Here is a 288,358-nt window from a genome sequence, read left to right on the forward strand (position 1 = left end):
CTCATTTCACTGGTTAACAATGTACCCACACTCCAGTGGACCCAGGCAGGCCATCTCAGGACCATTCCCTGTGCTTCACTTTGGGTCTGTGTGGATTATCTCATTCACTTTCAAACATTATAATTATAATATATATTATATGAAATCACAGCTTCTAGTGAGAAGCTATGATTTCATATAGTATGTTCAGAAAGTCAACTACCATTAGGGTATAAAGTTATCATGGAAATCCACAGGCATGTAGAGATTTAAGTGTGCTTAGTCTGGCACCCCACTCCAGTACTCTTGCCTGGAAAATCCCATGGACGGAGGAGCCTGATGGGCTGCACTCCATGGGGTTGAGAAGAGTCGGACACGACTGAGCGACTTCACTTTGACTTTTCACTTTCATGAATTGGAGAAGGAAATGGCAACCCACTCCAGTATTCTTGTCTGGAGAATCCCAGGGATTGGGGCGCCTGGTGGGCTGCTCTCTATGGGGCCGCACAGTCGGACACGACTGAAGCGACTTAGCAGCAGCAGCAGCCACTGTCATCCGACTCTTTGTGACCCCATGGACTGTACAGCCTGCCAGGTTTCTCTGTGAACTGGATTCTCCAGGTAAGAACACTGGAGTGTGTTGCCATGCCCTCCTCCAGGGGATCTTCCCAACCCAGGGATGGAACCCAGGTCTCCCAAATTACAGACAGATTCTTTACCGTCTGAGCACCCTACAAAGGCCATAACATCCCATGATAAGACAGCGTCCACCTCAGCAGCTACTCAGGCTGGGCCCAGGTGCCATCAAATCAGAAAGTCATTTGGGCAGCTGGGAAAGTCTGCCATTCCTACAACCTGGGGAGGCCTTCTGCTAATTGAGCGGCTCTTCTGCCAAGGAGACTAGGGAGCTTCTTCCCTTACAATGGCAGTGGAAACCCCTGAGGCGACTTGCCTCTGTTGACAAACCTGCTGCTTAGCCCATGGGCGCCTGGGCGTTTCCGGACAGCAGCCAGTTACGTGACGTCGCTGGGAAACCACGCCCTTCAGAACCCAGCACCGCCCGCTGCCGGCCGTGCATGACGTCACGGCGCCCGGACGCGCCTCGCCCCCGGCCGCTGTCGCCAGGGGCCGCTCCCAGCGGGTCTCCTAGGCAACCAGCGCTCCGCCCCTTCGCCCCTTTAACCTTTAGGGTGCGCGAGCGCCGCGTCCTGCGCGGGTTCCTCCCTCCCCTTTCCTGTCCCCGCTTCACCGGGGCTGTCCCGGCCGGAAGCGAAGATGGCGGCGGCGGCAGCGGCTGCGGGGGCGGCGTCCGCCGAGCTGGTGATCGGCTGGTGCATCTTCGGCCTCCTTCTCCTGGTAGGGGAGGCGCTTGGCGTGACCCGGGGCCTGGCCGGGGTACGGGGGCGGCCCCACCGCTGGCCGCCGGGGCCCCGACTTCCTCGTCCCGCCTCTCCGGCTCCGGCGGCCGCCGCGAAGGCGCCGGGTGGGGGCGGGCCGCGGGAGGGGCGCGCCGGCGGCCGGCTGCGGGTTCGGGGTGGTCCCCGGGGCGCAGCCAGTGCCCCGGACCCGGGCCTGAAGAGAGGCCCCTGCGCACGGGGGAGCGGGGCGCCGAGAGGACGGGCCCCGGAGGCCTGCAGCTCCCGCCTGCGCGCGTCCCGCGGGCGCGGCGTTGTCGGCTCGCGAGCCGGCTGTGCGCTCCGAGCGGTTCCACCGTGTCCCAGCTTTTAGGGCCGTGGGGTCCGCAGCCTTCTCTCCCCCATTGTATGGTACTGCCTTGGTGACGTGCGTTCTGACGCCGGCTTTCGCCTTCCTTCCTGGTCTTTGATGGCTGAGACACCTGTGCCGCGGAGCTGGGGCCCTGGTTACTTCCAAGGTCAGGGTCTGTGTGCCCACCTCTCTGACTTCACGGTGCCTCCATCCCAGCCGCCTGACTCCTGCTTATCCAGGCAGCAAAACGTGGGTCAGGTGGCCTAGCTTTTATTTCCGTGACCCGTGTTAAAACCCTTTTAATTGGGAGTTCAGTTTATTTCTCTTCGTTCCCCTCCCCAGTCTCACTTCCCGGTAGTCTTCAGCCCAACCTGTTGTTTCTTCAGTGTCCTGAAGTATTAATGCCACTTGTCAGTAGGGAAACAACAAAATCAAACCAAAAAGAAAAAAAAAATCCAGTTTACTTGTTGAAATCAAAATTTGCCTCATTTTACTTTACTTTCTAGATTCTGTTACCGTGTCTGCAATCTGTATAGTATGTTTTTCCTTGCAACCGAAACTGCGTCCTTAATGCCCTGTGTGAAAACTTGAAAAGGCTTCTTTTGTAGCCTTTACCACCTGCCCAGAAAGTAATGCCTTTACCTTGGAACATGTTTTTTTCTGCTTGGAGAAAGGGAAAGACCTGAAGTTGGCTTTGGTTTCCACAGCCTGTACTTGGGCTTTTCCAGACTATTGTATTCACTTGACTTTGTAGGGGAACAAAATTTGACACCCCAAAATGTCTCTCTGGCATAGGGGTTAGTTTAGATTGGTTATTTGTAAGAAATGGAAGACTCAGGAAATATTTTTACATCTGCCTTAGCCTCTGGAAGAATTTGGATCAGGGCCCTGTCTCCAAAATAAGTTTTATAACCAGAGATACCTGCAAAGAATGTGGGCTAGGTTTGGTGAGCCTAGAGCTCAGAGAGTCCCTCTGTGTCCTTTTGTCCCTGCCTGGCCCAGCAAAAGTTTGTTTACCAAACTTTAGCTTTCTACTTGCATGTGAAGTGCCTTCCTCCCAGTTCAGGTCCCAAGGCATCACTTCCAGCATCCTCTGTCTATAGCTGAAGGTGGTATTTAAAGTGAGGGCTTTGGCCATTTTGTTAAGTTTTCTTGGGTACTTCCCCTTTACAGTATCAGTTCAGTTTAGTCGCTCAGTTGTGTCCGACTCTTTGGAACCCATGAATTGCAGCATGCCAGGCCTGCCTGTCCATCACCAACTCCTGGAGTTCAGCCAAACTCATGTGCTTTGAGTAGGTGATGCCATCTAGCCATCTCAAACTCTGTCGTCCCCTTCTCCTCCTGCCCCCAATCCCTCCCAGCATCAGGGTCTTTTCCAATGAGTCAACTCTTCACATGACGTGGATAAAGTATTGGCGTGGCAGCCTCAGAATCAGTCCTTCCAATGAACACCCAGGACTGGTCTCCTTTAGGAGGGACTGATTGGATCTCCTTGCAGTCCAAGGGACTCTCAAGAGTCTTCTCCAACACCACACTTCAAAAGCATCAATTCTTCGGCCCTCAGCTTTCTTCACAGGCTAACTCTCACATCCATTCACCACCACTGGAAAAACCATAGCCTTGACTAGACGGACCTTTGTTGGCAAACTAATGTCTCTGCTTTTAAATATGCTATCCAGGTTGGTCATAACTTTCCTTCCAAGGAGTGTCTTTTAATTTCCGGCTGCAGTCACCATCTGCAGTGATTTTGGAACCCAAAAAAATAAAGTCTGACACTGTTTTCACTGTTTCCCCATCTATTTCCCATGAAGTGATGGAACCAGATGCCACGATCTTAGTTTTAAGAATGTTGAACCTTAAGCCAAGTTTTTCACTCTCCTCTTTCACTTTCATCAAGAGACTCTTTAGTTCTTCATTTTTTGCCATAAGGGTGGTGTCATCTGCATATCTGGTTATTCATATTTCTCCCAGCAATCTTGATTTCCAGCTTGTGCTTCATGCAGTCCAGCATTTCTCATGATGTACTCTGCATATAAGTTAAATAAGCAGGGTGACAATATACAGCCTTGACGTACTCCTTTTCCTATTTGGAACCAGTCTGCTCCATGTCTAGTTCTAACTGTTGCTTCCTGACCTGCGTACAGATTTCTCAGGAGACAGGTTAGGTGGTCTGGTATTCCCATCTCTTGAAGAATTTTCCACAGTTTATTGTGATCCACACAAAGGCTTTGGCATAGTCAATAAAGCAGAAATAGATGTTTTTCTGGAACTCTCTTGCTTTTTCCATGATCCAGTGGATGTTGGCAATTTGATCTCTGGTTCCTCTGCCTTTTCTAAAACCAGCTTGAACATCAGGAAGTTCACGGTTCACACATTGCTGAAGCCTGGTCTGTACAGTATACATGTTATTAAATATTTGATTTTCTCCTGTTGATGTAGCTCGTGTCAATTTAATTGTTAGACCAGGCAAAATAACTTAAGAAGGAAAAGTAAATTTCTCCCTTCCTGACAGTTTAAAAGAAAACAAAGGAGCACATAACCTGTATCAAAGTTCAGGGAGAATAATTTGGCAGTTATCAATGAATAAACATTTCAGATACAGCAGTTATGCTATAAATTGTACGAGGATGCAAATAAAATGTGACCTCTAAGAGGGCCTGAAGATAGGTGGGAAAATAAGAATTCTTGAAACAGGTCTGTTAAGTACTGAAAACCAAAGTATGATTTTATAAATTAAATAGGACCTGAGAGAATAAAGAACAATTTTGGGAGAGTGTGGAATAGAGGCAAACTTTGGATAGAAAAGGAAGGGAAAGCATTTAAGTTGGTGATATTACAGCAGGAACAAAATAAAATGAAAATAGAATTAAAGGTTTGAAATTAGATGTTTAGAATAGGACTAAATTAGTAATGAGGGCCATTGTTTAATTTTCTGGAAATCTCTTTAATTTGTGGATTATTAGATGAGAACTGGATTCTCATGTCTGCTTCTGCATCCAACATTTTGAGAGGTTACCATGAGATTTTAGTGATACATAGTTGGAAGCAGAGTATCTTTTAGGTCATTGTGACATTGTTCAGTATAATATTACATCAAAACTTAGTAAGTAGAAGCTGCTTAGTATGAAATATGGGATTTGAAACCCTACCAATGAACTTTTGTTCTTTCCCCATATGTGGTTTTATAATATGATGCATTTGGTCATTTAGGAAATAACTGGTTCACTGAGCTAAGCAGATCTTCGAAATAACAGATATATTTCATTACATAAATCAAATATCACATCCATCAGTATCACCACTGATCTTGTCAGAAGAAATGTCTCAGAAATAAGTAGTGAGAAATTGCCAAGCTCACAGTCTTGGATACATAGTCATTTGCGCTTTCAAGTGAAAATGTTGTTTCTTGGAAATAGTGCCTCCTTTGGCTTTCAGCTCTTAACATAGGATGCTTTTCCTGGAGACAGCCATCTCTACTTGAGCACATTCACATTTTCCTCCATGGATTATTAAAAAAGTCAGGGACTAAAGTGTAATAAAATTGACATTTACTGCTTTGTTGATAGTAGTTTTAAGTTAAATAGTCTTTTTTTTTTCCTTCTGTGAGTGTGTGGTGGTTAAAAAAAATAGTCACTACCGGCACGTTTGGTTCCATTGTTTTGATTTGTGCTTAATTGGCCAGCAGTTTTCCCCACCATTGGGTTTCCCTGGTGGCTCAGCTGGTAAAGAATCCGTCTGCAATGTGGGAGACCTGGGTTCCATCCCTGTTGGGTAATCCCCTGGAGAAGGGAACGGCTGCCCACTCCAGTATTCTGGCCTGGAGAATTCCATGGACAATGTATAGTCCATGGGGTGGCAAAGAGTCTGACAGGACTGAGTGACTTTTCCCACCATAACTTACGCACCACGAGTCAAATATCAATGTGGAAAGGGCAAATGACATTTTAGTAGTATTGTGAGAACAGTTTTCAAGTTGCAGATCCCCAGAAAGAGTTGTGGGGCTGCCAGGGGTCTGGGGACTTAACACTTTGAGAACTGCTGCCGCTCTCCTGTTCAAGATTCAGAACACTGAAACTGACAGCTCTTGTAATCTTGGGCAAACAGGATGGGCTTCATTTTCTTCTGTCACATAAGGAAAGGTTAGACTTGGCTCCTCCAAGCCTATAATTTAACTGTCCACATTTACTATATTAAATCTGAGCCCTTCACCCTATTCCTCACCCCCATAGGATTGTCAATAATTTGGTTTACACCATCTCTCAAATTGCATTTCCCATTACTGTTTAAGGTTGAGTCTCCGTTTCTGTAAAGCAAGTTCTTTTTGTTACTCCAAGTGAGGGGATCATCTGGGAACTTGTTAGAAATACAAATATGGGGCCCTAGCCCTGCAGAATCAGAATCTGCAGTTTGACAAGATCTCAAGCGGCATGTGTTCCTTGATTCTCACTCCTGCCTCTGCCCAGGTACTTCTCCACCTTGACTGCTCATTACAGACACCTGGGGAGTATTAAAAGCCCTAATGCGCAAACCAGTTAAGTCAGAATCACTTGGGAGGGGTTGGGGACTGCTCTAAATCTTTCCTTATGACTGTTAGCAGAATTATATATTAGTTTCTTTCATGAAATTCTCTAAAATGTTATTTCATATGACATTTAATAATAATTGCTGCTCTTTGTTGAGCAGTTACTAGCCCAGGCACTGTGCTAAAGTCTTTACATTCAGTTCCTATAACCTGCTATGAAAGAAATATTCTTATCTTACAGATGAGGACAGTTGGTTTATTTTATAATGTAATGTAACTATTGATAGATTTAACCTGAAAACAAAAAGCTCTTTGGGGTCTGTTTTAATAAAGTTTCCCCAAACCCCTAAAAGTTTGGGAACCTCCGGCTTAACTGTTTGCTCAGGTTGCTCTTTTCCTGCTCGACTGCCTGTTATTGGCAAGCTCCTTCCTCTTCAGTAATGCCTGCCGCTTCAGACTTTGTACAAGTGCAGATATTCTTCAAGTCCAGCAAAAAGTTTATTCCGTTTTTTGTCTGAGCTGCTGCTAAGGATAGAAAGGCTCATCTTCCAGTGACTTCCAAAATAATTTGGGGAAAGCTTTATTTGTCAATTTAGAAACAAACCCGTGAAATATTAATATAAGTAACATTTTATAAAAGAATATTTTCCAAAACAAAATGAAATTAGTAAATTGTTAAGAATTTGAATAAAGGTCTTTTTCCGTCCTTTGTTCCTTCTTCCCTCCTTACATTTCCTTTTATTTCTTTCTCTCCAACATCCATGTTCTGAAGTGCACATTTTCTTTTCACTTTATTTTTTCCTGCTGTTCTGACACCAGCTGAAATGTTAGTAATGTAAAGAAATTACATGCAACAACTTGGATGGATTTCAAATTCATCAAGTTAAGTAAAAGAAGCTGTACTCAAAAGACATACTGTGTAAGTACACTGACATTCTAGAAGAAGGAGAAGCTGTGGGCGCAGATAATAGATAGTGGTTCTCAAGGGCTAGGGAGTGGTGCGCTTAGTCACTCCATCATGTCTGACTCTTTGTGAACCTGTGGACTATGGCCCACCAGGCTCCTCTGTCCAAGGGGGTTCTCCAAGCAAGAATACTGGAGTGGGTTGCCATGACCTCCTTCAGGGGATCTTCCCAACCCGGGGATCGAACCCAGATCTTCTGTATTGCAGGCAGATTCTTTACCAACTGAGCCACCAGGGAAGTGGAGAGAGGGGTTAATTATGGAGGGGCAAAGGAGGTTTTTCTGCAGTGATGGAACTGTTCTTTTCTGTTGATTGTGTTAGGAGAATTTAGAAACTATAACTAGTTAGGTGGTGTTCCTAGTTCATTTCTGGCTCCTGAAGTATGATACCCAAAAGGGAAGTAATGTTACATGAAAAACTAGGTTTGCCTATTGATGAGTGCTGAGCCAGCAGACACAACCCAGCCAAAGATTAGGAGAAGGGAGAACACTGGGGGTCTTTCCTAAGGCAGTCCTCATCAGCAAGATTGGGGAAGTTTAAAGCTAAGGGTCATACATATTCATGAAAGGGCTTGGGTCTTAGACAGAAACCAAGGAGGGTCAGAAAAGATTAGCATCATCCCTCAGATTCCAGTTGATCTCATAGTTGAACACTTCAGCACAATCTTTGAAACAGACCTGGGAGTGTTTACAACTGATGTACTGTTTTTGCTGTAGTTACTTCTCTTGCTTGATAGAGTCGTTTGCTTATGCATCATTTTGTTCCCTCTAGATCTTTAATTACTGAGATCTGTCCAAGGGCAAGCATTGTGGCCAGGCTTAGATCAGAAAGTAGCTTATGCCAAAAATGGCTTCTCATATGTCAAGAAAGCCATGCCTGGATCTCTTTCTCTAGGGAACCCATGCCTTGTCTGCACCAAAAGTTAAATCTGTTGAAAAGCGTGAAAGGACAGAACAAAGCTTGTGTCCCAGTGCTTTTATAGAGCTTACTTAAAACCTTGATTCTCAAGTTTGCCTCAGATTGGGATCCTCCGTGCTGATGCCTGGAGAAGCCTCAGTCTCTGATGAAAGTGATTTGGGGGAGGCCATAAAGAAATTTTAAGTTTTTACCAAGGGGATTCTAACACAGCCAAGGTTGAGAATCACCCATTTAGGATCTGGCTGCCATCCCCTATGAATTGAGTAAAGCAGAGATTCTCAAAGTGTAGTCTCTGGACCAGCATCAGCCTTCCTGGGAACTTGTTATGAATACAGGTTTTCTGGACCCTCTCCAGACCTGTTCAATTAGAAACTGCTATAGTGGCCCTCCAGAGAATTCTGATGCCAGAGTAAAGTCCTTTACTACCGGGGTCCAGCCCCAGTGGATCCAGGGTAATTCGAAGCGGGGACAGCATGGCGAGGAAAAACTTATTTATTTAATTAGAAATATAAAAGAAATTAAGGGGAAATAGTATAGTAGGAAATTTAGTGGAGAAAAGAGGCTGAATAACTTGGTTTATGGGGAAAGCCAATAAAACTTCAGGACAAGAAGTTTGCACCATCTACGTTAGGCCACCGGCGCTCATTTGAATAGCGGAGGGTGCCCCTCCTTGGGCTCCCTCTCTCACAGGACTTAGAAGCCGGGGCAAGTAAGTAGACATGGCGAGCCTCCACGCCCCAGGTGGAAATTCAGCCAGAAAAAGAGAGAAGGAGAATAGACCACACGGGGGAAACCAGTCTTTCCAGTGACTGGCCCCTCCTCTATTGTCCAGAACGGCCTTTTATACCTTTTTTTGTATATAGAGATCAATGGATAATATAAAATTAAGCAGTGTCAGCAGCCCTGACTCTTATCAAGACCAGGCTTTCTCTCTGCATACCTAGTTGTATACATAAGTCTTAGGTGATTTACATCATCTTCTGGACAGAAGGCCAATTAACATTTTATAGCCCTTTTCTGATAAGGGTTTGTCAACCAGAAGACTTATTTGTGGTGTTCTTCCCATAGTCTGGTGCCACTCTCAAAAAGCACTAAATAAAGTTACATTCTTACATAGCAAGGATACAACAATTTATAACAAGTAAAAGGAGTACAGTGATTTATAACAAAGAGAAAAGTAATTAACTCAAAAGTCTGGTGTTGCTAACATCAAAACTACTATATTCCTTTTTCTGTATCCCAGTTAACGTTGATTAATATCCTCCAGGTGTCTAAAAGATAAAGAATATGGAGGCCTGGCAGCAGTCGTTGACTCAACAGTGAAAACCCATCACCAATATAATTTTTAGCTCTTTAGAAAAGGCTCTGTATCTTTAAGATGCTTTAAGCTTTGTGCTTCTCGCAGTTGGGGGGCTGTAAGCAATTCACAAATTCTAAAAAGTCTGGAGGAATCTGTCAGGCAAGTTAGAGAGCCATCAGAGGGGTTTGAGCTGAAACATTCCTTTCATATGCAGGAGACTGAAGCCCTAAGTTAACTTTTTCCAGAGAATGTCAGAAGAGTGGAAAAGCACAGTACAATAAGGCAGGCAGACTCACTCTGGTTTTTGGGGGTAGATGTTCAGGAAAACTCAGGGGGAACCCCTGAAGTCAGATCACACCTTTGTGTTTTGTCGGGCTTCCTTCCTCATGGGCGTGATTCCTCACGCTGGCTCCCGGCACTTTACTCTGTGTTAATTTCTGGAAAGATGTTGGTGTAATCTGATGGATTACAGACGTCAACCTCAGTACCTATGAGTGTACTTTTTCCCCTGGAAAGTTCCTTGTAATGCACATGCACCCATTTTCAGTGTTCATTCTTCTTTGTGTGTGTGTTAGTTGCTTAGTCATGTCTGACTCTTTGCAACCCCACAGACTGCAGCCCACCAGGCCCCTCTGTCCATGGGATTCTCCAGGCAAGAACACTGGAGTGCCTTGCCATTTCCTTCTCCAGCAAAAACTATAGAAAGAGAGGAAATGAAGTCACTCCGTTGTGTCCAACTCTTTGTGACCCCATGGACTGCAGCCCACCAGGCTCCTCCGTCCATGGCATTTTCCAGGCAAGAGTACTGGAGTGAGGTGCCACTGCCTTCTTGTCTTCTTTATTTAATACCCTTTAAAATGTGAATTACAGTATAATCCGTTGATTGCATGGTGATTGTTGACAGTTAACCTTTAGCTGAATGATACTCTTGAACTGTCAAAAAGGGACAGAAGTTAATTTCAGTTTGGGTGGTGTTTTGTGATGCTTCTATAGTAAGAACAGGATAGAACAACTTTTTTTTTAATTAATTAATTTTTTTTTAATTGAAGGATACTTGCTTTACAGATTTTGTTGTTTTCTGTCAAACCTCAACATGAATCAGCCATAGGTATACATATATCCCCTCCCTTTTGAACCTCCCTCCCATCTCCCTCTCCATCCCACCCCTGTTTGAGTTTCTTAGCCATATAGCAAATTCCCATTGGCAATCTATATGGTAATGTAAGTTTCCATGTTCTCTTTCCGTACATCTCACCCTCTCCTCCCTCTCCTTACGTCCACAAATCTATCCTTTATGTCTGTTTCTCCACTGCTGCCCTATAAGTAAGTTCTTCAGTACCATTTTTCTAGATTCCATGTATATGTGTTAGAATATGATATTTATCTTTCTGTTTCTGACTTTCTTCACTCTGTATAATAGGTTCTAAGTTCATCCACTTCATTAGAACTGACTCAAAGGCGTTCCTTTTTATGGCTGAGTAATATTCCATCGTGTATATGGATAACAACTTCTTTATCCATTCATCAGTTGATGGACATCTAGGTTGCTTCCATGTTCCGGCTGTTGTAAATAGTGCTGCAATGAACAATGGGAAACAACTTTCAGTTACATCTCCTTTAGCTTGGGAAAATGTATAGGGAAAAGTATTCAGAGGTGGTTACAACTGTAATGTGTCAACCATTAATGGTCATACTGTTTGTGAGGAAATATGTAACTGAGCACTGTTATCAACAACCTTTGCTTGTGTTTTTGGTGTCTTGGCACCCCAGTGATGATGTACTGCTTTAATGAACTTGGCTTTGAAAATGATAAATCCTGACTAAGTTTATAAGGGGTGGGGGACTTCTCCGTGCACATCTGAAAGCATCTTTACTTGACATAAAGTGTCCCACCAGGAATTAAAACACATTCTAAAATCAGTATTAGAGCATAGATAAGGCAGTAACAAAACATTTCCTTCTGTCTGTTTCAGGCTATTTTGGCGTTCTGCTGGATATATGTTCGCAAATATCAGAGTCAGCGGGAAAGTGAAGTTGTCTCCACCATTACCGCCATTTTTTCTCTGGCCATTGCACTGATCACATCAGCACTTCTTCCAGTGGATATTTTTTTGGTCTCTTACATGAAAAATCAGAATGGTACATTTAAGGTAATTATTTTGTCCTTTCATATTCTTGGCAGTTAACTGTGTAATTAAATGTGTAGCAGTGCAGGGTGTGTTGTGTTTTATTGTTGTCTCTGGGAGGCTGAAGATGTGACAACTAACGTGGGACAGACTGTTCACTAATTCCCAACCATCCAAGAAGTCCTTCTGTCAATCAAGACCTTTGCCAAGTGATCACAATAGGTTTTATTTTTGTGCCTTGAAGTCTGACTGGAATTCCATTCTCCAGTTAAGATAATTTAGAAGGACCTTTGTTAGTGGCAGGTTATGGTCTTCATCTCTGTGTCATGTCGAAGACCCTGAGTCACTGCGATGCAGGCTGCAGAGGATCAGACCCGAGTTCCAGTCCTTTCTCCTCACTACCTAGTTTGTGTCTTTGGCCAAACTGAACTTTTCTGGACTTCATGTTCCTTATATTTAAAATGCATGGTGTTAGACTAGAAGGCTTCCGAGTTCCTTTTCAACTATTCAGTTATTTATTCAACTTATCTAGTGTAAACTCTGAGATAGAAAGTGTATCTTGTTTGTTTCTAGGTGCCCAGTGTCTGACACGTAGTAGGTACTTAAATATTTGAATGAAATGTTATTTTAATTATCTCAGTAATGCATGGTTCCAAAATAACTTCGTGAATTGGGCCAACAGGACTTAAATAATTTCATAATTTTTTTGAGTTAGGTTTGGCTAGATTCCAATTGCTGTAAAAACTGCATTTCTTTTCTATAGGTTAGTCATTCATTTAGCATGTATTAATTGGGCTCTTAGTACGTGCCAAATGCTGTAGAGAGATAGTAACTAGTGTCCATAGAGTACTTGGTGTGTCAGACCCTCTCCTGAATGGTTTACATATCTTAATGTCCCAACAACCCAATGAGGTAGATAGTGTTATCTCTGTTTTCATAGAGATAGGCAGGAAGCCAAGGTTCAGAGAGATGACATAACCCATCTCAGGTCTGGGGTTTGAATATGCTGTTACTGGGTTTTCCTATATGCAGTGTATAATTATTGTTTAAGCAGGAGAGTTTTTTTAAGTTTTAAATTTAGAATATTTGGTTTGTTTAGATTTTGTGGAATTACATTTTCATCTGGAAATTTCTAAAGTATTTTAATGAAATTATGAGCTTTCCCTTAGATCATGTAGTTGTTCTAGGACCACACTTAGTTTAGTAATCACTTTTTGGATACTAGTTTTTTGTTATATTTATTTATTTTTAATTTGTGAGATTACATTATACTTGTTTAAATAAGACTTTAGGAATTCACCTGCCTAAAGAAACAAAAGTATTTCCCATTAAGACTTACGACATTTATTCTATTAAATGCTTCGTTAGAGAAGAAAATGTTTAGCTGTAGTTAGTGTGCTTATTTTATGTTTGTTAAATCTACTTGAATCCTGAGAAACCTTCATGCAGGTCAAGAAACTACAGTTAAGAACAGACATGGAACAATGGACTTGTTCAGAATTGGGAAAGGAGTATGACAAGGCTGTATGTATATTGTCACCCTTGCTTATTTAACTTCTATGCAGAATACATTATGTGAAATGCTGGGCTGGATGAACCACAGGTGGAATAAAGATTGCCAGGAGAAATATCAACAACCTCAGATAATGCAGATGATACCACTCTAATGGCAGAAAGTGAAGAGGAACTAAAGATCCTCTTATGAAAGAAGAAAGTGAACAAAATGGCTTAAAACTCAACATTCAAAAAACTAAGATCATGGCATCCAGTCTCGTCACTTCTTGGCAAATAGATGGGGGAAAAAAGTGAAAATAGTGACAGATTTTATTTTCTTGGGCTCCAAAATCAATTTGGATGGTGATGCAGCCATAAAATTAAAAGATGCTTGCTTCTTGGAAGGACAAAGCTAGACAGCCAATTAAAAAGCAGTGATATCACTGTTGACAAAGGTCTATCGTCAAAGCTATGGTTTTTCTAGTAGTTACATACAGATATGAGAGTTGGACCATGAAGAAATCTGAGTACTAAATAAGTGACAGTTTCAAATTGTGGTGCTGGAGAAGACTCTTGAGAGTCCTTTGGACAGCAAGGAGATCGAAGTAGTCAATCCTAAAGAAAATCAACCCTGAATATTCATTGGGAGGACTGATGATGCTGATACTGAAGCTCCAGTACTTTGGCCACTTGATGTGAAGAGTCAACTCATTGGAAAAGACCCTGATACTGGAAAAGATTGAAGGCAAAAGGAGGGGGTGACAGAGGATGAGATGGTTAGACAGTATCACTGACCTCAGTGGACATGAGTTTGAGCAAACTCTGGGAGAGAGTGAAGGACAGGGAAGCCAGTGCTTCAGTTCATGGAGTCGCAAAGAGTCAGACATGACTTAGTGACTGAACAACAACAAAAATTTAAATGTGGCACCAATAATTACACGGGAAACATTCCATGTTAGGGTTTTTCCTCTCTTTTTTAAAAACTTTTTCATTATCGAGGGATTGATTCAGCAATTGTATGGCCTTTGTGATAGCTTACGGTGAATGGTGTTGGATTCGTGATCTCCAAAGAAGACTTAGCTTCGGGACCAGGAACCAGGCTTGATCACTCAAGAGCTTCTGTGCAGCAGAGTTTTATTAAAGTATAAAAAGGGACAGAGAAAGCTTCTGACACAGACCTCAGAAGGGGGATGAGAGTGCCCCCCTCGCTAGTGTTAGCAAGGGAGTTATATACTTCTTTAATTCGTTATTACAATAAAAAGAATGTTTCAAGGTGGTAAAGATCTTACTAGACCCACTCCTATAACTTATATTTTAAGATAACAGGATTAGCCAGAAGGTTTTCAGGAAGGAGAAACCGTCCTCAAGCAGGATACATTGTTGTTTTATAATCCTTGGTACAGAGTTTAAAGTGAGTTGTTTGTTATGTAATCATCAGTTCTAGGCTTAAAGAAAAAAATGTTTTATGTCACTGAGGAATGTAGACAAAAAAAGATGTTTGTCCTTTCCTCCTCCTTGAGAATTCCAGCCCCCCTATTTCCACTTTGAGATCCCTAGACTCCTTTCTCCTCCTCGGGGACCCCAGACTTGTTATCAGCCTGCCTAGGAATTCCCTCCTTTCATTCCCTCCTTTTCTTTTAGGAGAATTATGTTGCCAAGGGAAAGGGGCGTTGTTTTCATTGCATAACTACTTCCTGCTGTTGAGGGGCATAATCGCTAAATTGTTGAAGCAACATATTCTGCTAAACCCTCATATGGAGGGTCTCTGATCCAAGGGCCTCAAGTAATAGTTGGAGGAGGCTGTGCCACTCATAGAAGCCTGGACAACCATTTGTAACTTAAAAGCTTTCAGACAGTTAGAAACAAACCACATTTTACAGTTACAGATGTAAGGCAAAATAGTCATTAAACCAAGTTAAAACGTAATCAAAATTAAAAGTTACATTATGTCCATAGTTAAGGTTCAGTTCAGTCGCTCAGTCGTGTCCGACTCTGTGACCCCATGAATCGCAGCACGCCAGGCCTCCCTGTCCATCATCAACTCACGGAGTTCACTCAGACTCGCGCCCATTGAGTCAGTGATACCATCCAGCCATCTCATCCTCGGTCGTCCCCTTCTCCTGCCCCCAATCCCTCCCAGCATCAAAGTCTTTTCCAATGAGTCAACTCTTCGCATGAGGTGGCCAAAGTACTGGAGTTTCAGCTTTAGCATCATTCCTTCCAAAGAAATCCCAGGGCTGATCTCCTTCAGAATGGACTGGTTGGATCTCCTTGCAGTCCAAGGAACTTTCAAGAGTCTTCTCCAACACCACAGTCCAAAAGCACCAATTCTTTGGCACTCAGCCTTCTTCACAGTCCAACTCTCACATCCATACATGACTACTGGAAAAACCATAGCCTTGACTAGACGGACCTTAGTCGGCAGAGTAATGTCTCTACTTTTGAATATGCTATCTAGCTTGCTCATAACTTTTCTTCCAAGAAGTAAGTATCTTTTAATTTCATGGCTGCAGTCACCATCTGCAGTGATTTTGGAGCCCCCCAAAATAAAGTGTAATATGTTATACCAGTCCATCTTAGGATTGCCGGTTGTCATCACAGAGTTGAAGAAAGTCTTTTCCTTGAAGTGGAGAAATCCACCATGAGAAGTCTTTAATTGATGAGAAGGGGGAGTGCTCCACAGAGCCAGCAATTTTGATTTCAGTATTACGGAATACAGTGTAGGAATGAGCCCAGGACAGGAACGCGTTGTCTTGAGGGTCAAATAGCAGACTCAGGACTTTTGGAGTCAGGAGAAGCAAGCCCACATAGATTCTCAGACCCATGTCCGTTCCTGGCTCAAACACTGGCTTGTTTGACTCAAAGGCTGGATCAGGGGTTAACCTCCCAGTAATGTCTGTTGAAAAGGCTGAAAGCTGAGTCACATGGTTAGTTCTAAGGCTTTAGGATCTATGACAATATCTGTGTGCAAAACCAGTCTGTCATTGAGGTAATCCCATTTTTCGGGGGCAGGTCATACCCTCATTATTAAAGGCATGGGTAAAACTAAACCAACTGTCTTGTGTTTCCTGAGTTAGCTTACCAAGATGCCTCTTAATAATGTCATTAGTCTTTTCAACCTTTCCTGAAGATTAGGGTCTCCAGGAACAGTGTAAGTGATGCTCTGTTCCTAGAGCTTTTGACACTCCTTGAGTTACAGCAGCTTTAAAGATGGAGTCATTGTTGCTCTGAACTTTAGAGTCTAAGATCCTACTTACATCATGAGAAGTCAGTACATTAAGATTTCGCCCATTAGTAAACTTAGGAGCTTTAGGCATTAGCAAAACAGTAGTAGCAATTACCCTTAAGCAATGTGGCCGTAGCCTTTTTGCAGTGACAAATAAACTAAACTCAGATTCTGTGGGCAAACTCAAAGCGGGAGCCTGCAAGAGAGCAGTTTGAAGAGCCTTGAAAGCCTTTTGAGTCTCTGAGGACCAAACCAGCTTGTCGGTTTGGGCCTGCTGAGTCTCAGTTAGAAGTGTATGTAAAGGCTGGGTAAGTTCCCCATAACCCAGAATCCAAATGAGGCAATAGCCTATAATGCCCAAAAATCCTCTCAATCATCTTAAAGTCATAGGCAGAGGATGATTTAGTATAGATTCAATTCTAGAAAGCAAACTTCAGATCAATGACTGAAAAATATTTGGTTCAGTCAGAAATTTCAGACAATGAAGTATCGGGATTAGGCACTTACTATTTGTATATCTTGAACAAGTCTCCATTTATCATTTGACTTTTTCTTACACCCAAGATAGGAGTGCTGCATGGACTGTTCCAGGGGATTAATAGTCCTTGTTCCTCTAAATTTTCAGTGATGAGTTTTAATCCTTCCTTAACCTCAGGTTTTAATGGATACTGCTTTTGATTTGGAAATAGGTGAGGGTCTTTGAGTTTGATAGCGACAGGAACAGCATTTTGTGCTTGACCCACAGTTTTTCCATCAGCCCACACTTCAGGATTTATGTTTTCTTCAGTTATAAGAGCAGGTTCCATATTCATGAAATCAGAAGCCTGGACCTTGTTCAGTATTTCCCTCCCCAGAAGGGGTGGGGGAAGCTCTGGCACAATCAGAAACATGTGAGAAAATAGCGCAGAGGCCCAGTTTCAGCTTAAAGGATGACTGAAATAATAGCGTTTGGCTTGTCCAGACAGCCCCATTACGGTAGTGGATCAGGAGGAAAGTGGACCAGGGGCTTTAGTGAGCAGAAAGTTGCCCCAGTGTCCAAAAGAGATCGATGGGTTGGCCTCCACAGTTATTAATACCTGGGGTTCCTCAGGTGTAATTAGGACGGGAGCTTATGTGGGACCCCTGGGCACCTTCAGTCCCGATTGTCTTGTGAGTCGGACCCCTGAAACCTATGCCTCTGGGGCAGTCTCTCCTCCAGTGTGGTCCCTTGCAGACCAGATGTGGAGCTGGGGTGGCTTAGAGGCCTGGCGGCAATCCTGCTTGAGGTGCCCCTCCTTTCCACAGTAATAGCGAGTCCATCCCTTTTCACCTGGGTCCCTCTGGGCATTCTTTTCAGGCAGGTCTAACAGTCATGCTGGGGCTTCAGTCTTTCCCTGGTGTTTTTTTTTGCCTCATATTTTCCTCATATTCTCTGCCATAATATATCATCTGAGCCAGCTGCAACAGTTTAAAATTTTTAAAGACTGATGTGGTCCAAACGCCTGTTTTTGTAACTTATGGCGGATCTCTGGAGCTGAATGAGTGATAAATCTTTTAAGATGATTCCTCCCTCTGCACTTTCAGGATCAGTGTCAGTAAACTTGTGGAGAGCCTCCCACTCTATCTGGGAATTACTAGCAGTTTCCTTCTTTCCCGGTTCTATGTCAGCCAACTTAGCATAGTTTAGTCTTAGTGTGCACTCGCTTGAGTCCTTGAAGGTTACTTCTTGCAAAGACTCTGCTCCTACCTTCCTTTAGCCATGTTATAGCCTCAGTCTGGCACGGTTATGGGAACTGCTTGACTGCCAGTAGGGAGGACAGCTATTTCATGTTTGCTTTTCTCCCTTGTCTCATGTTCAAGCCATTTATCTCCAAAAGCAGTAGCTTCCCCCAGAACTTGAGCTCTTAAGTCAGGAGTCAGCGTCTCTCCTAAGACATACCCTCTAAATAGTCTCGACCACACTGGGACTGTTTGAAATTCTGCCTAGACTGAGCAGACCCTCCTGGAAGGGTGCCCTGATCCTCAGCCTTGAGACTTGAGCATAGTTCAGTTGGGAGCCCCAGATACAGGGGCAAAGTAGGACAGGAGGGAGCTGAAGTTTTCACACCCAAGTCTGCACCCTTAGGACATAAGTCTGGCATGTCTTGAGAGAGACAGAGAGCAACACTTACGGCACTTCTGCCCGTTTATCTTGTTTTCTACGGAACTGGCCTAGTTGTAAAACAGTATCGTAATTGAGAGACCTTTTAACAGGCCAGCGTTTCCCCATTTTCTAAAGCATACTGTGGCCATTCAGTATCGCAGAAGAAGATCAGGCGTCTCTTTAAACTCTGGGTATCAAACTTGTCCCAGTTTTTTAAAATACATTGTAAAAGAGTGGTTCTGGAACGGTTAGCTCCCATCTGTGAGAGAGAAAAAAGTGGCATCCACAGCTATGGCTTCTTTCCACCAGAAGTGTCTCTTCCTGCTCTAGATGGGGTTGTAGACAGACTCTCCACCAAAGTTTTCCTTTCCTGGTCGGACTTAGTCTGTACCTTACCAACGCAGACATCTTACTCGTCCCTCCTGGTTGTACCACCGAGGTGGGGTGGAGGTGCCCCAGGGGTAGGCCTGATAGCATCCCAGACTGATTTCCAGTTTCTTACCACCAAGCCATTTGTTTGACTTGCCAGAGTAGTTTCCGGAATGTTCCCAAGCTAGTAGTACCAGGGGAAGCCTCCGTCTTACGTGTGCCCGGGCACATTCCTGAGTACAGTGCTGACCGCAGTAAAAGCAGTGAGTCATAAAGGGATGAACAACATCCAAGATGTCCCTCCTGAGTATCACCATGCCAGCATATGTGATAGCAAAATGGTCAGCCAGCGAGGAAAAAGTGGTTTTTGTCCTCAAGCCATTAGGGCTGATTCTTCCAGTTCATGTCCACAGATTCCGCAGAAGGAGTATCTAGGGAGTTGAGACAAAAGTCATCAGAGAGCCTTCTCTGGTCTGCTAAGAGCTGATGCTACCAAAAGAAGCCCGTTGTAATTCCAGTCTAACCACATCTTGCAATTCCCAATCTGTGTCCTCGAAAGCCTCATGGTCACCAGCAGGGCTTCCCTCCACGTAGATAGGAGACACAGCCATGACAGAGACTCACTTTAAGGTCGCTGGCTCCTGAGGCCGGCAGCCGAGAGAGTGCCCTCTAGACTGAGAGACGTTCCTGGATCTGGAGCTCCACCTCGCTCCCAAACGTGCTCTTGAAACTCTCGGCTCCTAGCAGGGCTAGGCGCTTCCATACTTGGGGTCTAGTAAAAGTACATACTAACAGCACGGATCACAAGTCCCTTGAAAGTCTATGATCAGACAGATTATGTTAGTAGCTCTAATTCCCCACACACTTAGGAAATGGTCAAAGAGACCATGAAAAGGTGACTGAGAAGGGAAAGTTGTGTCCACATGCTTCGCCCATTTCTGCCTGCTCCACTCGCAGGGACGTTGGGTGTTTCTTGGTATTGGCAGGTCAATATAAATATAAACCCCTGATAAGATTCCCCTTTTTGGGGCTGCCTTCAGTCATTACGAGACCGTGAAACTGCACACCAGGGCTCAGTGCTTGCTTCATGCAGGGCGTATCATCCATTCACACAAGCACACCATAGAGTTAGTAAAGCAGAAAACTTATTTACTGAGAAAGCAGAGAGACAGCTCTCAGTGTTCTTACCTTGGCCTGAAGATCCCAGACCAGCCCCCAAGGTGATGGCTTACGGTGAACAGTGTTGGATTCATGATCTCCGAAGAAGATTTAGCTTCGGGACCAGGGACCAGGCTTAATCACTCAAGAGCTTTTGTGTAGCAGAGTTTTATTAAGGTATGAAAAGGGACAGAGAAAGGTTCTGACACAGACCTCAGAAGGGGGATGAGAGTGCCCCCCTCACTAGTGTTAGCAAGGGAGCTATATGTTTTTAATTAGTTATTACGATAAATCAAAAGAATGTCCAAGGTTGTAAAGATCTTACTAGACCCACTCCCACAATTTACATTTTAAGATAACAGATTAGCCAGAAGGTTTTTAGGAAGGAGAAACTGTCCTCAAGCAGGATACATTGTTGTTCTATAATTCTTAGTACAGAGTTTAAACTGAGTTGTTTGTTGTGTAATCATTAGTTCTGGGCTTAAAGAAAAAAAAGTGCTTTATGTGACTAAGACTAAGAAATGTAGAGGAAAAAAAAGATGTTTGTCCTTTCTTCCTCTTTGAGAATTCCAGACCCCTATTTCCACTTTGAGAGCCCTAGACCCCTTTCTCCTCCTCAGGGACTCTAGACTTCTTATCAACCTGCCTAGGAATTGACTCATTTGTTTCTACTTTTCATTTACTTCTTAATAGTTGTCTCTGTCTAGTTATGTTTATTTTTAGCCAGCCAAAAGCTTAGATAATACACCAGTTTTTCCCAAAAACTTTGATCTATATATATATTGATGTTTTAAAATATTCTTTGTTTCCCTTTTTGTCTTGTCTTTTTTTTGAAGCACTGGCTGGGGCACTAGTGAATTTCCTGAGTTGTCATTTGAAGCTGGCCTGTGCTAATAGTTAAACAAGAACTCAAGAGACTTTCAAAGAACTATGTCTGGTAAACTGTAAAGAGTATTTTCTCTAAAGAATTATTAATGAATTCTCTTGAGATGCTTAGTAAAAGACAAGAATATTTAAACATTAGTATTTAAGAACTAGTTTCAGACTTCGTGCCGTAGCTGTGAATTGAGGTGTCTCAGGGTAGAAGTGTGCCACGGCATCTTTAATCTCTTTCATCCTTATTAAAATGTGCAGGTTGTTGTTTTCCATGATGAATTATGTTGTGGCCTAAGTTTTATAGTGTGTATTTCTTATTCCTAAATGAGTAAGTCTGTCATCTGAGTTTCTCAGTTTCCAGCTTGGATGTTGAAGCCTCTAAACTGATTAGGAACCTGCTCATCAGGTACAGTAGTTTGGAAACTCTAGATGTCAAGGACTGCTGGCATTGGGCTTAGGAGCTGAGGATCCTAGGCAGGCGATCAACTATACTCTCTCTGTTTTGTCTTCTTTACCTTCCTAGTTATTTCGGCCTTCCTTTGGTCAAGGGTATATTGTGATAATGTCTGAAGTGTTTCCATTGACCTGTTTTTCAGCTCCTGGCACTATGAATGTATTTTGCTAGATAATTTCATTGTTTCTAGTTTTTCTGTGTAATAATTAACTTCACAGATTAAAAAAAAAACACAAAACTGTAAAGAATAGCTGAAAGTGTTCTATTACAGTGCCTTGTGTAGTTGGCCAGTAACTTTGGCTCATGAAACATACAAAGTGTGCATGCTCAGTCACGTCTGACTCTTTGTGACCTCATGGACTTGGCCCTCCAGATTCCTCTGTGCATGGACTTCTCCAGGCAAGAATGGTGGAGTGGGTTGCCATTTCCTCCTCTTCCTTCCCAACCCAGGGATCAAACCCAGATCTCCTGTGTTTCCTGCATTGCAGGCAGATTCTTTACCACTGAGCTAAAGTGTACTAAAAAAAAAAAAAGAAAAATCAGAAATAGCCATTAACGTGAACAAATATTCTTTATTTTATACAGTGTGTAAAATTAGTTAAGATACGGCATAAAAATATTTGTTTTGGTAGCTAAAATATTCATTTCTTCCTTCCATCCATCAGTGATTAATCTCTTTATGGCCTGACATTATCAGGTGTTTGGGTTGAACACTCTGCTATTGCCTCATTCCTCCTCTCAGATGCAGATAATTGTACCTTAGAACTTTGTGTTCTTCAGTTCAGTTCAGTCGCTCAGTCGTGTCTGACTCTTTGCGACCCCATGAATCGCAGCACGCCAGGCCTCCCTGTCCATCACCAACTCACAGAGTTCACTCAGACTCACGTCCATCGCGTCTGTGATGCCATCCAGCCATCTCATCCTCTGTCGTCCCTTTCTCCTCCTGCCCCCAATCCCTCCCATCATCAAAGTCTTTTCCAGTGAGTCAGCTCTTTGCATGAGGTGGCCAAAGTACTAGAGTTTCAGCTTTAGCATCATTCCTTCCAAAGAAATCCCAGGGCTGATCTCCTTCAGAATGGACTGGTTGGATCTCCTTGCAGTCCAAGGGACTCTCAAGAGTCTTCTCCAACACCACAGTTCAAAAGCATCAATTCTTCTGCACTCAGCTTTCTTTACAGTCCAACTCTCACATCCATACATGACTACTGGAAAAACCATAGCCTTGACTATACGGACCTTTGCTGGCAAAGTAATGTCTCTGCTGAGGGGATGTAAGAAAAAGAGCTGCATTCTGGACAGGTTACCTTCCAAGTGCCTATCATATATATTTAGGTGGTGCAGTCAAGTGACGAGTTAAGCTCCAGGGAAAGCTTTGTGGTGTCTGGAAGTCATCAGCCTGTGGATGGTATTTAGAACTGTGGACAGACCCGTAGCTGGGGAGAGTGAGTGGTCAGAAAAGGCTTGACACTAGGGCCGAGCCAGGGATGGCAGAGCTGTATTATTATGTGGAGGCCACCCACGGGGTGGGGCAGCAGCCTGGGAGGGGGGAAGGAAAATGGAAGAGGGGTGCTTCTCAGTGGATGTGATTCAAGAGCAATCCTGAGAAGTGGAGGGAGAGCGGCAGGGGAGTGACCCCTCGCCTTTGGTGAAGAGTAATCTCCGTGGAGCAGTGGGTGGTCAGGTGGGAGTGAGCTAAGTGGGCAGGAAGGTGAGGCAGCAGTGACAGGGGATGCTGGCAGCTTTTCAGGAAGCTCCGTCCTCCAGGGGAGTAGGAAGTGGGTAGAGGGAGGGGTGTTTTTATTTGTGGTAACTGTGGTGTTTGATGGAAACTACTGGAGTGCGTGCACTGTAGGATCAGTAGAGTGGGAGAGGTGTTTGTCAGGGGAGGGTATGGTTGCAGGCCCAGTGTTGTGTCCTTACAGAAGCAGAGGGTTGAGGGCCTCAGCGTGATAGGCTTGGCTGTAAATAGCATGGGCACTCGGCAGAAGGAAGTGTTAGCGTTTGAGTACAGGTGGAATGGGGTCTCAATTTGGGACTGAACTGAGTAACTCTTGGTTTTGGTCCTCAGGTCTGGGTTTCTTAAGTGTTGGCTTCTGTGCTGAGTGCTTCATTCCTGTAAGGGGCAGTCCTGTGTGTTGCAGACGTTTAGCAGACTCTAACCTCCACCTTCAGATGCCAGTAGCATGCTGTCCCTCCCCTAGCCCCCTCCCCAGCGCCGCTGTCTCCAAGACATTGCCAGATGTCCTCTCGGGGACAGAGTCATCCATGAGTGAGAGCCATAGGTCTAAAGGGAGGTTATCTGCTAAAGTTAAGGGTACTTAAGTGTAGCTTTGGGTTGGACTGGGCATTTCAAAAGGTCTCCTGGAAGGGTGGAAAAGGGAGCTTTATGTATACAAATCACTACCTTTTCGTTTCATGGACTGTATCTCCTTTTCCTTTTTTCTAAAATGTTCTTCTTGTGTTTTCTCTACTTAGTATTAGTTCTTGTTTCTCTCACATTCCTTTGGGTCTTCTGAAGGTTTTTTTTTGGTCTCTACTTTGGAAGGCAGAAGTTTGTAAAATGTATCAAGGGTATAACTAAGCAATTTTCAAAATGTAGAAGTAAGTTTCATAAACTGAGCTCTTTTGACAGTAAATCAGATACCTTGGAGGCAAGATTGTATAGAAAAGCCAAATATACAAATAGTACCTGAGTGATGTTGTATATTTTACACATATTTTTGCTTTAAAATAGTAACAGTAATATTCTGTAACTGCTGCAAGATTTGGTTAAACAAAAGAACCCTTGAGGGTAAAAGACACTAAATGTCAGTGAACCTTTGAGTTTAAATTGTTGTTGTTTAGTGCTAAGTCTGACTCTTGCAACCACATGGACTGTAGCCCACCAGGCCCCTCCATCCATGGGATTTCCCAGGTAAGAATACTGGAGTGGTTGCCATTTCCTCCTCCAGGGGATCTTCCCAACCCAAGGATCCAATGTGGGTCTCCTGTATTAGCAGGCGGATTCTTTATCAGGGACGCCCATTGATTTTAAATTTCCTCAGTCTTTCTACTTGTGTCTTCTGAGGTTATTGTCTTCAGTTCTTAAGTTTAACTTTTATGTGACTGTCAGTGGGTACATGAGTACCTCATTGGTTGGAATCTTGGAGAGGAATAGCTGTAATTATCCTCTGTTTCAAAAAATGTTCAAGTTTCAAAAATCTTTAAAAATTTGTTTTGATATATAAACAATCACTTAAGAAACACAGCTTTTGGGAGCTGAAGTTTTGGTTATGTTCGTTCATTTGGATACCTGAAGAAAAAATTTCTCGTCATTGGTTAGAATTTACCACAGTGCTTTTACCAGTCTTGTGCAGTAAGCACTGCTTAACTTTATTTTTATTTTTCTGTAGTATATATTTGGTGTTTCTTTGATTAGATTTTTTAGTCAAAGATTGTGTGTTATTGATTGTAACTTGTTCTGTTTACCCCATTCAGAAGTAGTTCATGGATATCCATATATACCAGTTTATATACATTTTAGAGGTTTTAATGTCCATATGGTATTCCACATTATAAATGTACAATAATACATTTTACTGTTTCTCCCCAGGTGATTAGATTGCCTCATTTTTTGTGGTTTCTTATTTTTTTTAGCATTTTAAACATTATCCTATTGTTTATTGATCTTTTTGTTGGGGTGCACAGACTTTCTAGTTGTGGCACATGGCCTTACTTGCCTGGAGGCATGTCGGATCTTAGTTCACTGATCAGGGATTGAACCCATGTCCCCTGCATGGCAAAGCAGATTCTTAACCATCGGACCACCCTGAATATTGTTGGGTGGAGAAAGATCAATCAGCATTGATTGGTGGAGGCTGTAACTTATGGGAATAAGAGTCAGCAGGTCCACACGTTCTTACACGCTTCCCATTCTGTGAAGTGGTGAGCTTTCCCGTAGTGCGGGTGCTTCAGCAGAGGCGTCTCTGCAGGGCAGGCGGAAGAGTACCCTCGGGTAGATTGGCACCGTGGACGTGGGTGCCCCCTACACGAGCTGGAATACCCACTGTCTGTGGCCCTGGGCGCCGCAGGGGCTGGGCACCCCGTGTCTCTGGGCCCATGGTCCTGTGAGTGACTGAGGGGAGGACAGCCTCCTGCTTTGGGAGGGATGGGGGGGGGACAGGGGGCACGGTCTGGGCTTGCGAGCTGCCAGGCATCCCTCGAGAGGTCTTAAGGTTGTTCACTGGGAAGGACTACTTGTTTCAAAACATCCCTGTGCAGGATATCTGTCCTGATTTGTGTGAATCATTTTAGGACAGATTCCAGCAAAAATGATTTATATCATGGACTGTCTTACTAATTACTGTGTGTAGATGGCTTTTCCTCCACGTTTACCATTGCTGGATATTTTTAATGTTTCAATCTTGCCATTTAGGTAAATGGAAGGTCACTATGATATTAATAATAGATTTTCATGCTTTATTAATAAAGTTTAGTAATTGGCTAAATTTCTCCTTGTTGGTCGTTTACAAAAATTTTCTTAGCTCTTTGACTGTATGTTTTCCAGATGACTTTTAGAACCACCAAGCCAGAGCATTGTCCCTGCTGTTGGGATTTTGATTGGCAGTTTATGGTTTCATGGATTTGGTATTTACAGCCTTTTCATGTGGAAATGCTGACTTTTCAGTTGGATCTTCTTCATATTCTGTAGTTACTTGTTTCTTTATTCAGGTAACATAATTTTAAAGTTTAGCGTATTCTTAAGTTTTTCACAGTCTTCATTGCTATTGAAGAAATAGTATTTATATTGTGCACTGTGTGCCAGGGTTTGTGTCTGTAGTGCTAAATTTGAGTTTTCCACACTTTTGTTCTTTTAGACATTTCTCAATTAGAAATTTATAGATCCTTGTTGTAGGTGTTATAAGTGAAAAAGGAAAAAAGAAAAACCTAAATTATTTTAGGATAATTGAATGTTCCTACTCTGCCTTAAAAGACTTTTAAGTGGGATTCTTAAAGTGTTGATGGAACAGAATTGACTTGAATACTAAAATGAACCTTGTTCCTTAATAGCAAGTTACATAGACTCTCCAGGTTTAATTTTTTATATGCGTAAAATTAGGGTACTCAAAAAGACTTGGTATTATACCTCAGTTCTAATTAATGTAGTTTTTTAAAAATTTGAGATTAATTTGAATTAATTTTCTAAAATTGCTAATTAAAAATAATTGGGTTGAATGCAAAGGAGTTTAATTTACTTTTCTTTAGGTATTTAGAAAATGCATATCATGCTGAATGTCTTCTTTCCAAGTTGCGCATCGTGCCTGTCACTCTGTATAGCAGTGTGCCACTGCTTCCCCTCGCTCTCCGCACAGAGGCCCGCGCACTTACGGTGACTCAGAAGGCCTCATGCCTGCCCCCTCCTCTCCCTTGCTCACCTGGTTTCTCTTCCCTTTCCAGAAGCTCTAGTGAGTCTATACTTTGCTTCTTTACAGGTTTTTCAGACTCTCCGTGTATGTGCCTTCACCGTCTTCCCTCCTTCCCACTGTGTTTTTCAGATCCTGTTTGGTTGCCCTGGGAAGCCGCCTCTGACAGTCAGTCGACTTCCATCTCATGAACTTCCTCAGAACCACCTGCTCACGCTTGCTCACATTTACCTGCTAATGCAGTTGTCTTTTTACTCATCTGTCCCTCACTTCTTGAAGGCACAGACCATACCTGTCGGTGTCAATGATACATTTTAAAGTGATACTCGATCATATTAAGACTTAAGTATAACTGTTAAGCAATTAGATGTTTCATTAATATTTCTGTTGTTTCCTGTTTCTCCTAGGACTGGGCCAATGCAAACGTCAGCAAACAGATCGAGGACACTGTACTGTATGGTTACTATAGTGAGTAAATTTCCATTTCATTTCCTGTCTGGGCTGCTCACCAAAGTGTAGAATAAAGCTACGTATAAACTTTAAATTTTGAGGTTGCGTTTGAGATGACTGTTTCAGCACCAGAAATAAGTAGTATAGAATTCACCTAGTCACCTGGAAGCTTCTGTAAGACACTTTGCTTCATTGAGGTTCACCTGCCACCCTTCTCTGTAGCGGTTTAGTCACGTTAAGTCTCAGCTCTCTGCCTCTGATACCATTGTTTGCTCACCTTCCTTACCACTTTCCCACTTGAAGTGTTGATTTTGAGTATCTGTGTTCCAGAAATTTCTTCTAGGTATTGGCAGTAGTAGAGTGTACTGTCTGGGAGTTTTCAGCATCACCTTTTTTATACTCTACAGAGCCTATTAATCTGGGAGTCATGGGGGATTAGGGGCTTCCCTGGTAGCTCAGCTGGTTAAGAATCCACCTGCGGTGAAGGAGACCCCAGTCCAATTTCTTGGTCGGGAAGATCCCCTGGAGAAGGGATTTCGGCTACCCAGTCCAGTATTCTTGCCTGGAGGATCCCCATGGACAGAGGAGCCTGGTGGGCTGCAGTCCATGGGGTTGCAAAGAGTCCCATGCGACTGAGTGACTAAGCACAGCACAGCACGGTGATCTGGGCCCTTACTCCTTTGTTTCCTCTCTTCCTTCCATAGTGTTGGATTAGGGAAGCTATTTATAATAACCACTTAAATGTTTCCCAAGTTTTTTCTTTGAAAACATATAAATGTGCTTTTTAACAATGTTTAAGTGCTGAATTAGAAAAGGGATATCCTTTTTTTTTGGTCAACAGTGAATCAAGAGGTTGAAAAAAACTTTTGTAGGACACTGGAAAAACATCTGTAGAAGTTTCTGTTGATAGGATGAGTTTTGCAAAGATGTCATTGGATCTTAGTTTAGCTGCTTTGGCTCTTAACTTCGTCTCTTACCTATCTAAAATCTGCAGGACCTATGAAATTCTATTTCTTTGGTGTAGATTTTAGAAATATTTTTATGGTGTTTTAATAAAGAATTCATTATTTCTTATGAATACACTAAATATGTATCATAAAATTTATATTTGACCTAGTAAGTGAAAACTTTTGAAATGCTGTATATTAAGCAGACTATTGCTTTTCGTTACAGATTTACTGCATGCATGTTCAGTCATTCAGTTGTGTCCAACTCTTTGCGACCCCATGGACTGTAGCACACCAGGCTTCCCTGTCCTTCACTATCTCCCAGAGTTTTGCTCAAACTCATGTCCATTGAGTTGGTGATGCCATGCAGCCATCTCATCCTCTGTTGTCCCCTTCTCCTCCTGCCTTCAATCTTTCTCAGCATCAGGGTCTTTTTCAGTGAGTCAGTTCTTTGCATCAGGTGGCCAAAGAATTGGATTTTCAGCTTCAGCATCAGTCCTTCTAGTGAATATTCGGGATTGATTTCCTTTAGGATGGACTGGTTTGATCTCCTTGAAGTCCAAGGTACTCTCAAGAGTCTTCTCTAGCACCACAATTCTAAAGCATCAATTTTTCGGTGCTCAGCCTTCTTTATGGTCCAACTCTCACATCCATACATGACTACTGGAAAAACTGTGACTATATGGACCCTTGTCAGCAAAGTGATATCTCTGTTTTTTAATACATAGTCTAGGTTTGTCATGGCTTTTCTTTCAAGGAGCAAGCAAGCATCTTTTAATCTCATGGCTTGCAGGCACCATCTGCAGTGATTTTGGAGCCCAAGAAAATAAAGTCAGACACTGTTTCCACTGTTTCCCCATCTATTTGCCATGGAAAGTCTAGAGATCTCTTCAAGAAAATTAGAGATACCAAGGGAAGATTTCATGCAAAGATGGGGTCACTAAAGGACAAAAGTGGTATGGACCTAACAGAAGCAGAAGATATTAAGAAGAGGTGGCAAGAATACATGGAAGAACTGTACAAAAAAGATCTTCACGACCCAGACAATCACAATGGTGTGATCACTCATCTAGAGCCAGACATCCTGGAATGTGAAGTCAAGTGGGCCTTAGAAAGCATCACTACGAACAAAGAGAGTAGAGGTGATGAAATTCCAGTTGAGCTATTTCAAATCCTGAAAGATGATGCTGTCAAAGTGCTGCACTCAATATGCCAGCAAATTTGGAAAACTCAGCAGTGGCCACAGGACTTGAAAAGGTCAGTTTTCATTCCAATCCCAAAGAAAGGCAATGCCAAAGAATGCTCAAACTACCACACAATTGCACTCATCTCACATACTAGTAAAGTAATGCTCAAAATTCTCCAAGCCAGACTTCAGCAATATGTGAACCGTGAACTTCGGATGTTCAAGCTGGTTTTAGAAAAGGCAGAGGAACCAGAGATCAAATTGCCAACATCCACTGGATCATGGAAAAAGCAAGAGAGTTCCAGAAAAACTTCTATTTCTGCTTTATTGACTATACCAAAGCCTTTGACTGTGTGGATCATAATAAACTATGGAAAATTCTGAAAGAGAAGGGAATACCAGACCACCTGACCTGCCTCTTGAGAAATCTGTATGCAGGTCAGGAAGCAGCAGTTAGAACTGGACATGGAACAAGAGACTGGTTCCAAATAGGAAAAGGAGTACAACAAGGCTATATATTGTCACCCTGCTTATTTAACCTCTGTGTGGAGTACATCATGAGAAACGCTGGGCTGGAAGAAAGGCAAGCTGGAATCAAGATTGCCAGGAGAAATATCAATAACCTCAGATATGCAGATGACACCACCCTTATTGCAGAAAGTGAAGAGGAACTAAAAAGCCTCGATGAAAGTGAAAGTGGAGATTGAAAAAGTTGGCTTAAAGCTCAACATTCAGAAAACGAAGATCATGGCATCTGGTCCCATCACTTTATGGGAAATAGATGGGGAAACAGAGGAAACAGAGTCAGACTTTATTTTTTTGGGCTCGAAAATCACTGCAGATGATGATTGCATCCATGAAATTAAAAGACACTTATTCCTTGAAAGAAAAGTTATGACCAACTTTGATAGTATATTCAAAAGCAGAGACATTACTTTGCCAACGAAAGTCCGTCTAGTCAAGGCTATGGTTTTTCCTGTGGTCATGTATGGATGTGAGAGTTGGACTGTGAAGAAGGCTGAGCGCCGAAGAATTGATGCTTTTGAACTGTGGTGTTGGAGAAGACTCTTGAGAGTTCCTTGGACTGCAAGGAGATCCAACCAGTCCATTCGGAAGGAGATCAGCCCTGGGATTTCTTTGGAAGGACTGATGCTAAAGCTGAAACTCCAATACTTTGGCCACCTCATGTGAAGTGTTGACTCATTGGAAAAGACTTTGATGCTGGAGCATCAAAGGAGGGATTGGGGGCAGGAGGAGAAAGGGACGACAGAGGATGAGATGGCTGGATGGCATCACTGACTTGGTGGACGTGAATCTGAGTGAATTCCGGGAGTTGGTGATGGACAGGGAGGCCTGGTGTGCTGTGATTCATGGGGTTGCAAAGAGTCGGACACGACTGAGCGACTGGATTGAACTGAACTGAATGGGACTGGGTGACATGATCTTAGTTTTCTGAATGTTGAGTGTTAAGCCAGCTTTTTTCACTCTTCTCTTTCACCGTCAAGAGGCTTTTTAGTTCCTCTTTGCTTTCTGTCATAAGGGTGCTGCTGCTCTTAAGTCGCTTCAGTCGTGTCCAACTCTTTGCGACCTCATAGATGTCAGCCCACCAAACTCCTCTATCCCTGGGATTCTCTAGGCAGGAATGCTGAAGTGGGTTGCCATTTTGGTGTCATCTGAATATCATAGGTTGTTGAGATTTCTCCTGGCAATCTTGATTCTAGTTTGACAGGATATAAATCCCCTCATCAAAACAGTTCTGTGAGTGGGGCCTGTTTCTTTGTGACACTAAACTGCATTTGTGCTGTAAAATGTAACAAGATAAGCCCGATTTCATCTAGGTGCAGTCCAGGTTTATGAACCCTATCTTTTCATTGAACCTCGAGGCTACTGGTTGGTCCGTCATAGTCAAGGGTACAAAGACTTCTACACTGGAGTGTTAATTCAGCAATCTTTCCAGTTTGTTTTATAGAGAGAATTAAGTCTACAGAAAATGATATGTGATAATTTTTCTTAATCCTCTTAAGGATAGTATGTCTCTAATGTCGTTTTAAATGCATGGGGAAAAATTAATCTTTATAAATAAGATGACTTAGGGATTTAGGGTTTGATTCTCTGTACAAATTTGGATTGTAGTGAGAGACTACTTTGGGATAGGAGAGTCACTGATCTAGGAAAGAATTTTGCATGAGAAGCCAAATTATGAAAAAAATAGATTTCCTGATGACTGTGAAATTGAAGCAAGAGAATTTAATTGGTTGTTTTCATAAAGTTACTTAATTCCATTTTAGATGATTGGTAGCTCTTTGACTAGGATGATGACCTACAGCTAAGAATCATAGCTTCTGAGATGGTAACTGTCCTCAAGCCCAGCTGTTTTCCTAGAAATGCTTGATAGTACCTAACTGCCCATTACTTCTCTTCTCCTGCACCCTGAGTGCCACACAGACTCCAGAGAATCCAAAGCGCTATTTTATCTGTTCCCTTCTGTGAGATTCTGTAGTTCATCTAATCTCTGCTAACATACCAACACATTTTCGTTGCCTGACCTTGCCAGGTATTGTGCAAGGCTTTCCCATTCAATGTTTTTGTAGATCTTCAGGAATGTCATTTTGTGGAGGTATTTTCTACACTTTACTGGTGAAGAAATTGATACCTCAAGATGTTACAGATCACCTTGTTAGTGAATGATTAGTCCAGAATGGGCATTATTATAATATTATTATAATGTAAGCTGAAGCTGCTTACCTTTAAGTGAGCTGTCTTATAATAAACTCTTCTGAGGATGTTTGTTACCTATGGGAATGCTTAGCATGGGATCTCTGGGGCAGCTTCAAACATCACCTGGAGGCCTGTGAAATAATAATGGAATACTAGATTACATTCAAAGAGACTCTGATTTATGTTGGCATTCTGTTAACATCACCACTCTTACTATCAGAAAAGCACTTATGTATGGGAGGGATGGAAGGCTTGAGGTGCTGGTTTCAAGTTTCCCCAAAATTGCTGATTCTCTCTTGAGACCTCAAGTTTTATTACTAGTAACAAATACTGTCACTTGCTTTTTTTGAAGTGACAGGTTCACTTTGTTCATTTCTGAGAGAGTCACCTAATACTCTAATCTGGATTACTATTGCTTTTCTGTCCTTTGTTCTTTCAAGCAAAAATGATACTATTTGAGAAAAAGTGCCTAGTGTAGCTCACAGCTGAAATAGCACGAGTGGTTCTCACAAGAATGCTGGATATGTACTTCCTTAAACAGAACTTGAAACAGATGAGCACTCATGGGTGGACATCTCAGAAGTATTTCTGCTTAAGGGTACTTTCCTGATTACAGGTGCCCCACGCTGGTGAGTGCTAGGGGATGAAGAATGTAGGAACTGCTAGTGGAAAGAGAAATAGTGTCTTAACATTGTCATGAAGATGATTTTATGTGTGGATACCCTTCTGATCTGTGCTGATCCTGAGGTCTTGAAACCACATTTTTAAAGAAACTTCTGTTGTATTAATAGAACTTTGGGTGTTTTTTTCTGGAAACTTTGTGGAAGTGAATCCTGCTGCAGATACCTCAGCTGCTGATTGGTTGTTACCAGGCTGTGTTAACTGAAGCTGCCTACAAAGACAGCTTCCTGGAGCTCACAGAAGGCTGGGAGGGTAGAATAGCTTGTGTGTGTGTGTGTGCACACGCATCCATGCTTAGTCACTTCAGTCATGTGTGATTCTTTGCAACCCTGTGGACTGAAGCCCACCAGGCTCCTCTGTCCATGGAATTCTCCAGGGAAGGATACTGGAGTGGGTTGCCATGCCCTCCTCCAGGGGATCTTCCTGACCCAGGGATTGAACCTCCGTCTCTTATGTCTCCTGATTGTCAGGCAGGTTATTTACCACTGGTGCCACCTGGGAAGCTGGTGAATTGCCTACTTCTGCCCCTTTAACCTGTACTCGTGTTGACCCTGTACTCAGAAGAAGACTGTCTCATCAGAGGATGTAGTGCCCACCCCAGAAACATTGACTCATTTTTCTTTTCCTTTTGAATATTTTTGTTTATTCATCTTTGCCTTCAGATTTCTTTGATGTTTTCTTTTAAAGCTTCTCTTGCCTGAGTCTTTGGCTCTCAGTTCTGTTTTGGTGTCACATTTGAGCCTCTTATCTTTTAACTCCTCTGTATATGCTTAGCCTTTTATCTGAGTTCTGTTTGGCCTCTAATTAATTTTTATCTTTAAATTCTTTCTTTTTATTTATTATAATTAATTGTAAATGTTTTTCTCTCTTCTGTGACTGTTCTTGAAATTTTTAGTTTTAATTCTTTCACCATCTACTTTCCTTTAGCTTCTTTTAAGTGAATTTCCCTTTTACTTAATCATTTTTCTTTATGCATGTTTTGATTTTGCTGTGAATGCCGGGCGGTTTAGACGCAGGGAAAGCCCAAACCAAGAGACGGGGTGTTCAAGGCTGCTGTGCTGGCATGTCTGTAGTTGTCCTGTCACTTGCTTCTAGCGACCCTGTCTCCTCTTGATGCTGATTTTTGGGCTGGTTTTTTGTGTGTGTGTACATAAAAATTGAATCATATCCTGTGTGTGGTTTCCTATTTGGCCTCTTCAGTGCTCAGTGTTACATTTGAAAGTCATCCATGTTGTTGCAGATGTCAGAGCCTTGTTGATTGCCATTGCTGTGTAATGCTTCCTTGTAGCCATGTACCGTGGTTTATGCACACTCCTGTTGGTGACTAGCTGGCTTGTCTAGCATTTGGCCATTCCCAGTGCTGATGCTGGGAGACTCTTGCATATATGTGTGTGGGGCGTGGGTGCATGTATACTGCATTGTTTCCATTTTATGGGTGCTCTTTTTCTAACAACACCACACAGATTATTTAATAAATTCTCACTTTTTGCTATTAGGGAATTCTGTAGTGGAAATGGCACCCCACTCCAGTACTCTTGCCTGGAAAATCCCATGGACGGAGGAGCCTGGTGGGCTGCAGTCCATGAGGTCGCTAAGAGTCAGACACGACTGAGTGACTTCACTTTCACTTCTCACTTTTATGCATTGGAGAAGGAAATGGCAACCCACTCCAGTGTTCTTGCATGGAGAGTCCCAGAGATGGGGGAGCCTGGTGGGCTGCCGTCTACGGGGTCGCACAGAGTTGGACAAGACTGAAGCGACTTAGCAGCAGCAGCAGCAGTGGAAACAGAGTTTGCCAAGAGTGTGCGAATTTAGGTGAATTAAATTATAGAACTGGGACGAATAAGATTGACCAGGGTTTCAAACTGAAACCTTGCACCTCAGATTTGAACTTGAACCCACACATCCAGGCTCAAACCGAACCAAGACCAAGACTGGGGCTTGTACTCATGATCTTCTAGTTGAGATCATGATATTCCTGGTCTCAGGACTTAACAAAACTCAGGGTCTTGGTGTCTCGTCATGGAAAGAACTCAGTGGGAGCCAGAGTGACAGGTAAGAAGTGGATTTATTTCAAGAGAAACACACTCCACAGACCGTGTGTGCCATCTCAGCAGGTGAGGGCAGCCCCAGGGTGTGGGATGGTGTTTTATAGGGGTAGGTAACTTCCTAGGATAATGAGTACTGGGAGGGGTAGTCTAGCTGTTTGGGGAAGGGCCAGAGATTTCCAGGATTGAGCCACCGCCCAGTTGTGTTAACGCTCTGGTCAGCCTTAGAAGGTTGCAGTGCCTGTGGGTGTGCCAGTTGGTCTGCGGTGGGTTGCAGTGAGCATACACTAAGACTCAAGGTGTAGTGGAAGCGGACTCATCTGTCATCTTGGACCTGTTTAGTTCTAATCGTTTTATGTTGTATTCTCAGGCCATGTCATTCTTTTAAAGGCTGTGCCCTGCTTCCTTCCATCCTGTTTCAAAACTCTTCCTGTGGCAGGCTTTTTTGGAGCATCTAAGAGAGTTTCCCACATGGCACTAGTGGTAAAGACCCTGCCTGCCAATGCAGCAGACGTAAGAGACACGGGTTCGATCGTTGGCTCAGGAAGATCCCCTGCAGGAGGGCGTGGCAACCCACTGCAGTATTCTTGCCTGGAGAATGCTGTGGTCAAAGGAGCCTGGCGGGCTACAGTCCACAGGGTTGCAAAGAGTCGGATATGACCCAAGTGACTTAGCACACACACAAGAGAGTTTTTAGGACACTTTTCCTCTCTCCTGGTTGGTTAGTTGCTGAACACTTGGAGCAGGAGTTTATGCAGTTACTCTGAACTTGCTGTGTAATCTGTGAATCGTGCCGGGGTACCCTGAGGTCCCTTCACTTCTCTCTGGCTTCTCCACGTGTGTGATGAGGCTGGAGCAGTGCCTCTGCACCATGCTAGGAGTGTGAGACGTGTGAGTGCTGAGCAGGTGTCACTGCTCTGCACACCTCTCTTGAACTTCGTATCTGTGTCCAGTGGTCCACTTGACAGTTTCTACCAAAAAGTTCACATCTCAAACTTAACATTTCTAGAACAGCTGGTCCTCAAGTTGTTAATATTCGATAAATTTCCTGGTGGTCAGTGAATTCAGTTGCTTAGTCATGTCCGACTCTTTGAGATCCCATGAACCGCAGCACGCCAGACCTCCCTGTCCATCACCAACTCCCAGAGTTTACTCAAATTCATGTCCATTGAGTTGATGATGCCATCCAACCATCTCATCCTCTGTTGTCCCCCTCTCCTTCTACCCCCAATCTTTCCCAGCCTCAGGGTCTTTTCAAATGAGTCAGCTCTTTGAATCAGGTGGCCAGAGTATTGGAGTTTCAGCTTCAACATTAGTCCTTCCAATGAACACTCAGGACTGATCTCCTTTAGGATAGACTGGTTGGATCTCCTTACAGTCCAAGAGATTCTCAAGAGTCTTCTCCAACACCACAGTTCAAAAGCATCAATTCATTGGTGCTCAGCTCTTTATAGTCCAACTCTCACATCCATACATGAGTACTGGAAAAACCATAGCCTTGACTACTGAGTTACTTCAGTCCATAAACCATCTTTGACTTTATTTTTTCACAAGTTGTATCAGATATGTATAATGTTCTCTTGTGCTTGGCTTTAAAAATTTATCCAGAATCTGGGACTTCCCTGGTGGCCTAGTGGTTAAGATTCCAGGCTTTCACTACCATGGCCCTGGGTTTGATCCTATCAGGGATCTGAGATCCTACTAGTTGCAAGTGTGGCCAAACAAAACAAAACATTTATCCATAACGTGACCACTTTTTAGTACTGTCTTAATCAGTTCGGGTTGCTATAACAAAAACGTTGCAGACTAGGTGACTTAGCAACAGACATTTATTTCCGTCTGTTCTGGAAGCTGGGAAACTTAAGATCAGGGTGCTGACAGTGTGGAGTCTGGTGAGGACTTGCTTCCTGTTTGCAGATGCTGGTCTTCCTGTTGTGTCCTGACACAGCAGAGAGAGCAGGCTCTCTCATGTGCCTTCTGTCTTGCCCTGATTCTGTTCACGAGGGCGCCACTCTCATGACCTGAAAACCTCCCGCCTTCAAACACCAACACACTGGGGTTAGATTCAGTGTGTGAATTTTGGGGAGACAGAAATGGTCCATAGCACTGTGTATATGAGAGGGATAATTTGTACTTCCACATTAAGAGTGTATGATCTGGCTGGGATTGTGACTTCACACATGGCCAAGTAAGAAGGTTGACAGAGCCTCTCCCCAAAAAGCAATACAGAATTGACAAAAGAACAACTTCAGTGCTTTGGAAATCAACCAGAGGACTGTTTATACTTGCAGACTGGTAAGGACAGTGGTTAGTGTGTAATAGTTTGGACTAGGTCTGTTGCCTTCCTTCTAACCACTTCTTCCCTCCTCAGCTTGAACTGAATGAGAATAAAAATACTGCATGTCAAAACTTACGAGGTGCAAGTAAGAGAAAACTTGATAAATTCTACTTTATCAAAATTAAAAATGTGGCCTTTCAAAAGACAGTTTAAAAAAATGAAGTCACAGACACAATATTTGCAAATCGTATGTCATATAAGGCTTGTATACAGAATGTAATACCAATTCTTACCAATCACTAATTAGACAGTTAAAAATTAGCAAAGTATTTGAGCATACTTTCATCAATAATGATTTCTAAATTGCTTGTAAGCACATAAAAAGATGTTCAGCATTGTTAATCATTATGGAAATACAGATTAAATCCCCAGTGAGATACTGCTGCACACCCACTAGAATGACTATCTCAGTTCAGGCTCTGTAACAAAATACCACAGACTGGATGACTTAAACATGTATTTCTCACTGTTGTAGAGGCTGGGAAGTGTAAGATCATGGTGCCAACAGATTCAGTTCCTTTCTTGCCTTGCAGAGGGCTACCTTCTTGCTGTGTCCTCACATGGGGACTGGGGGAAGGAGAGGGAGACAGAGACCAGCCCTCTCTTCCTTTTTACCCTAAACACTCAGATCATGCCGTGGAGTCCTACTCAGGACTTGATCTAATCCTGATTGCTTGCCAAAGGTCCCACCTCCAGATACCATCACATTGGAGGTTAGGGCTTCAACCTGTGCATTTTGGGGCAGACCTACAGTTCATAATGGCTGTAATAAAAACCAGATACTATCCAAGTATTGACAGATCTAGAGAAATTAGAAAGTTCAAACACTGCTGTTGGAAATGTCAGATGGTGTGTTGGGTTGAAAAGCAGTTTTCAACTTTCCTAAAAAGTTGAGCTGGAATCAAGATTGAACGGAGAAATATCAGTAACCTCAGATATGCAGATGGCACCACCCTTATGGTAGAAGATGAAGAGGAACTAAAGAGCCTCTTGATGAACGTGAAAGAGGAGATTGAAAAAGCTGTCTTAAAACTCAACATTCAAAGAAAGAAGATCATGGCATCAGGTCCCATCACTTCAATGCAAATAGATGAGGAAACAGTCATAGACTTTATTTTTTGGGGGGCTCTAAAATCACTGTAGATGGTGATTGCAGCCATGAAATTAAAAGACGCTCCTTGGAAGGAAAGCTATTACCAACCTAGACAGCATATTAAAAAACAGACATTACTTTGCTGACAAAGGTCCATATAGTGAAAACTGTGATTTTTCTAGTGGTCACATTTGGATGTGAGAGCTGGATCATAAGAAAGCTGAGTGCTGAAGAATTGATGCTTTTGAACTGTAGTGTTGGAGAAGACTCATGAGAGTTCCTTGGACTACAGGGAGACCAAACTAGTCTATCCTAAAGGAAATCAGTCCTGAATATTCATTGGAAGGACTGATGTTGAAGCTGAAACTCCAATACTTTGGTCACCAGATGAGAAGAACTGACTCATTTGAAAAGACCCTGATGCTGGAAAAGATTGAAAGCAGGAAGAGAAGGGGATGACAGAGGATGAGATGGTTGGATGGCATCACCAACTCAATGGACATGAGTTTGAGCAAGCTCTGGGTGTTGGTGATGGAGACAGAGGCCTGGCATCCTACAGGCTTTGTGACCATGGGGTCACAAATAGTCGGACAGGACTGAATTGAACTGAACTGAAAATGTTAAATTTTTTAGTTTAGACTATGTGATCCAGCAGTTACACTTCAAGGAATACGCTCAAGAGAAATGGATATAATGTCCACACGAAGATATATATGCAAATTCCACAGCACCATTTTTCATAATAGCACAGAACTGGAAAGAATCCACATGTCCAGCAACTAGTGAGTGTTTAAGTGAAATGTGTTCTGTGTGTGCAGTGTAAGTTAGGGGTCGGCAAACTGGCATTCCTGTTTTCTGGCCACTTTCATGCTGTAACATCAGAGCTCAGTGGGTGTGACAGAGATGTATAGGCTGCAGAGCTGAGATAAGATCTGACTCTTCACAGAAAAAAAGAAGAAAACTCTCTTAGCCCCATGCTTAGGAAAAGAAGCCAGATGCAAAAGACTACCTTTTGTTTAATTACCTCAATATGAAATGTCCAGAAAAGGCAAGTCTCTGGAGACAGAAAGCAGATGAGTCCTCGCCTCAAACTAGGAGTTGGAGTGTGGTTAATTGCAAATGGCACAAAGCAGCTTGTTTGAGGTACTGGAAATGCTCTAAACATGGATCATAGTGCTAGTTACTCAAGTGTATACATTTACTAAAAACCATTGAATTGTGAACTTAAAATTTGTGCATTTTCTGATATGTCAGTTTTATTACAAAGTTGTTGGGGAAATATTTAATGAGCAGATACAGGTGAAGAGTATAGCACAGTGCTGGATATATGATAGGCTGTTAGTGCAGGACAGCTGCTATTATTATGACCTAAAACTTGAGGGGACTTGCGTTTTTATGATTTCTGTTTTCTAAAGTTAGAATCATATGTGAAAAATGAGGCTGAAAAGTTATGAATTACCAAGGTTTATAAACTGGAATGTGGTTCTTTGTGTATCACACAACATGGCTTCCAAGAATTGTCAGTTAGTAACGCTAATCTGCATTATGTCTATGTATGTACTGTTTATGTGTATTTTATGTGTTGGTATTTCAGCTAATGTTTCTAAGTAGCTTTGGCGTCAACAGTGTAGTCATCATTAGTTCCTACACAATTGTGCGTTACATTGTAAATTGCTTAGCCTTTTCCCTGAGTGTATAATTTAACATTTTAACAGTTTCTTGTTATAAAAATAGCATTGCAGCATAAACCTTGGAATTAATTTGAGAGAGGAAACAACCAACCAAAATAGTCCTTAAGAGAAACGATTGTTCTTCAGACCATGTCAGATGATGTATTTTAAGTCAGAACCTATAAATGATGTTATTCTGAGAGTTCTGTACTGTCAGATCGTGCATCGGAATGTTTTAATCACTTTGCTGTGTTACCAGCAATGGTGCAGATGATCTCTTGTGTAACAAATTGCCTCCAAGCTTCTTAGTTTAACACTGCAGATGGATGTTATCTCACGTCCCTGTGGGTCAGGGGTCCAGATGCAGCTGTCAGCAGGGACAGTGGTGTCCCAGGGCATGGGCAGAGGTGGCCTCAGCCCTGGGCTGTCTGTGTTCAGCAAAGGCAGCTTTTGCCGCATGCACTTTCCATAGGGCAGCTCATAACATGGGAGCAAGCAAGATGGAAGCCAGAGTTTTTTAGTCACTCATCCCCCTCTTTGTTCATACTCTGTTACCAGCAGTGAGTCTAGTCCAGCCCACACCCAGAGGCAGGGCATGAGTATCAGAGATGTTGGCCATTTTAGAGGCCGCCTGCCACAGCTGTTTTGCAAATGTTGACAGCTTTGTTATTTATTCAACACGTAATACTTTTATACTTGCAGAATATTTATTAAGCAGACAAGGTATGAGATTTGAAGCCAGCGTTTTGCAGTCCCCTATGTGCCTTTCCCCGATGCCATCTCCTCCCCAACCCCTTAGAAATAAACACTGTTTAAATTCAGTCTGTGTTAATTCCTTGCTTGCCTTATAGTATCACCATGCTATATCCTTATACTTTTGAACTGTATGTGGAATTATTTGCTTGTTTTCATTCAAGTCACGTGTCCCTAGGATTCACACATGTTACTGCATAAGATGCACTTTATTATCATTGTGTGTAACTATATGCTGCATGGTGATCATTCTGGACATTTGGACAGTGGAATCAATGGGTCATAAGTCATGTGCAGCTTCAACATCCTAAGTAGTGCACCATCATTTTTCTAAATGTACCAGTTTAAGTCCTGTTAGGAGGCTGTACTCTTTCTAGTTGTTCTGGACCCAGAACTTTGATATCACCATGTATTTGTAGTTTTTGCCAGTTTGGCAAATGTGAGGTGATCATTCACTAATCTGCATTTCTCTTATTTGGAAATGAAGTTGCATATCTTTTAACATTTATTGGCTTTTTTAGCTTTCTGGTTCAAGTACACTTCGGCAGTTGAGATGTGTTTTTGTTACTTATTTAAGATTCTTTTTAATGTACTCTGAGTAGTTTAATTTAGTGATTCTAAATATTTTCTTTTCCCCACTAGAAGTAACCTGTGTGAGAGGAGGGAAGATGTGAGCTCTGATCCATGACCCCAGAATGATGCCTGGAACATATTCAGTAGATGTTTGGTGAATTGAATGCATTTGTCAGGGAAGATAATCATGTGAAGTTTGTTTCATATTTTCATTCTTCTAAGTGATGTGTTCCATGAATAGATTGTTCTTAACCCATCTTTGCATTCCTTGGATAATGCTAGGTTGGTCATGGTGGTGGCTTTTTGGGTTTGTTTTTTTAATTTTTTTGCTAGATTTCATTTGCTGCCATCTTGTTTAGGATTCTTTTAAAGCTTGATTCAGAGGTGAAACTGGCCTGTGATTTTCCTTTATCGTTTTCTCATCAGGTTTGAATATGAAGATTCTGCTGGTTTGCTAAACTGAATCGAGAGGTGCCCTTTCCATGTTTAGAGAGTGCCGTGAACCACCTAGCACTACCATGTGGTTCTTTCCTCCCATGATCTGTTTACGTGTTACTGGTCACCAGGGAATGGATGTGAGCATAGTGGTTTGTACTAGTATTCCTTGTGACCCTTTCACAAAACTGTCACTCTTCAAACCCTGCAGCTGAACTTGGCTGGTTTTAGAATTCTTTATAGCCATATGGGAATACTTCCAGCAAGGATGAAAACAGTGGTTTCATCGAATTGTTGTTAGTTGATGTTGTTAATCACTAAGCCAGTAAGTTGTGTCCAACTCTTTCTAGACCTCATGGGCCTTAGCCTGCCAAACTCTTTCTGTCCATGGGATTTCCCAGGCGAGAATACTCCAGCAGCTTGCCAACTTCTCCAGAGGATCTTCCTGACCTTTGGATCGAAGCTGCTGCTTCTGCATTGGCACACAGGTTGTTTACCACTGAGCTATCATAGAAGCCCTTTCATCAAATTAGGAGGCATGGTTTATATCTGACAATAACAGGCAAGTTTGGCCTTGGAGTACAAAATGAAGCAGGGCTAAGGCAGACAGTTTGCTGTGAGAATGCAGTGGCACACACCTTCGTAGCAAACACCCTCTTCCAACAACACAAGACATGACTCTACACGTGGATATCACCAGATGGTCAACACCAAAATCAGATTGATTATATTCTCTGCAGCTGAAGACGGAGAAGCTCTATACAGGCAGCAAAAACAAGACTGGGAGTTGACTGTGGCTCAGATCATGAACTCCTTATTGTCAAATTCAGACTTAAATTGGGGAAAACACTAGACCATTCAGGTATGGCCTAAATCAAATTCCTAATGGGCACACATTGGAAATGACAAATAGATGCAAGGGGTTAGAACTGATAGACAGCGTGCCTGAAGGACCGTGGACAGAGGTTCGTGACATTGTACAGGAGGCAGGGATCACGACCATCCCCAAGAAAAAGAGATGCAAAAAAGGCAAAATGATTGTCTGAGGAGGCCTTTCAAATAGCTGAGAAAAGAGAAGTGAAAAGCAAAGGAGAAAAGGAAAGATGTACCCATCTGAATGCAGAGTTCCAAAGAATAATAAGGAGAGATCAGAAAGCCTTCCTCAGTGAACAATGCAAAGAAATACAGGAAAACAATAGAATGGGCAAGGCTAGAAATCTCCTCGAGAAAATTAGAGATACCAAGGGAACATTTCATGCAAAGACGGGCACAATAAAGGACAGAAATAGTATGGACCTAACAGAAGCAGAGGATGTTAAGAAGAGGTGGCAAGAATACACAGAAGAACTTTACAAAAGAGATCTCAATGACCCAGATAACCACGGTGGTGTGATCACTCACCTAGGGCCAAACATCCTACAATGCGAAGTCAAGAGGGCCTTAGGAAGCACCACTACAAAGCTAGTGGAAGTGATGGAATTCCAGGTGAGCTATTTCAGATCCTAAAAGATGATGCTGTTAAAATGCTGCACTCAATGTGCCAGCAAATTTAGAAACTCAGCAGTGACCTTAGGACTGGAAAAGGTTAGTTTTCATTCTAATCCCAAAGAAAGGCAGTGCCAAAGAATGTTGAAACTGCCGCACAATTACACTCATGTTATATGCTAACAAAGTTATGCTCAAACTTCTCCAAGCGAGGCTTCAACAGTATGTGAACTGAGAACTTCCAGATATTCAAGCTGGATTTAGAAAAGGCAGAGAAACCAGAGTTAAATTGCCAACATCCGTTGGATCATAGAAAAAACAGCAGAATTCCAGAAAAACTAATTCTGCTACATTCACTATACCAAAGCCTTTGACTGTATGGATCACAGTAAACTGGAAAATTCTGAGAGAGATGGGAATACCAGACCACCTGACATGCAGATCAAGAAGAAACAAATGATTGGTTCAAACTTTGGAAAGGAGTACGTCAAGGCTGTGTATTGTCACCCTGCTTATTTAACTGCTATGCAAAGTACATCAGGCGAAATGCCAGGCTTAATGAAGCTCAAGCTGGAGTTAAGATTGCTGGGAGAAATATCAATAGCCTTAGATAAGCAGATGATACCACCCTTCTGGCAGAAAGCAAAGAGGAATTAAAGAGCCTCTTGATGAAAGTGAAAGAGAAGAGTGAAAAAGCTGGCTTAAAACTCAGCATTCTGAAAACTAAGATCATGGCATCTGGTCCCATCGTTTCATGGCAAATAGATGGGGAAACAATGGAAACAGCGAAAGACTTTATTTTGTTGGGCTCCTAAATCACTGTAGATGGTGACTGCAGCCATGAAATTAAAAAACGCTTGCTCCTTGGGAGAAAAGCTATGACCAACCTAGACAGCATATTAAAAAGCAGAGACATTACTTTGCCAGCAAAGGTCTATCTAGTGAAAGCTATGGTTTTTCCAGTAGTCATGTATGAATATGAGAACTGGACCATAAAGAAGGCTGAGCGCTGAAGAATTGACACTTTTGAACTGTAGTATTGGAGAAAACTCCCAACAATTGTGGTGTTCAGAGTCCCTTGGACTGCAAGGGGATCAAACCATTCAATCGTAAAGGAGATTAGTCCTGAACATTCATTGGAAGGACTGATGCTGAAGCTGGAGCTCCAATACTTTGGCCATCTGATGTGAAGAACTGACTCATTGGAAAAGACCCTGATGCTGGGAAAGACAGAAGGCAGGAGGAAAAGGGGATGATAGAGGATGAGATTGGATGGCATCACCGACTCAATGGACATGAGTTTGAGCAACCTCCAAGAGATGGTGAAGGACAGGGCGGCCTGGCATGCTGGAGTCGATGGGGTTGCAAAGATTTTCACACCACTGTGTTACTGAACAACAGCAGATGTTGGTCTCTTTATTCAGTGATCAGGCAACAATACCTCTCATTTTAGCTGGAGGGCCTGGTGTTTATTAAAGGGCTGCTGATTATCAGGGGAAGTATGTTTCAAACCTGTACTAGGTCGCTCATCACGACGTTGCCGTGTTCAGGGGCACAGACTAACTGAGCTTCATCTACTGACCGCTCCCAGACAGGACCACGAAGGACGTGACAGCTCAGGGCTGAATGTCTGGGTTACCCCATTTCTCCTGCAACATTCTATGCTGGTGTGAACAGATTGGAAATAAATGGCTGGAATGGTTTTTCAGTCTCTCTTAAAGTAAGACTGGAGAGAGGTACCCAGGCTGGTGTAGCAGCATTATGCAGGGCCTCCGCTCGCTTCCCTCTGCTCTCCATCCTTAGTACCTGATTCCTACCTTGAGGCCACCACAGAGACCAGAGACGTGGCTGGAATCTAAGCTGTCATGTGTACAATTCAGGCAGAAAGTCGAAGGAAGAAAGACAAAACGGAGAGTGAGCTGAAAGGAAAATGGGTGTTGTGTGTGCAGCTGGCAGTGTTGACCCCAGATTGCTTCAACTGGGCCAGTGGGATAATTTTAGAAGGCTTTTAGAGTTCCCAGAATATCTTAATACTTTGACCATCTAAAACAAAAAGCTTTGTAATGATTAATTATGCTATTACAGTATTGACTGAGCTATTCTATGTCTCAGATTTCTCATTGATAGTCGGGAGGGATAAAGAATGTCTAGAAATTCCAAAGCCTGATTTGTCCAAGTTAATTCTTATGTGAGTTACAGTTTAAAAATGCAGTTTTCAAAAGATACATTGTTTGCTTTGTGTGTATTTAAAACATCCTAAGAATTATCATGTATTCTTTGCCTCAGTTTTTGTCTGGCTTTATGAGAGTTGATGGCTTTCTGTTCACTTGTTTTTGCTAGTTTTATTTTTAAAAAATAACTTGTTTTATGAGTTTAATTTCTGCCGATTTCTGTAGATGTGAGGTTTAAAATTTCTTTTTTAGTATTTTTTTTTATTTTAGTGGGACTATTAAACCAAAAAGTCTGTTTATCTTTTACTTGTTAGTAGCAATCTTTTAACAAAAACTGCTACAAGTAAAATGTATTTTATAAAGATGTCAGGATTTGAGAGTGTCATTCCTGTTGGAGTTAAGAATAATTTTCCTTTGAAAATAGCTATCAGTTTGAAGTATAACTTTAAAAGAATCAGTTTCTCTGTTTCGTGATAGCATTTTTTTCGTTTACAGATATACAGTACTAACTTGGCATTAGAACTGATCTGAAACACATGAAAATATTAATGTATTTTTAGTTTCCTTCTTTACAGTTTAACATTTACATGCTAAAGGAAAAAATCTTTTTAAAGGACACTGAAAAAGAGCAGTCCGATTATAAGCAAATGGCTTAGGATGTGACGTCAGGGCAGCCCTGCACAGACCAGTATCCTAGAGTCTCCAGAACTGTGTTTTTTCCCCACTTCCTTCCTCAGGTGTCAGTTCCTAGAAACTTGTTCTGGATATTCTTACCAGCAACGTATGAGATTTTTGGTTGCTGTTCATCTTCATGTCTCTTTATAGTCAGTAACTGCCCTCAAATACTTTTTTGACTTGCTTCATAATAAGCCAGTTTTGCTAGTTCTGGAACTTCTTTAAGATGTACTAGAAGGTACTAGAAGGTGTTGGCTTCTCTGTGGCTCAGCTGGTAAAGAATCCGCCTGCAATGTGAGAGACCTGGGTTTGATCCCTGGGTTGGAAAGATCCCCTGGAGAAGGGAAAGGCTACCCACTCCAGTATTCTGGCCTGGAGAATCCCATGGACTGTATCCGTGGGGTCACAACGAGTCGGATGTGACTGAGCGGCTTTCAGAAGGTGAACATCTTCCAGTGTCTGTGCTGTTTTATTCAGCCTAAGGTCTGTGAGGTCCATCCTTATCACAGGTATTCATAGTTTTTCCTTTTTTATTGCCGTTTGTATGACTGTACCACTCACCTTATCTGTTCACCTGTGGATGGACATTTGGGTCATTTCCAGGTTTTGATCACTATTAATAATATTGCTGTCAACTTTCTTGTTGTGAATCAGACTCGATAGTTTCCCTCTTGCATATCTTCAGGGGGACCTGCTTATGTGGCTGACCCTTGACCTGGAAACCTGGCCCTTGGCTGTCACCTGATAGTCCTAATTGATCAGTGGATATATACTGCTGAATACAGAATCATGCAGTCCAGCTTGTTTATAGATTGTTTGTGCTGTGACTTACGGTACAGCTGCTGTCCTTCTTGGTACTGTACTTGTGGTAATCTTAACTTGTCACTCAGGCAGTTGTGCCTGCATCATAGATCACCAGTAAGAACCCTGGACTCTGCCCCTCAGGCAGGCTTCTCTGGGCAGAAAGACTTTGCACGTGCCGCCGCACTTCATTGCTGCAGGAGTGGAACTGTCTGGGTATATGGTGGGTATGTGTTAACTTGGTGAGAAACTGCTAGACAGTTCTCCACAGGGTTGTGCTTATATAGTCCCTCTTGGAAAGCATGGGAAAGTATATTGTTCTGCATTCTTGTCAGTACTTGGTATTGTCGGTTTAATTGTAGCCATTCTGGTGTCTGTAGCCTCTCATTATGTGCTTAGTTTGCATCTCCCTAATGACTAGTAATTATGAAAGTAAAGAAAGTGACGTTGCTCAGTCTTGTCCTACTCTTTTTGACCCCGTGGACTGTAGCCTACCAGGCTCCTCCATCGATGGGATTTTCCAGGCAAGAATATTGGAGTGGGTTGCCATTGCCTTCTGCAGGAGATCTTTCTGACCCAGGGATTGAACCCAGGTGTCCTTCATTGTAGGCAGACACTTTACTGTCTGAGCCACCAGGAAATAATGATGGCGCCTTGTTAATCATGCTTATTGGCCACTGAATACTGGGAATGCTTATGAAATAGTCATTGGGCTCTGTGCCTGTCAAGGCCAAGGCCACCAAGCAGTAGACACACGGACATGCTGAGGCTGAAGCCAGACCTTACTGCATCTGTCAGTTTATCAAGCTTGGCATATGGCTATCAGCCCAGTAAACTCTGTTATAATTCAGGGTTTTTCCTATTCTTAACAAATTATTTGATTATTTCAGTCCTAATACTGATATAGTGTTTAGGGTGATGTATAGTACTTTCCCTTTTATGTTTAAGTGTTTGAAGCTTTTTGTTGGTCAGTTGCTCAGTTCTCTCTGACTCTTTGCAGCACGCCAGGCTTCCCTGTCCTTCACATCTCCTGGAGTTTGCTCAAACTCACGTCCATTGAGTCAGTGATGCCATCCCACCATCTTATCCTCTGTCGTCCCCTTTTCCTCCTGCCCTCAATCTTTTCCAGCATCAGGGTCTTTTCCAGTGAGTTGGCTGCTTTCATCAGGTGATCAAATATTGGAGCTTCAGCATCAGTCCTTCCAGTGAATATTCAGGATTGATTTCCTTTAGGATTGACTGGTTTGATCTCCTTGCAACCCACAGGACTCTTCAAGAGTCTTCTCCAACACCATAGTTCAAAAGCATCAGTTCTTCAGAGCTCATCCTTCTTCATGGTCCAGCCAGTATTTTGGTACTTTTTTGAATACTTGTTTATTTCCACTGGCTCTTAGATTTGTAATAAAAATGTTAATTCTGGCTATTCTCTGGTTTATAGTAGAAACATCAGTATTCATTACCCTTAAATATTTACTGTCATTTTTAGTTTCTTACAATATTAAGAGGCTGCATAGATGTCACAAAGTATTTGTAGTGCCAAAATTCAGTATGCTGACAGTCATGTTGTGATTGGGCAGTATAAATTAACTCTGACCTTTCTATCAATTATTTAGAGTCTGGTTTGTTCTGAGGGTTTTTTTTTTTTTTTTTTTAACTATGTTGCATTTAGTGGGGGCTGTTTCATAAGTGACTTCCAGAAAAATGAAACAGTGCTAGCTACTATTTAGATCATGTTTAAAAATTCTGTAATTTATACAGTCATTCTTCCCAAGAGAATGAGTAATTTAGCTTTATTATACATTACTAACAATAGTTTTAATTTGTTAGTAATTTAAGTATTATATATTACTAACAAACCTTTAATAATACTCTTTTTGGATAAAGGAGTATAATGATCCTCATCCTGTGGTTCCTTTATATAATTTGATATTCACTATTTCCCATGAAGTAGTGTATGAAAATAAATGTAAATACACAGATTTCTTAGGTTTCTTGAGACTGAAAAATTGTTCATGTTGTTTTTATATTAAATACTGTATGTATAGCTGTTGAAATTTCAACTTCTATGTTGAATTAAAAACAATACTTTGATTGACTACTGGTTGAAAGTATCTCAAATCTAATGTTATTTTAAAGCAGATAAATAGAACTTCATATCACTTAACTTTGAATCTGATTTTACTGTTTCTTGCATTTTCTCTGTCCTGAGTTTTATTTTCATAAGGTCAGTTTCATAACATTGCATATTTTAAGCTCTTGCTCAGTCTCTGGGTCGTGTCTGACTTGTCGTGATGCCAGGCTTCCCTATCCTTCGTCATGTGGAGTTTGCTCAGATTCGTGCTCATTGAGTGGATGATACCATCTAACCATCTCCTCTTCTGCCCCTCTGTTCTCCTTCTAGACATAGATTGGGGAAATTATTTGCAACAAAAGGATCATATCAGTTACAGCTGTTTCTTTAACTTGAGCGACTGGCAAATGTGTCAGCTGTACTCAGTATTAAGTTGGAAAGAATATAAAAGTTAAAGTTTATTTACATAAGATCGTTCACAGAAAGTTCTTAGTACTGTGGTGTGTACATCTTAAGACCTGAGATGTTAGAGGCTACAATTTATTGACACATTTAGTATCATGATTGTTAAAAATTGCCCCAAAGTTAACTTGAATTATGATTTGCTATGTGATAATAATGGTGTTGACTTCATGAAACAGGGTTCAGAAAAGGTTGATTACACATACATATCAAGTTGCAGGCCTAGGAGTCAGATAGGGGAGTGAATTTGGAGTGTGTGTACCTATATGTTTGAAACGTTTGTTAAGTTGGTGTGTTTTTATTATTTCTCATCTCATTCTTTCTGCAGCCTTATATTCTGTTATATTATTCTGTGTGTTCTTCTGGATCCCTTTTGTCTACTTCTACTATGAAGAAAAGGATGAGGATGATACTGGTAAATGCACTGTAAGTAGCTTTATTTTAGAGGTCTCAATTTAGGGGGAAAGGGATTATTTCTTCCTGTTTTCAAATAATGTGACTTTGAATTTATTCAAAAGCAGCGTTGTCTCATAGAAATACAATGTAATCCACATGTGAATTTAAAATTTTCTAGTAGCCACAATAAAATAAGTAGAAAGAACAATTAAAATTACTTTTCATGACACATTGTATTTAATATTATATGTTCAAAGTATTATTTCAGATAGTCAAAAACGTTTTTTAATGAGACGTTACTTTTTTTCACATTCTGTGAAATTTAGAGTGCATTTTATACCTGCGGCACACCCCGGGTCAAACTAACTATATTCCAGGGCCCAGGAGTCACAGAGTACTTGTGACAGTTGTTCTCGAGCAGTTCTGCAGCTGGGTCAGCAAACTTATTTCTGCGTAAGGCTAGTGTACAGTGAGTGTGATGTGAGGTAGGAGGGGCTGCGTGTGGCCCACAGGATGTGGTTTGCTGACCTGTGTTCTAAGACGGAAAGGAGGACTCGCAGGCTGTCCTTACTGATCCCACAGTAATACCGATACAGAAACCTGGTCAGTAGAGCATACGTGCATGTCCAAACCTGCAGACCAAGGGCACTGAAGGCTTGGTATAAAACTCTTCACTGAAACATTAGCAGGGAGAATTCAGGAGTATCTTAGAAGCACGTTAATATAGTATATGACTGAGTTGGGCCTGTCTCTGGAATGCATTGGTGGTTTAGAACCAGCACTTCTGTTAATATATAGTAATTTAATAGGTCCTAGAAGAAATTGTATGTTGAAAGGTATTTGCCAAAATTGAACACTTTATTTCTAATTTAAGGGAAAAACAGCATAAAAGAATAAATTTATTTTGTCTTTTTATTGAGTTACAGGAATTTGTTTCATAACTTGTTTTTGCTCTGTAACATTTAAATACAGAAGCAAATATATTCACTCAAAAGCCAGCATTAGGCATAGCCGTGCTTATTAAAACTTTATAACATTTGCGTTAAGATCGTTAGCAAAGTACATCAGCAATATTTTAAATGATTCCCAGAGTGGTAGTCAGTGCAATTTGTTAGAGGAAAAAGTGTTTAAATATTTATAAAGAAAGTTGAATTATTATCTGCAGATACTGTGTAATTCTGTATTTGAAAACCCAGGGTGTGTAAGGTAGAGTGGCTAGTCACAGATTTGCTGTTGAAAACAGGATGAGCAGGTGCTTCCTCTCTTCACTGCTTCTCAAGTGCATCTTCCCCATCCCCTGTGGTTGACCCTCCTTAACTTTACCTTAGGTATTTTCCTAAAGACTGTCTCAACTCCTTTGGGAATAAGAATTTATCATATGAAGCATAAAGTTACATTTTAAAAGGTGATTATTTTAGAGATTTCATTAGGCCGAGAGACAAGTCCTGTTTTCTTTTCTCACTGATGTAGCTTTTCCTTTGAGATTAACTTTTCTTTCCATGTATTTAGAGTGTCTAGTTTGTGTTTTTGTTAAACTTTGGCTTATATTATGCGTACTAAGGAAAGCACAGACTTTAAAGAACTGAGTTCTTGGTTTCAAGTCCTTGTTTAATCCCTTGGCACCTCAGTGACATATGGTAAATTATTTTACCTCTGGGCCACAGTTTTCTTATCTCTGAAGCAGGGATGGGAGTGCCTATCTCAGGGGTGTTGTAAGTATGAAATGAGTTTAACATATGTAAAGTTCTTAGAAACAGTCCTGGCATGGCATGTACTTTATATATGTGTATGCATATTTATAAAATAAATTTTTATAAGTATATGTTTTATATATTATGTATATATCCAAACATATATATTAAATATTTGTTGCTTAATTATTACTTAACCCATTTTGATGAATTGGGGTATGGGCATTGTAGATTCTGATTGCTCCCTATTTTGAGAAATATTTTATTAAATATTCTGGTATTTATTAAAGTAAATTAATTACTGTTAAGTCTCCCAGAAAGAATTCATTATATTTTAGGTATACTACCTTTTCATGAGATCTAATCATTGAAAAGATTTAAAAAATCTAGTATAGTGTGAAAGATACTTAAGATGTATTATATACATTGTTTTTCAATAAAGAGGAACTTTGTACAGTTGAATATAAATGTATATTGAACATGAAAATACTATTACACTCTAGCAAGAATACTTTATATTTTAAAAGTTTTACTAAATGGAATGTTTTTTTTTCCTTTGACATCTAGCAAGTTAAAATGGCACTAAAGTATACTTTGGGATTTGTTGTGATTTGTGCACTTCTTCTTTTAGTTGGGTAAGTTTTGATTTTTCTTTTCCTGAAAATAGTAATAAGGGCTCATTAATAAAAGTCCAAGAAAGAAAATCAAGAAAATCTTAAGAGAGCAGACTACCAACAATCAATAGCCACTACATTGTTCTATCTAGATATTTTTTAATGTGTTCAAATATATGCAGAAAGCTCCTCCTCCCATATACCCTCTGTGTTGTAATTTTACACAAATGTGACTACTTTTTATGTGATTGTTGGTAATCACTGGTTAATATATTGCAGGCGTCTCTTCAGGATAGATGCATCATTTTTGTGTGTACTGCATTCCCTTCTTAGGATATAACAATTTATTTGGCTGGTCTTCTAGTGATGGCTATTTGGACATTTATGATGTTTGCAGTTTTTCCATTTTTGTAAACAACACTAATGAAAAATCCTTGTCTGTGCTTCTTTTCGGATTTGATGCATCAGTCTTTAAAACTTTGAATTAATCTTTGTCAACAAGTTCTTTCTTTTTTTCTTTTTCTGTCTCTCTTTTATTCTTCCTGCTTCCCTCCTTCAGTCTCTCTTTCCCTCCCTTTCTTGGCCGTGCTGGGCAGCTTGTGGCATTTTAGTACCTTGATCAGGGATCGAACCCAGGCCCTCAGCAGTGAGAGCATGGAATCCTAATCATTGGACCACCAGGGAATTTCTAATGAGTTCTTTCTTAATTCTTTTTCCATACATTTTTATAAACTTATATCAGTAAGTTTTTTATATTTTTTAATACAGATGTTATGGGGAGGGAGAGGAGGGGGGTTCATGTTTGGGAACACATGTAAGAATTAAAGATTTAAAAAAAAAAATCTCATTTTGGAAAACATTTGTCCCTGTTAATGGAAGACATTTATCATTGTTAAAATAGATCTTGATTTTTTTTTTTTCCAGCAGCATTCTTATTCATTTATTCAACTTTAAACACTTAATAGTCTTTCCTGGTGGCTCAGACGGTGAAGAATCTCCCTGCAGTGTGGGAGACCCTGGTTCGATCCGTGGGTTGGGAAGATCCTGTGGAGAAGGGGAATGGCAACCCACTCCAGTATCCTTGCCTGGAGAATCCCATGGACAGGGGACCCTGGTGGGCTACAGTATATGGGGTTGCAAAGAGTCGGACATGACTGAGCAACTAACACATACACACAAACACCTAGGTGTGCCAAAGAGCATGTGCGTGTACATGGAACACTCTAAGGCTAAAAAAAGAAGGCCTGCCTCTCTAGGTCAAGTTGTGGCCGTGATCACAGCAATCAGTATGACTCCAAGTACAGCCAGAACCAAGCAAACAGAAAGGTTTCAGAGATGATAAATGGGCTTTAAAAATTGAAGTGAGACAGCATAGAACCTCAGTTCCTGAAGACCAATGAATTATAAAAAGCATGCATTTGCTGTAGAAGCAGTAATGAAATAATTTCTGTGAGGGAAATTATTTTAAGATCCCCAGGATAAACAGTGAGTTGGGAATCATTAAAAAAAACTTAGAACTGAAGATTTCAAACTTCTGTTTTTTGTGCCTGTATGCTGCCCAACTCATTCCCGAAAAGGAACCAGAGTCAGATTCCTACCAACGTAAGACTCCTAAGACATGTCATTTGTCATGTTGGTTTCTCCAGAAGCTGCATCTTGTGAAGTAGTCTTTAAAAATAAAAATGAAAAAAAAAAGAGTACCATGAGAAGCCACTTTCTCCTTCCCACTGTAATTTTGCTTTATTTGCTCTCTAAAGATTTAAGAAAAAGCAAAATCATTGGTCTCAGATTCCTAAATTAATGTGACCTCACTCCGTGGCTGATGTGGCCAAGATAGATGCTTTTGTATAATTAGAACAGAAGGACTTTATATCAGCAGGACTTTAGGACTCTGGCTCCACTGTGTTTACTATAAGGTACACTGATGACAGGGTGGAGGTCAGAGAAAGGTGAAAACGTCCAACACGGGGTAACATGACAGGTAGCAGGACCCTAGGAAGACTTGAAGGAACCAGTTCCATTCTGGCAGGGGAAACCCACATAATCAAATTTCACACTTTCAAAATTATCACTCTGAATTCAGGAATAAGAGGCACTAGGTTGTAGGTACAATTCCATCTGTAGATACTAACATTAAATTTAGAGAGGAAAAACACTTAGTGAATTAATATTATGGGTTGGGGTTTCTTAAGTGATTCTTAAATCCACCTGTGATACAATTAACAGCTATGATAAGAAGTCTCCCATAGCCCTGGCTCAGAGGTGGTCTTTAGTTTCATAAAGTCCGTCTACAGAAAGTCATGTAGCTGTCTGTCACTGCTAAATCTGTTGTTTGCAGAAGCCCCAGAGCTCTGTTTGCTGAGTCGAGTCCTCGCTATTTAAGCTCTTCCTACATACAGGTCATGCATCATGCAGTTCTAACCACAACACAATATTAACTACTGTCAAAGTCGTGGGTTCAGGGTAACTGTTGGACTTCTTTCTCACCTGTGTAATCCTCTTTGCATACTGGACGCTGTGAGCCCTTATCAACTTGTTCCTGAGTTATTGTCACTGTTGGAAGAGATGTGACCTTTTCCATGTCAGCTGGAGGAGGCCCTGTATTTTCCACTTGTTGAAAGGATGTGTTCTAGTGGTTTTGTTATTTATTTTAGCTCTTAAATACATTTTTAAAGTCATTTTTGGCTTTCTAAGTCAAGCCAGATCTAGTTATGTGAATTTGCTTTGTCAGAGTTGGGGGTCCCTTATCTGTAAATCTAAATTACCTAGAATAGAGATCAGCAAACTTTTCTTAAAGAGTAGATAGTATTTCAGGTTAGTGGACCAGGTAGTCCATGTAGCAGTGCTCAGCTCTCCTCCTATAGCTCTACAGTAAGTCACAGACAGTGCATAAACCAAAGGGCATGACTGAGTGCCAGTGCAACTTTTTTTACACACATGAGCCCTCAGTAGTTTGCTAGCTCCTTATTTCGAACATGACTGAGAACCATCAGTGAAATCACAAATCTTCATAGTAGCCAGGATATCTTTCCCAGACAAAACAGATTCTGAAGTTTCTTCTGCAGTTTATTGGTTCTTTGCAGGGGGTTAGGAGAGCAGAGAGAGAAAGGAAAGACTAGGCCGTGTTGGGGGTGTGACCCGAGAAGGCAGGATGAGGAGACCCTTGGAGGAGGTAGGGAGCCCAGCTGTGCATGTGTGTGTGAGGGGAGGGCAGTGCAAAGTTCTCTACCCAGAGGAAAGGTCGGTGAGCCCGGGGCAGGAGTGCCTCTGGTGCCTTCTGAACCAAGCAGAGTGGATGGGCTGGGCCCAGCCACGGTACAGAGGAGGGGTCAGAGCTGCCTGAGCAGGGCCTGGGGGCATTGGCAGCATTGTGACATTCATCCTCAGGGAGCAGGGAGTTGCTGAGGGCATTTGCTCATGGGGTGACATGATCTGACATTCCGCAGATTCCTGGATGGTGTATTGAGAGTTGACTTTGTGGTGGTCAGGCTAGAAACTTGATGTCTGTTAGGAGCTCTTGCAGTCACCCAGACAGGATGGTTGCAGCAGTGAGGAGATCCTGCCTGTGGTTTGAAGAGAGAGCTGGCAGGGGTTTCTCACAGGGCAGGCATGGAGGGTATGAGATGAGGAGGAAAGGAAGATAGATGCGCCTGGACTTAGCCCAACTGCAGACTTCAAGGAGCACTCCTCTCACCTCTGAAATCAACCGCAAGCTGTTTCAGGGTTCCTAAAACCACCCTCAGCTATGGTAATTCTCTAGAAGGATTCACAGAACTCACTGAAAGCAATTATATCCATGGTTACCAAGGACTTCCCTGGTGGCTCAGAACATGAAGTGTCTGCCCGCAATGCAGGAGACCCAGATTCGATCCGTGGGTTGGGAAGATAACTGGAGAAGGAAATGGTACCCCACTCCAGTACTCTTACCTGGGAAATCCCATGTACGGAGGAGCCTGATAGGCTACAGTCCATGGGGTCACAAAGAGTCAGACACGACTGAGTGACTTCACTTCACTTACCATTTATTACAGGTAAAGAAGACAGATTAAAATCAGCCTCTTGAGAGATGCATAGGACAGAGTCTGGGAAGATTCCAGATGTGAGGTGTCTGTTGTCCTCTGGCTTCCGTGTGTGACAACACGTGTGAAGTACAGATTCCCCACCGTCCCAAACTAGAGGGTTGCTCAGAAACCTTTCCTAAACTGAAATGGCATGAAGGGAAGGAACAATTCCCTGAGGACCCACCTTGCTCACGGAGGCACAAAATAAACCAGATAGAGCACAGATGCCCACAGACCCAGGTCAGGGTTGTGGTGGCTGGATGCTGAGACGCTGAGTGTGGTTCCCGGGGAAGAACTGGGTGGTGTCACTCTCTGCTCAGGGTGCGTACTGCCTCTGTAAACAGACTCCAAAACCAACTCTGATATTGTCTTTGCCTTTTGCCTTGCTTCATACAATTGACAGTTTTCTTTTCAGATTTCTTTGACCTAGTGAAAATAGGTACTAATGTAGTTCTTTCAGAAAAGTGAAATGGCATAAAGTGAACTTTCAAAATGCTGGGGGGCTGCTTGTATTTCCCACAAGGGAAGCTCGCGTGGCGTTTTTATTGCAGCACGTCTGAGTGACTGATAGCCTGTAATTGCCTGCATGGTCATCTCACCTCCATGCTGAATTGAATGATGGTCTTTCTGGCCTATCACGTGAAGCTGGGTATGGCCAGCCCCTGTCCTGAAAACAGATGCCCTGTTGGGTATGACCTGGATGACATGCCAGAATTGTGGGCAAAATTCAGACCTCGCTTTGGGCAAGGCCAGGTTCTTTACTCCACGGGAAGGGTGACCCTGTCATCCACAGGCAGATCTGGAGGAGGAGCAGGTTTGCTGAGGGCTCCTCACCAGCTCGCATGGTTCATGGGCAGTCTTAGCCTTCAGGAAGGATGTGGAGTAGGCCACCAGGTCAGGCCATAGGAAACTCAGTAGTCTCTTCTTCAGTAGCAACATGCAGTGAGAAGTAGAGCTTTATCCTTTGTAACATGTGGGAAGTGAGGCAGATGATTGCCACACACTACTCGCTGTGCTGCCTCCCTCCTTTCTCAGTCCTGGAACCCTTTTGTGCTTACACTGAAAGCCTTGATTGGCAGGTGAGTAGCAAGTGAGAAGGAAGGGTGTGCAGAGCTCTCAGATAGTAGGCAGCTGTGATGGCGGTGCAGGCAAGGGCGTTTCCTCCTTTTGTCTAAGAGGGATGTGAGTGGAAGGAGTTCCAGGTCGGTGCACTGGTTTTGGGGCAAATGAAAGTGTCCCCCTCTGACGGGCTCTTGTTTTCTCCTGCACGTTTGCGGTGGGACATCTGCTGAGGCCCCTGATGTGCAGGGAGGGCGTGGGCTCCTCTAGTTCACCAGCCAGAAGCTTGTGACTAGAGGACACACAGTGCTGTCCAGTTATCTCCTTACCCTGTGTGTGTCTGCAGGAGGGGCATTAGGGTAAGTGATGGGTTGCATTTCCTGAAACTCTTGAAGGTGACACGCTCTAGTTTTTGTTAAGTGATGAACTTGTTTTTGATAAAACAGTAGATAATTTTTTGGCCAAAATGTGGTCTAGGTTTAAGCAGGTCATGCAGCTAACACCATTGGAGCCCTTGTGGGTTGTGCAGTCTTAGGAATAAGGATGAAGGGTTGTGAACTCTCCTCACAGTTCACGTGCAAAGAGCTGCAGATAGATACTTGAGTTTACTGTGTTTAAGGACTCTGATAAGAGACCGATGCCAGAGGCTGATGGTGGGGTAGCAAATTCTGCTTTACAGAATCAGGTAAGACATAAAAGGAATTAATCTTTTAATTAGAATTTGGTGAAGTGGAAATTGCTCAGCAGACTACATAAAGGAAAATGGTGGATAGCAGCTGTAATGTACGGTTTGCCCTTGAATGGATTTGAGCTGTGTGGTTCACTTACACATGGGTTTCTGCAGTCGCCAGCCCTGCAGTCCTGTGAGGTTGGTTAATAAGTGGATGTGGAACTGGGGTGCTGAGGATCGTGAGTGTGGAGGGAACACCTATCTGAGGACGAGTGTAAGTCAGACTCAAGTTGTGATCGCCTAGAGGGTTGGCACCACCAATCACACGCACTGTTTCAGGGCTGCCTGTACTAGTCTGCTCACACGGCTGGGAACAGCAGGCGTTTTATTTTCTCGCAGTTCTAGACCCTGAGGTCATGATCAGGGTGCAGGCAAGTTTGGTTTCTGATGAAGCCGCTCGGAGACGATAGTAGTCTCCTTCCCATGGTGCCCTCACGTGGTCTTTCCTGTGCTTCACGGGGCAGCGTGTCTCCAGGGACTCTTCCTCTTCTCAAGGGACATCATGCCCATTGGCTAGGGTCCCAGTGTATGACCTCATTTAACTTTAGTTACCTCCCTACGCACTGGTCATAGCAAACACCCTCTTCCAACGACACAAGAGGTGACTCTACACATGGACATCACCAGACAGTCAACACTGAAATCAGATTGATTATATTCTTCACAGCCAAAGATGGAGAAAGTCTGTACAGTCAGCCAAAACAAGACTGGGAGCTGACTGTGGCTCAGATCATGAATCGTTACTGCCAAATTCAGACTTAAATTGAAGAAAGTAGGGAAAACTACTAGACCATTTAGGCATGACCTAAATCAAATCCCTTATGATTATATGGTGGAAGTGAGAAATAGATTGAAGGGATTAGACCTGATAGACAGAGTTCCTGAGGAACTATGGATGGAGGTTCGTGACATTGTACAGGAGACGATGATCAAGACCATCCTCAAGAAAAAGAAATGCAAAAAGGCAAAATGGTTGTCTGAGAAGGCCTTACAAATAGCTGTGAAAAGAAGAGAAGCGAAAAGCAAAGGAGAAAGGGAAAGATATACACATCTCAATGCAGAGTTCCAAAGAGTAGCAAGGAGAGAGAAGAAAGCCTTCCTGAGCGATTAATGCAAAGAAATAGAGGAAAACAATAGAGTGGGAAAGACCAGAGATTTCTTCAAGAAAGTTAGAGATACCAAGGGAACATTTCATGCAAAGATGGGCTCAATAAAGGACAGAAACAATATGGACTTAACAGAAGCAGAAGATATTAAGAAGAGGTGGCAGGAATACACAGAAGAACTGTACAAAAAAGATCTTCACGACCAAGATAATCACGATGGTGTGATCACTCACCTAGAGCCAGACATCCTGGAGTCCGATGTCAAGGGGGCCTTAGGAAGCATCACTATGAACAAAGCAAGTGGAGGTGATGGAATTCCAGTTGAGCTGTTTCAAATCCTGAAAGATGACACTGTTAAAGTTCTGTACTCAACATACCAGCAAATTTGGAAAACTCATCAGTGGCCACAGGGCTGGAAAAGGTCAGTTTTCATTCCTATCCCAAAGAAAGGCAATGCCAAAGAATGTTCAAAAAAAAAAAATGAAGTCGCTCAGTCATGTCCAACTCTTTGTGACCCTGTGGACTGTAGCCTACCAGGATCCTTCGTCCATGGAAATCTCCAGGCAAGAATACTGGAGTGGGTTGCCATTTCCTTCTCCAGGGGATCTTCCCAACCCAGGGATCGAACCCAGGTCTCCCGCATTGCAGGCAGACACTTTAACCTCTGAGCCACCAGGGAAGCCCTAGACATTGGTTTGCTGACAAAGGTCCATCTAGTCAAAGCTGTGGTTTTTCCATTAGTCACGTATGATTGTGAGAGTTGGACCCTAAAGAAAACTGATAGTCAAAGAACTGATGCTTTTGAACTGTGGTGTTGGAAAAGACTCTTTAGAGTCCCTTGGACTGCAAGGACATCCAACCAGTCAATCCTAAGGGAAATCAACCCTGAATATTCATTGGAAGGACTGCTGCTGAAGCTGAAACTCCAATACTTTGGCCACCTGATGCAAAGAACTGTCTTCATTGAAAAAGACCCTGATGCTGGGAAAGATTGAGGGCAGGAGGAGGAGGGAACGACAGTGGATGAGATGGTTGGATGGCATCACTGACTCGATGGACTTGAGTTTGAGCAAGCCCTGGGTGTTGGTGCTGGACAGGGAAGCCTGGCGTGCTGCAGTCCTTGGGGTCGCAAAGAGTCAGACAGGACTGAACCTCTGAATTGAACTGACTGAACCTCCCTACAGGCCCTGTATCCACATACCATCCTGTTGGTGATTGAGGCTTCAGCATCGATTTTGTGGGGACAAAGTCAGTCTACAGCACTCTGTTCTTTGCCTTCCTCAAAATCCATGTTTTTCTCACATGCAAAATGCACTTACCTCATCCCAGCAAGGCCCCAAAGTCTTAACCCAGCATGGAATCTGAGTCTTGGGTCTCATCTGAATGTCATCTAGATCAGGTGTAGGTGAGACCTGAAGACTCATCCTGGTTGGAACCCTTGCCCAGCAGTGAACCTGTGCAACAGGACAGGTTATGCGCTTCCAGACACAGTGGTGGGACAGGCACAGGACAGGCATTTCCATCCTAAAGGGAGACACCAGAAAGGAAATGTGAATGTGCCAAACCAGTTCAGACCTAGCAAGGCAGAGTCCCTTAGATCTTAAGGCTCAGGAATAATCATCTTCTTTGATGGGTGCTTTGCCCTCCAGGCCCACCGAGGGATGGGTCACTGCCCCGGCCCTCCGCAGCCCTGCCCTGCCCCACCCCCTGATTCTGGGTGTTGGTCCTGCCCCCTTGACTCTGCATCAGCTCCCTAGCAGCTAAACTGAGCAGAGGACCCTGTCTTCGGAAATTAAGGAGGAAGCAGCTTTGCCCTCTACTCTAGTAGGAGCGGCAGCCCTCATGGTAACTGAAGTGCCTTTGGGGTCTTTCTTGAAGGATGAAAACATATTCTCTGCTGAATAACTCTGTGACCCCATCCTGACGAATCTCGAGTCTCAGAGCCTTCCCTTACTGTGTTTCATCTGTGCTCCCTTACCTTAGTTCAGGTTGACTGTGTCTCTCCTGGTGTCACCCTGTCTATTCCTGTCTTCTGTGAGACAGCTGATTAAATCGATGGTTTCCACCCGTACTAATCTCCTTGACAAATGATTGTTCAGCCAAGCTCTTAGAAGGTGCCTTCTCAGTGTTTTCAAAAGGATGGTTTCTTTTTGCTTATCTCTCTCTCTTGCATTTTACTATAAATGGTATGGAGAAACCAACCTGCTCCTTCCAGCACTTTGCTTAGAATTTTCCACAGCTAAATATCCAGTCTTATCTCTTACGAGTAGTTCTGCCTTCCATAAAGCACTATAAAACTATTCAGCCAAGCTCTTCGTCACTTTCTAATAATGATCTCCTTTCTTTCAGTTTCCATTAACATATTCTTCATTTCTAGCTGAGATTTCCTCAGAATGACCCTTTGTGTCCCTACTTCTAACAGCATTCTCACAGCTTGTATGTCTTCTCTAAGATGATAGAGGCTTTCTCTAAAACGCTCTTTTCTTCCTGAGTTCTCACCAGAATTGCCTTTAACATCCACATTTTTATCAGTAGTCCGTTCAGGGCAGTTTAGACTTTCTCTGGCATGCAACCTCCAGTGTCTTTAGGTCTTTCCCTATCACTGAGCTCCAAAATCACATGCACATGTTTAGGTATTTGTTACAAAGTAGACACCTGCTTCATAGTGCCAAAATCTGTATTAGTCTACTTGGGCTGGGAATAATGTACATGCCTGCAGAGTTGTGTCCAGCTCTTTTCAGTCCCATGGACTATAGCACACCAGGCTCCTCTGTCCATGGAAGTTTCCAGCCAAGAATACTGAAGTGGGCTGCCATGTCCTTCTCCAGAGGATTTTCCTGACCCAGAGTCTGAACCCATGTCTTCTACATCTCCTGCTTTAGCAGGTGGATTGTTTACCACTTAGCCACCTACTTGAGCTGTCTTAACAGAATACAACAGGCTTGCTAGCTTCAACAGTGGACACTTACTTCTTATAGTTCCGGAGGCTGAGAGTCTAAAATTAGTGTCAGCAGGTTTGGTGTCTGGTGGGAGTTCTCTCCTTGGCTTCCAGATGGCCGCCTTCTCACTGTGTCTTCCTACGGATTTTCCTCTCTGCTGGCCACCAGCGAGCTCTGGTGTCTGTTCTTCTCCCTACAAGGACATCAGTCCCATCAGGTCAGAGAGTCACCCTTGGGACCTTGTATCCAGGTACCATTCACATGGGGACTTAGCACTTCAACATAGTAATTTGAGGGGGACGGGACACAATTGAGTCTATTCCATATGGTAACTGAGAAACTGAAGTTAGCATGGAATAGTTAAAGAATGATATAAAAAGTGGAATGTGAATTTAAATCCTCCCTCCCCCAGTTGTTGTTGTCCAGTCTCCAGTTGTGTCTGACTCTTTGCGACCCTGTAGCATGCCAGGGCTCCCTGTCCCTCACCATTTCCTGAAGTTTGCCCAAGTTCATGTCCATTGCATGATGCCATCCAGCCATCTCATCCTCTGATGCCCTCTTCTCCTTCTGCCCTCAAATTTTTCCCAGCATCAGGGACTTTTCCAACGAGTTGGCTGTTCCATCAGGTGACCAAAATACTGGAGCTTCAGCTTCAGCATCAGTCCTTCCAACGAGTATTCAGGGTTAGTTTCCTTTAAGGTTGACTGGTTTGATCTCCTTGCAGTCCAAGGTACTCTCAGGAGTCTTCTCCAGCTCCACAGTTCAAAGGCATCAATTCTTCAGTGTTCTGCCTTCTTTATGGCCCAATTTTCACATCTGTACATGACCACTGGGAAGACCACAGCCTTGACTATATAGACCTTTGTTGGCAAAATAATGTCTGCTTTTCAACACACTGTCTAGGTTTATCATAGCTTTCCTGCCAAGAAGCAATCATTTTCTGATTTCATGGCTGCAGTCACCATCCACTGACTTTGAAGCACAAGAAGAGGAAATCTGTCACTGCTTCAACCTTTTCCCCTTCTGTTTGTTATGAAGTAATGGGGCCAGATGCCATGATCTTAGTTTTTGTAATATTTAGTTTTAAGCTGGCTCTTTCACTCTCCTCCTTCACCCTCATCAAGATGTTCTTTAGTTCCTCTTTGCTTTCTGCCATTAGAGTGGTATCATCCACATGTCTGAGGTTGTTGATGTTTCTCCTGCCTATCTTGATTCCAGCTCATCTGGCCCGGCATCTCTCATGATGTTCTCAGCATGTAGGTTAAATAAACAGGGTGACAGCCGACAGCCTTGTGGTACTCCTTTCTCATTCCTGAACCAATCAGTTTTTCCATTCAGGGTTCAAACTGTTGCTTCTTGACCTGCATACAGATTTCTCAGGAGACAGGTAAGGTGGTCTGGTATTCCCATCTGTAAAAGCTTTCCACATTTTGTTATGATCCACACAGTCAAAGACTTTAGCGTAGTCAGTGAAACAGGTAGATGTTTTTCTGGAATTCCCTTGCTTTCTTTATGATCCAGCAAATGTTGGCAATTTTAATCTCTGGTTCCTCTGCCTTTTCTAAACCCAGCTTGGATGTCTGGGAGTTCTTGGTTCATGTAATGCTGAAGCCTGGTATGCAAGATTTTAAGCATGACCTTACTAGCATGGGAGAGGAGTGCAATTGTCCAGTGGTTAGAACATTCTGTGGTGCTACCCTTCTGTCCTGTGACCACCGCTGGGTCTTCCAGATTTGCTGACATATTGAGTGAAGCACTTTTTAAAAGCAATTTCATCCTTTAGGGTTTTGAATAGTTCTACTGGAATTCCATTGCATCCACTAGGTGTATTAACAGCAGAGTTTCCTAAGGCCTGCTTGACTTCATGCTCCAGAATGTCTGGCTCTGGCTGACTGACCACACCATCATAGTTACCCAGTTCATTAAGATCTTTTTTGTACAGTTCTTCCATGTATTCCTTCCATCTCTTCTTGATCCTTCAGTACAAAAGAAGAAAAAATTGTAAGATGGCATTTCAGGTGTTTGTGTTGTTAAGTGATAGACCATGGGCTTAGCCACATAGGTGGGATCCGGATCTTACATACAGTGCTTAAGACATTGAGTTTTATCCTGCTGAGCAATTGAAAGGCAGTGCAGGTGTGGATATCCTGGTGTTTGCATCCATGAAAGCAAATATGTGTGAATTTTTTGCAACACTGAAGGATGCATGGAAAGGGGCATTTGGGAGTTGGTCAGTGAGACAAATGGTGGGTAGGAAGATCAGTCAGTTAACTACCACTGTCGTCGTTCAGGTGGGAGGTGAGAGTCTGAACTGGAGTAGTTACAGAGAGCAGAGAGGAACAAACAGGTAGGCAATTTGGAATATAAATGTGACTTGGTGATTGAGTATAGGAGGTGAAAATCTTATTTTCAGTTTTGCTAAATTCCTGATTTCAATTTCATATCTACTGAAATTCATTAGCCTTTCCTTTGTCCCTTCCTGAAGAGATAATCTGTATTAAGCTAATTCACTCAGATTGGATGTTGAAGATTTTTTCTAAGCAGTTTTACTGTTGTTAAGAGCAGAAAGGAAATTTATAATCTTATGAGGATTTCAGTTCTTAGCTTGATCTTGTATTGTATGTCTTTGAAAGTTGAGGTTCTCTGTATTCATTTCTTTATAGTTGATTAAGAATGATGTGTTATAGGTTTACAGCAAATTGATTCAGTTAGTGTATACACTACTATATTTAAAATAGATAACCAACAGGGACCTACTGTACAGCACAGTGAACTTGGCTCAACGTTCCATAGTAACCTAAATGGGAAAAGAGTTTGAGTAAAGAATAGATACAAACAGTTTGCTGGATCCATTTTTTTTTTTTTAAGAGAGAGATAGACTGAGGTTAAGAATATCTGTAGCTTTCAACCACACAAATCTCATTACACTTTGGGTTTCTTTAGTATCATCACCATTCAGTAAATGCCTGATAGGCATATAACTATGTCAGGAAATGCCTCCCCATCAGAGTGAATGTGTCTATATTCTGGGCTTTTCCTACTAAAGTGGCCTCTGCATCTGTCAGGAGGTGCTTGTGTGGCAGGTCTCTGTCTAGGTTTTTGTCTGCGGGGCTGATATTTGACTGGTGAACATGGCTTGACCCCTTCTGGTTGTTAAAAGGTTGAGATGTTTCCACGTAAGTCAGCAGCTACTCCTGAGTTACCGCACCCTTGGCCCAGTCAGAGGGTAAATCCCGGTTCAGCAAGGTCTTCAGAACCAAGGGCAGCGTATATTGCCTTGTGAATGCCTTTGCCATGGGAAGTGAGTGAAAGTCTCTCAGTCATGTCTTACTGTTTGCCATCCCACAGACTAGCCCGCCAGGTTTCTCTGTCTATGGAATTCTCCAGTCAAGAATATTGGAGTGGGTAGTCATACCCTTCTCCAGGGGATCTTCCAACCCAGGGATCAAACCTGGGTATCCTGCATTGCAGGCAGATTCTTTACCATCTGAGCCACCAGGGAAGCTCAAGATTCATTGTTAAATGTTTTGAATATTATCGCCCATGACATATAGACATCTTTAGTTATAACTCTTGGATTCTGCTTATGTTGCTCTTAGTTTATGAGAAGATATTTTATATCTTTTTGGATTACATGGTCCTGGGGCAAGGCGGTTGATGAACCTGCTTAGGGTTTATGCTTTAGCTGCTCGCTCTAGTTCTACCTAAGATAATAGTGCTGGAATGTTAGTGCTCTGCTGGTTGTTTCAGAGTAAGTGTCTTCCTGAAGTCATTCTGACAATAGTTTGGGCCATTTAAAATGTTTGTTTTTGGGCACGTCAAGTTTCTCTAAATATTTAAATTGTTTAAGAGCCCTATTTAGCAGCTTTAACATAAAAGTGTCAAGAGCAAGAGTTAATTACTTTCTTTTCCCGCTGGACAGAACCTTTGGTTACATAAAAATGGTATAGATACTGAATATTCTTAGTAGGAATGCTGTTTTTAGATATTTGTAATACATATTTCTGTCTTAATAGTACTGGAGATGATATTTTGTGCAACACAGAGTTTTTCCCTGTATTCCAACTAAGAATTTCAAAGTATACTTTTCAAAAATATACGTGTACAATTTTTTCCATATAAATATATATCTCTGAAAAAACTGCATCTGAATAAAATAGAAGAATGTTATATAGATTTTCTGGCTTGATTTATATTTTTATTCAAGTGCTAATATATAAGTTAATGTTGTTATAGAATTATATTATGCATAAGCTGTTCTTTATTTTTTGATTCCATCTTAATGGTTTTCTTTAATTGTTTTTGATTTTATAACCAGGGAAACAAACAATGAATTTTTTACATGTATTGTTCTTTCCTTATGGATAATCAATTTTCTCTGTAAAAGTAGTGAGAAATAAGTCTCAGAGATTGAGATGAGTGTAGTAAATTGATGTCAGTGCAAATAGGAATTTAAATAACCTTGTGCTGTGTCTGCTGATTCATCTTTTTATAAGGATAAAAAGTGTTGGTTTTACCAAGTAAGGGTTTCCCTGATAGTTCAATTGGTAACGAATCCACCTGCAATGCAGGAGACCCCAATTCGATTCCTGGGTCGGGAAGGTCTGCTGGAGAAGGGATAGGCTACCCACTCCAGTATTCTTGGGGTTCCCTTGTAGCTCAGCTGGTAAAGAATCTGCCTGCAAGCAATGGTCTAAAAATTTTTTTTAATTAGAGTAATTACTTTGTTTTACTTGCATACATTATCAGAATGACTATCTTAATATATTGCTGAACTCATTCAGTATTACCCCTTTACAAAAAAATAGATCTTACCACTTTGCTTGCAACTAAGATTATGTTGGATAGGAGGTAGAGTTCACATGCACAATCTAAAGGGGGTGCTCAGCTTTTTAGTCTATTGTTTTGTTTCTGAGCTAGATTATGAAGTGCTTTTCTTTTTTTGTCTCTTTTTTTCAGTTGTAGATTAAAAAGTGAATGAAACTACTCCATTATATATATTAGATAGAATCTTGAAATACCCAGAGAAATACTGAGGAAGTAAACATCACCCTAGTTCTACAATGAGATATTTGCTGTTAATTCTAGTGTCTTTTCCTTCTATTCTTTTTTATGCATTTAAATATACTGAAAGCATGACTTCTATTCTGATTTAACAAGAGATTCTTAACCTTTCTGTGCTGTGGACAAAATAGCTTTAAATGCAAAAAATAAAATACATAGGATTACAAAGGAAACTAATTATACTGAATATAGAAACTAAATCATGAAAATAAATGTGTGATATATTAAACGCATGGATGAGAAACTTCTCATACCCCTCTGTACATGGTGCAGATTGGATTTGCTAATTCTTTGAGGGGGAACGTTGACCTTACCTTAGAAAAATGACTAGAAATGGAGTTTCAGGTCATTTCCTTTTATTCAACCTTTTGTCTTTAAAACCATTAAGCAGAGTTACTTCCTCCTTTGTAGTGCTTTCGTTCCATTGAATCTTCCTGATAACAAAAATTCTACACAGTGGGAAAAGGTGAAGTTCCTGTTTGAAGAACTTGGAAGTAGTCGTAAGTATTCTTTAAAAAAATAGTCCATAGTAATTCATATTTCATGATACTTGTGACTGTCTTTGGAAGGTGTCTGTTTTTACACTGCTAAGAATTTAACTTCATAATTCTCTTAACTCATGGTTTAAAGGATGCTAGGCAGATGAGGAATCCATCTAGCTGTTATATAGCCAATCTCTTGACTTCTGCATAAAAGTACCATGTTGAAAAGAAAAGGTGATCTTCAAAGTATTTTAGCAGTAAAGGTTTTATAATTTCTGTGTAGTCTTCAATTCACTTAGGATAATATAGAGTAATATGTTAAATATGCTAGATACTGGTTTTTATCTTTAAACTGAAAGAACCTTATATTGCTCTTTGATCCTGATTAGGTAATTTTTTGTGGACTATAAATTGGAGAGGTGTTTTTTTTTTTTTTTTTTTTTGCTCTGTTTGCCTGTGTCCTCTGCAGTGGAAGCACAGAGTCCTAGTTGCTGGACCACCAGAGAATTCCCCAATTACAGAGGTTTTATGTGGATGAAATGATACTTTATTATAAATTTACCTCACCAAAACATTTTGAAGTTCCTTTTCCAAAAGCTTTCCTTGCCTTAATCAGCCTAGCCTACATTTTTAGAGGGGGAAAGAAAGCAGGTTTAGGAAGTCAGTTTAAGAAAGTTTTTTATCATTAAAAAATATAGTTAGTATTAGAAACTGCTATCAAATAAGAATGGTTATTTTGCTATTCAAAATTTCATGTACATTTGAACATAGTAACTTTATTTTCAAAGAAACCTATAAAATTTATAAATGTGGAAAATTCTTACTGCTTTTATATTTATTCTTTTTATGGTCCTGTACATTCTTTGATCAGCCCTTCTTTCTCTTTACCTAGGTACAGTATTAAATGATGATTAACTAAGTCTTAAAGTCTTTGCTGTACAACTTCTTAATTTTCTTGCTTTCCACTTAAGATTTCATCTTGTAAATTGTGGTCCATTAACATCTTGCTGATACCAGCAAGAAGACAGTAGCAGGCCTGGCATCTAATGATACTGCATGTCAGGATTTATGCCTCTGAGTCTGTTGCTGAGAAATAAATTACTTCTTGTCCTGCAGTTAACTCTTTCAGGTCTCTTGAGTTACTACCTTTTTGGGCTGAACATTTTTCTCTTTAAGTTTTGCTGGTCTTTGAATGCTAGTATAACTTGAATCCCTGGTGGCTCAGACAGTAAAGAATCTGCCTGCGATGCAGGAGACCCTTCCCTGGTTGGGAAGATCCCCTGGAGAAGGGAATGGCCTTCCCAATATTCTTGTCTAGAGAACTCCATGGACAGAGGAGCCCGACAGGCTACAGTCTATGGGGTCACAAAGAGTCGAACACGAGTGAGTGACTAACACATAACACACATAACTTGAATCAGTAATTATATAGGTAGCATTATTGTTCTACAGGTAGCATTGCTACCTATATAATTACTTGATGTAATCTCTTTAGTCTTAATTACCATTTAAAAAATGTCAAATCTTAAACACTATATTTTAGAGTACATTTTATTTATCACTGTTAGTAATATTAATTTTTTTGATTGGCCAGATATCTTAGCAGAACACTCCTCTTTATCAGTTCTAAGATGCATATTTTTGCATGTTTTTATATCTCTGATTTTGTGATGCATTTTATAAGTGAAAATACCTTAAAATTGCTATTAACCAAATGCCAGGCCTCTCCTAGTTGTATGAATACTTTCTGTTGATACTTCTAGTAAGATCAAAAAAGTAACAGCATCAGTGTCTTTGATTTGGTAAAATGTAGTATTACAGTTTAAAAAACTGAGGCTTAAAAATCTGCCTCACACAGTTTCTGAGCTTGTCAGTAATATGTTCTCCCTAAGTATTGTATTTTAAAACTAAGATGTTAGTTTTAATAAGGTAGGTCATTCTAATTTTTATTATTATATGATATTGATAAAATGAATTAATTTAATAATTGTATTTGGTTCCACAGGACCTGCATTTAAACTAGGTCAAAACTGGTCTAGTAGAAACTGTATTAAAGCTAGAACAATTAGTATTATTCTAATTTGAATATTAGAGTAATATTTAATAATATTAGAATGTTTAAGAATATATACATATTAATGTTCTTAATATTTAAGAATATTCAGATTTGCATAGTACTTCATTGCATTATCTGGCATGTTTATTTGAAAGTGTCACTCTCACAACCCACTCTTTGGTCTTCCTTGAAAGTGAAAGTGTTAGTTTCTTAGTTGTCTCTGACTCTGTGTGACTCCATAGACTGTAGCCCACCAAACTTCTCCACCCATGGGATTTTCCAGGCAAGAAGACTGGAATGGGTTGCCATTTCCTTTTCCAGGTGATTTTCCTGACCCAGGGATCGAACCAGGGTCTCCTGCATTGTGGGCAGACTCTTCACTGTCTGAGCCACCAGGGAAGCCCCTTCCTTTAAGAGGTTTCTTAAATATAACTTGATAGCATAGTATTTCCAGCGAAGGCAATGGCACCCCACTCCAGTACTCTTGCCTGGAAAATCCCATGGATGGAGGAGCCTGGAAGGCTGCAGTCCATTGGGTCGCTAAGAGTCCGACACAACTGAACGACTTCACTTTCACTTTTCACTTTCATGCACTGGAGAAGGAAATGGCAACCCACTCCAGTGTTCTTGCCTGGAGAATCCCAGGGATGGGGGAGCCTGGTGGGCTGCCGTCTATGGGGTCACACAGAGTCAGACACTACTGAAGTGACTTAGCAGCAGGAGCAGCAGCAGCATAGTATTTCTATTTTCGTATTATCTTTGAAAGAATTTTCTATTTGTTTGTGTTTTTTCCCCCTAAGGGAGAATGCTAGCTCCCTTCAAGTTGAAGAGGGAAATAAACTCTTTACGATTTTAGGTATAAGCTATATTTTTCAAACTTACTTGAAAGTTAATAACAAAGAAACTAGGAGTTTGAGATTGAGCAGAAGAGGAAGAAAGGGTTAAGGACAGTGACATTCCTATCATGTTATTTCTCAAGGTCTGCCATTGAGAAAGACTAGGGAAGTTTTTGGCCAACTTTTGAGCACCTAATATTCTGCTGATTTCTTTTTAGGCTCAATAATTAGGCAGTGATTTCCTTTAATTTTAAGAGGTGTGAGGGGAAAAAAAGTCTTACTCTGAAAGATCTTTAAGAATTCCATTTATGAAGAGCTATTTAAAAACTTTTCCATTTGAAGTTAGCACTTCAAGAATGGGATAATGCATTTGGTGTTTATTCCTTTGGAACATGTGAGAAACCCAATTTTTGTATTTATATTGATTTCCTAAATATAAACATTTGAATAGCTATACATTTTTAACATTGTTTTTCTTCCTTTGCAGATGGTTTAGCTGCCTTGTCATTTTCCATTAGTTCTCTGACCTTGATTGGAATGTTGGCAGCTATAATCTACACAGTAAGTGTAATGGTGATAATTGAGTTAAAATTAAAGAATCACTTTATGAAGCAATTTTTGCCTTATTAATATATTCAGCTTAGCTCTGTTTTCCTCTTTAATATTTAGTACTTTCTTTATTTTTCTTGAGAAGAGGATACATTTTTAATTACTTATCTGTATTTGTGAAATTTAGTATTAGAAATTTAGAAATAAATTTTATAAGTTGTGAACCTTGAAGTGGTTATATACTATGCAATAATAGATTCAGTGATTGATAAGCATATTAGAACTGTGAACCATAGATCAGTATCTGTTATGAATCGAGTAGATTTATCCTACTTGGGGATGGTGCTAGCAGTAAAGAACCCACCCGCCAATGCAGGAGACGTAAGAGATGGGGGTTCAGTCCCTGTGTAGGGAAGATCCCCTGGAAGAGGGCACAGCAGCCCCCTCCAGCACAACCCACACGGCAGTATTTTTGCCTGGAGAAGCCCATGGACAGAGGAGTATGGCAGGCTGCAGTCCATGGGGTCGCCGAGTCGGACTCAACTGAAGTGACTTAGCATGCATGCACGTGTGTGTGCTCAGTTGCTCAGTGTGTCCGACTCTTTGCAGCCCTATGGACAGGTTGTAGACCGCCAGGCTCCTTTGTCCATCCGTTTTTCCTGGAAAGAATACAGGAAGTGGGTTGTCGTTTCCTCCTCCAGGGGATCTTCCCAACTTAGGGATCTAACCCACATCTCCTGTATTGCAGGGAGGTTTCTTTCACTGCTGAGCCACTGGGAAAGCCCATTTGGGGATATAGAGCTTTTAAAGTTGGGTATTTTTCATAACTTGTTATTTCTCTAGTATAAAGAATCTAATCTTATACTCTCAGTCTTCAGTCTCTCTGGGAATGGTATGACATGAATTATAATAGCCTGACTAACTTGTGTACAGACAGCTTTTTCAGTTTTTTGCTCAAATTATAGAGGAAAAGCTGGTAAAAATGCTTCTTGCATGCATCCCAAAAAAAAGCTGTGCAGGAAGCTTTAAACTGTATAGAACCTTTTTCAGATTAATGAAGTTGCAAAGATGGAAAATACTGGTTATAAAGAAAACATTTTGAGGATTGTTCCAATGTCTTCCTTGAAACATAAATGGGGTATTAGATAGCAGAATCTAGTTTTGTTAGATAATCATTCAAGTGTCATAATGTGTAATAAAAGAAGTCTGAAATATGTGTATTTTAGTATCTTTCAGGTGCTTATTTGAGTACTCAGTTTTCTTATTCATTGCCATATTTGCTTTTTCATGTTTACTACACAAGGAAGATAGCAGTGGGTAATTAACCTCCCTTCTGACACAATATATGTACAGCAGGAGAATTGTCTTTTAGAAAACATTCACAAGTTAATAACATAATAGGGTTAGACCTGGACTCTATTTGCTGATCTGTGACTGATCTGTTACGCTGATCATGGGTTTGCCTTTTACCCTTTGTGGGTCAATGTCTTCCCCATTAGATGAGAATAAAAATGATCTCTTAAGGATTTTTGAAGGTCCACGTCAAATGATACTTTTTGTAAAATGCTTTGAAAACTGTAGGGAAATGAGGATGCAGCAGTCAGTGAAAGATGAGTCAAGAGAAATGATCAGAAAAAGAGGAAACCAACAAGCGGGATGTTCGTCAGGAACCAAGAAGGCTCTGCGACTTTCCCTGACTGCTCCAGTTCCATGAGTGTTCGTCGGAGAGGCAGGACTGCTTGGGGACGAAGGTCTTTCTGTTTCCCATCGTGGGCAGCAGCCACAGGACTACATTGTCCTGTGCGAGTTTCCTGAGTCCTGACCCTCACAGGGACACGTGAAGAGCACCCAGTGGGACTGTCACAGAGCAGGGACCTCAGGGTGCAGGGGAGCTGAATCTTTCCAATGGCCCGGAGATGTGCCTGCCCTTGCTTCAGAGGAAAATACTGTCTTTGTCTCCCAGGCCTCTTGCTGCACAAACATTCTTGAAAAGATTGTGCAGGAAAAAAAGGGCAATGAGTGCCTGGTTTGCAAGATGTGCAGAAGTGAGAGACCCACGGAGAATTGTTTTCCGACAGTCAAGAGGCGGATGCGGTGAAGATACAGCACGCAGATGGCAGTGAGGGCTGGAAGTAGCTTCTCTGATCTGAGCAGAGATTGGATTGAGGTGGATGCACAGAGCTGTGCGGGGAGGGCAGTGCAGGCTCCTGGGGAGGGCACCGGGCTGTGCTCTGACGGGAGCGGGAGGTGCGGCCAGCCCAACAGGTGCAGTTGGGGAAGGCGGTGAGTGCCCAGGGAGATGGCCACAGGGCAGCTCTGCGCGCCCTGTGGGCTGTGCCTAGGATTTTAGATTTTATTCCAACTGAGATGAGAAGCCACTGAAAGTTTCTAAATGGAAAAGTAATAGGTTCTCACTAACATTGTGGATTTGAGAGTTGGACTGTGAAGAAAGCTGAGCGCTGAAAAATTGATGCTTTTGAACTGTGGTGTTGGAGAAGACTCTTGAGAGTCCCTTGGACTGCAAGGAGAGCCAACCAGTCCATTCTGAAGGAGATCAGCCCTGGGATTTCTTTGGAAGGAATGATGCTAAAGCTGAAACTCTAGTACTTTGGCCACCTCATGCAAAGAGTTGACTATTGGAAAAGACTGTGATGCTGGGAGGGATTGGGGGCAGGAGGAAAAGGGGACGACAGAGGATGAGATGGCTGGATGGCATCACTGACTCGATGGACGTGAGTTTGAGTGAACTCCGGGAGTTGGTGATGGACAGGGAGGCCTGGCGTGCTGCATGCAATTCATGGGTTGCAAAGAGTTGGACACAACTGGGTGACTGAACTGAACTGAACATTGTAACAGTGTTGCTTTGGTGGGTCTGAATTAAGCTGTGTAACTGATGAATGGAAGTGGGGAAAATATGGGAAATGATTAAAACTCTTTGAAAGAGAGCTTCCCTACAGGAACAATATTATTGTTAAGGTAAATATTTCAAACTCATATATTTTATATTGAAATGGATACTGAAAATTATGTATGCCATCAAATCAGGTATAAGGATCACACTGGCTTGGTTAAGATATACTTGTGGGTATGTACTGAGTCATTTCAGTCATATCCGACTCCTTGCGACCCCATGGACTATAGCGTGCCAGGCTCCTCTGTCCATGGGATTTTCCAACACTGGAAGTGGGTTACCATTTCCTTCTCCAGGGGATCTGCTTGACCCATAGATTGATTTGTGTCTCCTGCATTGCAGGGCAATTCTTGACTGCTGCGCCTCTAGGGAAGCCCTTGCCTCTGAGTACAAGAAATTAATTATTAAAGGTAAAATCATGTCTGTTCTAGAATCTGTAGCTATTAGTATTGAAACTACAGAAGCTTTTGTAGTATATATGTCAGTTGAGTGTGAATTTCTTAGGTACACATTGTTGTTTAGTTCAGATACTAGTTGATTATTTAAATTTTACTAAGATAATATCCACTGTACCACATCTAAAGGAATAGCCAAATAATTGGGCACTCAATTTTAGAAGAACGTCAGACGACATGTTATCTTACGTAGTGTTTTCAACATAAATTGAAAGAGAATCTGCTACTTTTTAAATTAAAAAGAAAAAACAAACCTCTAGGCACAATTATTTATGCAGACATTTTAATTTTTTGGTGCCACCAAGTGGGGAAATGTTGAATAATGCTGTTTTCATATAAAATGTATCATACAGACCACTGAAATGCCTATAAATGCAGAGATTACTGAACTTTTTATTATGTACATGCATGCTGTCCTTTAAGTTGTGTCTGACTCTTTGTGACCCAATAATATGTAGCCCACCTTAGGCTTCTGTGTCCATGGGATTCTTCAAGAAAGAATACTGGAGTGAGTTGCCATGCCCCCCACCCCCAGGGGATCTTCCTGAGCCAGGGATCGAACCTGCGTCTCTTCCATCTCCTGCATTGGTAGGCAGGCTCTTTACCATTGTGGCACCTAGAAAGGCCTTGTAATTATGTACACTTACCAGTAAAAAAAAAAAAAAAAAAAAAAAGAACATGTCTTCAAGGTGTTTATGAATTATGTATATACATATGTATATATATATATTTATCCTAAATGTGCTGTGCTTAGTTGCTCAGTCGTGTCTGACCCTTTTACGACCCTATGGACTGTCGTCCACCGGGCTCCTCTGTCCATGGGATTCTCTAGGCAAGAATACTGGAGTGAGTTGCCATTTCCTCCTCCAGGGGATCTTCCTGATTCAGGGATCGAACTTGTGTCTCTTGTGTCTTGTGCTTTGGCAGATGGGTTCTTTACCACTAGCACCACCTGTGTAAATTTACTATAAATGAAACTAATGGGTTAAAGACAATAGTGTTGTTTAGTCGCTAAGTCAAGTCTGACTCTTTTTGTGACACCGTGGACTATTAGACCTCCAGGCTCCTCTGTCCATGGGATTTTCCAGGCAAGAATACTGGAGAAAATTAGAGTGATAAATTAAGGATTTTAACATCGAACTAAAGCAGTGGTTCTCAATAACCTTTGAAGACAAAACTATGCTTTAAATGTTCAGCTGTTCAGCCTTCCTGTGGCAGTGTGCCTCCCCGAGTCTCTGGCCTGATTGTGCGATGCGCCTCTCTTGTGTGCCCCCTGATGGCTCAGTTGGTGCCACTGTAAGGGAAAGGTCCCTGCCATGCTGTCTCATCATTTATGATGTTTGTTTTATATCAGTGACAGAAGTGTTTCAGCCTTACATGCTTAAAAAATCAGATCAATCATCTTCAGGCAAATATACGTGAAATAAGTTGTAATGATATTTCTATTCACTTTGGAACATGTCTTCTCAGTCACTTTTTTGGGTTGACTGTTGATGTCCATGTTTCACTATAGAGCGTCTTTTATGCTGTCAAGAGAATTGATGAGATAGCTTTTCTTGAGTTCTCAGCTTGTCTCTTGGAATGTCTTTGAAGCTGCTGACACACCCACTGTGTAAATTGAAGCTGTTTTTGTTTCATTACTGTTTCTTCCCTTGTAACCTGAGGAGCAAAATACAAAAATGCCTTCTACCTCGGGTACCTTCCTTTCTTAAGCTTATAAAGCCTCTGACTATTGCATTGCGAGGAAATGTGGAATCATAATTGTTCCAGTAAAGTTTGGCTTCACTGCTTGCTCTTTTGTTCTGTGTTTCCTTACACATGAACTTTTTCCTTTAATGTCAAATCAGAGTACTATCTTACAAGACATTGTAAGTGGCAGTTTAACTCAGTAGTTGTACCACAGATGCATGTAACTCTACTAGAGAAGTAACTGTAATATAACCAGCTATGACCAAATTTGTGACTATCTGGATAATGACCGCTGTGCCACGACTTCTGCCTTGCCTGTGTCCATAAAATGCATTCAAATTTCGCTGGTGTTACATGTGAGAAAAAAAAATACATACACACACACACACACACAGCTTTCCTGGTGGCTCAGTTGGTAAAGAATGCCTGTAATGCAAGAGACGACCTGCAGTGCAGGAGACCCTGGTTTGATCCTTGGGTTGGGAAGGTCCCCTGGAGAAGGCAGTGGCAACCCACTCCAGTATGCTTACCTGGGAAATACCATGGACAGAGGGGCCTGGAGGACTGTAGTCCATGGGGTCGCAGGAGTTGGACACGACTTAGCAACCTAACTACCAACTACATATACACACACACACATACATAGATACATGTATTTTAGAATCAGCGAACATTTAGACTGGAAATCTTTACTGAGTAAATGTTGAGTTGTTTCACTAGTTTCAGCATCCGTGTCCTTGAATAATAGGTTTCATAAATATATTCAGGACATGTGTTCAGTTTATAGGCAATGCGTGGCATTGTCTCTAAAAGATAGAGAGATGGCAGGGAAAATGTGTTTTCATGGGGCAAGAGCATATTAGAAATGTTTTAGTTTGTATATGTTCTTTCAAAACATTTAAATTTTAAAATACAGATGGTGCTTTATTTTTGGAAATTGAAACAAATGATATTAGAGGCAAGTATGGCTGACCTGGAAGCATTTTAAGTGATACAATCTCTTTAGCCTTGTTGATTTTCTGGTATTTCACTAGAGGGCAGTAGTAAGCAATGAAAGTTTTGTGTTTCTGAAAAACGATAGTCTTCGTACAAGTTTTTCAAAGAAATCTGAGGTTAAAATCAAAAGATTGTTGTTTAAGGATCTTAGTTGTAATGAATAAATACTTGGAATAATGTGTTATGTCATCTATCATACTCTAAATATTATAGTTAAATTTCCTGACAGTCACCGAAACTTAAGCATGTAATGCAGAAACAAGCTAGGTAACCAAAACAGTAATTGCTCTCTTTTACTTGTTCTCTTCAGACAGTAATTCCCAAAAAGATGTATTCTGGCCTTATGTTACCACAGGGTGTTGTGAAGGACATACATTTTTTCCCCAAAATTTTTGCATTACTCTATTACATATGTAAGCTATAGGAATTCAATTTAACTCTTCTAAAAAATGTATAAGTTCCATGTAAGGAAGAGTTCATGTGAATAAAGAACTCTTAAAAAATTTTTTTTGGTTAAGTATTATTTTCTTAGAGAAGTTAGTTACTTTATATTTGCTCTTGGAATAAAGGTAGGAAAAAGAAAAACAGACCTAGTCCTTACATATCAAACAGTCTACTGTAGTTGTTACTCGTTTGGCTGAGAAATCTGTCTTGCCAGGAACTTGCTGCATGAGCATGATTCTGATAAGTTACAAGTTTGGCAGGCCTAGTGATAAAACAGATGTGCGGAGCAATAATGTTCATGTCCAGTGTTCTGCAGTATAATTGAATTATAAGCAAGGCGCATTTACAAATCAAGGAACATTTCTCAGATGTGGTGCGATTAAGCTGAGACCTGAAGGGCACTGGACTTCTCTAGTGAAGTGAGGTGAGCAGGGAGGCGTTTTGCTAAGGCACTGCAGGTTCTGCATGTGGCCCCGGGGCAGAGCTGAAGGCGGAAGCTGCAGCGATGAGGAGCCGTGAGCGTTTAGAGGCGTGAGGACGGGGTGGGAGGCCTGGGTCATGAAGAGCTTTTGCAGGCCAGGATTAGATGCTGATCATTCTCGCACTGGACAGAATTGGAAAACTGCTTCTTCAGACAGTCACTCATGAAATTCGGATGCATATAAAAACAGGTGGATGGAGTAGCATCACTCTGGCCGGAGTGGCAGCTGACCTCTCGTCTCCCTGCCCTCTTACCTGCTCTGTTGATCCTGATAGCCCCAACCCAGAACCCCAGGAACTCCTACCGGCGCAAATACTACTCTTATTGGTCCTGAAGAGTCTCAGTGGATGTTAGCTAGGGGAATGCCACAGTCTAACTTGAGTGTGAGAGATTGCTTCAGAAACAGTCTGGAAAATGGATTTGTAGTGAGGGAGACCAGCAAACTGGTTAGGAAAATTTAGATTACTTTGTGTTTGACAGTAAACTCTAAGTAGGGGCCATGTTTTAAATACTGAGTAGGGTACAGATTCCTTAGGAAGTAGTATTGAGTTCTGAGGTTAGTATATTTAGAGATCCAGATCAAGATCAAACAGAATAGCAAGCATTGGGATAAAATAAGCCTCGTTTGAAACTGATTGGCAAGACAGAGAAATATAGCTGGGCATAAACTGGGTTTTTTTGCTTTGGCAGTTGGTTATAAATAGCAATATGGACTTGTGATAAGATGGTATGTGAGACTAAGAATGACTGAATGATCATCATGTAGTACTCATCAAAGTCTTAAAGTTATTTACTTTTTTCAATAATGTTTAAAAGATGTGGAGCTACTAGGAGAACAGGAATAGGACAGTCCTGTAAGGGAATGGTAACAGTCTCTGTGGACTGCACTCAAGGAGATCAAACCAGTCAATCCTAAAGGAAATCAATCCTGAATATTCACTGGCAGGACTGATGCTGAAGCTCCAATACTTTGGCCACCTGATGACTCATTGGAAAAGACCCTGGTGCTGGGAAAGATTTGAAGGCAGGAGGAGACGGGGACGACAGAGGATGAGATGGTTGCGTGGCCTCTCTGACTCAATGGACATGAGTTTGAGCAAGCTCTGGGAGATGGTGAAGGACAGGGAGGCCTGGCGTGCTGCAGTCCATGGGGTCGCAGAGAATCAGACACGACTGGGTGACTATACAACATCAGCAGCAATCTCTGGGCACCTTGTTTTCCATAGACTTTTTTCCTTACACTTTCAGTGTTTTGAGGATATAAAATTTACTGTTAAAAATAATTTAAACCTTATTATATATTTCCTTTTTATATTTTACCAAGGTCATTAGGAGTATAAACTTGACAAGAATTTAATTAGAAGAAAGTTATTCTACTCTTGTCTGAATTATTATTTTTTTCAAATACAAACAGAACCTTTCCCCAACCTCTCCTTTTTGTTTTTCTTGTTTTTGGCTGATGTGGAAATTGTGAGAACATTAATTTATGTTTTAACAGTATTTAAAATGCAAGGTTTTAAGTATTTCTCCTTTAGAAAATGCAAGGATTTGCATATTGGGTAATAATTTCAGCTAGTTAATTATCTAAATACAACAAGCTATAGAGTTGCTCTTACTTGATAGAACTGGTGATTTCTGAATTCCTTTTAATCATATTCTTTGTTTGCATTCTCCCTTAATTAAGAAAGAACCCTCATATGTCAGAATTTATGGTTTCATATATGAATTGTGATTTAATCAATGTCTGAAGGAGAATATCAGTGAGAATATCAAAATGATTCAAAATGACACTAAACATATTTGAGATCATCCTGGGAGTTGAAAACCAGGTAACAGAGCGTGGGAGATCTGCAGGGTCACTCAGGACATTTTAGAGTTTGGGGTTAAGCCTAAGAAGTAGTAGCATTGATCACTTCTGCCCACATTCATTATTTAAACTCAGTCTCATGACCCTGCCTAACATGACCCCGCTAGCTAAAGTAGTTTGGCAGTATCTCAGGTAGGAAATGTAAAAGATTTAAATACATAATTTTGGGTCAACTTTAGAGCCTGTTGCAGCAAGGAGATGATGGTTCTCAGTTTTGCTTCTAAGTATTTAAGGTCAATAACGATTTTGAATAATGGTCACATGGCATTTGCTATTAAGTGTTTCTAATAGTTACAATAAAACTTCACATTTGGGACTGGCTAGTAGAGAACTGGGTAGTATAAAATAATTTGTTAATGCTGATTAAAATTTTAAAATTTCTTATAGGAATTAAAATACTTAGGAAAAAGATTATAAATATTTAGAACTTACAAATAAACTAAATACAGATCATTTGTATGCTAATCAAATAAAATGTATATTAAAATATATTTTACTGAGAGTTTACTACATTTACTTGGATAAAATTGTTTTTTTTCCACAGAAAATAATTTTGTAAATTGTTATTACTGATTTAGACTATCTTAACCCCTGATTAGCCTGCAATCATGATTTGTTACTTTAATAAAGTATTACATTTACATTAATTTTGTAACTTGTCCTTTGAGAAATAGCTATTATCTATTCTAGGAGTAGTTAGCATTACAGTATAATATACACAGTATAACTCTGTGTAACTAAATGTGTAATAAACAGGAGAATCGTGAGACCACATAGTCACGGTTCACTCCCATTTACTCTGTTCTTCAGTGACTGTGCCCCTCACAACTGCTTACTCTTTATTACTTCAAAGGGCATTTATTTCACCTGAAAATTGTGTATTAATATATTTAAAATAGTATTGCTAACGTTAGTCTTTCTTTTGTTTCTTTCAGGCCTATGGCATGTCGGCATTACCTTTAAATCTGATTAAAGGCACGCGAAGCGCTGCTTATGAGCGTCTGGAAAACACTGAAGACATTGAAGAAGTAGAGCAGCACATCCAAACAATTAAATCAAAGGTGAGTTGGTATTTTATTGCTGTTGAGGGTCATAAAAGTACTTGGTCTTTGAGCTGCTTTCTGTTGTTACTTAGACATTGGTGAGCCTATATTTTGATACTGTTTGAATTTTTGTGCAACATATCCTTAAAGAAGCATATCTTTAAAAAACTACCTTCTATAAAATGTAGGATGCTGACAGTTTGAGAATTATTATCTGTGTAACAACTGAAACGCAGAAGTTCCACTTACATATGGCCATTACTTTGCTAGTTCCCAGGTATGCTGATGCCATATGCAATGTCAGAGTGTACTGTATCACTTATGTTAAGGTTTTATGTACTAGTTTCTCTTCCTCTATCACCTTCAAGTAAGACGTAAATCTTATTTATAGAACGTAGGAAAAAATTGAGTTTCCTAAATTATTCTGTTAAACTATGATTATCCTGATATAGAAACCAGATGGTAATATGACACACAAAAAAGAAAACTGTTTATGTGACTGGTCTTTCTTATGAAAGTAGAGGCAAATAATTCAATATAAGTAAAAACATTAGCAATTCAAAAATGATGCTGTAGTAAGGAAATATTTCATAATTGTCAGATTAGGTTTATCCCAGGAATGCAAAGGTGATATGTTAGAAAATAAAGTAGTTTAATATATTGAGAATAAATGAGAAATATAAACATCTTAATAGATGCCAGTGAGTCTTTATTTAGAGTCAATTTGTAGTTAACTATGTTTAGAGAAGAGTCTTACCAAATTGGAAGAGAAGAAACTATTTGGCAACGGAAGCCTCCATGAGCTTGGTGCCTAATAAGGAAAGGAACGTTTTTGTTAAAGGCACATATAGGACAGTAGAGTCTCTCCTGTTCCTGGAGGTCTTGGTCAGATAAGAAATGTGGGAGGAAGAGGGGAGAAAAGGGAAGTAACTTGTGTTATTTGAAGATCTTATCTACCAAAAAAATCTAAAAGAATCAACTGAAAAACTAATAGAACTAATAAAAGTTCATCGAGGTGCCCGTTCATATGTACAAAATCATTAACCAGGTGGAGGATGTAATAGAAAATGATCTCATTCACAGTAACTGTGAACTATAAAATAATAAGAAATGTCAGAATCTTCCTACTGAAAATTATAAAATTTATTAAAATAATGTAATAGAAGACTGAAATAAATGAAGAACTTCTTCAGTTCCTAATTGGGAAGATTCAATAATGTAGAGATGAGAGTTTTTCATAAGTTTAGGTGGAAATTCAGTATCATGTATAAAAGATAAAAAATGAAAGTTTCATAAACCTCCTACCACATAATAAAACAGATTCAGAATTTAAATCAAATACATTTAGATAATATTAGGAGAAAATAAAAGTAAAATTGTAATTTGTTGTGTGGAGGAATTTTCTAAACAAGACTCAGAACTCAAGTGCAAATTAAGAAATTATTGAGTTTTAAATTTTTATTTTTTCAAATTTATGTACCCTAAAAAGTGGCACCAAAAGGAATTTAAGAACTAACAGTATTTTGAGAGGAAATAATCTGCAATATAGGTGATACACTGAGCATCTGTAAGTCGAGAAGAAGAAGGGACAAGCAATACATAGAAATAATGAACTAAAGACCTAAATAGACAGTATACTGAAGGAGAAATTGCTCAGTGAAAATATGAAATGATCTTTCAGCTCATTAGTAATGAAGTTCACTATGATCCCACTTTGCATGGATTGTGAGGAGTTTTCCAGAACATGGAACTTTCAGTGCTAAAATGAAAGTCCAAGATGACTGGAAATTAAAGTAACTCAGTATTTTTTTTTTTTAATCCTTTGAAAGTCTTAAAAAGTTTACCTTTGTCAGGTGAGAATATGGGGATAGGCATACTGTTTGTGGGAATATAAAATACACAGATTTCTAAAGAAAATTGAATGTTGTCACATGTGCCCAAACACATAACATGTAGCTCTTACTAGTTACAAGTTTAATATAACAGTATGCACCAGTTTGTGGATCCCAGCATTGTGGTAGTGAAGGGACTTGCGCATGTAGGGCCGCCCAAGATGGACATGTCAACAATGTAGAGTTCTGAAAAAGTGTGGTCCACTGGAGGGAGAAATGGCAAACCATTCCTATATTCTTGCCTGGAGAACCCCACGGACAGTGTGAAAAGGTGAAAAAATAAGACACCGGAAGATGAACCCCCCAGATTGGAAGATGTCCAATATGCTATTGGGGAATAGTGGAGAGCAACTGTGAATAGCTCCAAAAAGAATGAACTGGCTGGGCCAAAGTGGAAATGATGCTTAGTTGTGGATGTGTCTGGTGTTGAAAGTAAAGTCTGATGCTGTAAAGAACAATATTGCATAGAAACCTGGAATGTTAGGTCTATGAATCAAGGTAAATTGGATGTGGTGAAGCAGAAGATGGCAAGATTGAACATGGACATCTTAGGAATCAGTGAACTAAAATGGACTGGAATGGGTGAATTTAACTCAGATGACCATTATATCTACTACTGTGGGCAAGAATCCCATAGAAGAAATGGAGTAGCCTTCATAGTCAACACAAGAGTCCAAGATGCAGTACTTGGGTGAAATCTCAGAAACGACAGAATGATTTCAGTTCTTTTCCAAGGCAAACCATTTGATATCACAGTAATCCAAGTCTATGCCCCACCCCCCTTGAAGCTGAAGAAGCTGAAGTTGACAGATTTCTATGAAGACCTACAACACCTTCTAGAACTAACAGCTAAGGAAGATATCATTTTCATCTTTGGGAACTGGAATTCAGAAGTAAAAAGTCAAGAGATACCTGGAATAACAGGCAAATCTGGCCTTGGAGTACAAAATGAAGCAGGGCAAAGGCCAACAGAGTTTTGTCAAGAGAACATGCTGGTCATAGCAAACATGGGTTTCCAACAGCTAAAGAGATGACTCTACACATGAACCTTACCAGAACGTCAGTACTGAAATCAGACTGATTATGTTCTCTGAAGCCAAAGATGGCTAGAAGCTCTATACAGTCAGCAGAAACAAGACATGGAGCTGACTGTGGCTCAGATCATGAGCTCCTTATGCAAAATTCAGGCTTAAGTTGAAGAAATTAGGGAAGACCACTAGCCCATTCAAATATGACCTCAGTCAAATCCCTTATGATTAAACAGTGGAGGAAATGATGGATTCAAGGGATTAGATCTGGTAGACAGAGTACCTGAAGAACTAGGGACAGAGATTCATAACACTGCACAGGAGGAAGGGAGCAAAACTATCCCAAAGAAAAAGAAATTCAAGAAGACAAAGTGGTTGTCTGAGGGAGTGCTACAAATAGCTGAGAAAAGAAAAGCAAAAGGAGAAAGGGAAAGGTAAACCCAGCTGAATGCAGAGTTCCAGAGAGTAGCAAGGAGAGATAAGGAGGTCTTAAACGAACAGTGAAAAACGATAGAGGAAAACAACAGAATGGGAAAGACTAGAGATGCCTTCAGGAAGATTGAAGATATCAGGGAACACTTCATGCAAGGATGGGCACGATAAAGGACATAAACAGTAAGGGCCTAACAGAAGCAGAAGAGATTAAGAAGTGGTGGCAAGAATACACATAAGAACTGTACTAAAATGGTCTTAATGACCTAGATAACCACAGTGGTGTGGTCACTCACCTAACATCAGACATCTTGGAGTGTGAAGTCAAGTGGGTCTTATGGAGCATTACTATGAACAGAGCTAGTGGAGATGATGGAATCCCAACTGAGCTATTTCAAATCCTAAAAGATGATGCTGTTAAAGTGCTGCACTCAATATGCCAGCAAATTTGGAAAACTCGTCATTGGCCACAGGACTGGAAAAGGTCAATTTTCATTCCAGTCCCAAAGAAGGGCAATGCCAAAGTATGTTCAAACTATCACACAATTGGTCTCATTTCACATGCTAGAGAAGTAATGCTCAAAATCCTTTAAGCTAGGTTTCCACAGTACATGAAATCTGTAACTTCCAGGTATGCAAACTGGTTTTAGAAAGGCAGAGGAACCAGAGATCTAATTGCCAACATTGATTGAATCACAGAGAAAGTAAGGGAATTCCAGAAATACATCTACTTCTGCTTCATTGACTGACTACACTAAAGCCTTTGACTGTGTGGATCACAACAAACCTAGAAAATTCTTAAAGAGATGGGAATACCAGACCATGTTACAAACTGCTCTCTGAGAAGCCAGTATGTAGCTCAAAAAAAAAAAAAAAAACCAGAACTGGACATGGAACAACTGACTGGTTCAACATTGGAAAAGGGATCCATCAAGGCTGTATATTGTCACCCTGCTTATTTAACTTATATGCAGAGTACATTATGCAAATACCAGGCTGGATGAATCACAAGCCAGAATCAAGATTGCTGGAAGAAATATGAACAACCTCAGATATGTAGATAATACCACTCATGGCAGAAAGCGAAGAGGAACTAAAGAGCCTGTTGATGAAGGTGAAAGAGGAGAGTGAAAAAGTTGGCTTGAAACTAAAAAAATTAAGATCCTGGCACCTGGTCCCATCACTTCATGGGAAATAGAAGGGAAAATGTGGAAGCAGTAATAGATTTTATTTTCTCAGGCTCCAGAATCATTGCAGATGGTGACTACAGCCATGAAATTAAGAGGCTTGCTCCTTGGAAGGAAAGCTATGACAAACCTAGAAAGCATATTTAAGAAGCAGAGACATCACTTTGCCAACAGAGGTCCATATAGTCAAAATTATGATTTACCAGTAGTTGTGTATGCATTTGAGAGTTGGACCATAAGAAGGTTAAACGCTGAAGAATTGATGGTTTCAATCAGTTGAAAGACTGGAGAAGACTTTTGAGAGTCCAAAGGACTCTGCAAGGAGATGAACCCAGTCAATCCTAAAGGAGATCAGTGCTGAATATTCATTGGAAGGACTGATGCTGAAGCTGAAGCTCCAATACTTTGGCCACCTGATGCAAAGATCTGACTCATTGGGAAAAAAGTCTGATGCTGGGAAAGATTGAAGGCAACAGGAGAAGAGGGCAACAGAGAATAAGATGGTTAGAGAGCATCACTGACTCAGTGGACATGACTGAGCAAACTCTGGGAGATGGTGGAGCACAAAGGAACAACAGTTTGTACCCTGGAACCTTATCTTCCTGGATTGTATGTCTGCATTTATACCCAATGAATAAGTATATTCATGTCTCTGCCCCTTCATAAAAGACAATAATGTAAATGTTCAAAAATAAGGTATTTGTCAAATCTAAATATCATGATGTGATGTGCTGTGTAATGATGAAAAGCAATCAGGCAGCTTTATATAGCTTAGAGAACATCAGATTTAACATCTTCAGTTTAAATTCTGGCTCTTCTGACCATGCATTTAATATCTGTGGGCCTTATTTTCCTCATCTAAATCTATGACCAACCTAGACAGAATATTAAAAAGCAGAAACATTACTTTGCTGACTAAGGTCTGTCTAGTCAAAGCTATGGTTTTTCCAGTAGTCATGTATGGATTGGAGAGTTAGACTATAAAGAAAGCTGAGTGCTGAAGAATTGATGCTTTTGAACTGTGGTGTTGGAGAAGACTCTTGAGAGTTCCTTAGACTGCAAGGAGGTCCATCCAGTCCATCCTAAAGGAAATCACTCCTGTATATTCATTGGAAGGACTGATGCTAAAGTTGAAACTCCCAATACTTTGGAAACCTAATGTGAAGAACTGACTCCTTAGTAAAGACCTTGATACTGGGAAAGATTAAAGGCAGGGGTAGAAGGGGATGACAGAGGATGAGATGGTTGGATGGCATCACTGACTTGATGCACATGAGTTTGAGCAAGCTCTGAGAGTTGGTGATGGACAGGGAAGCCTGGCGTGCTGCAGTCCATGGGGTCATAAAGAGTCAGTCAGATACAACTGAGTGACTGAACTGACTGAATAAATGAATAAATTACTATTACCAGCCTCAAAGTTTTATTCTGAAGATTTGAGGAGAATAAACAAAAAGGAACAGATCACTTTAGGCACAGGAAATGTTAGCTATTATGTAAAACAGTAGTATGTTTGCATAGAGGGACACGTGTATATACATAGAATTTTGTGTCAGAGGTTGTTGATCTGTGTTAGTTTCTGTGACAGTGGTAACTTCCAAAGAGGGAGGGGTCACTGGTGGACCGTGGGGAGGGAAGCTTTTTTGCCTATAAAGAATGTAGCTATATTTTTTTCCCCAAAGGAAATAATTGGTTGACAGCTGGGTGCCTTTCGTGGTGTGTGTTTGAGCACGTTGCTTCCCACAGTGGTTTATGCTGTTCGCACAACAGAGCGGGGTCCATCCCTCACTCAGACAGGCAGATAAGTTGAGCTTGTTTTTCAGTGGATCCTTAAATCAGTTTACTAAAAAATATTTTTCCCTGAACTAGCGAAAGCCAGCAGTGAAGTAAATCTACCTTGTTGGTGTCATTTTGATATTAGAATGGCAGTTGTGAGAAAAATTGTGAAGTACCACATGATTGAAGCGTGGTGGCCTGGATCTGTCTTGTGGAGGGAAGTGTTTCATTGCTCTAGTCTTCAGAAAACACCCTTCTGTAAGGTTCCTTTGAGGATGCATTTTGATAGTAAGCAGTGTACTTGACTTAAAGAAGTAAAGATAGTTAAATATAGTCTCATAATTCCCTGTAATTCCATGTAATTCCCTGGTGGCTTAGCCAGTAAAGAATCTGCCTGTAATGCAAGAAAGCTGGATGTGATCCCTGGGTCAGGAAGCTTCCCTGGAGGAGGGAATGACAACCCACTCCAGTATTCTTGCCTGGAGAATCCCTTGGACAGAGGAGCCTGATGGGCTACAGTCCATGGCTTGCAAAGAGTCAGACATGACTGAGCAACTAACGCTTTCCACTTTCCATGCAGAGTATGGTTTCTGGACCAGTAGCATCAGGACCTCCTGGGAATTTGGTAGAAAAGCAAAGTATAGGCCTTACCCAAGACCTAAGTGAGTCAGATTCGCTTGGGGTGGGATCTAGAAACCTGCGCTTAACGAAATGTCCTCTTGATTGTTAGGTGTGTTGAAGTCTGGGAAACAGCATAGTAAGGAAGAGATGGCTGGTTCCAGAAGAGCTTGGCAGTGCCTCTGTGTGGAGATCATTCTGACCATGTGCACCTCTTGATGAAGGGTTATCTGGGCACTGTCTGTATGTGTCTATTATTTCACATGACGGTACTCCACGCTGCGTCACAGACCACTGTGTGCTGTCTCTCCCAACATCCTGTTTGAATCTTGAAAGGACTTTAGCATTCTAATTATCTAATGTTTTTAGGCAGTCCACTGGTTAGGACTTTGTGCTTTCACTGCTGAGGACAAGGATTCCATCCCTGATCAGGAAACTAAGACCCCACATGCCGTATGGTGCCACCCCAAATTTAAAAGTAATAAAAATGTCCCATGTAAACATTTTCTTGGTCCTTTCAATAAAAGCAAATGTACATTTCACCTTCTTAGTATTTAGCAGTTGTTTAGTTATTGTGGTTTATTACTGTACCTGGTTGAAGGCACTTTGGGGTAGGGGGAGTTCGCAAGGGAGCGTGTCCCAGAGATACCACAGAAAGGTACTGCTCATGGTTACAGTAAATATCATATGAAAGTACAGGGGAATTATCTTTCGGAGAGGTCAGCCAAAGGCAACCTGACTCTTTCGCAAATGTACTTGGAGAGTAAGAAAGTGCCAGTTCTTAGCAATTGTTATAAAATCTTATGCTCAGCACATCTTAATCCTGCATCCCCCTGCTGGTGTTTGAGTCAGAGACTGAGGAGCATCAGCCCAGGTAAACACTGGAACACACTCTCCTGACCAAGGGGAGGAGGAACATAGGGCTGGGTATGTGAAGGGATGGGATGAGAAATTTGGAGGTCAAGGAGAGTAATCAAGCAGAGAACATAAAGTGCCTCATAAAAGGGGTGTTTTAAAAATGTCTCTACATAACTTTACCATATTGAGTATTTGGAAAATAGGGATCAAGAAAAGTTCAGCGTTAAATGTACATGCGTTCTCATCACATTTTGACACTGACCTTGGTTCAGAGACGTGTATTCTCACATAGAAGTTACTGGGTTTTGCTTTTTTCCTTCAGTTTGTAAATTTGCCTCAGGAGTCAAGTCCAACCTAAAAAAGTTTTTGTTGTCTGAATCTGCTAAATCTGACGTGTGTACTCTATTAAGACCTTAATGGTAAAAAACTGTTTTATTTTGATCTGTTATTTGCAGAGCAAAGATGGTCGACCTTTGCCGGCAAGGGATAGACGCGCCTTAAAACAATATGAAGAAAGGTTACGAACACTTCGGAAAAGAGAGAGGCACTTAGAATTCATTGAAAACAGCTGGTGGACAAAATTCTGTGGTGCTCTGCGTCCCCTGAAGGTAAATGGAGTTTTACAGAATTACGCTGTCACTCTTCCAAGTTTATGTGGCACTCAATCTCTCAGAGAGATTGAGTTCTTGTGGAAGCATTGCAGTGTGGCGCCTAGAGCATGGGTTTTAGAGTTAAAATCATCTGGTTTTAAATCGCAGCTCTGGTGCCTGGCAGTTTGAGTAAGGTGTGTAACCTCTCTGAGCTTTATTTACTCATGTGTAATGTAAGTGCTAGAGGCTTGAAGAAACTTAAAATATAGGTGAGTAATGTAGTATGCTTCTAGTTTTACAACTTTGTACTTTTCTATAGGAGATCTGGGACCCATATTAGAACTTTTTCAATCAGATAGATTTCAGTATTCAAATTGAAAATTTCAACAGAATGTGCTTCATTGTCTAGTGGCATGTTTCTGAAAATATGTACAAGGTATTAAGATGAAAAACCATTAATTTCCCTTTTTTTGAAACCATCATTTGCTAGCCTTAAATTCTTCAGACTGTGGTCTTCCTCTCATAATTCAAAAGGAAATGGGGAAATTACCTGACTGCTTACCCTAAAAAGCTCCTTTTCTAAAACAGTTCTTCAAAAACATAATCAGTTAGATCTACTGTGTATCACTTTAAAACTGTTGGTTAGAATCAGTTTCTTTTTAAAGACTTAACCCTAGTCTCCTTCCCCAAGGTGATTGTTTCATACCACCAAAGGTATAAAGAAACTGTGCCCACCCTTAACTTAATTTTAAATTGTTTATATATTAGCTTCTTTATAGATATTTATAACCTGGTCACTAACATTAGCTGCCTTGTTTTAAATGCTCTGTGCCATTTCACTGTACCTGTGTTTAGAGGGACTTCCAAAGCTTTATGAAGTGTGCAGAGTGATTTCACCAAATGTAGGCTGTGGATAGAGAAGATCCACATCACTGCATAAAGCTGGGTGTCCTCCCAGGCCCATCGCATCGAGCCCCAAACAGTAGCTGATGTCCTTCTGTCACTGAGGTTAACTTTCACATGTTCTATGGAATCGTAGAAGGTACAGACTTTGTCTGGCCTTGGCTCAGCTCAGTGCTTCTGAGGTTCACCCGTGTTACCGCATTTCTTTTCAGCGGTTCATTCTGTTTTCTTGCTGAGTACCGTTCTGCTGTGTCTGTATCACAGCTTGTTTATCCATTCACCTGCTAATGGGGATTCAAGTTGTTTCCAGTTTGAGGCTGTTATGATTATATGCTGATGTGAATATTTGTGTACAAATCTTCATGTAAACATTTATACATTCTTTCATTTTTCATTTTGTTCTTTTGAATCTTTTATTTTATATTGGGGGTTAGCAGATTAACAGTGTTGTGATGGTTTCAGGTCAACAGTGAAGGGACTTATTTTTCTTTTTGTTTGTACCTCACTTCTTCTAGTTTTTTTAAAAATCTATTTTTACCTGGGGGAAATTGCCTTACAATATTGTGTTTGTTCCTGCCATACAAAGACGCAAATTAGCCATGGAACTCAAGGAAGAAAATTAGTTTTGAGTTGAAGAGTCTTATAGAAATAAGCATTTAATTAGAATAAGTTAATGGGTCCTTAAAATAGTGTTTATATACAATACTGAGCACATTTCTAAACATACAGTCTTCATTACTCACTTGATTAAACTTGCCCTCTGACAGATGCACATTCTTCTAGTATATACAACTAATTGGCCTAGATAACCTAAAGCTCCTGATGCACCTCTTGTTATATTTATACCTCTTATATTCATATAGAAAGTTGTAAATTCATATCCATAGTTGTATCACTTATCTTTTCAGGCTTTTTTGTGGTAAAACATATATAACATATAATACACCATTTAAACTATTTGTTGATGTGGCATCACATTCACAGTGTTGTACAATCCTCACCACTGCCGGTTTCCAGAACCTTCATCATCTCTAATAGAACACTCAACAGTAACTCTCCATTCCTCACCTCCACCCCGCCCCCATCCCCCTGAAACCATACATCTCAGATTGGGGCTTGAACCCACTGTCTTTTAACTGAGATCACACACCTGGTCTCAGGACTTAATGAAATTCAGGTTCTTGATGTCTCATAGCGGAAAGAATTGAGTGAGAGACAAAGTGATAGGTATGAAGTGGATTTATTTAGAGAGATACACATTCCATAAACAGAATTCAGTCTGTCTTAAAAGCTGAGAACGGTGCTGGGAGAAATATACTCCTCAGACAGTGTGGGGCGTCTCAGAAGGTGAGAGGCCCTGAAATAATGGAGTGGGTGGTTTTTATGGGCTGAGTAATTTCATAGGTTAATGAGCGGGAGGATTATTCTAACCATCTTGGAAGGTGTAGGAATTTCCAGGAGTTGAGCCACCACCCACTTGTTGACCTTTTATAGAATTGTCATGGCATTTGTGGGGTGTCGTTTAGCTGATGTATTACAATGAGCATATAATGAGGCTTCAGGTCTACTGGAAGTCGAATCTTCTGCCCTCTCAGACCTAGTTGGGTCTGACCAGGTTATGTTGTATCCAACACTCTGACTCCCTTTAAAGATGGTACCCTTTAAAGGTTGTACTCCTTCCCTCCTGATTCATCTGCCCAGCTCACATCCCCTAATGACCTCTATCCTGCTCTCTGTCTCTCTGAATTTCCTATTGTAGGTACCTTATGTAAGTGAATTATATATCCTTTTATGTCTGGTTTATTTGACTTTACATAATTTCTTCAAAGTTCATTCATGTTTTTGATGTATTGAAATTTCATTCCTTTTTAAGGTTGAATAATATTAATTTTGTTTTTCCATCCATCATTTTGTTTATCCATCCATCAGTTGGTAGACATTGAGTTTTTTCCAACTTTTGGTTATTGTGAATGGTGCTTTCAAGGTAATTGGTGTACAAATACCTGTTTGAGTCCCTGCTTTCAGTTCTTTTGAGTATATATCTCGAAATGCAATTGCTAGATCTTGATCAGTTCTGGTATAACTTTTTGAAGAACCTACTATTTTCCACAGTGACTGCACCATTTTACATGCCCACCAGCAATGCACAAAGGTTCTAATTTATCCATATCATTGTCAACACTTATTTTCCTTTGTTTTGATAATAACTAACCTTATGCATGTGAAGTGATATCTCATTATGGTTTTCATTTGCATTTCATTTGACTAGTGACATTGAGCATCTTTTCATTAGACTGTTGGCTTTGTATGTTTACTTTGGAGAAATGCTTATTCAAGTTTCATTTTTTAATATTCTGAATGTTACTCCTTATCAGATACATGATTTGTAAATATTCTCCTATTCTTGGCTTGTGTTTTCACTCTGTTGATAGTGTCTTTTGATACACAGATTTTTAATTTTGATGATATTTTTTCTTTTGTTACTGTGTTTTATGTCATATCCAAAAAATAATTACCAGATGCAATGCCATGAAGATTTTTTTCCTTAGAGTTTAATAGTTTTAGCTCTTACATTTAGATCTTTGATCTATTTTGAGGTATTTGTATATGGTGAAGGGTAATAGTCTAATTTCATTTTTTTTTCATGAGGATGTCTTCTTCCCAGCCTCATGCTTTGAAAAGACTGTTCTTTCCCCTTTCAATGACCTTGGCCCCCTTGTCAAAGATCATTTGAGCGTATGTGTGAGCATTCATTTCTGGAGTCTTTTCCATTGGCTATATGTCTGTTTTTATGCCAGTACCATACTGTTTGGTTGCTGTGGCTTTGTAGTAAATTTTGAAATAGAGAAGCGTGAGTCCTGTAACTTTGTTGTTCTTTTTCAAGATTGTTTTGACTGTTTGGGCTTCCTTGAAATTCATATGAATTTTAGGATGACTTTTTCTGTTTCTGCAAAAAGACAAAAAAAAAGGTCATTATGATTTTGGTAGGGATTGCATTGTATCTGTAGAACACTTTCAGTAGTATTGTCATTTTTAATGTATTAAGTCATCTTACACCATAAATATGGGCCGACTTTACATTTGTTTATGTCTCATTAAATTTCTCTCAGCAGTGTTTTGTTGTGGGGAAGAAAGAAATGTTTTTCTACCTTTCTCAATTCTTCTCTCTGGTCTAAGAATTAAATTGACATGAGACAGGTTAACAGGAGAATTTCAAACAAAAATTTGATAACATGTATACATTGGAGAGACTCAGAATTGAATAACTTCTCAGTCTTAGGAACTAGACAGCACTTCAGCAGTATGCTTGGGGACTATTTTAAACAAGAAAATTGCCAACAGAAAGTACAAAAATGCAAAGAATGTGGCAGTAAATAGTCCACTTACAGGATACTTGTTTGTAGTAAGAGAGTTGAAACAAGAAAGCAGAGTATTGCCTGGTTCACACTCAGCTCGGAATGTGAGCATCGGGAACTTAGAATTTTTACCTCTTTGTATGTATCTGCGAGGCAGTGCAGTAGTAAAGAATCTGCCTGCTGATGCAGGAGATGCAGGTTCGAGCCCTCTGTCAGGAAGATCCCCTGGAGTAAGAAATGGCAAATCACTCCAACATTCTCACCTGAAAAATTCAATGGACAGAAGTAGTCTGTTGGGCTACAATCCGTGGGGTCACAAAGAGTCAGACATAACTGAGAGACTGAGCATGCATGCACAGTGTATCTTCAAAAGACCGCTAAGAGCCGTGTGTATTGATTTTAAGGCCATAAATAAATTTTAGTGAACAGTAGGTTTGTAAATGCAGAATCCACAGTGAGAATCAGCTATAAGAAAAACAACAACAAAAGACCTCTCAAATCCAGCAAGTTTTCTCTCCAGCTCTTACTACAAAACTTTGTGTTAAACAAAGACAATCTGGGAAAATTTTGGTAGAAGAGGAAATTTGGAGATGAGCTTGTGATTGATCTTAACCCCCCAATCTTAGGTGAAATAAGCCAATCATTAAAAGACAAATACTGTATAATTCAACTTTTAAGAGGTACCTGGAAAACCCTGGTGATTTTCCAAAGGTCAGGGGCCAGGAAGTCTAGGGAACTCTTTAATGGGTGCAGAGTTCCAGTTTTGCAAAATGAAAAGAGATTGGTTTGCAGAACAGTGTGAGTTAATTTAACACAACTAAACTGTACACTTAAAAATGTTTGAGATGGTAAATTTTATGTTATTTGTATTTTACCGCTATTTAAGAAGCAAGAAAACAGAACTGACAAAAAATCAGATAGAAATAGAGTTTAACTCAGGGCAAAATGGGAGGAAAATACACTTAATTTTAGATAATGAAAACAAATTTACAGTGTGTCCAAAAGAGAAAAGGATCAAATAAAATTCAGTAAGAGGGGGCATTTGAAGAAAGGCAGAAGGATAACCAAGAGAAGGAAAAGGAGATGAAATAAAAAAATCCAGAAGCGAGCGTTGGAATGGAAGAGAAAGAAAAACTTACATATGTGTAGGTTTCCATGCAGTGGCAGAACAAAACAAATTAGCAGAATATTTAAAGGTATAATACCCCCCCCAAAAAAAACCCTAAAATAAATAGACATGAATCCACATGTCATGAATATTCTATATCATGAATAGACAGGAAATAGCCACTTTGTACCTGGGAAAATTTATGTGCAATTTCCTGGTAACACCTACTTCAGATTTAAAGAAAATCCTTAAGATTTCCAAGCAAAAGGATCAGCTCACAAGGGCAACATTATTAGACTTAGACTTCTCAAAAAACATACAAAGCTAGGCAGGAATGGAAGAACATTAAAAAAATAAAATCTCAATGAAAATGTATGAACTAACTGAAAAACAAACAAACAAACAAAAAAAAACAAAACGCACAATGTGAAAGTTGTGAGTTAAGTTTTACTGGGGGCGAAATGAAGACTAGCCCGGGAGACAGCTCCTCAGGTAGCACTGAGGAGCTGCTCACAAGAGGTGAGGGAAAGTCAGTATTGTATATGATTTTAGTGAAGGGATGCATGCAGTCAGGCACACATGTTGGCAGAAGGTTATTGGCCAGTTATGAGGAGCAGAAGTCAGCATTAATGATTTTAGTGCTAGATCTGAAGAGATGTAAGATTCAAGCTCATATAGTTGTCTCTTGAAAATACCTAACTCCCTGAAGGCCTGTTCTGCCCATTTTCCTGGATCACAGAGTGCCTCACTCCTGGTCTCCACCCTGAAGCCTTCTCGGGGGTGTTGAAGGTAGGCAGCTGCAGTGGTTTGTGACTTAGTCCTTGCAGAGACTGATGGCAAGGGCCCACTTTTAGTTGGCAGAACCAAGGAATTTGTATTTAGCCAAAATATCCTTTAGAAAAACAGTTTTTAAGCATTTAAGAACTCAGGGGATTCTGTACTGATGAGCTCTTGTTGAGAAATCCCCAGTTGCCAAGTTCTGGCCTATTAAGAGGTACGAAAGTGAACATCAGCAAAAGGACTATGGTGAACACTTAGTATTGTGTGAAGAGAAGGTGTGGGCTGGGGCAGAGAGTGAAGCACAAACGTGTGCTGAGGAATAGAAATAATTAAGAAGGGAGACAAAGAAAATAGAATTTCTCATAGATTACTGTGTAGGTAGTAGGTAGGAGTTGAACACATAAGAACCAGTATGTGTTCTTTACTAAACCAATACATTGTTTAATAAAGGAGTGAATAAGAACATGGGGGCTAGGAGCATTGCAAGTACACGAACAAAAATATAAACTTTCTTAACACAAAAGGACTAAAAATCCAGGAGCAAGGAATTCATATTAGCTGGAGAAAGAAACACAGGAAGTACATACATAGTTATCAAACGAGATATTTTCTAAACTAAATGTGTTAGTCACATCAATAAGTGTGAATGGGACTTCCATCTGGTCCAGTGGTTAAGACTGTGCTCCCAATGCAGGCAGCACGGGTCTGATAACTAGTCAGGGAACCAGCTCCCACATGCCACAGCTGACGACTTCACATGCCCTACCCAAGATCAAAGATCTGAGTGCTGCAACAAAGACCTGGCACAGCTGGATGAATAAAGACAGAGAGCCTCCGTGGCAAGAGTGGGAGAGATGTGGTCAAGTGTGAGAGACACTCATAACTGAGCTGCCATTACTGACTTGACAATGGAGGGAATGTGAAGAGGGATGCACACAGCCTCGGGGACTGAGAGGCTCCCAGTTGATAGCCAGCAAAGAGGTGAAGGTCTCAGCCCTTACCCTCAAGGAGCTTGATTCTGTTCCTCAGACTTGATCATCTCAATCGATTCATCTTCAAGTTTAATGATTCTTTTCTCCTGACCGGTCAAATCTGCTGAATTTTCCATTTTGTTTTCTAGTGAGCTATTTGTTTCAATTACTGCATTTTCATCTTGAGAAATTCTATCTCTTTGTTGATATTCTGTATTCAGTGAGATATTGCTTTCAATTTGTTTTAGTTCTTAAGAAACGCTTTTCTTTAGTTCTTTCAGTTCAGTGCACTCACTCAGTTGTGTCCGACTCTTTGTGACCCCATGGACTGCAGCACACCAGGCCTCCCTGTCTATCACCAACTCCTGGAGTTTACTCAAACTCATGTCCATTAAGCTGGTGATGCCATCTAACCATCTCATCCTCTGTCGTCCCCTTCTCCTACCTTCGATCTGTCTCATCATCAGGGTCTTTTCAAATGAGTCCAATCTTCTCATCAGGTGGCCAGAGTTTCTGAGTTACAGCTTCAACATCAGTCCTTCCAATGAATATTCAGGACTGATTTCCTTTAGGATGGACTGGTTGGATCTCCTTGCTGTCCAAGGGATTCTCAAGAGTCTTCTCCAACACCACAGTGCAAAAGCATCAATTCTCCGGTGCTCAGCTTTCTTTATAGTCCAACTGTCACATCCAGACATGACTGCTAGAAAAACCATAGCCTTGACTGGATGGACCTTAGATGGCAAAGTAATGTCTCTGTTTTTGAGTATACTATCTAAGTTGGTCATAACTTTTCTTCCAAGGAGTAAGCGTCTTTTAATTTCATGGCTGCAGTCACCATCTGCAGTGATTTTGGAGCCCCCCCAAAATAAAATCTACCACTTTTTCCATTGTTTCCCCATCTATTTGCCATGAAGTGATGGGACCGGATGACATGATACTACTAGTTTTCTGAATGTTGAGTTTTAAGCCAACTTTTTCACTCTCTTCTTTCACTTTCATCATGAGGCTCTTTAGTTCTTCTTCACTTTCTGCCATAAGGGTGTTTTTCTGGAACTCTCTTGCTTTTTCCATGATCCAGCGGATGTTGGCAATTTGATCTCTGGTTCCTCTGCCTTTTCTAAATCCAGCTGGAACAGCTGGAAGTTCACGGTCCACGTATTGTTGAAGCCTGGCTTGGCAAATTTTGAGCATTGCTTTACTAGTGTGTGAGATGAGTGCAATTGTGCGGTATTTTGAGCATTCTTTGGCATTGCCTTTCTTTGGGATTGAAATGGAAACTGACCTTTTCCAGTCCTGTGGCCAATGATGAGTTTTCCAAATTTGCTGGCATATTGAGTGCAGCACTTTCACAGCATCATCTTTCAGGATTTGAAATAGCTCAACTGGAATTCTATCACCTCCACTAGCTTTGTCCATAGTGATGTTTTCTAAGGCCCACTTGACTTCACATTCCAGGATATCTGGCTCTAGGTGAGTGATCACACCCTCATGATTCTCTCGGTTGTGAAGATCTTTTTCTTGTACAGTTTTTCTGTGTATTCTTGCTGCTGCTTCTTAATATCTTCTGCTTCTGTTAGGTCCCTACCATTTCTGTCCTTTATTGAGCCCATCTTTGCATGAAATGTTCCCTTGGTATCTCTAATTTTCTTGAAGAAATCTCTAGTCTTTCCCAATCTGTTGTTTTCCTCTATTTCTTTGCGCTGATCTCTGAGGAAGGCTTTCTTATCTCTCCTTGTTATTCTTTGGAACTCTGCATTCAAATGGGTATATCTTTCCTTTTCTCCTTTGCTTTTTGCTTCTCTTCTTTTCACAGCTATTTGTAAGGCCTCTTCAGACAGCCATTTTGCTTTTTTGCATTTCTTTTTCTTAGGGGGATGGTCTTGCTGCCTGTCTCTTGTACAGGGTCATGAACCTCTGCCCATAGTTCATCAGGCACTCTATCAGATCTAGTCCCTTAAATCTGTTTGTCACTTTCACTGTATAATCATTTGGGATTTGATTTAGGTCATACCTGAATGGTCTAGTGGTTTTCCCCACCTTGTTCAATTTAAGTCTGAATTTGGCCATAAGGAGTTCATGTTCTGAGCTACACGTATTTAAAATAGTGGCTTTAAAGTTTTTGTCTTATAAGTTCATTGTCCTCAAGGACTTCCTCAAGTACAGTGCCTATTTTTTTTTTTTCCTCTGTATTAGCCATACTTTCTTGCTGCTTTGCATGTCTCTCTCTCTCTCTCTCTTTTTTTAAAGTTAAAGCATGAGAAATTTTAAATAGCATAATGCAGTAACTCAGGAGATGAGATTCTCCCCTGGATTTTCTGTTACTGCTTTTCGTTGTTTGTTTAGTGACTTTTATGCATGCTATGAAGTCTGTTTTCTTTGTTGTTGCAATCACTGAAGTTTCTCCTTGGTTGGTTTAGTCAATTATTGGACACAGATTTTCTTAAACACCTAGAATCCGCAAGTCTCCCAGTCTTGCTGAGGGGGCATATGTGAGGGGAGATGTGACTTCAGCACTCAGGATGCACAGTACTACCTTAGCCCACACTTCCTGCTCGTGCAGACAGAAGCTCAGGGTCGACCAGAGTGCAGTTAGACTTCTCCTTATATTCCTCAACATGCACAGGGCCTTCTTCATTCCCAGGAATATATATAAACTCTTCAGAGCCCCTGTGAACATCTCATTCCTTATGTTTCCATTTTAATCTTTTTGGTAGTTTGTTTTTTGCCTGATATTGACTCGCTCTTATGGCCATGAAGTTCACTGGTTCCTGGGAAAAAGGAATTTTTGCACTGTATGAGCTCCATTTCAGGCCAGACACAGTCTTTCAAGTGGGATCTTCCATGTACCTTCCAGGCAGGTCAGGTAATGGCAGTTCTCTGGGAAGGAGACTGAAAGAGCCCCAGCCCCTTCTGCTTCCTCAGGTGGCTGCCCAGCTTACAGAGAGGAAGGGTTGGTACTAGAGCAGATCAGAATGCCACAGTGTTCTGTGCTATTACTGAGAGCCGTTTTGTTAAATAAATACTCCTGGATTGTTGCATGCTTCTGGTTCATTTTCAATGTTGAAAAAGTTTGTTCTGACAATTTATACTGGTTTTTAAATTGCTTTTAAGGGGAAAGGATTTTCAGAGATTACTACTCTGTTACTTTTACTGATGTCATCTCTTTGGCTTAATTATTTTTTCAAAATTGATATAATAGCTGGTGTGGAATATGTAGCATTTAGGTCAACCCAAGGTGGTCACCACTGACTTGATTCTGTAAGTACTACTAACTTAAGTTCTCATATTTAAATATATTTAGTTTCCTTGGTCTTTATAAAACATTTATCTTTTTAATATTTTTCTTTGTTTTGTTAAGTAGCCATGGTTAAACCGTCATGACTCTGGCTCATTCATCTCAGCAGACTGGGGTGTAGTTAAAGCTTTTCTCTTCTTTCCTTCTCCAGCAGGCACCCAGGCAGGGCAGTGCTGATTTCTCCCACTCTCTGTGTCGTGCTCCTTTGCTGCTTGACTGCGTGCTGGCAGTTGGTGCTGGCACTACCTCCTGCTACAAGCTATTTGCTGTCAGCAGGCTGCTGAGAAATAATATGTTTCCTCAGTGTATGGATATTGGCTTCAGTTCTCCTGGATATAGTGCTCAAACCTGGTAGAAAAAGATTGTGTGTGCTCCTTTATACCTGCTACTAATAATCTTCTGTTCCTATAAAGGAGTCACTTCAACTTACTTAGCAATGAAATGTTTTAGAGTAAATGCTCATGTGAAATCCCAGTATATAAAATGGATCTATGCAGTATATTTTGAGTGATGGCTATACCCTTTTTGGTCCTCTTGCCAAGCTGCTTCTTCCAGTGAGCTCTAAAGGTGCTCTTTCAGAACCAAAGAATTCCCTAGAACACAACCTTAAGATTTATGTCCAGATCTATCTTTCTGTGCTGGGTAGGATAATGTGTTATTATTCTACTTTTCTTTTATCATATCAGAATTCTAAAATATTCTTCAATGATCATGTGAAATAAGATGAAAAATCTCCCTAGCATTCATAATGTTTTCCATCTGTTCTATCAATTCCAGGCAAAGGAGAAACTAAAACAGTTCAGTTCAGTAGCTCAGTCATGTCCAACTCTTTGCAACCCCATGGATTGCAGCACACCAGGCCTCGCTGTCCATCACCAACTCCCGGAATTACTCAAACTCATGTCCATTGAGTCAGTGATGTCACCCAACCATCTCATCCTCTGTTGTCCCCTTCTCCTCCTGTCTTCAATCTTTCCTAGCATCAGGGTCTTTTCTGATAAGTCAGTTCTTCCCATCATGTGGCAAAAGTACTGGAGTTTTAGCTTCAGCATCAGTCCTTCCAATGAACATTCAGGACTGATTTCCTTTAGGATGGACTGGTTGGATGTCCTTGCAGTCCAAAGGACTCTTGAGAGTCCCAAACATAGATTTCATCATTTTTATTCTGAAATTTTATTCCTTAGGGACACAGTTCCAATCATTGTTTTCCTGTATACAGCTCATACGTATCCTTCATGTCTCATACGTATCCTTTCACACTGTCAAGTTCATACTTAGAGTATAAGGAAGTATATTCCATCAATTACAATTCTTAGCACATTTTTCCACAGAGGTAGTTTTATGTCACATTTCCTCAGGGCTGTTAGTACTCTATTTCAAAAATAATACTAGCAATATAGACTTTTCTAAAGATGTGATATAATTTATTTATAAGATATAAACTGTTGAACCATGAACAGCTTGAATGGTTTGAATTACTCAGGTCCACATACACAAGGATAATTTTCTTTAGCCCGTGATACAGCACCCTGTCACCCACAGTTGGGGAACTATGTGGGTATGGAGGAGCTGTATGTGCAGAAGGCTGACAATGAGCTCTACACAGATTTTTGACTGTCCAGAGTGTTGTCCACGAGTCAAATGTGTATCTCATTACTTCTGTGAGAAAATGTTATAAGTTCTCTGTTTTAGCAACAGGTTACTATAACCTGATGAGTTTCTTGGTTTTTGTTTTCTGTGTATGTGTATTAGTCTTGATATAGTTCTCAGTTAACTTCTTGTATTTGAATATAAGTCGGTAGGAACTTTTATTTGACCTAGCAAAGAGTCTCACTTGTTTACTTACCATTGAAGACTTTAAATGCTTTTTCTCTTCTGTGTATTTGTTCTCGGATAGTCTCATGATGAAAATTTAGTGACATATACCTAGGATTATAGACTAAGTTAAAATGTATTTTTAGGTCATTTTTTAGATCATTTTCACATGGTATCGATTCCTATTGAACATAATGGTTTTGTACTTTTAATATCAACTTTTGGAAGCATATTTTAATGATTTTTTTTTTTTGCTTTTAGATCATTTGGGGAATATTTTTCATCTTTGTTGCATTGCTGTTTGTAATTTCTCTCTTCCTGTCAAAGTAAGTACAGTAGACACATTTCCTAAAGCACTTACACATCTCCTGTGACATTATACATTTTCCTTGCTGAATTCCATTAATGTAGCCTATTCATCTTAAGTAGCTATTTTACTTGAAGTGTTCTACAGCATTAACTCAAAGAATGACTAAAAAGGCCCAATAATAGACAGTATTTTTTTGATCTATATCAATTGAACAATATCTGTAAGATATTTAAATGATGTTTGATTTGTTATTTGTGGTTTTCTTGGACTCGGTTGAATGTACTTGCTCAAGTTATGATGTTATTCTTTCTAAACTAACAGAAAATGTGATGGTATAATGTGTAAATTCACTATATACTTTGTTGTAGCTTGGATAAAGCTCTTCATTCAGCTGGAATAGATTCTGGTTTCATAATTTTTGGAGCTAACCTGAGTAACCCACTGAATATGCTTTTGCCTTTACTACAAACTGTAAGTAAAAAAAAAAAGTCATTTTATACTTTAGCAAACACACTGTCAAATTATTATGTTGACAAACCTGTTAATGCACAATATATGCTTGCGCTCTCTGTTAATTTGGCTTTTTATTTACATTTAACTTCTACATTGATATGTTGTTCTAAAAATTATTGTATTGATGTATTACTGAACTCTTTTAAGTTATGTATTATTTGAATTGGAGATACATTTAAACTTAGGGTGAACTTTTCCAAGCATTCTTTCATTTTGCCTTTTAATGAAGTCTTTTACTCCATATATAAATGTAATTTTTAGTTTAATTTATTATAGGATTTTTGTTAGGATGATAGTGTTGAACAATTTGGTAATAATTTGGTAGTTTGCTTCTTGGAGGGTTTTTTTTTTTTTTTTTTGTATTATCATAGTAGCCTGATCAGGGTTGATATTTTAAACATTGCCAAATATGAATAATGAAGTTTCACTTAATTGTATTCAATGCATGACTCCTGGAGCCCTTACTGTTTGTGTATTAAGTTTAATTTTATCTTTTTTCAGGTGTTCCCTCTTGATTATATTCTTATAACAATTATTATTATGTACTTTATTTTTACTTCAATGGCGGGGATTCGAAATATCGGCATATGGTTCTTTTGGATTAGAGTGAGTATATGTTATAATTCTTATTTTTTCCATCATTTTGTATATAACCTCCATTATTGCAAATTATCTTAGATTTATAATACAGAAGTTATAAATATCTTGATACCAAAATGGTAGAAGTGCTAGCCTTTTCACTTTATGTTAACATAAAAGTGCTCTTAGTCCAGAGCGTGCATGCTCAGTTGCGTTCAGCTCTTTGTAACTTCGTGTACTGTAGCCTCCAAGTCTCCTCGGTCCATGGGATTATCCCACCATGAATACTGGAGTGGGTTGCCATTTCCTCTTTCAGGGGATATTCCTGACCCAAGGATCGAACCTGCATCTCCTGCATTGGCAGGTGGGTTCTTTACTGCTGAGTCACCTGGCAAGCCTGTTTGTCTAAAGCAGCAGTTCTTAAATGGGGGCAGTTTTGCCCTCCTGGTATATTTGGCAAAGTGTGGAGATGTTTTCAGTTGTTATAACTAGGAAGCACTACTGGCATCTAGTGGGTGGAGAGCAGGGAATCGGGTCAGCGTCCTGTATTGCACAGGCAGCCCCGCAACAAAGACTTGCTTATCCAGCCCAAAATAGCAGTGCTGAGGCTGAGAAGCTGTGGTTTAGAAGTTGTGTTATTTTCCTTAGTGTTTGACTGTAGCCCAACTGCATTGCAGCACAACTGGATACACTATAGTTCAAAATATGGCCCTGTGACCGGGAGTGAAAGATTCCTGTGCTATTGGATAAAGGGTTATTTTCTTCTTATTCTCATTTTGATATTAAAATGAGATATATCACTTCATACTTCCAGCTGTGTGTAAAATGCAATTAACTAGTGGCTTGAACTAATGAAAAACTTCCTGCTGTGGGAAATTTTTTAAATCTAGCATTGCTTCAGCAACTTAAAAACATCAAGTCTAATATCTCTGTATTTATTCCTCCTGGCTTCTCCCTCATGGTTGAGATATGGCTGCTTCAGCCCTCTTTATCCCGTCTGTGTACTGTGAGGAAGAGGCAGCTAGGAGAAGGGGTGACAGAGGGCGTGGCTTTCCCAGAAGTCTCCCACAGACAGCTTTCTTTCTGATGCGTAATGTTTTATCACTACCAGCCACTACTGGGCATAGGGAAGCGGGAAGTGTGCATTTTTAGGTGATCATGTCCCATCCAGAATTAGAGTCCTGTTATTCTATATTGTACTATTATATTCAGTCGAGTAGTAAAGCAGGGAGGTGCTGTCTCAGTCGCTAAAGTGTGCTCTGTCATTGAAATGAGAGGCCTGTCACCAGGCTTCTCGTATCTGCTCCCACATGTTTCAGTTTCCATCCATCCATACAGGCTGCACATGGAAATAGCTATAGTCAGATGGTCATAAATTACCAGAAACTAGATGATAGTTTTATGGTTGAGTATAACATGAGGATGGGTTTCCCAGATGGCGCAGTTGATAAAGAATCCACCTACCAATGCAGGAGACACAAGAGACACAGGTTCGATCCCTGGGTCAAGAAGATACCTGGAAGAGGAAATGGCAGTCCACTGCAGTATACTTGCCTGGGAAATCCCATGGACAGAGGAGCCTGGCAGACACAACTAAGCAGGCGCGTGGGTGCATGTGTGCATGCACGCGCGCGTGCACACACACACAATATGAGGATATCATGAGTATTTCATAGAAATGAGTACTTAAAACATGACGTGTTTGTCCTTTGCAATAATATATAGAAAACTATAAATACATTACTAATACTTAGAGTTTAAACTCACTCTTTTAAACTGTAGATAGAATTAGACATAGTTCACCGTTCTTAGCTCTATGAATTTCTAACAGATGCTGTTACATAATAAGTTTAGAAGATTCTTTGAAACAAACCATGAAAATACTAATTTATTTCTCTAGGTGTTGAGTTTTTAAAATAAACATGAATCTGAATCTGAAAGCTTTATAGGGAAAGAATTGTCTTTGTTATTCTTATAGTTATCTGGAAAGATTAAGAAATCTTAGTATTTATTTTGGAAAAGGAATTGGTGGATTGAACTGCATTCATTGCCCCCTAACAAATGAGCAAGACCCAGTGCCTTCATGTAAAACGAATTGCTGAAATAGCATCACTGTGTTTTTCCTTCCAGTTGTATAAAATCAGAAGAGGTAGAACCAGGCCCCAGGCGCTCTTATTTCTCTGCATGATACTTCTGCTTATTGTCCTTCACACTAGCTACATGATTTATAGTCTTGCTCCCCAGTATGTTATGTATGGAAGCCAAAACTACTTCATAGAGGTAAGTACAAACATTGAAAAATTGTCATTATGTTGACGTTTTAAAGATAGTAATATCTAAAACCAAATTTAATTTGTGAAAGCCAGCATAAAATATTAGCCCATCAAATTAAATTTAATACTGCTAAAACTAGTTGTACATTCCATTGTTGGGCATATTTACATTTGTTTCATACAAATTCTTTTTAAAAATAACACTGAATTTCATAATAGTTGTTCTTAAATGGATCCCATGCTGCCAAACTGCTGAGCTTTATCTCAGCACTTTACTAGAACTCATAATATTTACTTTAAAGTACTATTTTAAGTAAGTTTATTAAGATGGCTCCCCAAAACGTTTTGGTGAGCAAAGAGCAAAAAATTTCTGCTCGTTGGTACCATGAATCCCATAGGAGAGACTTTATAAATGTTTTATTTGTAGGGTAGTCATGTTTTCTCGTATCCTGATGGGGATCCTCTTACCTGTTACACTGATTCCTTAGTGTTATCTTTTAAAAGCCACCTGTGATTCCTAGTTATAACTGGAGAGCTAGTTTGAATATTTTGAAAGTTTATAATATTTTGATGATATCTAGTTTGGCCTTTATTTAGTTTCCTTTTCCTAAAATATCTCTTGCTCTGCTTTCTAGTAGTTCAAATCAAATCTGTGTTTTAGGGCCCAGTTCAAGCCTTACTTTAATGGAATCTTTCATTATTAATCCATTCTGCCCAGATCATTCCTTTTTTATCCTTCATTCTTTCTTTAACATGTAATTAGTAGTTAGTTCATTGGGAAATACCAGTAGTGTGAGTGGATCAGAGATAGACACACGTCACAGCAGAGGTACACAGATGACCCAAGTTTGGGAAACACACTGCTAAAAGATCACCTTAGTCATTCTTTTCATTTCTTATACCTTTTATTATCTTCTTGCCTTATCCCCTGCACCTAGTTCTCTAGCTCATGTTATGAAACATTCTTCTGTGAATGGATGAAATAAGATCATGCTTTTGCATGGATAAACGGTATTCTCTTCTTGTTCCACAGTGGAAAACCAAGGGCTGTTTTCTCTGAGCAGAAGCTCCATTGATTAACACAGGGCCTAAACATTGTTGCAAGAAAGCCTTAATGTCAAATTTACCATGAATTTTTTTATTCTAATTGAAATTTTACACAAAATTTACATTTTAGAATATTAGCCAAATGTGATTTAATAGAAAACAGGGTATGAAGTTCATAATGTGTCACTTTTTAATCAAAATACATATGTTAATATAGTATTTACCTTTTAACTATATCTTCATTTTTTAGAGCAATATGACTTTCAATGGCCATAGAGGCAATTCAACCCTTTCTGTGCCAAAGAGATGTGATGCAGATGCCCCTGAAGGTAAAGCAGCTTATATCACCTTTCTTAGAATTTATAACTGTGTAAGAAAAGATTTGTTTTGAATTTTGGTGTCTTAAGCATTTGATACATTTTTTTTCATATGTGGTGACAAAGGAGCTTTGTTAATAAGAAGAAATTGGTCTCTTCAATAGAATTTCTTGGTGATATAATGATTTCCATTAGGGAGAGGATCATTATAAATTAGTTACCCTTGAAGAACAAAAGGTGGTTATTATTTACCATACTTACTGGTATAATAAGAAATCATTCTTAAATGCCTTTTTTGTTATTTTTAAAAAATTCAAGAGACTTTTGGTAGAATCTATCATTTTTAGGACTGAGAACAAAAGTACCTATGACCTAGAGCAGCTTTTAACCCATCCAACTCTGGTCACTTTAGTTAATAAAATAATAATAAAGTTAATGATGACAGCAGTTAATGTTTAAGAATGTGAAATTTTGAGCCAGACATTGTAAGTTTTTCCTGTGTATTCTGACAAAAGCTCTGAGATCTGTGCTCTTCATCTCTGTGAATTTTGAGAGGGTCATTTTTTTTTCTGTCTTCTGTTTGCTAAGATGGTTTTCTTTTCCTCTTACTATTATAGCATTCTTTCCTGATTAAGGATTCCAGATTTATTCTTTCAAGATATGCAAAAAAATTTTTCTACTTTTTCCTTCAAAATGTTTTTATTCCAAAGTAAAGTAATATGTCAGATGTATTTCTTGATAAGTCATTGAGGGGTTCCATTATGAAAAAGATAGATTTGGAGTGTTTTAGCAGAGTCAGCTCTAGAATGTTGTGGAATAACAGGTACAGAATAGGTACAGAACACTGGATGGCCCGGTGAGGAAGCAATGAGCTCTACCTGGAGGTCGCTGTGGGCTTGTCAGAAAGAAAGGCTTCAGACAGGATGCCAGGGCCACCTCTCCAGGTGAGAGGAAAATCCAGGGAAGGCTGCCCCAGGCGGAAGAACACAGCGCACACATCAAGTTACCTTCGATCGTACAGTTTTGTGTTCAGACAGTTTAAAACCATTATTACTGTTTTGTTGTTAATTGTGGAGGTGTAAGGGGTTAGCGGAAAGAGGAAATGGGGTTGCCGAGTTAGAACTCAAATCAGAAAGGTCTGGGAAAGAGCCAATGGATGGTTTTACACAAGAAAGTGGCAACTGTGGTCTGGCTTGTTTTCAGTAACTTAAATTACAGAAGAGAGAGAATGGATTTGAGAAATTGAGACCAGAGCATAGAAACCACTTGGGAGAGGGTGCCAGGAGGAATAGTTTACAGTAATCCAGGAGATATGGTAAAAGCCTGAAGCAAATGGTGGTCTTAAGTGTGAAATGAACACAGAATTGAGAGAAGATCTCCTTGCTTGGATCTTGGGTCTTGAAGAGTGGTAGGGGAGGCAGAATATTTTGGAGTGGCCTCCAGTTTCTGAATAATATGGTAAATTTTGGTATCACCAAGCTGAGGTAAAAAAAGATACTAAGATTAAAGAAAAAAAGTATAGATACTGCTTAGCTGACTTGAGATGGAGATTTCACGGGCAGTTGGATGTTTACAGAATGAACTCAGAGGGCAGAGTGTGAGGAGCTTGGAGACCCAGGCAGGCGGGTGACAGAACCATGGGGGAGTGAGCAGAAAGAGGAAGGAGAGGTGTGAATGCTGGAGGCGAAAACTAGGTGCAGTTAATAAAAGGGAATATAAAGCACTGAAATTCCTCATAGAGCTTGAGAGGGATTGGATGGAAACTAGAGAAGGTATGCTGCATCAGCAGAGAATCTTTTTTTTTTCTTTTCTTCCTAAATGAGAGGAGACTAGGGATGATGAGATGAATTCATGGAGCAGGAAAAGTTGAAGAAAAATATGGGAAAGGATGAATGATGAGCCAATGTCATCCTGTTCTGGAGGAGATAGTAATTAGAACATCAAAGAATGCTTTAGGTAGAAGGAAGGATCCTTCTTTCTCTAGATTGCAAGGAAGAAGGCAACAATAGGAACTCAGATAGTAATTTCATAGTGAGGGTGAGCAGGAAGTTCTCTGTGATTGTCTCATCTTGCTTTGAGGTGTAATTTCAGTCATTTGCTGAAAATCATGTGGGCCACTGGGCACAAAACTAAAGAAAGTGGCAGACGTTTTGCTAGGTGAACAGAGAAGGATCTGACTGGAGATAAGTTAGTGATAAATGAATATATGCCAAGGGGCAGAGATGAAATTATCTCTCTGTAGTTTTGCTGGACGTGTCTGCACAGCTGGTGCTCTTCTCCATCAGAGCCTAGGCTGTCTGGGGATATGATTTGAAAGACTGGAGGAGGATGAGAGTCAGAGAAGGAAGAGACCAAGTGCAAAGTCCAGGGTGCAGGGCAAAGACGGGAAGAGACCAAAACTGGGAGGAAAGAACAAGATCAAGAGATGAGTCAAAACCAAAATCGAGGGAAAGCAAACATGGAGAAGAAGTAATAGTAAAATGTTTCTGTTATAAATTAATTGACTTAATTTTCCAGGTCTGCTTTGGTAGCAACAAAGACACTTTAGTCCCAGATTTTTAACTTTAAATGCACACAGCCCCACCCCCACCCCACACACATATCATAAGTAGAGTTGATAAGTGAAATGCTTTGGGTTGTCATTTTTTGCTAAGTGAGAATAGAATGAAAAATTACTGTTGGGTTGATTTGTAATTTTTTGAGAGGGCTCTGATCTTGAAGATCTAAAATAAGTTCTGTTTCTTTAGATTCTTACATTATTGAAACCTTAGCAGAACAGGTCAAACTTTCAAAATCAAGTTGCACTGGTAAAGGGGGCTTTAAAATGCCCCTGTATTGTTGAACTGAATGAATTTGCGAGTTATAGATCAGTAAGCTTTAGTTAAATGATACACTTGGCCATAACTTTTATATGAATCCCATTTGGTATTTTGTCTTTTTCAGTCTAGGAAAAAGTGTTTATAGTGGTTTAAGTGACCTCCTTTGAATTGTTAAATATTTTTCTAAAACATTTTAGTTGATTTATGCTTTGAAATGTTACTTTGCAGTACAAAACATACCCTTTAGATTTATGGATTTATCTCTCCCGATATTTTGTCTTTGTTCTCTACCAAATCTCTAAATGTCAGATTGCCAGTGCATGCTGGGAAGAGGATGGCAGAAATACACTGGTTATATTTGGGGTGTCAGGGTAGTTTTCTTAAGAGAGTAAGAAAAATCAATGATTGGCTATAAGAGAGCTCTCCCTGCCAGATTCAAAGTTAAGCATGCTCTGGGTACTGCCACTCATAAAGGAGATATTAACCCTACTAATTCATATATATGCAAGTGAAAATCATTGTTTTATACATTAAAAATTTTAATAATGAAGAAAGATGAAAGAGCAGTTCACATGAGATTTGACACGTGGGGTGGGGCTGGGGTGGAGTGTGTGATGAAAGACTGATTGCGCAGTGTCCCTTTACTGTGGACTAGGAAACCTCAGCTTGCAAGAGGAAAATCAGCATTTTGTGACTTGTGACATTTTGGTGAGCACTTTGACTTATGTAGATGATACAGTAATAGAAATACCCCACAAGGCACTTGGTGTCACCTTTGTTATGCACCTGTTGCAAGTAATAGTTTTTGAGAACAATTTTTTAATTTAGAAACAAAAAACTTATAATTTATTGTGTTGTACTTAAAATTATTTCTGAGTAAAGATAATCTTCCTAGAAAGATGTTAAAGCAGTGATTTTTCTAAAACACGCATATATTGATCTCTTACCAATACTGAGTACATTTTAGAGACTTTTTTTCTTAAGTAATATTGCATTCACATATGAGGTGGTCTGGCATTTTTCAAATGTTATAATGTTTGACAATTAAAACAGTCATCTAAAAATAGTTAAGGTTTTTTGTGTTTAAAATTATCTCTTAAAGAATAATTTAGCAGAGTTATAAACAATGCCTATCATACCATGTTTACAAAGTTCTCTTAAAGCAACAATTTTTAAAATTTATCCTTTCACATAATGCATTGTTTATAAGTTCTAAGTGAGCCACCTGAGCAAATTAGAAATCCATTTTTAGGTTTTTATGCAATTATGACAAAAGGACTTTTACATTTTTAGTTTTATGTTTGTTAAGTGCTGCTTAATCTAATAGACATTAATACATGCATAATTAATATGCTAGTGTGAGTGAAAGAGTTAAACACAGAATTATGAAAAGTAATATAAACATGCAGAAATAGTTGAGTCTGGATAGGAGGGTGAATGATCAATCTCCCTTTGTGGTCTGGCAGAATAGAGTACTGGGTAGGTTCTCAGAAAGAGAGACAGCATCAGAGACATATACACAGCCCCTGCCTTTGGAAAGCAAACAGCCTAATGGATTTGGATATGAACATAAATAATAGTAATAAAAAAGTAAATGGCATACTGTAATGAAATTGCAGGCAAAATGCTGTGGGAAGGCAAAGGAGGTAATGGTTTTCCCTACAGTGTAACATTTTAACTGGGCCCCAAAGTGCAAGTGAACCTAAATGAACAAACAAATCAGTGGAGGCTGTACCAAGCAGAGAAGGAACCTGTGTTAATAAGACATAAAGACAAATTTATTTGGCCTGTTATGGAAAAAGTATGTTGTGGCAGGAGCATTGAATGTTTGGGAAATACAGAGAGGGATGAAGCAAGATTATATTTTTCCAAATGACCATTTTAAAAAATCTGTGAACCACAAGTTTAATTTCTGCCATCCTGTTTAATTATTTTACCTTTCTTTGACGTGAACTTGTCTTTTTTGGACAGTATAGTACCTAGAAATGTGATGATCCGTATAAATCAAGCTTGATTTTTGTGGGATGTTCTGGTTAAGTATATTTGTTAATGTATATAGCCAGCCTTAAAAATCATTCATCTATGGTTTTAGGATATAATTTCACTAGGACAAATGGTTAAGATGACTTAAGTTAACTGATGATGCTAAAATAAAAACTGATGTGTTAAACTAAACTACATGAATTACAAAAAGCTGAACAGATTTAAAATGAAAGAGCTAAAGCAGAGTTATGATTACATGTACTAACTACAAAGGGAGAAGTAAGAATGATATTGAATAACTAAGATAATGTCAGAGAACAATTAATAAAGTAAAATGTGCATTCTTTTACTCTACGTACTTACTTTAGAGAGTAGTTGGACACTAAGTTTTGGAGTAAACAAGCCCATTATCAGGGAGGGCCTCAAAATACATTCTATATGAATAAAATGTATTTACCATGCTGTTTTGCTTTTGTCATTAGTAAAATCAAGTAGACTTGTTTTCTCAGAACTTCAGGTACCTATCCTTCTGCAGACTTTTCTCTGAAATACTACGTCATCTAAGATAGTATGTCAGTTCGCAGCTGGAAAGAACCAGCTGTGAGAGTGGGATGATCATGGCATGTTTTCCATGAGGTCAGCCAGGAGGGCTCGATCAGGAAGGGCTGTCTGCTGGCCGGCTGGGAAGAGGGCAGACTTCGGGGGCCTGGCGAAAGAGGGAAATCTAGCTAAGGGTTACTTAAGTCAGATCAACAAGTCGCTTGTTCTGATTGATCAGTGTGGACAAATAGCTCAGCTAATCTTTCGTGAAGCGAAGGCTGAGAATGTCGGGGGCTTGTGTCTAGTGGCTGTTTTGCAGGTAAACAAAGGGGTGTCCTAGAGCCTTCTCTATGTCATAGGTTGTATTCTTCTTCATACCAAGCCTTTGATACCTGGTATGTATCTTATACTTAAGGAACATTTTAATTCAAACACTAAATTTTCATTAAGTAACTTAATGTGACAATTTAAGTAAGTTAAAGGTGAAATACAGTTCTACTAAAGTACTGCTTCAGTTTTTAGTTTAAATTAATTAAAAGTGTGTAATATTAGAAATTTTGTCAAGTGCTGAAAAGTCGCATGTTTCCAGTGGGTGTTACGTTGGACAGCACAGTCTAGAGCTTGTGTGTGTGGTTGGCATCTCATAGGAAACAGAGCTTCTTACAAAGTGAAGCCCCTCCCTCTCCTGAAGATGGCACCATCACGTGAGGGTGAACCACAAGTAAAGTTAAATATATTACTTGCAAAATATGGAAAGCAAAGTTGACCTTAGTGTCAAGAACAAGGGGAAAGAACCAGACTCCTAAGAAATTGTAGCTGCAGACTAGCACTTTGCAGCTATGCAGGCCAAATGCACGCCAGCAGAGTGAATTTGTTTCACTGCAGTTTCAGGCTGGCAGTGCAGTAAATGGTGCAAGGAAGTATAATTCTCACAAGAGGAGCGTACCTTAATTCTTGGCTTCACAGAATTCCCACAAAGGAGCGCAAGTGAAGATGTCAGAGTCAAATATTCAAGCACACAAGGAGGCAAAGCACCACACATAAGAGAGCGAACAGAAGTTGCAGAGAGAGACCTGCCAAGCTCTGATCCTGGAACTATCAATACAGATTATGGAACAGCTGACTATGATGAAAGAAACAAGACCAGATCAGCATACTGCAGAGGACAGCAAAGTATTAAAGAAAGAATGAATGAAACCCTAGCAAATTTATAAATGGACCAAATACAGTGTTTGAAAATGAACATACATTATTGAAATGAAACTCAATGTAGAGAACTACAGAGTAAAACCACAACAAGCCATCTCCACTTAACCATTCACTAACTGTGGGAGAAAAAGGGGTAGCCGAGTTAGCTCATCTCAGAGGAAAATGGGCACAGGCCCCACCAGGTAAACAAGATGGACACCCTGCAGCATGGCCTGTGCCTCTGGGCATGACCGCCTGGGACGATCAGAGATGGGGCTCAGATCATGAGGAAACAGAACCCAGACCCAGGCTAATGGCTAACAGCCATGCTGTAAAAGCGGTGCTTTAGATCCGTCAGTGTCATCAGAGACCAGAGGCTGAGGAGCTCACAGGTTCAGGGAAGTATGGTAAAACCAATACAATATTGTAAAGTAATTAGCCTCCAATTAAAATAAATAAATTTATATTAAAAAAAAAGAGACTTCGCAACCAAATGTGATATGTGGTCCAGGATTTGGTGCTGCCCTTAAGGGATGAATGTACTAGGAAGAATACACTCAGATAAATGACATGTTGCAGTATGGGCTGTAGAGCCAATTTTTAAAAATATAATATCAGTATTAAAAGTCTTAAATTTAATAGCTCTTCTCTGGTTATGTAAGAGAAGGTCCATCTTGTAAACAGTGCTGTGTTAAGTGGCTAAATTGCACAATGTATGGTTCAGAAAACAGAAGGAAATATTTATGTTGAGAAAAAGATAAAAGAGAGGGAAAAAAAAGAGGCCCACTGTATACTACCAGATGGCTGTTGTTATTGTTCAGTCGCTATGTCATGTGCTACTCCTTGCAACCCCAAGGACTGCATCATGCCAGGCTTCCCTGTCCTTCACCATCTCTGGGGGCTTGTTCTAACTCATGTCGATTGGGTTGGTGATGCCATCTAACCATCTCATCCTCTTTTGTCTCCTTCTCCTCCTGCCTTCAGTCTTTCCCAGCATCAGGGTCTTTTATAATGGCCCCTCAGGTGGGCAAAGTAATGGAGCGTCAGCTTCAGCATCAGTCCTTCTAATGAATATTCAGGGTTGATTTCCTTTAGAATTAACTAGTTTGATCTCTTTGCAGTCCAAGGGACTCTCAAGAGTCTTCTCCAACACCACAGTTCAAAAGCATCAATTCTTTGGCACTCAGCTTTCTTTATAGTCCAGCTCTCACATCCATACATGAGTACTGGAAAAACCACAGCTTTGACTAAAGAGACCTTTGTCGGCAAAGTAATGTCTCTGCTTTTTAATACGCTGTCTAGGTTTAATAGCTTTTCTTCCAAGGAGCAAGCATCTTTTAATTTCATGGCTGCAGTCACCATCTGCAGTGATTTTGGAGCCCAAGAAAATAAAGTCTGTCACTGTTTCCATTGTTTCCCCCATCTATTTGCCATGAAGTGGTGGGACCAGATGCCATGATCTTAGTTTTCTGAATGTTGAGTTTTAAGCCAACTTTTTCACTCCTCTTTCACTTCCATCAAGAAGCTCTTTAGCTTCTCTTTGCTCTCTGCCATAGGGGTGGTATCATCTGCTTATCTGAGGTTATTGGTATTTCTCCTGGCAGTCTTGATTCCAGCTTGTGCTTCATCCAGCCCAGCATTTTGCATAATGTACTCTGCATATAAGTTTAATAAGCAAGGTAATAATATACAGCTTTGACATACTCCTTCCCCAATTTGGAACCAGTCTGTTGTTCCATGTCCGGTTTTAATGGTTGTTTCTTGACCTGCATACAGATTTCTCAGGAGGCAGATCAGGTGGTCCAGTATTCCCATCTCTTTAAGAATTTTCCACAGTTTGTTGTGACCCACACAGTCAAAGACTTTGGTGTAGTCAATCAGTGAAGCAGAAATAGATGTTTTTCTGGAACTCTATTGCTTTTTCTGTGATCCAACATATGTTGGTGGTTTGATCTCTGGTTCCTCTGCCTTTTCTAAATCCAACTTCAACATCTGGAAGTTCACGGTTCATGTAATGAAGCCTAGCTTAAAGAATATTGAGAATTACTTTGTTAACGTGTGAGAAGAGTTTTAATTGTGCAGTAGTTTGAGCATTCTTTGGCATTTCTGTTCTTAGGGATTGGAATGAGAACTCAAATTTCCTGGCATATTGAGTGCAGCACTTTCACAGCATCATCTTTTAGGACTTGAAATAGCTCAACTGGAATTCCATCACCTCCACTAGCTTTGTTCATAGGGATGCTTCCTAAAGCCCACTTGAGTTTGCACTCCAAGATGTCTGGCTCTAGGTGAGTGATCACACCATCATGGTTATCTGGGTCATTAAGATCTTTTTTGTATAGTTCTTCTATGTATTCTTGCCACCTCTTCTTAATATCTTCTTCTGTTAAGTCCATATGTTTTCTGTCTTTAATTGTGCCCATATTCACATAAAATGTTCCCTTGGTATCTAATTTTCTTGACGAGTTCCTATTCTTTCATTTTCTCTGTGTTCCTGCATTGTTCACTTAGGAAGGCTTTCTTATCTCTTCTTGATATTCTTTGGAGCTCTGCCTTCAGAGGGATATAGCTTTCGTTTTCTCCTTTGCCTTTCCGTATTCTAAAAGCTGACATTTCTAAATGCAGGCCAGGATATGGAATTAATAAGATAACCACTTCTAATTACCTTTTTTAGTAGAATTATAATTACATTATTTATATAATTATACATTAATTACCTCCTTTTATGGAAAAAGAAATGGCAACCCACTGCAGTATTCTTGTTTGGAAAATCCAGTGAACAGCTGAGCCTGTCTGGCTACAGTCCATAGGGTCGCATACAGTCAGACAGGACTGAAGTGACTTCATGTATACATCCTTTTAAAAATTTACACTTCTATTAATAGATGTGATTTTTCTTAAATTCCAAAAATTTAAATTTATATGCACAGTGAGTGTTTCAGCATGATGTATTTTGCCCCACAAAATGACAGGAACATATTTTGAACATAAGAATTAGTGAATATAATGTATGCTATGTGGTAACTCCCTAGCAATTTAGATTAAAAGGTGTATCTTCTTGTGAAAGTGATCTTTTGTGTGTAATTTCAATTTTGGATCTGCTAAACATAATTCATCTCTCACATTTTCCTGTCATTTCTGATATAAATTGTTAGCATCAAATAAACCTTGATTTAATTATAGACATATCTCCACCTTTTACAACCTTGATTAAAGTGGCCCAGCCCAGGCCCTTAAACCTTATAGATACTCTTTGCCTTTCCCATTCTTATTCTCCCTGAGTCATTCTTTGACTTGGTTTATAGAATGTATTCCGTTTGAGGTTCTGTAAAAGGACAGTTTAAATCCACAAAGAACATATTAAAAACTCTTCAGAAATTAAACCTCCAAAAGAGCATAGTACTTTAAGGCTTGTTGAATTTTTTCATATTTTAAATAAGCCACCAATTTAAATTCAAAGATGATATTCTGTATTTGGTGATAAAATTCAACTTAAACAATTCAAGATAGTCTTATAAAGTTCTCACTTATTTTTAAAGATAGAGCAATTTCCACACTTTCTTATATGAAGCATTTGCTTTGAAAACTATCAGCTAAAACAGGATATTCTAATCTAAATTGTTTCTTATGATAGTGTCAGAAACCTAGCACTTTCTTTCTGGATATTTTCCATATGTACTCTAACGCCAACATTTTATCTATTCCAGGGCATTCTATTGTACCAATTCGTAGTAGACCATCTAAAGTCTTAATGGTTCCCAAATGTTGCTCAGTTTTAAAAGCTTTTGAATCCCATAAAATGTGAGAAACTGACACCAATATCGCGTTGCTAATGCTCAGCAGACACACAGCCGCGTGCCTCTGCCCTCGGAGTAAACACCGCTGAGGACAGACACAAATGGCTGACGATCCAGGCTGAAACAGCTCCAGTAGCCTCCTTACCAAGACAGGTGGCCTCAGAAGGCTTGCTTTGAGACTTGTCATTTCACTGCATCCACCAACGTAAAACTTGTGTCATAAGCGTAGCCCAAATGTAGTTGTCCACCTTTTACGACCTCGATTAAAGTGGCCCAGCCCAGGCCCTTAAACCTTATAAATACTCTTTGCCTTTCCCGTTCTTATTCTCCCTCACGGTATTTAGTCTAATAAATATAGTTTTACTAAATGGATGAGGTTTTCTAAGTTGTGTTTTGGAGTGTTGACAGTTGACAATAAATAAGCCTAGTGATGCTGGATAATTTAAGGGGAATTTAATAATTTAATCAGTAAATTAAGAATCTTAGATTTCTGTTTCTGCTTTTTAACCACCATCTGGTTTACATATAATGAAATGCGTGTCCTGCCAATCTCTCAAATCTCAGTTCCAAGACTGAGCGCCTCTCCTGCTCTCTTCCGTTTAGCTTTTCCACATGTTACTCTCATGTCATAGGGTAGGAAAAGTTGTCCTATGCCTTTTGTGTGCCTTCAACTATTTATTTACTCAGAAATCTTGAAATCTTTTTTGCATTGTCTTACTTTTCCAATACTAACCATTTTCTACATCCCATCAAGGTTAGATGAGAAATAGCAAACTATACCCATCAGTGAGGACACTTGAAATATATTACATACAGTGTAATAATACAGCTTTGTATGTTTTCACAGGAAAATATTCACCACATGATGATAGTGGAAGAGTGTATATATGATCTCATGTTCTATGTTTTGTGCATGTAAAAGTAAAGCTGCAACTTTACAGAGATGGTCCAGTATATGCAGACCAATCAGTATGATACAGCATGTTGAGGGAAGACCGAAATCACACGAGCATCTCCGTAGACACAGAGAAAGCCTTTGACAAAATTCAGTATCCATTCGTAATAAAAATTCTTAGCATAGTGGATATAGAGGGAACATATCTCAGCATAATGAAAGATGTTTACAACCAACAGAATACTCAGTGGTAAAGCTGAAAGCCTTTGTGCTAAAATCTGGTGCAAGACAAGGATGCTCACTCTCACCTCTTCTATTCCACATAGCATTGGAAATCCTAACAGCAGTCGGACAAGTGAAAGAAGGAAAAAAGGGATCCAGATTGGAAGGGAAGAGGCAAAACTGCCCTTACATGCATATAGCATGACACTGTATATAAAAACCCTCAAGTCTCTACACAAAAGCTACTCGAACTGATAGATAAATTCAGCAAGCTAGCAGGATACCTTTATATTCTTATATTTATATTCTTTATATTCTTTTAATATAAAGAAGTTGGTTGCATTTCTTTACGCTAATAATGAAATAACAGAAAAGGAATGTAGAAAAATATTACCTTTTAATATCGCATCCTCAAAAATAAAATACTTAGAGTTAAACCTGACCAAGAAGGTGAAAGACATATGCCGAGAACTATAAAAATGTTAATAAAGGAAACTGAAGATGATTGAAAGAGTTCGGAAAGGTATCCCATGCTTTTGGCTTGGAAAAATTAATATTGTTAAAATGACCATACTACCCAGAGCAATCTACAGATTTAATGCAATCCCTATCAAATTACCCTGGATGTTTTTCACAGAACTAGAACAAATAATCCTAAAATTTATATGGAAACATAAAAGACCCAGAATTGCCAAAGCAATCCTGAAGAAAAAGAAGAAAGCAGGAGGCATAACCCATCCAGACTTCAAACACTACAAAGCTACAGTAATCCAAATAGCTTGGTACTGGCACAAAAGCAGCAGACATGTGGATCAATGAATCAGAGCAGAGGGCCCAGAAATAAGCCCACACACCTACAGTCAGTCAGTCTTTGACAGAATAGACAAGGATCTACAATGGAGAAACGGTGGTCTCTTTAGCAAGTAGTGCTGGGAAAGTTGGATGTGCATGTATGCTTAGTCACTAAGTTTAGCTGCATATAAATCAATGAAGTTAGGCACAGCCTCACACCATACACAAAAATAAACTCAAAATGAGTTAAAGACTTAAGCATAAGACATCACAACAAAAAACTCCTAAAAGAAAACATTGGCAAAACATTCTCTGGCATAAATCATACCAGTGTCTTTTTAGGTCCCAAGCAATCAAAATAAGAACAAAAATAAACAAATGGGACCTCGTCAGACTTCCAAGCTTTTGCACAGCAAAGGAAACCATAAACAAAATGGAAAGATAACCTGTAGAATAGGAGAAAATATTTGCAAATACTGTGATCAATACAGGATTAATTTCCAGTATACACAAACAGCTCATACAGTTCAACAGCAACAAAACAAACCAATTAAAAAGTGAGCAGAAGACCTGAATGCACATCTCTGCAAAGAAGACAGGCAGATGGCCAGTGCACATGAAAAGATGTTCATCATCGCTAATTATTAGAGAAATGAACTACAATAAGGTGTCATCTCATAACTATCAGAATGTCCATCATTGAACATTTTACAAATAGCAAATGCTGGAGAGAGTGTGGATAAAAGGGAACCCTCTTGCACTGTTGGTAAAGACGCTATGGAGGAGAGAAAGTTAGTTCCTCAGAAAACTAAAATTAGAGTTAGCGTATGATCCAGCAATCCTACTTGTGGGGATATATCCAGATAAAATTATAATTCAAAAAGATACTTGCACTTCTGTGTTCATAGCAGCACTATTCACAAAAGCCAGGACATGGGAACAGCCTAAATGTCCATCAAGAGGAATGGATAAAGAAGATGTGGTGCACGTGTACAGTGGAATACTGCTAGCCATAAAAACAATGAAATACTGCCATTTGCAGCAACTCTGATGCAAACTAGAGATTATCCTAAGGGAAGTAAGAAAGCAGATGGCAAATACTATATGATGTCATTTAGATTTGGAGTATAAAATGTAACAGGTGAACCTGTCTACAAAACAGAAACAGACTCAGGGACATGGATGCCATGGGCTGGGGAAGTTTGGGGAGGGATGAATTGAGAGGTTGGGATTAGCAGATATAAACTCTTACATACAGAATAATAAACAACAGGGTTCTACTGTATTTTGTTGTTGTTCAGTTGCTAAATCGTGTCCGACTCTTTGCAACTCCATGGACTGTAGCATACTAGGCTTCCCTGTCCTTCACTATCTCCTAGAGTTTGCTCAGATTCATGTTCATTGAGTCAGTGATGCCATCCAAACATCTCATCCTCGGTTGCCCTCTTCTCTTCCTGTCGTCCATCTTTCCCAGCATCAGGGTCTTTTCTACTGAGTTGGCTCTTCATGTCAGGTGGCCAAAGTATTGTAACTTCAGCTTTTGTATAGCACAGGGAACTCTATTCAATATCTTATGATGAAACAAAATGGAAAAAAATATTTAAAAGATGTGTGTGTGTATATATATATATATATATATATATGTATATGTATAACTGAGTCGCTTCACTGTACAGCAGAAATTAGCAGTGTAAATCAGCTCTGCATCATAAATATATACATATATATATATATGTATACACAAACAGCATATAAAAGTCAGGCTGTACCTCAGAGGACAAAATGTGGAATAAGGACAAGAAATAAGTATTCATTGTTTGTTGTTGTTGTTAATAAGTGGCTTTTATTCTATAATTAAAGAAAAAAACATTAATAAGCCTTTTTAAGAATGAAAACAATGAGAGTCCAGATAGTGGCATGCATCTATCTGTCCAGTAACTATGGGTTGTAGAGAAGACCTTTTTCCTTCCAGTTTGTTGAAAAGTGGCAGTGGAGAGGGTAGTTTCTGAGACTTTGAAGAAATGTAAGTCTCAACACCTTGGTAGCAGTTTTTTTCCTGGAATATGAAATGTTTCTTTCTACTTGGTTCCAGGAAATTTTATTTAGAAGTCAATGTGACTAAGCAGTATTGCTCAAATACTCACATTATCACTAACAATGGATTCAGGTGATTTTTTTTTTCCATTTATACTTTACCTCTAAGCAAAAAAAGAGAAAAATGTGTTTTGCAGGAAAGACTTATTTCTGTTTAAACCCAATTTCTTTAGAGGAGTTACTATACACTTGATGTTTGATGTATAGTTTTAAATAAAAAGTTCATTTCAAGGAAAGCTAGTTTTGACAGGCTGAGATGAATCTGGTCAAGGAGTTTCATTACAACCTTAGCCTTATGGCCTGAGATTAAGAATGGACACTGATGCTCTGTGATGATAGTATTTTTTAATGTCTCATGTGGAGCTGAGTGCCCAAGTGGGTGATCTATAAACATAATTTGAAATGAAAATGGTACCAAACTCTTCCTTTGTGGATTTAAAAGACAGGTTCAAATATGGACTTCAGATTTAATACCTCCTACCTACTTCATATTAAGTGAAGCTAATTAATTTTAGCTCTCTGGAGTTTTGTAATAAGAAGATCCAGTTTGAGAGAATATAAGTCATTCTTTCCCTCTGACTCAAGTACGTGGAGCAGTGGCCTTTAAAAATACTACATGGTCTTTTTGTCTTATACTCTGCACATTTGGAGGGAGGGGATGAGATAGTTTAGGACAGTTAGATTTAGTCTAAAGATGCGGATAAATGAGGTCACCTAGAATTTTAATAGTTTGGATAGGCTTATTTAGAATGCTATCCTATTTATTTAAGGAATACAAAATTAATAACAGCCTTCGCAATTTAAACACATTTGGAAGATATTGACATATCAGTTTTCATAATACTGAGAATCACAGTCCTGTGTGTCTTGAAATTCTAAAATGTATAAATGTCTAAATTTCCAAGATTCTATTTGCGGTTGTTGTACAGTCACTCAGTTGTGTCCAGTTCTTTGAGACCCCAGGACTGCAGCATACCAGGCTTCCCTGTCCTTCACTATCTCCCAGAGTTTGTTCAAACTCAAGTCCATTGAGTCAGTGATGCCATCCAACCATCTCATCCTCTTTTGACCCCTTCTCCTCCTGCCCTCCATCTTTCCCAGCATCAGGGTCTTTTCGAATAAATCACCTCTTTGCATCAAGCAGCCAGAGTATTGGAGCTTCAGCATCAGTGCTTCCAGTGAATATTCAGGGTTGATTTCCTTTAAAATTGACTGGTTTGATCTCCGTGCTGTCCAAGGGACTAGAGAGTCTTCTCCAGCACCACAGTTGAAAAGCATCATTTCTTCAGTGCACAGCCTTCTTTGTGGTCCCGCTTTTACATCCATATATGACTACTGGAAAAACCATGACTTTGACTATGCAGACCTCTGTCGGCAAAGTGATGTCTCTGCTTTTTAATATGCTGTCTAAGTTTGCCATAGCTTTTCTTCCAAGAAGCAAGTGTCCTTTAATTTCATGGCTGCAGTCACCATCTGCAGTGATGTTGGAGCCCAAGAAAATAGTCTGTCACTGTTTCCATTTTTTCCCCATCTATTTGCCATGAAGGGATGTAGCTGGATGCCATAATCTTGGTGGTTTGGAATGTTCAGTTTTAAGTCAGCTTTTGCACTTTTCTCCTTCATCTTCATTAAGAAGCTCTTTATTTCCTCTTTGCTTTCTGCCATTAGGGTGGTGTCATCTGCATATCTGAGGTTATTGATATTTCTCCCTGTAATCTTGATTCCAGCTTGAGCTTCATCCAGCCCAGCAGTTTTCATGGTGTACTCTGCATAGAAGTTAAATAAGCAGGGTGACAGTAGACAGCCTTGATGTACTCCTTTTCCTATTTTGAACCAGTGCATTGTTCCATATTCTAACTATTGCTTCTTAACCTGCATACAGGTTTCTCAGGAGGCAGGTAATATGGTCTGATAGTCCCATCTCTTTAAGAATTTTCCAGTTTGTTGTGATCCACACAGTCAAAGGCTTTGGTGTAGTCATTGAAGGAAAAGGACTATTTAATTTTTCTCATCTGTTTTTCTCATCTATTATTCTCCTCTCATTTCCTTGCTTTTTCAGTTAACTTTTTAAACTGGTATCTATTATTTGGTAGGCACTATTCTAAATACTACTGATACAGAGCTAGTGAGACTAGTGAACAAAGCTCAGATGTGCTGTCCCCACGGAGCTTATTTAGAAGGAGACAAATAAGTATATCAGGCAGTAATCATTATGGAGAAAAAGTACCAGAGGAGAGTAAGTGGTGCCCGGAAGGAGGGATGGTTTGAAATGTTGAGTAGGGCAGAAAGGAAATCCTTACTGAGAAGCGGACATCTGGGCAAAATGGCCTGAGGGTTGTGAGGTCAGATACCTGGAAGGAGGGCAGATGCCTGCAGAGAAGCGCTGCAGGCCATGGTGACAGCAGGTGCAGAGGTTTGGGGGCAAGGAGTCAGGAAGGGAGGAGGAAGGGCCAGTCATCAAAGAGAAGGACTTCATTCAGCTTTTAAGCTCAGACGGGAAGTCTAGAAGACTGTGAGCAGGTGACCTGATGGGCTTTACATCCTCAGGGGTTACTCTGACTACTGTGTTGCATGTAGACCAGGGTGTGGGAACTGTTTTTCTGTAAGAGACCAGTTAATAAACATTTTAGGCTCTGTGAGGCCTGAGATAGTGTCCACACTGCTCAGCTGTGCCCCTGAAACATAGAGGTTGCCGTGGACAGCGTGTCATGTTTCAGCATAACTTAAAAAAATGAGTGATGGACCGAGTGAATTCTTCTGGGGTATAGTGTACTGGCCCCTGAGATAGACTATAATAAACCAAGGGCAAAGGCGAATTGATAGGACGTTTGCAGGAGTCCAAGGCAGAGCTTGTGGTGGTAGAACTGCAGGAAGTGGTCAGGTTCTGGGTAGATTTTGAAGATAGAGCCAGTGTGATTTGCCAATGCCACTCCTCCAGTAGGAACCTTAACCGTTCCCCTATACCACCTATACCACTGTTCCACCAGGGATTGAAGGGTTCCGCTTTCTAGCCCGTCCTGCATGTTTCCAGTCTTTTTTCTGAACTTGCTCATCTTTTCCATAGTTGCTTTGCAACTGATTGTTCTGGAAATGTCACAGCCAGATTCTGCCCAACTCCTCCCATCTTCATCAGTCACATTCCTGGTCATCTTACAAGGTTTCTTTCCAACCTGACCCTCTTTTTTGAATCTCCAAACATGTGTACAGTTTTTTTTTTTTTTTCACTTGAATTCCGTAGCAGTTTTACTTCTTATGGTGTGACCTTTACTCTGTATTAATCTATAGTCATTTATGTATCTTATGTCTGTCCTACTCTTTTAGAGGAATGTCAGCTCCTTGAATTAAGAAAACATATTAATATATATGAAGTATATTTTTCTGTCTTGTTCAACCAGCGTTTGTAGAATTGAATCACTTTTAAAAATTTGTTCCTTTTTTACCTTGTTAAAAAATGTTCTTGAAGTAACGTAAGATTAACATCATCTAATACCTTGTCTCTTCCTGCCCACTTTATCTTTTTTTTTTCTTTTTTTTTACTTTATTTTACTTTACAATACTGTATTGGTTTGCCATACATCAACATGAATCCGCCACGGGTGTACACATGTTCTCAATCCTGGACCCCCTCCTACCTCCCTCCCCATACCATCTCTCCGGGTCATCCCAGTGCACCAGCCCCAAGCATCCTGTATCCTGCGTTGAACCTAGACTGGCGATTCGTTTCTTGTATGATATTATACGTGTTTCAATGCCATTCTCCCAAATCATTCCACCCTCGCCCTTTCCCACAGAGTCCAAAAGACTGTTCTATACATCTGTGTCTCTTTTGCTGTCTCACATACAAGGTTATCATTACCATCTTTCTAAATTCCATATATATGTGTTAGTATACTGTATTGGTGTTTTCCTTTCTGGCTTACTTCACTCTGTATAATCGGCTCCAGTTTCATCCACCTGATTGGAACTGATTCAAATGTATTCTTTTTCAGTTCAGTTCAATTCAGTTCAGTTGCTCAGTCGTGTCCAAGTCTTTGCAACCCCATGAATTGCAGCATGCCAGTCCTCCCTGTCCATCACCAACTCCCGGAGTTCACTCAGACTCGCGTCCATTGAGTCAGTGATGCCATCCAGCCATCTCATCCTTGGTCGTCTCCTTTTCCTCCTGCCCCCAATCCCTCCCAGCATCAAAGTCTTTTCCAATGAGTCACCTCTTCACATGAGGTGGCCAGAGTACTGGAGTTTCAGCTTTAATATCATTCCTTCCAAAGAAATCCCAGGGCTGATCTCCTTCAGAATGGACTGGTTGGATCTCCTTGCAGTGCAAGGGACTCTCAGGAGTCTTCCCCAACACCACAGTTCAAAAGCATCAATTCTTTGGCGCTCAGCCTTCTTCACAGTCCAACTCACATCCATACATAACCACAGGAAAAACCATAGCCTTGACTAAACGGACCTTAGTCGGCAAAGTAATGTCTCTGCTTTTGAATATACTATCTAGGTTGGTCATAACTTTTCTTCCAAGGAGTAAGCATCTTTTAATTTCATGGCTGCAATCACCATCTGCAGTGATTTTGGAGCCCCCCCAAAATAAAGTCTGACACTGTTTCCACTGTTTCTCCATCTATTTCCCATGGAGTGATGGGACCAGATGCCATGATCTTCGTTTTCTGAATGTTGAGCTTTAAGCCAACTTTTTCACTGTCCTCAAGAGGCTCTTAAAGTTCCTCTTCACTTTCTGCCATAAGGGTGGTGTCATCTGCATATCTGAGGTTATTGATATTTCTCCCGGCAATCTTGATTCCATCTTGTGTTTCTTCATTGTGTATATGTACCACAGCTTTCTTATCCATTCACCTGCTGATGGACATCTAGGTTGCTTCCATCTCCTGGTTATTATAAACAGTGCTGCGATGAACATTGGGGTACACGTATTTCTTTCAATTCTGGTTTCCCCAGTGTGTATGCCCAGCAGTGGGATTGCTGGGTCATAAGGCAATTCTGTTTCCAGTTTTTTAAGGAATCTCCACACTGTTCTCCATAGTGGCTGTACTAGTTTGCATTCCCACCAACAGTGTAAGAGGGTTCCCTTTTCTCCACACCCTCTCCAGCATTTATTGCTTGTAGACTTTTGGATCGCACTGTTCTGACTGGTGTGAAGTGGTACCTCACTGTGGTTTTGATTTGCATTTCTCTGATAATGAGTGATGTTGAGCATCTTTTCATGTGTTTGTTAGCTATCTGTATGTCTTCTTTGGAGAAATGTCTGTTTAGTTCTTTGGCCCATTTTTTGATTGGGTCATTTATTTTTCTGAAATTGAACTGCAGGAGTTGCTTGTATATTTTTGAGATTAGTTGTTTGTCAGTTGCTTCATTTGCTATTATTTTCTCCCATTCTGAAGGCTGTCTTTTCACCTTGCTTATAGTTTCCTTTGTTGTGCAGAAGCTTTTAATTTTAATTAGATCCCATTTGTTTATTTTTGCTTTTATTTCCAGTATTCTGGGAAGTGGGTCACTTTATCTATTGAATGAAATCCATTGTATTAACTTCTGCTCAGTACCTGCTGACCCCTTTTCTTACTTGTATCAATTGCTTTCTAATTGTGCTGTTTAGCTCTAATGTTACAATTTCTGCTTATTGAACTTCTGATGCATTAGAAACCATATCTTCTATCTGGATTTCCTTCCCAAAGCTAGTTTTCCAAGAGTTTAAAAAGAGAAAGAAAAGAAATGCTTTGTACAAAATATATATCTGAAAAGTCTTTGGATATCAACATCCTCACAATTGATACGATGGGCAGTTTTGCTATGTAAAAAATCATTTTCTTTTAGAACTTTAAAAGTATTGTACCATCTATGTTTCATTTCTGATGGGTGAGAAATCCAGTGCATCTATTTCTTCTTTTGAAGTTAACTTGATAATTTCTCTTTTCTCCATTTTCCCTTTGGGGAGCTCTTGTTCATTAGTTCCTGGATGTCTTCAATTGATCATCTGTCTCCTCTCATATCTCATATTTTCTGCCTACCATTTTGCTCTAGATTCTTGGGTATGTACTCAGTTTTATCTTCAAACTATACCCTGAATTTTTTATTTCATATAACACATTTGTACTTTCCTTGGGGTACTTTATGTTTCTGATTTTTTTCCCAAGCATCTTTGTTTTATGATGTAATATCCTTGTCAGTATATGAAGATACTAAACATTTTTCTTAATGATTGCATTTAAGTAGAAGTACAGTGCTGTTCATCTTGGCACAGTTCTGTTTATCTCGTTCTTTCCTCATGCTGATAGCCTCCTGTAGATATCTGATGATTTATCCATATTTACGTTAATTTGTGTTTAATATCAGGAACTAGGAAGCCTCATCACGGGATATCTGTGATTGGGATTTCTTGATCCTTAAGCTGTATTTTTAAATAAGTGAGCAGGAAACCAGCTGTTTTACTGGAGACCTTCTCAGTGTGGCTTTCCATCTTCCAGAGTATTGCCGAGGTCTCCTGTCACCAACCGGCCTTCCTCCCTTTCTGTTTGCTGTTAACAGTTGCTCCTGGCTTTATTCATGTTCTGTAACTTTAATGAGGTCCTGGGAAACAGGACAGGAAGCAAATGACTGTTCTTGTAAACCTCTTGTGTTCAACAAATTAAAATAGGTCTTCATGGTTAAGTGCTATAAGCTTATAATATTTTGCTTGACAAATAATAACTTTGTGTCAGTAGCCTCATTCAGTTTAATTCTACCCATCAAAGGGGCAAAGCAGTATTGAAGTTAGAGTGATGAGACAGAATTATTGTTTAAGAATCCTGTCATACCCTGATCTCCAGCATCTATATTTGCCTCCAGATAAGTAAAGAGAGAGTAAACTAAAGTATCAGCTAGATGGCAATTTATTAATTTACCATAGGAAGTAGTACATTAAAGAAGCTAGAGGCTCACGGTTAGTGAATTCTCACCAGAGAGAAGGAATCTGTGTGGAAAGCTAATTTTACAGTCACATAGTTTCTGGGTAGGCCTGGAGTCAGGAGAGGGTCTCACTGATGTTGGCTGGTAACATCCAGCTGAGAAGGCCAGATGTAGTGTGCCCACTGTCAGGTGGGGTTGCCATGTGTGTTTGCACACTCAGTCATGTACAACTCTTTGCGACACTGTGGACTCTGGCCCGCCAGGCTCCTTTGTCCAGGGAATTTCCCAGGCAAGAGTACTGGAGTGGGTTACCATTTCCTTCTCCAGGGGATCTTCCTGACCCAGGGATTGAACCCGTGTCTCTCGTGTCTTCTGCATTGGCAGATGAGTCCTTTACCACTGAGCCACTGGGGAAGCCATGTAGACCAGAAAATTAAGTATTGATCAAAGCATATTTCTTTTGGATTTTGCTTGAGATACAGAAAGTCTCTTTATTGTTGCAGTTCTTTTTCTAGGTGACATTTTGATTGTGTTGATGAAAGTTCAGCAGGGACAGTACAGTGAAGTTAACTAGGCATAAGGTTTCTCAGTTTTCTGGAGTCCACACTAAAGCACCCCAGGTGATTTTGTGAAACTTCTCAGTTACTTTCTACAAATCCTTGCTTAAGGATTCTAACTCATAAAACATCAACCTTTTTAAAAAATCATATTAAGAATTCTCTCTAAATTTAAATCTCGGAAGGTCAGTCCATCAAGAGCAGATATTATATCAATGACACTTAGAAAGAAACTGACTTATACGTTAAATGACTCCATCCAGAATCTCACAGTAAATATAAACAGCAGACTCAAGAACCAAATCTCAATTTTCTGTCTCTAATATTTTCTACTATCCCTCTTAAATTGCTGTTATTTTATGAAAAAGTTAAGGTACTAGAAAGCAGTTGCTGTATATTTTACCATCTTGGACAATTAAGAGTAATAGAAAATCTCATTAATTTAGAGTTCACTAATACAGTTTGCAATTATTCCTACATTTGTATGCTAATGCTTACCTTTGGAACTATCTTTTATAAGCTGTGTATGGCCGACTATATTTTATATGGTCAGGAAAAATGAAATTAGGTACATTCTTTCTTAAAGGAGCAGTACATATTTTAGCACTTTTGAAGTACATTAAACTTACTTAAATGTAATCAAAGCTCAACACAAATTATACTGGTTCTTAACACAGTCACTATGAGACTTTATTTTTCAGTGTAAAGCATGTGGCCAAGTACTAGCTTTGTTAGCCTGGTACAGTTTTTATATTCATAAAATATAATCTATTCCCTTTCAAACTTCTATGACTTTTGATGTTCACCAACTCTGTCTTTCCCTTTTACCCAGTTCCTGCAGTGAGATTTAACAAAACATGATTTAACTATATGCCATTTGTTGAATTTCAAGATAAACCTACAATTTCGGTTTTTATGCAAATATTTAAATTTTAAAAATTTTCTTCTGCCCTCCCTTTTCTTACTGGATGTATGTTGCTGGTTTCTCATTTCTTTCTCTCTGTGTATATTTCATATGCTATAAATCCATTTGACAGTGATGATTAACTAGGGCTTTACCTCCTCAGATTCCCAGGTCTAGCCTTTCTTCTATCCCAATAGCATGTTTTCCCCTTTCTCAGAACCATTTGATAAATGATTCCTAATCATATCACAGTAAAGCCCAAGGTGCTTAGCCTGTTTACATTTAAGATTTCTGTATCTATTATAAATATCCAATAATAGCAAGACCTAAAGTTAGCATAATCACACGCCACCATGAGAAAGGAAGCGTTGTTCTAAGGAATCCAGTCTTCTCCCAGTTCTTTTGTCACTAGTCAAAGAAATTGCTTTAAAATTCTCTGTGGCACATAAATTTCCCCAGATACCCTCCCTCTGCAACATACGTATTGTAAGGATTCATTTTATAAATAAAGCACAAGTATAGACTTAATTCTAAGTTGATTTCAGTGAAGGTGTAACATGATGATGACTTAATACTGGCTTAAGTCAGCACTAAATGTTGTTTTTCAAAATATATTTAAAGTAGAAGGTGCTGTTTATTCCAGTTAATAGCCAAGGTTATCTTAGTGGCAGTCAGCGTACACTAACAGTGACATAACCAGCAGTCTAAAAGGAAATAAGTATGTAAAACTTATCGGGTACATTTGCAAAAGCTGTTGTTATATGACAGACAGAGGCTTAATCGTACTTTGTGCCGGTTCTTCATCTAGTTTGATAAGCGAGAATAGATGGGGGAAGGTGGAAGAAGCAGGAGTCAAGTCTTGATTTTTTTTTTCAGATAACTTCCGTGCCCTTTCTTGGCTCTTTTAATTTTGGTCTTTTTCATATGGCCACCTTATCTGGAAAAAAAAAAAAAAGCTTTTTTCTGAACCCCTATTTTTAGTTTTTAATTGTTAACATGCACTCTTTGGTTTAGCTGGAAGTTTATGTGTCCCTTTGAGGAATTACAGCCAGAGTCTCTCGAACACCTGTGATTTTAGAGTGCAGTTCCTAAATTGAGCAATTCACATTTACTTTGAAGGTTAAACCAAGTTCAAAATACTTATTTTAGTGTCTCAGAAACCAGTAGAAAGACCTCTCTAGATCTCCTAGATACCTGTGATGCAGATGATCAGCTAGGAGAGGGCAGATGGGGGAGAGGAGAGAAGCCCCTCCATGTATTACTCAGTGTGGAGTCGTAGCTTGAACATAAAATATTTGCATGAGGATTATTAACCAGAATTCTTCTGTGGACATCTGCCCCTTTATGTGCATATAAATATACTGATAAATACATATAAACATAAGTATAAAAGCTATTACACACTTTTCAACAACAAAGCAGAATACAATGATCATACTTTTTTTTTCTCCCTCTTATTTTAGAAAGGTTAAGTTTAGAGCATTAGCAGTGTTGAGAGGGTTGAATAACTTTTTAAAAAACAGGATTGTGCTTGAACAGCAGAGCTTACGTAGTACTTAACCCATGAAAGATACTGTTTTTAAATTAATTGTGAACAGGCATTTGTTTTTTAAACAGCCTGTTCCTCTCTTCATTACAAGTTGGTTGTTTTTATTTAAAGGTATGTTACTGTTTAGCAAGTATCCTTTTACTGAATTATACACATTTAAATTAAACCTAAGACAGCATATTAAAAAGCAGAGACATTACTTTGTCATAAAGTTTATCTAGTCAAAGCTATGATTTTTCCAGTAGTCATGTATGGATGTGAGAGTTGGACCATAAAGAAAGCTGGGCACTGAAGAATTGATGCTTTTGAACTGTGGTGTTGGAGAAGACTCCTGAGAGTCCCTTGGACATCAAGGAGATCCAACCAGTCCATCCTAAAGGAGATCAGTCCTGGCTGTTCATTGGTAGGACTGATTTTGAAACTGAAACTCCAATACTTTGGCCACCTGATGCAAAGAGCTGACTCATTTGAAAAGAGTCTGATGCTGGGAGGGATTGGGGGCAGGGGGAGAAGGGGACGGCAGAGGATGAGATGGCTGGATGGCATCACTGACTCGATGGACATGAGTTTGAGTGAACTCCGGGAGTTGGTGATGGACAGGGAGGCCTGGCGTGCTGCGATTAATGAGGTAGCAAAGAGTCGGACACGACTGAACGACTGAACTGAACTGATGCTGGGAAAGATTGAAGGCAGGAGGAGAAGGGGACGACAGAGGATGAGATGGCGGGATAGCATCACCGACTCAATGAGCGTGCGTTTGGGTGGACTCTGGGAGTTGACGATGGACAGGGAGGCCTGCAAAGAGTCGGACACGAGTGAACAACTGAATTGAACTGAAATTAAAATCAAATCCATTTGTATCTGTTTTGACTGTAGAGACAGAAAAATAATGAACATGTCCACAGTAGTCATGATGCTAATAGCTAAGCAAGTATTTTCCTTAGTGCTAAGGAGCACTAGTCACCTTCTAAAATCTTAAGATGAGTTTTTATTGGCACCATTCGAACAGCTCTTGAAAACTATATTCTTTATCATGGGCTTGGTTATATCTTAAAGAAGAAAAAAGAAAATTAATATGAACTGCCACTATGCAGACTTCATCTGGTCTTTAGGATGAGCCCGTAAGGAAAGGTGGTGACACGCACGGAGTGTCAATGGTCAGAGTCACATGGCAGAGAAGTGGCCAAATGAGAGCTGACACCAAATCTGTGAAACCAGGGTCTGCACCTCTTTTCCCATGCTGGACATTTCAGTTATGCTTTCATTTTCCACATGGATTCCCATATCTTGTTTTAACATCCTTGGAATCGTCTCAGATTTTAGTCAAAAGAAATTAGAAAATGCATTAGTTATCAGTATGATTTTTAAGTAAAATACCTCCCTTTTGAACAATTTAGTTTATTTCATCAGTCATAATAAATATGAGTGCCAGGTACTCTGAGGGGTACTCTGGAATACTCAGGCCAATCTGTCACTCAGGAAAAGTGACAAATTTCGTAAGTTACCTTCCTATGAAGCACATTCTGTCGTCACTGAGGGGGCAGAGCAACTGACCAGTGGCTTTCCCGCCCAGGAGTCTCTGCTGCTACCTGAGGTGCAGGGCCTGGTGTGAAGGCGTCACCTTGGGGGCCAGGAACTGCGGAACTGAGGGGAGAGAAACATTGGTTCCACACTGCTGTTCGAGTCCTTCTTGGTTTTCCTTAGGAAGCTTCGACTATTCCTTCTAGACTTCTCTGTTGAGAAAGAGAATGAGGGTTGTGCAGGGGCCCCCTCGGGGTTCAGTGGTTGGCATTAGACTGGCTGCCCTGTCCGTGAAGAGAAGGCATGTCCGTGCCACACTTCGTGTTTTCCTGCAGGAAGCAGAGGCTCTCAGTCCAGCTGGGCCTTGAGCCATTCAGAAGGACATGCTGAGCTTCATGGGAAGGGAGGAGGAGACTGGGATAAAGTGGGACCAAATGCTGCTTTTCAGAAATCCATGCCACAGACTGTTTTGATAAACAAGTATTTCCTTAGATGTTATGTGTTAGATATCTAAAGGACTTTGTAAGCAGTGGAAACAGTTAATTTAGATGATATGGAGTCTCACAAAGGTATCAAATAACCAGTCTGCTGCTTTCTCCTTAAGAGTTACGTTGTGTGTTTTTTTGAAGGAAAAAAATAAATGATTGTTTTTAGATTCAAGTTATAATAAATACTGTCTAAAGTTCAGGGAGTAAGCAAGTTAGCCATCTTTTCAATAGTGTTCGTAAGCTCAAAAAGATCTCCTTTCAAAGGTGTCATCACTTACTGTTTTAAGTATTCAGTTAAAGCTTATCTAGCTATCGTGGCTGTGCTGGGCCTTCATTGCAGTGCGTGGGCTTGCCTAGTGGGGCCTGGGCTCTGGAGCGCACGGGCTTCAGTCGTGTGGCTTACAGGTTTAGTTGCCCTATGGTGTGTGGGATCTTAATTCCCAGACCTGAGATCAAACCCGTGTCTCCTGCATTGTCAGGCAAACTCTTAACCACTGGACCCCACGGAAAATCTCTTAATTGGATTCTTAGAAAAGTGCAGCCTAATACTAACCACATCTGCTTACTTTCTTCATTTCTTTTTTTCATTCTTCATCAGGAAAACCGTTTTGTTTTAGGACATGTCTGACATTCCAGGTTAAAATGCTTTTTCTAGTTTAGATACATTGAACTAGCCAGTACAACTTTTTTATACCTAACAGCAGGAATTATATTGGTGGCGCTCGCTTTTAAAAATGTCATGTTATATTACGGTGATTGAAAGAGTGGGCTTTGGAGATAGATCTAGATTTCCATCCTGTCTCTAAAGCTGATTTAGTTTTGGTTAATACAGCCTTTTAGGTAAAGTATTAATAGTCTGTTTCAAGAGAGAAACTACTTCACTTTGGTCCTTTATTTGCTTTTATAGATCAGTGTACTGTCACCCGGACCTACCTGTTCCTTCACAAGTTCTGGTTCTTCAGTGCCGCCTACTACTTTGGGAACTGGGCCTTTCTTGGGGTAAGTACAGGCATCCCAGAGATGCCGTGACCGTTAGTGGCCCATTTGTGGTTGGGTTTGGATTTTAAAGTCAGTGCTTTCTGGGAGATTTCAAGTTTGAGAAATAACATACAGCTTATTTACCTCTGCAGGTGTTCGTCGTTGGGTTCATTGTGTCCTGCTGTAAAGGGAAGAAGTCAGTCATTGAAAGGGTAGATGAGGATGACTCAGACCTGAGTGATGAAGAGCCCTCTGTCTACTCCGTTTGAGGGCCTCTGTCCTGCAGCATTTACAGAGTGGACTGCATCTCATGTGCATTTCAAAGTGTCAAACTAACATTAGGATGAACTGACTAGCTTTCATCAAAAATGGAAGCATGGCTATTGAAAAACTATATTTTTTATGTTTTCTGAAGTAACATTATTGTATCATAGATTAACATTTAAAATTGCTATAATAATAACTATGTAAACATAAAACTACCGGCTATGTGAGGGAATGTTTGTGGAGATTTTTTTTCCTCTAGTGTATAATAGTGTTCAATTGATTAAAAGCCCTCCAGAATTAATATTCCCTTCATCATTTTTTAAAAACATAATAAATCACTTGTACCTGTGCCTTTTGGTCTCTAGAGTACTGTGGAATTTTCAAGTGTCTATATCTGATTGTCAAAAAATAATATTCACAGTATAGCTGAATACTGAATATTACTCCTTTGTGCAACTTGTCTTCCGGTTTCTAGATTAAATTACTAGTGCCACTGAAATAGATTTCATGAGCAAATTTCAGGCTGCTTGGTGTCTCAGATATATTATATTGTTCATATAGTAATTAGATATATTGTCACCTCTCAATATTTAAGGCACATACATTGTTGTAAATAAGTAACCTCAAAATTTGTATTCCAGAATAAATGAGAGTACTTTCAAGAATAAGTAATCCTGAAAAAATGAGTGAACTGATCAGTTTAAAACACATTCTAGATAGTGAGAATTCATCACAAGTTATATTCTAGTTTACTAACATAGGCAAATTAGAACTCATAAAAGGCACATAGTATGATTCTTGAAATAAAATACCATTCAGTACAGTTCAGTCGCTCAGTCATGTCTGACTCTTTGCAACCCCATGAATTGCAGCACACCAGGCCTCCCTGTCCATCACCATCTCCTGGAGTTTACTCAAACTCAGGTCCATCGAGTCAGTGATGCTGTCCAGCCATCTCATCCTCGGTCGTCCCCTTCTCCTCCTGCCCCCAATCCCTCCCAGCATCAGAGTCTTTTCCAATGAGTCAACTCTTCATATGAGGTGGCTAAAGTACTGGAGTTTCAGCTTTAGCATCATTCCCTCCAAAGAACACTCAGGGCTGATCTTCAGAATGGACTGGTTGGATCTCCTTGCAGTCCAAGGGACTCTCAAGGGTCTTCTCCAACACCACAGTTCAAAAGCATTAATTCTTCAGTGCTCAGCCTTCTTCACAGTCCAACTCTCGCATCTATACATGACCACTGGAAAAACCATAGCCTTGACTAAATGGACCTTTGTTGGCAAAATAATATCTCTGCTTTTGAATATGCTATCTAGGTTGGTCATAACTTTTCTTCCAAGGAGTAAGGATCTTTTAATTTCATGGCTGCAGTCACCATCTGCAGTGATTTTGGAGCCCAGAAAAATAAAGTCTGAAACTGTTTCCACTGTTTCCCCATCTATTTCCCATGAAGTGATGGAACCAGATGCCATGATCTTCATTTTCTGAATCTTGAGCCTTAAGCCAACTTTTTCACTCTCCTCTTTCACTTTCATCAAGAGGGTTTTTAGTTCCTCTTCACTTTCTTCCATAAGGGTGGTGTCATCTGCGTATCTGAGGTTATTGATATTTCTCCCTGCAATCTTGATTCCAGCTTGTGCTTCTTCCGGCCCAGCATTTCTCATGATGTACTCTGCATATAAGTTAAATAAGCAGGGTGACAATATACCATTAAGTTTCTGAAAAAGACGTAGTTCTTCTCTCCCTTAATTTTTGTGCCACCTTGCTCTGATTTTTTTGTCTTTCTTGATAGACCTTTACACCCTTCCTTTGGTGACCCTTACTATTCTTCACCAAGATTCTATTTCCTTCTGTCGTTATCTCACATTTTCTTTCTGGACGATCTCATATACCCTTGGTTTCCATCTACAGCTGTTGTTGCATTGGAGCAGTTGGTTGCTGAAACTAAGATTTCAGGGGACAGATGGGAGAAGGCTGTTGTTGGCTGCACAGAGACAGCTTAAAGAGGATGAAGTGTACTGTGCCTGCAACCAGGGGTGTATGCAGAGGAAGCTCGGGTTTGCTGTAGAAGTGAGCACAGATGTGACATGGAGCTCAGCAGGAGGGGTGAGGCCAGGGGCAGCCTCACTGTGGGCTCACAGCGGTTGTGATCTGCCCCTGAATCCTCATTGTCTACATCTGACCTAGTGCCACCTCTGCAGGCTCTGCCAGTGTACGAACACCAGCAGGTTGCCCACATGCCAAGGTGGAGCTGAAGTCAGAGCTGACCCTCAGGGGTCATGTGGCTTAGGAAGTAGGGGTGAATCTGAGCCCCCCTCACACACAGCTGGGCAATCCGTCACCAGTTTTGTAAACTCAGCACCTACAGGACATCCAAGTGGACTGCAGGTGCCCCCGTAGCTGGGACAGGTCTGGCCCTGGAAGCTTGGGCACGTGCTGATGAAAGCAGGCTGGGGTCTGGTCTGCCTCCGTGATTCCCTTGGTGGGCCCACATATATGACTGCTGTGGTCCTGGTACCTGACTTCAGTGGTTCTGCACTGGTGGCCTTGTGAACAAAGCATCTGAGGGACACAGATAGTTGCTGGCATTCCCACTATTGGAGCAGGGCTGATGGCAGTGCCCCAAACAGTGTCCTTTGTGAGCCTGCCATAATGGGTTTCAGGTGACACCACAGAGTGTACTCCCTAGTGGACATTCCAGCAAAGAAATGCTCAGGGCTCCTGCCTCAGTGGGAGAGCCCTGAACCCACTTCTTCACCCCACAGCTCAGAAGTGGTCTGGCGTGTTCTACTTCAACAGCTAGAGAGCAGACACCGCTCCACAACAGGGCGCTGACAGCCACAGAGCACAGGGGAGGCCCTGCCTGCTCACCGTCTAGTGCAGGCTCATCACCACCACACTAGTCATACCCTCTGTCAAGGGGGGAACAGCCAGCACACTGAGGAAAGACATGGCAGGCATCCACACACAGTCAGCCCTCAAACCCCAAATACTAAAACCATGCCGTCTCCACAGGGATGCTCCCACACTAATCAGCCATTCAAGAACACAGTAGATAACTGTTTCTTCTGAACTCCTGAGTGAAGTGAAGTTGCTCAGTTGTGTCCAACTCTTTGTGGCCCCATGGACCATAAGATCCTGCAAGCCAGAAAGGACAGGGAGGGAGGGAGGATGCAGAGGCTGTCTGATCAGCTGGGCATCAAGCAGTTCAGGACATGCTGAACTTCAGGGGAAGGAAGGAGAGGAAGAAAGGTTATTAATAGAAATGCAATTTTTTATGCCAGCGTGGATGGGAGGGGAGCTTGGGGGAGAATGGATATGTGTATGGCTGAGTCCCTTCACTGTTCACCTGAAATTATTACAACATTAATCAGCTACACCTTGATAAAAAATAAAAAGCTTTAAAAATGCTCATTCCTGTAAACAGGAGCCAGAAACTAAAGAGGAGCTGAGAAAGATTATAAAACTCATTTGCTGAGACAAATTCTGAGCAAAAGACAGTGCATGAAAGTGATAGTCACTCAGTAGTGTCCAACTCTTTGCAACCCCATGGACTGTACAGTTCATGGAATTCTCCAGGCCAGGATACTGGAATGGGTTGCCATTCCCTTCTCCAGGGGATCTTCCCAACCCAGGAATTGAGCCAGGGTCTCCTGCATGGCAGGCAGATTCTTTGCCAGCTGAACTAACAGGGAAGCCCTTAGAAGTAGATTGAATAATGCAGAAGAACAAATGTGATCTGGAATCTAGAATAATGGAAATCACTCAATTAGAACAGCAGAAAGACGAGTGGAAAAAAAATGAAAGCAATATAGGAGACCTATCTGATAACATAAAGTGAACCTTATACACATAATAGTAATCCTAGAAGAAGGAGAAAAGGGTTTGGTTGAAAGTGTATTTGAAGAAATTACAGCTGAAATTTTCACAGACCTGAAGAAGGAAACATCCACGTACCAGCCACACAAAGGGTCCCAAACAAGATGAACCCAAACACTAAGACAATCAAAATAGCAAAAGTTAGAGGATTCTAAAGGCAGCAAACGAAAAGCAAAAAGTTAATTACAAAGGAACCCTCATAAAGCTATGAGCTGATTTCTCTACAGAAATTTTGCAGGCCAAAAAGGAGTGGCATGATATATTCAGAGACCTAAAAGGGGAAAATATACAGTCTAGGATACTCTACCTAGCAAGATTGTCATTTAGAAGAAGAAACAAAGAATTTCTCAGACAAGCAAAAAGAGAATATAGCAATTCTAAACCAACCTTAAAATTTTTTTGAAAGGCCTTCTCTAAATAAAAAAGAATCTATAGGAAAGAGAAAATCACAGTTGCAAAGTAAATCACTTAAGCCAGTAAACAGATTTTTTTAAACAAGTATTTTTTGTTAAAATGATGATAACCACAATAAACTGCAAAAGAATAAACACAAAGATGTAAGAGGATATTTAAATCAAAACATGTCAGGGAGGAGAGTAAGAAAATGTTGATTTTTTTTAAAAGAATATGTTTGAGCCTATATGACTTAACAGTCTAAAGCAAGTAACTATAAAAATGGGGTTAACACACTTGAAGAACAGGATAACTACAAAATAAAACAATACATTCACAGAAATCAAAAAGAAGAAAACAGAAGCATAATACAAAAGAAAATTATCAAATCACAATAGAAACAACAAAAAGCAAGAAGAAATACAAATCAAAAGGCAAAATGTTAAAGTGGCAAAAAAATAAGAGGTTATGTATCAAGAATTACCTTAATGTCAATGGCCTAAATGTTACAATCAAAAGTCAGAGAGTGGCAGATTGGATATAAAAAGAGCTTACAATGTGCTGCCTGCATGTGACCCACTTTAGAACAAAGGACCCAAACAGATGGAAAGTATCAGAATAGAAAGAGATACTTCATGCCAATGGAAATAACAAGGAAGCAGGGTTGCAATACTCAGATAAAATAGACTTTAGAACAAAGACCATAAAGATTAAAAAAGGGTACTATATAATGATAAAAGGATCAATAGGAGAAGAGGATATTATACTTGGTAATATATGTGCACCCATATAGGATGACTCATTGAGTTAGACAAGGCTGTGGTCCATGTGATTAGATTGGTTAGTTTTCTGTGGTTTTGGTTTCAGTCTGTCTACCCTCTGATGCCCTCTCTCAGCGCCTACTGTCTAACAGGTTTCTCTGACCTTGGACATGGGGTATCTCCTCCCGGCTGCTCACCACTCCAATACCGCTTAGCCGTCACTACAAACAAAGCTAGTGGAGGTAATGGAATTCCAGTTGAGCTATTTCAAATCCTAAAAGATGATGCTGTGAAAGTGCTGCACTCAATATGCCAGCAAATTTGGAAAACTCAGCAAAAAGGTCAGTTTTCATTCCAATCCCAAAGAAAGGCAATGCCAAAGAATGCTCAACTACCCCACAATTGCACTTATCTCACCCGCTAGTAAAGCAATGCTCAAAATTCTCCAAGCCAGGCTTCAGCAATATGTGAACCGTGAACTTCAAGATGTTTAAGCTGGTTTTAGAAAAGGCAGAAGAACCAGAGATCATCAAAAAAGCAGGAGAGTTCCAGAAAAACATCTATTTCTGCTTTATTGTCTATGCCAAAGCCTTTGACTGTGTGTATCACAATAAATTGGAAAATTCTGAAAGAGATGGGAATACCAGACCACATGACCTGCCTCTTGAGAAATTTGTATGCAGGTCAGGAAGCAACAGTTAGAACTGGACACGGGACAACAGATTGGTTCCAAATAGGAAAAGGAGTACATCAAGGCTGTATATTGTCACCCTGCTTATATAACTTATATACAGAGTACATCATGAGAAATGCTGGGCTGAAGGAAGCACAAGCTGGAATCAAGATTGCCGGGAGAAATATCAGTAACCCAGGTGTGCAGATGACACCACCCTTATGGCAGAAAGTGAATAAGAATTAAAGAGCCTCTTGATGAAAGTGAAAGAGGAGAGTGAAAAAGTTGGCTTAAAGTTCAACATTCAGAAAACAAAGATCATGTTATCCAGTCACATCACTTCATGGCAAATAGATGGGGGAACAGTGGAAACAGTGTCAGACTTTATTGGGGGCGGGGGGGGGGGCTCCAAAATCACTGCATATGGTGATTGCAGCCATGAAATTAAAAGACGCTTACTCCTTGGAAGAAAAGTTATGACCAACCTAGATAGCATATTAAAAAGCAGAGATATTACTTTGACAAAAAGGTCTGTCTAGTCAAGGATATGGTTTTTCCAGTAATCATGTATGGATGTGAGATTTGGACCATAAAGAAAGCTGAGTGCTGAAGAATTGATGCTTTCGAACTGTGGTATTGGAGAAGATTCTTGAGAGTCCCTTTGACTACAAGGGGATCCAACCAGTCCATCCTAAAGGAGATCAGTCCTGGCTGTTCATTGGAAGGACTGATGATGAAGCTGAAACTCCAATACTTTGCCACCTGATGCAAAGAGCTGACTCATTAGAAAAGACCCTGATGCTGGGGAAGGTTGAAGGCAGGAGAAGGGGACAACAGAGGATGAGATGGTTGGATGGCATCACCAACTCAATGGACATGAGTTTGAGTAAACTCCGGGAATTGGTAATGGACAGAAGCCTGGCGTGCTGCCGCTCATGGGATCACAAAGAGTTGGACAGGACTGAGTGACTGAACTGAACTGACTGATAGGAGGACTCAAATACATGAATGCTAAGAGACATAAAGGGAGAAATTGACATGAATACAGCAGTAATAGGAGACTTTAACGTTCTGCTCACATCAATGGACGGATCTTCAATACAGAAAATCAGTAAAGAAACATAGATCCTAAATGATCTAATAAAAATCTAGGCTTGATAATTTCACACATTACATCCCCCAGAAACAGTACACACATTCTTTTCAAGTGTACATGGAACATTCTCTAATTGACCGCATCAGTTCAATTCAGTGGCTCAGTCGTTTCCGACTCTTTGCGACCCCATGGACTGCAGTACGCCAGGCTTCCCTGTCCTTCACTGTCTCGGAGTTTGCTCAGACTCACATCCATTGTACTGATGGCGCCATCCAACCATTTCATCCTCTGTCGCCTCCTTTTCCTCCTTCTTCAATCTTTCCCAGCATCAGAGTCTTTTTCAATGAGTTGGCTCTTCACATCAGGTGGCCAAAGTATTAACTGCTTCAGTTTCAGCATCAGTCCTTCCAGTAAATATTCAGGATTGATTTCCTTTAGGATTAACTGGTTTCATCTCCTTGCTGTCCAAGGGACGCTCAAGAGTCTCCAACACCACAGTTCAAAGGCATCAATTCTTCAGCGCTCAGCCTTGTTTATGGTCCAACTCTCATGTTCGTACATGAATACAGGAAAAACCTTAGCTTTGACTAGACACACCTTTGTCAGGAAAGTGATGTCTCTGCTTTTTAATGCACACTTTTGGTTTGTCATAGTCTGTCTTCCAAGGAGCAAGTATCTTTTAATTGCATGACTGCAGTCACTGTCAGCAGTGATTTTCAGATCCTAAAAAAATAAAATCTGTCTCATGTCTCAGACAGTGAAGAATCTGCCTACAGTTCAGGAGACCTGGGTTTTATCCCTGGGTTGGGAAGATTCCCCTGGAACCAGGAATAGCTACCCATTCCAGCATTCTTATGTGGAGAATTCCATGGACAGAGGAGCCTCACAGGCTGCTGTTATGGGGTCGCGAAAGAGTTGGAACAACTAACACTTTTTCTATTTTTTCCCCTTTTATTTCCCATGAAGTGATGTGACTGAATGCCATGATCTTAGTTTTTTAAATCTTGAGTTTTAAGCCAGGTTTTTCACTCTTTTCTTTCACTCTCATCAAGAGGTTCTTTTGTTCATCTTCACTTTCTGCCATTAGGATGGTATCATCTGCATATCTGAGGTTGTTGATATTTCTCCTGACAATCTTGAATGCCACTTGTGATTCATCCAGCCCAGCATTTCACATGATTCAGGAGACCTGGGTTTGATCCCTGGGTCAGGTAGATCCTCTGGAGTAGGCAACCCACTCCAGTATTCTTACCAGGAGAATTCCATGGACAGAGGAGCCTAGCAAGCTACAGTCCATGGGGTTGCAAAGAGTTGGACATGATTGAGCGACTGACACTTTGACTTTCAGTCATTTTGCATATAAGTTAAATAAACAGAGTGACAGTATATATATAGCCTTATTCCTTTTCCAATTTTGAACCAGTCAGTTTTTCCATGTAAGGTTCTAATTGTTGCTTCCTTGCTTACCACACACAGATTTCTCAAGAAAAAGGTAAGGTATCTGGTATTTCCTTCTCCTTAAGAATTTTGCACAGTTTGTTGTGATCCACACAGTCAAAGGCTTTAGTGTAGTCAGTGAAGCAGAAGTATTCCTAGAATTCCTTTGGTTTCTCTGTGATCCAATGAATATTACTTATCTTTTCTAAATCCAGCTTGTATATCTGGAAGTTCTTGGTTCATGTACTATGGAAGCCTATCTTGACAGAATTTAAGCATAGCCTTACTAGCATGCAAAATGAGCACAATTGTACAGTGGTTTGAACATTTTTTGGCATTGCCCTTATATGGAATTGGAATGAAAACTGACCTTTTCTAGTCCTGTGACCACTGTTGAGTTTTCCAAATTTGCTGACAGACTGAATGCAGCACATTAATAGCATCATCTTTTAGGATTTTAAATAGCTCAGATAAATACTAGAGCATATCAATGAACCTGTTAAAGATATTGGATAGAAAATTAATGTACAGAAATCTGTGGCATCTGTCAGAGAAATGAAATGTCAGAGAAAATAAGGAAAAAAATCCCATTTACCATTGCATGAAAAAGAAGAAAATTAATAGGAATAAACCTACTTAATGAGGCAAAAGACCAGTTTCTTAAAACTATAAGGTGCTGATGAAACTAACTGAAGATGACACAAGCAGATGGAATGATATACTGTGTTCTTGAATTGCAAGAATCAATAGTTAAAAATGACTATAATACCTAAGACAGTCTATAGATTTAATGCAATCCCCATCAAATTACTAATGGCATTTTTCACAGAACTAGAACAAAAAAATTTATCATTTGTATGGAAGCGCAAAAGAACCCGTCACCAAAACAATCTTGAAAAAGAGGAACAGAGCTGGATAAATGAAGCTTGCTGGCTTCAAACTACGGTATAAAGCTGCAGTCATCAAAATCCTGTGTGGTATTAGCACCCAACAAACACATAGATGATGGAACAGGATAGAAACCCCAGAAACAAACAACACATGTATGGTCAATTAATCTATGACAAAGAGGGAAAAAATATATACTGGAGAAAAGACTGTCTCTTCAATAAGTTGTGCTGGGAAAACCTGCCAGCTACATGTAAAAACATGAAATTACAGTGTTCTCTAACACTGTATACAGAAATAAATACAACATGGATTAAAGACATTACATTTGTAAGACAATACTGTAGAACAGTGTTTGACATAAATCACAACAATATTTTTTTGGATGTATCTTCTAGAGTAATGAAAATAAAAGCAAAGATAAACAGGACCTTAACTTAAAAGCTTTTGGCACAGCAGAGAAAACCATAAACAAAATGAAAAGAGAACCCATACAATGGGAGAAGATGTTTGCAGATGATACTACCAAAAGGGATTAATTTTCAAAATATAAAAAAAGGTCATATAACTTAGTATCAAAAAGCAAACAAGCCAATTTAAAAATGGGCAGAAGTTCTAAATAGATTCTTCTCCAAAGAAAGAGTATTGATGGCCAACAGGCACATGAAAAGATGCTCAATATCACTTATTACTAGAGACGTGCAAATCAAAACTACAATGAAGTATCACCTCACCCTAGTCAGAATGGCCATCATTAAAAAATATAGAAATAATAAATGCTAGAGAGGATGTGAAGAAAAAGGAACTCTACCATACTGTTGGTGGGAATGTAACTGGTGCACCACTATGGAGAACAGTATGGAAGTTACTTAGGAAACTAAAAATACAGTTACCATATGATCCAGCACTCCCACACTTGGGCATATTCTGGTGAAAAGTCTAATTTGAAAAGATACGTGCACCTCACTGTTCATAGCAGCAGTATTTGCAATAGCCAGGACATGGAAGCTACCTAAGTGTCCATCGACAGATGAGTGAATAAAGAAGATGTGGTACCTATATTCAATAGAACATTAATCAGCCACAGAAAAAGAAGGAAACCACGCCATTCCAGCAATATGAATGAATTTAGAGATTATCATACTAAGTAAGGTAACTCAGACAGAGAAAGACAAATATCATATGATATCACTTCTATGTGGAAGCTAAAGCAATGATACAAATAAATTTATTTACAAAATGGAAATAAGCCAACAGATATAGAAAACAAACAGGGTCATCAAAGGAGAAAGAGGTAGGGAGGGATAAATTAGAAGTTTGGGTTTAACAGACACACAGTAGTACGTGTAAAATGGATAAACAACAAAGACCTACTGTATCGCACAGGGAACTACTCAATATCTTTAATAACCTATAATGGGAAAGAATCTGAAAAAATTATATATGTTTAATTACTTTGCAGTACACCTGAAACTAACACAACTTTTTAAATCAACTATACATCAATTTAAAAAAATCATTTTGCTAAAGGTAGTTTTAGAAAACCAAAAAAAGTTGGCTATGCCAAAGCCTTTGACTGTGTGGATCACAATAAACTGTGGAAAATTCTGAAAGAGATGGGAATACCAGACCACCTGACCTGCCTCTTGAGAAATCTATATGCAGGTCAGGAAGCAGCAATTAGAACTGGACATGGAACAACAGACTGGTTCCAAATAGGAAAAGGAGTATGTCAAGGCTGTATATTGTCACCCGGCTTATTTAACTTATATGCAGAGTACATCATGAGAAATGCTGGACTCGAGGAAACACAAGCTGGAATCAAGATTGCTGGGAGAAATATCAATAACCTCAGATATGCAGATGACACCACCCTTATGGCAGAAAGTGAAGAGGAACTAAAAAGCCTCTTGATGAAAGTGAAAGAGGAGAGTGAAAGTGTTGGCTTAAAGCTCAACATTCAGAAAATGAAGATCATGGCATCCGGTTCCATCACTTCATGGGAAATAGATGGGGAAACAGTGGAAACAGTGTCAGACTTTATTTTTCTGGGCTCCAAAATCACTGCAGATGGTGACTGCAGCCATGAAAATAAAAGATGCTTACTCCTTGGAAGAAAAGTTATGACCAACCTAGATAGCATATTCAAAAGCAGAGATATTACTTTGCCGACTAAGATCCATCTAGTCAAGCCTATGTTTTTTCCAGTAGTCATGTATGGATGTGAGAGTTGGACTGTGAAGAAGGCTGAGCACCGAAGAATTGATGCTTTTGAACTGTGGTGTTGGAGAGGACTCTTGAGAGTCCCTTGGGCTGCAGGGAGATCCAACCAGTCCATTCTGAAGGAGATCAGCCCTGGGATTTCTTTGGAGGGAATGATACTAAAGCTGAAACTCCAGTACTTTGGCCACCTCATGTGAAGAGTTGACTCATTGGAAAGGACTCTGATGCTGGGAGGGATTGGGGGCAGGAGGAGAAGGGGACGACCGAGGATGAGATGGCTGGATGGTGTCACTGACTCAATGGACGTGAGTCTGAGTGGACGCCGGGAGTTGGTGATGGCCTGGCATGCTGTGATTCATGGGGTCGCAAAGAGTCGGACACGACTGAGCGACTAAACTGAACTGAGCTGAACTAATGATATAATAATAAAACTACAGAAGGGGCACTGGTAACTTATGTGAAAGATAATTTTCTTCAAATGCTTATAGCATGCTGTTTCATATTTTTTTCATGATTAAACATAACTTTGAATTTAAAGGTGATATGAACTTGTAAAAGAATTCAGACAACTCACAGGTTATAACTGACCTAGAAAAATAATAATAAATATAATACACAGTGATTTCTGAACTTATTTGATCAAGTATTTGTTTGTCCTGGATCTTCTCATATGGAGCCCAGTGGGAGAAATAATGGACAGAATTATGTCCAAGCTACGTTCTGCTTCCAATATTTGTGTTCTATGTCTCTCTCTTGGTCAAAGAGAATTATAAATGTGACACCAGGACTGAAAATTGTGAGCACAGTTGCCCTCTGGTATCTGCAGAGATTGCTTCCCAGACACCTCCAGTGGATACCAAAGTTGGTAGATTCTCAAGTCCCACTTGTAAAATGGCAGAGTGTTTGCGTATAACCTACTGCATATCCACCCATATCCTGTAAGTCATCTTTGGATTACTTATAATACCTAACACAATGTAAATGCTATGTAAAAAGTTGCTAGCATACAGAAAATTCAAGTTTTGTTTTTTGGAACTTTCTGGAATGTTTTCTTTCTGAACATTTTTGACCCCTGGTTGGTTGAATCTGTGGGTGTAAGACCCTGTGATGTGAAAGGCTAGCTCCACTAGTGATTTTTCTCTCTGTTTCACAGTTTCCTCATTTGTAAAATTGGGATAAGAATATTATTCTCTTCATGGAATTATCGCAGGCACACAATTAGCAAAGATGCTTAGTATAATGCCTGTTAGGTGATAAATTCTCAATATGTATTAGCTTTTACTGTTATTTCTAAGATGCTTTCCTGTTTTTAATAATGCTCTTTGATAATCAGGACTCAATTTTATATTCAAGAAATATTCCTGTACCTCTAGTTTAAGTACCTAGTAGACTCAAAAACATTTAATTGTGTTATGAGTGGGAGAAACCCTAGAGAGGAAATATCCTGGAGACTTAAACTTTTGTCATGTGAATGATCGCTATTAATGCCTGTTTCTTTCTGTTTAGAGATCTTATTTTCTCAATTGTATTTCAAAACGCCAAACAGTGAAACGCAAGAATAAAGCATCCTGGTTCCTTCAGAAATAGGAGCAGTGAGTCCCTCTCAGGGCACTGATTACCAAGCCCAGCACTGTGTGCTTCCTTCCCCGCCCGGCTCCCTCACTGGGTCTCCATGAAAAGACCACAGTACAGTCTTTGTCTTCTAGATTTTTTTGTTTCTTTTTGCCTAAGTGTACAGAGTGGAGAATTTCTCTTCAGTTTCTCTTGAGAACATTGTGAATTCAAAAAATTACACTTGTAAAGCTTTTTTCTCTTTCAGAATGAATAAACATTGTACACATCCCTGTGGAGTTCAAAAACAAAGTGAAATTAAATGAAACATCCGTCACTTTAACGGCTAGGACTAGCAGTTTATTACCTAAGCTTTTGTTTCTTCATACTCACATCTCGGACAGACTTGCTTCCATCAGCAGTGTGAGAAAAGTAAAAAGAGAAGACTGACCTGGGTCAAAGTCTGACCTGAGATGCTTAGTATCCGGGTGAATTTAGGCAAGTTATTTTACTTCTATAAGTCTATTTCTTTATCTGTAAAATGGGCTTGCACTGCCTATGCTGTTATCAAACCACTCTGAACCTATTAGGCACTCAGCCAATTATCACCAAAGACCAATCTATAAGCCTTAGGAAGGCACAGGGTTTCAAACCAAAATGGATGTGAGTGCTTTGGGTGGGGTGTTTATTCTCCAAGTGGCCATACTACTAACCCAACAGCATCACACATTTGCAAAAACAGGCTTCAAGAAGCCTTCTGAGTTTGGCTGTGGATTCTGTCCCAGAGTTCAGATGGACAAGCTTCCCAAAGGAGCAAACCAACAGCACAGGTTTCTCCCGCCATCCATTTTACAACCACTCTTGTGGGCTGACTGAGCAGAAGTGGAGAAAAGACGTATAAGGCATGGACCTCTAGGGCAGCCTGCTCTAACGTGCACCTCAATGGCATGTTGATAATTCTGAATTAAAGTTACCTAAGAAACGGCCAATGCAAAGCAGACACTGACTCTCCCATTTGTCTCCATGAAAGCAGGAAATAAATCTCGCCTGTGAAAGGGAACCTACCTGCATCTGGAGGCAGAGGGACCCTCACCCCTAGATGGGGATTCTGGGCTGAGAAGCCTGTGCAAAGCAACCAAACCACGCTGCTTCAGTTTTGTTCCCCAAACCCACACTCTGTGTCAGTTCTTCACCAATTAAGCCCACAAAGCCTGAGTTTCTTTGTCCCATCAATTCATCATAAATTTATTGTTTCTTTTTCTAAAGAGTATAAAAAGCTACCTGCTTTTGATCAGTCTCTGAGCATCATTTTATTATCTCCTGTGCACACAATATTAAATTGATTTTTCTTCACCTAATCTATCTTGTGTCAATTTTATTCTTATTCTAGCCACGAAAGCTCAAGAGAGGTAGAGGGGAAATTCCCCACTCCTGACGCTCCTATCCAAGGAACTTTTCCATTCAATGGCTTTATAACAGCTGGGATTAAAATTGCATAATATATTATGATCAAATATGTGTGGCAAGATTTAAATGCACACAAATACCAGAATATAAAGAATTAATTTTCTATTTTAGCTTTAATTCTTCTCAGCCTTAATTCTAATCTCTTTCTCCTAAAGTTTCAAAAATGAAAGCTTTAATTCTTCATCTATGCTACTTCAGGCACCAGTTTTCAGCATCAGAATGCAGTTTCACACTATCAAAGGCAAACGACCCCCAGGACCACTCCTGGACCTGGCAGGGGTGTGTTATCTCAGTGTCGCCTGTTTAGTGATGGAAGTAATTTCCTCACAGAATTGTGTGCTTCGCTCTTTCAAAACTGTCTTTCTCTTCCCTTTAGTTTGACAGAAAAAGAAGAAATTTCAACTATGGAGGCTCCACATTTCCCAGCATGACTCCACTTTTCTACTCAGTAAAAGCAATTTCTCACTTTTTCCAAGTTACAGTCAATCCTCTCCTCTTGAATTTTTTTTTATAACTACTGCAGCTTTTTTCCCTGATCCAAGTTGTTCATATGTAGAACAACCAGACTTTCTCTACAACTATATTAAAACAATGTTGAAACACACATTTCAACAATTTAACCCATTTCAGACATAGACGTGAATGTGTCTACTACCATACATTTTAAAATGAAGTAAACAAAAGCCAAACAAAAACCAGATTTTGCTCTCACTACATAAAAATCACAGGAACTTCACGGTTACGGTCTTGTCCTGACTGTCCTTTTGAAATAGATATGCATATCATATACTTACAAGATTAGGCACTTTTAGAATCATTAAAGAAAAGATAAATAAGTTAGAGTCCATAGAAATTTCCAGAAGACCCCATAAAAGAAAGAGCTGGGGTCAAGGGCTTGCCCTGGATGTAGCCTCAGAACATCTCCCTAACACAAGGCTTTTCCAGTCTGCGTGGCCATTTACACAACTACCCCAACATTCCTAAGGTGACACCTGGCTTTTGTAGACATTCTGTGAAAGGTATTTGCTACTACTTCATACACTTATGTTCCTGCCAACAGAACTCTGTCTATCCAACCATCTCTCTTAGTAGCCGGGAAATGGCTACTTGATTTCATCTATCCATGTCCCTCCACCTCTCTGGATAAAAATCATCACTGTTGGGAATGTCCAAGCATTATGGCACAGCAGATGTCTTCTGTGAAAAAAAACGTTTGCAACTGTCTTAAGAGTTATGTTTTTGAGAGTATAAGGCCCTCACTTAGGCAGTGTCTTGTTCAACCTGCAATTAACATGTACCAAGGAAGTAATCTAGCTGTGGCTATTTAAGCATTTCAAGATACATCTCTCTTCACATTTACAGCAGCATTCTTTGACATTATTTGCCTAAGTGCAGACATTACTATAAGGAGTCATGGTGACTTAACGCGCTTTCAATCAGAAGCATATTGTGAATGTTTACCGTGTGCCAGCTTCCAGGAGATGCTGAGATTACAAAGGCAAATACAGCCTTCAACACAGAATCCTTTCACACCTTGAGGAAGTCTCATGTTATAAGCAGGCTTGCTCCAGAACTTTCAGGAAAGCAGATTGCACGATTCTCACTGACAGAGCGTGTGAGGCCAATAACATCACGGCCCTCATCGCCCAGGCTCCTGCCTGCCTCGGGTTGGTGGCTGTGTACATCGTCTCCAACATTCCTCAGCATCTGCTCCGTAAATAATTTATGAGTTTTGCTCGCCAAAATTTCTGTATGTGATTGTGAATCACTCACTGGCATTTTCTATCAATCAACAGGCACTCTAGAACCCACCTTGGGAAGCACGTGCGCACATCTCTGTTTACACTCCTAACTGTGCCCAGCAAGCTGGCAGTCGGCACTCCTCACCATGTTTATTTTCTGGCCAAAATACCCACTGTAGCTGTTTATTCCACTTTACTGATAATGAAGCAGGGAAGAAGGCAGGAGTTTTACAAATAAATTGAAGGTGTGAGGCTTCTTTGAAGTTCAAACACTCTAGGTAAACACCATGTCAAAAGTGAAGGATTAAGAAATACTAATGCTGAGCTTTGACTTATAATGTTAGGATTTTGAAAATAAATATTTACAGACAGCAAATGAATTGTTTCATGCCAGAGAGGAACAGCTGCCCCATCCTTTACCTGTAGGAAACGCAAATGGTGCTGGAACCTCCGTGTCTCTTTCTCTCTTACTCCTCCAGCCCCAAGGCTTTGTGAATTGGGTTCAGGGTGCTTTGTGCTTTACTGTAAACAATGCTCAAAGTGTTAACTCAGATCCACTTTCCAAAAGTATACTCTTTGCCTAAGTGTTCAATTGTATATTTTCATTCTTATTAAGACTTGGAAACATTTTTGAAAGGAAAGCATCTCCATTTAAAAGTGAAAAAGGTCGGTGGGGAAAATATACCTTAGTTTTCAGAAACACACTACTCTGCAAGTTTATTTTAAACTGTTTAAGGAGATATGCCTGGTGGACACATCAGCATTAGACTGTGTGTTTGACTGAACAAGCGACAGGAAGAATCTTGCCAGCTTGAATAACAATCTTTTAGGTCAAATTTCCTGTACCCTGCTCTTCCTTTTGGAAAAATGTAAAGTTTGGTTGGCGTGGCGAAATAAGTTATTTCTATAATTTTACTCGATTTAAATATATTTAAAGGTTTCCTTTTTACACATGGGTCCTTTTGTGGAGTTTCTGTTATTAAAAACTGACTTAACATCTGCAAGGCAGAAGAGCAGCTTTGTGGCAGCAGTTTGGGACATGACCACACGAACGTTGTGCTCCTCCGTGTTCGGCTCCCAGACCAGAAGCAACATCTCAGGAGAAGAGGCGGAGAAGGGAGCTCGGGTGATCCACTGGCGCCGGGAGCCGTCTTCCCCTTAGTTCTCTCCAGCACTCTGTGCTTCTCCTTCATATTGTGGATTATTTTTTATTTTCCAGACTACTAACCCTGTTCTCAGCTGTGAACATCTTCTCTTTTAGTTTGTCCATTAAAATTTTAACTACTTATTATATAATTCCATGATTATATAATTATAGTAATTAATGGAATTAGTATATACAACTCTATGATATACATTATTGTGCATTTATATAATTACATGATTTTAAATATTGGATGGAAAATTATTAAATACAATCATTTAATTGAACAATGTTTAGCCTTTTCCCCAGAAACTCTATTTTTTCACTCTAATGTCATCGCTTTAAGATTTATATTTAATTTTGTGTGTCTTCACTTCTTCTTCAAAGGGAGTGTTTTGTTCCACTTTTTTGGGGGTTACACATCCTCTTAAGTGTATTCTGACTTTGCTTTGCTTGCTTGCTCATGGTACGTTCCCTGTTTTGGACGCTCCATCCTTGTCAGCAGGGAGTGTCTGGGCAATTAGGAGATGGCGAGTCCTCATAAGGACCGAGGTAGCAAGCCAGCAGATTCAGCCCCACGTTGCATCCGTGCTCACCCTGAGAACCACAGACACTCCAACCCACCTGAGTCCTGGGGAAATGAACCCAAGTAGGACCCGACAGGGCCTTCTGGACTGACCCCTGTCCCACATCCACTGCTTCCCCTCCCCACCGAAGTACCTAAATAATAGTGTCTGATGCATATTCCTCAGCTGTTTCGCAGTTAGTTTCAAATGATAGAAATTAGCTACTTGGTGACCATGAGCACCCAGCCCCCAGCCCCCAGACCTCCTAGAGGCTGAGGGTTGATGATTTTAACCCCTATGACACAACCCTGTGACCTCACCTCAACCAGCCAGAGAATTGTGCACAAGCTGATCACACACCCTAGGATGCCCCTCCCTCACCTGGCCTTTAAAAATGCTTCCCTGAAACCCATCCGAGTTCAAGCTTTTTGAAGATTAAGCTGCCTGGACTCCTTGTCTGGTTCCTACAATCCTGTAGAAAATGCTGCACTTTCCTTCGCCACAACCCAGTGTCAGTAGACTGGTTTTACTGCATACAAGCTGGTGGAGCCCAAGTTTTGATTTTGTAACAGGAAGACAAGGCCTGAAACCAACTCTGATACCTCAGATGTCTTAGACATCAAGATGACAATTCCTTATTGTAATTAGAACATGAATCAAAACTACAAGTTATGACCTCATTCCCATCAGAATTTGTTGTTGTTCAGTCGCTAAATTGTGTCCAACACTTTGCAAACCCATGGACTGCAGCATGCCAGGCTTCCCTGTCCTTCACCAACTCCCAGAGTTTACCCAAACTCATGTCCATTGAGTTGGTGATGCCATCCAATCATCTCATCCTTTGTCACCCTATTCTCCCCCTGCCTTCAATCTTTCCCAGCATCAGGGTCTTTTCCAATGAGTCAGCTCTTCACATCAGGTGTCCTAAGTATTGGAGTGTCAGCTTCAGCATCAATCCTTCCAATGAATATATAGGGTTGATTTCCTTTAGGATTGAGAAGTTTTATACCCTTGCTCCAAGAGACTCTCATGAGTCTTCTCCAGCACCACAGTTTGAAAGCATCAGTTTTTCTGCTCTCAGCCTTCTTTACCGTCTAATTCTCACATCCATACTTGACTACTGAAAAAAACATAGCTTTGACTATACGGACTTTTGTCAGCAAAGTAATGTGTCTGCTTTTTAATATACTGTCTAGTTTTGTCATGATTTTTCTGCCAAGGAGTAAGCATCTTTTAATTTCATGGCTGCAGTCACTGTCTGCCTGGCCATCATCAAAAAGTCTACAAACAACAAATGCTGGAGAGGGTGTGGAAAAAAGGAAACACTGCTACACTGTTGGTGGGAATGTAAATCGATGTAGTCACTATGGAGAACACTAGGAGGTTTCTTAAAAAACTACAAATAGAGTTTTTATATGATCCAGTAATCCTGTTCCTGGACATAAATCTGAAAAAGAGACAAACTTTAATGGAAAAAGATACATTCATCCCTATGGGTGCAGGACTATCACAGTACAGCACTATTTACAATAGTCAAGACTTCGAAGCAGTCTAAATGTCCATCAATAGATGAATGGATAAAAGGATATGGTATATATACACAATGAATTCTTGTGCAGCCATAAGAGGTGAAATAATGTCACTTGCAGCAACATGGATGGAACTATAGATTATACTATGTGAAGTAAGTCAGAGAAAGACAAATACCATATGATATCATTTACATGTCATATGAATGACAAAAATGGACTTAAGTACAAAACAGCAACAGACATAGAAAACAAATGGTTTCCAAAAGAAGAGGGAGAAAAAGATAAATCAGGAGTCTGGGATTAGCAGGCACAAATAACTATAAATAAAAGAGATACCCATCAAGGTCCTATGGGACTGCACATGGAACTATACTCAATATCTTTCAACTATAATGGAAAAGAATCTAAAAACCATTACGTATATATTTACTAATGCTAATAGTTCTAATAGATTATATTTCCTATATATGCAGAAGTAATATACGTGTGATATCTTTATTCCTTTTTATGAGCAAAGGCTGAGATTTTAATTTTATTATTTTTCCAAAACAACTATGGCTTTATATGTGGAATCTAAAATATGACACGTTAGCCTATCTATGAGACAGAAACAGAATCATGAGCATAGAGAACAGACTGGGTGGCTGCTAAGGCGGAAGGGCTTGGGGAGGGACAGAGTAGGAGTTTGGATTTAGCAGACGTAACCTTTTATATATAGGATGCATAAACAACAAGGTCTTATTGTATAGCACAGAGAACAATATTCAAGATACTGTGACAAACTATAATGGAGAAGAATATTTAAACACACACACAAACACACATTCACTTTGCTGTACAGCAGTAATTAACACAATATTGTAAATCAACCATATTTCAATTAAAAAAAAAACAAACAAGTGTGGCTATTGGTTCTACACAACCTAGCTCAAACTCAAGCTGTGATCCAGTTTAACCTGGTTGTTACACTAGAAAGAAAATGGAGACATTTCATTGTATTTCTAGATTAGCATCATATTTAAGAGTCAGAAAAGCTTAAGATATAGTTTAGCAGATTTAGATCCAATTCTGAAGCCATAAATAAAATTTAAAATATTTTACTGTGGTTGTTGTTTAGTTGTTAAGATGTGTCCAGCTCTTTTGAGACCCCATGGACTGTAGCCGCCAGACTTCTCTGACCATGGAATTTCACAGGCGAGAATACTGGAGTGGGGTGCTGTTTCCTTCTCCGGGGAATCTTCCCAATCCGGATATAGGATCTGTACACTCTTTGCACCTGTGCAAAGGTCAGTTGTCTTTCAATGCTTGGATGTATTTCTATAATCTCTACTCATTTCTACTGAATTATTTGTTCATCTTTATGCCAGTACTACCCTATCTCAATTACTTAATGGCAGCCCACTCCAGTACTCTTGCCTGGACATTCCCATGGACGGAAGAGCCTGGTGGGCTGCAGTCTACGAGGTCACGAAGAGTCGGACACGACTGAGCGACTTCCTTTTCACTTTTCACTTTCATGCATTGGAGAAGGAAATGGCAACCCACTCCAGTGTTCTTGCCTGGAGAATCCCAGGGACGGGAGAGTCTGGTGGGCTTCCGTCTATGGGGTCACACAGAGAGTGACTTAGCAGCAGTAAGGTATTGTAAGCTCTCCACTCTGATCCTCTTTTAAAAATTTTTTTGGCCCTTTGTTTTTTTATATTTTACAACTGGCTTGTCAATTTTCACAAAAATATCTACTGGGATTTTGATGAGCTTTTTCTATAAAGATTGATTTGAAGTCAATTGCTATCTTAACGATATTGGGTCTTCTAATCCATAAACACAGTACTGTCTTTCCATTTATATAAGTCTTTAATTTTTCTCAGCGATGTTTTGTAGGATTCAGAGTACGAGTCTTATACATCTCCAGACTCACTTATCCCTAGGTATTTCACAGTTTAATGTAATTGTAAATGGTATTGTTTAATTTCAGTTTCTAGCCATTCATTGCTATAACAACTGATGTTTTATATTGACCTTCAATTCTTCAACCTTATTTAAATGACTTAATTGTTCCAAGATATTTTTGGTAGCTTCCATCTGCAAAGACAGTTTTATTTCTTCCCTCCCAATATGAAAGCCTTAAATGTCTTTTTATTGCCTTTGGCATCTCCAGTATGCAAATACAATTTAGAGGTCAGTCAATGATTTAAAAGAAGTTTTGCTCTTTTCTTTTTTCATAGATTTTGGGGCTTCTTCCAATGAATGACTCCCTCCTTTTCAGGGTTTTCCCTCTCAACTTCCAGCCACTCTGATGGCCCCAAATTCTATCCTTTGATGCCTCAAGTCAATAAGACATTTTCTGCCTAAGGTCTAGTGTCTCTGCTCGTGTGGGCTGAAGAGGGCCTCAGGGAAAAGCTGTCTGAAAATGGATCTCTATGCACGTCCACTCTTCCAAGGATCGATTTCCTTCCAATGTTCGCCTGTTTTTGGTCACTCTCCATGTTTTTTAAATAGTTTTTTTTTTAATATTTATATTTTGTTCAGAACTTCTAATTTTGTATGCAGGAATGTGTTGAAGGGCACGTTTCTACACATTTCATGGCAGCTTTTCTCCCAGGTAATCTTTATACTGATTTTTGAATAGAAAAAAACCTTGGAATATAGAAACAGGTGCTGTTGTCATGAGAAGAAAAGTCCTTCATTTTTGACCTGCCAGTCCGGTTTATTGTGCCAGCATCTACGAAAACTTAACAGACTTAACTTGCTTGCTTCAAGAAAGTTAAAATCTGACTGTCCTCAGCCCTTGACAGAGGCTATACCTGTTTGTTGTTTAGTTGCGAAGTTGTGTCTGACTCTTTGGGACCCCATGGACTATATAGCCCACCAGACTCCTCTATCCATGAGATTTCCCAGGCAAGAATACTGGAGTGGGTTGCCATTTCCTTCTCCAGGGGATCATCCCAACCCAAGGATCAAACCTGTGCTTCCTATATTAGCAGGTGGATTCTTCACCAAGGAGCCACCAGGACTCTGTACCTGTTAATCCACTATTAACAGAGCCTGAATCTTCAAGCTTTGTTTGTAAACCCTGCATGGCAGTCCATGGTGTGTAACATTTATTCAATTATTCTCAGACTGATGGGAATGTTTTTTTTTTTTCTCTCTCTTTCCCTCTGGCAGTACAAATAGTAAATATAACAATAAATACACTCTTGTAAAAAATCCATTTTGTTCTAATTTTTTTTTTAAGTTGGATAGATCACCAAGAATAATGATGGCTTTGTCCTATTTTGATTCTGTTGTTTGCCTATTGACTATGTTTAAAATTTCTTTGCCATACAAAACACTTAATGTTAATGTAGTCAATTAAATCTATCTGGGCCAGTTATTAAACATTTTGTTTTTCAGTCCCAAAGTCCAAAATTATTCCACATGTCAGAGCTGAGATGCCTTTAGAGCACTTTTCTCCTTGAAGCCAGCCTCATGTAGGGTCTGTGGCCCAAGCTTGCAGGGGCCTGGGCTTCTGTTGTTGTTCAGTGGCTCAGTCGTGTCTGACTCTGTGGTCCACGGACTGCAGTATGCCAGGCTTCCCTGTCCTTTGCCATCTCTTGGAGTTGGCTTAAACTCATGTCCACAGAGTCAGTGATGCGATACAATCATCTCATCCTCTGTTCTCCCTTTCTCCCCCTGCCTTCAATCTTTCCCAGCAACAGGGTCTTTTCAGATGAGTTGGCACTTTGCATCAGGTGGCCAAAGTACTGGAGCTTCAGCTTTAGTATCAGTCTTTCCAATGAATATTCAGGGTTGATTTCCTTAGGATGTACTGGCTTGATCTCCTTGTAGTCAAAGGACTCTCAAAATTCTTCTCCAACACCACAGTTTGAAAGCATCAATTCTTTGGCATTCAGCCTTCTTTATGGTCCAACTCTCACATTCATACATGACTACAGGAAAAACCATAGCTTTGACTAGACAGACCTTTGTCGGCAAAGTGATGTGTCTGCTTTTTATTATGCTGTCTAGGTTTGTCCTAGCTTTTCTTCCAAGGAGTAAGCGTCTTTTAATTTTATGGCTGCAGTCACTATCCACAGTGATTATGGAGCCCAAGAAAATAAATTCTGGCACTGTTTTCATTTTTCCCCATCTATTTGCCATGAAGTGATGGGACTGGATGCCACACTCTTACTTTTTTGAAGGTTGAGTTTAAAGCCAGTTTTTTCACTCTCCTCTTTTACCCTCATCAAGAGGCGCTTTAGTTCCTCTTCTCTTTCTGCCAGCAATTAAGGCAGATTTCTCCCAGCAATCTTGATTCCAGCTTGTGTTCCATTCAACCCAGCATTTTGCATGATATACTCTGCATAGAAGTTAATAAGCAGGGTGAGTATATACAGCCTTGAGGCACTTCTTTCACAATTTTGAACCTGAGCTCCTAGGCTTTGATAACACCAACCTCTTCTCTCTGCTCTCCCCACCCTGGCGTAGGGGTGTGTGTGTGTGAATGTGTGTGTGTGTGTGTGAGAGAGAGAGAGTGTGCGTTTGAGTGTGTGTGTGTTCACAACTGCTTCTGCCGTTAATATCTCTGGGTTTTCTCAGTGTCTTCTTGCCTGCTAAGCTCTCCAACAACCCAGTTTTTATACTAAAATTTTATACTAAATTCCCTCTCCTGAAATAATTAGTGCACTTCTTTATTTTGTAACAGGATTCTGACTAATGTATAATTTCATTAAAAACTTCTAGACATTGGTTTTTAAGTATTCCCTAAATACTAGTTTGTACATATTTTATATTTTCTGATAATACTTAATTCTCTGGACATTGAAATCTTTAATATATTTGAAATTTAGTTTTGGATTATTATATAAGAGAAACCAAATTTTAATTTAAATCAAATTTTAATTTTATCCCAAATGAATTCTCAATTAGCATTGCACCCATTTATTAACTAATTCATCCTTTTCCCACTAGGATATATTAAATAATATATATATATAATATAAAATTATCTTATACACTCAGATATATTTCTGTAACCCAATCAGTTTTAGACTACCTCTTCTCATTTTATATTGCAATATTATAGTAGATTTATAGTTTGATATATTTAAAATTCTCCTGTTTCTATTTATAGATACTTATGTCTAGACATTTTATAAAGTTACTGATTTTTTAATATTTATCTATAATAGTATCCAGCTTTAGTTGATGGGCTTATGACATATAAAGTTTAATTTGCATGAAAATAGCATATATTAGCATTGTTAAAACAGACCTTTATGTTTTGCTTTTTACTTCATCTAACATTAATTTGAGTTTATAAGCTTTTAAAAAATCTTTTAGTATTTTTTATTCATTTATTTCATACTTTCTCTATCCTATACAATCTGCGTATAGCTGTATTTTTAGTTTATTTCTTAACATTTCTGACAATATGTCTCTTTTAATCAAAATTTTGGCTCACTTAAATATATGTTATTGTTCATAATGTGGATTTTTCCTGCATATTTATTGAGGTTTTTATTTATCCTGATTTGTTGTTGTTATTTCTTTTATCTTCCTCTATGCCTTCATTCTTTCTCTCCTTGTTTTGACTTAACCAGTCTGTATTGTGTTGGGAATAAAAATATCTGCTTCTATTATTTTAGTTCATATTCTGGAAATTTAAATTCTAAATATAGTCAATATCCTTATGCTTCCCTTAAACCAAGGATATGTAAACTTTAAAAAAGGTAAAAACCAGAGTAAATATTTTAACCTTTGGGTTTTTTTGCAACTGCAACTCTGCCATTGGAACATGAAAGCAACCATAGACACTACACAGAGAAACAGGTGTAGTGCTGCTCCAAGAAAACTGCATTTATAAAAATCGATGCTGAGCTGTCCCAGGGGTCCAGAGTGTGGGGCCTTCTCCAGCTCCACTAAGAGAGTAGAATATCAAGCCACAGACTGTTGTGAGTTGCGCTTTGTCCCACAAGAGGATATGATGGAGTCCTAATCCCAGTATCTGTGAATATGACTTTATTTGGAAATAAAGGCTTTGCAAACATAATCAAGATGAAGTCATACTGGACTAGAATGGATCCTAAAATCTGAGGGTTAGTGCCCTTCTGAGAAGGCCAAGAGGACACAAGTTGGTACACAGACAGGAGACGACCACATGAAGAATGAGGCGAAAATTGGAGTGACGCATCTGTGCACCAAGGGGCCCCAAGAGCTGCCAGCAATTATTAGAATCTTAAAGAGACAAGAGAGAATTCTCCCTACAAATGGGGTCCTGTAAACGCCTTGATTTTGGATTTATGGCCTCCAAAATGGAGAGAATAAATTTCTATTAGAATATATATATATATATATATATATATATATGAGGCAAACGAGGTTCAGCCAAAGGTTGTAGCTCATAAACCTTTCATATACTTCAAGTACTAAGTAGAATGCTTCATCTCTCGTTACCCCATCAGTTTGTAGCTTACATTAAAATGTTTCCAGACCATATATCTGTATCCTTTTTTAAAAGTTATACAAAGTGAACATTATATTATTATTTTTTAATTATTTATTGTTTTATACAAGTTTGTATTTAGATTGATCCATGTTTATAATTTTCTTTACCCACCTTTTCCTTTGATATCCTTTATTTTAGCCTTTTTAAATTGAAGTACAGATGATTTACAACGTTGTGTTAGTTTCCAGAGTATGGCAAAGTGCTTTGGTTTTGTGCATACACTCGGGAACCAGCTCTGCCTGACTGCAGTCAGCACCAACCCCAGGATCCAGCTGCACATGCCAGAGGTGGGCAACTGTCCCAGAGCCTTTGGGGCCCTGACTATGCCCACTAGTGAACCAGTAGTAACAGAAGGGACCCAATAGGATTCTGCAACCAGCAGACCTTGTGACCAGGCCAATTAACAAAATGCAGAAAGAACACATGTGTTGATAATTACCTACATAGTTGGACTAAATACTCCAAGCAAAAGACAGATCACAATGCTCTAAGAGTAAGAATTGACAATAAAAAAAAACTGCAAAAATAAACATGTGGAAGCTAAACAACATGCTACTAAGCAACCAATGGATCGAGAGAAGATCAAAAACTACCTAGAGACTAGTGAGGGGGCAAACAAGACAGCCAGAAACCTATGGGATGCAGCAAAAGCGGGTCTAAGAGGGGAATTTATAGTGACGCAATCTTACCTCAGGAAACAAGAAAAGTCTCGAACAGCGGGACCTTATACCTAAAGCAACCAGACAAAGCAGGAAAGCAAAACCCAAAGCTAGTAGAAGGAAAGACATCATGTAGATCAGAACAGAAACAAATGAAATAGAGACAAAGAAAAGATCAATGAAACTAAAAGCTGGTTCTTTGAAAAGAGGAACTCCCCTGGTGGTCCAGGGGCTAAGTCTGTGTGCTTCTAATGCAGGGGGCCTGATTTAGTCTCTGGTCAGGGAGCTAGATCCCACATACTGCAGTTAAGACCCTTTACAGCCAGTTAAAGAAGTAAACACAAAAGAATGAAATAAAAAGAATGAAATCATGCCATTTGCAGCAATGTGGATGGAACTAGAGGTTAGCAGACTAACTAAAGTAGTTTAGACAGAGAAAGATCAATAAATCGATAAATAGATCATATGATATTGCTTAAATGTGGAATCTAAAAAAAAGAGATACAAATGAAAACATTTACAAAGCAAAAAAAGAGACTCATAGACATAGAAAGCAACTTTATGGTTACCTCTTTAGGGAAGGATGGGGGGTTAAATTAGGACTTTGGGATTAGCAGATACACACTACTGATAAACAGCACACATCTACTGTACAAGAAAGATCTTCACGACCCAGATAATCACGATGGTGTGATCACTCACCTAGAGCCAGACATCCTGGAATGTGAAGTCAAGTGGGTCTTGAACATCAAAGTATCACTATGAACAAAGCTAGCGGATGGAATTCCAGTTGGGCTGTTTCAAATCCTAAAAGATGATGCTGTGAAAGTGCTGCAGTCAATATGCCGGCAAATTTGGAAAACTCAGCAGTGGCCACAGGACTGGATAAAGTCAGTTTTCATTCCAGTCCCAAAGAAAGGCAATGCCAAAGAATGCTCAAACTACTACTGCACAATTGCACTCATCTCACACACTAATAAAGTAATGCTCAAAATTCTCCAAGCCAGGCTTCAGCAATACATGAACCGTGAACTCCCTGATGTTCAAGCTGGTTTTAGAAAAGGCAGAGGAACCAGAGATCAAATTGCCAACATCCGCTGGATCATGGAAGAAACGAGAGTTCCAGAAAAACATCTATTTCTGCTTTATTGATTATGCCAAAGCCTTTGACTGTGTGGATCACAATAAACTGTGGAAAATTCTGAGAGAGATGGGAATACCAGGCCACCTGACCTGCCTCTTGAGAAATCTGTATGCAGGTCAGGAAGCAACAGTTAGTACTGGACATGGAACAGACTGGTTCCAAATAGGAAAAGGAGTACATCAAGGCTGTATATTGTCACCCTGCTTATTTAACTTATATGCAGAGTACATCATGAGAAATGCTGGACTGGATGAAGCGCAAACTGGAATCAAGATTGCTGGGAGAAATATCAATAACCTCAGATATGCAGATGACACCACCCTTATGGCAGAAAATGAAGAAATAAAGAGCCTCTTGATGAAAGTGAAAGAGGAGAGTAGAAAAGTTGGCTTAAACCTCAATATTCAGAAAATGAAGATCATGGCATCTGGTCCCATCACTTCATGGCAAATAGATGGGGGATCAGTGAAAACAGTGGCAGACTATTTTTTTGGGCTCCAAAATCACTGCAGATGGTGATTGCAGCCATGATATTAAAAGATGTTTATTCCTTGGAAGGAAAGTTACAACCAACATAGACAGCATGTTAAAAAGCAGAGACATTACTTTGCCAATGAAGGTCTGTCTAGTCAAGGCTATAGTATTTCCAGTGGTCATGTATGGATGTGAGAGTTGGACTAAGAAAGCTGAGCGCAGAATTGATGCTTTTGAACTGTGGTGTTGGAGAAGACCCTTCAGAGTCCCTTGGACTGCAAGGAGATACAAACAGTCGATCCTAAAGGAGATCAGTCCTGGGTGTTCATTGGAAGGACTGATGTTGAAGCTGAAACTCCAATACTTTGGCAACCTGATGTGAAGAACTGACTCATTTGAAAAGACTCTGATGCTGGGAAAGATTGAAGGCAAGAGAGAAGGTGATGACAGAGGATGAGATTTTTGGATGGCATCAGTGACTCAATGGACATGAGTCTGAGTAAAAACTTCTGGAGTTGGTAATAGATAGGGCGGCCTGGTGTGCTGCAGTTCATGCGATCACAAAGAGTCGAATACGACTGAGTGACTGAACAGAACTGAACTGAACAGATGTAAGTGTATAGCACAGGGGACTATATCAATATCTTGTAATAGCCTATAATGTAAAAAAATCTGAAAAGAATATATATACATTATATATATATTATATATGAATCACTTCGCTGAACAATTGAAACATTATAAAACAAAGACATTTCAATAAAAAAAATTTTAAAGATGCTTTATTTTCCATCCATTTGTTTGAGCTCTCCCTGCTCCCACCTCTTATTAGATGGGACCTTTACAGCATCTTAACTTTCCTTCTCTCTTGTCTGTCTATTTCACTCTCAACTACATGAGACATATGGAAAATTTTCCCTTTACTTTCCTGTATCCCTTCCTCCATATCAATTCTTTGGTTTTGTTAAATTAATTTAATATTTTAGTTCTAGATCAGAATTTCCACTGAATTTCCTTTTCAGAAATGACTTTGCTTTAGGGTGCTTATTTTACATTTAAATAATATTAGCATTAATAATAATATCATATGATATAATGTCATATATGAAATATATATTATATTTTATACTAACATCATATAGTAAAAACATTTTCTCAGAAGATCTAAGATAAATCCATTCAGACTCATCCATGTTCTCCATTATTTCTCTCTTCCTCATAGACACTCATTTTGAGGGCTCTGTTTTGCTCCATTTAAAAATTTTTTCTGCTTTTCTTTTTTTTCTTTTAGTTTAAATAAAGTCTTTTCTAGAGTATTTCTCTAATTCTTGCATCTTTTTGACTTGCTAGTGAATAATTTGGGGCTGGGTATAGAATTCTTGGATTTCAATACTTTTCTCCCACTTCTCTTCCATACTTTATTTGGGAAAAATAAGTCTGAGTTTCTCATCAGATTTTCATAAGCAACGCTGGTGGCAGGAAAGATGTGGACCCTCAGAGCCTAGATTTATTCCACTGTGTTATTCCACTACCAGTTTATATATGAGAAGCCCAACATTAACATGTCTTCTTTTATCTAAATAACTCGCTCTTCTGTTTAGAAGTTTATCCCTTTGTCCTAAGGGCTTGAGAATCAGATTAGAAAATGCCTAGATTTCTCTTTTCCCATTAACCCTGCCTGAACTCATCCAGTCATTTACATCTGCGGGTTCAAGATTTCTTCAGTTTAGGTAATTTGTTTCCTGATTTAAACAATTGCTTTTGTTCCGTGTGTCCCTTTATCTCTTACTGGAAATGACTGCAATGCTAACGTATGTAGTAACAGTAGTGGTATGTAGTAACACTGCATATGTAGTACATTTATGTTGCCTATCCTGTATCATCCAACTAGCCTTTTTTCTTCATTCTGTCTGGTGTAGGCCAACTAATCCTCCCTTCAGAGCTGTCCATGTTCTAATCCCTGGACCCATAAATACGTTAGCTTGCAGATGCAATTAAGCATCTTGACATGCAGAAATTATCCTAGATGATCCTGGTGGGCCAAGGTAATCATAGAGGTGTTTTTATAGGGATTTCCTTTTTACATGAAGGCATGTCAGAGAGGAAAGAGGGTGTTGTGCTGCTGACCTTGAAGGCAGAGGAAGGGACCATGAGGCAAAGAGCGCGTGTGAGTCTAGAAGCTGGAAACGTAAGGAAACACATCCCCCCAGAGCCTCCTGAAGAAAAGCGACCCCAATTACCTGTTTTAGGCTTGTGACCTCTAGAACTGCAGGGTAATGAATCTGTGTTGTTCTGAGTGACTGGGTCTGTGGTACTTTGTGACAACAGTGGTAGGAAATCAATTCACCATCTTCATATACTTTAAATTGTGGTTTGAGATATTTCTTTCATTCACTGTCCATGCCTCTAATTCAAGTATCACAAGTACTAGCCTCTCTTTCAGTTCTCCTACTAAAATATTTAGTTGAAAAGAAAATGTGTGTTTTGGTGACTCCAGCAGCTTTTCTGTGCTCTCTTGAGTCTCTTCGAGGCGCCTGTTACTGCTCCTTCGTTTTGTCAAGTGTCTCCTTTACCGTGCGCACTCCGCCCGGACCGATGCTTTCTCTATCTAGGTGCTGGGCCCCATGTGAGGTTATTTTCCTTTGCCAGCTCACTGCGAATTGCTCCTGCAGTGGGGCATATGTCTGTCTCCTCCGTTGGTCCAACTGCAGAAGCAGGCAGCCTGTCAGTCTCCTGACCAGGACATCTGGATGAAACCTCCGTGCGTTCTGGTCGCTTTCATCTCTCCCACGCTCCAGGCCAAGGAGCACGCCCCCATTATTCCGGATCCTTCTTGATCTCCTCAGGGGCAGGCAGTCTGCACATGGTCACGCCTTTCCACCTGAGGCTGACAGCACTGTGGCTGTGGTCGTCCACCTGGGCTTCCCAGTGCCGGAGTCCAGGTGCTGACCCAGCCCTGGGCAGAGCCTCCCCTCACGTCTTTTAGGAGCCCACAGCTTTCCTTGGCTCTGATTGGTTGTTGCCACCAGTAGCCATTTGATTCAAGTGGGCCAGAACGATTGAAACTTGTGCTAGGAAAGGAGGTCATTATCTTCCTGGAATCCCCAGGGTCCTGGATATTTTTAATCTTTTTGGGTATTCTTCATATGTCCCATTTTCCCATTAAATGTAATGTATATCAGCACTAATTTTACATTTTTTAACCAGTCACCTCCATTCAAAATTTTGTCTTCATATCTAGGCTTCTGGAATAGGTCTTCACCTGACTCCTCTAAAAAGGTTAATATATTTGCATATCTGGGAATGTCATTTTGGTGATTTTCCACATAAGTAACACCCTGATTCATTTAACTGTTTATAAGTGAGATTTCTTCACTTTCTGGGCTCAGTTCATCCAGAGGGGAAAATGTTTCTCTGAATTTTAATTTTTCTATTCCTTAATATAACACTGTTTTCAAATTGCATGTTTGCAAAATTATTTTTACTTGCAGCCAATTGTTTTTTAAAACCTGAGACATGGGTGATGCCTATTTCTAAGCTTAATTACTATTTTATTTATGTTTGCAACTTTTAAAATTACATTTTCAAATTACCAATGCCAGCATGGACTCATCCTGTGTTCTTCTTTGGAAAATGCTGTCATTTGTAGATTTATTATCCCTGATTGTCATACTTTTTGCAGAATTTTTAACATCTACATTTATTCCTTTGGTGACCAGGATATGGTTGTCGCTTTCATCGTCTACTTTGTTGATTCAGCATTTTGTCATGAGGCCTGCTTTGTTATGCTTTTTGGTAAAATTAGCATGTTTGAACTGCTTGCCATGTATTAGAAATAGATGCAATAACATTATTTTATGGTAGACCTTTAGCATGGTGTTATATAGCTCCAGAGGCACCATTTACGTTATATTCCCCAGGACTGTACAATGGGATGTTTCTGACTAGCCTAGGATGTACCATTAACTTCATTTTACATATGATGAGACCTGTTCGGAGACAATGAGGGATTTTCTTCTGGTTGCATAGTGAATAAATAACCAAACAAGTTTTAATCCCAGATCCTCGGACTCTGACTCTCACATTCTATCCACTCCATCACCCAACTGCCTCTCATAATAACCAGCTCTTGGAGGCTTCTAACGGTGATTTTATTTGGTCTATTGCAGATTTTGTTTTGTTTTTTATTTTATTCTGGATTGTTCTTTTTTAATAGATGTCCTGTCCCTTTTTATCTCTTTGAGAATAGATTTTATCCCTTTTCTAAAAGCTTCTTGTAGCAAATCTATTTTGGGGTTATGTTTATCTCTGAGCTCTCACAGTTTTATTCTACTTTAGTGCTATAAAAGCTTTTCAGTGATCCAGATTATTTCTGTTCTGTTTACTCACCCTACCTTCACCTATGCGGCTTTGTGTTTCTTCAGAAAGTGACCTTTGTGTGAACTATTGTATATATGTATTGAAATAAATATGTATAAATATATGTATATATTATATTAAAAAACAAATATGTGTGTAAGTAAATAAATAGAAACCTCAAATTAAATAGTCAAGAGACCAGCAGGGGGAGCTGTCACACACCGTGATGAGGGCAGAGTCCATCAGAAAGAGACTCCTTCCTGGTGAAGACTCAGGCAATGAAAAGCCATGGAGAGTTTTCCACCAGCCCTCCCAGCTTCCTTTTCCCGCTATAAAAGGTGGTTTTTCCCCCTTGCCATCAGGAGACTTGTATGTGGCTCACCATGTTTGCAGACCCTGAATAGCAATTCTCTGCTGATCCCAAATAAACTCTTCTTTGCTGGAGAAATACCTGGCAGTTTATTTGTTAGAGGTTATGGGGCAGGAGGAGAAGGGGACGACAGAGGATGAGATGGCTGGATGGCATCACTGACTCGATGGACGTGAGTCTGAGTGAACTCTAGGAGTTGGTGATGGACAGGGAGGCCTTGCGTGCTGCGATTCACGGGGTTGCAAAGAGTCGGACACGACTGAGCGACTGAACTGACTGAACTGAACTGATGTTTACACACACACATACATACACATACATACGAATTAAGATGTAGCTATCTACATAGTTTTTGCTTGCTTGCTTGTTTATTGGCCGTTGGGAAATACATACCTGCATAACATGGCATATCTATGAGCTTATATTAATAGTGCAAGGTGTCTGAAAAGGATGATTGCCCCTGAAGAAACAATACTGTATTCTTTTTGTTGCCTACCCTTCAAATGACCGAGCTCTTCATAAGTTAGGGCCACTTCCCTACATCTCAAGTTCATTGTATGATTTCCAACAAGTTCTATTATTATCATTGTTACTTTTATTCTAATTCTAAAGCTCCACTTCAAAATATGGGGATTAACTGATTTTGGAAACTATATTTTCTGAGTAGATGCTCAAGGTACTGTGAATAAAAACTGCTCAGAACCTGCAAAATATCCACTTCTCTGACATCTCTTCAAAATAGAAATAGGTTTACTTTATTAGATTTCCTGCTTGTCTGATAACACTTGAGGAATATTCCATTTGCTCATTTAAACTACTTTGTTTTGAAGTGTTTTGCTTGAAGCAAAAATAAAAGCTAAATTAATCATGGCTGCGTATTCCTATCCAGTGACTTATGTGAAATGAAATTGATGACCGGGTCTTGTGTTATACAGATGGTTCTTGCTATGGAAATAAACTCCACATGTGAAAATTCACTTTGGCTAAATATATAAAGGAAAATATTTACCTGTTCCCAATCATAGTTAGTTAATAAGGTAGATTTTGGCCCCACCTTCTGCTGTCAAATCATTCTGATAAAAATAGTTCAGAACAGTTCAAAATGACATCTTTGCTGTTTGCATTTATAATTTCTTAGATATGCTTCACTGATGAATAAAGGGATCAAACCTTCAGAGGGAGCAATTTTCAACACAGTAATTCAAAGGTTAGCAAGCCTTTTAAAATTATGTTTGTGCCTATAAACAATATTCCGATAATTCATTTATGTAAGTTTTTAGTCAAGATCCAATTCTGGTGTTTAGATTCCTCCCTCCTTCCTTCCAGAAACATTATATAAGCAGTGAGTGAAATACAGGCTTACAAGATCCCCTAAGTTACACTACCTCCTAAGAACACAAAGCAGCATGACAGGCATCTTGAGGATATTTACTAAAAGATGTGATGTAGAACAAAGGAAAACTAGCAGGAAAAGTCTAAAGAAATGGATAAAGAGGCATGGAAAGCCTCAGCACGGTAACAAAGTGGTTTATATTGTGTTCATTAAAAACAGCATCTAGACAGGTCTTCCTACCTCACCCCCAGGTGAGCTTGCCTCATGAGTCACTGTGTTAGGCCCAAGCAAACAGGCCCCATCAAAACTGATGAGGAAATATCTCAGACGCAAGTCATTAAGAAACCTCTGGCACTTAAGTATACTGACAAGGACAACTTAGATGGAATTTCCCATCCCATCTACAAAACTGAGGGGTCTTTAAGCATGGAATTAATGACAAAGAAGCTCTGTCAGAGGAAGGTTGACCTTATAACTCATAAGGAGCTAAAAATCTTCTTCCCCACAGCAGGGAGTTTTCTTATTCAAAATTCCAGTATGTGCAGCTTTCTTAAATGATGTCCTTTCTTTAACAGTATTGGCTGTTGTTCACCACACTTTGGGAATGAATTGACAAAGAGGAATGAAAACTTGGAAACAGAGAATAAAAGTGGAGCAAAGGACAGAGAGGATAAAAAATTTCTTTAACAAAATCTTGGCAAGAGGAAGGAACCTGAGAAACTGGAGGTCCTGGGACTGAGTTGAAATGTGAGAGCATTGGAAGGTCATCGTCGTGGAGAACCTGAGATACATCCTTTGTACTCTGAACAGGATCCTTGAAAAATAACTCTTCAAATATCCCAAACATCTAAAATGTTACCCCAATCATCCACCACTTGTGCATTGCCCAGAGGTACCATATATATGACTGCTGGAACAAGCCCTCTCCACCTCTTCAGGATTTCAGTAAACGAATAAAAAATCTGTGCCAGTAGCAGAAATCTCACAGGTTCTTTTAGCCCTTTACCACTTGCTTTTGTTTCAAATCACTATTTCTAGTTTTTGAGCTCATTAGTATTTGGTCAACCATTTTCAGTTTTTGTAACATATTTACTCTCCTCAACCAGAGTTGTAGCCCGAAATCTCCCCTCTTTCTGATCAATATAGAAGTCATTGCGTTTCTGCATCTTGGATAATGAGCTGAGGGGCAGGAGAAGTGCAGTCACAACTGAGACATCTAATCAGAAAGGATGCCAATTTGAATGTAAGACCAGACACAGGGAAATATCCCTGAGGATGCATCTTACCGAATTTGGATTCCTACCTATCTTAGATCCAAAAGTTTTTAAAAAGATGAAAAACATATGGGTTGTCAGGCTTTATCTGCCTCCCAAATGCCCAAAACCCTGTATTAAACTCTCAGGACAAAGAAGTAATACTCATAATACTCATTGCAAGTAATGGGGGAAATCATTGCTCTTGTCCTCCAAATCCACATCATTGGTCTGATCTATAAGAATCTAGAAACAAAATCTTTTCTGCCTTTGAAAAAATCGTGGATTCTTTCTGCCCAGAGTACTCAGACTCTCCCATGGATCACTCCCCTTAGCTGGGTACTTCCTAGGGGATCTCTTCCACTCATCTCCTGTCTAAAATTGAGGGAAGGAGAACCTTATGTTTTTCATAGAGACTTAACATGTATATGTTATTCACTCAGTCATGTCTGACTCTTTGTGACCCCATGGACTGTAACCCCCCAGTTTCCCCTGCCCATGGAATTCTCTTCTCCAGGGGATCTTCCCAACCCAGGGATTGAACCTGAGTCTCTTACATCACATGCAGATTCTTTACCATCTGAGCCACCAGGGAATCACACAGAGACTTAATAGCTACTCTAGAATTAGAAAGCCCTAGGTTATTTTGTTCCCTCCTACTTCTTCCACCTCATTCTTTCCTCTCCTCCAAAAAGTCATTGCTTCCTGGTCTTTGTACTTGTGATCCCGCTTGCTTAGATTGCTCCATCTCCAGTTCTTCACACAACTGGGTCCTTCCATCAGGTCAGTCAGATTCAAGGAGGTGTCACCCAGCAGGTGTTTCCTATACTACTCTGCTGATTATTGCCTTCAGAGCAGTTATCATAATTATTAGATTGGCTTCATTGTTTTTTGTTTCTGCCCACTAAATTGTAAGATTCATGAGAGCAGGGCCCTAATCTAACCTGTTTACAGCTGCATCTCCAGTACCTGGCACCATGTCCAGCTCATAGTAAGTCCTTGGTAAATATTTTTGAATGAATAAATAAGTTAACCTTATAAGGTTAACTTAATAAGAAACACCTTATCCAGGGCAAGGCCTTAAGCCTTGGGCGACCCAAATGATCTTGACGGTCAAACAATCCTTTGATGAACAGAAGTTTGAATCTTTGGTGCCACACTCTCCACATGCTGCCCCATAAATGATAAACAGGAAAACTGGCAGCTGGCACCCTGTCCATTGAAAAGCATCCATATCTGTCCAGGTTTCTGCAGGAAACTGATGAGAAAGGCATAACAAAGGGACTCTTTACAAAGAGGGGGCAACACAGAAGAGAAGGAACAAAAGGTGGAGTGTTGCCGTGGGGGACTGATAACCACACAAGGCATCACCATGCTAGAGATGAAGACACAGAGAAAGACACAGCCAATTAGCAATGCCCTGGCAATGAGGATGGATGTGGGGCAGGTTCTTCCCTGTGTCTCCCCCTGCTCCTGGGCCGCCTGTTGATGCCTCTCCGTGGTGAATCTAGGCTGGAGCAGGAGAGCAGGTGAGCCTGTGGAGGCATAAAGCAAGGTGAAGTGGATCTGGAGGAGCTGAGACAGGTCCAGCACAGAGCCCATTACCCAAGTTGCCAGTGAAAGCCAGGAACTCTGGAGAAATGATCAGTATCTGTCAAGAACCAGAGAAGCCACATATCCGGATTAAAAGCTTGGGCCCTGGAGCTAACAACCAGGTCTGAATGCTGGTTCCTTCACGTACTAGTTGTCTAACTGAATTTATCAGTTGCCTTACAGGTAAAATGGGATTAGAGAGATTTGTCATGAGGATTAAATAACTTAAATAAGCTAATGTGTAAAATGCTTAGAAGAATGCGTGACATTCACTACATGTTGGCTTTTATGATAAAGTTCCTCTTATTTCAGTGTCCTGATATGATATAGACTCTAGGCTCTCAGAACTAGCCTAAAATGATGTAAATATTGGTTGGCTAGGTCGGTGACTATGGTTATACGACTTTGAGATGAACATATCCTAAGGTTTTTTTTTTTTTTTTAAGGTCCTGGTTTGAGGTTTCTCTTTCTTTTCTTTTCTTTTTTCTTTAATTAATGTCCTCAAATAAAACACTGGCTGGAAGACACCTTTAATTTTCCATCATTAATGGATTGTACTCTGTCTTTTCAGATTTGAGGCTTGTTTCTTGTAACTTTCTAAAACCCTGAAGATTTTGCTTGAGGCCCAATGGAATGAACATTTGTCCTGGGATAAATCCAAGGAAGTCCAGCACCTTGAGAGAATTTTCAGGCTCTTCCAAGATCCTAATGAGGATGATGCTATCTAAATTAAGTAGTACTCCCAGGAAACTCATGTCCATGGTCTCTTTTTCCATCCACACCTGGAAGGAGCAGGGCTCTCTAGGACACACTGGAGCATTTTCCCATATTCCCCACAAGGAAATGAAAGCTGTCTTTTCTGTTTCCTCTACTGAGACACTTGCAAATGCAAATCCACTAACTTACTAGCAACCTATGGGTCACTGTAGAATGTTGTTCCAGAGACCAGTGATGCACACAGATCTGGGTTTATCCAGTTTTTTCTTAATCATACAAGCATATCAACTGAAAAAAAAAAAAACACATACACACACAAAACATGCCAACAGAGTCTGATATGTGTGGGTGTGTGTATAAGTTCACACTGCAGCAACCACTTAAAATACCTTTTCACTTAAACTCTCATTGAAAAAACAGAAGATCAGTATCCAGTAATAGATAGCAAATTCAATGTTGATTGTATAGAACTATTGTTCCTTTGTATGAAGTGCCGGTTTTGCCTTTTTAGTTGACAAAATATTTAGAGGCTTTCCTGAACTCACTTCTTACATCTTGTCTCCTGAACTGTAATGTCCTAAACTTCTCTGTCTTCTAAGTTCAAGTTTTTCAGAAATCTATTCATGGACTCAGTCAGTCAGTTCAATCACTCAGTCATGTCCAACTATTTGCGACCCCATGAACCACAGCATGCCAGGCCTCCCTGTCCATCACCAACTCCCAGAGTTTACCCAAACTCATGTCCATTGAGTTGGTGATGCCATCCAACCATCTCATCCTCTGTTGTCCCCTTCTCCTCCTGCCCTCAATCTTTCCCAGCATCAGAGTCTTTTCTAATGAGTCAGTTCTTCGCATCAGATTGCCAAAGTATTGGAGTTTCTGCTTCAACATCAGTCGTTTCAATAAACGCCTAGGACTGACCTCCTTTAGGATGGACTGGTTGGATCTCCTTGCTGTCCAAGGGACTCTCAAGAGTCTTCTCCAACACCACTGTTCAAAAGATTCATGGACTAGAGCTATTGATAAATCCAAGAAACTATCCTGCATACACTGATAGCAAGAGTGTATGGGGTCAATGGGGAATGTAATCACCAAGGCCAAGAAATATGTGTGCCCAAGAAGATGCAGGGCCAAAGAAGCAGAGTGGGGTGTGGGAGAGTAACGGGATTAAACAAGGCTCAAAGTCAGAGAATGAGAAGAAAAACCAAGATAGACTAATGACCTACAAATGGAATTAATTCTATTAGTGTTTAAAATCGGTAAAATTCAAAAATAGGAACAAATGTTGATCTGGTAAAGGTATCAAATATAGCATGAATAAATTGAGAAACTTTAGGAAACCAAAAAATGTGAAATACAAGTAAAACTTCAGTATAAATATGCTTAGTATTTGATATATCTACAGAACTGACAATGTGCATGCTATTTATTTTAACGACACACAGATGCATTCCCTGCCCCAGATACAAAAGACCATAGCCAATAAATGCAAAAGTACATGTTATCCCACTTGCCATTTGTATATAATACATATTTTAAAATGTCAACCTACAATTTGACTCAATTTTCTTTGTAAAATTCACGATTATGCAAATAGTAAGTACATTTAATTCTACATAATTACAGTGCAAAAAATACTTCCAGAAAAACATAAAATACATTTTTATTATATAGAACACATTTTTGCTTTAGATTTAAAATACAAAACAATGAGTCCTCGATAAAAATATCAGGTTCCAATTTTAAAATTTATTCTGTTGTCTGGAAGTAAGAGTTTCCCTTTAATGAGCTGCTTGACACCCGAGTTTTATTATTTTTCCTAAAACTTCAAGAAGTTACTCTCCTATAATCTAAAACAAGATCTTACTTTGATATATTCTGAACAAAAAAAGAAGATAGAGATTAAAAGCTTAATGTCACATCGTTTCCTCTGTACCCAGGTTTTACCATTTGCCAAGCAGCTGTTCTCTGATTTTCACAACGATTTCGAGAAAACTACATTTTCCCTTATATCTCTTTTCATCATAAGGCTCTTATCTGCTTTTCTGAGTTGTTAGCGTTTTTCGTGTCCCATCAGGGCTTTATTTTCTATTGTGTATTAGCACATGTACCCTTTCCTCCAGAATAATTAGACTCATTTGCCAGCTGATAGCTTCAGCTGGGCTTTAGAGTGGTGACTTAGGACAGAGTTTATTGTTATCTAATTACTCAGCTGCAAATGAAAGTGTGAATTTAGGTAGTCTTGCTTGGCCTTACTATGCTTTGCCAATAAAGAGAGAATTCATTAATTTTCTTCTTTGAACACAGGGTCTGGTCATTTCCAGCAGTGGCGATCGTTTTTATGTGTTGTAGTTTGCTAGATAAGTGCAAGTGTGGACTCACTTAACATAGCTTTCATTCTAATTGCTAAACGTAGGTGAATCCAAAGTGGTAAGCTCTATGAAAGTAGTCAGAAAAAGCCTGAACCTAGAGGTGTTACTAGAGAGGGGGGAAAAGCAAGTTGATATTTCCACTGCTTTTTTGAGGGGTTTAGGGGCTTAAAATTTGAGTTGGTAGTTGGTGAATGCCTGCGTCATGCTGCCACCCAAAGAAGCAAAAGTTTAGCACTGCCACCAATTTGGAGTGGGACATCAGCAAAGACAAGTAGAAGTGAGAAGCTTTGGAAACAGGAAACCAATCTGCCCTGGGCAACATTTTCCAAAGTGTGTTTGTGTTTAAGTTAATTGATACTCAGAGGCGAAAATGATTTCAACATCAATTTAATGACCTTGGGACCTGGACGATAGCTTGACTTTTCTAAGCCCCAATTTGCTGATCTGTAACCTGTTCAGTTCAGTTCAGTTCAGTCGCTCAGTCGTGTCTGACTCTTTGCGACCCCATGAATCGCAGCACGCCAGGCCTCCCTGACCATCTCCAACTCCTGGAGTTCACTCAGACTCATGTCCATCGAGTCAGTGATGTAATCCAGCCATCTCATCCTCTGTCGTCCCCTTCTCCTCCTGCCTCCAATCCCTCCCAGCATCAAAGTCTTTTCCAATGAGTCAACTCTTCGCATGAGGTGGCCAAAGTACTGGAGTTTCAGCTTTAACATCAGTCCTTCCAAAGAAATCCCAGGGCTGATCTCCTTCAGAATGGACTGGTTGGATCTCCTTGCAGTCCAAGGGACTCTCAGGAGTCTTCTCCAACACCACAGCTCAAAAGCATCAATTCTTCAGCGCTCAGCCTTCTTCACAGTCCAACTCTCACATCCATACATGATTACTGGAAAAACCAACTGGAGATAATCGTCACCCATGGCACTGGATTGTTCTGACAATCAGATAAGATTGTTTAAGGGGCTCAGCATGGGCCTCACACAGTGTTATTGGTAAGTGGTAGACATTTCAGGACCATCTGTGTTCCCGTGTGCACTGTTGTCTACAATTTAGTGTGATGTACAATTTTCAGTATTTTGTGACTGCAGTTGACAACAGCATCACTTACTTTTAACTTTTTCTTTTGTATTGGGGTATAGTTGATTAACAATGTTGTTTTAGTTTCAGGTGAACAACAAAGTGAGTCTGTTATACACATATACGTACCTATTCTTTTTCAAATTCTTTGGCCATTTAGGCTGTCATATGATATTGAGTAGAGTTTCCTGCACTATACAGTAGGTCCTTGTTGGTTATTTTTAAATATATGTAGGAATGTATACATTTTAATCTGAAACTCCCTAAATATCCCTCCCTCATCTCCTCCTGGTAACCATAAGTTTGATCTCTAAGTCTGTAGTATCACTTAGTTCTCATTATGCATCCATGGGATTATTATTTTGAGGAAACATCTTTAGAAGACACATCTCAAGGGTCAATGTTTTATGTACAGCATTACAAATATTAGTAGGTATTATAATATAAAGGTAATTTTGAAAGAGCAGCCAAGACAGAATAGACAGACTCTCATGAGCTCACCAAAATCACAACTATTTGTGAACAACCATCAGTGAAAACAACCAGAACCCACAGAAAAGATAACTGCTTAAAAGATAACCACAACTAAAGACATAAAGCAGGAGCCACAATGAGCCAAGTAGGAGACCTCTGGGACGACATCAAGCACACTGAGAATCCCTTATTGGTGTCCCAGAAGGAGAAGACAGAAAGGGCCTGAGAAAGTACTTAGATAATAGCTGAGAATTTCCCAAGCCTGGGAAAGGAAGCAGCCACACAATTTCACAAAGCAGAGAGTCCCAAACAGGATTATCCAAAGAGGAGCACACCAAGAAACATTGTAATCAAAATGACAAATTTACAGATAGAGAACATTAAGAGCAATAGAGGGAAAGCAACAAGTAACATTTAAGGGAAACCCATTAAGGCTATCAGCTGGTTTTTTCAGCAGAAGCCCTGCAGGTCAGAAGGGAGCGGCAAGATATATTTAAAATGATGCAAAGGGAAAACCTAAAACCAAGAGTACTCTACCCAGCAAGGCTTTCTTTCAGATTTGATTGAGAGATCAAAACTTTAAAGACAAGCAAAAGCACAAAAAATTGAATACTACTACAGCAGATTTATAACACAAGCTAAAGGAGTTGTTCTAGGTGAAAAAGAAAAGGCCATAACTAGAAACAAGAAAATTATGAAATGAAAAATTTCATCAGTAAAAGCAAACATACAGAAAGAAATCATCCACACTCAGTGCTAGTTAGAGGGGTTAGAAGACAAAAGTCATAAAATCATCTGTATCCACAATAAGCAATTAAGGGATAAACAAAAAAATATGTTAAATATTACATCAAACAGTAATCATGTGGGGAGGAGGGTACAAATGCCAGATATTTAAAATGCATATAAAATTAAGAGCTCAGCAAGTTAGACATGTATATTGTTGTTCAGCTGCACAGTTGTGTTCAACTCTTGTGACCCTATGGACTGCAGCACACCAGGCCTCCCTGTCCTTCACCATCCCCCAGAGTTTGCTCAAACTAATGTCCATTGAGTCAGTGATGCCATCCAACCATCTCATCCTCTGTCGTCCCCTTCTCCTCCTGCCCTCAATCCCTCCCTGCATCATAGTCTTTTCCAATGAGTCAGTTCTTCACATCAGGTGGCCAAAGTATTAGAGCTTCAGCTTCAGCATCAGTCCTTCCAGTGAATATTCAGGGTCTATTTCCTTTAGGATTGACTGGTTGGATCTCCTTGCTGTCCAAGGGACTCTCAAGAGTCTTTTTTAGCACCATAGTTTGAAAGCATCAATTCTTCAGTACTCAGCTTTCTTTATGGTTCAAGTGTCACATTCATACATGGCTACTGGAAAAACCATAGCTTTGACTTATGGAGGTTTGCTGGCAAAGTGATGTGTCTACTTTTTAATATACTGTCTAGGTTTGTGTTTATCTTCCAAGGAACACGTGTCTTTTAACTTCATGACGGCAGTCACCATCCACAGTGATTTTGGAGCCTAAGAAAATAAAATCTGTAACTGCTTTCATTGTTTCCCCATCTATTTGCCATGAAGTGATAGGACCAGATGCTATGGTCTTCATTTTTTGAATGTTGAGTTTTAAGCCAGCTTTTTCATCCTCCACTTTCTGCCATTAGGGTGATGTCATTTGCATACCTGAGATTGTTTATATTTCTCCTGGCAATCTTGATTCCAGCTTGTACTTCATCCAACTTGACATTTCTCATGATGTACTCTGCATATAAGTTAAATGAGCAGGGTGACTATATACAGCCTTGATGTACATATATAGAGAGCAATAGACACACATATATACAGTTATACAAAAATGTCATGGTAATCACAATCCAAAAATCTATGTACACACACAAAAGTAAAAAGAATTCAAACATAACACTACAGATAGTCATCAAATCAAGAGAAGAAAACAAAGGAATAATGAGAGAAAAAGACAAAAACAACCTCAAAACAATGAACAAAATGGCAATAAGAATATACACATTTATAATTATTTAAAATGTAAATGGATCAAATGCTCCAACGAAAAGACACTGAGTGACTGAATGGATATAAAGATAAAAACCCTTATATATATATTGCCACCAAGCACCCCACTTCATATCTAAAAACATATATGGACTCAAAGTGAAGGAATGGAAAAAGATGCTACAAATAATAAATGATGGAGAGAGTATTAAGAAAAGGAGACTCTCCTATGCTATTGGTGGGAATGTAAATTAGTGCAGCCACTATGGGTCCTCAAAAATCGAAAAATAGAGTTACCATATGATTAACTACATATTTATTAGGTATATATTCAGAAAACATGAAAGCTAATTCGAAAGATACAAATACCCCCATGCAGATAGCAGCACTATTTACAATAGCCAAGACATGGAAAGAATTTAAATTCCTATTGACATATGAATGGACTACTACTGCTACTGCTAAGTTGCTTTAGTCATGTCCGACTCTGTGTGACCGCATAGATGGCAGCCCACCAGGCTCCTCTCTCCCTGGGATTCTCCAGGCAGGAACACTGGAGTGGGTTGCCATTTCCTTCTCCGATGCATGCATGCTAAGTCACTTCAGTCATGTCCAACTCTGCGTGACCCTATGGACAGCAGCCCATCAGGCTCCCCTGTCCATGGGATTCTCTAGGCAAGAATACTGGAGTGCATTGCCATATCCTTCTCTGATGAATGGACTATGTGTGTATAAATAATATATACATATTATATATACACAGATACACACACACACAGTGGGATATTACTCAGCTATAAAAGACCCATATCTCTTAATGGAATCTAAAAGTTGTATTCAATCCTTGGGTCAGGAAGATCCCCTGGAGAAAGGAAAGGCTGCCCACTCCAACATTCTGGCCTGGAGAATTCCATGGACTATGTAGTTCATGGGGTCACAAAGAGTTCCACAAGACTGAGGGACTTTCACTTTCACTTTCATTTACAAAACAGAAACTGGCTCACAGCCAATAGAAAATAAACTTTGGTTACCAAAGTGTAAATAGAGGTACAAATTAGGAGTTTGAGGTTAACAGATACACACTACTATATATAAAATAGATAACCAACAACATCCTACTGTATAACACAAGATATTCAATATCTTATAATAAACTGTAATAGAAAAGAGTCTGAAAAAGAATATATATATATGACTCACTTTGCTATAAACTCAAAACTAAGACAAAGTTGTACTTCAGTTAAAAAGATAATTTCACATAAATAAAATAAAAGCAAATTAATCAAAAAATACAAGTAGAACAGATCTGTCAATAGTATCAACTCTCTTAAGCCAGTTCTCAATTGTTTTAAATCCTTAGAAAACAACCGCTTAAATCATTAGTAAAACTTTGTCAAGTCACCAGACAAGCTCCTTCTTTCTGATTCCTTCTTGCTTCTCACAGCCCCAACCTGTGTCACACACTGGCTTTCATTCTCAGCTGCTAAGGGCTTCCTCTTCCACTGCAAATGTAGACTTTTTTGACATTATCCCCATGGTCATACCAATAGTCATTCTGATTTAATACACTTATTAACAGGATTAATTTATATATATAAAATTTTCCATACACTGCCTTTTGATGCTTTTCTATCTTGTCATAACCGAGAAGACGGAGAGGGAAAAATGAAGTGGCTCTCTTTGTGCTTCTGTTGTGCATTCCTCATGTGCTCCGCCCTGACCTCGCCATCACACACCCTACTAAACAGAATGTTCCTCCTTAGGGCTGGTGGGGACTCCATCCTCCACTCGCCAGCACTGGGGCTCGAGTGGTCCTTCCCTACCAAGAGTGGTCCTTCCCTACCAGTTACCCACTTTGCCCTTGGGATTAAACTGAAAAGTGAAAGTGTCTCTCTGTGACCCCATGGACTGTAGCCTGCCAGGCTCCTCTGTCCTTGGGATTCTCCAGGCAAGAATACTGGTGTGGGCTGCTATGCCTTCCTCCAGGTGATCCTTCCAGTTCAAGGATCAAAGCCAGGTTTCCCACATTGGAGGCAGATTCTTTACTATCTGAGCCACTGGAAAGCACTTGGGATTAAGACAGTTGTCAAACGCTGTAGGATCTGTCCTCATATCTGCTGACCCATCCCCACTGATAAGTCATTAGGCTAAGTGAAGATCCCTTACCTTTACCATCTGAGCCACCAGGGAGACAGTAAAGAACCTGCCTACAATGCAGGAGAACCAGGTTCAATCCCTGGGTTGGGAGATGCCCTGGAGAAGGGAATGATAACCCACTCCCATATTCTTGCTTGGAGAATTCTGTGAACAGAGGCTACAGTCCTTGGGGTCGCAAAGAGTCGGACATGACTGAGTGACTAACGCTTTCACTTTTATCCCTTACCTGAAAATAACTTCCTACCTTCTCTCTCTGTCTTATATATATGTATATGTATATATACACACGCATACACACACACATACACATGTATATGCACATGTATATATATTTGCTTATATAAGATGCATGTGTGTGGGTGCACATGCATGCATGCATCCTAAGTCACTTCAGCTGTGTCCAGCTCTTTGTGACCCCATGGAATGTAGCCACCAGGCTCCTCTGTCCATGGGATTTGCCAGGCAAGAATACTGGGGTGGGTTGCCACACCCTCTGCCAGGGGATCTTCCTGCTCCACTTCTTTTATTTCTCCTGCATTGGCAAGCCTGTTCTTTACTACTAACTCAACCTGGGAAGCCTCTGTGTGTGTATGTGTGGTTGCTAAGTCATGTCCAACACTTGTGACCCCTTGGAGTGTACCCCACCAGGCTCCTCTGTCCATGGGAGTTCCCAAGCAAGAATACTGAAGTGAGTTGCCATTTCCTCCTCCAGGGGATGTTCCCAACCCAGGGATCAAACCTGTGACTCCTGAATTCGCAGGGAGGTTGATTCTTTACCACTGAGCCTCCAGGAAAGGCCAAGATGCTTATAGTTGAGAACATTTATATAGATCTGTGTGTGTCACACAGATACACACATTCATATCATGTGAATATGTCAAATATATACATTTAAATAACAAGTAAAATTGTACTTGTATATAGAAATATATAACGTATATACACACAACACCTTCTCAGCTATAAGCATCTGAAAAGTGAGCCTTTGTCCAATTATTTTTGGTCTCCTCCACAGTGCCTTACAAATAGCTGTGAAAAGAAGAGAAGCAAAAAGCAAAGGAGAAAAGGAAAGATATAAGCATCTGAGTGCAGAGTTCCAAAGAATAGCAAGAAGAGATAAGAAAGCCTTCCTCAGCTATCAATGCAAAAAAATAGAGAAAAACAACAGAATGGGAAAGACTAGGGATCTCTTCAAGAAAATTAGAGATACCAAGGGAATATTTCATGCAAAGATGGGCTCGATAAAGGACAGAAATGGTATAGAGCTAACAGAAGCAGAAGATATTAAGAAGAGGTGGCAAGAATACTCAGAAGAACTGTACAAAAAAGATCTTCATGACCAAGATAATCACGATGGTGTGATCACTCACCTAGAGCCAGACATCCTGGAATGTGAAGTCAAGTGGACCTTAGAAAGCATCACTATGAACAAAGCTAGTGGAAGTGATGGAATTCCAGTTGAGTTATTTCAAATCCTGAAAGATGATGCTGTAAAAGTGCTGCACTCAATATGCCAGCACATTTGGAAAACTCAGTAGTGGCCACAGGACTGGAAAAGATCAGTTTTCATTCCAATTCCAAAGAAAGGCAATGCCAAAGAATGCTCAAACTACTGCACAATTGCACTCATCTCACATGCTAGTAAAGTAATGCTCAAAATTCTCCAAGCCAGGCTTCAGCAATACGTGATCTGTGAACTTCCAGATGTTTAAGTTGGTTTTAGAAAATGCAGAGGAAACAGAGATCAAATGTCAACATCCGCTGGATCATCGAAAAAGGAAGAGAGTCCCAGAAAAACATCTATTTCTGCTTTATTGACTATGCCAAAGCCTTTGACTGTGTGCATCACAATAAACTGTGGAAAATTCTGAAAGAGATGGGAATACCAGACCACTTGACCTGCCTCTTGAGAAACCTGTATGCAGGTCAAGAAGCAGCAGTTAGAACTGGACATGGAATAACAGTCTGGTTCCAAATAGGAAAAGGAGTATATCAAGGCTGTATATTGTCACCCTGCATATTTAACTTATATGCAGAGTATATCATGAGATACACTGGGCTGGAAGAAGCACAAGCTGGAATCAAGACTGCCGGGAGAAATATCAATAACCTCAGATATGCAGATGACACCACCCTTATGGCAGAAAGTGACAAGGAGCTAAAAAGCCTCTTGATGAAAGTGAAGAGGAGAGTGAAAAAGTTGGCTTAAAGCTCAACATTCAGAAAATGAAGATCATGGCATCCGGTCCCATCACTTAATGGGAAATAGATGGGGAAACAGTGGAAACAGTGTCAGACTTTATTTTTCTGGGCTCCAAAATCACTGCAGATGGTGACTGCAGCCATGAAATTAAAAGACGCTTACTCCTTGGAAGGAAAGTTATGACCAACCTAGATAGCATATTCAAAAGCACAGACATTACATGGCCAACAAAGGTCCATCTAGTCAAGGCTATGGTTTTTCCAGTGATCATGTATGATGTGAGAGTTGGACTGTGAAGAAAGCTGAGCGCCGAAGAATTGATGCTTTTTTTAAAAAAAATTTTATTTTTACTTTATTTTGCGTTCAATACTGTGTTGGTTTTGCCATACATTGACATGAATCAGTCACGGGTGTACATGAGTTCCCAGTCCTGAAACCCCCTCTCACCTCCCACCCCATATCATATCTCTGAATCATCCCCATGCACCAGCCCCAAACATCCTCTATCCTGTATCGAACATAGACTGGTGATTCGTTTCTTACCTGATAGTATACATGTTTCAATGCCATTCTTGATGCTTTTGAACTGTGGTGTTGGAGAAGACTCTTGAGAGTCCCTTGGACTGCAAGGAGATCCAACCAGTCCATTCTAAAGGAGATCAGGCCTGGATGTTCTTTGGAAGGAATGATGCTAAAGCTGAAGCTCCAGTACTTTGGCCACCTCATGCGAAGAGTTGACTCATTGGAAAAGACTCTGATGCTGGGAGGGATTGGGGGCAGGAGAAGAAGGGGATGACAGAGGACGAGATAGTTGGATGGCATCACTGACTCGATGGACGTGAGTCTGAGTGAACTCCAGGAGTTGGAGATGGACAGGGAGGCCTGGGGTGCTGCGATTCATGGGGTTGCAAAGAGTCAAACATGACTGACTGGCTGGACTGAATTGAACAGTGCATAGTAGGGAGAATATAGGCACAATAATGATGCACATTAAAGAGGAAGGCACAATGAACAGGCAAAGCAGAAAGCAGACAAGTGCTCTATGATGTAACATATTAACATTATGTTCACAGAAAAGTATTTAATATGACCTTTCAAATGCTGTCAATTTATAGTCACAAAGCAGAGAAGATGCACGTGTTTTGCCTTTCTCATTACATGGTTTTTCACAAATCTCTTTTTAATGACCCCTTATTCTCTAGAGGCCACAAATCTGGTGGTGAGTATTTTGTGCAAACAAATGAAATGCTTCCTAGGTCAAAGCTTGAAGCAATATATCTGTTTTAGGCAAAGCTTCCAAAAGCACAAAGTGGATTAAGTCAAATCCTTCACTCGAGGGGACTTCAAACCATGCAAACCTCGTTTATAGATGAGGAACTGAGAGGCTGCAAGCTAATCAATCCAGAGAGATGAGTTATTTAACTATCATTATATTTAGGATTAGCATCCAAGCCTAATACTTCATATTTCCATGGTTCTTCTTGATGAGCGAATATGGTAGAAAGCACCAGCTTTGATATTTCCTAGGCCTGTATTTGGTCTGCAATGCTTACTCTGGTACCAGGGTATCTGTGCTAGTATAATACCAGCTGTGGACTGGAATGTTGTGTTATTTCTTAAAGTAAGTCTCCTCTGCCTGTTGGCTGAGCAAAATTTTTGTTATCTCTTCTTCTTTTAGATTGAGATTGGCTTATATTCCAATGTAAAGTGTTGAGGCCAGGTATGAAACTATAGCAAAGCAAAAAGAACAGAAGAAATAATAGTAGGCTCCAATTAAAGCACCAAAAACATTATAGAAACTAGACCAAAAGGGTTTCATTTTAGCTCTGTGAAGAAAGGGAGATTATTCAGTCTACTTGATAACTGGCCAAATCTGCTTTAATTATAAATTTTGAGTCACCATCTAAGCTAGTCTAGCCTCTGATTTATGGACTAAATGGTACTAAAAGAAATCTGCCCATATCAAACATTGTTAATGAGATTTCTTGACATAAAAAGATATTATTGGCATCACCCTTCCAAGAGTTTATAGAATATCTTGGAGTCATATGAGCAGTAGCAATTTTCCATTTTTTGTTTGTTAAATAGTCCTCTGTTTTTTTCTGATATTCTTTTATTTATAATTTATTAAGCACCTACTATGTGTCAGCTATGCTTTAGAAAAGAACACATCACCTTTGTTTCTCAAAACTATTACTGAAAAACTGCATTTCACCTGACCTTTGCCATTTATGCACAAACAACTAAAAACAGTCACGTCATTTCAAAGCTAGTTTCACTCCTGCATCTCCATGGGTGACATAAGTCAGCCTACATCTTTCCTCTTGTTTCATCCTGGCTTCTTTTCACTGCCTGCTGTGTTTTCTGCATCTCTGTTGTTTCATTTGTTCTGGACCCTTGTTTCTTAACACAAAGTTCCCGAATCATTCCTATCAGTAGGCAACCAGGCTCACACAGAACCGTGAGAGGCAACTTGTGCTTTCTAATTTACAGCTTGACTAGGTTCCCCTGTAGCAGAGAGGAGTGGTTTTTGTTTGTTTTGTAGTTTTCTTTTCATAGGTTCACAATAGGAGGTGGACAAGGTGGTTCCTGGAAAGAAAGGGAGGGAATTGCTGCAGTCATAAGCCCCCCTGCACAGATTATTGTAACAACTTGCCTGCAGAAGGCACCCCCACCTGAGCCCAGGGTAAGGGTTCCCTTCCTTGGATGATTGGCGAAAGCCTCTGCCTGCAGGCTTGTACTACAGCTGCAGCCCTCAGGGTCCTTGGGATTCTGCATCTCCACTCTCCCCATTTCCAGTCTACTTTCTCTAAGAAGTTCTCTAACTACAGGGTATGGTCACTATACCTATAGACCTATACTTTTGGCTTAGAGTCAGGGTTTCCCTTTTATGAAATGAAATGGGTTACATTGGCCAGCTGTTCACCCGCTGCATTTTTTTCTTCCTGGGCACGAACACAGACTACAATCCTTAGACCCTCTTTCCCTTAGGCATATCATGTGACCGAGTTCTAGCCACTAGAAGGTGGCAGAAAGAGCCACGTGACACCCCTGCTGTTGTTCAGTTGCTGAATCTTGTCCAACCCTTTGCAACCCCATGGACTGCAGCATGCCAGGCTTCCTTGTCCTTCATTGTCTCCCAAGTTTGCTCAAACTCAGATCAGTGATACCAGCCAACCATCTCACTCACTGTTGCCCCCTTCTCCTCCTGCCCTGCCTCCTGACACAGTATCAGGGTCTCTTCCAATGAGTTGGCTCTTCACATCAGGTGGTCAAAATATTGGAGCTTCAGCTTCAGCATCAGTCCTTCCAATGAATATTCAGGGTTGATTTCCTTGAGGATTGACTTGTTTCATCTCCTTGCAGTCCAAGGTACTCTCAAGAGTCTTCTCCAGCACCATGATTCTAAAGTACAAGCTCTTTGGCACTCAACCTTCTTTATGCTCCAACTCTCACATCCTTACATGACTACTGGAAACACCATAGCTTTGACTATATGGACCTTTGTCCACAAAGGGATGTCTCTGCTTTTTAATATACTGTCTAGTTTTGTCATAGCTTTCCTTCCAAGGGGTAAGCATCTTTTAATTTCGTGGCTGCACTCACTGTCCACAGTGATTTTTGGAGACCAGAAAATAAAACGTATTGCTGTTTCCACTTTTTCCTCATCTGTTTCCTGTGATGTGATGGACTGGATGCCATGATCTTCATTTTTTTCCATTAGTATCCATTCTCTGACCCAGGTTTCTGTTACTTATTTCTGGTACTTATCTCACTCGAAGGGTATTATATAATTAGAGATGACTTCAGTACATTCTCCATCACTATTTAATCAAATTTTGGCTATATTCCCGGCATTAGGCACGATTCACTTAACTTGATTCTCAAGCTCCTTCTGGGGCTTGGGTCTCTGACATTTAGCAGCTCTGCTTGGTGCACGACTTCTCTCACATGGATTACTTTGTTTTAGCAAATCTACTTTTTCCCTAAACACTGGTATATGGACCAGCAGCATTGGATCAGTTAGAACAGCAGAATTCATTCCTATTGAACTAGAATCTGCATTTTAACAAGACTCCCCGGTGGTTTGCATACTCTTAATGTTTGACAAGCAATTCTCTTTCTCTGAAGAAAGGTTGATTTCTTTAGCAAGATTTGTTGCTGTGGGTGCTGTTGTTGCTTTGTTTGTTTTCTCTTTTTCTTTGCCCACTTGGCTTGTGACATCTTAGTTCCCTGACCCGGGACTGAATCCCAGGCCCTGATATGGAAAGCATGGAGTCTTAACCACTGGACCACCAGGGAAATTCCTAGCAAGACTGTGATTGCCCCAAGTTACAGAGGAACATTAGTAATACATTTTGCATAGGATGGCAAGTTAACCAACAATGGATTTAACTCTTTCCAAGTGAATCTACTGTGAAACCAACCAAGCTGATCTGAGGATTTTGCTTTCCATGTGAAAATTTGTTCTTGAGATTGAGTTTGAAAGAATGTATGCTGTTGGCTATCACTTAATAATGATTCACCTGAGACCACCAGACTTTTGCAGTTTTCCATTCAGCAAGAAGAGGGCCAACTGAAATGATGAAGGAAGTCCTATCTCCTTTGTAACTTTCCGAATCTTCATCTCTGTTGCAGATGATGGGGAGGGCTAAGGTTGGCAGATAAAATACAGGACACTCAGTTAAATATGAAAGTCAGATGAATAAGAAATGCCTTTTCAACATTAGTGTGTCCCAAATATTGCATGAGACATATTTATATTAAATATTCATGGGACATGATTATACTGAAAATTATTCATTGTTTATCTGAAGTTCAAACTTAACTGAATGTCTTATATTTTTATTTGCTAAGTCTGGCAGCCATATAAAAGGCAAAACTTGAAAGAGACAAATTAATGGGAAATCAGAAGATAGTATTTGAATGTCATTATTTATATTTTAACGTAAGACATAAAGGCACCCTTTGAGCCTCCAGAGATCACTTTCTTGGCATCAGGACAGCCAAATTTATTCCCACAAAATTGGTGAAGAAAGCAAATGGAAGAGACTTTGATTTTGCATTAATCCAGGTATTGCTTTTAAGAATGTGTATACTCTTGATGTAACACATCAAGCACCAGTCCCAATCTCAAATCAATCGCTGTGATGTGAGAAAACCAGGTATGTTACCAGGCAATTAGCTGTTGAGAGCTGCTAAGTTCAGTGGAGATGTCTGCAGCAATGTCCTTTGAGATGTTAAATTCTGGTAGCTTTGACTGCACAGCTGTGGAGAGCAGGATTCCTCCAACATATTATAATCAACCGCCCTTTCCAAGACCACCTGTGGCTCTTTAGGTCCAAGAAATAGGAAAACTAATTTTGCCTTACAATCCAACCTAAATTGAATTTGACAATTATTCCAAAAATTCATCATTTTCCAGGTAACCAGTTTCTTCAGCAGCTTAGATGATGTGAGGAACTCATAAATTGGATGGTAATTAATTCCTTGGGTAACTCATTCCTATGGATTTAGACCAGCTTAAGCTATAAAGTGCTCCTGGGTAATTGTAAAGTGAATTATGTCAGAGCAATGTTTCGCATCAGCAGTTTTTTTTTTTTTAATATAAAATTAAATGCTGCAAGCAAACTGTTAGTCTAATTCTTTTCAGCATATCATATTTTGCATCATCTGAAGATGGGGAAGTTTTGTCTGTGGTAGATGGCAGATTTGAACACTCAATTGAGAAATCCATACCTCAGGATAGATTTTCCCCATTGGAAAAAAATCACTCCTGTTTATAACAACTGTTTACTGTGAAAAATATCAAACAACCACAAAAGCAGAGAATATTAAACTCCCAGGTACCCAGGGCCCATGAGCACAGTGTCTTCTCTTTCTCTCCATCTCCTCACTTCCACATGGGATGGCTTGAAAGTAAATCTGAGACATTTTTTCTCACCTGTGTGTTTCAGAATGCACCTGAAGGGCAAGAATTTCCCTTTTAAAATATAGCCAATATATTGCCATTATTAATCACTGCAGATGGTGACTGCAGCCATGAAATTAAAGATGCTTGCTCCTTGGAAGAAAAGTTATGACCAACCTAGGCAACATATTAAAAAGCAGAGACATTACTTTGCCAACAAAGATCTGTCTAGTCAAGGCTATGGTTTTTCCAGTGGTCATGTATGAATGTGAGAGTTGGACTGTGAAGAAAGCTGAGCACTGAAGAATTGATGCTTTTGAACTATGGTGTTGGAGAAGACTCTTGAAAGTCCCTTGGACTGCAAGGAGATCCAACCAGTCCATCCTAAAGGAGATCAGTCCTGGGTGTTCATTGGAAGAACTGATTTTGAAGCTGATACTCCAATACTTTGGCCACCTGATGCGAAGAACTGACTCACTGGAAAAGACCCTGATGCTGGGAAAGATTGAAGGCAGGAGGAGAAGGGGACAACAGAGGGTAAGATGGTTGGATGGCATCTCCAACTCAATGGACATGAGTTTGAGTAAACTCCAGGAGTTGGCGATGGACTGGGAGGCCTGGTGTGCTGCAGTCAGTGGGGTCACAAAGAGTCGGACATATATGTTTCTGCCATGATATCTGTAAAACAGTGCTATGAAAATTCATTTAATAGCTGGGATAGTTGGATGAGGAGATACTTCCGCTCATTAACTATTTGCTTATGGGGAGGCCCAGTACATATGGAAAAAGAAATAAGTGAAATTGTTATTCACTCAGTCATGTCTGACTCTTTGCGACCCCATGGACTGTAGCCTGCCAAGTTCCTGTGCCCTTATAATTCTCTAGGCAAGAATACTGGAGTGGGTAGCCATTTGCTTCTTCAGGGGATCTTCCCAACCCAGGGGTAAAACCTGGGTCTTCTGCATTGCAGGCAGATTCTGTATTGTCTGAACTACCAGGGAAACCCAGTACATATAGAGAAAGCAGAAAAATGCTATATTCTTTTCAATATTATGTTTAGGTTTCTTAGTATACTACTTCAAAGATGATCAATAAGCTTTTTAAAAATTTGTCACTATATACTCATAGACTTAAACATATTTCATGTTTTACGCTATTACCCTACTATCCTCTTTGGTGTTCAAACTGCTCTAGTAGGAGCCTATTCAAATTGTCTTCTGAGTCTTTTTGACATGATCCTAATAGTCGTTGGTAAGTTCATTTTTTTGTTTGTTTTACTTTCTGGTATACTGAGATGCTCCAGGATCTTTCTAAACATTTCTTTCTCACACCTGGAATAAGTCATTTTTCCAAGGAGCCTTGGATCATTTTAGTGGGAAATGCTATTGAGAGACAGCAATCAAGATGCTATTCTTTGCTGCCAGGCAGGATCCTACTTCTAGGCACTTTAAGAACTATGAAGTTTTGAGTAAAATCTCAAAACTTCATAGTTCTTAGATTTGCAGAATTGTAATTGTAATTTGCAGAATTTGCCTTTTCATAGTTTCATGGATATTGGTAGAAAAAAAATGAGATTCCTGGGTCAAAGATGAACAGTTTATTACTCAACTCAGAAGAAGCAGCCAGAGTGTCAGCATTTCTGCATCAGTATCCCCACCTTCCCGTTTCCTGCCCTGTGGGCCAGGTGATGCTGCACAGGAGATGCATGTGTGATGCTGAGCTTAGAGAACCTGAATATTTTCAAACGGGCGATAAGCATCCTTGTTCTGAGCTCTGGAGGAAAACTCTGTCTTCATCTTTCAAGGCTTTTCTCTATATATGCTCAGTTTCTCAGACTCTTTGCAGTCCCCAGACTGTAGCCCACCAAGCTCCTCTGTCCATGGGGTTCTCCAGCAAAGAATACTGGAGTGGGTTGCCATGCCCTCCTCTTTGCTCTATATAAACACCCTGAAATGAGAGCTGGAAACAAAATGCAGTCAGTGCCTCTGCTCAGAAGATGCACAAAACTGAGACACCCATGGAAGATTATATCACAACAGGGGTTTTCAGTGGATGTTTAAACTAGCAACGAATCCATTCAGATGTTTCCAGTTCAAATTGAGGACAATATCGTTTTTACTTAATTTATTGGTGTACATTTGTGTTTTCTTTACTGCACGCCCATGTCCCAACCTCGTGGACTCCAACGTAATCTTTTATTTTCCTTGTCTAAATCAAGAAATAATATTCAAAATAAAATACCAACACTAGCATTGAAAACATAAATAATATCATTACTATAACAGATAAACTTTTTTTGCCTTCTGTGCTTAAGGCTTTACATGCAAGTATATACAGTCAACTGATAAAACAGAAATGGCCTCAGACATAGAAAACTTATGGTTACCAAAGTGGAAAGGAGGTAGGGGTAAATTAGAAGTTTGAGATTAGCAGATGCATACTCCTAAATAGAAAAGAGATCAACAACAAGGTCCTATTGTATAGCACAGGAAGTTACATTAAATATCTTGCAATAACTTATAACAGGAAATAATCTTAAAAAGAATACGCACATGCAAACATATACATATATGTATTCAATTCAGTTCAGTTGCTCAGTCGTGTCTGACTCTTTGCAACCCAATGGACCACAGCATGCCAGGCCTCCCTGTCCATCACCAACTCCCGGAGTTTACCAAAACTCCTGTCTGTTGAGTCGGTGATGCCATCCAGCCATCTCACCCTCTGTCGTCCCCTTCTCCTCCTGCCCTCAATCTTTCCCAGCATCAGGGTCTTTTCAATTGAGTCAGTTCTTCGCATCAAGGTGGCCAAAGTATTGGAGCTTCAGCTTCAACATCAGTTCTTCCAATGAATATTCAGGGTTGATTTCCTTTAGGATGGACTTGTTGGCTCTCCTTGCAGTCCGAGGGACTCTCCAACACCGCATAGTCTTCTCCAAAACCACAGTTCAAAAGCATCAGTTTTTCAGTACTCAGCTTTCTTTATGGTCCAACTCTCACATCCATACATGATTACTGGAAAAACCGTAATCTTTGACTATATGGACTTTGGTTGGCAAAGTAGTGTCTCTCCTTTTTAATATGCTGTCTAGATTTGTCATAGCTTTTCTTCCAAGGAGCAAGTGTCTTTTAATTTCATGGCTGAAGTCACCATCTGTGGTGATTTTGGAGGCCAAGAAAGTAAATTCTGTCACTGTTTCCATTGTTTCCCCATCTACTTTCCATGAAGTGATGGGACCAGATGTCATGATCTTAATTTTCTGAATGTTGAGTTTAAAGCCAACTTTTTCACTCTCCTCTTTCAGTTTCATCAAAAGGCTCTTTAGTCCTTCTTCACTTTCTGCCCAAAGGGTGGTGTCATCTGCATATTAGTTGAGTTCAGTTCAGTCGCTCAGTCCTGTCTGACTCTTTGCAACCCCATGAACCGCAGCACGCCAGCCTCCCTGTCCATCACCAACTCCCGGAGTACACCCAAACCCATGTCCATCAAGTCGATAATGCCATCCAACTATCTCATCCTCTGTTATCCCCTTCTCCTCCTGCCCTCAATCTTTCCCAGCATCAGGGTGTTTTCCAACGAGTCAGCTCTTCACATCAGGTGGCCAAATATGGGAGTTTCAGCTTCAACATCAGTCTTTCCAATGAACATCCAGGACTGATCTCCTTTAGGATGGACTGGTTGTATCTTCTTGCATATTAGAGGTTGCTAATATTGATATTTCTCTCAGCAAACTTGATTCTGGCTGTGCTTCATCCAGCCCAGCGTTTCTCATAATGTAGTCTGCATACAAGTTAAATAAGCAGGGTGACAATATACAGCCTTGATGTACTCGTTTCCCAATTTGGAACCAGTCTGTTGTTCCATGTCCAGTTCTGACTGTTCCTTGGCCGGCATACTGGTTTCTCAAGAGGCAAGTAAGGTGGTCTGATATTCCCACCTGTGAGAATTTTCCACAGTTTGTTGTGATCCATACAATCAATGGGTTTAAAGTACTCAGTGAAGCAGAAGAAGTGAAGTGAAGTCACTCAGTCATGACCAACTCTTTGCGACCCCATGGACTGTAGCCCACCAGGCTCCTCCCTCCATGGAATTTTCCAGGCAGGAATACTAGAGTGGGTTGCCGTTTCCTTCTCCAGGGGATCTTCCTGACCCAGGGATTGAACCCAGGTCTCCCACATTGCAGGCAGACGCTCTACCCTCTGAGCCACCAGGGAAGCCCTGGTGAATGAAGCAGAAGTAGATGTTTTGCTGGAATTCTCTTGCTTTTTCTATGATCCAATGGATGTTGACAATTTGATCTCTGATTCCTCTGCCTTTTCTAAATCCAGCTTGAACATCTGGAAGTTCTCAGTTCCCGAACTGTTGAAGCCTCACTTGGAGAATTTTGAACATTGCTTTGCTAGTGTGTAAAATGAGTGTAATTGTGTGTTAGTTTGAACAATCTTTGGCATTGCCTTTCTTGGGGATTGGAATGAAAACTGACCTTTTCCAGTCCCATGGCCACTGCTGAGTTTTCCAAATTTGCTGCATATTGAGTGCAACACTTTAACAGCATCATATTTTAGGAGTTGAAATAGCTCAGCTGGAATTCCATCACCTCCACTAGTTTTGTCCATGATGATGTATCCTAAGGCCCACTTGACTTCATACTCCTGGTTGTCTGACCCTAGGTGAATGATCACACCATTGGTGTTATCTGGGTCATTAAGATCTCTTTTTATAGTTCTGTATGTTCTCACCATCTTTTCTTAATATCTTCTGCTTCTTTTAGGTCCTTTATTGTGCCCATCTTTGCAAGAAATGTTCCCTTGGTATCTCTAATTTATGTGGCTTCCAAGGTGTCTCAATGGTAAAAGAACTGCCTGCCAATGGAGGATACTCAGGAGAAGTGGGTTCAATCCTTGGGTCAGGAAATGGCAACTCATTCTGTTATTCTTGCCTGGAATATCCCACAGAGGGGTCTGGCAGACTACAGTCCATTGGGGCACAAAGAGTCAGACATGATGAAGAGACTGCACGTACACACATGTATATATATTCAAATATATATATATATATATATATTTGAATCACTTTGCTGTACATGTGACACTAACATAACATTGTAAATCAACTACAATTAAAAAGAAATAAAGACTACAGTCAAATTACTATTGCTTTAAATTCATTTGGATTAGATCCCCTTTGTATGGTGATTACATCAACTGAATATGTAGCATTTTTTATGTCACTTTCAGTTTTTAGGAATTGCTCTTTTGACATTTAATTTGAACTCAAATATATAAAATATTTACAAGGTTTCAAAATAAAATATATAAAAGAAGATAAATTCAAAGATATCTAGCTTCTATTCATGTTTCATCTGTAACAAACAGAACTAAAATTCAAAGTTCTGTGGATTTATCTTTACATATATTGGCCAATCTAGCCTGGGGACAGACAAAAGTGGAAATCCTAGATTAAAGGGTAGATGCATATACAAAGTGTTCCACAGGCTCAGTGTGTTTTAAGGTTTAACAATGTCAGAAATATAGATGTTAGAAACTTACAAAAACATATCAGTTTATGGCTCAATTATTTTCTAATTTTAATTTTTCAGTCAATGTTTGGCTTATTCAGAGAGCATAAAAAACCTAAAAAGTGAATAAAATTATTTAAAATTCACAATATTAAATCAATATATAAGGAATATAAATAAACATTCAAATTATTTTTTCAAAAGCTTGTAGCATTTGTAGCTCTGAAGTTAAAGTTTAAAAATGCTCTAAGACTTTTGGGACACACATATAATACTGCTAAATAGTGTATTAGTTTGCTAGGCTTGCCTAAGAAAATTACCGCAAGTTGGTTGGTTTAAACAGTAGAAGTTTATTTTCTCACAGTCTGGAGGCTGGAAGTCCAGGATCACAGTTTCTACAAGTTCGGCATCTCCGGAGGTCTCTCCCCTTAACTTCCACATGGCTGCCTTCCAGTTGTGTCCTCAGGGTCTCTCTGTGTATCCACATGTGTGTGTCCTACTTCCTCTTCTTTCAAGGACACCACTCAGGTTAGATTAGGATGCACTCTAATGCCCTCACTTCAGCTTAATCACCCATTTAAAGGTTCTATTTCTGAAACAGTCAAGTTCTGTGGTACTGGAGACTAGGGCTTCAACATATGAATTCTGAGAGGATGCATCTCAAGCTGTAACAGCATCAAATTCTACTCCATGAGGTCGTGACATGTAGCATCCCCGCCAGCAATGCCTGGAGAACACCTTTCTTCACAGGCTCACCAACGGAGTACATTGCCCAACTTTTGAATTGCTGACAAACACTGAGATATGCCAATCTCTGTGTAGCTGTCTCTGTAAATTTTTTGTTGAAGTATCACATGTATGAAGTAAAGTACACAAATCTAAAGGCCCCATTAATTTCTCCAAAGTGAACATGCATGTATAGTCACTGCCCAAACCAAGATGGGAGATTGACCTTGTCCTGGAAGCCTGCCTCAAGCCCCACCTGAGTCACTTCTTTCCTGCCAAGGTGACACTCGTCTGACTTCTATCACCCCATTCTGCGAGCCTCTTTTTTGAACATGATATAAATAATATATTACCTCTGCTGTGTCTAGCTCATTTTATTCATTTCCATGAGATTTATTCCTATGCTTCAGTAACAAAAAAAAATACACTCTTTCATTGTATAACATCCCATTAGGTGAACATACTAACATTTATGTACCCATTCTATATGTTGATGATATTTGGGTTGTTTCTAGTTTGGTGCTATAAGATAAGTATGTTCAGCTTTATTTTTAAAGATTTTTTTTTTAATGTGGACCATTTTAAAAGTCTTTATTGAATTTGTCACAGTATTGCTTCCATTTTATGTTTTGGATTTTGACCATGAGCCATGTGGGATCTTAGTTCCTTGACCAGGGATCCAACAGATAACCCGTGTATTGGAAGGCCCAGTCTTAACCACTAAATCACCAGGGAAGTTCCTATTCAGCTTTAATAGCTAATTATTAATTTTCCAAAGTAGTTGTGGCAATTTGCCTTCCTGACAGCAGTGATTACAACTTCTGGTTGGTATATATCCCACCAACATTTAGTGCCATTAGTTTTAAAAATTATAGCTGTTCAGGTGTGTCTGAGATGGTTTCTTATTATAGTTTTAATTCACTTTCTCCTGATGACTAATGATGTTGAATATATTTTTATATAATTATTGGCAGTCATGTGTTCTACTTTGCAAAAGACATTTAATCACTTGACCATTTTTGTTTTTCCTCATCAGCTTTTCTTTTTCTTTATATATTCTGCATACAAGTTTGTTCTTTATATTTTCTATATATAAGTTCTTTTCTGAATATGTGTCACAAATATTTGCCCCATTCTATGGTAGAAATTATTTTAAAGGTGAATTTTACTTTAGAACAGTTTTAGATTAACAGAGAATTCCTGTATATCCCATACCCAGTTCCCTCTATTATTAAATCCTACATTAGTGTGGTTCATTTGTTAAAATTAATGAACTGATATTGATATATTAATATTAACTAAAGTTCATATTTTATTCAGATTTACTTAGGTTTTAACTAATGTCCTTTCTCTGTTCCAGGATTCCATCTAGGTTATCACATTATTTAGTTGTCATGTCTCCTTAGGTTCCTCTTGTTCCTCTTGGTTATGACAGTTTATTAGATTTTTCATTGTTTTTGATGATCTTGAGAGTTCTGAAGAATACTAGTGAGATATAGTTTTAAATGACCCTCTGTTGGAATGTGTCTGATGTTTTTCTTTTTTTTTGCATTTTCTTATCAAGGAGATATATATATACACACACACACACAAATATAAATATACAGTCAATTGACAAAACAGAAAAAGGCCCAGAGAGATGGAAAACAATCTCATGGTTACCAAAGGGAAAAGTGGGGAGGGGTAAATTAGGAGTTTGGGATTAACGGATTAAACTGGCATCACAGGCTTTTCAGAGGATGACTACAGAGTGGCATTTTCATCCCATCACATCAAGAATGCACATTATCAGCCTGATTTATTGCTAGCTGATCACTTGGTTAGCTGGCTGAGGTTATGCTCATCAGGCTTCTCCTCTGTGAAATGTTTTCTCCTTTTGGGAGGAAGCCACCATGTGCAGACCACCCTTCAGGAGTGGGGAGTTAAGTAAGCATGCTCCTATCCTTGAGGGCAGTCACTGCATAAATTATTCAGAAATCTGCATGAGAGATTTGTCCCTTCTCCATTTATTAACTTTTTTCATTTATATCAATATAAACTCAAAAGATATTTATTTTATATTGTGGATTATAATCCATTATCATTTTGTTGCTCAAACTGTTTTGGTTTTGGCCATAGAGGTTCTATCAATTGATTCCTGTGTCCCTTTTATGTACCCCCAATATTATGGGCTATTTTCATTTTGGAACACTTCCTTACTTCATAGCACTACAAATATCCTCTGGTCTCATCTTACATATTTTGTGTTCAAGTTCTAGAATAAGTTATTCTTCAAGAATCCCTGATTTTTTTTTTAATTAGAGAGTAGTAAAAAACATCACAGTAATCCAAGTCTATGCCCAAACCACTGAAGTCAAAGAAGCTTAAGTTGACTGGTTCTATGAAGACCTACAACAACTTCTAGAACTAACAGCAAAAAGAATATCCTTTTCATCATAGAGGATTGGAATGCAAAATTTGGAAGTAAAGAGATATCTGGAACAAAAGGCAAGTTTGACTTTGGAGAATAAAATGAAGCTGTGAAAACGATAACAGATTTTCTCAAGACAACACACTACTCATAGCAGATATCCTTTTCCAACAACCTAAGAAATGACTCTACATATGGCCATAACCAGATGATCATCACAAAAATCAGATGGATTATGTTCTTTGGAGCTGAAAATGGACAAGCTCTATACAGTCAGCAAAAACAAAACCTGGAGCTGACTGGGGCTCAGATAATGAGCTTCTTATAGCAAACTTCAGACTTAAATTGAAGAAAGTAGGAAAAACTGCTAGGTCATTCAAGTATGACATAATACAAATATCTAATGATTACACAGTGGAGGTGACAAATAGATTCATGGGATTTTACCTGGTGGACAGTATGTGTGAAGAACTATGAATAATGTTTGTAACATTGTACAGGAGGCAGTGAACAAAACTATCCCCTCTCAAAAAGAACAAAAACATGTAAGAAGGCAAGTGGTTTTCTGGGGAGGCTCTACAAATAGCTGAGGAAAGAAGAGAAGGAAAAGGCAAGGGAGGATGTAAAAGATATATCCAACTGGATGCAGAGTTCCAGAGAAGAGCAAGGACAGATAAGAAGGCCTTCTTAAATGAGCAATGCAAAGAAATAAAGGACAATGATAGAATGAGAAAGACTAGAGATCTCAAGAAAATTGGAATATCAAGGGAATATTTCATGCAAGGATGGGCACAATAAAGAACAGAAATGGTAAGGATATAACAGAAGTAGAAGAGATTAAAAAGAGTTGGCAAGAATACACATAATAACTATATTAAAAGGGTCTTAATGACCCAGATAACCATGATAGTGTGGTCACTCACCTAGAGCCAGACATCCTGGAGTTTGAAGTTATGTGGGCCTCAAGAAGCTTTATAAGAAGCAAAGTTAGCATCAGTGATGGAGTTTCAGATGAGCTATTTCAAATCCTAAAGATGATGCTGTGAAAGTGCTGCACTCAATATGTCAGCTAATTTGGAAAACTCAGCAGTAGCCTCAGGACTGGAAAAGGTCAGTTTTCATTCCAATCCCAAAGAAAGGCAATGCCAAAAATTGTTCAAACTACTGTACAATTGCACTCATTTCACATGCTAGTAAGTATATGCTCAAAATCCTTCGAGCTAGGCTTCAGCAGTACATGAACCAAGAACTTCCAGATGTATTTAATACAAGCTGTGTTTTGAAGGGACAGAGGAACCAGAGATCAAATTGCCAACATTCACTGGATCATGGAGCAAATAAGGGAATGCCAGAAAAACATTTACTTCTATTCATTGACTATGCTAAAACCTTTGATTGTGTGGGTCACAACAAACTGTGAAAACATTCTTAGAGATGGGACTACTAGACCACCTTACCTATCTCCTGAGAAACCCATTGCAGGACAAGAAACAACAGTTAGAATGAACCTGGAATAATTGTTTCCAAATTAGGAAAAGTGCATGACAAGGTTGTATATTGTCATCCTGCTTATTTAATTAGTATGCAGAGTACATCATGTGAAATGCTGGGCTGGATGAATCCCAAACTGAAATTAAGATTGCTGAGAGAAACAGCAACAACCTCAAATATGCAGATGATACCATCTAATGGCAGAAAGTGAAGAGGAACTGGAGTTTCTTGATGGTGAAAGAGGAGAGTGAAAAAGTTGACTTAAAATTCAACATTAAGGAAAACTAAGGTCATGGCACATGGTCCATCACTTCATGGCACATAGAAGGTGCAAAAGTGGAAACAGTGATACATTTTATTTTCTTAGGCTCCAGAATTACTGCAGACAGTGACTGCAGCAGTAAAATTTAAAGGTACTTGCTCCTTGGAAGGAAAGATATGACAAACCTAGACAATGTATTAAAAAGCAGAGACATCACTTTGCAGAGAAAGTTCCATATAGTCAAAGCTATGGTTTTTCCCATAAGTAATCATGTATGGATACAAGAGTTGGAGTATAGAGAAAGCTGATCCCTGAAGAGTTGGTGCTTTTGAACTGTGGTGTTGGAGAAGATTCTTGAGAGTCCCTCGGACAACAAGGAGATCAAAACAGTCAATCCTAAAGGAAATCACTCCTGAATATTCATTGGAAGGGCTGATGCTGAAGCTGAAGCTCCAATACTTTGGCCACCTGATGCAAAGAGCCGACTCACTGGGAAAGACCCTGATGCTGGGAAAGAATGAGGGCAGGAGGAGAAGAGGATGACAGAGGATGAGATGGTTGGATGGCATTACTCACTCAGTGGAGATGGATTTGAGGAAACTGTGGGAGACAGTGGAAGACAAAGGAGCCATGGGGTTGCAAAGAGTCAGATGCAGCTTAGCAAGTGAACAGCAACAACAACAAAGACCCTAGCTCTGGCACTAGGGGGGCTCATTGCTACTGGAGGGTTGGCCACTTCTTCTATGCTCTTTCAGGTGATATAGCAAGGCTGTATATGTGCATATATCAACCTATGTGTACGTGCATATTTATAAGTGATTCTATGTAAGCTGATTTCAGTTCCTATATTGTTCTGCAAATGCCCGTTCCTTCAGATTTTGAGGTGGCAATTTGCCCTGCAATTGCATTCCTCTGATAGATTAAGCAAATTCATTTATATTCAGTTTATTTATTTGTTTTTGTTTAAGGATGGAGATGATGACTTCCAAGTCCTTTATAAGTTAGAGATTTGGTTTGATTTTTTACAGTCAATGATCTTTTGATGAATTGAGGTACTTTGTAATGAAGGTTGAATTATCAAATTTTTACTCTTTTGAGGTATTACTTCTTCACCTTGCTTAAGAAATCTTTGGCTTTCCAAGGTTATAAAGCCATTTTTCTAAGTTCTTATCTAACTATTTAACTTTTTATCTTTCACTTTGATCTATAATCCGTCTGAGATTGATTTTGATGTGATGTAGAGGTGAAGTTAGGATTCATTTTTCCCCAAGTGGATTTCCGATTGATTTAGCACCATTTGCTGAAAAGTCTTTCCTTTCTCTACTGCACTAGATTGGCACCTTGATTGAAAATTAGGTGATGATTTATTTAGACTGTTTATAGACTCTTAATTTTGCTTCAATGGTCTATTTGTATCAGCACCACAGTGTTAAATTACAAAAGCTTTATAATAAGTCTTGATATTTGGTTCTGTAGTGTCAATATTTAGTAGTAGAAGCCTTTTAACTTTGTTTTTCATCAAAGAGTTTTCTCTATCTTTGCTCCTTTCAATTTCTATAAAAAATTTAGAGTCAGTTTGTTAAATTTCACAAAAATGCTGAAATTTTGGATGGGACTGTGTTGAAGCTCTAGATCTAATTTCTTTTTTTTTTCTATTTATTTATTTATTTTACTTTACAATATTGTATTGGTTTTGCCATACATTGACTTGAATCTGCCATGGGTGTACATGTGTTCCCCATCCTGAAACCCCCTCCCACCTCCCTTCCCATCCCATCCCTCTGGGTCATCCCAGTGCACCAGCCCCGAGCTTGCATTGAAACTGGACTGGCAATTCATTTCACATAAGATAATTTGCATGTTTCAATGCCATTTTCCCATATCATCCCACCCTTGCCCTTTCCCACAGAGTCCAAAAGACTGTTCCATACATCTGTGTTTTTTTTTGCTATCTCGCATATAGGGTTGTCGTTATTCTTTCAGTCCATGAATATGGTATATCCCTCTGTTTAGTCTGTTCTTTTCAAATTTGCTTTTAGTTTTTTCTGTACTGATTTTACATCTATCTCAGTAAATTAGTTCCCAGGTAGTTGATATTTTTGGTTCATTATAAATTACTTTTAAAGTTCATTTGACATTTGTTTTTGTCAGTACATAGAATAAAAGCTAAGTTTTATATTTTCCTTTTAACTAGTTACCTTGCTAATTTAAGTCTAATAGTTCGATCTTTAAAATTTTTCTATGTATTGGATTGGCCAAAAGTTCCTTTTGTTTTTAAGTAAAAGACACATTTTTCATTTTTACCAAGAACTTTCTTGAACAATGTATTCACTATTTTATTCCACTATCTTCTGCCACTTTTCAGACAACTTCATAATTTCATCTTCTGAAAACTTTGTATCTTTTTGGGCAAAAAACTGTTCCAGATGCCTTTTACAGTCTTCCAGGGAACTGAAATATTTTCCATTAAGAAAATTTTGTAAGGACCAAAGTAGGTGCAATGTCTGGTGCATATGGTGGATGAATCAGAACTTCCCACCCAAGCTGTAACAGTTTTTGCCTGGTCATCAAAGAAACATGTGTTTCTTGCATTATCCTGATTGAAGATTATGCATATTCTGTTGACTAATTCAGGATGGTTTCCACTGAGTGAAACTTTCAGCTGGTCTAATTGGAGTTGGTACTTGCTGGAATCAATCATTTGGTTTTCTGGAAGGAGCTCATAATAGAGGACTCTCTTCCATGTACACAGCGTCACCTTCTTTGGAAAAAGTCTGGCCTTTGGTGTGATCGGTGGTGGTTCATATCACCTGCCCCACAATCTATTCCATTCCACACTATTGTACAGTATTTGCTTTTCATCACCCAACAATTTATTTGAAAAACATAACATTTTGATTATGTTTCAGTAGAGAATCACACAGAGAAATATAGTCAAGAAGATTTTTTTTTTCACTTAACTTATTTGGAACCCAAACATCAAAGTGATTACCATAACCAAGCTGATGGGAATGATAGTCAGTGCTTGATTTGGATATTTTGAGTCTGTTAGCTATCTTCCATGTGCTGTGCTGTGTGCTTAGTCACTCAGTAGTGTCTGACTCTTTGCAACCCTATGAACTGTAGCCTACAGGCTCTTCTGTCCATTGGGATTCTCTAGATAAGAATATTGGAGTGGGTTGCCATGCCTCCTCCAGGGGATTTTCCCAACCCAGGGATCAAAGAGATGTCTCTCACACTGTAGGCTGATTCTTTACCATCTGAGCCACCAGCTATCACATTGTTTGTTCTCAATTAATGTCTCGAATTTGATCCCTATCAACTTCAACTGGGTTACTCGGCCATGGAGCTTCATCCAGGGAGAAATCTCCAGCATTCTCTGTGAATAATGGCAGTTACAGTTCTTCTTTGGCAGCCCTTGTTGCTTTTCTTTTGCTTTTTACAGTGAGAGACTTCTATCATGTTAACAAAGTAAGCATTCTTATTTTATTCTCGATATCAGAGGGTAAAACACACTCTTTCAACTTTAAGTAAGACATTTACTGTGTAGTCTTTTTATAGGTAATATAATTGATTATATTATGCCAATCAATGATAAGCAATATGTAACAAGAAATTACTTTTCATTCCTAATTTAATAAAATTATACATATATATTTATGTATTATGTATATGTATATATACATATAATGAGTTGTACATTTTTTAAAATGTTGTTCTGTTGGGATTTCCCCCTTATTTAGTTAATGTGGTTAATTGAATTAATTGATTTCATATTTTTAAAAAATTTACACTCATGGATTAAATTCAATTTAATCACAATATTTATATTCTATAGTTTGATTTACTAACTTTTTGTAGGTGTTTCACATATATGTTTTGGGAGAAATTTTATTGCAATTTTTCTTTCCTGCAATATTCTCACCAAGAACTGATATCAAGGCTATGCCAGCCTCATAAAACATTTAGAAAGTATACATTCTCTTATAAGTCTCTGGAAAAGTTTGCAAAAGATTGATATTAAATATTTGAAAGAATATACAAAAGAAATCATCTGGTTCTGGAGATTTTTTTGTGAAAAGGTTTCAATTATGGACCATAGTAGACTATAGCTATAGGAGCATTTGGATTTTGTTTGTTAATTTGCCATTTCTGGAAAATCGGATTTTTAAAGAATTTTGCTCATTTAATCTTAGTATCTTTTTAATTTCTGTAAGATCTCTAGGGAAGACCTTTGTTTAGTTCTTAAAATTGGTAATTTGTGTCTTCTCTCTTTATTCATCTTGATCAAATTTTCCAGAGATTTATTAACTTGATTAGCTTTTCCAGATATCAATTTTTGCCTTTTAAAAATTCTTGATTTTTTATTTTATATTTTATTTATTTCTGCTTTTCTTTTCTTTCTCAAGTCCTCTCTTCTAATTTTTTGAACTTTAACTTTCTCTTTCTTTATTCTTCTTTTTCTGTTTGACTTCCTGATTTAGGTTGACAAATCAGTTTTGTACACCATCAGGGGCCTAGTCTGTAATGGCTTGATAAATCATTTCTGAAATAAAATATTAAAACTGTCTTATGATCATAGTAGTGGTTAACTATAAGACATAGTCATTAAAACAACCTAAAATATTAGAATTCATAAGTATAATCAAATAAATTATTAGCCATAATACATAATCATTTTTAGTTAATAATATACTATAAATACTTTTTCACAATACATTAACTTTTATAGTACAATTTTTAATGGTTGTATAGTGTCATAGTATAAGATCAAAGTATGCTTTCTGTTACATTAATAATCAATTTATATTGTTGGATAAGTCAGTTGTTTCTAATTTTTACTACTAATTCACTAATTGTACTCTAATTTAATTAGTAGATATGCTTGTCAAAATTATATGGATCTAATTTTTATGAATTAATGGTTATTATGGAGAGAACAAGTATGATAACTTATTGTGTTAAAAGGAAGAATTTGTTTTCTAAAATATTTGCTCCCAAAGTCTAAATGTTTACAGAATAATTTGTCTTAAAGTTGGCTGATATCTGTGATGTCATTCTGTTCACTTAATTTAGCAGTTTTTTCCTCTCTCTCTAACACAACCATATGCACTACTTTATATTTTTGGATTTGGCACATTTACCTCATGTAACAACAGGTTAATAGATAACGCTATCCCAAGAGGTATGGAATAGCCACTCTATTACTTGAAATAGGCTGGCCAGGACCACTGAAGGGTTAACTACAGATTATAAAGTGCTTAAGAAATGAAAAATGTTCTACAAATGCCAAGGTTATTAAGGCACTTAACAGCATATATCAGAAAGTGGAAATTTTTCTGCCAAGGCATCAAATCCTCAAATTTCAATTTAATTCAACAAATACTTATTGAATACAAATGATTACAGGACTGGTAAAGGTCACTTTTCATTCCAATCCCAACGAAGGGCAATGCCAAAGAATGTTCAAACTACTGCACAATTGCACTCATTTTGTATGCTAGCAAGGTAATGCTCAAACCTTCAAGTAAGGTTTCAGGAGTCTGTGAACTGAGAAATTCCAGATGTACAAGCTGGATTTAGAAAAGCCAGAGGAACCAGAGACCAACTTGATAACATCTGCTGGATCATAGAAAAAGCAAGGAAATTCCATAAAAATATCTACTTCTCCTTCATTGACTGCATTAAAGCCTTTGACTGTGTGGATCACAACAAACTGGAAAATTCTTAACAGACCACCTTACTTGGCTCTTGAAGAAGCAACAGAACCGGATGTGGAACAGACTGGTTCAAAATTGGGAAAGGAGTGTGTCAAGGCTGTATATTGTCACCCTGCTTATTTAACTTATATGCACAGTACATCTTGCAAAATGCTGGGCTGGATGAAGCACAGGCTGGAATCAAGATTGCTGGGAGAAATATCAACAACCTCAGATATACAGATGATATCACTCTAATGACAGAAAGCAAAGAGGAACTAAAGAGCCTCTTGATGATGGTGAAAAAGGAAAGCAAAAAAGCTGGCTTCAAATTCAAAATTCAAAAAGCTAAGGTTATGGTATCTGAGCCCATCACTTCATGGCAAATAGATGGAAAAACAGTGGAAACAGTGACAGACTTTAAATTTTGGGCTCTGAAATCACTGCAGGTGTTGACTGCAGCCATGAAGTTAAAAGACACTTGACACTTAACCATGACCAAATTAGACAGTGCATTAAAAAGCAGACACATTACTTTGCTGGCAAAGGTTCATATAGTCAAAGTTATAGTTTTTCCAGTAGTCATGTACAGGAGTGAAATTTGGACTATAAAGAAAGATGAACACTGAAGCACTGGTGTTTTTGAATTGTGGTGCTGGAGAAGACTCTTGAGAGGCCCTTGGACTGCAAGGAGGTCAAACCAGTCAATCCTGAAGGAAATCCACCATGAATATGCATTGGAAGGATTGATGCTAAAGCTCCAATACTTTAGCCACCTGATACGAAGAAATGACTTATTGGAAAAGATCTTTATGCTCGGAAAGATAGAAGGTAAGAAGAGAAGGTGTTGACAGAGAATGAGATGGTTGAATGGCATCACCAACTCAATGGACCTGAATTTGAGCAAGCTCTGGGGGATAGTTCATGGGATTCTCTAGGAAGAATACTGAAGTGGTTTGTGATTCCCTTCTCCAGTGGACTACATTTTGTCAGAACTCTCCATGACTTGTCCATCTTGGGTGGCCCTACACAGCATGGGTCATAGTTTCATTGAGTTAGGCAAGGAGGTGGTCCATGTGATCAATGTGGTTAGTTTTCTGTGATTGTGGTTTTCATTCTGTCTGCCCTCTGAAAGATAAGGATCAGAGGCTTATGGTGGTGGTGGTCTAGTCATTAAGTCATGTCTGACTCTTGCAATCCCATGGACTGTAGCCTGCCAGGCTCCTCTGTCCATGGCATTCTCCAGGCAAGAATACTGGAGTGGGTTGCCATTTCCTTCTCCAGGAGATCTTCCCAACCCAGAAATCAAACCCAGGTTTCCTGCATTGCAGGCAGATGATTTACCAACTGAGCTATGAGGGAAACCTTATGGAATAGGTTTATGGAGGTATACTAACTGAGGAAATCTGGGTCTTGTTCTGATGGATGGAGCCATGTTCAGTAAATCTTTAATCCAATTTTCTGTTGATGGGCAGAGCTCTGTTCCCTCACTATTGTTTGACATGCGACCAAACTATGGTGGAGGTAATAAAGATAATGGTGACCTCCTTTAAAAGGTCCTGTGCGCCACTGCCACACTCAGTACCCCTGACCCTGCAGCAGGCCACTGCTGACCCATGGCTCCACCAGAGACTCCTAGACACTCATGCAGAAGTCTAGCTCAGTCTTCTGTGGGATCACTGCTCCTTTCTCCTGGCTCCTGGTGCACACAAGGTTTTGTTTGTGCCCTCCTTTCATCTTCATTGGAAGGACTGATGCTGAAGCTGAAACTCCAATACTTTGGCCACCTGGTGTGAAGAACTGACTCCTTGGAAAAGACTCTGATGCTGGCAAAGATTGAAGGCAGGAGGAGAAGGGAATGACAGAGGATGAGATGGTTGGATGGCATCACTACACAATGGACATGAGTTTGAACAAGTACTGGGAGTTGGTGATGAACAGGGAAGCCTGGTGTCCTGCAGTCCATGGGATTGAAAAGAGTCAGACATGTCTGAGCAACTAAACTGAACTGAACTGGGGGATAATGAAGGACAGGGAAGCCTGGCATGCTGCAGACCATGGGGAGCAAAGAGTTGGACATGACTTAGCTACAGAGGAACAATGTATGATTTTCAAAATTTGTAGACAAAAATGAACAAAACTTGTTCCTCCCCTTAAGAGGTTCACTGTTTAGTGCCTGGATAGACAGACACACAGCTTATTATTATAGAGGCTACATCCAAAAAGTTCCTCAAAGCGGTAGAAACTGAGTGCTATAGATGTCAGAGTTGGAAGGTACTTCCAACTGGAGTTAATTAGAAATTGAATGATGGTTGAGGAGGTGTTTGATCTGGTCCTTGAAGGATGGTAACATTTTGACAGAGCAAGTATTGGGGGAAGGGCATTTTAAGCAGACATTTAGTGGTGGAAAAGGCATTTCATAGAAAATCAAAGTTTATCAATTTGGTGCATATTGAGCAATGATTGTGCTGAGAAAGTTGGATGGGGTCAGATTATAGAAGACCTTTATTACTGAGCTAAGGAGGCAGTTGTGAGCTGTTGATGGCTTTTGAAAAAAGCAAGTAAGTAGGCTGACACATAGGGCATGACTGGACATAAAAAGTAGACACTCAATAGTTACTTGCGGCATCATCCAACAGGTTACACTTTCTTAGGAACAGTCGAATGCTGACTGCGTTTTTTTTTTAGGTGAGTTCCTCTTTGTATTCAAGTCAATGGTCAAGTTTCTGCTAAAAGCCAGCTTGTGTTAAGGACATCTGCCCTATCTGTCAGGGTCTAGCCCCCGCAGGATCTAGGGGAACCCTCAGGAGAAATGGCGTTGGCGAATGAATGAAATGAATGAGAGAGGAAAGAATAGAAGCTGATATTCCTTGGTTTACACAGAGGGCTAATAAAGCCCCAAGACAAGAGACTTGTTCTGTTCACGGAGGCCACAAGTGCCTTCCCAGTCTCCAGGGGGAGTGAAGACGCAGAGCGTCTTCCCATTCAGGTCTTAGAAGCCTGGGCAGATAAGTGAACGCAGAGAGCCTCTATGCTCTATGCTCCAAGGGATCAGCCTGAAAAAGAGAGTAAGAGAGAGAAAGAAAGACACGGGGAGACCAAGCTTCTTTGGTGAGTGAGGCCCATAACTTTTTTTTAAAAGGGACTTCTATACCTTGACTTGTACATAGAGGGAAATGAAAGATGAAAGGTCATACAGAGTCAGCCCAAACATTCCAGCAGTTTTGTCTTTATTGAAACCAGGATTTTTTCTGCAAACCTTTTCCATAAACAATATTGTGTACATTATCTTCTGGCCTTGGAGGCCTGTGGACATTTTACGACCCTCTTTTGATAAAGGCTGCTCAACCAGACTGAGCAACTTCACTTTCACATTTCACTTTCATGCATTGGAGAAGGAAATGGCAACCCGCTCCAGTGTTCTTGCCTGGAGAATCCTAGGGACAGCGGAGCCTGGTGTGCTGCCATATATGGTGTCACACAGAGTCGGACATGACTGAAGTGACTTAGCAGCAGCAGCTCTACCAGAAAACTTATTTTCCCTCAAAAATTTTTTTTTAAATTTTTATTTCTAATCTATGTCAGCCTCAGAAAATGCTAAACAGAGTTACATTTCTCACATAGCAAAAGTGTAGTGAATTACAAGAAAGAACCAATTAGCTCAAAGGTCTGATGTGGTTAATTTTAAGGCTACACTTGTTTTTCTTACATTCCAGCTGTGTTAACTAATGTACTCCCAGGTGCACAGTGGATAAGGGATATGGGAACTTGGCAACAAGCATTGGCTTAACAGTGAAATCTTATACCAGCACTATTCTAATAGCTTTTAACTCTTTGAAAGGCTCTATGTTTTAGGCTTCCCGTGCCTCTCACAGTTGGGAGGCTGTGAACAATCATATGTGTAGCTGCAAGAGTCTGGATAAACCTGCCAAGCAACCTAGAAAGCCATCAGAGGGATTGAATTGAAATACTCCTTTCATGTCCAGCAGACTTATTAGCTAGAGCCCTAAGTTGATTTTCTCTAGAGAAAGGTGGTTGGGGATAGCCCCCTGTTAATGTCAGGAGAGTTGGTGAAAGGCACAAAATAGTAAGACAGGCAGATTCTGGTTTTGGGGGTAGATGCTCGGGGAGGCCCAGGGGGTCCATCAAGTCCTGAAGCCTTGTTTATCAGATCTCTTCCGCATGACCTTGTCATGGGTGGGATGGCCTGTGCTGGCTCCTGGCACCTATCCTTGCAGAAACACCTCTCTTTACCCTGTCTTCACCCTCCCATCTTGGTCTCCTGCCAGACTTGCTCAGCTGCCCCCTGACCCTCTCAAAATCAAAACCACTTTCCTGTTCACTCTTGTGCTGGCATCTCTAGTTGGGTTGCTTTCCTTGCCTTACTGATTCTGGCTTCTATTACTTTCCTCCAGATAATGGAGAGGTAGCTGTGCCCCTGAACTTCTTGATTTTTTTTTTTTAAGTTTTCAAAGCTTAACATGAATCATGGTAGAGAAAAGTGAGAAGTACTAGTGAACAAAAGCAAAGCACTTTGGGAACAGAGAGAAGAGGGATCTTTACAGCAATTTAAAAAATAGCTATTAAGGAAGATGATATCTATGCCTCAGCTTCTTCCTGTGTCACAAGGATGGGGATAATGTCTGTTGCATGGATTGTTAAAAGTATTAAATGAGTTCACATTTTAAAAAAATGGTTAGGCAAGTGACATGTACATGAATACCACTCAGTAAAGTTTCCCTTAAACAGAAAAATGAACATTTAATAAGTATCCTAAAATAATTTTAACATGGAAAAACGAGTTTGCTTTTTCTTCTATCCTTCTTATTCTACTTTCTCAGATTCCTCAAGTATCTGTAGCCTTGAGAAAACATACCAAAATCTCTGTCTTACCTCCCAGAAACCAGCTAGTAGAAGGAAAGCCAAGCAGCAACTGAAGAGACAACCATCTAAACTAATTATGTACTGAAATCTTTCCATCTTAACTCCAAATATCATTCAGTTCAGTTCAGTTCAGTTCAGTCGCTCAGTCGTGTCCGACTCTTTGTGACCCCATGAATCGCAGCACGCCAGGCCTCCCTGTCCATCACCAACTCCTGGAGTTCACTCAGACTCACGTCCATTGAGTCAGTGATGCCGTCCAGCCATCTCATCCTCTGTCGCACCCTTCTCCTCCTGCCTCCAATCCCTCCCAGCATCAGAATCTTTTCCAATGAGTCAACTCTTCACATGAGGTGGCCAAAGTACTGGAGTTTCAGCTTTAGCATCATTTCTTCCAAAGAAATCCCAGGGCTGATCTCCTTCAGAATGGACTGCTTGGATCTCCTTGCAGTCCAAGGGACTCTCAAGAGTCTTCTCCAACACCATAGTTCAAAAGCATCAATTCTTTGGTGCTCAGCCTTCTTCACAGTCCAACTCTCACATCCATACATGACCACAGGAAAAACCATACCTTGACTAGACAGAACTACTCCTTATATGTGAAGAATGGGATGTAGCACTTTTGTAAAAACCTAACTAGAGTGGGAAGACCAGCAGGGGAACTCTCATGCCCTGTGATGACAGAAAACACAACAAGAAGGAGAAAGACTTCTCTTTCCTCCTAAGGACTCAGCCTAGGAAACCCATGGACCCTTTGTTTATTCCAGCTTTCCCACCTATTTTTCCCTCTACAAGGTTGTTCTCTCCACTTTCGCAGGGGCCTGGCAAGTGGCTTGCCATGTTTGCAGACCCCAAATTGCAATTCTCTGCTGATTCTGAGTAAAATTGATTTGGCTGGAGAAATATCTGGCAACCTGTTTTAGGTCAACATTTTGCACATATTTTGTCTGATAAGACTCTCATGTCTCTCACTCAGCCAATTACACTCATAATAGCTAGGATCAGTGGTTCTCAATCAAGGACACTTTGTCCCCCCCAGGGAATATTTGGCAATGTCAGCAGACTTTTTGTTTAGCAAAACCATGGGGTGCTATTCATGGATATAGCCCAGAGATGCAGCTAACCATCCTACAATACACAAGACGGCCCTCCACACACACAAAAGCATAAGAACATTTATTATTCAGTTGCCCAGTTGTGTCCAGCTTTCTGTGACCCCAGGACTGTGGCATGCCAGGCCTCCCTGTCCCTCACCATCTCCCAGACTAGTGAAGATAAAATGTAACTAGGGCCAGGGTTGAGAAAATCTGGGTCATATTGAGAGTGTCTACCCTTCAGTGCCAGCTGAGAGTGAAGCTTTGAGGAGATGGTGTTACAGGATGATCAGGTAGAAAGGCAAGTTGACTACCCCACACACCTGAGTGGAGGATTCTGGACCAGGGCAGGTAGGAGGATCCTGAGACCCAGGGAGTAATTGCTGGTAATTGGAGTCTGCAACAAATTTTGTTTATTTGTCAATTTGGTCAAGGCAGTAGGAACAGGATATTCAGGGTCTCACGTGGCTATAGAGCAGGGCTTGGGTGAATATCTGCTGTGGTGTATATCCTCTGATGATGGCCCTTCCAATAGGTATGAATAGTGACCTGGGGCAGGGGGGAGCATCCAGCCCTGATTAGTTCAACCCTTGTGAGCACATTGCAATAAAGTCAAGAGAGCAGGGACAAAAGATTACCTAGAGCCAGAATCATTTAGAATATTTGCAATAAGAAAGATATGAGTGGTGGTTTATATATGTGTAAAATTCTTTGACATTTCCTTCAACAAAGAGCCTCTTTCCCTACTCTTTGAGTTTGGGTTGGGCTTAAATGGGCTTCACTTCTAGTGATGGCCTAAAGACAGATTGATGTTATACAACTTCTATGGCTGGGTTACAAGGTTCATGGTCTCTGCCTTGCCCTCTCTTTTTGGATCACCTGCTCTGGGGGAAGCCAGTTATTGTGCCATGAAGATGCTCAAGCATCCTTATGAAGAGGTTTGGGGCCAGAAACTGAGGCCAACAGCCATGTAATTAAACCATCATGAAGCAGGTCCATGGTCCCACACACATGCTCAGATGACTAACGGAGAGCAGATGGGAGACCCTGGGTCAGAGTCCCAGCCGAGCTGCTCTTAGATTCAGGGTCTTCAGGGACTTCCTGGTGGTCCAGTGGTTAAGAAGAACTCATTCTTCCACTGCAGGGGGCTACAGGTTTGATTTCTGATTGGGAAACTAGGATCCCACCTAACCAAAAACAAATAAAGTGTATATATATAATTCTTTTTAAAAAATCCCTCACCTTCAGAAACTGCAATAATACTTTCTCACTGTTTTCAGGTGGCAGACTTTGAGATAATTCATTAAGTATCAATATATATGTAACACATAAATATTTAGGAGTGAGTTTTTTCATTAAGAACAGTTATAGACTGTATGCAGGAGGTTTAGGTATAGATTTTAAGGGGAATAAGCTTCATTGCCTCTTCATTGTAGAGAATTTTGATTCAGAACTGTGTGATTAGGAATATGGATTTGTGAGTAGACTGCCGTAATTCCAGTGCTCACTCTCACTTAAGAGCTTGTGATCCTGGGCAACTTAACCCCTCAGGATTCAGCTTATTTTTTTTTTTTTAAACAAAGATAATCATTAATAGCTGGAAAGTGTTTATAAGAGTATCTGGGAAATAGCGTTAAATGAACATTACCTGCTATTATTATTGTGTCTGTAGTTGTATCACCTGTGATTCACATTTACACAATACTCTGCATAAGTTATTGGAAAGTTTGGTGCCTGGGTCAGAAAGGGTTCAATGAATGAATTCTCAAACTCAGCATAATGTGAACCTTGTCATACGCAGTCTTCAAGCTGATTTTGAGTATGCAACACTTAAGCCCACTGTGTTAGGACCATGGTGGTGGCCGCTTGTTAAATATTTTCAGAAGAACAACTTCAAGTATATTTGTGTGAGAGGCAAATAAAAGGGTCATAAAACATCCATATTTTGGCAGCTTGGCTCTTAGTGAATATTCTTTCTCCTGAACTCTTAAAGAAAATGTGTCTAATTTTAGTGCTAAGTAGGTTAGGTTTTCAAAGAGATATGATCTCAAATGCCATGTCCCTTTACATACAATATATTTTTACCTGCTGGTTAATGTTGATAATGATGTTAAATAGATTTAAAGTACAAATCTGATACAAATCTGGAACTCGAAATATAAAATTGCAAAATAAAATTTAAATTTACGAACTCTTCAAAACCACCTTTCTGTTTAAATGAGTGTCAGCCCTGCTCCAGGCTATTTGTTATCTCTCTTACTTGCACCTGTGAACTTTCAGAATAAACCCATTGTCATGCACTAAATGCTTGTGTCCGTCCCAAAATTCATATTTTGAAAACCTACCCCTCAACTAATGGTATGAGGTGTCAGGGTCTTTGGGAGGTAAGGAGTATTAGCTGGGCTCTCTTCTGAGGACACAATGAGAAGTCAGCTGTCTGCAGCTCACAAGAAGGTGCTCACCAGAACGTGACTGTGCTGCTGCACTCTGGTCTCAGATTTCCAGCCTCCAGAGCAGTGAGGAGTGAATTTCTGGTGTCAATAGTTCATTCAGTTTATGGTATTTGTTATGCAACTGACTAAGATACCAGGCATATTTACTAGGCAGCATCACACTCAAGTAAATTGTGTGTCCAACGAGGAGAGAGTAAGGCAGAACAATCAATCACTTTGACTTTTATTTTTCTATTTTTTTAAGCTAACCTTGAAACAGCACAATAAATGGAGAGAAATTCTAGAAAATTTTGTTGGAAAAGTAAAATGTGAGAAAAAGAACCAAGAACATGCCTTTCCAGAGTTCCATCATGTTTAGTAAAAATAGTAAGAATAAAATAAATACATTTGAACATCATTTAATTTTAAAATGTAGAAAAGAACCATACTGCTCAAGAGACAGAGTAAATAAAAAAAGACAACTTGGCACCTTTTATTGTGTGGGGAAGAAACTTACCTTGGCTAAAACGGACACTACTTAGAAAATCAAAACACTACCTCTAATCACAGTGCAGTTTGTGTGGGTTTAACCTGTTTGCTTTAAAGATTTTACTGTAATTGTCACCAAGTCCCTGCATGACAGGCTGATGAATCCAACAGATGAGGTGTTAAGGCAAAGAATATGACATTATTTGAAAAGCTGGCTGACCAAGAGGATGGTAGACTCATAGTAACCATCTTGCCAGGGTCTGGATGCCAGAACATTCGGGAGAGTCAGAGAGACAGAGAGAGACAGAGAGAGACAGAGAGAGAGAAAGAGAGAGAAGCAATGAGAAACCAAAATGAAAGGGGCTTCAGTCTTGCAAAGCATCTCTGGAAAGGGCCAGCCTTTGGAAGGGGTGTATTAATCTCTTCTTTTTGTTGTAGCTATTCCCAGGTAGGCAGGGTCAGATTATCTCTCTGTGAGCTGAACAAAGACTCTTTAGTTTAACAGTCAAGCAGAGGGACAGGGTCCTCTAAAATAGTCCATTATGTATAACTGTAATAACAAAAGCAAGAAAAGCAAGTCAAAGAAACGGTTTCCAATATGGAGTTGGAATTGGTTTTTCCCTGCAAAATAATCAGTTTGACTAAGTTTTGTCATTTTTACTAGGACAAATCCTTAAGCAATTGCATTTCAAATCTTTTCTTGATATAAAGTGCAAAAGTGATGGAAAGAAGAGAGAATACTATTTGGGGAAAAATGTTCTTCATTTTGCACAAAAAATTTTTTTGAAACAAATTACTATATTTTGTTTTTCTATTAATATAAATATGGTTAATACTTCAACTCTATAGGGTTGCTATCAAGATGAGTTGTCATTGTGAGTTAATATTAATAAAGAATTTAGAACAGTGCCTTACTCATAATGCATGGTATATAAGATCTGCTGCTGCTGCTGCTAAGTCGCTTCAGTCATGTCTGACTCTTTGCGACCCCACAGATGGCAGCCCACCAGGCTCCACCGTCCCTGGGATTCTCCAGGCAAAAACACTGGAGTGGGTTGCCATTTCCTTTTCCAATGTATGAAAGTGAAAAGGGAAAGTGAAGTCACTCAGTCGTTTCTGACTCTTTGTGACCCCATGGACTACAGCCTACCAGGTTCTTCTGCCCTTGGGATTTTCCAGGCAAGGATCTAGTTAAGTGTAAATAAAATAATTTTTAGGATACAATCATTTAAGATAGAAATAAATGTTAGTGATAGTGTGGCATGAGATCGGTCACCAGAGGTGGGATAGTAGCACACCAGGCAGTTTGTGTGATTACTTCTCTTTGCTTCTTATCAAATGAAGCTGACCCTAACCATTCAGAGAAATCTGCAAGGTCTTTCGGGCAGATGATGACAGGAGATGGTTTTTTAAGTGCTGAAAATTCTTTGATTTTCTTTCCACTGTTAGGGCTTTACCCCTCCTTGCTTGGTTCTCAGAGAGTTGTTCAGATTTTTCTTTATGGCTTTCTTGTTGCATTTCTTTCATCAGAATTTTCCCTAGCCTTATTATGTTGCTCACTGACTTAGAAGAGCACAATTTTAACATAGTGTATCTCTCTGAAACACATGCTCACACTCACGCACTCACAGGAATATCCCCTTGGTTGCTTGGTTGTCAGAATTCATTTATCCTCCAGGGTGATTATTGAGTTAAGGGGAGGTGGGTCTGGGTGCTCTGATTCTCTCTGAATTAGGCTTAAACTATTTGTGATGAACTCAACAATACACATTTGCTTCAGGCTTTACAGTTAAAAAAAAAAACTTTTTGGAAATGGTCACATTTGATTCTCATAACAATCCTATAAAGCACTATTATTATTATTCACTCTTTATCTAATGAGGAAACTGAGTCTCCGATATTAAATAATGCAGCCCAATTTTACCACTGAAGAGAGTAGAGCTGAGAGTTTCCAGACCTAAACTTTTTTTTCCCAACTTACTTTCAGTCTATTACTAAAACCAGAATCAAGGCAAAAAATCAAGATGGTTAGCAGTTTTGTTTGTTTTTTCCTTTTCTCTCTCTTTCTCTTTATGTTTCACCCTCTCTCCTTAGTTGCTTAAAAGAACAAGTTTGAACAACACTTAGCCACATGTTAATGCCTTTTGCTTGAGTATTTTAGACCTTGTGGGAGGCAGAATTCTGTATCCTATAGTTTCCATTCTCTAGTTTTCCAATCAAATAGTTGACTACATACTGCTAGACAGGGGCTCTGCTGATGTAATTAAGGTTACTAATCAGTAGACTTTGAAGTAGGGAGATTACCTTGGTTTTTGTGAGCCCATTTGACACCTGAGTCCTTTGGAAGTCAGAGAGGACATAGAAGAGAAAGCCAGAGGAATTCAAAGTGTGTTGACTCCTATGTTGCTGCTGGCTTCAAGGTGGAGGAGGCTGTGTGGGAAGTCAGATGAGCCCTGCCAAAACCCAGCAAGTTTGATATAGGATGCTGAACCCCATATGAGAATTTCAGCCCTGCCTGGTCATTGTTGTTCATTCACTTAGTCATGTCCCACCCTTTGCAACGCCACGGACTGAAGCATGCCAGGCTTCCCTGTCCTTTGCTGTCTCCTAGAGTTCACTCAAATTCATGTCCATTGAGTTGGTGATGCCATCCAACCATCTCATCCTCTATCACCCCCTTCTCCTCCTGCTCTCCATCATTCCCAGCATCAGGGTCTTTTCCAATGAATTTGATACCTTGGTTTTAGCCTCACCAGACTCTGGACAGAGAATCCAGCCACCCCTTTGGCCTATAGAATTACAAGGTCAAAACCGAGCATTGCTTTAAAACATTAAATATGTGATAATTTGTTATGTAACCATAGATAACTAACACATTGTACTTTTGAAGTCTATATAATTCAAAAGAGAATATGTGGTATTTTTATCTGCAGCATTCTTGGTCCCACTGGACCCTGAGATGGCAGAGTGGTAACAATTTCCATTCATCATTGTCAAAAAACACATGGTTCCAGGGGATTCTAAATGACTTCTGCACATCTCATCAAGGGTACTTTGCTACTGCCTAAGCATCCATAACTGTTGAGGTCCTTTAATGGACTGGAACCTGGTGGTCTAGAGTCAATAATAAGAAGGTAAAGGAGAGAAAGAGGCTGATATTCCTTGGTTTATGCAGAAAGCCAATAAAGCCCCTGACACAGGACTTGCTCTGTTCATGGAGGCCTCAGGTGCCCTCTTAGTGGGGTGAAGACACAGAGCGCCTTCTCAAGAGGGTCTTAGAAGCCCAGGCAGGAAAGTGAACTCAGAGACCCTCTGCGCTCCAAAGAAATAGCCTGAGAGAGAGAGAGAGAGAGAGAGAGAGAGAGAGAGAGAGAGAGAGAGAGAGAGAGAGAGAGAAAGACACGGGGACTAGAGCTCTGATGGGGCGAAGGTGTTTTAATCAACATGGTGTGGGCATATATACTGTCTTACAAGGTAGTTACTCTCAGCAAAGATAAAGATTAAAATTCCAGACTTACAAAACATAGGAGATCCATATTAAAGAGAGAGAGAGTTGTAAACAATCACTTTTACCATATGGTTCACAAGAAGGAAGAGGGTACTTATCACTGTATAGAAAGACTAATGAAGGAAATGCCTGGATTCCTCAGCCCCCCGGGAGAAGCTTGCCTTTCCTCTTAATTCCTGAGTATTCAGGAATTAATAAGGAGCAGAGAATTCCTGACAGATCCAAAACAGCACACAGGAAGCCTCCTGTTAAATGCTTCCTGACAAATAACATTGCTCTATCTTGTGAATAAAAGGAATCTGAATCTCTTCAGGAGGTTGTGCATATGGGTGATTCCAGTAGTGATAATGTTATCTGCCAAGATGCCTACATGCATTCCATCTACCTACTGGCCAAGGCCACATGATTCTCACCATAGGAACTCTGAGATCTTTTTCCCTTTTGTATGATTCTAATTGAGCTCTTGGCAGTTGACAAATCCCTGCCTCCTTCACAGGGTTAGAAAAAAACACAACCAGAACCTAAGCCCCGTCCATTGGGCATTTTGTGTGGACCATGTGTTCTCTTCCCAGATTTTATAAACTGAACTGTGTCCCTCAGAAATTCAACTGTGTCCCCCCTAAATCCTGTTACCTCAGAATGTGACCTTGTTTGAAACAGGGTCATTGAAGTGGTAATAACTTAAAGTGAGATCATGTTGGAAAAGTGTGGACCATCCTCAGGCCAATTGTCCTGGTATCCTCATTAAAAGGAAAAAATTAGAAACAGATACACACACACAGGAAGAATGCCATGTGGAAATAAAGACAGAGATTGTATTTTGCAAATACATTTTTAGAGCAGTTTTAGGTTCACAGCAAAAAGGATAGGAAGGTACATAGATTTTTGGCAGCAGAAATCAAAGAATATCAAGCATGCCAGAAAGCCACCAAAAGCTAGAAGAGAAACCTGGAACCTCACTGTCCTTAGAAGGAACCAACTCTGCCAACACCCTAATCATTGACAACAGCAGATCTTCCAGAACTGAGACTATATATTCCTTTTCTGTAAGCTACTTAGTTTGTGGTACTTTGTTATGGGAGCCCTAGCAAATCAATATATCAGGTGATATAGAAACTATCTCCAGACCAGCCTTACTTATAGCTAAAGAGGGGAGAGTAATATGTCCCACAGGCTTGTGTCAATCTAGTTGTAATTTTGACATTAATGGCAAAACTTTTCTGATACTACCAAGAAGTTAAGCAATCTGGTGTCATCTCTAAACCTTTTACAGATTAGAGATTCCGTCTCTAAACTTGCCCATGTGATCCTATATTCATCAGATACCCTGAAGCACCACATGGAGGTCACAGCACCAAAGATAAACACATGATTCATTGATTTGAGATAGGCCAAATGCTGAGATCCCCTTCACAGGTCACAGTTTTTTCATGGTGAAGAGGCTTGCACAACTCAATAAAGCTATGAGACATACTATGCAGGGCCACCCAGGATGTACAGGTCGTAGTGGAGAGTTCTGAGAAAATGTGGTCCATTGGAGGAGGGAATAACAAACCACTTTAGTATTCTTGCCATGAGAACCCCATGAACATGAACAGTATGAAAAAGCAAGAAGATGTGACACCAGAAGATGAGTGCCCCAGGTTGGAAGATGTCCAATATGCTACTTGGGAAGAGCAGAGGGCAATTATTAATAGTTTCAGGAAAGATGAAGTGGCTGAACCAAAGCAGAAACGATGCCCAGTTGTGGATGTACCTGGTCGTGAAAGCAAAGTCCAATGCTGTAAAGAATAACGCTGCATAGAAACCTGGAATGTTAGGTCCATGAATCAAGGTAAATTGGAGGAGGTCAAGCAGGAGATGGCAAGAGTGAACACCGATATCTTTGGAATCAGTGAACTAAAATGGACAGGAAAGTGCAAAGATTTAAATCAGGTGACCAATATATCTACTACTGTAGGCAAGAATCCCTTAGGAAACATGGAATAGCCCTCAATAATCAACAAAAGAGTCCAAAATGCAGTAGCTGGGTGCAGTTTCAAAAATGACAGAATGATCTCAGTTCATTTCCCAGACAAGCCACAACATCCAAGTCTATGCCCAAACCACTAACACCGAAGTAGCTTAAGTTAACCAGTTCTGTGAAGACCTGCAAGACCTTCTAGAACTAACAGCAAAAACAATGTTCTTTTCATCACAGGGGATTGGAATGAAAAAGTAGGAAGTCAAGAGATATCTGGAGTATCAATCAAATTTGGCCTTGGAGTACAAAATAAGCAGGTCAAAGGCTAACAGAGTTTTGTCAAGAGAATGTATTGGCCATAGCAAACACCTTGAAGGTGACATGGCAAACACAGTGGAGGTGACAAATAGATTGAAGGGATTAGATCTGGTAGACAGAGCGCCTGAAGAACTACGGACAGAGGTTCATGAAATATACATGAGGCAGTGACCAAAACCGTCTCAAAGGGAAAAAAAAGCAAGAAGGCAAAGTGGTTGTCTGAGGAAGCTTTACAAACAGCTGAGGAAAGAGAAGGGAAAAGCAAGGGAGAAAGAAAAAGATATACCCAACTGAATGCAGAGTTCCAGAGAATAGCAAGGAGAGGTGAGGAGGCCTTCTTCAAGAAACAATGCAAAGAAGTAGAGGAAAATAATAGAATGGAGAAGGCTAGAGATCTCTTCAAGAAAATTGGAGCTACAAAGGGAACATTTCATGCAAAGATGGGCATGATAAAGAACAGAAACAGTAAGGACCTAACAGAGACAGAAGAGATTAAAAAGAGGTGGCAGGAATAAACAGAAGAACTCTATAAAAAGGGTCATAAGACTGGGGTAACCACAGTAGTGTGGTCACTCACCTAGAGCCAGACATTCTAGGGTGTGAAGTCAAGTGGGCCTTAGAAAGTATTATAATAAACAAAGGTAGTGGAGGTGATGGAATTCCAGTTGAGCTATTTCAAATCCTAAAAGATGATGCTGTGAAAGTGCTGCACTCAATATGTCAGCAAATTTGGAAAACTCAACAGTGGCCACAGAACTAGAAAAGGTCAGTTTTCACTGCAATCCCAAAGAAGGGCAGTGCCAAACAATGTTCTGTCTACCCAATAATTGTGCTCATTTCTCAAGCTAGTAAGGTTATGCCCCAAATCCTTGAAGCTAGGCTTTAACAGTTCATGAATTGAGAACTTCCTGGTATACAAGCTGGGTTTAGAAAAGGCAGAGGAGCTAGAGATTAAATTGCTAACATTCACTGGATCATAGAGAAAGCAAGGGAATTCCAGAAAAAACATTCACTTCTGCTTCATTGACTACACTAAAGCATTTGACTGTGTGCATCACAACAAACTGGAAAATTCTTCAAGAGATGGGATTATCATGCCACCCTACCTGTCTCCTGAGAAACCTGTAAGTGGATCAAGAAGCAACAGTTAGAACCTTACATCGAACAATGAAATGATTTAAAATTGGGAAAGGTGTAGGTCAAGGTTGTATATTGTCACCCTGTTTACTTAACTTAGATGCAAAGTACATCATTCAAAATGTTGGGCTGGATTATCATAAACTGGAATCAAAATTGCCAGTAGAAATATCAGCAAACTCAGATATGCAGGTGACACCATTCTAATGTCAGAGAGTAAATAGGACCTAAAAAGCCTCTTGATTAAGTGAAAGAGAAGAATGAAAAGAGCTGACTTGAAACTCAACGTTCAAAAAAATAAGATTATGGCATCCAGTCCCATCATTTCATGGCAAATAAAAGGGGAGAAAATGGAAGCAGTGACAGATTTTATTTTCCTGAGCTCCAAAATCCTTGCAGACAGTAACTGCAGCCATGAAATTAAAAGATGCTTGCTCCTTGGAAGGAAAGCTATGACAAACCTAGACAGTGTATTAAAAAGCAGAGATATCACTTTGCTGACCAAGGTCCATATAATCAAAGCTATGTTTTTTTTTTTTTTCCAGTATCCATGTATGGATGTGAGTTGAACCATAAAGAAGGCTGAGTGCTGAAAAACTGATGCTTTTGAATTGTGCTAGAGAAGATTCTTGAGAGTCTCTTGGACTGCAAGATGATGAATCCAGTCAATCCTAAAGGAAATTCACCCTGAATATTCGTTGGAGGGATTAATGCTGAAGCTCCAATATGTTGGCCACCTGATGTAAAGAGCCAACTCATTGGAAAATAACCTGATGCTGCCAAAGATTGAAGGCAAAAGAAGAGGGCAGCAGAGGATGAGATGGTTAGATAGCATCACTGACTCAATGGACATGAATTTGAGCAAACTCTAGGAGATAGTAAAAGACAGTGAAGCCTGATTTTCTGTAGTCCATGGGGTCACAAAGAGCCAGACACAACTTAATGACTGAATATCAAGAAATGCTGAGAAATATTTGATTGCTTATCATAAAGAAGTATTAAATAAGATCACCAAAAGTGTTTCCAAAGACATGCTTTAGTTTCATGAACAAGCAATGGGAGGGAGTCTCAAAAGGGAGGGGATATATGTATACCTATGGCTGATTCATGTTGAGGTTTGACAGAAAACAGCAAAATTCTGTAAAGCAATTATCCTTCAATAAAAAATAAATAAATTTTTAAAAATGCTTTGGGTTCTGAAGTTAACAAAATCAACTTATTGTTCCTTCACATGAATATGAACATTTAGAGTAGGGAAAACACTCAGGACTAAGCTTTTACTAATTCTAACAGCATTTTGTACCCAAGACAGAAAAGGTTGAGTATTGTGAAAGCATTTGTCTGTAAAACATTGCATAAATTTAGGAACAAAATGTTGTTTTTCTTATCTATGTATTTAGTAACACTAAAAGTTAATGTTTGGTGACAGAGAGAAAAAAGGAAAAATATAATTTGGGGAACATGTATTTCTGGTCCAGTTTCTGACACTAGGGGCCATGATCATAACCTGCCTGGGTCCTGTATCCTCTGCCTGGTTCTTCATCTGTGATATGGACATGGGTGGGCTGCCACTATATTCTTTCCCAGAAGGTTATCATGAGATAACTCTGGAAGTTCGTTAAGTTCTATGAAAAATATATATATTTTCCCAAAGAAATGTGAAAACTATTGATACTGATATATGTGTGTGAAAACTCATCTGTCACTGTGATTTCTACATTACCTGTTTACTGGAATCGTTTCTATCAAGATTTGGTTAAAAAGAGGAAAGTGCTCAGGATGCAGGATAAGGGGAAGCAGTGGGTGTGATCTGTGTTAGTTCACCAAGATGGGAGGGGGACCAGGAGAAACAGCTCAACCGTTACAAGATCTCCATTTAGTGCTAATATTGATATTATCAATACATATGACATTTTGCAAAAATGCTGAGGCTGGGATGATTTTATGTATGTATGTATATGCATATACATGTACCTATGTACACACACACACACACACACACACACACACATTTTGAAGCTTCCTAGAAAGAAGTTTTATATAATAAGTACTTTATATACAATCTGAGCTATCAGGGAAGCCCATATAAATACATGTATGTTTATATACATGAAAATGTTAGTCACTCAGTCATGTCCAATTCTTTGTGACCCCATGGACTGTAGCCCGCCAGGCTCCTCTGACCACTTTATATAAAGACTAAAGCAATATGGGAAGGAAATACATGTGAATTTCCAGTTTGGAAAGATCTGTCTTGCAATCTTCATCATTAAATTGATTAAATTGTGTTAAGAGATTCAGAGCTTTAATAAACCCCCAAATACAGGGTTGTAATAAGAAATGCAAGTGGGATAACTGGGGCAGATTGATCCAAAACAGCTCATTATAAAATCTGACTCATTCTTTCAGATTTTTTTCTCTGGAGTGTTTCTGACCTCTCACTCCCCATTCTGATGCCCCCTGAGCAGAATTGATTCATTTCATGACCCTAAACTTATCACATGGTATTCGTTCAGAACTCGCTTTCTGTTTCTCTCACACAGCAAGAGGTAGAAAAGACCTTGGCAGGAACACATCCTTCTTCCTGCTCAGCACCAAGCAGAATGTAGGCAATGAGCCTATTTGATTCTGTTTAATACTTTGTGTTTACTCAAAACACTGACCTGTGCCTGTCTTCAATCAAGTTTTCACTTCTACCTGTAGTCACTGGTCCTGCCTTCATTTCTCTGCCTTTTTCTGAGTTGAACTATTTATTATCCAGATCCTTGAGTAAGGCCTGGCAGTCAGTGTCTATAACAATATGCTGATTGAGTAAATGAATTTCTACACAATTTGATGCTGTACTGTGTCTAGAAGTTCAGTTCTGTAATCAGAATTTTATTGAACCCTATGTTGGCCACTTATTAGTTTTGTGATTACAGGTAAATCCCACAATGTCTGTGAGGCTCATCTGTAATACGGAGGTAGCAGTACTTAGCTTACAGGGTAAGTTCAAGACTGAATCTTATATATAAGGTTATCCTTACGGATTTTGTATTGTCTTTTTAAGTTTGTGTCCAATAATTATAGGAATCATCTTTATTCACATTTATATCTTCAGAACCTAGTGCAAAGTGCCCTGCTTTAGCAGTACATAATTTAATGTGGATAAATGGTAGGATCATGGCAGGACACTGGAATTTTTGCAAAGATTTTTTTGAGCAGTTTTAGGTTCACAGCAAAATGGAAAGAAATATACAGATTTTTTTCTTTTTTTTCTGTTTTGTATTTTTTTTCTTTTTTAAAAATTAGTTTATTTATTTAATTGGAGGCTAATTACTCTACAATATTATAGTTTTTGCCATACATTGACATGAATCCCAGGGATGGCAGAGCCTGGTGGGCTGCCATCTATGGGGTCGCACAGAGTCGGACACGACTGAAGCGACTGAGCAGCAGCAGCAGACATGAATCAGCCATGGGTGCCCATGTGTCCCGCATTCTGAATCCCCCTTCCACCTCCCTCCCCACCCCATCCCTCAGGATTGTCCCAGTTCACCGGCTTTAAGTGCCCTGTTTCATGCATCGAACTTCATGTGTTTCAGTGGTATTCTCTCAGATCATCCCACCCTCTCCTCCCACAGAATTCAGAAGTACTCTTCATATCTGTGCCTCTTTTGCTGTCTAACATATAGGGTTGTCATTACCATCTTTCTAAATTCTATATATATGCATTAATATACTATATTGGTGTTTTTCTTTCTGACTTACTTCACTCTGTATAATAGGCTTCAGTTTCATCCACCTTATTAGAACTAATTCAAATGCATTCCTTTTTATAGCTAAGTAATATTCTGTTGTGCATATGTACCACAGCTTTCGTATCCATTCATCTGCTGATGGACATCTAGGTTGCTTCCATGTCCTAGCTATTGTAAACAGTGCTGTGATGAACATTGGGGTACACATGTCTCACACAATTATGGTTTCCTTGGTATCTATACCCAGCAGTGGGATTGCTGGGTCATAAGCCAGTTCTATTTCCAGTTTTTTTTAAGAATCTCCACACTGTTCTCCATAGTGGTTGTATTAGTTTGTATTCCCACCAACAGTATAAGAGGGTTCCCTTTTCTCCACACTGTCTCCAGCACTTATTTTTTGTAGACTTTTTGATAGCAGCCATTCTGACCAGTGTGAGATGGTACTTCATTGTGGTTTTCATTTGCATTTCTCTGATAATGAGTGATGTTGAGCATCTTTTCATGTGTTTGTTAGCCCTCTGTATGTCTTCTTTGGAGAAATGTCTGTTTAGTTCTTTGGTCCATTTTTTGATTGGGTCGTTTATTTTTCTGGTATTGAGCTGCGTGAGCTGCTTGTATATTTTTGAGATTAGTTCTCTGTCAGTTGCTTCATTTGCTATTATTTTCTTCCATTCTGAAGGCTGTCTCTTCACCTTGCTTAAGAAGGCAATGGCAACCCACTCCGGTACTCTTGCCTGGCAAATCCCATGGAAGGAGGAGCCTGGTAGGCTGCAGTCCATGGGGTTGCTAGGAGTCGGACACGACTGAGCGACTTCACTTTCACTTTTCACTTTCATGCATTGGAGAGGGAAATGGCAGCCCACTCCAGTGTTCTTGTCTGGAGAATCCCAGGGATGGGGAGCCTGGTGGGCTGCCTTCTATGGGGTCGCACAGAGTAGGACACGACTGAAGTGACTTAGCAACAGCAGCAGCAGCATGGTTTCCTTCATTGTGCAAAAGCTTTTAAGTTTAATTAGGCCCTATTTGTTTACTTTTCCTTTTATTTTCATTACTCTGGGAGGTGAGTCATAGAGGATCTTGCTGTGATTTATGTCAGAGAGTGTTTTGCCTATGTTTTCCTCTACGAGTTTTATAATTTCTGGTCTTACATTTAGATATTTAATCAATTTTGAGTTTATTTTTGTGTACGGTGTTAGAAAGTGTTCTTGTTTCATTCTTTTACAAGTGGTTGACCAGTTTTCCCAGCACCAGTTTTTAAAGAGATTGTGTTTTCTCCATTGTATATTCTTGCCTCCTTTGTCAAAGATAAGGTGTCCATAGGTGCATGGATTTATCTCTGGGCTTTCTATTTTGTTCCATTGATCTATATTTCTGCCTTTATGCCAATGCCATACTGTCTTGATGACTATAGCTTTGTAGTATAGTCTTAAATCTGTCAGGTTGATTCCTCCAGTTCCATTCTTCTTTCTCAAGATTTCTTTGGCTATTTGAGGTTTTTTGTGTTTCCACACAAATAGTGAAATTATTTGTTCCAGTTCTATGAAAAAATACTGTTGTTGGCTTAATATGGATTGCTTTGAATCTATAGATTGCTTTGGGTAGAATATTCATTTTCACTATATTGATTCTTCTAATCCACAAACATGGTATATTTCTCCATCTATTTGTGTCATTTTTGTTTTCTTTAATCGGTGTGTTATAGTTTTCTATATGTAGGTCTTTTGCTTCTTTAGGTAGATATATTCCTAAGTATTTTATTCTTTTTGTTGCAATGGTGAATGGAATTGTTTCCTTAATTTCTCTTTCTGTTTTGTCATTGATAATGTATAAGAATGCAAGGGATTTCTGTTTGTTAATTTTATATCTTGCAACTTTGCTGTATTCATTGATTAGCTCTAGTAATTTTTTGGTGCTGTCTTTAGGGCTTTCTATGTAGAGGATCATGTCATCTGCAAATAATGAGAGTTTTACTTCTTCTTTTCCAGTCTGGATTCCTTTTATTGCTTTTCCTTCTCTGATTGCCATGGCTAAAACTTCCAAAACTATGTTGAATAGTATTGGTGAGAGTGGGCACCCTTGTCTTGTTTCTGACTTTAAGGGAAATGCTTTCCATTTTTCACCATTGAGGATCATATTTCCAGTGGGTTTATAATATATGGCTTTCATTATGTTGAGGTATGTTCCTTCTATGCCTGCTCTGGAGGGTTTTTATCATAAATGGATGTTGAATTTTGTCAAAGGCTTTCTCTGCATCTACCATATGAGATAATCATATGTTTTTTATCTTTCAATTTGTTAATGTGGTGTATCACATTGATTGATTTGCGAATATTGAAGAATCCTTGCATCCCTGGGATAAAGCCCACTTGGTCATGATGTATGATCTTTTTAATATTTTGTTGGATTCTGTTTGCTAGAATTTTGTTAAGGATTTTTGCATCTATGTTCATCAGTGATATTGGCCTGTAGTTTTCCTTTTTTGTGTGTGGCATCTTTGTCTGGTTTTGATATTAGGGTGATGGTGGCCTCATAGAATGAGTTTGGCAGTTTACCTTCCTCTGCAATTTTCTGGAAGAGTTTAAGTAGGATATGTGTTAGCTCTTCTCTAAATTTTTGGTAGAATTCACCTGTGAAGCCATCAGGTCCTGGGCGTTTGTTTGTTGGAAGATTTTTGATTACAGTTTCTATTTCCATGATTGTGATGGGTCTGTTAAGAATTTCTATTTCTTCCTGGCTCAGTTTTGGAAGATTATATTGTTCTAAGAATATATCCTTTTCTTCCAAGTTGTCCATTTTATTGTCATATAGTTGCTGATAGTAGTCTCTTATGATCCTTTGTATTTCTGTGTTGTCTGTTGTGATTTCTCCATTTTCATTTCTGATTTTGTTGATTTGATTCTCCGTTTTTTTTCTTAATGAATCTGGCTAATGGTTTGTCTATTTTATTTATTTTCTCAAAGAACCAGCTTTTAGTTTTGTTGGGTTTTGCTATCATCTCCTTTGTTTCTTTGTCATTTATTTCTGCCCTAATTTTTATAATTTCTTTCCTTCTACTAACCCTGGGGTTCTTCATTTCTTCTTTTTCTAGTTGCTTTAGATGTAAAGTTAGGTTATTTATTTGATTTTTCTCTTATTTCTTGAGCTAACTAGTATTGCTATAAACCTTCTCCTTAGCACTGCTTTAACTGAATCCCATAGGTTTTGTCGTGCTTTCATTTTCATTTGTTTCTATGCATATTTTGATTTCTTCCATGATTTGTTGGTTATTCAGAAGTGTGTTGTTTGCATTTTTAATCATTTTTTTTTAGTTTGTATAGTTTTTTCTTTTTTACCCCTGTAGTTGACATCTAATCTTACAGCATTGTGATCAGAAAAGATGCTTGAAATGATTTAAATTTTTTTTAATTGACCAAGGCTAGATTTATGGCCCATGATGTGATCTATCCTGGAGAATGTTCCATGTGCACTTGACAAAAAGGTGAAATTCCTTGTATGGGGGTGAAATATATTAAGATATCAATTAGGTCTAACTGGTCTATTGTATTATTTAAAATTTGTGTTTCCTTGCTAATTTCTGTTTGGTTGATATATCCATAGGTGTGAGCTGGATATTAAAGTCTCCTACTATTATTGTGTTACTGTTAATTTCCCCTTTCATACTTGTCAGCATTTGCCTTGTGTATTGCAGTGCTCCTATGTTGGGTGAATATATATAATTGTTATATTTTATTATTGGATTGATCTGTTGACTATTATGTAGTGTACTTCTTTGTCTCTTTTCACAGACTTTATTTCAAAGTCTATTTGATCTGATGTGAGTATTTCTACTACTGCTTTCTTTTGGTCTTTATTTGTGTGGAATATCTTTTTCCAGCCCTTCACTTTCAGTCTGTATGTGTCCCTTGTTTTGAGGTGGGTCTCTTGTAGATAGCATATATAGGGGTCTTGTTTTAGTGTCAATTCAGCCAGTCTTTATCTTTTGGTTGGGGGGGGGCATTCAACCCACTTACATTTAAGGTAATTATTGATAAATATGATTCCATTGCCATTTACTTTGTTGTTTTGGGTTCAAGTTTATACACCTTTTCTGTGTTTCCTGTCTAAAGATCCTTTAGCATTTGTTGAAGAGCTGGTTTGGTGGTGCTGAATTCTCTCAGGTTTTGCTTGTCTGTAAAGCTTTTGATTTCTCCTTTATATTTGAAGGAGATCTTTGCTGGGTATAGTATTCTGGGTTGTAGGTTTTCCTCTTTCATCACTTTAAGTATGTCCTGCTATTCCCTTCTGGCCTGAAGAGTTTCTATTGAAAGATCAGCTGTTATCCTTATGGGGATCCCTTGTATGTTATTTGTTGCTTTTCCCTTGCTGCTTTTAATATGTGCTCTTTGTGGTTGATCTTCATTAATTTCATTAATATGTACCTTGGGGTGTTTTGCCTTGGGTTTATCCTATTTGGGACTCTCTGGATTTCTTGGGCTTGGGTAACTATTTCCTTCCCCATTTTAGGGAATTTTTCAACTATTATCTCCTCAAGCATTTTCTCATAGCCTTTCTTTTTGTCTTCTTCTTTTGGGACTCCTATGATTCAAATGTTGGGGTGTTTAACATTGTCCCAGATGTGTGAAACAAAGATTTTCAATGTGCCCCTTACCCCAAAATGTAGCACCTCCCCTGTTATTAATATCCTCCCCATTGATGAAGCCACACACATCACATCACAATATGGGTTTAAATAAAAATATAATTGGAGATAGAGAAAGAGTGTGCCATGCATGAAGGTTGCTTCTGAACTCAGGTCCTTGAGAAAGCATTTGGATCTACAGATTTATTCAAATAAGAAGCAAGCATCAGGGAGATACTCTAAGGTATTTTCTGCCAGGACATGAACTCTTGAAATTGGGTGAATATTTCATGTCTCTGCCTTCAACCAGGCCACACTGACTTCCAGATACCAATGAGACAATGTGCCTAATGTCCATAACTGTCTCACCTGAGATAAACTTTCTTCCTCTCAGGGAAAAAGGCAGCAGCAGTCTGTGAAACTGTTTCTTGAAAATCACATATGGGCTTTGCTCTTTGGGCCAGTTCAGCGATCCTCAAAATTTACTGAATTCTTGAAAAGAATGCTTCCTGAAGACAATTTTACTTTGCTATAATATTGAAAATAGCTTATGAAATTCTCAAAAGCATAAACAACATTTTCATATAATTATAAAATAACATATATACTGTGTCTGAAAGTCAGAAAACATCAAAGAGCTGAGAAGATAACACAAATTGAGTATAAATATGCTGAATTTTTGAATGTACATACACACATATCTTTGTATATATATATACATATATCTGTGTAAAAGTGAAAGTCACTCAGTCGTGTCCAACTTTTTGAGACTTCATGAACTGTAGCATGTAAGGTTCCTCTGTCCATAGAATTCTCCAGACCAAAATGCTGGAATGAATAGCCATTCCCTTCTCCAGGGGATCTTCCCAATCCAGAGATCAAACCCAGGTCTCCTGCATTGCTGGTAGATTCTTTACAGTCTGAGCCACCTATAGAGTTTTTGTAAGTATTCACTTAATTCTCATAACACCTTAATGAGTTAAGCACCCTTACTTTCCATTTCACAAATGAGGAAAATGAGACTTAGAGAGATTAAATGACTTGACTTAATTCATAAAGAAAATAGTAAAACCTGAATTTTAACTCAGGCACTGCAACTTACATCTCTGTTCTTCAATTTCTGCTGTGTGTGTGGGCACAGATATGTATGAGGAAATTTAGGGTCATATTGTATATACTCTATGGAAACCTGTTTTTAAATTGATTATAAATATTTAGCTTCAATTGAAGAAAGTAGGAAAAACTACTTAGACCATTCACATATGACCTGAACCAAATCCCTTATGATTATACGGAGCAAGTGACAAATAGATTCAAGGGATTAGGTCTGATAGACAGAGTGCCTGAAGAACAATGGACGGAGGTTCATGACATTGTACAGGAGAAGTGATCAAGACCATCCCCAAGGAAAAAAATGCAAAAAGGCAAAATGGTTGTCTGAGGAGGCCTTATAAATAGCTGAGGAAAGAAGAGAAGCAAAAGGCAAAGGAAAAAAGGAAAGATATATCCATTTGAATGCAGAGTTCAAAAGAATAGCAAGAAGAGATAAGAAAGCCTTCCTCAGTAACCAATGCATAGAAATAGAGGAAAACAATAGAATGAGAAAGACTAGAGATCTCTTCAAGAAAACTAGAGATACCAAAGGAACATTTCACATAAAGATGGGCACAAAAAAGGACAGAAATGGTATGGACCTAACAGAAGCAGAAGACATTAAGAAGAGGTGGTAAGAATACACAGAAGAACTATAAGAAAAAGATCTTCATGACCCAGATAACCATGATGGTGTGATCACTCACATCCTTGAATGCGAAGTCAAGTGGGCCTTAGGAAGCATCACTACGAACAAAGATAGTGGAGGTGAAGGAATTTTAGTTGAGCTATTTCAAATCCTGGAAGATGATGCTGTGAAAGTGCTGCACTCAATATGCCAACAAATTTGGAAAACTCAGCAGTGGCCACAGGACTGGAAAAGGTCAGCTTTCATTCCAATTCCAAAGAAAGGCAATGCCAAAGAATGCTCAAACTAAAGCACAATTGCACTCATCTCACACACTAGGAAAGTAATGCTCAAAATTCTGCAAGCCAGACTTCAATAGTATGTGAATCGCAAACTTCCAGATGTTCCAGCTGCATTTAGAAAAGGCAGAGAAACCAGAGATCAAATTGTCAACATTTGTTGCATCATCGAAAAAGCAAGAGAATACCAGAAAAGCATCTATTTCTGCTTTATTGACTATACCAATGCTTTTGACTGTGTGGAAAACTGTGGAAAATTCTGAAAGAGATGGGAATACCAGACCACCTGACCTGCCTCCTAGGAAATCTGTATGCAGGTCAAGAAGCAACATTTAGAACTGCTCATGGAACGACAGACTGGTCCCAAATTGGGAAAGGAGTACGTCAAGGCTGTATATTGTCACCCTACTTATTCAACTTATATGCAGAGTACATCATGAGAAATGCTGGGCTGGATAAAGCACAAGCTGGAATCAAGATTTCCAGAAGAAATATTAATAACTTCAGATATGAAGATGACACCACAGTTATGGCAGAAAGAGAAGAAAAACTAAAGAGCCTCTTGATGAATGTGAAAGAGGAGAGTGAGAAAATTGGTTTAAAACTCAACATTCAGAAAATGAAGGTGATGGCATCCAGTCCAAACACTTCATGGCAAATAGATGGGCAAACAATGGAAACAGTGACTGATTATTTTCTTGGGCTCCAAAATCACTGCTGATGGTGACTGCAGCCATGAAATTAAGACACTTGCTCCTTCGAAGAAAATTTATGACCAAACTCAACAGCATATTAAAAAGCAGAGACATTACTTTGCCATCAAAGGTCCATCTAGTCAAAGCTATTTTTTTTCCAGTAGTTTTATATGGATGTGAGCGATGGACTATAAAGAAAGCTGAGTGCTGAAGAATTAATGCTTTTGATCTGTGGTGTAGAAGACTCTTGAGAGTCCCTTGAACTGCAAGGGGATCCAACCAGTCCATCCTAAGGAGATCAGTCCTGAGTGTTCATTGGAAGGACTGATACTGAAGCTGAAACTCCAATAATTTGGCCACCTGATGCATATAACTGACTCATTGGAAAAAACTCTGATGCTGGGAAAGATTGAAGGCAGGAGGAGAATGGGATGACAGAGGATGAGATGGTTGGATGGCATCACTGACTCTATGTACATGAGTTTGAGTAAGCTCTGGGAGTTGGTGTAGGACAGGGAAGCCTGGTGTACTACAGTCCATGGGGTCACAAAGAGTTAGACACAACTGAACGACTGAACTGACTGACTGATAAATATTTGTGATGTCATTAGTGTTTTTTATGATATAATTTTGGGATATGGCATAGTTATCCATTGTATAGCAGGATTTACTTAAAAAGACATCATTAGACATAAAGACATCCTTTGATAAATATCAAACTCATAAGCATAATGGGATCTACAGAATGCATTCCTAGAAGGAGATTCCTTGGTCAAATGATACGCAGATTATTAAGACTTTCAATACATATTAACCAGGGTGTTCCAAGAGTTGTTGCAATTTTCTCCTCTATAACAGAGGTCTGACAAACCAGTTTAGCCTAATGTCTGTATTTGCAAATAAGAGTTTATCAGAACACATCCATGCCCATTTGTCTGTGGTCACAATTGTGCTAGCAGAGCAGAGTTGGATAGTTGTGACAGAGATCATATAACTCACAAAGCTGGAAATATTTATTATATGACCTATTGCAGATTTATAACCTCCTCCCTGCATATTTGGAGAAGGCGATGGCACCCCACTCCAGTACTCTTGCCTGGAAAATCCTATGGACGAAGGAGCCTGGTGGGCTACAGTCCATGGGGTCGCGAAGAGTCGGACTTGACTGAGCGACTTCACTTTCACTTTTCACTTTCATGCATTAGAGAAGGAAATGGCAACCCACTCCAGTGTTCTTGCCTGGAGAATCCCAGGGATGGCAGAGCCTGGCAGGCTGCCCTCTATGGGGTCACACTGAGTCGGACATGACTGACACAACATAGCAGCAGCAGCAGCCCTGCATGTTAGATTTAAAAATATGTTTCTCTGTTTTTCTGCCCATCTTGGATATAAAAAGGCAGGTTGACATATATATACATGTATGTATATATGGTCATAAATTTGGTTTGGTAGACTAAATTACTATTTCAATGTAGAAAAGAAAATTTCTTACCTTTACTGTCCATTTGCCTGTCTTCTTTTCTGTCTATTATCCTTTTTTTTTTTTTTTTTTTGGTGTTTTTACTCTATCTGCCATTTTGTTTCTTGAGTTCTTTATAAGTTAAATATATTTGCAAATTTCCGTATATGTATATTTCACTTTGAGTCATTTATTTTTCATTCTTTACTATGTCTCTTGATATATAGAAGGTTTTGATTGTTTTATAATTAAGATGTGTCAGTATTTTTATTTAGGATTCTATCGTTCATTTATATTTTTTCCTTTTTTTAAAAAAAACTTATTTATATTAGTTGGAGGCTAATTACCTTACAATATTGTAGTAGGTTTTGCCATACCTTGATATGAGTCAGACATGGGTTTACATGTGTACCCATCCCAACCCCCCTCCAAATTCTACTTAGGAAATCCTGTTTTTCCTTTGTGCTCTTGCAGTTCACTTGTATTTTAACTTGGCTATTTTATAGTTTACTTATTTTTGTGTTCATTTATTACTATAACTTTAATTCATCTAAGCTATATTTTGAATGAGTCTTTAAGTGAGGAACTAGTTTAAACGTCTAGACAGGCAATTATCCACCGTTATTGACGAGTCTTTCTTTCCCTACTGATTCACAATTCCACTGTTATGATCTGCTAAATTCTGGTTCACATGAGTATCTATTTCTGACTTCTGTGATGGTCCACTCATTCTGTCTGTACTCATTTTATCCACTAAATTCATACTCAGTTATAATTGATGAACATAATGCCCTCATTAATTTTTAGAACTTTTTTACCTCTTCAATCCTGTTTATTCTTTCAATTGAATAAGAGTTTAAATGATTTTTTCAGTTTTTTTTTTTTTTTGGACTACAATTGCTTTACAGTGTTGTGGTGGTCTCTGTCATACATCAAAAGAATCATTCAAAATCATATATATAATTCCATTTTTAAAAAATTAATCAGAATTTAAGTTGAAATTCATTAGAACAATACATTAATTTGAGAGGGATTGAATCCTACCATATTAAATCTTTCCATTGAATCAGATTCTTTTATGTTTCTGAGAAATATTCAGTAGTTTAAACCATATAGATCCTGCACACACTTTGAATTGCTTATTCCTACATAAACCAAAACTTCTGTGCTAATAAACTTTCATGCATTACATTTTGTAATTGGATGCTGTTGGTATTTTAAAAAGCTATTATTTTTCTAACCAGTTACATCTGTGTTTGCTCTTAATAACATAAATTATTCCTCAATTGATTCATTTTAGTTTTCTAAGTGAAGAATCTTTTAACACATTATAGGTATAATTTAAGCTTTTTATCAGTCAGAAATTGCAGATAGTGTCAGACATGAGGAGTAACAGTAGGCATCTTGTCTGTGCCTCATTTCTCACTTTAAAGTAATTCCTTGAATTTTTCTTAGTTAAATATGAGGTGGGCTTCTGGGTTAAAATAATTTTTTTTTGTCATGTTAAGGATCTATCCTGTTATTCCTTTTTTATTATGGAATTGGTTATTAAAAAATTAGTAGTTATTGAAATTTAGCAAGTGGCTTTAGATATTCAGTTCAATTCAGTCACTCAGTCATGTCCGACTCTTTGGGACCCCATGAACCTCAGCACGCCAGGCCTCCCTGCCCATCACCAACTCCCGCAGTCCACACAAACCCATGTCCATTGAGTAGGTGATGCCATACAACCATCTCATCATCTATCTTTCCCTTCTCCTCCTGCCTTCAATCTTTCCCAACATCAGGGTCTTTCTTTTCAAAAGAGCTCTTCCCATCAGGTGGCCAAAGTATTGGCGTTTCAGCTTCAAAATTAGTCCTTCCAATTAACACTCAGGACTGATGTCCTTCAGGATGGACTGGTTGGATCTCCTTGCAGTCCAAGGGACTCTCAAGAGTCTTCTCCAACACCACACTTCAAAAGCATCAATTCTTCAGCACTCAGCTTTCTTTATAGTCCAACTCTCTCATCCATACATGACTACTGGAAAAACCACAACCTTGACTAGATGGAACTTCATTGGCAAAGTAATGTCTCTGCTTTTTAATATGCTGTCTCGGTTGGTCATAACTTTTCTTCCAAGGAGTAAGTATCTTTTAATTTCATGGCTGCAATCACCATCTGCAGTGATTTTGGAGTCCAGAAAAATGAAGTCTGACACTGTTTCCACTGTTTCCCCATCTATTTGCCATGAAGTGATGGGACCAGATGCCATAATCTTAATTTTCTGAATGTTGAGTTTTAAGCCAACTTTTTCACTCTCCTCTTTCACGTTCATCAAGAGGCTCTTTAGTTCTTTACTTTCTGCCATAAGCATGGTATCATCAAACTTACTGATAAATATTGTGGATCTAGTGACTTTTATAAGGTTGCCAGTTATGTTTTAAATTTGTTCCTATCTAGTGACTTCTTCTAACATTTTTAAAGTTTTGGAGGACTTTAAGAAGTATGCCCAATCAGAATATGATGAACTCTCCTGGGTCCGCAGCCTGAAAACGACAGTACCTGTATGCATGTATGCTTTTCTATATCACTTGTTTTCAGTAATAACTTCCTGCTCTCAAAGTCTCTGGAATCTGTAAGCGCAGACACACTCTGCTTTACTTCTCTAGGGGGTAAAACCTCTCATCTTCTGCAAGGTGAGTGAGGAGCAGTTGGTAGGCTCCAATAAGGAAGGGATTCTTTTGCTTTCAGCCTCATCCTCAGAGGCAGCAGGTACTGCCATTGACAGCCTCTGAGGGATTCTGTAGTGTACACTGGCTGGCTGTACCCACCTGTGGTTTCAGATTCAGTGCTTTGAATCTGTTCAGTCAATTACTACTGCTTTATCCATCTGCTTCTCTGTTTCCCAAGTTCTATTGCTCCTGCCCATCTCTGTGTCCTTTTATACCTTTAAAAGTCAGTTCTGGGAGGATTTTGTGAGTCAATGAAGTTACCTGCATTATTTAAAATTGTGGTTTTTGTTCTTTTTTCAAAACTTTTTGTATTAAAATTTCCGAGTCTATGAAAAGTTTCAAGAACATTTCCTTTAGATGTATCAATTATTATCAATTGCAGAGGTCATGATCCTTTTTTCCTAAAGGCTTTAGTATCTATTTCCTAGAAGCAGGACATTTTCTTACACAGTCATAATGCAATGATAACATTCAGGAAGTTTGGCACTGTTGCAACACTGATGCATTGTTATATCTAAAGGAGAGCCTGTATTCAAACTTGGCCAGTGTTCCTAGCAGTTTCCCTTTCAGAAACTCAGGTTTTTACACTGCATCTAGTTGTCCTGTTGTTTTTGTCTCCTTGATGTGAAACAGTTCCTTTCATTTGAAGAACTTCCTTGGTCTTTCTTCATCTTTCATAACACTGACCCTTTGAAGAGTGCCAGACAGTTGTTTGTACAGGTTAGCGCTTCTGGCAAGAATGCTTTGTAAGTGATATTGTATCCTTCTAGTTATAAAATTAAGTCAAATGTTGTCAATTTTTCCATTATCCCTGATGTTAAATTTGACCACTGTTACAGGCAGAATTGTATTCCTCCCCAACTCATATGTTTGGCCTTTAACCCCAATATATGATTGTATTGGAAAACTGGGTGTTAGGAGGTAATTCAGGTTAAATGAAATCAGATGAGGGGGGCCTGATTCTACAAGACTGTTGTTCTCATATGCAGAGGAAGGGATGCCAGAAGTATGTGTGCTTAGAGGGAAGACTGTGTGAGGACATGACAAGAAGGTCGGTGTCTGCAAGCCAAGGAGAGAAACCTGGTTATAAACACCCTCTGGCCTTTGACCTTGGACCTCCAGCCTCCAGGAATGTGAGAAAATACGTGTCTGTTTTTTAAGCCACATGGCCTATGGTATTCTGTTATATCAACACATACAAGTTAATAAAACTACTTAAGGTTCTGCCTGCAAGAATTCTCCATTTGAAAGGAAATTTTAATCTTCCTTTGTAATCAACAAGTTATATTTGAGGAGGTACTTTGAGGAGATATTTTGTACATATCTTAGTACTCATCAAAAGTTAACTAAAAGTTTGTTTCACTGACATTTTTCCTTGAACAGTTATTCACATAGTGGTTGCAAATGGTGATTTTATAACTCTATCATTCCCTCTACCTTTAGTAACTGGCAATCTTCTATTTATTTATTTATCTCACCTATTTATCCATTTATTCAGCATGGTCTCCTGGATATTTTATTTTAATCCACTAGGTAGTACATTTTACTGACCTTTTTATTTTGGGTGATGAAGATGTCCCAGATTCAGCCAGTGTTGCCTTCTTCAGGCTGACTTACTTTCTGGCACATGGTGTTCTTTCCTACTCCACCTCTTATGTCTTTCATACTTAGTACTGCAAGGACATCCAACCAGTCCATCCTAAAGGAAATCAGTCCTGAATATTCATTGGAAGGACTGATGCTGAAGCTGAAGCTCCAATACTTTGGTCACCTGATGTGAAGAAGTAACTCATTGGAGAAGACCTTGATGCTGGGGAAGACTGAAGATGGGAGGAAAGGGGATGACAGAAGATGAGATGGTTGGATGGCACCACCAACTCAATGGACATGAGTTTGGGGAAACTCTGGGAGTTGATGATGGACAGGGAGGCCTGGCATGCTGCAATCCATGGGGTCACAAAGAGTCAGACACAACTAAGTGACTGGAGTGATTGACTTCATACCTGGAACAGGCTGTTTCTCTAAGGAACTCATGTTTCTCTGACTGGGGCATAGGGATGGATGTTGCAGCTGAGCTGTCATTTTTCTATGCCATTTCAGAAGACAGCCAGGGCAAAAAGTTTGCAAGAATTACTTTGGAACAATATCTGAAATTCCTGTTTTTGTCTCATCTCCCTTTATTCCAATTCATTTTTAAAAGTTCCTTTCTGATTGCTTTTATTTGCCAGCAAACTAAAATATGATGTCAAATTCAGCTGAGGTCAAAGAGGTAAAATAAATAGTTGGAGTTTGAGGAAAAAGGAAATGTGAAATGTAATCACAGAGTAAGTGATTATAAGAATGTCATAGGATTATGAGGTATGCTTGAGGGCCCACTTAAGGTTTTCAGGAATAAAGCGGATCTAATCTGCACATTTCTGTTTCGTTGTTGTTGTTGTTGTTGTTGTCTTTTTTTTTTGCTGTTGTTGTTGTTTGTTTGTTTTGCTTTTGTTTTTTGGTGGGCCAAGGTCTATAGCTGCAGAACAAGCCAGAATTGAGCTTAATCAAGTTCAGATTTTGCTGAAACATATGATGAAATCAAAGCAGTTGAGACTAAATGCAAGAGAGGAATAAAATGATTATGGAGTCTAACTAGATAAGCAGGTGAGTGGGGAGGTGAGATAAGCAGGTGAGTGGGGAGATGAACAATGAAGAAGCTGCAGGGTAAAGGGATGGGACAGAGCCAGGATCAAAGAAAGTTGGCTGGAAATTTGAATGATGGTGATCAGAGATGCAGATCCTTGCAATGGGTGGTCAGGAAATGCTGCTAATGTCAGCACTGAAGTTTGATTAGGGGTACATGGTACAGTGGACCATGTGACAAGACACTGAAGGAAAAAATAAAGAAATGAGAGGCCAGGGTTTGGATGGGACTCTCTATGTTGATACTGAAGTGAGGAAGAATCACCATAGGAGTAGTGGTAATGTTGACTTGAAGCAGGATCCTATGGTCTTTGCACCCCACATCTCCCACCTGCCTTCTGTCTGTAGAAGAACTTTAGCCACATGATAAGCTTTATCAGAGAAGTGAGAAAATACAGAAGCAAAAGAAAACAGCTGAACAAGACCAAATAACACTATAGTCATTAAGTAAAGTCAAGGACTTTTAATTCCTTCTCAAGGGCTACAGGTGATATTTTGAGCCAAATGCTTTGAGCTGTCTTGTAGATACTGAAACCTCTACCAGGTAGAAGAAGTTAACTATGTGATGACCAGACTGTAGCCATGACATAATCTGCCACGATTCTGAGGACTGGCCTCAAAAAAAAAAAGAAAAAGGAAAAAAATCAACCCTGGAACTAAAGACTGACTGTACTTTAAACAATCAACACTGATTAGACCTCTGCATGACTGATTTTAAGATGACTGTCAGATGAGATCAGGTGCATTCAGGGTGGTATGGCCATAGACAGCTAATCAATGAATATAGCAAAGTTGCAGGATATAAAATTAATGCAGAAATCCCTTGCATTCCTATACACTAACAATGAGAAAACAGAAAGAGAAATTAAGGAAACAATTCCATTCACCATTGCAAAGAAAAGAATAAAATACTTAGGAATATATCAACCTAAAGAGACAAAAGATCTATCTATTGAAAACTATAAAACACTGATGAAAGAAATCAAAGAGGATGCAAATAGATGGAGAAATATACCATGTTCATGGATCAGAAGAATCAATACAGTGAAAATGAGTATACTACCCAAAGCAATCTATAGATTCAATGCAATCCCTATCAGCTACCAACGGTATTTTTCACAGAACTAGAACAAATAATTTCACTATTTGTATGGAAATATAAAACACCTTGAATAGCCAAAGAAATCTTGAGAAAGAAGAATGGAACTGGAGGAATCAACCTGCCTGACTTCAGGCAATACTACAAAGTTACAGTCATCAAGACAGTATGGTATTGGCACAAAGACAGAAATATAGATCAATGGAACAAAATAGAAAGCCCAGAGATAAATCCACACACCTATGGATACCTTATTTTTGACAAAGGAGGCAAGAATATGCAATGGAGAAATGACCATCTCTTTAAAAAAATGGTGCTGGGAAAACTGGTCAACCACTTGTAAAAGAATGAAACTAGAACACTTTCTAACATCATACACAAAAATAAACTCAAAATGGATTAAAGATCTAAACATAAGACCAGAAACTATAGAACTCCTAGAGGAGAACATAGGCAAAACACTCTCTGACATAAATCACAGCAGGATCCTCCATGACCGACCTCCCAGAGTAATGGAAATAAAAGCAAAAATAAACAAATGGGACCTAATTAAACTTAAAAGCTTTTGCACAATGAAGGAAACTATAAGCAAAATGAAAAGACAGCCTTCAGAATGGGAGAAAATAATAGCAAATGAAGCAACTGACAAAGAATTAATCTCAAAAATATACAAGCAACTCCTGCAGCACAATTCCAGAAAAATAAATGACCCAATCACAAAAATGGGCCAAAGAACTAAACAGACAGTTCTCCAAAGAAGACATATGGGTGGCTAACAAATGCATGAAAAGATGCTCAACATCACTCATTATCAGAGAAATGCAAATCAAAACCACAATGAGGTACCATCTCACACTGGTCAGAATGGCTGCTATCAAAAAATCTACAAACAATAAATGCTCGAGAGGGTGTGGAGCAAAGGGAACCCTCTTGCACTGTTGGTGGGAATGCAAACTAGTACAGCCACTATGGAGAAATGTGTGGAGATTCCTTAAAAAACTGGAAATAGAACTGCCATATGCCTAGCAATTCCACTGTTAGGTATAGATACCGAGGAAACCAGAATTGAAAGAGACAGGTGTACCCCAATGTTCATTGCAGCACTGTTTATAATAGCCAGGACATGGAAGCAACCTAGACATCCATCAGCAGATGAATGGATAAGAAAGCTGTGGTACATATACACAATGGAATATCACTCAGCCATTAAAAACAGTACATTTGAAACTGTTCTAATGAGGTGGATGAAACTGGAGCCTATTATACAGAGTGAAGTAAGCCAGAAAGAAAAACACCAATACAGTATATTAATGCATATATATGGAATTTAGAAAGATGGTAATGATAACCCTATATGCGAGATAGCAAAAGAGACACAGATGTATAGAACAGTCTTTTGGACTCTGTGGGAGAAGGCGAGGGTGGGATGATTTGAGAGAATAGCATTGAAACATGTATATTATCATATGTGAAACAGATTGCCAGTCCAGGTTTGATGCATGGGACAGGGTGCTCAGGGCTGGTGCACTGGGAGGACCCTGAGGGATGGGATGGGGAGAGAGGGGAGGGGGGTTCAGGATGGGAAACACATGTCAACCCATAGCTGATTCATGTCAATGTACAGCAAAAACCACTATAGTATTGTAAAGTAATTAGCCTCCAATTAAAAAAAAAAAAGATGACTGTCAGAGCTGACTGTGTTGTTTCTGCATTTAGCTTCCTCCCTCTGTCTATATACCCCTGAAATTCCCCTTTAAAAGCTCTTGCCCACTGATTATCAGGGAGATATTGGCCTTTGGACATGAGTCCACCTTCTCCCTCAATTGCCAGCCTCCAAAATAAAACAAGTTTTTCTTTCCACTGATCTTGTCTCTGGAGTATTGGCTTTCAAGCAGTGAGCCACCAGACATGACTTCAGTAACAACTAAGAAAGTCACAGGCAAGTCTGAGTCAGTCTCTTGTGGGGCCACTGCTCCTTTCTCCTCGGTCCTGAAGTAATGCTCAAAATTCTCCAAGCCAAGCTTCAGTGGTATGTGAACTGTGAACTTCTGGATGTTCAAGCTGGATTTAGAAAAGGCAGAGGAACCAGGGATCAAATTGCCAACATGCATTGGATCATTGAAAAAGTGGAGAGTTCCAGAAAAACATCTACTTCTGCTTTATTGACTATGCCAAAGCCTTTGTGTGGATCCCAACAAAATGTAGAAAATTCTTCAAGAGATGGGAATACCAGACTACCTTACCTGCCTCCTGAGAAATCTCTATGGAGGCCACTAAGCAATAGACTGGACATGGAACAATAGACTGGTTCCAAATTGGGAAAGGAATACATCAAGGTTGTACACTGGCAACCTCTTGCTTAACGCATGCAAAGTACATCATGAGAAATGCTGGGCTGGATGAAGCACAAGATGGAATCAGGATTGTGGGAGAAATATCAGTAACCTCAGATATGCAGATGACACCACCCTTTGGGGCAGAAAGTGAAGAACTAAAGAGCCTCTTGATGAAAGTGAAAGAGGAGAGTGAAAAACTTGGCTTAAAGCTCAACATTCAGAAAACGAAGATCATGGCATTTGGTCCCATCACTTCATGGTGAATAGATGGGGAAACAGTGGAAACAGTGACTGATTTTATTTTTCTGGACTCCAAAATCACTGCAGATGGTGATTGCAGCAATGAAATTAAAAGACGCTTACTCCTTGGAAGGAAAGTTATGACCAACCTAGACAGCATATTAAAAAGCACAGACATTACTTGGTCAACAAAGGTCCATCTAGTAAAGGCTATGGTTTTTCTAGTGGGCATGTATGGATGTGAGAGTTGGATTATAAAGAAAGGTGAGTGCTGAAGAATTGATGCTTTTGAAGTGTGGTGTTGTAGAAGACTCTTGAGAGTCTCTTGGACTGCAAGGAGATCCAACCAGTCCATCCTGAAGTAGATCAGTCCTGGGTGTTCATTGGAAGGACTGATGTTGAAGCTGAAGCTCCAGTACTCTGGCCACCTGATGTGAAGAGGTGACTCATTGGAAAAGACCCTGATGATGGGAAAGATTGAGGGCAGGAGGAGAAGGGGACAACAGAGGATGAGATGGCTGGATAGCATCACTGACTCGATGGACATGGGTTTGGGTGGACTCCGGAAGTTGGTGATGGACAGGGAGGCCTGGCATGCTGTGGTTCATGGGGTCACAAACAGTTGGACACGACTGAGCGACTGAACTGAACTGAAAATCGATTAGCAAGACAAAATTAAAGAATAATAGACAAAACAAAATCAAATCAGGAAACAGTAGGTTTAACATTTTATTTATGGATTTGAAGAAGAATCAGAATTAACTTTTAGAAGCAATTTGTACTTATTCACTTTGCCTTTTTTTTTCTTTTTTTTCCATAAGGAAAACACACTTGTTCTATGTCTCACACTTTCTGATCCCAGAGTCTGATATTTTTTGTGTTTGGTAACATTCTGCCCCTCTAGCCTGCATCGTGGGCTGAGGTTATGTCGTTGGGGCCAAGAACAAGTGAGAGGAAAGTGTCACGGCGAAGACATAGTTTCACCACCCACCAAATATAGGTGCCCAGCCCTTTGCTGATAATCCTTTATGCTATAATTAGACTTACTCCTGTAAGTCTGATTGTCACCTGTGAATGCCAACTCTGCTTCTATATCATGTTTCACATTTTATCTCCAGAGACACAGCGCCCAAAAGAAAATGGCTTAAAGAATGTGCAAATTCACACCCCTGAATTGCTTAAAAATTCCTTAGCCCTAACTTAGTAGCTGTCACAGGAGCTACATTTGCTCTCTATGACTGATGTGAAACAGGAGTTCAAGGATCACTTATTTTTCATTCCATTATCACAAATGAAACTAAAAATAGAAAACAAGGGTTTTGTTCCAAAGTTTAATAAAAAGAAAATCACCCTGAGCAACACATGCCACACACCAGTGTGACGGCCAGCTTGGAGATGTCAGCCAGCCCTTCTTGGACTGCTAAAGGCACCCACCCTTCCTTCTCTGAGCAGGAAGGTCTGTGAAGCTGTGTTTTCCTTGAGCAAAGAGGACTCAGGGTCAATGTAGGTGTCCTGGAAACTTTCACTAGAACAGGCCCCTCTGATGCATGGTTTTAATGCAGTCACCATCTCCACAATATTTCTCCTAGCATTGACATTTCCTGGGAGTAATTTGAAAAAGTGGATGCATAAGCAAGGAAATGAAATATTTTCATTTCTCTACTAACTTTTGAACTGTGGAGGAGATAAATGCCAAGGCTGAAACGTGAAGGAAGGCTGCTGTTCCCAGCAGAGGGGTGGTTACCACTTGATGAGAACAAATGGGAGAGACTGAGGACAACATCATCTACCAGAGACAGGGAAAGAACTTGAGCCTGAGGTTAGATACATCATGGGTCTCAGCACGTGACATCTACCTTGAGTTTAGATTTGTTTCTCGCATGCAGTGTGGCAAGAGGGCTTCCCTGGTGGCTCAGATGGTAAAGAATCTGCCTGCAATGCAGGAGATCCAGGTTTGATCCTTGGGTTGGCAAGATCCCCTAGAGAAGGGAATGCAACCCACTCTGGTATTCTTGCCTGGAGAATCCCATGGACAGAGGAGCCTGGCAGGCTATATAGTACATGGGGTCACAAAGAGTCGGACAGGACTGAGTGGCTGACGCTTCACTTTCATGTTCCGTGTGGCAAGAAGTCTGTCTAGGATCTAGGTGGATGTGTTTGGAAGAGCTGGATCCTACAAGACTACTGTTTTTAATTCTCTGACTCTGAGTATGTTGACAGTTTGCATCAGACAAGCAGACCCCAGCCTAAGTAATGGTGGGGAAGGAGCTACTGAAGGGGAGGTGGAAAGGGGTGAGGAGAGCAAGCATTACCTCTGAAATAAATGAGGACTTTTCAGGACAGTTATACTGAATTTGAGCTGCTGCCTTACTTGTACAAATAACACTTAAAACATTAGCCTTCCTCCCTCCATACCTCCCTCTCTCCCCTTTTCCTTCCTTCCTTTCTCTCTCTTTTACTCGCCCTTTCCTCCTTCCTCCTTTCCTTTCTGTTGTTTTTTTTTTTCTTCTTTTACTTGTCAGACAAGTCATGATTTGTATTGCATTAGTGCCATGTGGTGACGTGTGTGGGTTAAGCCTTGGTATAGTATTAAACTGGGATCAGGCCAGTTTCATTTTGCTGATAAAAGATGTGAATGTAAGTGTACTCCCCATTCTTCCTATCCTCTCCTCTTCCAGATGCAGAATGGTCTTTGATTTTCTTTACTTCTCACCTTCCTCACAAGCTTGTTTCTTTTATTATCCGCAATGATGCTGTTGTCTAAATCAATCTCTCTAGAGCAGTGTTTTTCGAACTGACCGATACTGGGCCTTGAAATGAATTTAGTGGATTGAAACCAGCATTTAAATAAATGAAGAAAAAGGGAATATGTGAAATTAGGATGCACATTCCAAAGTGCAATACAGAATCTTGTTTCAGTGAAATGTGTTTAGTTATCTGTATACGGCTATACTGTGGGCTTCCCAGGAGGCTCTCCGGTAAAGAATCTGCCTGCCAATGCAGGAGCCACAGGAGACATGGGTTTGATCCCTGGGTTGGGAAGATCTCCTGGAGGAGGGAATGGTAACCCACTCCAGTATTCTTTCCTGGAAAATCCCAAGGACAGACGAGCCTGGCAGGTTACAGTCCATGGGGTAGCAAAGAGTCAGACATGACTGAGAGACTGAGCATGCAAACACTATGGCTGTACTAAAATGTTATGTAAAATACACCCCTAAATGTGGGACGCAGATAAGTAAGGCTGAAACTCCCTGCAGAGGGATGGTGAGGATCATTGGTGGGGAGGGATGGTAGGGGCCCCAGGAATGTGGCCACAGCAGCCCACAGACATACGGTTGGGATTACTTGAGGAGACATCTGGTTCAGATACTGTTGTTATGTCTTCTGAGCCTCTTGGAGTTGCATTAGTTTCTGTTTTCCAAGACTTGTCCTTTAGATATTTTTGTAAGATCCCACCATCCTTCCGGTACATTATTTTGCAGCCTAAATGAACCAGAGTTGAACCATAATAGCTTGGAAAAGTCTCTGAATTATGCCTTCATATAGAAGAGTTAAATGTTAACCTACCTGATACTGATGTTACAAGAGTTCTCAAATGGGCAAGGTCATGTGTAACTTGTGCCACAAATCCAAAATTAAGGTGGCTTACTTCCTTTCTCTTTTTTTTTTTCCACCAGGAAAAGCCAAGCTGAATTCACTAATTAGGGTCAAACAGATTCTCCAGTGAAGCAATATTCTGATTATTGGTGATGTCATTTAAAGTTTTAATGAAGTTTAATATGCCACATCACTCTTAATTAATGTTTACTGAGAACCTACTGTTATACTTGGCAATTAGACTTGGAAAGGATTGTAAAGGGTAAAATCAACAGATGAAATGGTTTGAACTATGAAAATTTGTTTCTGTGCTAATAATTCAACCAAATATTAAATACTTACAGGATTTAGGATCTAAGCAGAGTTCTAGGCTGTAAGTAAAATACATGTGTGTGTGTGTGTGTGTGTGTGTGTGTGTGTATAGAGAGAGAGAGCTGGGACTTACAGTCCTAGGCTATAAGTAAAAAACATGTGTGTGTGTGTACATATATATATATATAGAGAGAGAGAGAGAGAAAGAGAGAGAGAGAGAGAGAGAAAGAGAGCGTGCTTCCTTTGTTCCTAATTGTACAAGATGAGATCTAAGTATTCATCAATAGGGAATTTTAACAATTAATTGGATATTTATACAATTGAATATAATGCAATGAAAAGAATTAACTGAAAAAAGCAAAGTGTAGCATGATGCACCATTTGGTTAAAAAATGAGAATATTACATATTTGTTTGGTTAGGCATAGAAACACTTGTGGAAGGGGCCATAAGAAACTGATGCCAATGGCGAAAGAGACTGGAAGTCAGGGAAGGCTACTTTCCTATATCTTAGGAACATTTTGAATTTTGCATCTAAAAAGTCAGCAAATTTAAAATTCAAAACATTTTTTTATGTGCTAATCTTTGACCCTGGCTGTTCTGGGACTTTTTTAGAGCTTCCTTTTCTCTTTTTGGGCTTCCCTGGTGGCTCAGAGGTTAAAGTGTCTGCCTCCAATGCGGGAGACCCGGGTTCGATCCCGGGGTCGGGAAGATCCCCTGGAGAAGGAAATGGCAATCCACTCCAGTATTCTGGCCTGGAGAATCCCATGGATGGAGAAGCCTAGTAGGTTACAGTCTATGGGGTCACAAAGAGTCGGACACGACTGAGCGACTTCACCTCACCTCACCTTTCTCTTTTTACCCTAGCCTTGGTATGATGAAAATTAGACTTTCAGAATTCCCCGTTTGGGAGAATGTGGAATTGAGAAGAATAACTAGCCTTGATGAATCCTGAGATACTGGGGACCCTGCAGCATGTGACCTTCCAAGATAAAGTTTGGCCCTTGTCCCTTGGACCATGTGTATTTTGGCATGTTTGTGTGAGCAGCAGCATCTGTTTCATTATTTTATATAGAGTTTGATCACTTGTACATGTTTCTACAAATGGCAGGTATTTACACATAACACCAAATGTGCACAAATAGAAATGTCCCCGGTGATGAGGATTCAGTTGCTATCATAACTCATCAGTGCTTCTGAAACTGACCTTTTTGCGACACCCAGGATTATCATTTGCTAAGACAGGTGCTTGGTACTATCCACTTCTTATCAAGGCATCACTATGAATATACATGATGACCAAGAATGTATTTAATATTTATAAAGCAGGTGAAAAAGTCTGATGAATATACTGTTATTTAAAAAGGCACTGAATCCTACAGCATCAAGAACAACACTTAGACTGTAATCTTCTAAAGAACCCAAGAGAAAGGAAAATAATTAGATAACTTAATAAGATACTTATTTGTGCATTTGCTTAATAATTTAAACACTTATGCTTCCTATAATTCTATTTTTCCATATTCTTTGAATATTTTTAGTACCCAGAGTGAAATAAATCCAACGTGGCTCTGTATTTTTCCCTTTGAGCTTTCATTTAGATGATATTAGCATATTTGATCAATAAAAAAAAAACATATGCTGTCATATTCATAGTATATTTTAAGAACTTGACCTAAACTTCTTGATACATATTGGATAAGTGGGTGCATTAATAATATTCAAAGGTTCTAGGAAGTTTTATTAGTAGAGGTATAATTTTAAGATAAAAGTTTAAACTTTCAGGTTCAACTCCATGTTTAATTCACTGCATGCATTTTAACAGGTGTCATATTTTCCACTAATGCAACTTTCATACCATCTGTTTGATGAGGGGATATTTGGAGTCATGACAGTTGGCAGCAATAGGTATTGTTGACGCTTCAATTTGGCACTTAACACCCTCCTTTGTACCCCTAACACTTATCCGTTCATCCATGAATAAATGTACCTGAGCGAAGCTGATGGATTTAAACAATTCAGCCATCCATCCACAGGGTTTTTCCTTCTGTCAAACACAAAAGGATCTTGGTAGAATTTGCAGTAAAGATGATTACCTCTTCCACTGCTGCCTATGAATTTTGGAAGAGAGAATGTTTTATCTAATTATTTACCTATCTCTAAGTTTATATGTACACATAGATTAAGGTTTCTCACTATGGAGTGAGCCTCCAGAAGACACTAATTTAAAGTATAAAGAAGCAGTATCAGGAATAACGAGAATGCTAGGCTGAAGGACACTGACGACTCTGGAAAAGACGAGGAGGAAAGAGAAGAGAGTCTATTTGCAGTGTAAAAGATGTCTTAAAACCAAAATAGATCTTAGGTTTGGCAAGAATTCATAAAAGTTTCAACGGAATTTAGAAAGATGGTAATGATGACCCTGTATGAGAGACAGCAAAAGAGACACAGATGTATAGAACGGACTTTTGGACTCTGAGGGAGAGGTAGAGGGTGGGATGATTTGGGAGAATGGCATTGAAACATGTGTACTATCATGTAAGAAACGAAGTGCCAGTCTGTGTTCGATACAGGATACAGGATGCTTGGGGCTGGTGCATGGGGATCATCCAGAGAGATGATATGGGGTGGGAGGTGGGAGGGGCATTCAGGATTGGGAGCTTGTATACACCCGTGGTAGATTCATGTCAATGTATGGCAAAACCAATACAGTATTGTAAAGTAAAATAAAGTAAAAATAAAAAAATAAAAAATAATAATGATAAAAAAGTTTCAGAGATAACCTCTGCTAACAGAGGTGACTTCATCTTTCTTTATCTAGCAATTGGTTAACTTCAGCAATACTGGCACTTTGGGCCAACAACTTGGCAAGGGCACTGTTTCAACTTGAAATAAAGATATTAACTTTTAAACAGAAATGCCCTTAGGTTTTATCTGGTTATAGAATTATTTTAAATAATGCAAACAAATGAAAAATTCAAATTAGATACTGAAAATGTTATTATAATTTCAGTTTTTTCTTGATAATAATACATGCCTAGTGGTGCTTTGCCTTTTCATACTGTTGAATTGATGCTTTTGAACTGTGGTGTTGGAAAAGACTCTTGAGAGTCCCTTGGACTGCAAGGTGATTCAACAAGTCCATCTTAAAGTAGTTCAGTCCTAGGTGTTCATTGGAAGGACTGATGCTGAAGCTGAAACTCCAATACTTTGGCCATCTGATGTGAAGAGCTGACTCATTTGAAAAGACCCTGGTGCTGAGAGGGATTGGGGGACAGGAGGAGAAGGGGATGACAGGAGATGAGATGGTTAGTTGGAATCACCGAGTCAATGGACAGGAGTTTGGGTAAACTCCGGGAGTTGGTGATGGACAGAGAGGCCTGGCGTGCGGCAGTTCACGGGGTCACAGAGTGGGGCACCACTGAGCAACTGAACTGAACTGAATTGAGTGGTGCTTTTGCCACTTGGCTTCTGGCTTTGGGAAAAACTGTGCTACATACAGAGCAATATTCAACCAGAAATGCATTTAGTTCATTTAGATAGAGGTATCTGCATTTGTTTTTCCATTTTTGCTTCCAAAACATAAACTCTCACATGGATTATTGTATTGAAGCATTTCATCAGGAAACATGGCAAGTATACATTCTTGAACTGATTAGGAATACTGACCTTATTTTGAGACTAGACATAGAGAAACACTATCAATATCAATTTATCGATTATACGCAGGAAACAGTGTTTCCAGTTTTGCTTTTGGTAGTGGCACACTCTTACTGCTGTATTGTGTATCTACACAGAGATACACAAAGAGGTCTAGAGAGCGGGGCTTTAGGATTAAAAGCACAAACTTTGCTGTAAAATAAGTTTTGAGGTCAGATCTCAGCTCACCAGTTATTGGCCGTATGACTTTGGGCAAACTCCTTAATCTGAATGTCAGTTTTCATTTGTAAAATGAAGAAAGTAATTATACATACATCAGTGATAGAATTAAATGTGTTGTGGGTGATGTGTATTTTTCTTCCCTGGTTTGTTAATTTCCTTTCCTGTTTTTTTTTGTCTGACATTTTAATATTTTACTTGTTGATAATCAAGTTTTGTATTTAATGTCAATAACTTATTTGTTGTGAACAATTTTTCCCTGTTCATATATAGCCTTGCATTTTGTTTATGATATATTAAATGTGCAGTTTTAGAATTTTCATATTGGCAAAATTACTTTTTCCTCTCTAGATTATTTCTTTCATTGTGTTTTATGTTAAGAAAGGCTTTCCTTATCTAGAGATCAGGTCCTCTCAGATATATATACAGTTGACCTTTGAACAATGCCAGGATAAGCAGTGCCAACCTACTTCATATCGTGCAGTACTATAATACACATTTATCAAGGAATCTGTGTGTAAGTGGACCTGTGGAGTTCACACACACACACACACACACAGTTGTCCCTCAGTATCCATGGGGGATGTCAGGACCTGCCCATGGGTACCAAAATCCATGAAAGTTCAAGTCCCAAAGTGACCTTATCCGCTGACTCTGCATCCACAGGTAAGGAGGACTGACTGTATACGTATTTCATGATTTTTATGCTTCATTTTACATTTATTTATTCAATTCATTTATTATATATTTAGTGTATAATGTCAGATGACAACTTAAATGAATGTTCTTCCAAATAATTAGACAATTTACCCAAAGGCAAAAAGCTTCCCACATTTTCAAGTTTTTAAAAAACAATACATTAAGTTCTTATTTTGCTAGGATTGACTCGAAGCTACTTTTTCTGTTACATTGGTCTCTGTGTTCATTCGTCTATCAGTTCTTTACTGTTTAAAATCTTTCTGTGTTTATAGCAGGCATTGCCATACGTCAGGGTCAGCCTTCCTTCATTAGACTTCATCAGAACATAGCAGTCTTTTTTCCTCTTATTTTTCCAGATGTGCTTTAGACTTTGTGTAATGTTTTTATAATTTTAATTTTTATGTTTTTAAAAATAGTAGCTTCACAAGCAATATAGTGCAGAGGAAATATTCCTATTAATCTTGACTCCCAGGTTTTCTTCTCTGAGGCAACTTATTTAGTGTTTATTAACACTGGTTCTGGAGACAGACTGACTATGTTCAAATCACAGTGTGTAGCTGCGTGTAAGAACTTAGGTAGGTTACTTAATCTCTGCTTCAGTTTCCTCATCTGGAAATGGGGATAACAATTATAGCCAACACATTGAACTTCTTTGATGATTAAATAGGTACATCAGTTAGAACAATGCCCAGGCTTTTGTAAGTGCGCTATAAAACTTGGCTCTTGCTATCAAGTAGCAAATGTTCTTATAAATCCTTCTAGAGATAGACTACGCTGATGAAACACATGTACTTTAATCTTTTATACCAAATAATGGAAGCAAAATGTGCACATTCTTCTGCAGTTCTTTTTTAAAAAATTAAACAGCTCATGGAAGTCATTTTCCATAAGTTTGTGTGTGTGTGTGTGTGTGTGTGTGTGTGTGTGTGGTATATAAATACATGTGTATTTTAATTGCTTCATAATAAATTATTGTATATATTTATTTTAAAAGTCTGCTAATGAATATTTAGATTGTTTCCTGCCTTTTGCTACTGTAAACAGTGTGGCAATGGATGACTTCACTTTTTTGCACATTTATATGTGTTGATCAATTTCTATAGGTATAATTGTGGATCAAAGCATATTTTCATATTAAATAGTAATAAATCTTTTTAACTTGACCTCCGTATATATTATATCAACTTGTTACAGACATCAGCGATGTATGATTGTTTCTCTGTCAATACTCTTACTAACACAAAAGATTACCAATCTTGGTCTTTGCTAGTCAAAGAGGTAAAAAGTGATGTCTCAGTGTTTCTAATTTGCATTTAACTATGATTAAGGTTGGTTTCCTCTGATGTGGTTAAAAAATTATATTTATTTTTATTTGAACAACCAATAAATATCTCTTGTCCATTTTAAAAATTAGAGTTTGGTCTTTTTTTAATTAATTTTTTTTCTTTTTCTTTTCTTTTTTAATTTTTTTTTAATTTTTATTTTTACTTTATTTTACTTTACAGTACTGTATTGGTTTTGCCATACATTGATGAAGGACAATTGCTTTACAGAATTTTGTTGTTTTGTGTCAAACCTCAGTATGAATCAGCCATAGGTAGAAATACATATATCCCCTCCCTTTTGAAACTCCTTCCCCTCTCGCACCCCTTCCCACTCCTCTAGGTTGATACAGAGTTCCTGTTTGAGTTTCCTGAGCCCTACAGCAAATTCCGCTTGGCTATCTATTTTACATATGTTAATGTAAGTTTCCATGTTACTCTTTCCATACATCTCACCCTCTCCTCCCCTCTCTCCATGTCCATAAGTCTATTCTCTATGTCCGTTTCTCCATTGCTGCCCTGTAAATAAATTCTTCAGTACCATTTTTCTAGAGTCCGTGTATGTGCATTAGAATATGGTATTTATCTTTCTCTTTCTGACTCACTTCACTCTGCATAATAGGTTCTAGCTTCATCCTTATATATTGATCTGTAAGAGCTTTGGGAAATTAAGAATATTTGGTCTTTGACATATATGTGGCAAATATATTTTGTCCACCTCTTTACTTGTCTCCAGTAGTCTATGAATTTTTTGAGGTGTAGACATCTAAAGTTGCTCTGTCAAGTTAATATACCTTCCTGTGACTTCTGGGTTCCGACTTTTCTTTTGAATCATGGGCTTGGTCGTAGGTAACATCTGTCTTCCTCTATATCTTCTGGGTGCTATTTAGGAATGAGCTCAAGAGAATTAGGATTAGGAGTGAGACACTGATGGTCTGATGGTGACTTAGCTCAATTCAGTAGGTCTGAAGGTGTGCCGCCAGAAGACTAAAGTCATGGAGTCCGAGCAAGGCAATCACTGTCAAGCTCACCTGTCACAAGAATGAGCCTGGTATCTTCCTCTCCAGACAAGGACTCCTTGCTGGTGAACTGCCAACCCACAGATCACTAGATAGAATATCGTTTTCTCCAAATTGGTAACTCCCTTTCTTTGGGTGAGTTACTATAAGCGGAATTTTAGATCCCCAAGTAGGGATATTCTTAAGGTTTTTGACACCCATTCATATACTCTCTTCCATAATTTGTGGAAATTGTTGCCAACAGTGGATGAGAGTTCCCTTTCCTAGAGCCCTTGTTAATTTGTTAAAGTCTCTTCCAATCTGTAGGCAAAATATGAAATCCCATTGATTGTGTAATTTGCTGTTTTTTTTGATTGATAGTAAAGCTAAAATTATTTTTCTTGCTGTTTTTATGTTTTTTCAAAAAGATTATGTACTTAAATAATTTCAAAAATTTTTGGTGTTTGATTCTTTATTTTTGACTTATAAGTTCTCATTATATATTAAAGTTACTAATCCTTTAACTGTCATCCAGTGCACTGATTATTCAACAATCCAAAAACTTCTCATCTTGTTAATATATATGTATATAACATACTTACACATAATTTTTACATATCATCTTACCATCTTCTCTCTTATATATAAGTGCATATATAAATAAAAATGTAAATATAAATGCCCATAAATATGCATTTTATTAGATTTTAGATAACCACATGACTATAAAAGACATTAATTTACTATAGTATATTGTTTTGAAATTTGTTTTTAAAATACTATAATTATGTCTCTTTGTTAAAATTTCAATGTCAGTTTTAGAAGTTCTATCCTTCTTGCATTGAGAGCTAAGGACATTTTGCCTCTGCTATGTTGCTTTAGATGCTTTCTTTTACGAAGTAATCACTTATAGAAGGAGTGACATCAACATCATGGTGGTGTGAGACACTGTTTTTATCACCTTCAATTTAAAAACAGTAAAGCACTGATAAGTCAGCGAAGACTCGTCTATCCAACACACTAGGGCACCAGAGAATTCCACTCATCCGTACTCCTGAAGGTGGGTGGACTGGAGTAGACAGAAGAAGCGAAGCTGTTGGAATAACTGAGGCAGAACTCACAACCCAGGTAATCCTAGACACAGCAGAGGCCCCACTGTCCTTGTGCCCCAGATGGAGACAGAAGTGACAGCAGTGCCCCTGGCAACAACAAGGCGCCAGCAACCCTGGAGGCACGGGGGCACCAGGTGACATTTCCAGCAGAGCCAATGGAGGTCCTAAAAAAGTGCAGATTTTCAAATACAACCAGAGGAAGCCTAGAAAGAGAAGCCAAACTCTGGTGCTATAGCGCCATCTACTGAAGAATAACTAATTAACAAGTCATGGAATCGTTAGGGGGCTTCCCTGCTGGCTCAGATGGTAAAGAAAGTGAAAGAAGCGGTTGCGACCCCATGGACTATACAATCCATGGAATTCTCCAGGCCAGAATACTGGAGTGCGTAGCCTTTCCCTTCTCCAGGGGATCTTCCCAACCCAGGTCTTCTGAACCCCAGTCCCCCGCATTGCAGGCAGATTCTTTACCAGCTGAACCACCAGGGAAGCCCAAGAACGCTGGAGTAGGTAGCCTATCCCTTCTCCGGGGGAATCTTTCTGACCCAGGAATGAAACTGGTAACTCCTGAACTGAAAGCAGATTCTTTGAGCCTGCTAAAATATCTGCCTGCAATGCAGGAGACCTGGGTTCAATACCTGGGTCAGGAAGACTCCCTGGAGAAGGGAATGGCTACCCACCCCAGTATTTTTGCCGGGAGAATTCCATGGACAGATGAGCCTGGTGAGCTAAAGTCCATGCAGTCTCAAAGAGTCAGAAATGACTAAGCAACTATTATCTTAATCAAGTGAAAAAACAAAAACAAATCTTTGCCTAAGGAAGAAATGTGTTCAGTACTTCAAGTGCACCAAAAGAGAAACAACTTACTAAGCACATGAATAAGCATAGTATCACAGTATCCTACAAAGAAATTGATTCACAGAATATTGTGATCTGATAGAGAATTCAAAATAGCTGTCAGGAAACAAATCTTTGCAGTATTAGAAAATTCATAAAGAAAGTTCAGCGAGCTCAGGTATAAAATTAGTGAACAGAAGGAATATTTACCAAAGAAACCGAAACTCTAAAAAGAACCAAGCAAAAATTTTGGAGAGGAGGAACTGAATAAATGAGATAAAGAATGCATTAGAAAGCACTGGAGACAGAGCAGATTATAAGAAAGAGAGAATTAGTGAGCTCAGTGATAGAAATGATACAGGCAGAAGAAGAGGGAGAATGAAGATCTTAAAAATTCTGTAAGAACTATCAAACTTCATTAGCAAGTTCAGCGTGAAGATAATAGGTATCCAAGAGGGAGAAAGGAGTAGGAGTTTGTTAAACAAATCATAGCTGAGAGCACCCCACATCTGGGAAGGAACAGGGTATGCAAGTATAGAAAGCTAAGAGAATACCTAGTTACCTCCATGCACAAAGACTGTTTCTAAGACACATTATATTAAAATGTCAAAAAATCGATGAAAAAGAAAGCATTTCAAAGCAGCCAAGAACAAAGGATGGCTAGCTCAGCAGAAACTCTATAGGCTAGGGGAGAGTGGAATAGCAGACTCAAAATATTGAAGGCAAAAACTGTCAACCAAGAATACCCTATCCAGGAAAGTTACCCCTTTAGATATGGAGAAATAAAAGCTTTCCTGGACAAATGTAAGCTGAGGGAGTTCATCACCATTAGATCTGCCTCACAGGATATTTTGAAAGGAGCTCTTCACCCTTAAAAAGGAAAAGAAAGGGCAAAAGTGCAGAAAATCTTGAGTAAGGTGATAAATAGACTCAATCAGAAAATCACAACTGTGTATCAAAAGAGGCTGTTAAACACTTAATTAAAGCATAAAGATTAAAAAGAGAAAAAAACAGTAAAAATAACAATAGCTATTTCAATTTGGTAACAAACTTGCAACATAAAAAGGGATATGTGAGATATAAAAACATAAAAGAGGAAGAGAAAATGAATGGAATCTGTATAGTTAAATAAAGACAAATTGTTATCAGCAGAGACAGGACTATTTTAACTATGATTTTTTTTTTTTTTTTTGGCATAGAAGGAGTAGATTTTGTATAAAAGGATTATTTTAGAAAACATCATGACAACCACAAAACATAAATATAGCAGAGACAGGAAACATAAAAAAAGAGGGGAATCTGAAAAAAAAATAGAAAACAGCCAAACTAAAATGGCAGACAGCAACACAAGAACAAAGAAACAATGGAGATATAGGACAATCGGAAAACAAATGATAAAGTGGCACGACTAAGTCATCATCTATCAATAATCATCCTAATGTAAATGCATTTCATTCACCAGTCAAAAACAGAGCAGCTGCATGGATTAAACAACAAGATCCAACTATATGCTGACTCTAGAAGAAACACCTCAGCCTTAAAAACAAGCATAGGCTCAAAGAGAAGGGATTGAAGGTGATACTCCAAGCAGGTGGCAGGCAAAATAAAGAGGGTGTAGCCATATTCACATCAAACAAAATAGACTTCATGCCAAGAGAGAGGTAAAAAGAGACAAAGATGGACATTTTATGATAAAGGGGGTAATTTTTAAGAACATAGAATCAATTCAGTTCAATCACTCAGTCCTGTCCGACTCTTTGCGACCCCATGAACCGCAGCCCTCCAGGCCTCCCTGTCCATCACCAACTCCCAGAGTTTACTCAGACTCATGTCCACTGAGTTGGTGATGCCATCCAACCATCTCATCCTCTGTCATCCCCTTCTCCTCCCCCTTCAATCTTTCCCAGCATCAGGTCCTTTCCAAGGAGTCAGTTCTTCACATCAAGTGGCCAAAGTATTGGAGCTTCAGCTTCAGTATCAGCCCTTCCTATGAATATTCAGGCCGGGCGTCCCAGCTTCCCGGGAGGCTGAGGCTAGAGGATCGCTTGAGCTCAGGAGTTCTGGGCTGCAGTGCGCTATGCTGATCGGGTGTCCGCACTAAGTTCGGCATCAATATGGCAACTTCCCAGGAGTAGGGGACCACCAGGTTGCCTAAGGAGGGGTGAACTGCCCCAGGTCGGAAACGGAGCAGGTCAAAACTCCCGTGCTGATCAGTAGTGGGAATGCGCCTGTAAATAGCTACTGTACTCCAGCCTGGGCAACATAGCGAGACCCTGTCTCTTTTGAGCCTCAGAGTTGATTTCCTTTAGGATTGACTGGTTGGATCTCCTTAAAGTGCCAAGGGACTCTCAAGAGTCTTCTCCAACACCACAGTTCAAAAGCAGCAATTCTTCGGCACTCAGCCTTCTTTATGGTCCAACTCTCACATCCATACATGACTACTAGAAAAACCATAGCCTTGACTAGAGAGACCTTTGTTGGCAAAGTAATGTCTCTGCTTCTGAATATGCTTGTTCACTCTCCTCTTTCACTTTCATCAAGAGGCTCTTTAGTTCCTCTTCACTTTCTGCCACAAGAGTGGTGTCATCTGCATATCTGAGGTTATTGATATTTCTCCCAGCAATCTTGATTCCAGTTTGTGCTTCTTCCAGCCCAGCATTTCTCATGATGTGCTCTGCATATAAGTTAAATAAGCAGGGTGACAATATACAGCATCGACATTACAGTTTCTACCTCAATTTGGAACCAGTCAATTGTTCCATGTCCGGTTCTAACTGTTGCTTTTTGACCTGCATACAGATTTTTTCAGGAGTCAGTTAAGGTGGTCTGGTATTCCCATCTCTTGAAGAATTTTCCATAGTTTGATCAAGGGCTTTGGTGTAGTCAATAAAGCAAAAGTAGATGTTTTTTCTGGAACTCTTTTGCTTTTTTCTATGATCTAAAGGATGCTGGTAATTGGTTTCTCTGCCTTTTCTAAATACAGCTAGGACATCTGGAAGTTCTCAGTTCACATACTTTTGAAGGCTCGCTTGGAGAAATTTTAGCATTACTTTGCTGGCACATGAGAATGCAACAAATGCAGTGTTGAGAGGGAGTTTTATAGCAATTCAGCAATTCAAAACTCAAGTAAGTAGTCTAAACTTACATCTAAAGGAAGTAGGAAAAGAAGAAGAAACAGAGCCCAAAGTCAGTATAAGGAAGGAAATAAAGATCATAACAGAAATAAACAAGTGGAGACTAAAAAACACACCAAAGATCAATGAATCTAAGAGCTGATACTTTGGAAAGATAAATAAAATTGACAAACATTTATTTAGACTCAAGAAAATAAAAAGAGAGAAGGCTCAGATAAATAACATCAGAAATTAAAGAAGAAATTGCAACAGATAAAACAGAAATACAAAAGATGACAAGAGAATACTATGATCAGTTATCCACCAACAAATTGGTCAACATGGAAGAAATGGATAAATTCTTAGAATCATACAAACTTTCAAGACTGAATCATGAAGAAATAGAAAATCTAATTAGACTCGTCACCAGTAAGGAGATTGAGATAGTAATTTTAAAAAGTTTCTCAGAAAGCAAAACCCCAGAACTCAATAGCTTTACAGTTAAGACATTTTAAGAAGATTTTAAACATTTTGAGAAGATTCAAACATTTGAAGAATATTTAATACCGATCCTCCTCAAATTCTTCCAAAAAATTGAAGAAGAGAGAATGTTTCCTAAGTTATTTTGCAAGGCTAGCACCATCTTGATACCAATACCAGACGAGTACAGCACACACATACAAAATTACAGGTCAATATCTCTAATGAACAGAGATGGGAATACCTCAACATAATATTAGCAAACCAAATATGACAATATATTATAGTATCATAGACTGTGATCAAGAGGGATTTATTCCAGGGATGTAGGATGGTTCAAATGTGCTAAGCACCTAGCATGATAATCAGATTAACAACATGAAATATAAAAATCAACTTATCTCAATAGGTACAGAAAAAGCTTTTAATAAGATTCAATACTCATTCATGTTAAAACTCTCTACAAACAGTATATAAGGAATGTATCCCACATACTAAAGCTCATATATGAGAAATCCACAGCTAACTTCATACTCAATGGTGAAAAACTGAAAGCTATCCCTCTAAGATTTGGAGCAAGACAAAGATGCTAACTCCTGCCACTCTTATTCAACCTAGTCTTAACCATAGCGTTTAGGCAAGGGAAAAGAAAAGCATCCAAACTTGGATGAAGAAGTAAAACTGTCATCATTTGTGGATAACATGAATATATATATATAGTGGCTTCCCAGGTGTTGCTTGTGGTAAAGAACCTATTTGGAAATGGAGAAGATATGAGAGAAGGAATGGAATGGAGGAGATATGAGAGAAGAGGGTTTGATCCCTGGGTTGGGAAGATCCCCTGAAGGAGAGCATGGCAACTCAAACCAGTATTCTTGCCTGGAGACTCCCATGAACAGAGGAGCCTGGCAGGCTACAGTCCATGGGGTCACACAGAGTTGGATAAGACTGAAGTGACGTAGCGTGTACACACACACACACACACACACACACACACACACACACACACACACATATGTATAACCCTAAAGTCTCCACCACAAACTGATAGAAATGATAAATGAATACAGTAAAATTGAAGGGTAGAAAATCAATATAAAAATCTGTTTAATTTCTGTACACTAACAACAAACTAGCAGAATGAAAAATTAAGAAAGCAATCTCTATATCTTCTTTGGAGAAATGTCTATTTTGGTGTTCTATCCAGTTTTTTAATTTTTTTTTTTTAAACTGAGCTCTATGAGCTGTTGTATATTTTGGAAATTAAGCACTTGGCTGCATTATTTGCAAATATTTTCTCCCATTCCATACATTGTCTTTTCATTTTCTTTATGGTTTCCTTTTTGTGGCTCAGAGGTTAAAGAGTCTGCCTGCAATGCGGGAGACCTGGGTATGATCCCTGGTCAGGAAGATCCCCTCAAGAAGGAAATGGCAACCCACTCCAGTTTTCTTGCCTGGAGAATCCCATGGACGGAGGAGCCTGGTGGGCTAGTCCACAGGGTTGCAAAGAGTCAGACATGACTGAGTGACTTCACTTTCTTTCTTTCTTTCTGGCAAGCATGTGAGTTTGACTAGTTCCATTTATTTATTTTTGCTTTTATTTCCTTTGCCTTTGAAGACTGATTTAGGAGAGCATTGATATGATTTATCACACAAAATGTTTTACCTCTGTTCTCTTCTAGGAATTTTATGTGCCGTGTTATATTTAAGTCTTTAAACTATTTTGAGTTTATTTTTGTATATGGTGTGAGGATGTGTTCTAACTTCATTGATTTACCTGAAGCCATTCAGCTTTCCCAGCAACACTTGCTGAAAGGACTATCTTTTCTCCATTGTATATTCTTGCCTCCTTTATTGAAGAGTAAATGGTCTTAGGTGTGTGGATTTATTTCTGGGCTCTATTCTGTTCCATTGATGAATATGTCTGCTTTTTCTTTTGGCCAATACCATGTCATTTTGATTAGTGCAGCTTTGTAGTAGTGTCTAAAGTCTAGTAAGATTGTACCTTCAGCTTGTGTTCTTTTTCCTCAGGTTTGCTTTGACATACAGATGACCAATAGTCACATGGAAAGATACTCAACATCACTAATTATTAAAGAAATCAAAACTGCAATGAAGTATCACCTCAAACCAGTCAGAATTGCCATTATCAAAAGGTCTACAAATAATAAACACTAGAGAGGGTGTTCAAACTACCACACAATTGCACTTATCTCGCATGCTAGCAAAGTAATGCTCAAAATTTTCCAAGTGAGGCTTCAACAGTACGTGAACTGAGAAATTCCAGATGTTCTAGCTGGATTTAGAAAAGGCAGAGGAATCAGAGATCAAATTGCCAACATCTGTTGAATCATCAAAAATGCAAGAGAGTTCCAGAAAATCATCTACTTCTGCTTTGTTGACTACACCAAAGTCTTTGCCTATGTGGATCATTCTTCAAGAGATGGTAGTACCAGAACACCTTACTTGACTCCTGAGAAATCTGTATGCAGGTCAAGAAGCAACAGTTAGGACTGGACATGGAACAATGGATGGGTTCCAAATTGGGGAAGGAGTATGTCAATGCTGTATATTGTCACCCTGATTATTTAACTTATATGCAGAGTGCATCATGTGAAATGCCAGGCTGGATGAAGCACAAGCTGGAATCATGATTGCTGGGAGAAATATCACTAACTTCAGATATGCAGATGATACCACCCTTATAGAAGAAAGTGAAGAGTAATTAAAGAGCCTCTTGATGAAAGTGAAAGAGGAGAGAGAAAAAGTTGGCTTAAAACCAACATTCAAAAATCGAAGATCATGGCATGCAGTCCCATTACTTTATGGCAACTAGATGGGGAAACAATGGAAACAGTGACACACTTTATTTTCTTGGGCTCCAAAATCACTGCAGATGGTGACTGCAGCCATGTATGGCAAAACCAATACAGTATTGTAAAGTAAAATAAAGTAAAAATAAAAATATTTAAAAAAAATAAAAGAAGCTTACTCCTGGGAAGAAAAGTTATGATCAACCTAAACAGTATATTAAAAAGCAGAGACATTACTTTGCCGACAAAGGTCCATCTAGTCAAAGCTAAGGTTTTTCCAGTAGTCATGTATGGATGTGAGAGTTGGACCATAAAGAAGGCCGAGTGCCGAAGAATTGCTGCTTTTGAACTGTGGTGTTGGAGAAGACTTTTGAGAGTCCCTTGGGTGAAAGACGATCACACCAGTAAATCCTAAAGGAAATCAGTCCTGAATGTTCATTGGAAGGACTGATGCTGAAGCTGAAGCACCGATACTTTGGCCGCCTGATACGAAGGACGGACTTCTTGGAGAAGACCCTGATGCTGGCAAAGAATGAAGGCCAGAGGAGAAGGGGATGACAGAGGATGAGATGGTTGGATGGCATCACCGACTCAGTGGACATGAGTTTGAGCAAGCTCTGGGAGTTGGTGATGAACAGGGAAGCCTGGTGTGCTGCAGTCCATGGGGTCACAAAGAGTCAGACACAACTGAGTGACTGAACTGAACTGAAGAGAGGATGTGGAGAAAATAGAAACCTCCTATTCCATGGAAAATAGTATGGAAATTCCTTAAAAACTAAAAATAGAGCTATTGTGTGAACCAGTGCTCCCACTTCTGGGCATATACTCAGACAAACCTACAATTCTAAAAGAGACTTGCACCCCAATATTCACAGCAGCACTATTTATAATAGCCAAGACATGGAAACAATCTAAGTGCCCATTAACAGATGCATGGATGAAGAAGATGTGGTCTATATATACAGTGAAATATTACTCAGACAAAAAAGTGAAATAATGCCACTTTCAGAAACATGGATGGACCTAGAGATAATCATACTAAGTGAAGTAAGTAAGACAAAGAAAGGCAAATATTATATGTGGAACCTAAAAAATGATACAAATGTGCTTATTTACAAGATAGAAGCATACTCGCAGACAGAAAACAAATATATGGTCACCAAAGGTGAACAGGGTGGGGAGAATAGATTAGGAACTTGGGATTAACAGATACACATTATTATAGATAAACAACAAGGACCCACTGTACACCATGGGAAACTGTATTTAATATATCATAATAATCTATAATGAAAAAGCATCCAGGGAAGCAATCTGGTAGCCGCAGCCAGGGCAGCACGGGGATCCCTGAAGCTTTCGGATACTTGCAGCTGAGCAGGGATTTAACTGCCACCATGTCGAGCAGAAGAGCAAAGACCAAGACCACCAAGAAGTGCCCCCAGTGCACAGCCTCTAATGTGGTGTCCATGTTCAACCAGTCACAGATTCAGGAGTTCAGGGAGGCCTTCAATATGATAGTTTATAACAGAGATGGCTTCACCAACAATGAAAACTTGCATGATATGCTTGCCTCCCTGGGAAAAAATCCAACTGATGAGGATCTGGATGCCATGATGATGAGGCTCAAGGTTCCACAAACTTTGCCGTGTTTCTCACGAAGTTTGCTGAAAAATTAAATGGTGCAGATCTGGAAGATGTCATCAGAAATGCTTTTCCTTACTTTGATGAAGCAACTGGCACCATTCAGGAGGATTACTTGAGACAGCTGCTGGCCGCAGTGGGAAACCGGTTTACAGGGGAGGAAATGGAGGAGCTGTACAGAGAAGCACCTATTGACAAAAAGGGGAGTTTCCATTATATCGCTTTCATGCACACCCTTAAGCATGGAACAAAAGGCCAAGATGACTGAGAACTTCAGATTCCAGTCAAACTTTCTTTTTGCCACTCTAAGTATTTCTGGGACTTTTCCCCAGAGCCTATTACATACCCTTAGCTTTACAGCTCTGCCTTTCTTGTATTTATTTTTAGCCATTTGGGGAACATTCATCTCTATAATCAGACTGGATGTGGGACTTTCTGTCATCTTCAGAATAGAAAATAGGGTAATTTAAGTTACCATCTGCCCCCTACCCTCCCTGCCCCCAATAACTGCAGTCTACAAAGGCTTTGCTGTGACTCAGTGGAGAAGGCAATGGCACTCCACTCCAATATTCTTGCCTGGCAAATCCCATGGATGGAGGAGCCTGGTGGGCTGCTGTCCATGGGGTCGCAAAGAGTCGGACACGACTGAGCTACTTCACTTTCACTTTTCACTTTCATGCATTGGAGAAGGAAATGGTAACCCATTCCAGTGTTCTTGCCTGGAGAATCCCAGGGACAAGGAAGCCTGGTGGGCTGCCATCTATGGGGTCGCACAGAGTCGGACACAACTGAAGCGACTCAGCAGCAGCAGCAGCAGCAGTGGTAAAGAATCTGCCTTCAGTGTGGGAGACCCAGGTTTCATCCTTGGGTGGGGAAGATCACCTGGAGAAGGGAATGACAACCCACTCCAGTATTCTTGCCTGGAGAATCCCATGAACAGAGGAGCCTGGAGGCTACAGTCCATGGGGTCACAAAGAGTCAGACATGATTGAACAACTGACACACACCCAGAGTCAATATATTTTTTCAGAGAACGTTAGTCACTCAAATTTTTCTGAACCATAATCAGATGTTATGATAAAAAACCATTTGAAAAGGAATATGTGTGTGTGTATACACATACACACTTATCTAAATCACTTTGTTGTATACCTGAAACTAGCACAACACTGTAAATCAACTATATTTCAATAAAAAAAGAAAAATCTCACTTACAATCTCAAAAAATAAAAAAATACCAGGAATAAATTTAAACACTAAAAACAACACCAGAAATGATAAGATACTACTGAAAAATAAGACACAAAAATGGGAAAATATTCTGTGCTCATGCATTAGAAGGATTAAACTGTTAAAAATATCCAATTTTTCCTATAATAGTTTATAGATTCAATGCAATCCCTATTAAAAACCCAATGACATTTTTCCCAGAAATAGAACAGAAAATTTTAAGTTCATTTACAACCATAAAAGACTGCAAATAGCCAAAGCAATTCTGAGAAAAAAGAACAAAGCTAGAGGCATCATACACTCTGCTTTTAAATTATAGTACAAAGCTGAGTGAGTGCTAAGTCGCTTCAGTCATGTCTAACTCTCTGCAAACCTATGGACTGTAGTCCACCAGGTTCCTCTGTCCATGGGATTCTCCAGTCAAGAATACCGGAGGGGGTTGCCATGCGCTCCTCCAGGGGATCTTTCCAATCCAAGGATCAAACCTGTGTCTCTTACATCTCCTGCATTGGCAGGCAGGTTCTTTACTGCTAGCGCCACCTGGGAAGCCCACTACAAAGCTATATTTAACCAAAATAGCATGGTTTTGGCAGAAAACAGACACATGGATCAATGAAATATAATAGAAAGCCCAGAAATAAGTGCATACAAATACTTACAACTAATTTACAACAAAGGAGCAAAGAATATACCATGGAGATAGATAATCTCTTCAGTAAATGATATTGGGAGAATGGGACTGCCGCAAACAAAAGAAACTGAAGCAATATCTTACACCATAGACAAAAACTAACTTCAAATGGATTAAAGACTTGAATATAAGACCTGAAACCATAAAACTCTTAGAACAAAACATAAGCAATACATTGTCTGATATTGGTCTTAGCGATCTTTCTGGATTTGTCTTTTCAGACAAGGGAAACAAGCAAAAATAAACAAACGGAACTGCACAAGACTAAAAAGCTTCCACACAGAAAAAGAAACCATCAACAAGATGAAAAGACAGCCTACCAAATGGGAGATTATTAGAAAACCATATGATCAATGAAGGATTAATATAAAAAATACATGAAGAACTCACACAACTCAAGAACATCAGCAATAAAAAAAACCCAAAGCTAGTTAAAAGTGGGCAGAGGATCTAAATAATAATTTTTCCAAGAAGAAAAATGACTTAAAGACACTTGAAAAGATATTCAACATCACTAATTATTGGGGAAATGCAAGTCAAAACCACAATGAGATATCACCTCACATCCATAAGAATAGCTGTTATCAAAAAGATTGGCAATAGCAAGTGTTGGACAGTATGTGGAGGAAAAGGAACCTTCATAAATTGTAGATGGAAATGTATATTGGTGCAGCCAATGTGGATAGCAACATAGAGGGTCCTCAAAATATTAAGAATAGAACTTCTGTATGATCTAGCTGTTTCACTTCTGGGTATTTATCTGAGGATATGAAAACCCTGATTCAAAACTATGCCTGCACCTCTCTGTTCATTGCAACATTGTTTACAATAGCCTAGATATGGAAACAACCTCACTGTCCATATGGATGAACAGATTCCACACTGGAATACTACTCAGCCATAAAAAGATGAAATCATGCCATTTGTGACACATAGATGGGCCTTGAGGGTATTATACTAATGATATAAGTCAGACGGGGAAAGAAAAATACCGTATGACCACACTTGTATGTGGAATTTTAAAAAATAAATGAAAGAACAAACAAAACCCGGGGAGCAGAATAGTGGTCACCAAAGGGAAAGGGGAGAGGGAAGGAGGTGTAATGCTAAAAGGGGTTAACCGTATGGTAATGGATGGACACCAAACCAGGTGGTGAGCGCCCTGCAGTGTAAGGAGAAGTATAGTGTTTTACACGTGAATCATGGACTGTTATAAGCCAGTGTTGCTGTTGTGTGGTCCCTAAGTAGCGTCTGACTCTTTGCGAACCTGTGGACTACAGCACAGCAGGCTTTCCTGTCCTTCATTGTCTCCTGGAGTTTGCTCATACTTATGTCCACTGAGTTGGTGATGCCATCCAACCATCTCATCCTCTGCCATCCCCTTCTCCTCCTGCCCTCAATCTTTCCCAGCATCAGGGAGTTAGCTCTTTGCATCAGGTGGCCAAAGTATTGGAGCTTCAGCTTCAGCATCAATCTTTTCAATGAATATTCAGGGTTGATTTCCTTTAGGATTGACCTGTTTGATCTTGCAGTCCAAGGGACTCTCAAGAATCTTCTCCAACACCACAGTGCAAAAGCATCAGTTCTCAGCACTCAGCCTTCTTTTTGGTCCAACTCTCACTTTTGACCATGAACAGTATGAAAAGCCAGCAGTACCTCAATTGAAAAAAAAAAAGTTCGCTTGAATATTACTGACATATTTTGAAGCATGCTTTTTTAGTTACTTTCAAGGTGAATTTTATGCCTCCTTGTGATTAGTTACTTCAGTGTACACAGAATTTTGAAACTGAAGATGCTTCTAAAGGACGTTTTCACTTTGTTGAGCACGTGCAATGCTTTCTTAAAGGAAATCATTAGGCTGGAAGTCTGCATAACTCAATTGTTTCTGTACTTCACAATATATATCTTGCTGATCAGCGTGCATCATTTTCCTGTGTCCTTTTCAATGCTCATCTCAAGAATTCCAAGCCTCAGTTTGTCAAATGCAGCAGCAAGTACTGTAACTACTAATGTTATTGTTTTAGTTGCTAAGTTGTATCCTACTCTATGCGACCCCATGAACTATACCCCACCAGGCTCCTCTGTCCCTGGGGTTTCCCAGGCAAGATACTGGAGTGGGTTGCCATTTCCTTCTCCTGGGGATCTTCCTGACCCAAGGATCGAACCCAAGTCTTCTGTATTGGCAGGTGGATTGTTTACTGCTAAGCCATTAAGGAAGCCCTAATAAAACATGTTACTAATACTAAATAAGTGTTACATACACCGTGCTAAGTACTGTTCCAAGTACTTTCAGTGCATTGTTGATTAACCTTCAACAAAAGTCTTATAAAATGAGGTATATTGTTGTTCCTATTTAGTAGATGAGGAATTTCAGGCACAGTGAGGATAACTGCACAGATCATTCAAAGAAGTCAGGGTTAGATCTACAGAACTTCAAGTGAATCAGAAAGCTCTGATTTTATGTAAAATCTTCAGGTCTGTTAACGTTGGTAACTAACTCATAAATTTTAAATATTGTGTGGATCAACAAAATCCCGGCAAAAGCCAATGTATCTGCCCACTGAATGCAGCATGCTGTATGCATTCAGTTTTTTGACTTAAGACTTTTAGGATTTTTTGCTCACTTACATCTTCCAAGTACTCCTGTCTTTACTTATCACTGCTGCCTCTTCTTCATCTTTCTATGAGCCATTTATCATACTCTGGTATCTACATTATTAAATTGAGTTTGTTCATGTGTTTCTTCTTACATTTCTGCAATTTAAAGGGACAAATAAGTGCAATTGAAGGAGGGAGACTGTGGGCAATGGAAATACATTTATTTATCAAAAAAATTCACATATAAGTAGACCCATGCACATATTCAAGTGTGAAGTGTACACTGAAATAAATTTATGAAGATAACTTAAGGAAAATGAAAATATTCTGAGATGAATCAGGCAATCTTATAAAGAAGCTGTTCCTTGCCTCTTACCCTCTAACAGGTTTTTTTGGGGTGAATTTCTGCAGTGCTCTCATTAGTGGGGTACATTGTTTATTGTAGGCTTATGTTATCTCTCATCTCCATCCTGTTGTCTGTAACCTCCTTTCACAGTTTGAAAACCCCTCATTTGAAGTCCTTCCCCATGCTCTTTCTTGTGTGACATTGGTCACATTTATGCGCTTTTCTTCCTTTCTTTTTTTTGCATATATATTGTTAGTGGTACTAGTCTTCACATTTCATCTGCACTTTAATTGGGATATTTCATTTGAATCTTTAGGCTTGTCAGTTTTATGCTGTCTTGCTCACAACATCCAGCAGAGAAATCAGTCCCATCAGTTCTTTCCTCTCCGAATTGACATGGTTGAAGTGCTCTATACGAAAGGTAGGCTTTTAGTCCAGAAATAGAGAGCATATTCATGAACTGAAGGGCTGGTGTGTGACCTGCAAAACCAAAAACAGGATTGACTAAACTGGGACATCTCTGCCTCTTCCTGCTGCACTAAAATAGAATCTATCCAGGTGACCCCATTTGTAGTCTGCTGTTTGAGGGCTTTGTGATAAGCGCTAAATAATTTCAGGGAATACAATCTAAATGATTGCAGGATTTAAAAGTATATATATTTCTGGAATTCTTCTAAATGTATAACTGATGCTACATTATAATTTTTTAAAGAGATCATTGTTGACTTTTTTTGTAGTTCAAACATCCCCCCTCAGTTTTGGTGAATGATCCCTTTTTATTCTTATCCAATAATGTTAGCCAACCAAATATATAGAATAATACATTTTATTTTATCAGTATGTTCCCAATATTCTATGTATAGTTGTTTCATACTTAGAGGGGGGAAAAAAAGACTTTTAAGGCCAAAGAAAAATGCTGGAGGCAAAGCAGAAAGGAAGCTCCTGAAGCTCTTCCTGCAGCAGGATTTTGTAAGCAACTCGATGAGAAACTGCCCAGGAGCTAAGAATGATTTTTACATGTTTAGATGGTTGAACAAAATCAAAGGAAGAATAAATTCTGTGACATGTAGAAATTATGTAAGATTCCAGTTGCAGTGTCTATCATGTTGTACTGGAATTGTGTGTAGTCGATGGCTACTTTCAAGTTATAACAACTGAGTTCAGTAATTCCACAAGTGACCATGTGGCTCTCAAAGACTAAAATATTGATCATCTGACCATTTCCAAAAACCCTTCTGATCCCTAACCCACAGTAACTTTTTTTTGCTATAATACTTTATTCTTAATTTACAAAAAATCAGTGTATTTGATGGATTGCCAACTCATTCTCTTCTAGTCCAGCTGCAAGTTTTTGCACCCCAGATCATTCATTCACATGTAGGTGCTCTGCAAAATTACTTTCAGTCTTAAAGCAAACTCTTTATCCATATTTCTGTCTCTGTTTGTGCAGAAAACATCTTGAGGCTGCACCCAGACTTTGGCAAAATGGGGAGGAAGAGACAGAAGTGAGGTTGGTCTTGGGAAATACTCCCAGTGTGCCTCAATACTCTCTTTTATTGAGCCTCCACAGCCCTTGATGGAAGTCATTTAAACTGCCAGCTTGCTGCCCAGCAATAATAAATAGCATATAAGGTGATATGTAATGCAAATTCCACACTCATTATACTGCATACAATGCCTGCTACAACCTATTCTTCTTGTCTTGTCTCCCATATCCTTCACTTCTGTCATAACAAGCTTCTCATTCTTCCCCATATGACTTTTGCATTTCCACTGACTCAATTGACTTGAATTTGGGCCAGCTCTGGGAAGTGGTGAAGGACAGGGAAGCCAGCTGTGCTGTAGTCATTGGGGTCACAAAGAGTTGGACACAATTGAACGACTGAACAACAACAACCGGACTTCCCTGCTCATCATCATTATTTCTGGTTTTTAATCTACTCAAAATTTGAACTCAAAATGGATTAAAGATCTAAATGTAAGACCAGAAACTATAAAACTCCTAGAGGAGAACATAGGCAAAACACTCTCTGACATAAATCATAGCAGGATCCTCTATGACCCACCTCCCAGAATTCTGGAAATAAAAGCAAAAATAAACAAATGGGATCTAATTAAAATTAAAAGCTTCTGCACAACAAAGAAAAATATAAGCAAGGTGAAAAGACAGCCTTCTGAATGGGAGAAAATAATAGCAAATGAAGCAACTGACAAACAACTAATCTCAAAAATATACAAGCAACTTATGCAGCTCAATTCCAGAAAAATAAACGACCCAGTCAAAAAATGGGCCAAAGAACTAAATAGACATTTATCCAAGAAAGACATACGGATGGCTAACAAACACATGAAAAGATGCTCAACATCACTCATTATCAGAGAAATGCAAATCAAAACCACAGTGAGGTACCATTTCACATCAGTCAGAATGGCAGCGATCCAAAAGTCTACAAACAATAAATGCTGGAGAGGGTGTGGAGAAAAGGGAACCCTCCTACACTGTTGGTGGGAATGCAAACTAGTACAGCCACTATGGAGAACAGTGTGGAGATTCCTTAAAAAACTGGAAATAGAACTGCCTTATGACCCAGCAATCCCACTGCTGGACATACACACCGAGGAAACCAGAATGGAAAGAGACACATGTACCCCAGTGTTCATCGCAGCACTGTTTATAATAGCCAGGACATGGAAACAACCTAGACGTCCATCAGCAGATGAATGGATAAGAAAGCTGTGGTACATATACACAATGGAGTATTACTCAGCCATTAAAAAGAATTCATTTGAATCAGTTCTAATGAGATGGATGAAACTGGAGCCGATTATACAGAGTGAAGTAAGCCAGAAAGAAAAACACCAATACAGTATACTAACACATATATATGGAATTTAGAAAGATGGCAATGATGACCCTGTATGCAAGACAGCAAAAGAGACACAGATGTGTATAGCGGACTTTTGGACTCAGAGGGAGAGGGAGAGGGTGGGATGATTTGGGAGAATGGCATTGAAACATGTATACTATCATGTAAGAAATGAATCGCCAGTCTATGTCCGATGCAGGATATAGCATGCTTGGGGCTGGTGCATGGGGATGACCCAGAGAGATGGTATGGGGAGGTAGGTGGGAGGGGGGTTCATGTTTGGGAATGCATGTACACCCATGGTGGATTCATGTCAATGTATGGCAAAACCAATACAGTATTGTAAAGTAAAATGAAGTAAAAATAAAAATTTAAAAAAAAAAAGAATAGAAAAAAAATAAAAATAAAATCTTAGTTTTTTCCCCTTAAAAAAAAATTTTGAGATGCCATAAATCTATGGTTCAGATCATATATCATCTTGATTCATTTCATTTCAATGGTATGAAAATTTAATGTCTTCAAGATCAGAAACTGGTTGAAGAGTTTTCATGTCCACTTAGTTCAGTTCAGTTCTGTTCTGTTCAGCCACTCAGTCATGTCTGACTCTTTGTGATCCCATGGACTGCAGCACGCCAGGCTTTCTTGTCCATCACCAACTCCCAGAGCCTACTCAGACTCATGTCCATCTAGTCAGTGATGCCATCCAACCATCTCATTTTCTGTCTTTTCTCCTCCCACTTTCAATCTTTCCCAGCATCTGAGTCTTTTCCAATGAGTCATTTCTTCACATCAGATGGCCAGTTTCTGAGTTTCAGCTTCAGCATCAGTCCTTCAAAAGAATATTCAGGAGTGATTTCCTTTAGGATGGACTGGTTGGATCTCCTTGCAGTCCAAGGGACTCAAGAGTCTTCTCCAACACCACAATTCAAAAGCATCAATTCTTCAGCACTCAGCTTTCTTTATAGTCCAACTCTCACATCCATACATGACTACTGGAAAAACCATAGCTTTGACAAGACGGATGGTTGTTGGCAAAGTAACATCTCTGCTTTTTAGTATGTTGTCTAGGCTGGTCATAGCTTTTCTTCCAAGGAGCAAATATCTTTTAATTTCATGGCTGTGTCACCATTTGCAGTAATTTTGGAGCCCAAGAAAATTAATCCTGTCATTGTTTCCATTGTTTCCCCAACTATTTGCCATGAAGTAATGGGACCCGATGCCATGATCTTCGTTTTCTGAATGTTAAGCTTTAAGCCAACTTTTTCACTCTCCTCTTTCACTTTCATCAAGAGGCTCTTCAGTTCCTCTTCACTTTCTGTCATAAGGGTGGTGTCATCTGCATATCTGAGGTTATTGATATTTCTCCCAGCAATCTTGATTCCAGCTGTGCTTCATCCATCCTGGCATTTCACATGATGTACTCTGCATATAAGTTAAATAAGCAGGGTGTCAATATACAGCCTCAATGTACTTCTTTCCCAGTTTGGAAAAGGAGTCTGTTGTTCTATGTCCAGTTCTACCTGTTGCTTCTTGACCTGCATACAGATTTCTCAGGAGGCAAGTAAGGTGGTCTGGTATTACCACCTCTTGTCCACTTATTCCTCATTAGATAAATGCCCAAGCCATGCTTAGCTATGGCCTTTATATTATTGGTCTTAGGTTTGGGGGTAGAAAACTGAACAATCTTGGGTGCCATTCTGGTTTTGTTTATGTTTGATTCATGGAATAAAAAATATATAAAATACAGAGTATTGCAGGCTCCCAACCCCAGCCACTGGAGATGATGTCTATTTTTAGGGGATAAAAGGGCAGAAGTTGTGGTTTCTGATGAGACTATTCACATGCTCCTTGAGTATTAATCCCATTAATTCTTAACAGGAAGCAAAGTTTCAAGTGAATCCTTAAACTAATAGAAAGGATTAGCCTGGAAAACAGAACTTTAAGAGGGAAATTTGGACTTATTAGCAGTCCTGCATTTTCGTTTGCTTTATCTTAAACTATTTTTGTTTCCTGATTCATTGGTTTCTGCTTTTATCTCAATTTCTGTTGTAGTTCCTCCGTTTTGTTTAAATTTTTATTTATTTTTCATTTTTTGGCCACATTACATGTCACATGGGATCTCAGTTTCATGACCAGGGATCAGACTTGCATGCCCTGCATTGGAAGTGCAGAGTCTTAACCACTGGACCACCATGGAAGTCCCCGTTAGTCCAATCTTACAGACAAGAGTGGAAACATCTCCATATTTACTATAAGATTCAGGATATAAAACCTGGGCTTCCCTACTCACAATCACTCTTTGCCTGTGACTTTCTGATACATCATTTTAAAGTTATCTGATTTCACAGTGATTCACAGTATGAGAAATACCTGTAACATATAATCCTGGCAGGTTATCTCGTGAGTCAACCAACTTTAGTTCAGTTCAGTTCAGTCGCTCAGTCGTGTCCAATTCTTTGTGACCCCATGAATCGCAGCACACCAGGCCTCCCTGTCCATCACCTACTCCCGGAGTTCACTCAGACTCACGTCCATTAAGTCGGTGATGCCACCCAGCCACCTCATCCTCTGTCGTCCCCTTCTTCTCCTGCCCCCAATCCCTCCCAGCATCAAAGCCTTTTCCAATGAGTCCACTCTTCACATGAGGTGGCCAAAGTACTGGAGTTTTAGCTTTAGCATCATTCCTTCCAAAGAACACCCAGGACTGATCTCCTTTAGAATGGACTGATTGGATCTCCTTGCAGTCCAAGGGACTCTCAAGAGTCTTCTCCAACACCACAGTTCAAAAGTATCAATCCTTTGGCGCTCAGCTTTCTTCACAGTCCAACTCTCACATCCATACATGACCACTGGAGAAACTATAGCCTTGACTAGACTGACCTTTGTTGGCAAAGTAATGTCTCTGCTTTTGAATATGCTATCTAGGTTGGTCAAAACTTTGCTTCCAAGGAGTGTGTGCCTTTTAATTTCAACCAACTTAATTACCTAAAAACCTGGCATATTTTAAGGCATTGTTAATACCTCCAACTCAATCTCATAGCTACGTTTACATTACGGAAGAACCTTTTGTATCTTATTATAGTCTCCCATTTTTAGTGAAAACATGCAAACCTGTCACAGAAAAGAAATGGGTGCAGTGATCTTTGACATGCCCTGTTTCAGAGCAATGGCCATATTTTGATTAATATTATTTATTACAATAAGAAAATAATTATATAGCAGGGTGATAGCAAGTTCAGGATTTTCTTTAAAATATGCCGTAGAAAACTGCAAGTTCTACTTTTAAGTTCAGTTTTTATTATACCTTCTAACTCTGCCAGGCAGAATTCCTTACTTATCTTTTCTGCTTCACAATGTTTTGTTAGTAATAGTAGTTAGTGTATTGTTCAGTTCAGTTCAGTACAGTCGCTCAGTCATGTCCGACTCTTTGCGACCCTATGAATCATGGCACGACAGGCCTCCCTGTCCATCACCAACTCCCAGAGTTTACCCAAACTCATGTCCATTGAGTCAGTGATGTCATTCAGCCATATCATCCTCTCTCATCCCCTTCTCCTCCTGCCCCCATTCCCTCCCATCATCAGGCTCTTTTCCAATGAGTCAACTCTTTGCATCACGTGGCAAAGTATTGGAGTTTCAGCTTTAGCATCATTCCTTCCAAAGAAATCCCAGGGTAGATCTCCTTCAGAATGGACTGGTTGGATGTCCTTGCAGTCCAAGGGACTCTCAAGAGTCTTCTCCAACACCACAGTTCAAAAGCATCAATTCTTCAGCGCTCAGCTTTCTTCACAGTCCAAATCTTATATCCATATATGATTACTGGAAAAACCATAGCCTTGACTAGACAGACCTTAGTCGACAAAGTAATGTTTCTGCTTTTGAATATGCTATCTAGGTTGGTCATAACTTTCCTTCCAAGGAGTAAGTGTCTTTTAATTTCATGGCTGCAATCACCATCTGCAGTGATTTTGGAGGCCCCGCCCCCCCAAAAAAAGTCCGACACTGTTTCCACTGTTTCCCCATCTATTTCCCATGAAATGATGGGACCGGATGCCATCGTTTTCTGAATGTTGAGCTTTAAGCCAACTTTTTCACTCTCCTCTTTCACTTTCATCAAGAGGCTTTTTAGTTCCTCTTCACTTTCTGCCATAAGGGTGGTGTGGTCTGCATATCAGAGGTTATTGATATTTCTCCTGGCAGTCTTGATTCCAGCTTGTGCTTCTTCCAGCCCAGCATTTCTCATGATGTACTCTGCATATAAGTTAAATAAGCAGGGTGACAACATACAGCCTTCCTATTTGGAACCAGTCTGTTTTTCCATGTCCAGTTCTGTTGCTTTCTGACCTGCATATAGGTTTCTCAAGAGGCAGGTCAGGTGGTCTGGTATTCCCATCTCTCGAAGAATTTTCCATGGTTTATTGTGATCCACACAGTCAATGGCTTTGGCATAGTCAATAAAGCAGAAATAGATGTTTTTCTGGAACTCTCTTGCTTTTTCCATGATCCAGTGGATATGTGCTATTTGATGTCTGGTTCCTCTGCCTTTTCTAAAACCAGGTTGAACATCTGGAAGTTCACAATTCACATATTGCTGAAGCCTGGCTTGCAGTATTTTGAGCATTGCTTTACTAGCGTGTGATATGAGTGCAATTGTGTGGTAGTTTGAGCATTCTTTGGCATTGCCTTTCTTTGAGATTGGAATGAAAACTGACCTTTTCCAGTCCTGTGGCCAAATTTGCTGGCATATTGAGTGCAGCACTTTCACAGCATCATCTTTCAGGATTTGAAATAGCTCAACTGTAATTCCATCACCTCCACTAGCTGTGTATTGTATCCTAATATATATTTCTGTCTTCTCAGGACTATGAGCTTCTGGAAGAATACATGTCATATATCTGCGAAGAAAAGTACCTCAGTTAAATGTTAGCTTTGGCTAGATTATATGTGCTATTTGAAAATAAGTTAGTTTGGGGTCTGTTTCTTTAAGTTTTTTATTCTTTCTAATCGATTCAGTTCAGTCTCTCAGTCGTGTCGGACTCTTTGCAATCCGATGCACTGCAGACCCCATGGGCTGCAGAAAGAAACTACTGTGTCTAATACTTTGTGTTTCATTTTCCCTGCCAAGTATGTCTTGGCTTTTTGTCAGTTTTTGTTCTAGGCATGGGCTTCCCCAGTGCTCAGTTGTAGAGAATTTGCCTGCAAGTCAAGAGCCCCAGGAGATGCAGATTCTATCCCTTGGTTGGGAAAATCTCTTGGAGGAAGGCATGGCAACCCACTCCAGTATTTTTACCTCTAGAATCCATGGGCAGAGGAGTCTGGAGGTCTACAGTCCATAGAGTCTTGGAGTCGGGCACGACTGAAGCAACTTAGCATGCATACACACACATTCTAAGCATTAGGTAATATATTGAGGAAAAAACAGAACAAAATCCCTGTTCTCATGGAGCTTATATTCTCATGGGATGAATCAGACAAAAAATGTAAAGAAGAAAAAGAGGAAGGAAGAGGAAAAAAGGAGGAGGAAGAGAGAAGATGGAGAAGAAAGAAAAATAATAATAGTAATAGAGATCAGCAAAGTTTGTAGATAATTTGGAGGTGAAGCAAGCTAATGAATGATTCCTAATGGGGAAAATCTTGTTAAAGAGGGAAGACTGCAGAGAAGATATAATATATCTGTGTTCTGGGTCAGACTTCTAGCCGTGAAAATTTCATTTCAGAAGAAAAAAAGAAGTACCTGAAACCTCATACCCAAGATGTGTAAAAGCCTTTCTGCTGCTGTAGGTGGTGGATAGACAGAGCACTAGCCTCTCAGTCTCCCCCTGACAACTCACTGGCTGCCTTTGTCCCTGAAGAAATAGTGATGTAATACCCAGCATGGTGACTGTAGTTAATACTATTACACTGTAGGTCTTGAAAGTTCTCAGTGCAGGAAAAGAAATTCTGTAACTATATATGGTGATGGATGTTAACTAGATGGATTGTGGTGTTCATTTTGCAAAATATACAAATATCAAATCGTTATGCTGCATACCTGAAACTAATATAGTATCATATGTCAATTATATCCCAATAAAAAATCTATTATCTGTAGACTTGCTAGAGAAGTGGTAGAATGTATTTAAAGGTAAATATTTAAACTATGAAAGAGTGGGTAATTCATGGGTTAATTTCTCATTTTTTGGCCAAGTCATGTGGCACATAGGATCTTAGTTCCCCAACCAGGGGTTGAACCTGTGCCCCTGCAGTGGAAGCATGGATTCTTAACCACTAGACCACCAGATAAGTCCTCATGGGTCAAATTTTTATAGAGACAGGTTAGGATGTTTAGAACACAACTTCAACGAGGAAGCAGAACATAGGTCTTTGGCAGAGAGAAATAAATATGAAAAATGGAGAGTCTGTCAAAATGTAAGGATCATGTCGATTGGAGGAGTTTTTGCCCTGTCTCTTACATCTAGAATTATCATCAAAGCTACAACAAGGCTGATTCATGTTGAGGTTTGACAGAAAACAGAAAAATTCTGTAAAGCAATTATCCTTCAATAAAAAATAAATTAAAAAAAAAGAATCACCATCATCACCATCATCTTTAAAGTGAAGAATGGCTTTTTCTCTACATTATTTAAAATGTAAATAAGTTGTTTGTCAGTTGCTTCATTTGCTATTATTTTCGCCCATTTAGAAGGCTGTCTTTTCACCTTGCTTATATTTTCCTTTGTTGTGCAGAAGCTTTTAATTTTAATTAGATCCCATTTGTTTATTTTTGCTTTTATTTCCAGAATTCTGGGAGGTGGATCATAGAGGATCCTACTGTGATTTATGTCAGAGAGTGTTTTGCCTATGTTCTCCTCTAGGAGTTTTATAGTTTCTGGTCTTACATTTAGATCTTTAATCCATTTTGAGTTTATTTTTGTGTGTGGTGTTAGAAAGTGATCTAGTTTCATTCTTTTACAAGTGGTTGACCAGTTTTCCCAGCACCACTTGTTAAAGAGATTGTCTTTACTCCATTGTATATTCTTGCCTCCTTTGTCAAAGATAAGGTGTCCATATGTGTGTGGATTTATCTCTGGGCTTTCTATTTTGTTCCATTGATCTATATGTCTGTCTTTGTGCCAGTACCATACTGTTTTGATGACTGTGGCTTTGTAGTAGAGCCTGAAGTCAGGCAAGTTGATTCCTCCAGTTCCATTCTTCTTTCTCAAGATTGCTTTGGCTATTCGAGGTTTTTTGTATTTCCATACAAATCTTGAAATTATTTGTTCTAGTTCTGTGAAAAATATGGCTGGTAGCTTGATAGGGATTGCGTTGAATTTGTAAATTGCTTTGGGTAGTATCCTCATTTTCACTATATTGATTCTTCCAATCCATGAACATGGTATATTTCTCCATCTATTAGTGTCCTCTTTGATTTCTTTCATCAGTGTTTTATAGTTTTCTATATATAGGTCTTTAGTTTCTTTGGGTAGATATATTCCTAAGTATTTTATTCTTTTCGTTGCAATGGTGAATGGAATTGTTTCCTTAATTTCTTTTTCTACTTTCTCATTATTAGTGTATAGGAATGCAAGGGATTTCTGTGTGTTGATTTTATATCCTGCAACTTTACTATATTCATTGATTAGCTCTAGTAATTTTCTGGTGGAGTCTTTAGGGTTTTCCATGTAGAGGATCGTGTCGTCTGCAAACAGTGAGAATTTTACTTCTTCTTTTCCAATTTGGATTCCTTTTATTTCTTTTTCTGCTCTGATTGCTGTGGCCAAAACTTCCAGAACTGTGTTGAATAGTAGCGGTGAAAGTGGACACCCTTGTCTTGTTCCTGACTTTAGGGGAAATGCTTTCAATTTTTCACCATTGAGGATAATGTTTGCTGTGGGTTTGTCATATATAGCTTTTATTATGTTGAGGTATGTTCCTTCTATTCCTGCTTTCTGGAGAGTTTTTATCATAAATGGATGTTGAATTTTGTCAAAGGCCTTCTCTGCATCTATTGAGGTAATCATATGGTTTTTATTTTTCAATTTGTTAATGTGGTGAATTACATTGATTGATTTGCGGATATTGAAGAATCCTTGCATCCCCGGGATAAAGCCCACTTGGTCATGGTGTATGATCTTTTTAATGTGTTGTTGGATTCTGATTGCTAGAATTTTGTTGAGGATTTTTGCATCTATGTTCATCAGTGATATTGGCCTGTAGTTTTCTTTTTTTGTGACATCTTTGTCAGGTTTTGGAATTAGGGTGATGGTGGCCTCATAGAATGAGTTTGGAAGTTTACCTTCCTCTGCAATTTTCTGGAAGAGTTTGAGTAGGATAGGTGTTAGCTCTTCTCAAAAATATATAAGCAACTTACGCAGCTCAATTCCAGAAAAATAAACGACCCAATCAAAAAAGGGCCAAAGAACTAAATAGACATTTCTCCAAATAATACATACGGATGGCTAACAAACACATGAAAAGATGCTCAACATCACTCATTATCAGAGAAATGCAAATCAAAACCACAATGAGGTACCACTTCTCCCCAGTCAGAATGGCTGCGATCCAAAAATCTGCAAGCAATAAATGCTGGAGAGGGTGTGGAGAAAAGGGAACCCTCCTACACTGTTGGTGGGAATACAAACTAGTACAGCCACTATGGAGAACAGTGTGGAGATTCCTTTAAAAATTGCAAATAGAACTACCTTATGACCCAGCAATCCCACTGCTGGACATACACACCGAGGAAACCAGAATGGAAAGAGACACATGTACCCCAGTGTTCATCGCAGCACTGTTTATAATAGCCAGGACATGGAAACAACCTAGACGTCCATCAGCAGATGAATGGATAAGAAAGCTGTGGTACATATACACAATGGAGTATTACTCAGCCGTTAAAAAGAATTCATTTGAATCAGTTCTGATGAGATGGATGAAACTGGAGCCGATTATACAGAGTGAAGTAAGCCAGAAAGAAAAACACCAATACAGTATACTAACACATATATATGGAATTTAGAAAGATGGCAATGACGACCCTGTATGCAAGACAGGAAAAAAGACACAGCTGTGTATAACGGACTTTTGGACTCAGAGGGAGAGGGAGAGGGTGGGATGATTTGGGAGAATGGCATTCTATCATGTATACTATCATGTAAGAATTGAATCGCCAGTCTATGTCTGACGCAGGATACAGCATGCTTGGGGCTGGTGCATGGGGATGACCCACAGAGATGTTATGGGGAGGGAGGTGGGAGGGGGGTTCATGTTTGGGAACACATGTAAGAATTAAAGATTTTAAAATTTAAAATAAAATAAAATAAAAAAAGAATCCCCCCCCCCCCCAAAAAAAAAAACTGTTGGAAAGGGAGTGGAGAAACAGGAACCTTCACATAGCGCTGGTGAGACTGTAAAATGATACAGCTACTTTGAAAAACCACTTGGTATTTTCTTAAAGTGTTAAATAAAATTTCATCATGATCAAAAAAAATGTAAATAAGTGATGTTTGGAATAATTTTTGTTCTTCGGTGCCAAACAATATGATATCATTAAAACCAGTGTGCTTGCTCACAAATACAGTATCAAGTTTTGCCCCTTTGTCTTCCCTTCCAGGAAGATTACCACGCTACAGCACTCCAGCTTAGAGGTTAAAGGGAAGGGGAAAGAAGTCACACTGGATCACTTCATCCTTCTCAGGAAAAGTAGAAGACTGACTTGAGGAAAGGAAAAAAAGAGGTCTGGAGAGGCAATGAAAGGTGTCACATAAATAAAATGGATTTTAATAATGTAGCCTACAGACATTCTCAATCCTTACTACTTAAAAAAAGAAAAATAGTCTTATTTTCTTCCTTATTAGCAGTAATGAGTAAGTAATACTCTTGCTATGCCCTTGAAAATTTACTCATTTAATCTCAAAATACTTATTTATCTTTAGTCATAAGTATTGCTATTATTATTGTTTGTGTTATTTTTATTGGCAAATCCACAACACTAGCAAAAGTGGTTAGTGTTGAACCACCTAGATGAACACCAGAATTCTGATGAAATAAAATTTCAAATAAAGAGTAAAGATGATGGGACTCTTTAATACACTGGGAAAAAGTAAGAAGTTGGATGTGACAAAAACATCTAATGTTCCAGGAAGGTTGTTGCTCTTAGCATCGATTCTGTACTGGGATCATGATGATGATAGTCTATTACCAGTCCATCCAAGGAAGGTAATTGTTATATCTAATGATTGCTTTGGGGAAGAAAAGGGTGACTATTCTTAGGTGAAATTGATGCTTCTACCCTGATGCAGATCGGGGACTAGGAATTTAGTGGGTGTGACAGCTCCTTTGCTGGAGAACACTGCTTTTTAGCCCTGGAGTCAGGAAGTAGTCAAAAGGATCAATCAGGTAACATCTGAGTTGCATATCTTTCACTCTGTGAAACAGAGAATTCAATTCCTTCTGTTTGGGAAGACAATGTGATTTAGTCAACTGTGGAATAAAGAAATAATGAAAGATTCAAGCCTGAAATAAGAGGACATGCGTGCATGCTAAGTAGCTTCAGACATGCTCAACTCTTTGCTACCCTACAGACTATAGGACAGCTATAAATAAAAGTGAGATCCTTCCATGTAAAATCATCCTGTATTCAGGGATAGACATCGATTAACCGTTTCCACCTCTTGGTTTTCCCCCTCGCTCATTCCTGGGCAGATGCCCTCCTTCTGTGGCCTGAGGAGCTGGATGCCTTCATGAGATATTACCTGTAGACCTGCCTTTCACAGGCTGCTTCAGACCCAGTCTACTCTCTTTCCTTATCAAGATCCCCAGATTTTCTTCTCTGTCATCATGATGTCACACTGGATTTTATGGCCTGAATATCTCCCCCTTACCCTCAATTCACATGTTGAAGTCCTAACCCTAGTACCTAAGAATGTGACCTTGTTTGGAAATAAGTTTGCAAAGTGTTTGCAGATTATCAGGTTAAGATAAGATCATTAGGGTGGGCCCTAGTCCAACATGACAGTGGCCTTATAAATTGGGGAAATTTAGACACAGAGGTGAATCACAGAGAGAACACAGTGTAAAGATGCAGGAAGAAATTGGGTGGTGCCTCTACAAGTCAAAATAACCCAAAAATGGCCAGCAAAGCGCCAAAAGCTAAGAAAGAGGCATGCAATAGGCATCAGACATTGGAGAAAAGCCTGTAACATGAATACAGAGACCCAAAGGTAAATATCAGGAAAGCAGAATTTGTGAAATAAACTCCAGAGACAATACAGGAACAGAGGGTATATCAACAAATTCTACACTATTCATAGAAGAATCCTAGAAGATGCTGCTTTTGTAATAGTGATAATAATAACAATACCCAAGTAGCTATAAAAGTGGGTCTATTATTCTGTAAAATGGAAAGAAGTCTCAGAAATATAAAATACAGTAGCAGAAATAGAGCACAGCTAACAGACATAAAACATTGAAGATATTTTTCAGAAAGTAGGAACAAAGGGTGAAATAGGAACAAAAGTGATGGAAAATAGGAGAATATATGTTTAAAAAGCAGAGGCTCAATCCAGGAGTCCTAATATTTGATAGATCAGGGCCCTGGGCAGTGAAACCAAAGTCAATGGGACAGAAGAGATCATCAACAGATCTTTCATACAGCCTTCCTGTTGAAGAAGCCACCCAATTTCACACTCAGATCACCAGCTGAATGTGAGGACAGAAGAAATACTTTTTATACATGCAGGTCTCAAAACTTTATCTTCTTTATACTTTCTTAAGAAATGGATTGAGAAAGTGCTCCACCAAAACTAGAGAGTAAACAATAAAAGAGAAGTCTCAGGGTCAGCGGACAAAGGGTCTTAACAAAGGAATTGGGCAAAGGGAATTACAAGCCTTCTGGTGGAGGGAAGTGCCAGGCCTTCAGCTGGGTAATCCTGAGTTAGAGCAGGGGAACTAGGGGCCACCCCTTGGAAGTCTCCCCCAAAAGAGCACAGTGAACTGGTGAGATACCCGATGTGTTTGTACTGAGATGAATCTGAGAGCTAGGAGATTTTTTTTAATTGTTTATTTTTCATTGAAGGATAATTCCTTTACAATATTGGTTTGATTTATTAGTGATGAATGCATAGAAGGTAAGCAAGCAAACCAAATGAAGTAAACAAGTAATAGTAACAAACAAAAACATCCCAGTCAAATATAAACACTAGGAAAAGCAAATGAAAATTAAATATTACAAAGAAAGAAAATATAATTACATATGTACTATGTGAATGAACTGTAACAATGTATATATAATCACAATTAAAAAAAAATAAATATTGACTTAACAAAAAACTATGATATAACTATATTGTGATACAGTATACTAACACATATATATGGAATTTAGAAAGATGGCAATGACGACCCTGTATGCAAGACAGGAAAAAAGACACAGCTGTGTATAACGGACTTTTGGACTCAGAGGGAGAGGAAGAGGGTGGGATGATTTGGGAGAATGGCATTCTATCATGTATACTATCATGTAAGAATTGAATCGCCAGTCTATGTCTGACACAGGATACAGCATGCTTGGGGCTGGTGCATGGGGATGACCCACAGAGATGTTATGGGGAGGGAGGTGGGAGGGGGGTTCATGTCTGGGAACACATGTAAGAATTAAAGATTTTAAAATTTTTTAAAAAAAAAGAGAGAATGAGGTAAGATGTACATATGTTTAAGAGACGTGGTTTAAGAGATCTAAAATACATTTTTAAAACATGTGGTTTCAGAGATTTAAAAAATGTGCCTCTGTGTAGGATGCCAATTGATAGTATCTAAAAAATAATGATATACTATTTATAAGTCTGCTATTTAGAAATGGGAAGAAAAAATATTAGGACAGAGAGGTGCTCAGTCGCTCAGTCATGTCTGACTCTTTGTGACTCCATGGACTGTAGCCCTACAGGTTCCTGTGTCCATCGGATTTTCCAAGCAAGAAAACGAGTGGGTTGCCATTTCTTCCTCCAGGGGATCTTCCTGACCCAGGGATCGAACCCATGTCTCCTGTATCTGCTACATTGGCAGGCGGATTCTTCACAGCTAAGCCAGGGAAGCCCAGAATAAAGAGATAATATAGCTTAAAATGATTACCCGTTGGTAGTAGAAATAACCAGTAAGGAAAGATGAGGCAGGACCCTGATATTTTTTGTTGTAAGCCTTGCAATTGTATTTCACTTCTAAAATGTATGTTCTTGTTTAGTCGCTAAGTGGTGTCCACCTGTTTGTGACTCCCATGGACTCTAGCCTGCCAGGCTCCTCTGTCCACAGGATTTCCCAGGCAAAAATGTGGAGTGGGTTGCCATTTCTTCTCCAGGGGATCTTCCTGACCCAGGGATTGGATTCATGTCTCCTGCATTGGCAGGCAGATTCTTTACCATTGAGCCACCTGAGAAGTCCTCTAAAACGTGTGAAAGTGAAAGTGTTAGTTGCTCAGTCCTGTCCTACTCTATGCAACCCCATGGACTGTAGCCCTCCAGGCTCCTCTGTCCCTGGGGTTTTCCAGGCAAAAATACTGGAGTAGGTTGCCATTCCCTTCTCCAGGGGATCTTCCAACCCCTGGGATCAAACCCAGGTCTCCCACATTGGAGGCAGAGTCTTTACTGTCTGAGCCACAGGTGTGTTATTTTGAACAAATAAGGAGGGAAGGGAAAAAGGAAGGAAGAAGGGAGGGAGGAAGGGAGAGAGGAATGAAGTGGGAGGGCAGGAGGGGGTGAGAGAGAGAAAGAGGAAGAAAGGGAGAAGAAAAGAGAGAGTGAGGAAAGGAAGAAAGAAGAGTTCCGAGGGGGCAGACCCTATAAATCAGTAAGAAATTTATAAAAGACCTAAAACTCCGACAAAGACATGGAAAAAAGATGAGGCAGCACAATCACAGCATATAATGGAATGATTAAGACCTTCACCCGCCGCAGAATACATCAACTACTTGTGTGTGTTATGAGGCTGCCGGGGTAGAGACGAAGGGGTGATCTTTTCCTCTTAGGAGCTGAAATCTCCACCTCTTCGTCATTACAGTGAGAATTCGATACCCAGCCTCACTTCCACTGACATGGGAGCACATCACCCAGGCTGATCAAGGGTAGCTCATGCTTCTCTGCAAAGTGATTGGCTCAGGGATGGATACATCACTGATACAGATTGATACGGATGCTGGGGGAGGCAGTGTGCTTCTTTTTCCTCTGGTTTTCTTAGTTCTAACCTGGGGTTGCTGGGGATCATCTTTGCTGTCATGTGACTGAATCTTCCTGGAATACAGCAGAGGTAGGAGAAACCGGAGGGTAGAAATAGACAGTCTCAGATACCGGATGCTATTGTACCTAGATTTTATCACGCTTGAACTATGTCAAGAATCCCTTAGTTACTTCTGCCAATATATCTCTTTTGTGCTTTGGCTAGTTTGATCTGGCTTCTGCACTCTGCCACCCAGGGTTCTCAGCAGCAGGGAATCTTAGCCTCATTCTCCAGCCCCTTCTCCTTTGTCCCTGACTTGTTCACACTGCCAACTTCAGGCATCCAGAACTCTCTTTCATGAAAATCCACATTCAAAAAATCTTCATAAACCTAGTTTTGAAAGCAAATTAATGTATTATCTTATTTGGAGGTATTTGAATGTTGATATGGCATGAAATGTAGGTGAATATTATGGTGGTTTTTTATTTTAGTTTTTTTTATTTTAATTTTTTAGGATATTTAACTTATTTATGATATTCATTTCCTAAAGTATAGTTGATTTACAATAATATTAGTTTCAGGTATACAGCAAAGTGATTCATATATAGATATATATATATTTTTTAAGAGTCATTTCCCTTATAAGTTATTAAAAAGCATTCAGTTAGATCCCAGTGCTGTACAGTGGTCACTGTTGGTTGTCTTTTTTTTTTAATAATTTATCTATGTCTGACAGTTTTGGGTCTTCCTCACTGTGGGCTTTACTCTAGTTGTGGAAAGCGGGGGCTACTGTCTAGTTGTGGTACGTGAGCTTCTCATTGTGGTGACTTCTCTTGTTTTGGACCATGGGCTCTAAGATGTGCAGACTTCAGAAGCTGTGGCTTGTGGGCTCAGTAGTTGCAGATCCTGGGCCCCAGAGCACAGGCTCAATAGCTGTGGTGCATGGCTTAGTTGCTCCAAAGTAAGTGGGATCTTCCCAGACCAGGGATCTTCCACATTGACTGGTGGGTTTTTCACCACTGAGCCACCAGGGAAGCCCCAGTTACCTATTTTAGATATAGTACTGCATAAACATTAATCCCATATTCCTTACTCACCCTTCCCCTGCTTTGTTATCCATTTATATTTTCTTTAAAATTTTTTGTATATTTACAGTGATGATTTAATAGTTTGATGCACATGTACATAGTGGAATGATTACTACAGTCAAGTTAATTAGCATATCTTCCTCCATACCATTTGTGTGTGTGTAGTGAGAGCACCTGCAATCTATCCTCTTAGTAAATTTCCACCTTAAATCCACTCTTACTAACCACAGCTTGCTGTACACTGGATCTCTAGACTCTTTCATCCTTCATAAATGCAACTTTGTGCCCGTTGATCAATCTCTCCCATTTTCCTCACCCCCCTGGTAATCACTGCTCTACTGTTTCTATGTATCTGACTTTTTCAGATTCCACATATAAGAGGGGTCATGCCGTTTTGTTTTTTTTTTTCTTTCTATGGCTGGCTTGTTTCTCTTAGAGTATATCCAAGGGTGGAAGGAATGAAATTTCTCCACTGAACTGAGGTATATAATACCACAATTTCTCCAACCATCCATTGATGAACATGTAGCTTATTTCCATGTCTTGGCTATTATGAGTACTGCTACAAAGAACCTAAGAGTGCAGATAATTTTTTTTCAAGATACTGATTTATTTTATTTTGTGTGTGTGTGTGTGTGTGTGTGTGCTCTTTATTATTTATTTATTTATTTATTTATTTACTTTGAAATACTGTATTGGTTTTGCCATACATTGACATGAATCCGCCACGGGTGTATGTGAGTTCCCAGTACTGAACCCCATTTCCTTTAACTATAAAGCCAGCAGAGGTATTGGTGGATGAAAGTACAGCTATATTTTTAGTTTTTAAAGAAACCTTATACTGTTCTCCATTGCAGCTGCACCAGTTTGCATTCCCGCCAATAGCATCCAAGAGTTCCCTTTCTCCACACCCTCATCACCCCCTCTCCTTTTTTCCATCCTTAAGATATTTTCACTGTCTGGCAATCTAGGTGATAATTAGTTAAGCTTCATAAAAGATAAAGAAAGAAGTATGCTTTAATTCTTGCAAACAACCTGAAATGTTGTACTCTGCATATAAGTTAAATAAGCAGGGTGACAGTATACAGCCTGGACATATTCCTTTTCCTATTTGGAACCAGTCTGTTGTTCCATGTCCAGTTCTAACTGTTGCTTCCTGATTTGCATATAGGTTTCTCAAGAGACAGGTCAGGTGGTCTGGTATTCCCATTTCTTTCAGATTTTTCCACAGTTTATTTGATCCACACAGTCAAAGGCTTTGGCATAGTCAATAAAGCAGAAATAGATGTTTTTTCTGGAACTCTCTTGCTTTTTCCATGATCCAGTGGATGCTGGCAATTTGATCTCTGGTTCCTCTGCCTTTTCTAAAACCAGCTGGAACATCTGGAAGTTCATGGTTCAGGTATTGCTGAAGGCTGGCTTGGAGAATTTTGAGCATTACTTTACTAGCATGTGAGATGAGTGCAATTGTGTGGTAGTTTGAGCATTCTTTGGCATTGCCTTTCTTTGGGATTGGAATGAAAACTGACCTTTTCCAGTCTTCTGGCCACTGCTGAGTTTTCCAAATTTGCTGGCATATTGAGTGCAGCACTTTCACAGCATCATCTTTCAAGATTTGAAATAGCTCAACTGGAATCCCATCACCTCCACTAGCTTTGTTCGTGGTGATACTTTCTAAGGCCCACTTGACTTCACATTCCAGGATGTCTGGCTCTAGGTGAGTGATCACACCATCGTGATTATCTTGGTCATGAAGATTTTTTTTGTATAATTCTTCTGTGTATTCTTGCCACCTCTTCTTACTATCTTCTGCTTCTGTTAGGTCTGTACCATTTCTGTCCTTTATTGAGCCCATCTTTGCCTGAAATGTTCCCGTGGTATCTCTAGTTTTCTTGAGGAGATCTCTGGTCTTTCCCATTCTTTTTTTTCCCTCTATTTCTTTGCAATGATCGCTGAGGAAGGCTTTCTTATCTCTCCTTGCTATTCTTTGGAACTCTGCATTCAGATGCTTATATCTTTCCTTTTCTCCTTTGCTTTTCACTTCTCTTTTTTTCACAGCTATTTGTAAGGTCTCCCCAGGCAGCCATTTTGCTTTTTTGCATTTCTTTTCCATGGGGATGGTCTTGATCCTTGCCTCCTGTAAAATGTCATGAACCTCCATCCATAGTTCATCAGGTGCTCTATCTATCAGATCTAGACCCTTAAATCTATTTCTCACTTCCACTGTATAATCATAAGGGATTTGATTGAGGTCATACCTGAATGGTCTAGTGGTTTTCTCTACTTTCTTCAATTTAAGTCTGAATTTGGCAATAAGGAGGTCATGATCTGAGCCACAGTCAGCTCCCGGTCTTGTTTTCGCTGACTGTATAGAGCTTCTTCATCTTTGGCTGCAAAGAATATAATCAATCTGATTTCAATGTTGACCATCTGGTGATGTCCATGTGTAGAGTCTTCTCTTGTGTTGTTGGAAGAGGGTGTTTGCTATGACCAGTACGTTCTCTTGGCAAAACTCTATTAGCCTTTGCCCTACTTCATTCCGTATTCCAAGGCCAAATTTGCTTGTTACTCCAGGTGTTTCTTGACTTCCTACTTTTGCATTCCAGTCTCCTATAATCAAATGTTTTTTGGTGTTATCCAACCAGTCCATTCTAAAGGAGATCAGTCCTGGGTGTTCTTTGGAAGGAATGATGCTAAAGCTGAAACTCCAGTACTTTGGCCACCTCATGCGAAGAATTGTCTCATTGGAAAAGACTCTGATGCTGGTAGGGATTGGGGGCAGGAGGAGAAGGGGTTGACAGAGGATGAGATGGCTGGATGGCATCACCAACTCGATGGACGTGAGTCTGAGTGAACTCCTGGAGTTGGTGATGGAGAGGGAGGCCTGATGTGCTGTGACTCATGGGGCTGCAAAGAGTCGGACATGACTGAGTGACTGAACTGACTGACTGAACTGAAATGTTAGCAAAAGCTGAGGCTGAAACAAAACCATACGTTTAAAATGTGTAAATAGTCAAATAATTGATATTTTGTTTTCAAAATTCAGACACATGCCACATATATGTAACAGTAGTTTTTAAATATTTCTCTTCTTGATCATTTTTTCATCCCTCCTATCATCCTATCATTGCTAGAAATTTTAAGCCAACTGGAGATAATTTGTTGTTTCACACTTTTTCTCCACCTCCTCTTTCTCCAGGGTGAGTACCTTGACTCTGAGCTGGTCATGGTGACAAGACATGTGTGAGATGTTTTCTTTGGATTGGTACAATGTTTGTACAGATCGTTTTTCTGA

At 39.6% G+C, this 288,358-nt stretch overlaps 1 protein-coding gene and 1 pseudogene across 1 annotated transcript; both read left to right on the plus strand.

Annotated features, from left to right (window-relative positions):
* The first annotated feature begins 1,189 nt into the window (after positions 1 to 1,189).
* Positions 1,190 to 134,113, plus strand: LMBRD1 (LMBR1 domain containing 1). Its single transcript, XM_068983721.1, has 16 exons — positions 1,190 to 1,335; positions 11,364 to 11,540; positions 27,025 to 27,085; positions 49,503 to 49,600; positions 51,829 to 51,896; positions 67,246 to 67,334; positions 70,696 to 70,769; positions 80,536 to 80,661; positions 88,887 to 89,039; positions 101,514 to 101,578; positions 101,931 to 102,033; positions 102,577 to 102,681; positions 104,785 to 104,934; positions 106,225 to 106,303; positions 133,448 to 133,539; positions 133,671 to 134,113. The coding sequence occupies exons 1-16, from the start codon at positions 1,255 to 1,257 to the stop codon at positions 133,785 to 133,787; spliced, it is 1,638 nt and encodes a 545-aa protein (XP_068839822.1). The 5' UTR covers positions 1,190 to 1,254; the 3' UTR covers positions 133,788 to 134,113.
* Positions 134,114 to 261,803: 127,690 nt separating this feature from the next.
* Positions 261,804 to 262,327, plus strand: LOC138088682 (myosin regulatory light polypeptide 9 pseudogene; annotated as a pseudogene).
* Positions 262,328 to 288,358: the final 26,031 nt, after the last annotated feature.

This window comes from Capricornis sumatraensis, chromosome 11 (assembly GCF_032405125.1).
Source record: "Capricornis sumatraensis isolate serow.1 chromosome 11, serow.2, whole genome shotgun sequence".
Lineage (NCBI taxonomy): Eukaryota > Metazoa > Chordata > Mammalia > Artiodactyla > Bovidae > Capricornis > Capricornis sumatraensis.

Bases quoted from the DNA above. Each gene is read 5' to 3' on its own strand.
- LMBRD1 (XM_068983721.1), top strand. From the start codon at position 1,255: ATGGCGGCGGCGGCAGCGGCTGCGGGGGCGGCGTCCGCCGAGCTGGTG. The intron at 67,335-70,695 runs GTAAGTATTCTT...CTTCCTTTGCAG, and splicing joins TGAAGAACTTGGAAGTAGTC to ATGGTTTAGCTGCCTTGTCA. The intron at 104,935-106,224 runs GTAAGTACAAAC...TTCATTTTTTAG, and splicing joins GCCAAAACTACTTCATAGAG to AGCAATATGACTTTCAATGG.